The sequence below is a fragment of the Ascaphus truei genome, chromosome 18 (genome assembly GCF_040206685.1).
Source record: "Ascaphus truei isolate aAscTru1 chromosome 18, aAscTru1.hap1, whole genome shotgun sequence".
Lineage (NCBI taxonomy): Eukaryota > Metazoa > Chordata > Amphibia > Anura > Ascaphidae > Ascaphus > Ascaphus truei.
The window spans coordinates 28437017-28710647 of NC_134500.1; the positions used below are offsets into that span (position 1 = coordinate 28437017).

The window sequence follows — 273631 nt, forward strand, 5'->3', positions numbered from 1 at the left end:
ATATCTCACTATACCCTACTCTGCCCCTCCTTACATCTCACCCTAATCTCTCACTATACACCCCTCTGCCCCTCCTTACATCTCACCCTAATATCTCACTATACCCTCCTCTGCTCCTCCTTACATCTCACCCTAATATCTCACTATACCCTCCTCTGCCCCACCTTACATCTCCCCCTAATATCTCACTATACCCTCCTCTGCCCCTCCTTACATCTCACCCTAATATCTCACTATACCCTCTGCCCCACCTTACATCTCACACTAATATCTCACTATACCCTCCTCTGCTCCTCCTTACATCTCACCCTAATATCTCACTATACCCTCCTCTGCTCCTCCTTACATCTCACCCTAATATCTCACTATACCCTCCTCTGCCCCACCTTACATCTCCCCCTAATATCTCACTATACCCTCCTCTGCCCCTCCTTACATCTCACCCTAATATCTCACTATACCCTACTCTGCCCCTCCTTACATCTCACCCTAATCTCTCACTATACAGCCCTCTGCCCCACCTTACATCTCCCCCTAATATCTCACTATACCCTCCTCTGCTCCTCCTTACATCTCACCCTAATATCTCACTATACCCTCCTCTGCCCCACCTTACATCTCCCCCTAATATCTCACTATACCCTCCTCTGCCCCTCCTTACATCTCACCCTAATATCTCACTATACCCTCTGCCCCACCTTACATCTCACACTAATATCTCACTATACCCTCCTCTGCTCCTCCTTACATCTCACCCTAATATCTCACTATACCCTCCTCTGCTCCTCCTTACATCTCACCCTAATATCTCACTATACCCTTCTCTGCCCCACCTTACATCTCCCCCTAATATCTCACTATACACTCCTCTGCCCCTCCTTACATCTCACCCTAATATCTCACTATACCCTCCTCTGCCCCTCCTTACATCTCACCCTAATATCTCACTATACCCTCCTCTGTCTCTCCTTACATCTCACCCTAATATCTCACTATACCCTCCTCTGCCCCTCCTTACATCTCACCCTAATATCTCACTATACCCTCCTCTGCCCCTCCTTCCATCTCACCCTAATATCTCACTATACCCTCCTCTGCCCCACCTTACATCTCACCCTAATATCTCACTATACCCTCCTCTGCCCCACCTTCAATCTCCCCCTAATATCTCACTACACCCTCCTCTGCCCCTCCTTACATCTCACCCTAATATCTCACTATACCCTCCTCTGCCCCTCCTTACATCTCACACTGATATCTCACTACACCATCCTCTGCCCCTCCTTACATCTCACCCTAATATCTCACTATACCCTCCTCTGCCCCTCCTTACATCTCACCCTAATATCTCACTATACCCTCCTCTGCCCTCCTTACATCTCACCCTAATATCTCACTATACCCTCCTCTGCCCCTCCTTACATCTCACCCTAATATCTCACTATACCTCCTCTGCCCCATCTTCCATCTCACCCTAATATCTCACTATACCTCCTCTGCCCCTCTTTAGATCTCACCCTAATATCTCACTATACCCTCCTCTGCGCCCCACCTTACATCTCACACTAATATCTCACTATACCCTCCTCTGCCCCTCCTTACATGTCAGCCCTAATTTCTCGTTATGCACCATCCCGACTCTTGTGTTCTGCTTAAGGATGTCTTCTCTCTACCCCCTTTGTATCTAAAGCCCTCTCCCACCTTAAACCTTTCTCACTGACTGCCCCACACCTCTGGAATGCCCTTCCCCTCAGTACCCGACTAGCACCCTCTCTATCCACCTTTAAAACACACTTGCTTAATGAAGCATACGAATAGCTCCGTGGCTAATACTATACACAATTCATAAAGCTTGGACCCCTGCAGACACAAACTTACCAGAACGCCCTCCTACTGGTTCTGTACGTTCTCCCTACCTACCCCTTAGATTGTAAGCTCTTCGGGGCAGTGACTCATTTTCCAAATGTTACTTTTATGTATAAGGGGCTTATTCCCATTATGTGTTATATTATAATGTTACCTAAAATATAGGTGGTCTTAATAGCTTGGGAGTCGAGGTCCGTGTGCAGGTGTGATGGAGTAGCGTGGGCCATTTACGTGGCTGGCTTACGTGTGAACATGTATGTTACTCAGCACATAGACGCTGGCCTCTAAGGAGTAATGAATTCCCTATTATAAGGAAGGGGATCTTTATGGGTTAAAAGAAACCTGCCATACTTTCCGAGGCATGGAAACAGCCACGTACAATGACACGTCTCTGTGGCTCTCACAGCCTGCCACGGCCTCCTGCAATGAGTGGTTGGCAAGCCCTGTGTGTGGCATGTAAGGGGTTGTGTTGCCTTTGTAAAGCAAAACAGTAGCACACGTCAGCTACTGCGGGTTATTGTCACAGCTGTAATATGCTGCGTTCTATGTTAGGCGTGTGCGGGTGTGACATACTAGTGTCCCTGTCATACAGAGTAGATATTAAACTCCACCCAGTGGTGATACAGGAGTACTTCTTCCCCTGGTACTTTCACACTGGCACACTCACACTTGCTCCTTCCCCTGACACACACTGACACTCACAGACACTCCTTCCCCCTGACACACTACCCTCCTTCCCCTCCCCCTGACACACTCACACTGATACTCTGTCATACTCACACTCCTCCCCCTGACACTCACTCCTTCCCCTCCCCCTAACACACTCACACTGACACTCCTTCCCATGACACATTTCTCACTGACACTCTCTCACACTTACACTGACACACAGACACTCTTTCCCCTCCCCCTCTCCCACACTGACACAGACACTCCTTCCCCTCCCCTTTCAGACATGCACACTGACACTCCTACCCCTCCCCCGCACACTCTCACACAGACTGACACACCTTCCCTTCCCCTTGACACACAAACTGACACTCTCACGCAGACACACACACTGACTCTCCTCCCCCCGACACTCACACAGACACTCCTTCCCCTCCCCCTGACACACTGACACTCGCACTCCTTCCCCTGACACTCTCTCACACTTACACTGACACACAGACACTCCTCTCCCTGACACACACACACACACTCACTCCTTCCCCTCCCCCTGACACACTGACACTCGCACTCCTTCCCCTGACACTCTCTCACACTTACACTGACACACAGACACTCCTCTCCCTGACACACACACACACTCACTCCTTCCCCTCCCCCTGACACACTGACACTCGCACTCCTTCGCCTGACACTCTCTCACACTTACACTGACACACAGACACTCCTCTCCCTGACACACACACACACTCATTCCTTCCCCTCCCCCTGACACACTGACACTCGCACTCCTTCCCCTGACACTCTCTCACACTTACACTGACACACAGACACTCCTCTCCCTGACACACACACACACTCACTCCTTCCCCTCCCCCTGACACACTGACACTCGCACTCCTTCCCCTGACACTCTCTCACACTTACACTGACACACAGACACTCCTCTCCCTGACACACACACACACTCACTCCTTCCCCTGACACACTGACACTCGCACTCCTTCCCCTGACACTCTCTCACACACTGACACACACACACACACTCCTTCCCCTCCCCCTGACACACACACTCACTCCTTCCCCTCCCCCTGACACACACACACACACACACACTCACTCCTTGCCTCTGTGTGTGCTCTTTCCCATCTCCACCCGCACGTTTGTAACTTAAAGGTGAATTCTGGGAATCCTGGGGAGGGTCCCAGGAGCTATGGTGGGTCCTCGGAGGTGGTGGGTACCCGGAGCTGGGGTGTCCCCTGCTTGGGGGGTGGGGGGAGCCTGGAGATGGGGGGTCCTCGGAGGTGGTGGGTACCCGGAGCTGGGGTGTCCCCTGCTTGGGGGGTGGGGGGAGCCTGGAGATGGGGGGTCCTCGGAGGTGGTGGGTACCCGGAGCTGGGGTGTCCCCTGCTTGGGGGGTGGGGGGAGCCTGGAGATGGGGGGTCCTCGGAGGTGGTGGGTACCCGGAGCTGGGGTGTCCCCTGCTTGGGGGGTGGGGGGAGCCTGGATATGGGGGGTCCTCGGAGATAGAGGGTACCCGGAGCTGGGGTGTCCCCTGCTTGGGGGGTGGGGGAGCCTGAAGATGGGGGGTCCTCGGAGGTGGAGGGTACCCAGGGCTGGGGTGACCCCTGCTTGGGGGGTGGGGGGAGCCTGGAGATGGGGGGGTCCTCGGAGGTGGATTGTACCCGGGGCTGGGGTGACCCCTGCTTGGGGGGTGGGGGGGGCCTGAAGATGGGGGGTCCTCGGAGGTGGAGGGTACCCGGGGCTGGGGTGACCCCTGCTTGGGGGGTGGGGGGAGCCTGGAGATGGGGGGGTCCTCGGAGGTGGAGGGTTCCCGGGGCTGGGGTGACCCCTGCTTGGGGGTTGGGGGGAGCCTGAAGATGGGGGGGTCCTCGGAGGTGGAGGGTACCCGGGGCTGGGGTGTCCCCTGCTTGGGGGGTGGGGGGAGCCTGGAGATGGGGGGGTCCTCGGAGGTGGAGGGTTCCCGGGGCTGGGGTGACCCCTGCTTGGGGGTTGGGGGGAGCCTGAAGATGGGGGGTCCTCGGAGGTGGAGGGTACCCGGGGCTGGGGTGACCCCTGCTTGGGGGGTGAGGGGAGCCTGAAGATGGGGGGTCCTCGGAGGTGGAGGGTACCCGGAGCTGGGGTGTCCCCTGCTTGGGGGGTGGGGGGAGCCTGAAGATGGGGGGTCCTCGGAGGTGGAGGGTACCCGGGGCTGGGGTGACCCCTGCTTGGGGGGTGGGGGGAGCCTGGAGATGGGGGGGTCCTCGGAGGTGGAGGGTACCCGGGGCTGGGGTGACCCCTGTTTGGGGTTGGGCCGTTTTAAGACCTTCGTAGGCCCTAAGCACTTTTACTTCTAGAGGCCTGTGTGTCCGATATTTTTACTCATTTTTATGCTAATTTCACCGTTTGCTTGTTTCTTTCGATACTAGCGATATTTGGCATCGATACTTTTGTTTTGATATTTAACGGTATCGATACTTCGAAGGCATTTTAAATTAAAATTTGCTGTTTTCTCTTATTTTGTGATTTATTTTTTGGTTTAGGTATTTTTTCAAGTGAAATATTGTAGGCCCTAAAAGGTCCGTAGGCCCTAAAAGGTCCGTAGGCCCTAAAAGGTCCGTAGGCCCTAAAAGGTCCGTAGGCCCGAGGCCCTGTGCCTGGTCGGCCTAATGTATAAAGAGCCCTGTGTGGGGGGTAAAAAGAACTCTATAAAGGCAACTAATCCTTTAACAGAATTTCAGTAAACAGGCAATGTGACCTGCTAAAGGCAGGTCTGTGATCACACCGCGGGGTATGAGTAAGGAGTATGTCATCCTCAGCCAGCTCTGTGCCAGAGATCTGTGTAACCAGGATCGTCTGGGCATGTGGCACAGTGCCACGTGGTCAGACACCCTCTGCCAGTCCTTGAATCTCTCCGTTCAGTGGCTGAGAGACAGCTGAGTATTTGTCTACAGCCGAGCGTGGAATCCGCCACATCACAGGCGGCTGCGTATCCCATCTCTGCCCAGCGATGCCCCGAGCGCCAGGCGGCTGCGTATCCCATCTCTGCCCAGCGATGCCCCGAGCGCCAGGCGGCTGCGTATCCCATCTCTGCCAGGCGGCTGCGTATCCCATCTCTGCCCAGCGATGCCCCGAGCGCCAGGCGGCTGCGTATCCCATCTCTGCCCGGCGCCAGGCGGCTGCATATCCCATCTCTGCCCGGCGCCAGGCGGCTGCGTATCCCATCTCTGCCCAGCGATGCCCCGAGCGCCAGGCGGCTGCGTATCCCATCTCTGCCCGGCGCCAGGCGGCTGCGTATCCCATCTCTGCCAGGCGGCTGCGTATCCCATCTCTGCCAGGCGGCTGCGTATCCCATCTCTGCCAGGCGGCTGCGTATCCCATCTCTGCCCAGCGATGCCCCGAGCGCCAGGCGGCTGCGTATCCCATCTCTGCCAGGCGGCTGCGTATCCCATCTCTGCCCAGCGATGCCCCGAGCGCCAGGCGGCTGCATGTCCTATCTCTGCCCAGCGATGCCCCGAGCGCCAGGCGGCTGCATGTCCTATCTCTGCCCAGCGATGCCCCGAGCGCCAGGCGGCTGCGTATCCCAGCGATGCCCCGAGCGCCAGGCGGCTGCATGTCCTATCTCTGCCCGGCGATGCCCCGAGCGCCAGGCGGCTGCATGTCCCATCTCTGCCCAGCGATGCCCCGAGCGTCAGGCTGTGGCGTTTTTCACATTCACAGAAGTGTGTGTCTAAAATAGTATTTCTGCATAAATATGAAATATAGTCATATGGGATAATTATTACTATCATACCGAGTTTTATATTCCCCTAAAGCACAGGTGCCTCAATCAGCCCCTGCTTCAGCACAAGTGGCTCAATTAGTTGAAAACTGAATCTCTTGAGCCACCTGTGCTGAAGCAGGGATATCCTGAAAACCTGACCGGGGGGGGGGGCCTTGAGGTCTGGCATTGAGCGGCCCTCTTCTACGGTGATGTCATATGCTGACATAATCAGTAAAGATATCTCTGGTGTGTGCACTATACACTATGTATAGTCTGAGCTGCATTTCAGTTTCTATTCCTGATGTCTTCCCCTTTCACAGTGCGAATCCAGGAAGCCGTGAGCTTTGTTTAGTCATTTTTGACCTAATTACTAATGACTTATTTTTCGATGGTTCCCCTTTATTTCCAAATAGAGCAGCACAAACCGTGCACAGCTGCGTGACCCGGGAGACAAATCCTTTCTAGTGTCCCCTCCCTGGGTCTTCGGAGCAGGATAGTACCTACAGCCAATGGAAAGAGAGAAGAAGCGCGACAGAGAGCCGGATAAATAGATAGTATATTCTAGCACTAAAATAAAAATAGACAATTACATATAAATGTAAAATCGCCAATGTCAGCGTTACATCCTCATTCTTTCCACAAATTTATACAAGCCACCCGTTTCAGCCCCTAAACTGAGCTTCTTTTGCGTTGATTTCTCCCCCCCCTATAGAAATACTCTGGGATCTAGCAGAGTTCCCTGATGAAGCGATCAATTTGCATAACGCGTTGTCAGTGAGGATGAGGGGCTCATACACGAACGGTAAGAGGAGCCATAGTGGCGTCTCATGGACGTAGCCAGAGACACATACAAAGTCTTGTGAGAATCCTGACTGACCTCCACGCGTTTCGCAATTTGATCATTAGGGAGTTCTCTGTTTGACCCCAAGTATTTCTTTGTCAGGAGAAATCAACGCGAATGAAGCCTCAGTGTAGGAACTGGAACGGGGGGCTTCTATAATATTGTGAATTGACTAAAGGGCGAATGGGTGAGGTGTAACGCTGACAGCGGCGAGATCAGTAAGACGTCCAGGCAGAGGGTTAAGCTTAATTGCTGTGGTTTATTATCCACAAGACAACTAAACAATAGGCACACTGTCCCTTTAAGAAAACCAAATCATAAAATAAATGCCTACTCCTTCATAGGAGACTGATTAAACATTACTCTGGCCCTTTCTAACGGGCACCAGCTAAGCTGGTTATCAGCCCAAAAACTTTTGTTGCAATACACCAGTCCAATAAGAGATATAACAGTCCTTATGTAAACAAAACAGTTTTTAGGCACAGCAGTATATTATTTAGTTCTTATCTGGTATTGCAGGGGATTCCCTTCCTAAAACGCCGGTTCCGGGGAGTAGGCTGTGTCCAGCCGTAGAAATCTTTATCCTGGCTGGAAGTCCCAGCTGAACCCCGCAGTCCTGCTTCCTGCAGTCCTAGGGTCCAGAACAACTAGGCTCCCTCCTGGTTGGGAGAAGCCTCTCTACCCTAATGGGGAAAAACTAACTTCCTGTCTCTTGCAACGTCCTGCCTTTTAACTCTGCTCAATCAGGCGTTAATTATATCCACCTCCCAGCTCAGGTAAGAAACCCGACACCAGTGCAGTTTCCTGCCCTGTAAAGGGAGTTTAACTCCTTGAGTCCCTTACACTGACCGATTTGTACCGTGTGATAAATGAACGTGTTTCCCTTTTCTCTGGGAACACTGGATTCCAGCGTCTCCGCTCCGCCTGTTTCTCCGTCTGACTAACGGCGGCCTCATATTTACTTTACAGAAGACAGAGCAGAGCTAACATGTTACTGGGGGCATTAAGGGCTGATCACCCAAAGACATTAGATATAGATTGTAAAAACCCGCCAAAGTTTTCGGTTACCGCGAAAATGGCTCCGAGTTGCAAACATCGGATGCGTGTTTTTAATACAGCTTTGAATGGTGTGAAATGTAACAGGCGCCTTACACTAGGCACCGCTACACGGCACATACAACACGTCGCTGCCACGTCACGGGGTCTGTCACTCCAGGGCCCCTCCGGCATGTGCTTCCGAGATGGCTGTGTAAGGTGAGGTCGTGACCCAGCAGGCCGGGGTACGGGACGGCTTCTCTGCTCCCGCCGGTCACGTGGCTGCGTGGCGGCCCCTCCGGCTGCCCTGCCGCGTCCTGATGCCACAGAGTCGGGGACGCAGCGAGGACTGTAACTGGTAACGCTGATGTGTTTCCCCGCAGGTCTTTGTGGTGGACGTGCTGTGGAACGGCCGCAGACACACGCTGGAGCGGCGATATAGTGAGTTTCACACGCTACATAAACGGGTAAGGGATTAGTCCTCACTTCTTGTGTATGTGTGCGATTGTACATGTGTGTGATTGTGTACGCATGTACGATTGTCTGTACGTGTGAGATTGGGTACGTGTGTGACTGATTTTGCACGTGTGTACGATTGTCTGTGTGTGATTGTGTACGTGTGCTGCTTACTATACACATAAAGTGCGTATACACCAGAGATACACAAAAATATTGACTTTCTCATCTTATCTCCGTCGCCCCCCCCCAGGGCCGGTGAGAGGGCATTAGGCGCCCGAACGTTCAGCACCACTTTCTTACCCTCCCACTCTCATACTCGCACTCATACTAACACTTTTGCACACTCACATACTCACCCTCCCACACTCGCCCACACGTAACTTTCGGAAATGAATATAGATATAATGATCTTGGGAATATGATACTAATTGTACATTCTCATCATACTGGGCGGGGGGTGGTTATGTGCCTGGGAGGGGGGGGGGGTGGTTATGTGCCTGGGAAGGGGGGGGGGGGTGGTTATGTGCCTGGGAAGGGGGGGGGGGGTGGTTATGTGCCTGGGAAGGGGGGGGTTAGTTATGTGTCTGGGGGGGGGTAGTTATGTGCTTGGGAGGGACAAGGCACCTCTGCAGATCTGTCCACATTAGGGTCGCCAGCAGGGCCCCCCCTGACTCACTAGGCCCGGGATAGTATTCCCAGATGCCCCCCCCCTTCCCCTTGGTGGCCCAGTTAGGGAGTTTTCCGCTGGGCTTATAGGGCATATTAGTGGAGCTGCACATTAATAGGGCGGGGGGAGGGGGTGGAGGACTAATGGGCAGGGGGGGTCGACTGAAGGGCAGGGGGGAAACTGAGGCGCAGGGGACAGATGGACAGAGGGGCGGGGGACGGACAGAGGGGCGGGGGACGGACAGAGGGGCGGGGGACGGACAGAGGGGCGGGGGACGGACAGAGGGGCGGGGGACGGACAGAGGGGCGGGGGACGGACAGAGGGGCGGGGGACGGACAGAGGGGCGGGGGACGGACAGAGGGGCGGGGGACGGACAGAGGGGCGGGGGACGGACAGAGGGGCGGTGCAGGTGCGGGGACAGAAGGCGGGGGAGGGACTGAGGGTCACGAGAGGAGGGGCAGGGGGGACAGAGGTGGAGGGCCAGAGGGTCACTGCTCTTAATGAGGTTATAGAAAGACGCGGCGCTGTGCGCAGTTTAGTTCTATTCGCCCAGATATTGGGAAACGGCCTTGTTTTGGCTGTTTAACCCTTTGCGTGCCGCAACCGATCACGTCATCCCTCCCCCACTGACAGGATGGAATAGGTGTGCAGAAAGCGATCTCCCCTACAAGAGCGGGGCCCGTCACGGGGCCCCCGGCATACCACACCCCATGACATCGTATCTACAGGGCACACAGAGGGTTAACATGATATAAAAACAAAATAACTGTTCAATAAAAAAACCGCCTCCTTAAAGCGGCAATATCAAGCGAAATACCTGAAACAGGAGTTCCCCCAACCCCTGAGGATTCCCGGCCCCCTGAGGATTCCCGGCCCCCTGAGGATTCCCGGCCCCAGGGGACCCCGACCTCTGGGGACCCCTGACCTCTGGGGACCCCCGTTCCCGAGATATTCGTAGTTTGTCAGCCCGGTTTGACACAAAACAACAATGAGGGCGGCGGGGTCACGCAGAGAGAGTTTTTTCCCAATGACCTGACACGCGCCGATTTCGCGTTCACTGGGCAAATATTCATCTCTGGGGGACAAACCTGCTTGGTGATTGCGTCGGGGAGGGGGGTCCAAATCTCCCGCCATTTTCCCGCCATTAAAAAGCGACACTTGATGTGTCTTCCGTAGCTGAAGAAGAGCTGCAAAGTGCCCGACTTCCCGCCCAAGCGCCTCGCAGACTGGAAATGCAAAGTGCAGGAGCGGCGTCGGCAGGGCCTGGAGGCTTATATACAGGTACGGCGGGCGTGTCAAATACCTCTATATATCTATATCCCGTGTGGGGAGGGGGACAAGGAGAACCTATCAAGGCACCGCAGCCCTTACGGGGGCGAGCGCCCGATCCCGGGGCCTCTTCCTCAGACCTGAGTGCGCCGACCCGTCCGATTTTTACCGCGCCCAAGAAATGGCGGCCACACCGATTCTCGGGGAAGTTAAACTAAGGTCACGGCTTTATTTCTTTAACAACATTGGAAACAAACCGCCCGCCCGCTAGTCCCGGTACGCAGATGACCCCGCGCATCCTGCAAGTAATATGGCGGGAAACCATTACGCCGCGTCCGGCTGGTCCCACGCCCGCTCGGGAAAGCTCCACTCTCACTCACCCCCCCTGTTGGCTGCCTGGGGCCTAACAGCATAAGTTGGCGCCCAACTTCCTAAGACTTGGACGGGGGTACGGCCGCAGACGTCGGAGCCTCCGGACTGGCCCAAGCTCTTCTGGAGACTTAATGACACGTCGGGGTAGGACGCACCAACCGCAGACCCTGTAATAGGGCCGCATGCTTTCCCTTTCCGTGTGGGATGCGGAGGCTTTCGGGCAAGTAAGGGCCTCCCGTGGAAGGCGCCACCACGCGTGCAATGTATTCGTCGCAAAGGCCACGTTCGCATTAAAACGTGTGTTTTGAGGATTCCTGTGTATACCGTTCCGTGCACGTAATGCAGAGGTAGTGATACACTGTCTATAACACGCCGATCATCTATCACATCAGCCGCTGGTCTTCAAGCTGCTGTAATTAGCCGGCGGGTCCGAGCTTCGACCAATGGGAGACGGGCAGGGCAGCTCTCCTCGGCGTTCATGCATGAGCAGCCGTGGGTGCAGCGTGGGTTAATGGGTGCAGCGCGGGTTAATGGGTGCAGCGCGGGTTAATGGGTGCAGCGCGGGTTAATGGGTGCAGCGCGGGTTAATGGGTGCAGCGCGGGTTAATGGGTGCAGCGCGGGTTAATGGGTGCAGCGCGGGTTAATGGGTGCAGCGCGGGTTAAGGGTGCAGCGCGGGTTAATGGGTGCAGCGCGGGTTAATGGGTGCAGCGCGGGTTAATGGGCGCAGCGCGGGTTAATGGGCGCAGAACATGCTGAATGGGTACCGTTGCAGGGAGCGCAATCCGTGGCACGCGGGACATTCAAAGAGTTCCTGATAGACGTACAAATACGAGGGCAGCGCCAGTGACGGAGAACACGGGATACACCGCCAGATTGCGCAGCTGTGCTTCATGTGGTACGAGAGGAAGCCACAGACCAGCCACGTTTATATGAAAGCAGAAATGCACGTGGCGTGCTGACACAAGTCTTTTTTTAGTCTGTTGTGTAATCCGTCTGTAATTATCTTCATTCGCACCATGTGTTTGAAATGACACCGATGTGCTCCGGCAATATCGTTCTATGGCGAGGAAGCGCGTCTCCACTCGGGGGACGGAGAAACGGCCACTGGCGCTAACCGTTACCGCGTGTCGTTAGGCAGAGGTTGTCTGGCCAGTGTGATAACAAAGCAGGGGACGACAGAACACAAAAGGAAGTTTGTGAACAGAGCTGTGTCCCTAACTGACCTGGCTGAGGGAACGTTTACACCGGGACGTGCATAAAATGCTCGAAAGAACGGGCGTTTGCTCAGAGCATATACCATATTAGTTATCATCCTGGATGGGCCTCTGCTGACGCAAATGTAACATGTTAAAGATGGAGCTCCTCATACTTCCTCCCAAGCCTTCTACATTACTGTTGGCAGCACTATCATACACCCAGTATCACTAGCACCCTGCCTAGGGGTCATACTCCTCCCATATTCACAAAGTAGCTAAAATCTGTTGTTTCTACCTCCGTAACATTGCAAAGATCAATATACACTCCTTACATCTCACCCTAATATCTCACTATACCCTCCTTACACCTCACCCTATCTCACTACACCCTCCTCTGCCCCTCCTTACATCTCACCCTAATATCTCACTATACCCTCCTCTGCCCCTCCTTACACCTCACCCTAATATCTCACTATACCCTCCTCTGCCCCTCCTTACATCTCCCCCTAATATCTCACTATACCCTCCTCTGCCCCTCCTTACAGCTCAAGAAACAAAGAAGTCCAGAGCAACATCCAATGTGACAAAAATACACAGTGAAATACCTATATATCTCTTGAAAAAGGGTCATTTAGTTAGCCAAAGCGTATAAGCCTGCGAGCCACATCAAGGCATGACCACATTCGCAGGTACTAACTGCTTACAACTCTTATTTACCTCTATAATTAGAGGAAGAATGGTCCTAGCATTGGACCTGTCACAACCAGCTGCATGAAAAGAAAACCTGCTTACCTGGAAAGTGGGGCGGGGCGAGTTTAAACCCTGGGTGGGAGGAGCCACTGACCTCCAAAACAGCTGAGACCCGCTGGACAAAGTTAATAAACACACAGATACCCAGCAAGCTCTCAGCGCCTCTAGCACACCTGGTCTTCACACAGAGTACTATCCTGCAGGGGATGTGGATCATATTAGGATATGGGGCTAACCAAAATAGGCTACCCCTTATACCTAGACCCAGGTTATAGATGTACATCAGAGGCTGATACGCCTCCAGGCACCATTACCTAACATTCATGCGCCTGTCAGTAAGGTGGCTCACTGAGTCTCATGCATCTCCACACCATAAGCCGGATCAAGCTTGTTTACTGTATGTACCAGTTGTCTGATCAGTTGAGATTTTGGATTTACCACAATAGGGTCAGCCCTTAATCCAGATCAGTAGTATTCCTTATCATAGGACATTGTGTCTATATGTGGGGGGTTTGGTCACTATCTTGCCAGTATTGACTCTGCACTTAACTGCGCGCGTGCACACTGTACCTGCTTACGCAGATCACTGTGTTTCAGCATATATGGGTCACTACGTGTTATGAGGGTATACTAAATTAGGTTACCCCACTTCCAGCCTCTCTACATCTCACCCATATATCTCACTATACCCTCCTCTGCCCCTCCTTACATCTCGCCCTAATATCTCACTATACCCTCCTCTGCCGCTCCTTACATCTCACCCTAATATGTCACTATACCCTCCTCTGCCCCTCCTTACAGCTCCCCCTAATATCTCACTATACCCTCCTCTGCCCCTCCTTACATCTCACCCTAATATCTCACTATACCTCCTCTGCCGCTCCTTACATCTCACCCTAATATCTCACTATACCCTCCTCTGCCCTCCTTACATCTCACCCTAATATCTCACTATACCCTCCTCTGCCCTCGTAACATCTCACCCTAATATCTCACTATATCCTCCTCTGCCCCTCCTTACATCTCACCCTAATATCTCACTATACCCTCCTCTGCTCCTCCTTACATCTCACTAAACCCTCCTCTGCCCATCCTTACATCTCACCCTAATATCTCACTATACCCTCCTCTGCTCCTCCTTACATCTCACTAAACCCTCCTCTGCCCCTCCTTACATCTCACCCTAATATCTCACTATACCCTCCTCTGCCCTCCTTACATCTCACCCTAATATCTCACTATACCCTCCTCTGCCCATCCTTACATCTCACCCTAATATCTCACTATACCCTCCTCTGCTCCTCCTTACATCTCACTAAATCCTCCTCTGCCCCTCCTTACATCTCACCCTAATATCTCACTATACCCTCCTCTGCCCCTCCTTAAATCTCACCCTAATATTTCACTATTCCCTCCTCTGCCCCTCCTTACGTCTCACCCTAATATGAACTATACCCCTCCTCTGCCCCTCCTTACATCTCACCCTAATATCTCACTATACCCTCCTCTGCTCCTCCTTACATCTCACCCTAATATCTCACTATACCCTCCTCTGCCCCTCCTTACATCTCACCCTAATATCTCACTATACCCTCCTCTGCCTCTCCTTACATCTCACCCCAATATCTCACTATACCCTCCTCTGCCCTCCTTACATCTCACCCTAATATCTCACTATACCCTCCTCTGCTCCTCCTTACATCTCACCCTAATATCTCACTATACCCTCCTCTGCCGCTCCTTACATCTCACCCTAATATCTCACTATACCCTCCTCTGCCTCTCCTTACATCTCACCCCAATATCTCACTATACCCTCCTCTGCCGCTCCTTACATCTCACCCTAATATCTCACTATACCCTCCTCTCCCCCTCCTTACATCTCACCCTAATATCTCACTATACCCTCCTCTGCCTCTCCTTACATCTCACCCTAATATCTCACTATACCCTCCTCTGCTCCTCCTTACATCTCACTAAAACCTCCTCTGCTCCTCCTTACATCTCACCCCAATATCTCACTATACCCTCCTCTGCCCCTCCTTACATCTCACTAAAACCTCCTCTGCCCCTCCTTACATCTCACCCTAATATCTCACTATACCCTCCTCTGCCCCTCCTTACATCTCACCCTAATATCTCACTATACCCTCCTCTGCCCCTCCTTACATCTCACCCTAATATCTCACTATACCCTCCTCTGCCCTGCCTTCCTAAAGCCATCTCCCTCCATACACCTCTCTCACTGCCCCACACCTCTGGAATTCCCTTCCCCTCAATATCCGACTGGCACCCCCTCTCTCTCCACCTTTAGGACCTTTCTTAAAACACAGCTCTGTAACGAAGCATATGAGCAGCTCTGCTGGCTGATACTATACACCTCAAACACTGACCGTTGCCCCTTGCAGACGCACTTCCCATAACCCCCCCCCCTGCCCTTTCTGTCTCTGTAAATTCTCCCCAATTACCACTTAGAGTGTAAGCTCTTCAGGGCAGGGACTCCTTTTCCTCGTGTTACTTTTATGTCTGACACGCTTCTTCCCATGATGTTATATGATTATGTCCCGTGTGTCACTGCTGGGAAGCGCTGTGTACCAGAGATGCACTGTATAAATGAAGATATACACATGTTAGCCGCCGTGTTCAGGGAGAACCTGATTTTCGGGAAGCGTTTGCTTTAGGCTGAATGTTGTCAGTACAGGTCTCGGACGCCGATCTGCCGCAGGGTACAGCTAACCGCCAGCCGTTTCATCGCAACGGTAATTCCCTAACCTTAACCCCTTACTGCTAATCGGGCCCCTTACCCTACAAACCCTTAACCCCCAACCCTAAAACCCCTTCATTGGATCCCTTAACCTAACCCATTAACCCCCTTACCCTAAAATTAACCCCAAATACTAACTCTAATCCCTTTAATCCCTTAACATTGCGGTGAAACGGCAGGCGGCGAGCTGTCCCCTGCAGCTGGTCGGTCCCGTTCCGGTCAGCACCGCTGTAGTTATACACCATGGTATAGTTGCTAAGGGACTGGATGAACGCGTCTGTTTTGTGTCACACAGGGGGTGTTGTGGTATAACCAAGATGTCCCCAAAGAACTGCTGGATTTCCTGAAGCTGAAACATTTCCAGCAAAGTCACGAGACCTGCAGCTCGGAGTGAGTCTGGTTCACAAAGCCGAGCTTATCGCCGGGCGCAGCGCGGGGACAGTGTGCTTATCGCTGGGCGCAGCGCGGGGACAGTGTGCTTATCGCCGGGCGCAGCGCGGGGACAGTGTGCTTATCGCCGGGTGCAGCGCGGGGACAGTGTGCTTATCGCTGGGCGCAGTGCGGGGACAGTGTGCTTATCGCCGGGCGCAGTGCGGGGACAGTGAGCTTATCGCCGGGTGCAGCGCGGGGACAGTGTGCTTATCGCCGGGCGCAGTGCGGGGACAGTGAGCTTATCGCCGGGCGCAGCGCGGGGACAGTGTGCTTATCGCCGGGCGCAGCGCGGGGACAGTGTGCTTATCGCCGGGCGCAGTGCGGGGACAGTGAGCTTATCGCCGGGTGCAGCGCGGGGACAGTGTGCTTATCGCCGGGCGCAGTGCGGGGACAGTGAGCTTATCGCCGGGCGCAGCGCGGGGACAGTGTGCTTATCGCCGGGCGCAGCGCGGGGACAGTGTGCTTATCGCCGGGCGCAGAGCGGGGACAGTGTGCTTATCGCCGGGCGCAGCGCGGGGACAGTGTGCTTATCGCCGGGCGCAGCGCGGGGACAGTGTGCTTATCGCCGGGCGCAGCGCGGGGACAGTGTGCTTATCGCCGGGCGCAGAGCGGGGACAGTGTGCTTATCGCCGGGCGCAGCGCGGGGACAGTGTGCTTATCGCTGGGCGCAGTGCGGGGACAGTGTGCTTATCGCTGGGCGCAGCGCGGGGACAGTGTGCTTATCGCCGGGCGCAGCGCGGGGACAGTGTGCTTATCGCTGGGCGCAGCGCGGGGACAGTGTGCTTATCGCCGGGCGCAGCGCGGGGACAGTGTGCTTATCGCCGGGCGCAGCGCGGGGACAGTGTGCTTATCGCCGGGCGCAGAGCGGGGACAGTGTGCTTATCGCCGGGCGCAGCGCGGGGACAGTGTGCTTATCGCTGGGCGCAGCGCGGGGACAGTGTGCTTATCGCCGGGCGCAGCGCGGGGACAGTGTGCTTATCGCCGGGCGCAGCGCGGGGACAGTGTGCTTATCGCCGGGCGCAGCGCGGGGACAGTGTGCTTATCGCCGGGCGCAGTGCGGGGACAGTGTGCTTATCGCCGGGCGCAGCGCGGGGACAGTGTGCTTATCGCCGGGCGCAGTGCGGGGACAGTGAGCTTATCGCCGGGCGCAGCGCGGGGACAGTGTGCTTATCACAGCGCGGGGACAGTGTGCTTATCGCCGGGCGCAGCGCGGGGACAGTGTGCTTATCGCCGGGCGCAGCGCGGGGACAGTGTGCTTATCGCCGGGCGCAGGGCGGGGACAGTGTGCTTATCACAGCGCGGGGACAGTGTGCTTATCGCCGGGCGCAGCGCGGGGACAGTGAGCTTATCGCCGGGCGCAGAGCGGGGACAGCGTGCTTATCGCCGGGCGCAGAGCGGGGACAGTGAGCTTATCGCCGGGCGCAGAGCGGGGACAGTGTGCTTATCGCCGGGCGCAGAGCGGGGACAGTGTGCTTATCGCCGGGCGCAGAGCGGGGACAGTGTGCTTATCGCCGGGCGCAGTGCGGGGACAGTGTGCTTATCGCCGGGCGCAGTGCGGGGACAGTGTGCTTATCGCCGGGCGCAGTGCGGGGACAGTGTGCTTATCGCCGGGCGCAGCGCGGGGACAGTGTGCTTATCGCCGGGCGCAGCGCGGGGACAGTGTGCTTATCGCCGGGCACAGTGCGGGGACAGTGAGCTTATCGCCGGGCGCAGCGCGGGGACAGTGTGCTTATCGCCGGGCGCAGTGCGGGGACAGTGTGCTTATCGCCGGGCGCAGTGCGGGGACAGTGTGCTTATCGCCGGGCGCAGCGCGGGGACAGTGTGCTTATCGCTGGGCGCAGTGCGGGGACAGTGTGCTTATCGCTGGGCGCAGTGCGGGGACAGTGTGCTTATCGCTGGGCGCAGCGCGGGGACAGTGTGCTTATCGCCGGGCGCAGTGCGGGGACAGTGTGCTTATCGCCGGGCGCAGTGCGGGGACAGTGTGCTTATCGCTGGGCGCAGTGCGGGGACAGTGTGCTTATCGCTGGGCGCAGCGCGGGGACAGTGTGCTTATCGCTGGGCGCAGCGCGGGGACAGTGTGCTTATCGCCGGGCGCAGCGCGGGGACAGTGTGCTTATCGCTGGGCGCAGTGCGGGGACAGTGTGCTTATCGCTGGGCGCAGCGCGGGGACAGTGTGCTTATCGCCGGGCGCAGCGCGGGGACAGTGTGCTTATCGCTGGGCGCAGCGCGGGGACAGTGTGCTTATCGCCGGGCGCAGCGCGGGGACAGTGTGCTTATCGCCGGGCGCAGCGCGGGGACAGTGTGCTTATCGCCGGGCGCAGTGCGGGGACAGTGTGCTTATCGCTGGGCGCAGAGCGGGGACAGTGTGCTTATCGCCGGGCGCAGCGCGGGGACAGTGAGCTTATCGCCGGCGCAGTGCGGGGACAGTGTGCTTATCGCCGGGCGCAGCGCGGGGACAGTGTGCTTATCGCCGGCGCAGTGCGGGGACAGTGTGCTTATCGCTGGGCGCAGAGCGGGGACAGTGTGCTTATCGCCGGGCGCAGCGCGGGGACAGTGTGCTTATCGCCGGCGCAGCGCGGGGACAGTGTGCTTATCGCCGGGCGCAGCGCGGGGACAGTGTGCTTATCGCCGGGCGCAGAGCGGGGACAGTGTGCTTATCACAGCGCGGGGACAGTGTGCTTATCGCCGGGCGCAGCGCGGGGACAGTGTGCTTATCGCCGGGCGCAGCGCGGGGACAGTGTGCTTATCGCCGGGCGCAGGGCGGGGACAGTGTGCTTATCACAGCGCGGGGACAGTGTGCTTATCGCCGGGCGCAGCGCGGGGACAGTGAGCTTATCGCCGGGCGCAGAGCGGGGACAGCGTGCTTATCGCCGGGCGCAGAGCGGGGACAGTGAGCTTATCGCCGGGCGCAGAGCGGGGACAGTGTGCTTATCGCTGGGCGCAGCGCGGGGACAGTGTGCTTATCGCCGGGCGCAGCGCGGGGACAGTGTGCTTATCGCCGGGCGCAGCGCGGGGACAGTGAGCTTATCGCTGGGCGCAGTGCGGGGACAGTGTGCTTATCACAGCGCGGGGACAGTGTGCTTATCGCCGGGGTCAGCGCGGGGACAGTGTGCTTATCGCTGGGTGCAGCGCGGGGACAGTGTGCTTATCGCCGGGCGCAGCGCGGGGACAGTGTGCTTATCGCCGGGCACAGTGCGGGGACAGTGAGCTTATCGCCGGGCGCAGCGCGGGGACAGTGTGCTTATCGCCGGGCGCAGCGCGGGGACAGTGTGCTTATCGCCGGGCGCAGAGCGGGGACAGTGTGCTTATCGCCGGGCGCAGTGCGGGGACAGTGTGCTTATCGCCGGGCGCAGTGCGGGGACAGTGTGCTTATCGCCGGGCGCAGCGCGGGGACAGTGTGCTTATCGCCGGGCACAGTGCGGGGACAGTGAGCTTATCGCCGGGCGCAGCGCGGGGACAGTGTGCTTATCGCCGGGCGCAGCGCGGGGACAGTGTGCTTATCGCCGGGCACAGTGCGGGGACAGTGAGCTTATCGCCGGGCGCAGCGCGGGGACAGTGTGCTTATCGCCGGGCGCAGCGCGGGGACAGTGTGCTTATCGCCGGGCACAGTGCGGGGACAGTGAGCTTATCGCCGGGCGCAGCGCGGGGACAGTGTGCTTATCGCTGGGCGCAGTGCGGGGACAGTGTGCTTATCGCTGGGCGCAGTGCGGGGACAGTGTGCTTATCGCTGGGCGCAGCGCGGGGACAGTGTGCTTATCGCCGGGCGCAGTGCGGGGACAGTGTGCTTATCGCCGGGCGCAGTGCGGGGACAGTGTGCTTATCGCTGGGCGCAGCGCGGGGACAGTGTGCTTATCGCCGGGCGCAGCGCGGGGACAGTGTGCTTATCGCCGGGCGCAGCGCGGGGACAGTGTGCTTATCGCCGGGCGCAGTGCGGGGACAGTGTGCTTATCGCTGGGCGCAGAGCGGGGACAGTGTGCTTATCGCCGGGCGCAGCGCGGGGACAGTGTGCTTATCGCCGGCGCAGTGCGGGGACAGTGTGCTTATCGCCGGGCGCAGCGCGGGGACAGTGTGCTTATCGCCGGGCGCAGAGCGGGGACAGTGTGCTTATCGCCGGGCGCAGAGCGGGGACAGTGTGCTTATCGCCGGGCGCAGTGCGGGGACAGTGTGCTTATCGCTGGGCGCAGCGCGGGGACAGTGTGCTTATCGCCGGGCGCAGTGCGGGGACAGTGTGCTTATCGCCGGGCGCAGCGCGGGGACAGTGTGCTTATCGCCGGGCGCAGCGCGGGGACAGCGTGCTTATCGCCGGGCGCAGTGCGGGGACAGTGTGCTTATCGCCGGGCGCAGTGCGGGGACAGTGTGCTTATCGCCGGGCGCAGTGCGGGGACAGTGTGCTTATCGCTGGGCGCAGCGCGGGGACAGTGTGCTTATCGCCGGGCGCAGCGCGGGGACAGTGTGCTTATCGCCGGGCGCAGCGCGGGGACAGTGAGCTTATCGCTGGGCGCAGTGCGGGGACAGTGTGCTTATCGCCGGGCGCAGCGCGGGGACAGTGTGCTTATCGCTGGGCGCAGTGCGGGGACAGTGTGCTTATCGCCGGGCGCAGCGCGGGGACAGTGTGCTTATCGCCGGGCGCAGCGCGGGGACAGTGTGCTTATCGCCGGGCGCAGCGCGGGGACAGTGTGCTTATCGCCGGGCGCAGCGCGGGGACAGTGTGCTTATCGCCGGGCGCAGCGCGGGGACAGTGAGCTTATCGCCGGGCGCAGTGCGGGGACAGTGAGCTTATCGCCGGGCGCAGTGCGGGGACAGTGTGCTTATCGCTGGGCGCAGAGCGGGGACAGTGTGCTTATCGCCGGGCGCAGCGCGGGGACAGTGTGCTTATCGCCGGGCGCAGCGCGGGGACAGTGTGCTTATCGCCGGGCGCAGCGCGGGGACAGTGTGCTTATCGCTGGGTGCAGTGCGGGGACAGTGAGCTTATCGCCGGGTGCAGTGCGGGGACAGTGAGCTTATCGCCGGGTGCAGCGCGGGGACAGTGTGCTTATCGCCGGGTGCAGTGCGGGGACAGTGAGCTTATCGCCGGGTGCAGTGCGGGGACAGTGAGCTTATCGCCGGGTGCAGCGCGGGGACAGTGTGCTTATCGCTGGGCGCAGCGCGGGGACAGTGAGCTTATCGCTGGGCGCAGCGCGGGGACAGTGAGCTTATCGCTGGGCGCAGCGCGGGGACAGTGTGCTTATCGCCGGGCGCAGCGCGGGGACAGTGAGCTTATCGCTGGGCGCAGCGCGGGGACAGTGTGCTTATCGCTGGGCGCAGCGCGGGGACTGTGTGCTTATCGCCGGGCGCAGCGCGGGGACAGTGTGCTTATCGCCGGGTGCAGCGCGGGGACAGTGTGCTTATCGCCGGGCGCAGTGCGGGGACAGTGTGCTTATCGCCGGGCGCAGCGCGGGGACAGTGTGCTTATCGCCGGGCGCAGCGCGGGGACAGTGTGCTTATCGCTGGGCGCAGCGCGGGGGACAGTGTGCTTATCGCTGGGCGCAGCGCGGGGACAGTGTGCTTATCGCCGGGCGCAGCGCGGGGACAGTGTGCTTATCGCTGGGCGCAGCGCGGGGACAGTGAGCTTATCGCCGGGCGCAGCGCGGGGACAGTGTGCTTATCGCCGGGCGCAGCGCGGGGACAGTGAGCTTATCGCCGGGCGCAGCGCAGGGACAGTGTGCTTATCGCCGGGCGCAGCGCGGGGACAGTGTGCTTATCGCCGGGCGCAGCGCGGGGACAGTGTGCTTATCGCCGGGCGCAGCGCGGGGACAGTGTGCTTATCGCCGGGCGCAGCGCGGGGACAGTGTGCTTATCGCCGGGCGCAGCGCGGGGACAGTGAGCTTATCGCCGGGCGCAGCGCGGGGACAGTGTGCTTATCGCCGGGCGCAGCGCGGGGACAGTGTGCTTATCGCTGGGCGCAGAGCGGGGACAGTGTGCTTATCGCCGGGCGCAGCGCGGGGACAGTGTGCTTATCGCCGGGCGCAGCGCGGGGACAGTGTGCTTATCGCCGGGCGCAGCGCGGGGACAGTGTGCTTATCGCTGGGCGCAGAGCGGGGACAGTGTGCTTATCGCTGGGCGCAGCGCGGGGACAGTGTGCTTATCGCCGGGCGCAGCGCGGGGACAGTGTGCTTATCGCCGGGCGCAGCGCGGGGACAGTGTGCTTATCGCCGGGCGCAGCGCGGGGACAGTGTGCTTATCGCCGGGCGCAGCGCGGGGACAGTGTGCTTATCGCCGGGCGCAGGGCGGGGACAGTGTGCTTATCGCCGGGCGCAGCGCGGGGACAGTGTGCTTATCGCCGGGCGCAGCGCGGGGACAGTGAGCTTATCGCTGGGCGCAGTGCGGGGACAGTGTGCTTATCGCTGGGCGCAGAGCGGGGACAGTGTGCTTATCGCTGGGCGCAGTGCGGGGACAGTGTGCTTATCGCCGGGCGCAGCGCGGGGACAGTGTGCTTATCGCTGGGCGCAGCGCGGGGACAGTGTGCTTATCGCCGGGCGCAGCGCGGGGACAGTGTGCTTATCGCCGGGCGCAGTGCGGGGACAGTGAGCTTATCGCCGGGCGCAGTGCGGGGACAGTGTGCTTATCGCCGGGCGCAGAGCGGGGACAGTGTGCTTATCGCCGGGCGCAGCGCGGGGACAGTGTGCTTATCGCTGGGCGCAGTGCGGGGACAGTGTGCTTATCGCCGGGCGCAGCGCGGGGGGGACAGTGTGCTTATCGCCGGGCGCAGCGCGGGGGGGACAGTGTGCTTATCGCCGGGCGCAGCGCGGGGACAGTGTGCTTATCGCCGGGCGCAGCGCGGGGACAGTGTGCTTATCGCCGGGGTCAGCGCGGGGACAGTGTGCTTATCGCCGGGCACAGCGCGGGGACAGTGTGCTTATCGCTGGGCGCAGCGCGGGGACAGTGTGCTTATCGCTGGGCGCAGTGCGGGGACAGTGTGCTTATCGCCGGGCACAGCGCGGGGACAGTGTGCTTATCGCCGGGCGCAGCGCGGGGACAGTGTGCTTATCGCTGGGCGCAGTGCGGGGACAGTGTGCTTATCGCCGGGCGCAGCGCGGGGACAGTGTGCTTATCGCCGGGCGCAGCGCGGGGACAGTGTGCTTATCGCCGGGGTCAGCGCGGGGACAGTGTGCTTATCGCCGGGCACAGCGCGGGGACAGTGTGCTTATCGCTGGGCGCAGCGCGGGGACAGTGTGCTTATCGCTGGGCGCAGTGCGGGGACAGTGTGCTTATCGCCGGGCGCAGCGCGGGGACAGTGTGCTTATCGCCGGGCGCAGCGCGGGGACAGTGTGCTTATCGCCGGGCGCAGCGCGGGGACAGTGTGCTTATCGCCGGGCGCAGCGCGGGGACAGTGTGCTTATCGCCGGGCGCAGCGCGGGGACAGTGAGCTTATCGCCGGGCGCAGCGCGGGGACAGTGAGCTTATCGCCGGGCGCAGCGCGGGGACAGTGTGCTTATCGCCGGGCGCAGCGCGGGGACAGTGAGCTTATCGCCGGGCGCAGTGCGGGGACAGTGTGCTTATCGCTGGGCGCAGTGCGGGGACAGTGTGCTTATCGCTGGGCGCAGCGCGGGGACAGTGTGCTTATCGCCGGGCGCAGCGCGGGGACAGTGTGCTTATCGCTGGGCGCAGCGCGGTGACAGTGTGCTTATCGCCGGGCGCAGCGCGGGGACAGTGTGCTTATCGCCGGGCGCAGCGCGGGGACAGTGTGCTTATCGCTGGGTGCAGCGCGGGGACAGTGAGCTTATCGCTGGGCGCAGTGCGGGGACAGTGTGCTTATCGCCGGGCGCAGTGCGGGGACAGTGTGCTTATCACAGCGCGGGGACAGTGTGCTTATCGCCGGGCGCAGTGCGGGGACAGTGTGCTTATCGCCGGGCGCAGCGCGGGGACAGTGTGCTTATCGCTGGGCGCAGCGCGGGGACAGTGTGCTTATCGCCGGGCGCAGCGCGGGGACAGTGTGCTTATCGCTGGGCGCAGCGCGGGGACAGTGTGCTTATCGCCGGGCGCAGCGCGGGGACAGTGTGCTTATCGCTGGGCGCAGTGCGGGGACAGTGTGCTTATCGCTGGGCGCAGTGCGGGGACAGTGTGCTTATCGCTGGGCGCAGCGCGGGGACAGTGAGCTTATCGCTGGGCGCAGCGCGGGGACAGTGTGCTTATCGCCGGGCGCAGAGCGGGGACAGTGTGCTTATCGCCGGGCGCAGCGCGGGGACAGTGTGCTTATCGCTGGGCGCAGTGCGGGGACAGTGTGCTTATCGCTGGGCGCAGTGCGGGGACAGTGTGCTTATCGCTGGGCGCAGCGCGGGGACAGTGAGCTTATCGCTGGGCGCAGCGCGGGGACAGTGTGCTTATCGCCGGGCGCAGAGCGGGGACAGTGTGCTTATCGCCGGGCGCAGCGCGGGGACAGTGTGCTTATCGCTGGGCGCAGCGCGGGGACAGTGAGCTTATCGCTGGGCGCAGAGCGGGGACAGTGTGCTTATCGCCGGGCGCAGCGCGGGGACAGTGTGCTTATCGCCGGGCGCAGTGCGGGGACAGTGTGCTTATCGCTGGGCGCAGCGCGGGGACAGTGTGCTTATCGCCGGGCGCAGTGCGGGGACAGTGTGCTTATCGCCGGGCGCAGTGCGGGGACAGTGTGCTTATCGCCGGGCGCAGCGCGGGGACAGTGTGCTTATCGCCGGGCGCAGTGCGGGGACAGTGTGCTTATCGCCGGGCGCAGCGCGGGGACAGTGTGCTTATCACCGGGCGCAGCGCGGGGACAGTGTGCTTATCGCTGGGCGCAGCGCGGGGACAGTGTGCTTATCGCCGGGCGCAGCGCGGGGACAGTGAGCTTATCGCCGGGCACAGCGCGGGGACAGTGTGCTTATCGCCGGGCGCAGTGCGGGGACAGTGTGCTTATCGCCGGGCGCAGTGCGGGGACAGTGTGCTTATCGCCGGGCGCAGAGCGGGGACAGTGTGCTTATCGCCGGGCGCAGCGCGGGGACAGTGTGCTTATCGCTGGGCGCAGCGCGGGGACAGTGTGCTTATCGCCGGGGTCAGCGCGGGGACAGCGTGCTTATCGCCGGGCGCAGCGCGGGGACAGTGAGCTTATCGCCGGGCGCAGCGCGGGGACAGTGTGCTTATCGCCGGGCGCAGCGCGGGGACAGTGAGCTTATCGCCGGGCGCAGTGCGGGGACAGTGTGCTTATCGCTGGGCGCAGAGCGGGGACAGTGTGCTTATCGCCGGGCGCAGCGCGGGGACAGTGTGCTTATCGCCGGGGTCAGCGCGGGGACAGTGAGCTTATCGCTGGGCGCAGCGCGGGGACAGTGTGCTTATCGCCGGGCGCAGCGCGGGGACAGTGAGCTTATCGCCGGGCGCAGCGCGGGGACAGTGTGCTTATCGCCGGGCGCAGAGCGGGGACAGTGTGCTTATCGCTGGGCGCAGCGCGGGGACAGTGTGCTTATCGCCGGGCGCAGCGCGGGGACAGTGTGCTTATCGCCGGGCGCAGCGCGGGGACAGTGTGCTTATCGCCGGGCGCAGCGCGGGGACAGTGAGCTTATCGCTGGGCGCAGCGCGGGGACAGTGTGCTTATCGCCGGGGTCAGCGCGGGGACAGTGTGCTTATCGCTGGGCGCAGCGCGGGGACAGTGTGCTTATCGCTGGGCGCAGCGCGGGGACAGTGTGCTTATCGCCGGGGTCAGCGCGGGGACAGTGTGCTTATCGCCGGGGTCAGCGCGGGGACAGTGTGCTTATCGCTGGGCGCAGTGCGGGGACAGTGTGCTTATCGCCGGGTGCAGCGCGGGGACAGTGTGCTTATCGCCGGGCGCAGCGCGGGGACAGTGTGCTTATCGCCGGGCGCAGCGCGGGGACAGTGAGCTTATCGCTGGGCGCAGAGCGGGGACAGTGTGCTTATCGCTGGGCGCAGAGCGGGGACAGTGTGCTTATCGCCGGGCGCAGCGTGGGGACAGTGAGCTTATCGCCGGGCGCAGCGCGGGGACAGTGTGCTTATCGCCGGGCGCAGAGCGGGGACAGTGTGCTTATCGCTGGGCGCAGAGCGGGGACAGTGTGCTTATCGCCGGGCGCAGCGTGGGGACAGTGAGCTTATCGCCGGGCGCAGCGCGGGGACAGTGAGCTTATCGCTGGGCGCAGAGCGGGGACAGTGTGCTTATCGCCGGGCGCAGCGTGGGGACAGTGAGCTTATCGCCGGGCGCAGCGCGGGGACAGTGTGCTTATCGCCGGGCGCAGTGCGGGGACAGTGTGCTTATCGCCGGGCGCAGTGCGGGGACAGTGTGCTTATCGCCGGGCGCAGCGCGGGGACAGTGTGCTTATCGCTGGGCGCAGCGCGGGGACAGTGTGCTTATCGCCGGGTGCAGCGCGGGGACAGTGAGCTTATCGCCGGGCGCAGCGCGGGGACAGTGTGCTTATCGCTGGGCGCAGCGCGGGGACAGTGTGCTTATCGCTGGGCGCAGCGCGGGGACAGTGAGCTTATCGCCGGGCGCAGCGCGGGGACAGTGTGCTTATCGCTGGGCGCAGCGCGGGGACAGTGTGCTTATCGCTGGGCGCAGTGCGGGGACAGTGTGCTTATCGCTGGGCGCAGCGCGGGGACAGTGTGCTTATCGCCGGGCGCAGAGCGGGGACAGTGTGCTTATCGCTGGGCGCAGCGCGGGGACAGTGTGCTTATCGCCGGGCGCAGCGCGGGGACAGTGTGCTTATCGCTGGGCGCAGCGCGGGGACAGTGTGCTTATCGCCGGGGTCAGCGCGGGGACAGTGTGCTTATCGCCGGGCGCAGCGCGGGGACAGTGTGCTTATCGCCGGGCGCAGTGCGGGGACAGTGTGCTTATCGCCGGGCGCAGCGCGGGGACAGTGTGCTTATCGCCGGGCGCAGTGCGGGGACAGTGTGCTTATCGCTGGGCGCAGCGCGGGGACAGTGTGCTTATCGCCGGGCGCAGCGCGGGGACAGTGAGCTTATCGCTGGGCGCAGAGCGGGGACAGTGTGCTTATCGCCGGGCGCAGTGCGGGGACAGTGTGCTTATCGCCGGGCGCAGCGCGGGGACAGTGTGCTTATCGCTGGGCGCAGCGCGGGGACAGTGTGCTTATCGCCGGGCGCAGCGCGGGGACAGTGAGCTTATCGCCGGGCGCAGCGCGGGGACAGTGTGCTTATCGCTGGGCGCAGCGCGGGGACAGTGTGCTTATCGCTGGGCGCAGCGCGGGGACAGTGAGCTTATCGCCGGGCGCAGCGCGGGGACAGTGTGCTTATCGCTGGGCGCAGCGCGGGGACAGTGTGCTTATCGCTGGGCGCAGCGCGGGGACAGTGTGCTTATCGCTGGGCGCAGCGCGGGGACAGTGTGCTTATCGCCGGGCGCAGAGCGGGGACAGTGTGCTTATCGCCGGGCGCAGCGCGGGGACAGTGTGCTTATCGCCGGGTGCAGCGCGGGGACAGTGAGCTTATCGCTGGGCGCAGCGCGGGGACAGTGAGCTTATCGCTGGGCGCAGAGCGGGGACAGTGTGCTTATCGCTGGGCGCAGCGCGGGGACAGTGTGCTTATCGCTGGGCGCAGCGCGGGGACAGTGTGCTTATCGCCGGGCGCAGCGCGGGGACAGTGTGCTTATCGCCGGGCGCAGTGCGGGGACAGTGTGCTTATCGCCGGGCGCAGCGCGGGGACAGTGTGCTTATCGCTGGGCGCAGCGCGGGGACAGTGTGCTTATCGCCGGGCGCAGTGCGGGGACAGTGTGCTTATCGCCGGGCGCAGTGCGGGGACAGTGTGCTTATCGCCGGGCGCAGTGCGGGGACAGTGTGCTTATCGCCGGGCGCAGCGCGGGGACAGTGTGCTTATCGCCGGGCGCAGAGCGGGGACAGTGTGCTTATCGCCGGGCGCAGCGCGGGGACAGTGTGCTTATCGCCGGGTGCAGCGCGGGGACAGTGAGCTTATCGCCGGGCGCAGTGCGGGGACAGTGTGCTTATCGCTGGGCGCAGCGCGGGGACAGTGTGCTTATCGCCGGACGCAGCGCGGGGACAGTGTGCTTATCGCCGGGCGCAGTGCGGGGACAGTGTGCTTATCGCCGGGCGCAGCGCGGGGACAGTGAGCTTATCGCCGGGCGCAGCGCGGGGACAGTGTGCTTATCGCCGGGCGCAGTGCGGGGACAGTGTGCTTATCGCCGGGCGCAGCGCGGGGACAGTGTGCTTATCGCCGGGCGCAGCGCGGGGACAGTGTGCTTATCGCTGGGCGCAGTGCGGGGACAGTGTGCTTATCGCCGGGCGCAGCGCGGGGACAGTGTGCTTATCGCCGGGCGCAGCGCGGGGACAGTGAGCTTATCGCCGGGCGCAGCGCGGGGACAGTGAGCTTATCGCCGGGCGCAGTGCGGGGACAGTGTGCTTATCGCTGGGCGCAGTGCGGGGACAGTGTGCTTATCGCCGGGCGCAGCGCGGGGACAGTGTGCTTATCGCTGGGCGCAGTGCGGGGACAGTGTGCTTATCGCCGGGCGCAGCGCGGGGACAGTGTGCTTATCGCCGGGCGCAGCGCGGGGACAGTGAGCTTATCGCTGGGCGCAGCGCGGGGACAGTGAGCTTATCGCCGGGCGCAGCGCGGGGACAGTGTGCTTATCGCCGGGCGCAGCGCGGGGACAGTGAGCTTATCGCCGGGCGCAGTGCGGGGACAGTGTGCTTATCGCTGGGCGCAGCGCGGGGACAGTGAGCTTATCGCTGGGCGCAGCGCGGGGACAGTGTGCTTATCGCTGGGCGCAGCGCGGGGACAGTGTGCTTATCGCCGGGCGCAGCGCGGGGACAGTGTGCTTATCGCTGGGCGCAGCGCGGGGACAGTGTGCTTATCGCCGGGCGCAGAGCGGGGACAGTGTGCTTATCGCTGGGCGCAGTGCGGGGACAGTGAGCTTATCGCCGGGCGCAGCGCGGGGACAGTGTGCTTATCGCCGGGCGCAGTGTGGGGACAGTGTGCTTATCGCCGGGCGCAGCGCGGGGACAGTGTGCTTATCGCCGGGCGCAGTGCGGGGACAGTGTGCTTATCGCCGGGCGCAGCGCGGGGACAGTGTGCTTATCGCCGGGCGCAGTGTGGGGACAGTGTGCTTATCGCCGGGCGCAGCGCGGGGACAGTGTGCTTATCGCCGGGCGCAGTGCGGGGACAGTGTGCTTATCGCCGGGCGCAGCGCGGGGACAGTGAGCTTATCGCTGGGCGCAGCGCGGGGACAGTGTGCTTATCGCCGGGCGCAGCGCGGGGACAGTGAGCTTATCGCCAGGCGCAGCGCGGGGACAGTGTGCTTATCGCTGGGCGCAGCGCGGGGACAGTGTGCTTATCGCCGGGCGCAGTGCGGGGACAGTGAGCTTATCGCCGGGCGCAGCGCGGGGACAGTGAGCTTATCGCTGGGCGCAGCGCGGGGACAGTGTGCTTATCGCCGGGGTCAGCGCGGGGACAGTGTGCTTATCGCTGGGCGCAGCGCGGGGACAGTGAGCTTATCGCCGGGCGCAGCGCGGGGACAGTGTGCTTATCGCCGGGCGCAGCGCGGGGACAGTGTGCTTATCGCTGGGCGCAGTGCGGGGACAGTGTGCTTATCGCCGGGCGCAGCGCGGGGACAGTGTGCTTATCGCCGGGCGCAGCGCGGGGACAGTGTGCTTATCGCTGGGCGCAGCGCGGGGACAGTGTGCTTATCGCCGGGCGCAGCGCGGGGACAGTGTGCTTATCGCCGGGCGCAGCGCGGGGACAGTGTGCTTATCGCCGGGCGCAGCGCGGGGACAGTGTGCTTATCGCCGGGCGCAGCGCGGGGACAGTGTGCTTATCGCCGGGCGCAGCGCGGGGACAGTGTGCTTATCGCTGGGCGCAGCGCGGGGACAGTGTGCTTATCGCTGGGCGCAGCGCGGGGACAGTGTGCTTATCGCCGGGCGCAGTGCGGGGACAGTGTGCTTATCGCCGGGCGCAGCGCGGGGACAGTGAGCTTATCGCTGGGCGCAGCGCGGGGACAGTGTGCTTATCGCCGGGCGCAGCGCGGGGACAGTGTGCTTATCGCCGGGCGCAGCGCGGGGACAGTGTGCTTATCGCTGGGCGCAGCGCGGGGACAGTGTGCTTATCGCCGGGCGCAGCGCGGGGACAGTGTGCTTATCGCTGGGCGCAGCGCGGGGACAGTGTGCTTATCGCCGGGCGCAGCGCGGGGACAGTGTGCTTATCGCCGGGCGCAGCGCGGGGACAGTGTGCTTATCGCTGGGCGCAGCGCGGGGACAGTGTGCTTATCGCCGGGCGCAGCGCGGGGACAGTGTGCTTATCGCCGGGCGCAGCGCGGGGACAGTGTGCTTATCGCCGGGCGCAGCGCGGGGACAGTGTGCTTATCGCCGGGCGCAGTGCGGGGACAGTGTGCTTATCGCTGGGCGCAGCGCGGGGACAGTGTGCTTATCGCCGGGCGCAGTGCGGGGACAGTGTGCTTATCGCTGGGCGCAGCGCGGGGACAGTGAGCTTATCGCCGGGCGCAGTGCGGGGACAGTGTGCTTATCGCTGGGCGCAGTGCGGGGACAGTGTGCTTATCGCCGGGCGCAGCGCGGGGACAGTGTGCTTATCGCTGGGCGCAGTGCGGGGACAGTGTGCTTATCGCCGGGCGCAGCGCGGGGACAGTGTGCTTATCGCCGGGCGCAGCGCGGGGACAGTGAGCTTATCGCTGGGCGCAGCGCGGGGACAGTGAGCTTATCGCCGGGCGCAGCGCGGGGACAGTGTGCTTATCGCCGGGCGCAGCGCGGGGACAGTGAGCTTATCGCCGGGCGCAGTGCGGGGACAGTGTGCTTATCGCTGGGCGCAGCGCGGGGACAGTGTGCTTATCGCTGGGCGCAGCGCGGGGACAGTGTGCTTATCGCTGGGCGCAGCGCGGGGACAGTGAGCTTATCGCTGGGCGCAGCGCGGGGACAGTGTGCTTATCGCTGGGCGCAGCGCGGGGACAGTGTGCTTATCGCTGGGCGCAGCGCGGGGACAGTGTGCTTATCGCCGGGCGCAGTGCGGGGACAGTGTGCTTATCGCCGGGCGCAGCGCGGGGACAGTGAGCTTATCGCCGGGCGCAGCGCGGGGACAGTGAGCTTATCGCCGGGCGCAGTGCGGGGACAGTGTGATTATCGCCGGGCGCAGTGCGGGGACAGTGTGCTTATCGCCGGGCGCAGCGCGGGGACAGTGTGCTTATCGCCGGGCGCAGCGCGGGGACAGTGTGCTTATCGCCGGGCGCAGCGCGGGGACAGTGTGCTTATCGCCGGGCGCAGTGCGGGGACAGTGTGCTTATCGCTGGGCGCAGCGCGGGGACTGTGTGCTTATCGCCGGGCGCAGCGCGGGGACAGTGAGCTTATCGCCGGGCACAGTGCGGGGACAGTGTGCTTATCACCGGGCGCAGCGCGGGGACAGTGAGCTTATCGCCGGGCACAGTGCGGGGACAGTGAGCTTATCGCCGGGCGCAGCGCGGGGACAGTGTGCTTATCGCCGGGCGCAGTGCGGGGACAGTGTGCTTATCACCGGGCGCAGCGCGGGGACAGTGAGCTTATCGCCGGGCACAGTGCGGGGACAGTGAGCTTATCGCCGGGCGCAGCGCGGGGACAGTGAGCTTATCGCCGGGCGCAGCGCGGGGACAGTGTGCTTATCACCGGGCGCAGCGCGGGGACAGTGAGCTTATCGCCGGGCGCAGCGCGGGGACAGTGTGCTTATCGCCGGGCGCAGTGCGGGGACAGTGAGCTTATCGCCGGGCACAGTGCGGGGACAGTGAGCTTATCGCCGGGCGCAGAGCGGGGACAGTGTGCTTATCGCTGGGCGCAGTGCGGGGACAGTGAGCTTATCGCCGGGCACAGTGCGGGGACAGTGAGCTTATCGCCGGGCACAGTGCGGGGACAGTGAGCTTATCGCCGGGCACAGTGCGGGGACAGTGAGCTTATCGCCGGGCGCAGAGCGGGGACAGTGTGCTTATCGCTGGGCGCAGTGCGGGGACAGTGTGCTTATCACCGGGCGCAGCGCGGGGACAGTGAGCTTATCGCCGGGCACAGTGCGGGGACAGTGTGCTTATCGCTGGGCGCAGCGCGGGGACAGTGTGCTTATCGCCGGGCGCAGTGCGGGGACAGTGTGCTTATCGCTGGGCGCAGCGCGGGGACAGTGTGCTTATCGCCGGGCGCAGCGCGGGGACAGCGTGCTTATCGCTGGGCGCAGCGCGGGGACAGTGTGCTTATCGCCGGGCCCAGTGCGGGGACAGTGTGCTTATCGCTGGGCGCAGCGCGGGGACAGTGTGCTTATCGCCGGGCGCAGTGCGGGGACAGTGTGCTTATCGCCGGGCGCAGCGCGGGGACAGTGTGCTTATCGCTGGGCGCAGCGCGGGGACAGTGTGCTTATCGCCGGGCGCAGCGCGGGGACAGTGTGCTTATCGCCGGGCGCAGCGCGGGGACAGTGTGCTTATCGCTGGGCGCAGCGCGGGGACAGTGTGCTTATCGCCGGGCGCAGCGCGGGGACAGTGAGCTTATCGCCGGGCGCAGGGCGGGGACAGTGTGCTTATCGCCGGGCGCAGGGCGGGGACAGTGTGCTTATCGCTGGGCGCAGTGCGGGGACAGTGTGCTTATCGCCGGGCGCAGTGCGGGGACAGTGTGCTTATCGCCGGGCGCAGTGCGGGGACAGTGAGCTTATCGCCGGGCGCAGTGCGGGGACAGTGAGCTTATCGCCGGGCGCAGGGCGGGGACAGTGTGCTTATCGCTGGGCGCAGCGCGGGGACAGTGTGCTTATCGCTGGGCGCAGCGCGGGGACAGTGAGCTTATCGCCGGGCGCAGCGCGGGGACAGTGTGCTTATCGCCGGGCGCAGCGCGGGGACAGTGTGCTTATCGCTGGGCGCAGCGCGGGGACAGTGAGCTTATCGCTGGGCGCAGCGCGGGGACAGTGTGCTTATCGCTGGGCGCAGCGCGGGGACAGTGTGCTTATCGCCGGGCGCAGCGCGGGGACAGTGTGCTTATCGCCGGGCGCAGAGCGGGGACAGTGTGCTTATCGCCGGGCGCAGCGCGGGGACAGTGTGCTTATCGCCGGGCGCAGCGTGGGGACAGTGTGATTATCGCCGGACGCAGCGCGGGGACAGTGAGCTTATCGCCGGGCGCAGCGCGGGGACAGTGTGCTTATCGCCGGGCGCAGCGCGGGGACAGTGAGCTTATCGCCGGGCGCAGCGCGGGGACAGTGTGCTTATCGGCGGGCGCAGTGCGGGGACAGTGTGCTTATCGCCGGGCGCAGCGCGGGGACAGTGTGCTTATCGCCGGGCGCAGCGCGGGGACAGTGTGCTTATCGCCGGGCGCAGCGCGGGGACAGTGAGCTTATCGCCGGGCGCAGCGCGGGGACAGTGTGCTTATCGCTGGGCGCAGTGCGGGGACAGTGTGCTTATCGCCGGGCGCAGCGCGGGGACAGTGTGCTTATCGCCGGGCGCAGCGCGGGGACAGTGTGCTTATCGCCGGGCGCAGCGCGGGGACAGTGTGCTTATCGCCGGGCGCAGCGCGGGGACAGTGTGCTTATCGCCGGGCGCAGAGCGGGGACAGTGAGCTTATCGCCGGGCGCAGCGCGGGGACAGTGTGCTTATCGCCGGGCGCAGCGCGGGGACAGTGTGCTTATCGCCGGGCGCAGAGCGGGGACAGTGTGCTTATCGCCGGCGCAGCGCGGGGACAGTGTGCTTATCGCTGGGCGCAGGGCGGGGACAGTGTGCTTATCACAGCGCGGGGACAGTGTGCTTATCGCTGGGCGCAGGGCGGGGACAGTGTGCTTATCGCCGGCGCAGCGCGGGGACAGTGTGCTTAATTTATCTTTTCAAAAATCTGCCGCGCGGTCGCTCTGCATCGCTGGCGCGGTCGCTCTGCATCGCTGGCGCAGTCGCGCCCGGTATGGGCAGCCTCATAGGGAAGAACTCTTTTGTCGCGAGCACTATAATCTCAGCCTACGGCAGAGGCGGCATCTCCAGTCCTCGAGCCAACAGCAGGTCAGGTTTCCTGTGCTGAAGCAGGGATATCCTTAAATCTGACCCCTTGGCCGCCCTTGGACTGCAGTTGCCCACCCGTTATAAAGGTGTTATAAAAAAATCGGCACAGAAATAGGGGGTGGGGGGGGAACCCCACAAGACATTGATTTTGTAATGAAAAAGTTGGATCTGTAAGCAGGCACACTGGGGGATAGGCTACCGTAATTAATAGGGTTACCTGGTGAAAGACCGGAGTGATAACCTGACTGGAAGTGTATTCGGGGTGTAAAGGTGTTTATTGAAGACCTGCACATTGTGTTAATTGTGTTACATGTCAAATATTTCTATAAGTACCGGTCCTTCCCTCTCTACCCAGGTCCCTGGCAGACAGCGCTGCGGAGGAAAGCAGGTAGCGATATTAGCACACGCTTTTATTATTCTGTCACTAACACCTGTAAACATGTCACTAGTGACGACTCCTCTCTTTATATCCCAACTCTGCTTTGATCTGTTATCAGTTCATATTTTATTAACTGTGTGTTTACTGCTTCCCACTATATTGAATAGGGGAGATGGACAGGCCGCCCTCTCCTGAAAGACACGCGCAGCTCTCTCTCCTGAAACACACGCGCAGCTCTCTCTCTCCTGAAACACACGCGCAGCTCTCTCTCTCCTGAAACACACGCGCAGCTCTCTCTCTCTCTCCTGAAACACACGCGCAGCTCTCTCTCTCCTGAAACACACGCGCTGCTCTCTCTCTCTCCTGAAACACACGCGCAGCTCTCGCTCTCTCTCCTGAAACACACGCACAGCTCTCTCACGCTCTCCTGAAACACACGCGCAGCTCTCTCTCTCTCCTGAAACACACGCGCAGCTCTCTCTCCTGAAACACACGCGCAGCTCTCTCTCTCCTGAAACACATGCGCAGCTCTCTCCCTCCTGAAACACACGCACAGCTCTCTCTCTCCTGAAACACACGCGCAGCTCTCGCTCTCTCTCCTGAAACACACGCGCAGCTCTCTCTCTCTCCTGAAACACACGCGCAGCTCTCTCCTGAAACACACGCGCAGCTCTCTCTCCCTCTCCTGAAACACACGCGCAGCTCTCTCTCTCTCCTGAAACACACGCGCAGCTCTCTCTCTCCTGAAACACACGCGCAGCTCTCTCTCTCTCCTGAAACACACGCGCAGCTCTCTCTCTCCTGAAACACATGCGCAGCTCTCTCTCTCCTGAAACACACGCGCAGCTCTCTCTCTCTCCTGAAACACACGCGCAGCTCTCTCTCTCTCCTGAAACACACGCGCAGCTCTCTCTCTCTCTCTCTCCTGAAACACACGCGCAGCTCTCTCTCTCTCTCTCCTGAAACACACGCGCAGCTCTCTCTCTCTCTCCTGAAACACACCCGCAGCTCTCTCTCTCTCCTGAAACACACGCGCAGCTCTCTCTCTCCTGAAACACATGCGCAGCTCTCTCCCTCCTGAAACACACGCGCAGCTCTCTCTCTCTCTCCTGAAACACACGCGCAGCTCTCTCTCCTGAAACACACGCGCAGCTCTCTCTCTCTCCTGAAACACACGCGCAGCTCTCTCTCTCCTGAAACACATGCGCAGCTCTCTCTCCTGAAACACACGCGCAGCTCTCTCTCTCTCCTGAAACACACGCGCAGCTCTCTCTCTCCTGAAACACACGCGCAGCTCTCTCTCTCTCCTGAAACACACGCGCAGCTCTCTCTCTCCTGAAACACACGCGCAGCTCTCTCTCCCTCTCCTGAAACACACGCGCAGCTCTCTCTCTCTCTCCTGAAACACACGCGCAGCTCTCTCTCTCCTGAAACACACGCGCTGCTCTCTCTCTCTCCTGAAACACACGCGCAGCTCTCTCTCTCTCTCTCCTGAAACACACGCGCAGCTCTCTCTCTCTCTCTCCTGAAACACACGCGCAGCTCTCTCTCTCTCTCTCCTGAAACACACGTGCAGCTCTCTCTCTCTCTCCTGAAACACACGCGCAGCTCTCTCTCTCTCCTGAAACACACACGCTGCTCTCTCTCTCTCCTGAAACACACGCGCAGCTCTCTCTCTCTCTCCTGAAACACACGCGCAGCTCTCTCTCTCCTGAAACACACGCGCTGCTCTCTCTCTCTCCTGAAACACACGCGCTGCTCTCTCTCTCTCCTGAAACACACGCGCAGCTCTCGCTCTCTCTCCTGAAACACACGCGCAGCTCTCGCTCTCTCTCCTGAAACACCCGCGCAGCTCTCGCTCTCTCTCCTGAAACACACGTGGAACTATCTCTCCTGAAACACACGCGCAGCTCTCTCTCTCTCCTAAAACACGCGCTGCTCTCTCTCCTAAAACACGCGCTGCTCTCTCTCCTGAAACACACGCGCAGCTCTCTCTCTCTCCTGAAACACACGCGCAGCTCTCTCTCCCGAAACACACGCGCAGCTCTCTCTCCTGAAACACACGCGCAGCTCTCTCTCTCTCCTGAAACACACGCGCAGCTCTCTCCTGAAACACACGCGCAGCTCTCGCTCTCTCTCCTGAATCTCACGTGCAGCTGTCTCCTGAAACACACGTGCAGCTCTCTCGTTCTCTCCTGAAACACACGCGCAGCTCTCTCGCTCTCCCCTGAAACACACGCGCAGCTCTCTCCTGAAACACACGCGCAGCTCTCTCTCCTGAATCTCACGTGCAGCTGTCTCCTGAAACACACGTGCAGCTCTCTCGTTCTCTCCTGAAACACACGCGCAGCTCTCTCGCTCTCCCCTGAAACACACGCGCAGCTCTCTCCTGAAACACACGCGCAGCTCTCTCTCTCTATCCTGAAACACACGCGCAGCTCTCTCTCTCTCTCTCCTGAAACACATGCGCAGCTCTCTCTCTCCTGAAACACACGCGCTGCTCTCTCTCTCCTGAAACACACGCGCAGCTCTCTCCTGAAACACACGTGCAGCTCTCTCCTGAAACACACGTGCAGCTCTCTCCTGAAACACACGTGCAGCTCTCTCTCTCTCTCCTGAAACACACGCGCAGCTCTCTCTCTCTCTCCTGAAACACACGCGCAGCTCTCTCTCCTGAAACACACACGCAGCTCTCTCTCTCTCTCCTGAAACACACGCGCAGCTCTCTCTCTCTCTCCTGAAACACACGCGCAGCTCTCGCTCTCTCTCCTGAAACACACACGCTGCTCTCTCTCTCTCCTGAAACACACGCGCAGCTCTCTCTCTCTCCTGCAACACACGCGCAGCTCTCTCTCTCCTGAAACACATGCGCAGCTCTCTCCCTCCTGAAACACACGCGCAGCTCTCTCTCTCTCCTGAAACACACGCGCAGCTCTCTCTCTCCTGAAACACACGCGCAGCTCTCTCTCTCCTGAAACACACGCGCAGCTCTCTCTCCTGAAACACACGCGCAGCTCTCTCTCTCCTGAAACACACGCGCAGCTCTCTCTCTCCTGAAACACACGCGCAGCTCTCTCTCTCTCTCCTGAAACACACGCGCTGCTCTCTCTCTCTCTCCTGAAACACACGCGCAGCTCTCTCTCTCTCCTGAAACACACGCGCAGCTCTCTCTCTCCTGAAACACATGTGCAGCTCTCTCTCTCCTGAAACACACGCGCAGCTCTCTCTCTCTCCTGAAACACACGCGCAGCTCTCTCTCTCTCCTGAAACACACGCGCAGCTCTCTCTCTCTCCTGAAACACACGCGCAGCTCTCTCTCTCTCCTGAAACACACGCGCAGCTCTCTCTCTCTCCTGAAACACACGCGCAGCTCTCTCTCTCTCCTGAAACACACGCGCAGCTCTCTCTCTCTCTCCTGAAACACACGCGCAGCTCTCTCTCTCCTGAAACACACGCGCTGCTCTCTCTCTCTCCTGAAACACACGCGCAGCTCTCTCTCTCTCTCTCCTGAAACACACGCGCAGCTCTCTCTCTCTCCTGAAACACACGCGCAGCTCTCTCTCTCTCCTGAAACACACGCGCAGCTCTCTCTCTCTCTCCTGAAACACACGCGCAGCTCTCTCTCTCTCTCTCCTGAAACACACGCGCTGCTCTCTCTCTCTCCTGAAACACACGCGCAGCTCTCTCTCCTGAAACACACGCGCAGCTCTCTCTCTCCTGAAACACATGCGCAGCTCTCTCTCTCCTGAAACACACGCGCTGCTCTCTCTCTCCTGAAACACACGCGCAGCTCTCTCTCCTGAAACACACGCGCAGCTCTCTCCTGAAACACACGCGCAGCTCTCTCCTGAAACACACGCGCAGCTCTCTCCTGAAACACACGCGCAGCTCTCTCTCTCTCCTGAAACACACGCGCAGCTCTCTCTCTCTCTCTCTCCTGAAACACACGCGCAGCTCTCTCTCTCTCCTGAAACACACGCGCAGCTCTCGCTCTCTCTCCTGAAACACACACGCTGCTCTCTCTCTCTCTCTCCTGAAACACACCCGCAGCTCTCTCTCTCTCCTGAAACACACGCGCAGCTCTCTCTCTCCTGAAACACATGCGCAGCTCTCTCCCTCCTGAAACACACGCGCAGCTCTCTCTCTCCTGAAACACACGCGCAGCTCTCTCTCTCCTGAAACACACGCGCAGCTCTCTCTCTCTCTCTCTCCTGAAACACACGCGCAGCTCTCTCTCTCTCTCCTGAAACACACGCGCAGCTCTCTCTCTCTCTCCTGAAACACACGCGCTGCTCTCTCTCTCTCTCCTGAAACACACGCGCAGCTCTCTCTCTCTCCTGAAACACACGCGCAGCTCTCTCTCTCCTGAAACACATGCGCAGCTCTCTCTCTCCTGAAACACACGCGCAGCTCTCTCTCTCTCCTGAAACACACGCGCAGCTCTCTCTCTCTCCTGAAACACACGCGCAGCTCTCTCTCTCTCTCCTGAAACACACGCGCAGCTCTCTCCTGAAACACACGCGCAGCTCTCTCTCCCTCTCCTGAAACACACGCGCAGCTCTCTCTCTCTCCTGAAACACACGCGCAGCTCTCTCTCTCCTGAAACACACGCGCAGCTCTCTCTCTCTCCTGAAACACACGCGCAGCTCTCTCTCTCCTGAAACACATGCGCAGCTCTCTCTCTCCTGAAACACACGCGCAGCTCTCTCTCTCTCCTGAAACACACGCGCAGCTCTCTCTCTCTCCTGAAACACACGCGCAGCTCTCTCTCTCTCTCTCTCCTGAAACACACGCGCAGCTCTCTCTCTCTCTCTCCTGAAACACACGCGCAGCTCTCTCTCTCTCTCCTGAAACACACCCGCAGCTCTCTCTCTCTCCTGAAACACACGCGCAGCTCTCTCTCTCCTGAAACACATGCGCAGCTCTCTCCCTCCTGAAACACACGCGCAGCTCTCTCTCTCTCTCCTGAAACACACGCGCAGCTCTCTCTCCTGAAACACACGCGCAGCTCTCTCTCTCTCCTGAAACACACGCGCAGCTCTCTCTCTCCTGAAACACATGCGCAGCTCTCTCTCCTGAAACACACGCGCAGCTCTCTCTCTCTCCTGAAACACACGCGCAGCTCTCTCTCTCCTGAAACACACGCGCAGCTCTCTCTCTCTCCTGAAACACACGCGCAGCTCTCTCTCTCCTGAAACACACGCGCAGCTCTCTCTCCCTCTCCTGAAACACACGCGCAGCTCTCTCTCTCTCTCCTGAAACACACGCGCAGCTCTCTCTCTCCTGAAACACACGCGCTGCTCTCTCTCTCTCCTGAAACACACGCGCAGCTCTCTCTCTCTCTCTCCTGAAACACACGCGCAGCTCTCTCTCTCTCTCTCCTGAAACACACGCGCAGCTCTCTCTCTCTCTCTCCTGAAACACACGTGCAGCTCTCTCTCTCTCTCCTGAAACACACGCGCAGCTCTCTCTCTCTCCTGAAACACACACGCTGCTCTCTCTCTCTCCTGAAACACACGCGCAGCTCTCTCTCTCTCTCCTGAAACACACGCGCAGCTCTCTCTCTCCTGAAACACACGCGCTGCTCTCTCTCTCTCCTGAAACACACGCGCTGCTCTCTCTCTCTCCTGAAACACACGCGCAGCTCTCTCTCTCTCTCCTGAAACACACGCGCAGCTCTCTCTCTCTCCTGAAACACACTCGCAGCTTTCTCTCTCTCCTGAAACACACGCGCTACTCTCTCTCTCTCTCCTGAAACACACGCGCAGCTCTCTCTCTCTCCTGAAACACACTCGCAGCTTTCTCTCTCTCCTGAAACACACGCGCTACTCTCTCTCTCTCCTGAAACACACGCGCTGCGCTCTCTCTCTCTCCTGAAACACACGCGCAGCTCTCTGTGAATTATGGGGTAAAATGTGCTGGTTTTCCCCCTGCGAGACAGCCTGTGCAAAAAATAAGCAGCGAGCGGTAACAATCCAAGTCCTTGCAAATCCCACTGCACACACACACACACACACACCCTTTTATACACTGCCCTGTCTCTGCCCTGGAGAAGGCACACAGTGTCACATAATCTGGCACAATGTTGCACAAATGTCACCCAATACTGCAAAATGAAGGCATCTGTTAACACTGGAGCTGTTCTGTCCGGCAACAGCGCCCCCCAGTGGCTAAAAGGATCATTACAATATGGCCCACAGGTGATATCCATAGTTAAGGGCTCCTATGCAAACATCTAACACCACAGCCACGCAGGGGTTAATGGGCTGTTGCGGGGTATCATTCTCACGGACCCCTCCTTCCCACAGAAGCCAGTTAACGCACCGAGCAGTGCTGGGGTTTTACACGGATCTCTACGTCTTCCCCCCGGATACAGGTGAGACACCTCGGTACGAGGCCATCGTTCTTCCCAAAGGGTTAAACACATTGCTTCATTCCGGGGGCCGGCCAGCGAGGTGCGGCGTCGCGCTGCAGCGCAGGATGGAAACCGTTGCCCCTTTTTCTGTTGCTTATGTAAAAAAGTTGCAATATGCTGGATGTGAAAATAGTTATACTCTGCACCCCCTAGCGCAGCGGTGGCCAACTCCAGTCCTCAAGGGCCACCAACAGTCAATGACTGAGCCACCTGCGCTGAAGCAGGGATATCCCTTAGGCCGTGTCCATAGATGGACAGGCCGTGCTGAGGCGTGCGGACGCTCCGCGCTGAGCCCCTGCATCCTCAATGAGGATGCCTTGAGAGGGGGTTCACGCGAGCGTCCGCAGGCGTGCGGAGGAGTTGGAGGTTTCAGCCGAGCGCCAAGCTGTTTTTCAGCGCGCTGTCGGCTGAAACCCTCCAATGAGAGTGGGGCTGCGTCAACGTCACGGCGCCGTGACGTCGACGTCAGTGCGTCGCGGGCGATTGGCCCAGCGACGTCACTGCCCCGCCTCCCTACAGTCTCCCCTCACCTCCGATCGCGTACGCTGGCTCGCCTGTATGGACATGAAATCGCCCAGCTTCTGCAGGCGAGCCTCAGCGTCCGCTCGCCTCAGCACGGCTCCCCCCTCTATGGCCCGGGCCTTAGGCTTTGGTCCCGCTGCGGCCGGTGGCGCGCGCGGCCGCGGACCACCAGCTGCTTGCCTCTGTTCTTGATGTGCCCCCGCTGGCTCCTTCCGCGTGGATGACTGCGTGCTGTGACGCGTCAGCCAGCCGGAGCTACAAGGAGCTTATGGTTTCGGCGAGTGCCGCGTCACGTGGCATGCAAGGGAACCAATCATGGATTGGATCCCAGCAGCCAATCCGTTTCTCCCCCCCCCCCCTGCTCCGATTCCCCCTCATTTCATTCACCCTCCCGTTCCGATTTCCCCCCTCTTGCTCCGATCTCCCCCGTTCCATTCACCCTCCCCCCGTGTGTATTTGCGCGTGTGTATTTGCGCGTGTGTGTGTGTGTGTGTGTGTGTGTGGAGGGGAGCAGGGAAGGAGCTGCGGGAGGGAAGCTCTGTGTGTGGGGGGGACCCTCCGCTCAAACCACGCCCCCTCCCTACAGACCGCAGGTAGCAGTCTATTGCCTTTCAGCGCGCTGCCTGTCTGCAGTGCGGGAGCGGGGCCTTAGCCTAATACCTGGCCGGACCGTGGCCCTTGAGGACTGGAGTTCGCACTCCTGCCATCTCATTGCTTTGAACCCTACAAGGCATAAAACCTTTAAATCTACAGTAGATGCTAATTCCCAGGCAGGAGTTGTGTATTTGCGCTGCTGGGCGCTAAACCTTGGTCACTCGGGTCTGTGATAAATTCTCTCCGTTGTTGTTGCACCCACGCCAGATGCCCTGGAGAACGCCGTCATACAAGGGGTACTGCAAGGATTCTACCAACAGCACAAGAACCGACCCAAAGTCAAGAAGACGCTCCCTGCAAGGACTCCACCTTTAGTACACAAAGCACAGTGAAGAACTATTAACGGGTGCTTACAATGCAGCGGGTGACTCACACCCACAGTCGGTGTCGCACGACCCAGGGGATGTTTCCAACTTTCTTTTTGGGACACTGAAAACACGCACCGCTTGCCCGAGGCGCACGGAGAAGAGAGGACATGGGTGCTTGGTCGTCAACATCTCCAGCTCTGCGACTGTATGGAGAACGCTGCTTTCACGTGCCCAGGAAGTGCTGTCCTGGGGGAATGGAGGCACTGGGTTATAGAAACAGCAGCGACCTACAGGCAGAAGGTTAGAGGCCCTGATGCACGGGATAACCCTACTCATGCATGGCTACACCTACACGTGTGCACGTGGAGACGGCAGCACTCACACCAGCTGCACGCTACTCTTTCCTGGCATTAATCGCTAAAATAGATTATATATATTTGTATAGTAGCTTTGAATCGAAGGGTTTGTCAGGGATGAACCGTGACACGTCTACTGGGTTCCTGGGAGCTTTCATTGTGAAATTAATGTACGACGTTTGTTATCCCAGGATACAATACAAACCCAGGGGGCTGCCGGAGGCCGAGACATCATGAGACACCATAGCAGCTCGTTTGCCCCCAAAAACTAGCAAAATAAAATAAACTCTCGGTATATCCTCAAAAGGTAAAATGTATATTTCTGGGAGGGTCTTGGAGCAGTGATGGGGGAAGAAGGAAAACCCCACAGCTCCGGACGCTGCTTGTATTGCAAAGTGGGACTGCTCTGGTGTTATTAGCTGTAATCACGCTGAGTTAGTGAGTGTATAGTGACGCTAAAGTTTAGCAGAAGATTGTGCAGATTGAACTACATGAAATAAAGGCTTTTATTGAACTGCTCAGTAACCCAAGTCCTGTAATATTTATTGGGGGCGGGGGGGGGGGGGCAGAGAGGAGTAGGTCAGAATTTGAGCCCTCTCAATGAGCCGAGACACACACGTATTTATCCTCTATTATAGGTCTGCACACTCGGTATGGGCACCATGAGCTGCCAGATTATAGGTTTGCACACTCGGTATGGGCACCATGAGCTGCCAGATTATAGGTTTGCACACTCGGTATGGGCACCATGAGCTGCCAGATTATAGGTTTGCACACTCGGTATGGGCACCATGAGCTGCCAGATTATAGGTCCGCACACTCGGTGTGTGTGTGTGACAGTGGAGTAGGTGTGTCAGTGATGTCAGTGTAGCTCTTGGCCAATGAGTCGTGGGGGAGGCGGACCATGGATGGGCGGAGCGAGGGACACGTACGTACGTCACAGTGGAGCGTACCTCTTGGCCAATGAGCCTTTAACAACAATCAAACACTTTTCAGTTTTATTATATATAGATATGATTAAATCACACGGTAGGCATTTTATAAAAATTGTTTTATTTTATTCACCGGTACATATTGTATAGGTAAATGACCAATTTGAACACATTAAATATGTAGTGGGAGGAATGTATAAATCAATTTGTTCCTTTGTTTGGTCGCTTTGACTAACTGGAGAGTTGATCAGTTCAGGAGGAGACCTGACGCCCCTCTCCTCGTAGTGAAAGGTTGGATTACCCTTTCCTGCACAAGGTGCACAACACCCCTCCAGGGCGGCCATTTGCGCCATGTCCCAGTGATGGAAAGGGGGGTACAGGGCGCTTCTCTCGACTGCCAAGCTCAGGGTTTCCTTTTATTCTTTGGCAATAGCGTAAGGCTTCTCCACTTCGATCGTGCCGCAGCCTGCAACCACCACATCCTTGAGGGGCTTGTCTCTCCCGTCTGTCTTGGTGGACTCTATCTTTCTCACCACTTCCTGGATAACATGGGAGGAGCATAGATAGTTGGGAGAGGGGTCTGGACTGAATATCTGCTTAATCTCTTCCTTGCCAGAGGGTGCATGACATCAAAATAATGCGGTTATCTGTAACCCCCACAACTACCTCACTAAGGACGCAGAGCGCGTGAGGCTGGCATTACAGCGCAAGGTGATACACAATGACATTATATATCGCTGCTTTGCCAACAGACATTCACTGCACATAAGAAAAATCTGTGTGTCTCCATAACCTCCACCACTTGAGGTAGCAATGCATTACTGCTTGGTCTCACCCTTCCAGAATATACCAGCTCTGCCTTTTGGCGCTTCTCCAGTTAATAACTTACTATAGCCCTGCATTAACTTTAGGGGGCTTCATTTTAAAATGGGGAAGCAGAATGTCCCTTCTCACGGCTTTGTAAGAACCTATACAAGTACCGGCCCTAGTCACAGGTTATAACAGAACGTTAACAGTTATTGTACCTAAATATATTGATCTACAAAACCAATAATAGTTTACAAATAAGCACGTGCCACGCAAGCCTTACCGCTCCCTCCAGGATTTTGCCGAACACCACATGCTTGCCGTCCAGCCACGGAGTCTTAACGGTGGTGATGAAGAACTGGGATCCGTTTGTATCTTTGCCAGCGTTGGCCATGCTCACCCACAGGGGGCCATAGTGCTTCAGCTTAAAGTTCTCATCTGGGAATTTATCTCCATATATGCTTTTACCTGACGAAAAACAAGAGAGACGGTCACAGCGGCTGCGACACAGATCCCACCTTACTCCTCCCTTGGGCTGCGATACAGATCCCACCTTACTCCTCCCTTGGGCTGCGATACAGATCCCACCTTACTCTTCCCTTGGGCTGCGATACAGATCCCACCTTACTCCTCCCTTGGGCTGCGATACAGATCCCACCTTACTCCTCCCTTGGGCTGCGACACAGATCCCACCTTACTCCTCCCTTGGGCTGCGATACAGATCCCACCTTACTCCTCCCTTGGGCTGCGATACAGATCCCACCTTACTCCTCCCTTGGGCTGCGACACAGATCCCACCTTACTCCTCCCTTGGGCTGCGACACAGATCCCACCTTACTCTTCCCTTGGGCTGCGATACAGATCCCACCTTACTCCTCCCTTGGGCTGCGATACAGATCCCACCTTACCCTTCCCTTGGGCTGCGACACAGATCCCACCTTACTCCTCCCTTGGGCTGCGATACAGATCCCACCTTACCCTTCCCTTGGGCTGCGATACAGATCCCACCTTACTCCTCCCTTGGGCTGCGACACAGATCCCACCTTACTCCTCCCTTGGGCTGCGACACAGATCCCACCTTACTCCTCCCTTGGGCTGCGATACAGATCCCACCTTACCCTTCCCTTGGGCTGCGATACAGATCCCACCTTACTCCTCTCTTGGGCTGCGACACAGATCCCACCTTACTCCTCCCTTGGGCTGCGACACAGATCCCACCTTACTCCTCCCTTGGGCTGCGATACAGATCCCACCTTACCCTTCCCTTGGGCTGCGATACAGATCCCACCTTACTCCTCCCTTGGGCTGCGATACAGATCCCACCTTACCCTTCCCTTGGGCTGCGATACAGATCCCACCTTACTCCTCCCTTGGGCTGCGATACAGATCCCACCTTACTCCTCCCTTGGGCTGCGATACAGATCCCACCTTACCCTTCCCTTGGGCTGCGATACAGATCCCACCTTACTCCTCCCTTGGGCTGCGATACAGATCCCACCTTACCCTTCCCTTGGGCTGCGATACAGATCCCACCTTACTCCTCCCTTGGGCTGCGATACAGATCCCGCCTTACTCTTCCCTTGGGCTGCGATACAGATCCCACCTTACTCCTCCCTTGGGCTGCGACACAGATCCCACCTTACTCCTCCCTTGGGCTGCGACACAGATCCCACCTTACTCCTCCCTTGGGCTGCGATACAGATCCCACCTTACCCTTCCCTTGGGCTGCGATACAGATCCCACCTTACTCTTCCCTTGGGCTGCGATACAGATCCCACCTTACCCTTCCCTTGTGGGGGGGTTATGTAGTTATATAGTCACCTCATTGCACATTATACCGGAATCATTCCTACACTCACACGCTTTACGCGCCTGCACTTCCTAGCACTGAAGAGAAAGCCTCACCTCCGGTACCATCTCCTCTGGTGAAGTCACCTCCTTGGATCATAAAATCCTTGATCACACGGTGAAACTTGCTGTCCTTGTATCCGAACCCTTTCTGAAAGAGGAGAGAAACGTAAGAGGAGACTTGGAGTGGGCCAGCGCTGCCAGGGAGGCCGTCACTGCTCCGTATAACAAGCCGGGCCTTTCAGGACACAGTCTAATCATTTAATGACAAGCCAAAGATTAACCAGAGTTTCCAAAGCCTGACCCCTCCCTGGGGTTAGAAATTAAGTGTGGTTCTCACCTCTCCTGTTGCCAAGCTAACAAAGTTATCCACTGTCTTCGGAACGGTTTTTCCAAAAAGGCCGAACACGATGCGCCCTACCTCCTCATCACCAATCTTCATATCAAAGTACACCTGTGGGTGAGAGTTCATAGCAAAAGGATAAATATGGATTGGATATATTGAAATCTTTTTTTAACCCTACAGAAAACCACTGTAAAGAAATGAGAAATTAATTGTATTAAGTTACAGTAAAATCCACCGACTTATTTCTGGCAACGTGTTTATTTTTTTGCAGCATATAAGGTCCCCCCGGGGCTTATAACCAAGCTCTCTTTAGCTCTGCGGACCCCCTGTGTTGACCTTCTGGTTCCCAATAAACGTATGGTTTTGGTTGTCGGTGTTTTCCTCTCTATTGTTGGCAGGATTGCTAAAGGAGCAGCCCCCTCCCCCGTAAGAGGATGGGATTCAGAGAGTATCCCCAGAGCTGAAAAACACTATTTCCAGCCAGGGGGTCTCCCCCCCCCCCCCCCCCCATATTGTTCCAAAGATACTCAACGGTGACATTTCAGAGAAATAGATATTTGTGAAACGCGTTGGGGTATCAACATAGCATATCGGGCTGGTCCGGGGATCCAGTGCACCAAGTCCGTGCTGTATTCCATCTAGAGACCTACACGGTCAGGACTGCCATGTGGGGCCCTTTATAATTACAGGCATACCCCGCATTAATGTATACAATGGGACCGGAGCATGTATGTAAAGCGAAAATGTACTTAAAGTGAAGCACTGCCTTTTTTTCCACTTATTGATGCATGTACTGTACTGCAATCGTAATATACGTGCATAACTGATGTAAATAACACATGTGTAACAGGCTCTATAGTCTCCCCGCTTACGCACAGCTTCAGTACAGGTAGGGAGCCGGTATTGCTGTTCAGGACGTGCTGACAGGCGCATGCGTTTGCCTATTGGAGACATGTACTTACTCGCAAGTGTACTTAAAGTGAGTGTCCTTAAAGCGGGGTATGCCTGTATATGAATTGTAGGTCTGCTACACGTTGGGGTAAGTATCAAATTGTATAATTTAAAGTGTCTTCTTGAGATCTGGGAATATCTATCTTACAAAACACGTATCCAGATAAATTATTGTATATGCTCAGTTGGGAAAAAGAACTAGGTATGAGTATACCACTAGAAGAACGAGAAGCCATATCCACAAAAAACTCTGAAGTGAAACTTTTCTGTTGTCACTGAAAATGTAATTATACTCAAGTCTTTCATTCAAATCAAAAACATCAAAAATACAAGTTCAATAACAAAACAAAGAAGTTTAATTTAGAACGAGCGTGCTTGTCACACACACCTTTTTTGGTTATTGGAAGGGTCGCCAATGGGTTGATAGTTCAGCCTGACATAACTAATCCTGATTACTTTTTATGGTGTGTGTGTGTTACTTCTAGGAACAGCTTACAGAGATTGCAGCACAGTGCCTGTCAGCTATAGTAGGGGTTTGCTGGGGCCTTCTTTCTGGTTTGCTTTAGACGCTAGACATCCACACAAACTACAACTCCTAGCAGGCAGCCATTAAACTACGACGTCACATGCGCAGTCACTCACTTCCGTTATCATTCACCTTCGCATTCAGAGTTTTTTCCCTATGATTTTTGTAGGTGCAGGTGCCAGCAAAGAAGTTTCACTTCAAAATGAAAAAGTGAATGTTATAGAACTTCACATTTCTGTTAAAGCAGTAGTTCAAGCAATATCCTATGTGTGTTGTTTTTTTTAAATAAATCAGTTCTGTACTATGAGAAAATACTTGATGCATTAAAAAAAAAAAAAAAAACTTTTTAAAAGACATTTTTAATGTATTAGAATGTAACAAGCATTTTTTTATTTCTATACCAACCATTTACAAAGTCACATTAAAGAATAACATCACCGATTCAGGTTTCTAAAGGGCACAAAACTAGAAAAGTGAAATACAGATGACCTTTTATATATTACCTTCTATATTTTTTCAATTACTTGGCTGCATTTGTTTTTGACCAGAAATCAAGGGCGTTAATGGCAATGTGCTTAGAATCAGGAACACTTCAGGTTGGCAACAAAACAATAAATCCATTTAAAAACCTGATAAAAAAAAAAAAGTGTTCCAAAAACATGGGTGAAAGACTATCTCCAAATAGCCCTTAAGCAGAGATAAGGTAACACACTAACCGCCTGTTCCCACTGCACTGGGCTCAGTAAGTGCAGGATGTGTTCCTCCTGCAAGTGGACAAAATGCAGACGTGTCACTTTGCTTTAACCAGTCGTTGCCCGAGGAGCTCCTAGCACGGGCTGGTCTTAAAGTAAATGCAGCCATTAGTGTCCCATATGTGTTGTAACATTCGCAGCACAATCGCCACCTTACAAGGTTTAGCTTGCGCAGGTCCTGGAACTGCCCCACCTAAACCACATTGTCTCAGCCATTGTTCTCGGGACGTGTCCAGCACCCCGATAACACCGGCCTGTGTGCAGCCTTGATCTGCCATACAGAGCTGTAGAGCCCCAGACAAGAGTACATTTGTTGAAAGATGCGATATACATTTTAGTGGTTCTTCATACCGGAGATCCCAAACCCCATAAAAGGTAGAATCACGCCACGAGGTTTGGGAAGCCCTATACACTATACTTTCAATCTACGAAACCCCCCCAATGTCAGCCCTAAACGTATCACACGCTACACATACATGACCCTGTGCCACTAACATAAGTGATCATGGCAGAGACACTCATGACTGCCAAGCCACGATGAATATAAACAGAGTATAGTTAGGGATCACGGTTTATATTTTCCCAGTGTTTGTGTTAATGGAAACAAATAGCTGCACTTGAATGGGGTGTTCATAAGGGTTCTCCCATGCTCCCCCATAAGGATGGGGGCAATTAGAGGGAGACATATGAGGGTGTCTCTAGGCTGGGGATAGCGAGGAGCAGTGAGGAAAAGCGGCGTCCAAGGCTACGCTTATAGTGCCGGCCACGCGACTGTTGCTGGAAAATCAAAGAGATGACTTGCAGCGATCGCGACCAATCCGTAGCGTCGCGCTTACTATAAGCGCACGCGACTGCTGCAATGTATGTTTTGCAGCGGCGTCGCTGTTACTATAAGCGCAGCCTAAGAAAGGATACGATAACTATATACAAATATATTCGGGGACAGTACAAGGAGCTTTCAAAAGAACTATTCATCCCACGGGCAGCACAAAGGACTCGGGCCCTCCCTTAAGGTTGGAGGAAAGGAGATTTCACCAGCAACAAAGGAAAGGGTTCTTTACAGTAAGGGCAGTTACAGTGTGGGATTCATTAACCATGGAGAGTATGATGGCAGATACAATAGATTTGTTCAAAAAAAGGACATCTTGTTAGAAAGGAAAGGTATACAGGGATATACCTAAAAATTAAACCTGGGAAGGATGTTGATTCAGGGAGTAATCTGATTGCCAATTCTTGGAGTCAGGAAGGAATTTATTTCCCCCCTCATGAGATATCATTAGATGATATGTCACTGGGGTTTCTGTTTGCCTTCCCCTGGATCAATATACTGTTAATACGGATATAGGATAAAGTATAATCTGTCATCTAAAGTTAGCATAGGATGAACTTGATGGACATGTCTTTTTTGAACCTTACCTACTGTGTAACTATGTATACATGTATCCCCCCAGAGCTCACTCCTCCTCACCTTTTTAACTTGGGAGGTCTTTTCACTTTGCTGCAAGAACAGGATCTACTATGGTTCTTTCCCCTCATAAAGAGGTAAAGGGAAGGGCTCACAGTGTGGGACCTGCATACATTTGGTTATACGTTGAAGTTGGTATGTGGGCTTACGACTCTTTGGCCAAAGGGTTTAACTAAATAACCAATTATTATTGAAGTATTTAAACTTTATACCATATATGTTTTGTCAATTGGATGTAGCATTGGGCACCCCTGTCTTTTGTTGTATACATTTGCCACGCCCAGTAGCACTCTTTTTTGACAAAGATATATTCATGATGTGGTGGGTGTAGGAGTTTGATCTAGCTGGGAATGTGTGTGTGTGTGTGTGTGTGTAACTATGTAGCCTGCAGCTAAGGCTGGACTTATAGTGCTGGCGACGCCGATGACATCACCCGTCACCATTGCGAAAGTTGCATTTAAAGTTTAGGCGACGTCGCTGGCTACAAGGCCAGTGACGTCAGACAAGGGGAAGGCAGAGGGACGGAGAAGCTCCTGATTGGCCGCAAGCGGAGACCGTCGCCGAAAAAAAACCAAATATCAGCAACTACCAGATTTTTGGTGTCGTTGTCGCGTACACTATAAGCGCCGCCAAAGCATTTTGACGCGACGGTCGCGTCGCTGTCGCAATAAGCGCAGCCTTCCTCCCTCTCTCCCCCGGCTGCCACAAGAGGTGCACTGTAATAGGTTATGACACTTCTTTTCCGGTGTTTGCCGGTTTTAACCGTACGTGCAAAATGACCATTCGGTTCAGTCCGGAATCCCTCAGTATAGAGCATCAGGAACACAGGCAGAGATAAAGGATTATAATTGGGACGGGACCGACCCGACCCCCGAGACATTACTGAGGGATCCCAGTGAGCCCCCCAGACCTGGAGTATCATTGAGGGGTCCCCATGGGTAGCACAGCCCAGTTATTACTGAGGGGACCCTTATGACCAGCACAGCCCCCCCCCCCCCCCTCGGGGGAAAGGATTAAGTTACATGCCATGAGAGGCTGAGTGCACACAGATATACTCTACCCATTCTGAGTGACCGGGGCAAAGGAGCCAGGCATAGGCCCTTAATGCGCCGCCGCGGCCCACAGTCAGTCCCCTCACAATGCACCACGGCCACCGGGAGCCCCCACAATGCACCGCACCCCCCGGGGCATCCACAATGCACCGCGGCCCCATGGGCACCGGGAGCCCCCGCAATGCCCCCCTGTCTCCCACACACACACGTGCCCTCAACCCCCGTTACCTTGACGGTGACCTTCGGACCCTTCTTCTTCTCGTCGGCCTCGGAGGCCCCCGGGAAGAGCAGGAAGATGACGGAGCCCGCGATGAGGGCGGCGGCGAAAAGCAGCTTCATGTTCCTCTCCAGCAGCCGCAGCATGAAGGGGACTGCACGAGCAGGGGGGAGAGAAAGGGCGGGAACCGGCGCGAGGTCAGCAGTTGACGTCACGACGCGACGCAGGCGAGACCACCGAGACCCGGGGTGGGGGAGTGCGGGACACGGGTTAACGCCTCATTCACACACACCATCTTATGCTGCATGAGAACTTGCACTCATAGGATGTATCTATATGCGCAAGTGTATATGAGTGTATTAATTATTGGTCAATAGAATGTCCGTCTCACCCCCCCTTGCAGGAATGGACTCGACCACCTAGACAGCTGTCTGTGACAGAAGGGGGCGGGGTTACAGCTGCCAGAGGTGGGGGGGTCCTGATAACGGTACATCCTAATCATTTGTAATTAGAGCCGTTCGTGCACAGTTGTACTGAGCCCTGGTGTTTATATCCGATGTAATCATACGGTGTTACAAGAAAGACCGTCAGTCCTGGTTATTGCGCCAGCTCAGTGTCCGGACTGTGTCGGTGACCGGGCTGTACCATGATACCACCCCCCACCCCCTCGGGGCGCAAATTCTCAGTGCCACGTTAGGAACTACGCGAAGGCTCGCCTGGCAGCCAATCAGAGACGGACATGCCAGACCCACCGACCAATGGGAATCACGGCTGCGGCGAGCAGATGTGCAAGCCGCTGATTGGTTGAGAGTCAAAAGGGCGCCAATTGTGCCATGTCTGAGAGGAGAAATGATGCGCTGTGAGCCTGGCGCCTACAGTGTAATATGTGTTAAAGATAAAGTAAAATCACTGTCACGTCACCCTGTATATTTTAAGAGATTATGGCATCATTAAAAATTACTTTCATAGCCTCTTCAATATGTGGCTTTAAAGCCTCTGTCCGGTATACCAAATACATTCCACAAGATTATTATTATTGGGCTTAATGGAATATTGGTAAATCCCTCTTTTCTTTTCAAGGGGTACCCCGCAAAGCCTACGGTTGGCCCTGCCCTGAAGAGTTTACAATCTAAGGCTTCGTCCAGGGTTGCAGCAGCGATGCGGAGGCGCGCTGAGGCTGAGGGAAAGCGGGTACTTTCCCTGGCCTTGGTTCACGCGCCGTCCGGGGGCGGGCCAGTGATGTCACGGAGCTGGTTCGCCCTCATTGGCGAACCGCTCACGTGACCAGCCCTGCGCTCCCGTGAGCGCTTGAAACTAAAAATTTGCTAAGACCTACGCTTCCGCACGCTTGCGGAAGCGTGCGCGAGCCCCTGCTAAAGCCGCTCATTGCGGCTGCAGGGGCTCACTGGTAAGCGAGAGCGCGCCTCAGCACGGGTCAGCGCCTAAGCGCTGACCATGCCCGAGGCCTAAGTGTTAAGTAGGGAGAATTTACAGAGACAGTGGGAGGGTGGGTAAGGCCTCGGTCCCAGTGCTCGAGGCTGCGCGTACGCCCCGAACAAGGAACGGCCCTCAGTGTGCGCGCACATGACCAAGCGCGAGTGGTGCGACCAGATTTTGGAAAGTCAAGATATTTGGCGGCCGTGTGATGGTCACGATGGTGGTGCAGCCAATGAGTGTGAACCAGCCACGTGATGTCATGGCCACGCCTTCCCAGGGGCCGTAGTCTTGATCTTGTCTTTGCTCCCCCTGCTTTTCTCTGACTTGCCAAGACGTGCGTCCCATCGCGACCCCTAAACCACAGATCACGGCTGAAACTGGTGCACGTGCTGCCAGACGCTCCGACGTGCGCACGCAGTGACTGGGGCCGTAGCTTTAGTGCGTCTGCAAGGAGCCACGGTCGCTGTATGAGGTGTATAGTATCAACCGCAGAGCGACTCATGCTTTGTTACAGAGCTGTGTTTTAATATGGGTCTTAAAGGTGGAGAGGGTGCTAGTCGGATATTGAGGTGAAGGGCATTCCAGAGGTGTGGGGCAGTCAGAGAGAAAGGATTAAGCCAGGAGAGGGCTTTAGATACAAAAGGGGCAGAGAGAAGACTTCCTTGAGCAGAACGCAAGAGTCGGGCAGGTGTAAAGCGAGAAATTTGGGTGAGATGTAAGGAGGGGCAGAGGAGGGTGTAGTGAGATAGGGTGAGGTGTAAGGAGGGTATAGTGAGATATTAGGGTGAGATGTAAGGAGTGTATAGTGATCTTTGCAATGTTACAGAGGTAAAAACAACATATTTTAGCTACTTTGTGAATATGGGAGGAGTATGACCCCTAGGCAGCGTGCTAGTGATACTGGGTGTATGATAGTGCTGCCAACAGTAATGTCGAAGGGCCAGGCTTGGAAGGAAGTATGAGGAGCTCCATCTTTAACAGGTTAAGTTTCAGTCAGCAGAAGGCCATCCAGAGACTTTGGTCTGTACAGCAGGTGTAAGGTCAAGGGTTTAAAGGTGAATTTGTGAATCGTCAGCACAAAGATGATATTTGAACCCAAGAGATGTGATAAGGTCATCTACAAAGTGTGTGAAAAGAGAAGACAGAGCCCCAGAGTACCCCCACAGAGAGATAGATTGAGAAGGTGTTATCAAAAGAGGCAGTGAAAGTACAATGGGAGAGGTAAGAGGAGATCCAGGATAGACCTTTGTTACGGATACCAAGAGTATGGAGAATGTGAAGGAGAAGAGGGTGGTCCACAGTATCAAATGCTTCAGAGGTTGAGGAATATGAGCAGAGTGTAATGACCTTTGTGCTTGGCAGCATGGAGGTCATTAATTATTTTAGTGAAGGCCGTTTCAATACAAGACATTCAGGGAGTTTAGAGACTAAAGGCAGAAGGGAGACAGGACGACAGTTAGAAAGACAGGAAGGGTCAAGCTTGCTGTTTTTGAGTAATGGTATAACTGTTGTATGTTTGAAGGAGGAGGGAAAGGTACCAGACTTGAGGGAGTTGAAGGAAAATGTCAGATAAACAGCAATAATAACCACACACATTGGGAAGGCTTCATCCAGCAGTGGGGAGACAAAGGCTGAAGATATACACCACGTTAAGGAAAAAAGGGACCTTTGTATTATCATATCTTCTATATTTCTTGCTCAATCACCATGAAAATGTGCACAATTGTAGGTCTGTTGTGTAGATTAACACTGTATAAGGAGCACAATGTAGACCATCAACTGATGTCACAGAATTATGTCAACAAGTACCAGGTACACTGTGGGAGGTACATGTTCATTAAACGAGAAATAGGAGCTTTTGCTTCGTAGCTCGTAAATGTGTTAAACTGTTTTAATCTAATCTGAAACACTAAGATTACTATAAAGACTGAGTACAAAGTGTATGTTCAATATGTCCTCCTTCTGCTGAAACGCACAAAGACGAGAACGCCGCTGTCTGGTTGCATAATTAATATCGCGCTGATCCAGCTGCTCCCACTCCTGAACGATCGGATTTTACGGTTCTTTTCCGCCCTCCTAGCGACCGTCTTTTATCAGGACCCATATCTTCCTCGCTAAACGCCATTTTGTAACTATGCACGTGATGAGGTCATCACACCGCCACCAATCCCAAAGAACATTTATTAGCTTATCAAATCATTCTTAAATGTAATAATCTTGTGACAGACCTACAATGGCTCACATTTTCACAAGTGATATCCCGAAAAATAACGAGGGGTGTGTGGGTGTTTAAAGTTGCTGAACTGGGCAAGACTATATTATTGGCCACAAATAAGTCTGCAATATTCTATATATAATCATTTAAATAAAAAACAAGTATGGTGGAATATATTGCAAACATTTTAAAAGGAGATCCAGACTGTCATTATCCCGATATACCCTGAATGTAGTGGCTATTACAGTATTGGCAATTTTATATAACACAGTTTATAAGTAAAACAACCCCAATAATGAACAAAATAACATTGTTCACTGATTATCACACTATTCAATGAGCTAGAAAACAATCAATGTGTCACACATTGTTTATATGGGGTCAGTGGAGCACCCTGCATTCACCCAGTGTCTTTTTGGTCAATGTTTGTCTTGCAGTTGATGAGCGATTCACAATAACATCATCATAATAATAATAATATCCAGGGAAGTTTGTAGTGTTTCTTGGTCACACGGCACAGGGAAAGGCCTCTTCTGTGTATGGGATCAGGTAAAAGTCATTAAAAAAATCCCTATTAGGTTAAATTAGGCACCAACGTTGCCCTGTTGTTGATCGATCAGTGTTGCCATTTTAATGTCCGAAAACACTATTTGTGTATTTGTAGCACTTACAGTATACCAGCATATTCCTGTACAGGCGGTCCTCGGGTTAATCCAACGGAACCCGTTCTGGAAGTAGCGTTGGATAGTGAAACCGGTGTAAAGCGAGTCCCATGTTAATCAGTGGCGGTGAGTCGGATAACGTATTCCGGTGTAGAAAAACAGCCCGTAGGGTTGCATTGTAAAACGTTGGATATGCCATTCGTTGTAAAGTGAAACGCATAACGAGGACTACCTGTACTAATCCTGGATCACTGTGTCGCCTCTTTGAGCAGTATTGGGGTTAGCTAAGGGATAGCTGTGGCAAAAATAGGATTAATCAGCGCATTAATAAAGGCAGTATGCTCGGCTGATTAATCCTAATTCGCCTTGGGACTGTAGGGGTTATATTTATGTGCACCACACATGTAGTATTTTCCCTTCTATGCATTGTTGTCCCCTTTTTGCAGGCTAGTCTCTACCTGCAGTGCTGAATAACAGGAGCCGTTCCATTAAGACTGCTAACTCAGGAACGGAGTGAGCCAGCACCCTGATTTTTAGTGTGCAGCCTCAGTATAACCCCCCAAGCACACACATATTAAAAATATAACTGTAAGACAAGTGGAACAAATATTTTTTATTAAAGTGTATTACTGTGTGCAATTTTAAAAGTCAGGAGAGGAAACTTTTTCCTGTCCGCCTTTGTAAGTGAATGCATTATGTTATGCATACATGAGCTGGGGGTATTTTCCTCTCCAGCTTCAAAAGCCCCCTGTTGAGGGGATGCCTATGGGTCTAGGGACGTGTGGGAGATGAAAGGCCCCAGAGTCTTAAAGTGGGACTTAACCGGGATGTTTCTGAGTAGCAGATCCCGTTACTCATCCTGGATATTTCACACCTTGGGACCAAACTCCAGACTGTGTGTCCCCAGAAACGACGGGCCCCTTTTTACTCAGCAGTGCTACCAAGCTGCTCACTGAGCATGCTCAGAGCTACCCAGGCTGGCCTTAGGATTTTCCCACGTTACATGGCAGGCTCTGATAGGAGGAAGATAATTCCTTGCCAATAGGATGAGGCTAATGAAAAACTCCAAGGACCACTGTCCTTAAAAAGGCCTGTCACCCTCATCCCTGTGGTTGTTACCTGATTTCTTCAAGTGGATAAGATCGAAGTACAGCGGCTGCGATTCCAGAACCCAAGGGGTTAAAAACACCGCAACAAGGACACTAGCCCTGCTTCCGGATTTCGTTAGCCCTGGGGATTCCAGAACGAACCCCAAAGAACCAGAACAAACTTTTTACATTTCAATGAAATAACGGGCTGGCAACCTGCGCCACTTGCAAAAAGACTGCCATTTAAAAGACTTTATTTCGGTGTTTTTCGTTCACTGGACCATTGGACCAACGGTACCATTTATCCCGTTCCCACATTTAAGTAAGTGTTTTATTAAGTGTATTCTGAAGTGTATTCTGAAGCAGGACTATGCTATATTCTGAGCGCCTGGAGGGTTAATCAGATGATTCACCCGTTTGTATAATGTATTATATAATTTGTTTGCTCAATCGAGAATCCCCAAAATATAAATATTTCTGATAAGTTCCATCCATCCTGACAATGGCAGAGACTTCGATACTCAGTCCACAATCTGGCCATAGCATTGTGAGAAGTCCAGGACATGGTGCAGTTGCTCTATGTAGTGTTAATCCTCAAAAAATATATGTTCCCGACCATGGGCGTCCCACCAACGGGTCTACTCAAGTCATTGTTACGCCACCATGGGGATACCACAGCAAGTGTAAGCTATATGTCTTTATTTTGTCATATAAAATACAGCTCTCCAGCTTATAGCATCCCATTACTTCGCTGGGATATCTTCATCTTATTGAGGGGGCATGACCAATGAATAAACAAAAGTCATTGGTTTCCATAATACAGATCACCGATGTGTCAAATGTCACAATCTCACCTCCAAGAACAGGACCAGAGCTAACAGAAAACCTTTGCTAAAGACTCGACTAAAATCACTGTAGTGCCACCCTTGGGGTATCAAGTCCATTTTTAGAGCAGTTCTGTGGCAAACTGATCATTGTCTCTTCCTCCCATACAATAGGAAGCACAGAGACGGCGGCACGGACATTTCTATTGGTTGGGTGAGGTTGATGCAGTTATTGATCACCCTAAATTGAGGTTTTCATTCAGTCCCCTGCACTCCAAACGCACAAAGTACTTTATTATTTTCACACGCCTTTTTCTGGAGTGGCGCGTTTGTGACGCAGGGCATTCACGTTAGCTGCAGGCTCCATCTTGTCTAGCACGAGATTTTTGTTTGGGTTTTGGTACAAAATGCTGCACCCCTGGTGGTTTATCTCTAAGATTCTTGCCCCTGTGGTAATACAGAAGTGGTTTCTGATGCAACACACAGGCAAGGCCAGGACCAGAGGCCAAGATGTCCCAGTTGTTTGTCATTTCTACGTACAACATGTGAGCATGTAATGAACGTAGTAGCCACGGGTGTGAGGTTTTCCACCACTAATGACCTTGCTGGACAGAGGATATATTTATTGTGAATGTAGTTCACAAGCTTTATTCATGTGCTGAAAATCTCTAACAACATCCATTCCAAGAAGCGTTGCCCCACCCATGGATTCAGGCTCCCTTCCAAATAGCATGGGATGACTACGCATTTTTTGGGGGGGGGGGGGGGGGGCGGGGTTGATAACAGCTAAGACTGGGGTTCCTGTTTGTTAGTCCTGATCAGGTAACAACATTTACCCCCCCATCCTAAATCAGGAAAATAGATTATACCTGGATGTGGTGTGTGATCAAAGGATCTGCCCAAATATTTGTGACTTCAAAAATAATAATGTAGGAATTGACGAGGGGCCACATCTGATCCTATAGTTACGTGTAAATACCCAGCTCAAAAAGGGGAGAAAACATTGCACCGGAGGGAGGGCCGGTATAGAGCACATTGTCAGTAACTAATCTGCATACTACTATCCCATCATCAATAGCGCAGCCCCAAGCACCGGTAGTGCTACTTTCACCTAATGGGGTCCCCATGAGCATACAAACAGTCTGATCCCACACAGAGGCGGCAGCCTTTCTGTGTAGCATCCCGTGAGCAGTAACCACGGGTGTACTTCTAGTTATAAGAAACACTACAAAAGTACCACACTAATGTGGGCTGCTTATCACACGTCACCAACACTGACCACGTATACTAATGTGGGCTGCTTATCACACGTCACCAACACTGACCACGTATACTAATGTGGGCTGCTTATCACACGTCACCAACACTGAACACGTATACTAATGTGGGCTGCTTATCAAACATGACACCAACACTGACCACGTATACTAATGTGGGCTGCTTATCACACGTCACCAACACTGACCACGTACACTAATGTGGGCTGCTTATCAAACATGACACCAACACTGACCACATATACTAATGTGGGCTGCTTATCACACGTCACCAACACTGAACACGTATACTAATGTGGGCTGCTTATCAAACATGACACCAACACTGACCACGTATACTAATGTGGGCTGCTTATCACACGTCACCAACACTGACCACGTATACTAATGTGGGCTGCTTATCAAACATGACACCAACACTGACCACGTATACTATTGTGGGCTGCTTATCACACGTCACCAACGCTGACCACGTATACTAATGTGGGCTGCTTATCAAACATGACACCAACGCTGACCACGTATACTATTGTGGGCTGCTTATCACACGTCACCAACACTGACCACGTATACTATTGTGGGCTGCTTATCACACGTCACCAACACTGACCACGTATACTGTGGGCTTCTTATCAAACATGACACCAACACTGACCACGTATACTATTGTGGGCTGCTTATCACACGTCACCAACACTGACCACTTATACTAATGTGGGCTGCTTATCAAACATGACACCAACACTGACCACGTATACTATTGTGGGCTGCTTATCACACGTCACCAACACTGACCACGTATACTATTGTGGGCTGCTTATCACACGTCACCAACACTGACCACGTATACTATTGTGGGCTGCTTATCACACGTCACCAACACTGACCACGTATACTGTGGGCTGCTTATCAAACATGACACCAACACTGACCACGTATACTATTGTGGGCTGCTTATCACACGTCACCAACACTGACCACGTATAAATGATGTGGCACATTTATTGTTTTCTATCTCACCAAATAGTGTGATCATTAGTGAATGTTATTTTTGTTAATTAATGGGGTTGTTTTGCTTATAAACTGTGTTATATAAAATTGCCAATACTGTAATAGCCACTATATTCCGGGTATATCGGGATAATGGCAGGTTGGATCTACTTTTAAAATGTTTGCAATATACTCCACCATATTTGTTTTTGACCCAAATTATTATTTACATCCAGTACAATGCAGACCTGTTTGAGGCAAACGATAGTGTGTACACAACACGATTGGTGTTTAAAGCTGCAGTTCAGGCTCCCGTTTTTTTTTTTTACTTCAATAGTTTCATGTGGGCAATCTCTACTTACCTAAAGAGCTGCATAGCTGCCGGTCAATCCGTTCTCCGTCTATTGATCGGCAAAGTTTGGCGACATCTTTAAATATGGGGAATGTAAATGGTTGCTATAGCAACAAGCATGCTTGTTAAAATAGAATACAAGAAAATTGGTCTTTCAAAGTTGTTTTTTTTAAAACAGAAAATACTAAAAGTATTTTTTCTGCCTACAGAACTGATTTATTAAAAAAAAACCCCCACACATGCAGGATATTGCATGAACTGCAGCTTTAACAGAAGCAATGTGAGGTTTGCAGCTTCCCAGCATCACATTGGGGTGTCAGTCCTGTGTTTATGTCCTGAGACGGGTTGGAAAGGTCGCTGTTCTAATAAACCCCATATCAAAGTTCGTGAAAGTGCCCCTTTTCAGCTGGTCACTCTCCCCCTCGCACCCTTTGTGCGCTGCTCATTATACATGAACCGTCACGTGGCATTCCCAGAGAAATGATAGGCTCGGAATTCCCAAAATATAGACCCCAGAATTTCTGCCAAAGCATTCGTCCACCCATCACCAAGCTGTGTTCATTCCACGGCACCCGTCTCCCCTCATCACCAGGCTGTGTTTATTCCACGGCGCCCATCTCCCCTCATCACCAGGCTGTTTATTCCACGGCACCTGTCTCCACTCGTCACCAGGCTGTGTTAATTCCACGGCACCTGTCTCCCCCTCAATACCAGGTTGTTTATTCCACAACACTTGTCTCTCCTCATCACCAGGCTGTGTTTATTCCACGGCGCCCATCTCCCCTCGTCACCGGGCTGTTTATTCCACGGCGCCCATCTCCGGACTTCAATGTTTACAATTGAAAACGGCCTATATACACCGTATAAACAAATTCTTCAAAGTGCAGGTCTCCTCTAGGACAGAGATACACAGTGCAGGTCTCCTCTAGGACAGAGATACACACAATGCAGGTCTCCTCTAGGACAGAGATACAAAGTGCAGGTCTCCTCTAGGACAGAGGTACAAAGTGCAGGTCTCCTCTGGGACAGAGATACACACAGTGCAGGTCTCCTCTAGGACAGAGATACACACAGTGCAGGTCTCCTCTAGGACAGAGATACACACAGTGCAGGTCTCCTCTAGGACAGAGATACACAGTGCAGGTCTCCTCTAGGACAGAGATACACAGTGCAGGTCTCCTCTAGGACAGAGATACAAAGTGCAGGTCTCTTCTAGGACAGAGATACACACAGTGCAGGTCTCCTCTAGGACAGAGATACACACAGTGCAGGTCTCCTCTGGGACAGAGATACACACAGTGCAGGTCTCTTCTAGGACAGAGATACACACAGTGCAGGTCTCCGCTAGGACAGAGATACACACAGTGCAGGTCTCCTCTAGGACAGAGGTACAAAGTGCAGGTCTCCTCTGGGACAGATACACACAGTGCAGGTCTCCTCTAGGACAGAGGTACACAGTGCAGGTCTCCTCTAGGACAGAGGTACAAAGCGCAGGTCTCTAGGACAGAGATACACAGTGCAGGTCTCCTCTGGGACTGAGGTACAAAGTGCAGGTCTCCTCTAGGACAGAGGTACAAAGTGCAGGTCTCCTCTAGGACAGAGGTACACAGTGCAGGTCTCCTCTAGGACAGAGGTACAAAGTGCAGGTCTCCTCTAGGACAGAGGTACACAGTGCAGGTCTCCTCTAGGACAGAGGTACACAGTGCAGGTCTCCTCTGGGACAGAGGTACAAAGTGCAGGTCTCCTCTAGGACAGAGGTACAAAGTGCAGGTCTCCTCTAGGACAGAGGTACACAGTGCAGGTCTCCTCTAGGACAGAGGTACACAGTGCAGGTCTCCTCTGGGACAGAGGTACACAGTGCAGGTCTCCTCTAGGACAGAGATACACAGTGCAGGTCCCCTCTAGGACAGAGGTACAAAGCAGACTCTGCTCACAAGTTCATTATGCAATTCTTCATTTATTGTGGTAGCCAAGAGAGGAGGAACGTTTCAGACCCCACATGGACCTTTAATCAATAAATGAAGCATTACATTGTGAAATTGTAAGTACTGCGGTCCTTTGTATCTCTGTCCTAGAGACCTGCATTTTAAAGCATTTGTCTGTGTTGGCTGCAGTTTGGAACTGTACCTACTCACTGAGACATCCCTGGCACGTGTAACATCCTGCACATGCCTAAGGACTCAGCGGAGCTACACATGTGGGCCTGTCTTCAGCAGACATAACTAGATTCCATGTGTGACAGCGATGTTTTTAGATAGTCTTTCTGGGGTCTCAAGGACACTGGCTTTGTTTGGGCAGCTGCTCGGTGACTGTCCCCATTTGTGTGTGTGTGTGGTGGGATGTGTGTCACCACCAGCTGCCCAAGCCAGCTCAGCTTTAATATTCACAGCCCGTGCAGCTCAGTACAGAACCAGCCGGCACGAACAGCACCAGGCCCTTGGACCATTAACAGAGGTAAGCGATGGTCAGAAAAGGATATACAGCTATATTAGGAGGGGTCAGAGGGGGAAGGCACGTCTTGCCCCTATATCAATCATTGGGTTAAAAAAAAATCACTCATGCCAGTATTAATAGGAAACCACTAGGTTTAATTTAACTTGGACCAGCCAACGGGTTCCTTATCATTGGAGAACCAGCTTTGGGCGTCTGGAAGCATAGCCACTTTGTATCAGCATAGGGTGTCATATGTCAGAAACACAGGGGCAGTCACAGATGAGGGGTGGGGAGGGAGACACAGCATTGATCCAGATGACACTTAAGCCCTGGGATCAGTCATCTGTAGGGTTAACCCTCTCCCTGTCAGAGGGGTGGGGAAGGAGTGAAAAGCAGGATTGCAGACCTGTTTAAGACATGTGAATGTGCTCACAAGTGATATTCTGTATTGGCTATATGCTATACGGGGAAGGTTTTTTGTCGCCTTTGTCACCCACCATAACTTAATGTGTATGGCAAACCTACCCATCCTTGAAAATTGCAAAGCCAGTACAACCAACCTCACACTGCTCATCTGTATGTAATTTCCCAGAATCCCTTGCTGCAGTAGAAGCACTGTATGCTAGGTGATAATAGAGACAGAGACAGCGAGAGAAGGGGAGAGAGAGAATAGAGTGAAGCAGAACATATTAAAATGTGTCCCAACACCTCAAGACATTCTCCAAATCAAGAGGTGATCCACGAGAGTCAAAACTGTAGCAAAATCCACGGACTGGATAAAAATGACACATAGACCCCTGTATGTCAAACCAATGCAATTATCCAATGAGTTCCCAGCTCTCCCCACGACGTGGATAATTACACCCAGATTGTTCAAAGTCCAAACCCACCCGTTCTCACGTGTAGCAGCATCATATACCTCCACCATCAACATTAGCCAGCCAAACATTTATTCAAGTTCTTAAAAGGAAAAAAAAAAAATAATAATAATAATAATCCCCTTCGCTACAGTGCAACACAGTACTCTAAATTAAATATACCTTAAAAAATATTACAAAAGAGATGGGGGGGGGGGAATTTGCCTTCCCTTTACATTCCAGATAAGTGGAAAGATTCCTGAGGGGTGAACCGTCCGTGTGAAGTGCGAGAGGCGAACAAATGAAAAGGGGGTTACCGGAGGTTTCTGGTTTATCACCAAGCCCAGTCACATATTTTTACGAGGTGTATCCTTGTTGCGGTTGTGTAGGTCTTGGAGGTGTGGGTGTGAGGCCTGGTTAGCGACAAGGCACTGGAGGGGTAGGATAAACGTCCATTTAAATAGACCACTTACAGGCAACCCACCCCCAAGCAGTGCTTCAGCCGTGCCGGCAGGAGGGCCCGAAACGGACCCCAAGCAGTGCTTCAGCCGTGCCGGCAGGAGGGCCCGAAACAGACGCCAAGCAGTGCTTCAGCCGTGCCGGCAGGAGGGCCCGAAACAGACGCCAAGCAGTGATTCAGCCGTGCCGGCAGGAGGGCCCGAGACGGACCCCAAGCAGTGCTTCAGCCGTGCCGGCAGGAGGGCCCGAAACGGACCCCAAGCAGTGCTTCAGCCGTGCGGCAGGAGGAACTGAAACGGACCCCAAGCAGTGCTTCAGCCGTGCCGGCAGGAGGGCCCGAAACGGACCCCAAGCAGTGCTTCAGCCGTGCAGGCAGGAGGGCCCGAGACGGACCCCAAGCAGTGCTTCAGCCGTGCCGGCAGGAGGGCCCGAAACGGACCCCAAGCAGTGCTTCAGCCGTGCGGCAGGAGGAACTGAAACGGACGCCAAGCAGTGATTCAGCCGTGCTGGCAGGAGGGCCCGAAACGGACCCCAAGCAGTGCTTCAGCCGTGCCGGCAGGAGGGCCTGAAACGGACCCCAAGCAGTGCTTCAGCCGTGCCGGCAGGAGGGCCCGAAACGGACCCCAAGCAGTGCTTCAGCCGTGCCGGCAGGAGGGCCCGAAACGGACCCCAAGCAGTGCTTCAGCCGTGTCGGCAGGAGGGCCCGAAACGGACCCCAAGCAGTGCTTCAGCCGCGCGGCAGGAGGAACTGAAACGGACCCCAAGCAGTGATTCAGCCGCGCGGCAGGAGGAACTGAAAAGGACCCCAAGCAGTGCTTCAGCCGCGCGGCAGGAGGAACTGAAACGGACGCCAAGCAGTGATTCAGCCGTGCCGGCAGGAGGGCCCGAAACGGACCCCAAGCAGTGCTTCAGCCGTGCCGGCAGGAGGGCCCGAAACGGACCCCAAGCAGTGACTCAGCCGCGCGGCAGGAGGAACTGAAACGGACGCCAAGCAGTGCTTCAGCCGTGCCGGCAGGAGGGCCCGAAACGGACCCCAAGCAGTGCTTCAGCCGTGCCGGCAGGAGGGCCCGAAACGGACCCCAAGCAGTGATTCAGCCGCGCGGCAGGAGGAACTGAAACGGACGCCAAGCAGTGCTTCAGCCGTGCCGGCAGGAGGGCCCGAAACGGACCCCAAGCAGTGCTTCAGCCGTGCCGGCAGGAGGGCCCGAAACGGACCCCAAGCAGTGCTTCAGCCGTGCGGCAGGAGGAACTGAAACGGACGCCAAGCAGTGATTCAGCCGTGCTGGCAGGAGGGCCCGAAACGGACCCCAAGCAGTGCTTCAGCCGTGCCGGCAGGAGGGCCTGAAACGGACCCCAAGCAGTGCTTCAGCCGTGCCGGCAGGAGGGCCCGAAACGGACCCCAAGCAGTGCTTCAGCCGTGCCGGCAGGAGGGCCCGAAACAGACCCCAAGCAGTGCTTCAGCCGTGCCGGCAGGAGGGCCCGAAACGGACCCCAAGCAGTGCTTCAGCCGCGCGGCAGGAGGAACTGAAACGGACCCCAAGCAGTGATTCAGCCGCGCGGCAGGAGGAACTGAAACGGACCCCAAGCAGTGCTTCAGCCGCGCGGCAGGAGGAACTGAAACGGACGCCAAGCAGTGATTCAGCCGTGCCGGCAGGAGGGCCCGAAACGGACCCCAAGCAGTGCTTCAGCCGTGCCGGCAGGAGGGCCCGAAACGGACCCCAAGCAGTGATTCAGCCGCGCGGCAGGAGGAACTGAAACGGACGCCAAGCAGTGCTTCAGCCGTGCCGGCAGGAGGGCCCGAAACGGACCCCAAGCAGTGCTTCAGCCGTGCGGCAGGAGGAACTGAAACGGACCCCAAGCAGTGCTTCAGCCGTGCCGGCAGGAGGGCCCGAAACGGACCCCAAGCAGTGATTCAGCCGCGCGGCAGGAGGAACTGAAACGGACGCCAAGCAGTGCTTCAGCCGTGCCGGCAGGAGGGCCCGAAACGGACACCAAGCAGTGCTTCAGCCGTGCCGGCAGGAGGGCCTGAAACTGACCTTTTGACTGCAAAGAGGTTGAATGTTCCCAGGCTAAAATAATCTTGGTGACAGTAATGCTGTACGATTAGTATTTCCGCTTATTCTTCACGCTTGGGGGGGGGGGGGGGGGGTGAGAACACAACAGGATTTAAAAAAAGCGTTAAATTATACGTAAAAGCAAGGGAAATTAATTCACAGTTTTCCTGCAGCGAGCTCAGTGTATCTTATAAAACGGGGGGGAAGGAAGGGTACAGGGAAGGGGGACGGGGGAAGGAAGAGTACAGGAAAGGGGAGGGGGGGGAAGGAAGGGTACAGGAAAGGGGAGGGGGGGGGAAGGAGGGGTACAGGGAAGGGAGAGGGGGGGAAGGGTACAGGGAAGGGGAGGGGGGGAAGGGGGTGCAAAACGCATTTAACAGCCGTACTGCACATGGGGACAAAAACAGGAACGCAAGGTATTGTTCTGTAAGAAAGGTATCGTCTACAATACCGTGCTAACATAGAGAGGAGCAATTCCAAATAAAATTGCAAAAAAAAAATCCACAGGTATGGGAGGGTTTCAAGCATAAAAAAGGTATTCCGGTTGTAGTCCCCTAGTTTCTGAATGGTCTCCCAGAAAGAAGCACCATAATATATTTATCCGTACTCTGGCGCTATACATAAAGCTAAACTGTGAGACCGCGCCTCACCATGACCGCGAGCAGTATACGGGCGCCAGAGCGCGCACGGACGCTTCTTCTAAAGGTATATTTCTATGAAAGGCAGTAGTATGGCACCCCGGGAGGCGCGTTACCCATGCACGAAGCAGCGCGGTTACCGTGGAATGACACGACTTCTCTACACTTTATTTCCAAGCAGAGAAATGGGAAAGTAGAGGGAAAAAAAACAAAAAACAAGTCTTCAAATAAAAAAGTAGTCATGTGTCTGTTGCCTCCATGATAAGGCGGGGGAGAGCCGGGAGCTGAGGGGGGAACCCCCAGCCATGCCTATAAAGAGGGGGGAGCAATCTTGCTGCATTCAAGCGACGACGGAGTGCAGTAACCAACGCAGGTAATAATACAAAGGGTCGGGGACGGTTCCTGCCAGTCCCGGTTCTGAGCCGTAGGCGCTGCCCTCACTCCTGGGACCCCCCCCCGCTCCCCCGGCTCAGAGCGCCGAGCCTTATTGCACCTCATCTTGGGAACCGTTTGCGGGTCCGCTTTGGATTGCCCGCTCCGAGTAAACGCCAATATTATTTGGGGCGTTTTGTTTTCCCACAAGGTACAACCCGCAAACTCTCCCCCAACGTCCTGGAGTCACTGACAGTGCGGCGCTGCGGACGCCAAGGTCACACCATGTCCCCCGGAGGATTCTGGGAGCTCACTTGTGATGTCGCTGAGAATGGTTCTTCCTTTTCCTCTTAAAAAAACAGCAGCACCTGTGAGAGAGAGGAGTGGGGTGGGGGTGGGGGAGGAGAGGGAGAGAGGGGGAGAGAGAGAAGGAAGGGAGGGATGTGTGGGGGGGAGGTTGGGGGGAGGAGAGACGGGGTGAAGAGGGAAAGGGATGGGGAGGGATTAGAGGGACAGAGGGGGGAGAGAGGGATTGGAGGGGGGAATGGGGAGAGAGGGTGGGGGTGAGGGGGGAGAGTGTGTGGGGGAGGAGGGAGTGTGGGGGGGAGGAGGGGAGTATGGGGGGGAGGGGGGAGAGAGTGTGGTGTAGGGGGGAGAGAGTGGGGGGGACGGGAAGAGATGGGGAGGGAGGGGGAGAGAGGGGAATCTCACGTCATTACAACAATAAGACTTCCGGAGACACACTTCCACATGTTTGGTACCACTGTTAACCCTTTCACAGTTGGGATGCAGACCCTTATTGGCACTGAAGAAGTTCAGACTGCCGGTGCAGCTATAGAAGAAAGTCTGGAGGAGACCTGGGTGATTACATGTTACACAAATACGCAAAAATAGGCAAAAAGTTCCTTTATAAGTGGCAATGATTTCCACACGTTAGCAAAGTTTTGATTAACGCCCCCCTCCCGCCCCCCGCCCTCAGCCACCGCAGGGTTAAAGGAAACATAAGCCGCTAACAAGCTTCATTTTCTCTCTCAGACTGGTAAATAAGAGGCGCCGCGTGTGCCGGGAACACCGGTTCTGTGAGAGAAGGCGCTGTATAAACAGGTGGAATATTTGCAACCTGTGGGCATTTCTATAGTAGTCGGGAGGGGGGTACAGCGGCAGCGGGGAGGGGGGTACAGCGGCAGCGGGGAGGGGGGTATAGCGGCAGCGGGGAGGGGGGTACAGCGGCAGCGGGGAGGGGGTACAGCGGCAGCGGGGAGGGGGGTACAGCGGGGAGGGGGGGTATAGCGGCAGCAGGGTATAGCGGCAACGGGGAGGGGGGTATAGCGGCAGCGGGGGAGGGGGGTATAGCGGCAGCGGGGAGGGGGGTATAGCGGCAACGGGAGGGGGGTATAGCGGCAACGGGGAGGGGGGTATAGCGGCAACGGGGGAGGGGGGTATAGCGGCAACGGGGAGGGGGGTATAGCGGCAGCGGGGAGCGGGTATAGCGGCAGCGGGGAGGGGGGTACAGCGGCAGCGGGGAGGGGGTACAGCGGCAACGGGGAGGGGGGTTATAGCGGCAACGGGGGAGGGGGGTATAGCGGCAGCGGGAGTGGTATAGCGGCAGCGGGGAGGGGGGTACAGCGGAAGCGGAGGGGGAGGGGGGGGGGGGGGGGGGGTACAGCGGCAGCGGGAGGGGGGTACAGCGGCAGCGGGAGGGGGGTACAGCGGCAGCGGGGAGGGGGGTACAGCGGCAGCGGGGAGGGGGTACAGCGGCAGCGGGGAGGGGGGTACAGCGGCAGCGGGGAGGGGGGTACAGCGGCAGCGGGAGGGGGGTACAGCGGCAGCGGGGAGGGGGGTACAGCGGCAGCGGGGAGGGGGGTACAGCGGCAGCGGGGAGGGGGGTACAGCGGCAGCGGGGAGGGGGGTACAGCGGGAGGGGGGTACAGCGGCAGCGGGGAGGGGGGTACAGCGGCAGCGGGGGAGGGGGGTATAGCGGCAGCGGGGAGGGGGGTATAGCGGCAGCGGGGAGGGGGGGTATAGCGGCAGCGGGGAGGGGGGTATAGCGGCAGCCGGGAGGGGGGTATAGCGGCAGCGGGAGGGGGGGTATAGCGGCAGCGGGGAGGGGGGTATAGCGGCAGCGGGGAGGGGGTTATAGCGGCAACGGGGAGGGGGTATAGCGGCAACGGGGAGGGGGGTATAGCGGCAACGGGGAGGGGGGTATAGCGGCAGCGGGGAGGGGGGGTATAGCGGCAGGCGGGGAAAGGGGGTATAGCGGCAGCGGGGAGGGGGGTATAGCGGCAACGGGGAGGGGGGTATAGAGGCAACGGGGAGGGGGGTATAGCGGCAACGGGGAGGGGGGTATAGCGGCAACGGGAGGGGGGTATAGCGGCAGCGGGGAGGCGGGTATAGCTGGCAGCGGGGAGGTGGGTATAGCGGCAGCGGGGAGGGGGGTATAGCGGCAGCGGGGAGGGGGGTATAGCGGCAGCGGGGAGGGGGGTATAGCGGCAACGGGGAGGGGGGTATAGCGGCAACGGGGAGGGGGGTATAGCGGGCAACGGGGAGGGGGGTATAGCGGCAACGGGGAGGGGGGTATAGCGGCAACGGGGAGGGGGGTATAGCGGCAACGGGGAGGGGGGTATAGCGGGGAGGGGGGTATAAGCGGCAACGGGGAGGGGGGTATAGCGGGGAGGGGGGTATAGCGGGGAGGGGGGTATAGCGGCAACGGGGAGGGGGGTATAGCGGCAGCGGGGAGGGGGGTATAGCGGCAGCGGGGAGGGGCTAATAGCGGCAGCGGGGAGGGGGGTATAGCGGCAGCGGGGAGGGGGGTATAGCGGCAGCGGGGAGGGGGGTATAGCGGCAGCGGGGAGGGGGGTATAGCGGCAGCGGGGAGGGGAGTATAGCGGCAGCGGGGATGGGGTATAGCGGCAGCGGGGAGGGGGGTATAGCGGCAGCGGGGAGGGGGGTATAGCGACAATGGGGAGGCGGGTATAGCGGCAATGGGAAGGGGGGTATAGCAGTAAGCACAGAGCCTTTGGGTGGGCTGGATATTACTGCAGCGATGGAAGTCTCCCCCATTCTACACTTCCTATTAAGGTTTTATTTATCCTGGCAGATAGATGGTGGCTCCCCCACACCTCTCTCCCCCCTGGCTCCCCACACCTCTCTCCCCCCTGGCTCCCCCTCACCTCCCTGGCTCCCCCTCACCTCTCTCACCCCTGGCTCCCCCTCACATCTCTCTCACCCCGGCTCCCCCTCATCTCTCTCCCTCATGGCTCCCCTTCACCTCTCTCCCCCCTGGCTCCCCTTCACCTCTCTCCCCCCTAGCTCCCCTTCCCCTCTCTCCCCCCTGGCTCCCCCTCCCCTCTCTCCCCCCTGGCTCCCCCTCACATCTCTCCCCCCTGGCTCCCCCTCACATCTCTCCCCCCTGGCTCCCTCACACCTGGCTCCCTCACACCTGTCTCCCCCCTGGCTCCCTCACACCTGTCTCCCCCCTGGCTCCCTCACACCTGTCTCCCCCATACCTCTCTCCCCCGTCTCCCCCTCCCTCACACCTGTCTCTTCCTCCCTCACACCTGTCTCCCCACCTCCCTCACACCTGTCTCCCCCTCCCTCACACCTTTCTCCCCCCTGTCTCTCAATCACCTCTCTCACCCCTGGCTCCCCCTCACCTCTCTCCCCCATGGCTCCCCCTCACCTCTCTCCCAGCTGGCTCCCCCTCACCTCTCTCCCCCTTGGCTCCCCCTCACCTCTCTCCCCCGTCTCCCCCACCCTCACACCTGTCTCCCCCTCCCTCACACCTGTCTCTCCCTCCCTCACACCTGTCTCCCCCTCCCTCACACCTGTCTCCCCCTCCCTCACACCTGTCTCCCCCCTGTCTCTCCCTCACCTCTCTCACCCCTGGCTCCCCCTCACCTCTCTCCCCCCTGGCTCCTCCTCACCTCTCTCCTCCCTGGCTCCTCCTCACCTCTCTCCTCCCTGGCTCCTCCTCACCTCTCTCCTCCCTGGCTCCTCCTCACCTCTCTCCTCCCTGGCTCCTCCTCACCTATCTCCCCCCTGGCTCCCCCTCACCTCTCTCCCCCCTGGCTCCCCCTCCCTCACACCTGTCTCCCCCTCCCTCACACCTGGCTCCCCCTCACCTCTCTCCCCCCTGGCTCTTCCTCACCTCTCCCCCCTGGCTCCTCCTCACCTATCTCCCCCCTGGCTCCCCTTCACCTCTCTCCCCCTGACTCCCCCTGACCTCTCTTCCCCCTGGCTCCCCCTCACCACTCTCCCCCCTGGCTCCCCCTCACTCTCTCCCCCCTGGCTCCTGCTCCTCTCTCCCCCCTGGCTCCTCCTCACCTATCTCCCCCCTGGCTCCCCTCCCTCACATCTGTCTCCCCCTCACCTGTCTCCCCTTCACCTCTCCCCCCCTGGCTCCCCCTCACCTCTCTTCCCCCCTGGCTCCCCCTCATCTCTCTTCCCCTCTGGCTCCCACTCACCTCTCTCCCCCCTGTCTCCCCTTCCTCTCTCTTACCCCTGGAAGACAGATGTTGAGGCTGAGATGCAGCATGTGGGAGGGATATGATGGGGAGAAAGACGGTTGGGGGGCATGCAGACTATATACAGAGTGAGGAGGGGTGCACACACTTTGGAAAGACGGGATACAAAGAGTGGGCATAGTGCTGGAGTAGCATCTTCTCCCGTCCATCACTCATCTACTTCCCCGTACAACTTCTGCTGCCAGACGAGGCTGTGCCAGACCTAGCCCTTCCTCTGCCAGACGAGCAATGCCAAGCCTAACCCTTCCTCTGCCAGACGAGGCAATGCCAAGCCTAACCCTTCCTCTGCCAGACGAGGCTGTGCCAGGCCTAACCCTTCCTCTGCCAGACGAGGCAATGCCAAGCCTAAGCCTTCCTCTGCCAGACGAGGCTGTGCCAGTCCTAACCCATCCGCTGCCAGACGAGGCTGTGCCAGTCCTAACCCATCCACTGCCAGACGAGGCTGTGCCAGGCCTAACCCTTACGCTGCCAGACGAGGCTGTGCCAGGCCTAACCCTTCCTCTGCCAGACGAGGCTGTGCCAGGCCTAACCCATCCGCTGCCAGACGAGGCTGTGCCAGGCCTAACCCATCCGCTGCTAGACGAGGCTGTGCCAGGCCTAATCCTTCCACCGCCAGACAAGGCTGTGCCAGGCCTAACCCATCGCTGCTAGACGAGGCTGTGCCAGGCCCAACCCTTCCACTGCCAGACGAGGCTGTGCCAGGCCTAACTTTTCTGCTACCAGACTAGCTGTGCCAGGCATATCCCTTCCGCTGCCAGACGAGGCTGTGCCAGGCATAACCCATCCGCTGCCAGACGAGGCTGTGCCACGCTTTTCCCTTCCGCTGCCAGACAAGGCTGTGCCAGGCCTAACCCTTCCGCTGCCAGACAAGGCTGTGCCAGGCCTAACCCTTCTGCCAGGCGAGGCTGTGCCAGGCCTAACCCTTCCACTGCCAGACTAGCTGTGCCAGGCCTAACCTTTCCGCTGCCAGACGAGGCTGTGCAAGGCCTAACCCTTCTGCCAGGCGAGGCTCTGCCAGGCCTAACCCTTCCACTGCCAGTCTAGCTATGCCAGGCCTAACCCTTGGACTGCCACACGAGACTGTGCCAGGCCTAACTCTTTCGCTGCCACACGAGACTGTGCCAGGCCTAACTTTTCTGCTACCAGACTAGCAGTGCCAGGCATATACCTTCCGCTGCCAGACGAGGCTGTGCCACGCTTATACCTTCCACTGCCAGACGAGGCTGTGCCAGGCCTAACCCTTCCGCTGCCAGACGAGGCTTTGCCATGCCTAACCCTTCCGCTGCCAGACGAGGCTGTGCCAGGCCTAACCCTTCCACTGCCAGACGAGGCTGTGCCAGGCCTAACCCTTCCACTGCCAGACGAGGCTGTGCCAGGCCTAACCCTTCCACTGCCAGACGAGGCTGTGCCAGGCCTAACCCTTCCACTGCCAGACTAGCTGTGCCAGGCCTAACCTTTCCGCTGCCAGACGAGGCTGTGCCAGGCCTAACCCTTCCGCTGCCAGACGAGGCTGTGCCAGGCCTAACCCTTCCGCTGCCAGACGAGGCTGTGCCAGGCCTAACACTTCCGCTGCCAGACAAGCTGTGCCAGGCCTAACCTTTCCGCTGCCAGACGAGGCTGTGCCAGGCCTAACCTTTCCGCTGCCAGACTAGCTGTGCCAGGCCTAACCCATCTGCTGCCAGACGAGGCTGTGCCAGGCCTAACCTTTCCGCTGCCAGACTAGCTGTGCCAGGCCTAACCCTTCCGCTGCCAGACGAGGCTGTGCCAGGCCTAACCCTTCCGCTGCCATACGAGGCTGTGCCAGGCCTAACCCTTCCACTGCCAGACGAGGCTGTGCCAGGCCTAACCCTTCCACTGCCAGACGAGGCTGTGCCAGGCCTAACCCTTCCGCTGCCAGATGAAGGAATGCCATGTCTAACCCTTCCGCTGCCAGACGAGGCTGTGCCAGGCCTAACCCTTGCGCTGCCATACGAGGCTGTGCCAGGCCTAACCCTTCCACTGCCAGATGAGGCTGTGCCAGGCCTAACCCTTCCACTGCCAGACGAGGCTGTGCCAGGCCTAACCCTTCCGCTGCCAGATGAGGCAGTGCCAGGCCTAACCCTTCCACTGCCAGACGAGGCTGTGCCAGGCCTAACCCTTCCGCTGCCAGGCGAGGCTGTGCCAGGCCTAACCCTTCCACTGCCAGACGAGGCTGTGCCAGGCCTAAGCCTTACGCCTGCAGACGAGGCTGTGCCAGCCCTAACCTTTCCGCTGCCAGACGAGGCTGTGCCAGGCCTAACCCATCCGCTGCCATACGAGGCTGTGCCAGGCCTAACCCATCCGCTGCCAGACGAGGATGTGCCAGGCCTAACCCTTTTGCTGCCAGACGAGGCTGTGCCAGGCCTAACCCTTCCACTGCCAGACGAGGCTGTGCCAGGCCTAACCCTTCCGCTGCCAGACGAGGCTGTGCCAGGCCTAACCCTTACGCTGCCAGACGAGGCTGTGCCAGGCCTAACCCTTCCACTGCCAGACGAGGCTGTGCCAGGCCTAACCCTTCCACTGCCAGACGAGGCTGTGCCAGGCCTTACCCTTGCACTGCCAGACAAGGCTGTGCCAGGCCTAACCCTTCCACTGCCAGACGAGGCTGTGCCAGGCCTAACCCTTCCACTGCCAGACGAGGCTGTGCCAGGCCTAACCCTTCCACTGCCAGACGAGGCTGTGCCAGGCCTAACCCTTCCACTGCCAGACGCGGCTGTGCCAGGCCTAACCTTTCCGCTGCCAGACGAGGCTGTGCCAGGCCTAACCTTTCCGCTGCCAGACGAGGCTGTGCCAGGCCTAACCCATCCGCTGCCAGACGAGGCTGTGCCAGGCCTAACCCATCCGCTGCCAGACGAGGCTGTGTCAGGCCTATCCCTTACACTGCCAGACGAGGCTGTGCCAGGCCCAACCCTTACGCTGCCAGACGAGGATGTGCCAGGCCTAACCCTTTTGCTGCCAGACGAGGCTGTGCCAGGCCTAACCCTTCCACTGCCAGACGAGGCTGTGCCAGGCCTAACCCTTCCACTGCCAGACGAGGCTGTGCCAGGGATAACCCTTACGCTGCCAGACGAGGCTGTGCCAGGCCTAACCCTTCCACTGCCAGACGAGGCTGTGCCAGGCCTAACCCTTCCACGCCAGACGAGGCTGTGCCAGGCCTAACCCTTCCACTGCCAGACGAGGCTGTGCCAGGCCTAACCCTTCCACTGCCAGACGAGGCTGTGCCAGGCCTAACCCTTCCACTGCCAGACGAGGCTGTGCCAGGCCTAACCCTTCCACTGCCAGACGAGGCTGTGCCAGGCCTAACCCTTCCACTGCCAGACGAGGCTGTGCCAGGCCTAACCCTTCCACTGCCAGACGAGGCTGTGCCAGGCCTAACCCTTCCACTGCCAGACGAGGCTGTGCCAGGCCTAACTCTTCTACTGCCAGGCGAGGCTGTGCCAGGCCTAACCCTTACGCTGCCAGACGAGGCTGTGCCAGGCCTAACCCTGAACTCAATATTTCGCCTGGTAGCGTAACTGCACAGGTTGTGAAATTCAGGGGCATAGGGGATTCATCTTTTCCGGGCAGATCTCTGAGCATTTGGGGACTAAATGGGTTAGGAGGGATGGGCCCAATTTCAAACTGGATCGTGAATGAGTTTTCACCTGCGAAACCGGCTTTTGGTGTGTGTACGTGAGTGAACGTACGTGTACGCACGTCAGTGTACATACGTGTGTGTACATATGTGTAAGCATGTGTGGTGTACACACGTTCACGTGTGTGTAGATGTGTATTTACGTATATGCACGTACGGTGTACAGAAACGTGTGTAGGTACATGTACATGTGTGTATATACGTGTGCGCATAAGTACCTGTGTGTATACGCGTGTACATGCAGACACTAAGCATAGGTTTTATGGAATACTATCCAAATAGCATATATCTTGGTATTGTTGGGGTATGATATGATGGGAAGCGGGCGTGTGAGACTTCCAGCTGATCTGCTTTAGATCAGAGACGGGCGCCAGTTAAAAATACAAAATAAATGTAAAAACATGAAAGTGCGCCAGTGATCTGACCGACAACACTGCCATTCAGTACTACATCCCCAACGCACCTCTCCCAGCACTGACAGGGAGGAGTTAGGGGCCCCTCTCTGCCGCTGCTCTGTGTGATAAAGCCCCCCTCCTGCACCTGTGGGGAGCATTCAGCAGGTAATATTTTGGGCCGCTCCCTAAATAGGAGGGGTCCTCTCCCTTTTGTGCGCGCTCCGCAGAGAGAACGACTCACCACAAGTTGAGCATTTTCACGCAGCTACAGAGAGGGTGTTAAAAGACAGAGAAAGAGAGAGAAATATTAATACACCCAGGAGACACGAGGGAGACGCGGGGAGAGGCAGCCATGCAGGTCAGGAGGAGAGCGGAAAATGCACCAAGGTGAAGAGGTCACGCCAGATAGAGACAGGCTGAACCCAAGATAACCATCTTACACCCCAGGGAGGAAACCCCCCCTCCCCAGGCACGGAACCCCCTCCCCAGGCACGGAAGCCCCCTACCCAGGCATGGAACCCTCCCCCCTCCCCACAGTTACAAATGTATCAGCCATTTTACAAGGACATTCAGTGTTGTCTAATGTCCAATTGGCACTGAATTAACCCTGTCTCTGCCACAGAAGCCTGCAAGGCGTGACACTGCAATACCATACATTGTTTTGCAATTCGTTGCTGGACTTGAAGGGTTAAAACCAGAATAGATTTCCAAACTTGCATATTTCACTTGGAAGAAATTGGCTTTGCAATTGTGTCTGCAGGGGGCGCTGTGAGGGGGGGGGGAAGCATGTGAAATAACGGGGGGTAACGCCTGGCGGGACAAGGGGGAGGGGGCGGGAGGAGCTTGAAATGTTCGATCAGTCTCACACAGTCACGCACTGGGCGGCCCACCTCAGCCAGACGCAAGCATGGGCCGTTCCAGTGACGGAGGATGGGGTGAGCGGTCACTGCGCCCCCTGGTGGCAGGAGCCGCCCCCCGTACCCCAGTGACCGCGTGCACAATTAGCTGTAAAGGTTGAATGGGTGTAGACGCTGGAGGGACAGAATGGGTTACAGAATTGGGGCGAAGGGAAGAGGTCGAGTGACACGTGCGAAGGGGTCTTTGGGGGGGTACGTAGGGGAGTAACAGGGCAGGGGCACATACTTAGCTTCCTCCACAACTTCCACCTCGGCCTGCACTGTGATTGGTGCGTTGGAGCGACCTCCCGTTTGGTCATCGGCGTTCAGCTGCCCATTCGTTGAACTCATCACCTGCGGCATAAAGAGGAACTATGTCAGTAATGAGTCCCGGGCTGATCTGGAGGAGAGGGTCTCACGCATCTTCCGTGTCACTAACATGTCCCGTAATACAATTCAGGTGTGTCACTAACATGTCCCGTGATACAGCTTCTGCGTGTCACTAATATCCCATGATACAGTTTCCGTGTGTCACTAACATCCCGTGATACAGTTTCCGTGTGTCACTAACATGTCCCGTGATACAGTTTCCGCGTGTCACTAACATCCCGTGATAGTTTCCGTGTGTCACTAACATGTCCCGTGATACAGTTTCCGCGTGTCACTAACATGTCCCGTGATACAGTTTCCGTGTGTCACTAACATGTCCCGTGATACAGTTTCCGCGTGTCACTAACATGTCCCGTGATACAGTTTCCGCGTGTCACTAACATGTCCCGTGATACAGTTTCCGTGTGTCACTAATATCCCGTGATACAGTTTCCGTGTGTCACTAACATGTCCCATGATACAGTTTCCGCGTGTCACTAACATCCCGTGATACAGTTTCCGCGTGTCACTAACATCCCGTGATACAGTTTCCGTGTGTCACTAACATGTCCCATGATACAGTTTCCGCGTGTCACTAATATCCCGTGATACAGTTTCCGCGTGTCACTAACATCCCGTGATACAGTTTCCGTGTGTCACTAACATCCCGTGATACAGTTTCCGTGTGTCACTAACATGTCCCATGATACAGTTTCCGTGTGTCACTAACATGTCCCGTGATAAAGTTTCCGCGTGTCACTAACATGTCCCATGATACAGTTTCCGTGTGTCACTAACATGTCCCGTGATACAGTTTCCGTGTGTCACTAACATGTCCCGTGATACAGTTTCCGTGTGTCACTAACATGTCCCGTGATACAGTTTCCGTGTGTCACTAACATGTCCCGTGATACAGTTTCCGTGTGTCACTAACATGTCCCTTGATACAGTTTCCGTGTCTCACTAACATACCGTGATACAGTTTCCGCGTGTCACTAACATCCCGTGATACAGTTTCCGTGTGTCACTAACGTCCCGTGATAGTTTCCGCGTGTCACTAACGTCCTGTGATAGTTTCCGCGTGTCACTAACATGTCCCGTGATACAGTTTCCGTGTGTCACTAACGTCCTGTGATACAGTTTCCGTGTGTCACTAACGTCCCGTGATACAGTTTCCGTGTGTCACCAACATGTCCCGTGATACAGTTTCCGCGTGTCACTAACATCCCGTGATACAGTTTCCGTGTGTCACTAACATGTCCCGTGATACAGTTTCCATGTGTCACTAACATGTCTCGTGATAGTTTCCGCGTGTCACTAACATCCCGTGATACAGTTTCCGTGTGTCACTAACGTCCCGTGATAGTTTCCGTGTGTCACTAACGTCCCGTGATAGTTTCCGCGTGTCACTAACATGTCCCGTGATACAGTTTCCGTGTGTCACTAATATCCCGTGATACAGTTTCCGCGTGTCACTAACATGTCCCGTGATACAGTTTCCGCGTGTCACTAATATCCCGTGATACAGTTTCCGCGTGTCACTAACATCCCGTGATACAGTTTCCACGTGTCACTAACATCCCGTGATACAGTTTCCGTGTGTCACTAACATGTCCCATGATAGTTTCCGCGTGTCACTAATATCCCGTGATACAGTTTCCGCGTGTCACTAACATCCCGTGATACAGTTTCCGTGTGTCACTAACATCCCGTGATACAGTTTCCGTGTGTCACTAACATGTCCCATGATACAGTTTCCGTGTGTCACTAGCATGTCCCATGATACAGTTTCCGTGTGTCACTAACATGTCCCGTGATACAGTTTCCGTGTGTCACTAACATGTCCCGTGATACAGTTTCCGTGTCACTAACATGTCCCGTGATACAGTTTCCGTGTGTCACTAACATCCCGTGATACAGTTTCCGTGTGTCACTAACGTCCCGTGATAGTTTCCGCGTGTCACTAACGTCCCGTGATAGTTTCCGCGTGTCACTAACATGTCCCGTGATACAGTTTCCGTGTGTCACTAACGTCCCGTGATACAGTTTCCGTGTGTCACTAACGTCCCGTGATACAGTTTCTGTGTGTCACCAACATGTCCCGTGATACAGTTTCCGCGTGTCACTAACATCCCGTGATACAGTTTCCGTGTGTCACTAACATGTCCCGTGATACAGTTTCCATGTGTCACTAACATGTCCCGTGATAGTTTCCGCGTGTCACTAACATCCCGTGATACAGTTTCCGTGTCACTAACATGTCCCGTGATACAGTTTCCGCGTGTCACTAACATGTCCCGTGATACAGTTTCCGTGTCACTAACATGTCCCGTGATACAGTTTCCGTGTCACCAACATGTCCCGTGATACAGTTTCCGCGTGTCACTAACGTCCTGTGATACAGTTTCCGTGTGTCACCAACATGTCCCGTGATACAGTTTCCGCGTGTCACTAACATGTCCCGTGATACAGTTTCCGTGTGTCACTAACACCCCGTGATACAGTTTCCGTGTGTCACTAACGTTCCGTGATAGTTTCCGCGTGTCACTAACATGTCCCGTGATAAAGTTTCCGTGTGTCACTAATATCCCGTGATACAGTTTCCGTGTGTCACTAGCATGTCCCGTGATACAGTTTCCGTGTGTCACTAACATGTCCCGCGATACAGTTTCCGCGTGTCACTAACATGTCCCGTGATACAGTTTCCGTGTCTCACTAACATCCCGTGATACAGTTTCCGCGTGTCACTAATATCCCGTGATACAGTTTCCGCGTGTCACTAACATCCCGTGATACAGTTGCCGTGTGTCACTAACGTCCCGTGAAACAGTTTCCGCGTGTCACTAACGTCCCGTGATACAGTTTCCGCGTGTCACTAACATGTCCCGTGATACAGTTTCCACGTGTCACTAACATGTCCCGTGATAAAGTTTCCGTGTGTCACTAACATGTCTCGTGATAGTTTCCGCGTGTCACTAACATCCCGTGATACAGTTTCCGTGTCACTAACATGTCCCGTGATACAGTTTCCGCGTGTCACTAACATGTCCCGTGATACAGTTTCCGTGTCACTAACATGTCCCGTGATACAGTTTCCGTGTGTCACCAACATGTCCCGTGATACAGTTTCCGCGTGTCACTAACATGTCCCGTGATACAGTTTCCGTGTGTCACTAACACCCCGTGATACAGTTTCCGTGTGTCACTAACGTTCCGTGATAGTTTCCGTGTGTCACTAACATGTCCCGTGATAAAGTTTCCGTGTGTCACTAATATCCCGTGATACAGTTTCCGTGTGTCACTAGCATGTCCCGTGATACAGTTTCCGTGTGTCACTAACATGTCCCGCGATACAGTTTCCGCGTGTCACTAACATGTCCCGTGATACAGTTTCCGTGTCTCACTAACATCCCGTGATACAGTTTCCGCGTGTCACTAATATCCCGTGATACAGTTGCCGTGTGTCACTAACGTCCCGTGAAACAGTTTCCGCGTGTCACTAACGTCCCGTGATACAGTTTCCGCGTGTCACTAACATGTCCCGTGATACAGTTTCCACGTGTCACTAACATGTCCCGTGATAAAGTTTCCGTGTGTCACTAACATGTCTCGTGATAGTTTCCGCGTGTCACTAACAACCCGTGATACAGTTTCTGCGTGTCACTAATATCCCGTGATACAGTTTCCGTGTGTCACTAACGTCCCGTGATACAGTTTCCGTGTGTCACTAACATGTCTCGTGATAGTTTCCGCGTGTCACTAACATCCCGTGATACAGTTTCCGTGTGTCACTAACATGTCCCGTGATACAGTTTCCGTGTGTCACTAACATGTCTCGTGATAGTTTCCGCGTGTCACTAACAACCCGTGATACAGTTTCCGCGTGTCACTAACATGTCTCGTGATAGTTTCCGTGTGTCACTAACATCCCGTGATACAGTTTCCGTGTGTCACTAACATGTCCCGTGATACAGTTTCCGTGTGTCACTAACATGTCTCGTGATAGTTTCCGCGTGTCACTAACAACCCGTGATACAGTTTCCGCGTGTCACTAACATGTCTCGTGATAGTTTCCGCGTGTCACTAACATGTCCCGTGATAGTTTCCGTGTGTCACTAACGTCCCGTGATAGTTTCCGTGTGTCACTAACGTCCCGTGATACAGTTTCCGCGTGTCACTAACATGTCCCGTGATACAGTTTCCGTGTGTCACTAACATGTCCCGTGATACAGTTTCCGCGTGTCACCAACATGTCCCGTGATGCAGCTTCCGTGTGTCACCAACATGTCCCGTGATACAGTTTCCGCGTGTCACTAACATGTCCCGTGATACAGTTTCCACGTGTCACCAACATGTCCCGTGATACAGTTTCCGTGTGTCACCAACATGTCCCGTGATACAGTTTCCGTGTGTCACCAACATGTCCCGTGATACAGTTTCCACGTGTCACTAACGTCCCGTGATACAGTTTCCGTGTGTCACCAACATGTCCAGTGATACAGTTTCCACGTGTCACTAACATGTCCCGTGATACAGTTTCCGTGTGTCACTAACACCCCGTGATAGTTTCCGTGTGTCACTAACGTCCCATGATACAGTTTCCGTGTGTCACTAACATGTCCCGTGATACAGTTTCCGTGTGTCACTAACATGTCCCGTGATACAGTTTCCGCGTGTCACTAACATGTCCCGTGATAGTTTCCGCGTGTCACTAACATCCCGTGATAGTTTCCGCGTGTCACTAACGTCCCATGATAGTTTCCGCGTGTCACTAACATGTCCCGTGATACAGTTTCCGCGTGTCACTAACGTCCCGTGATACAGTTTCCGCGTGTCACTAACATCCCGTGAAACAGTTTCCGCGTGTCACTAACATGTCCCGTGATACAGTTTCCGCGTGTCACCAACATGTCCCGTGATACAGTTTCCGCGTGTCACCAACATGTCCCGTGATACAGTTTCCGCGTGTCACCAACATGTCCCGTGATACAGTTTCCGCGTGTCACCAACATGTCCCGTGATACAGTTTCCGCGTGTCACTAATATCCCGTGATACAGTTTCCGCGTGTTACCAACATGTCCCGTGATACAGTTTCCGCGTGTCACCAACATGTCCCGTGATACAGTTTCCGTGTGTCACTAACATGTCCCGTGATACAGTTTCCGCGTGTCACCAACATGTCCCGTGATACAGTTTCCGTGTCACTAACACCCCGTGATACAGTTTCCGTGTGTCACTAACGTCCCGTGATAGTTTCCGCGTGTCACTAACATGTCCCGTGATACAGTTTCCGTGTGTCACTAACATCCCGTGATACAGTTTCCGCGTGTCACTAACATGTCCCGTGATACAGTTTCCGTGTGTCACCAACATGTCCCGTGATAGTTTCCGCGTGTCACTAACATCCCGTGATACAGTTTCCGTGTGTCACTAACGTCCCATGATACAGTTTCCGTGTGTCACTAACATGTCCCATGATACAGTTTACATGTGTCACTAACATCCCGTGATACAGTTTCCGCGTGTCACTAACATGTCCCGTGATACAGCTTCCATGTGTCACTAACATCCCGTGATACAGTTTCCGTGTGTCACTAACATGTCCCGTGATACAGTTTCCGCGTGTCACTAACATGTCCCGTGATACAGTTTCCGTGTGTCACTAACGTCCCGTGATAGTTTCCGTGTGTCACTAACGTCCCGTGATACAGTTTCCGCGTGTCACTAACATGTCCCGTGATACAGTTTCTGTGTGTCACTAACATGTCCCGTGATACAGTTTCCGTGTGTCACCAACATGTCCCGTGATACAGTTTCCGCGTGTCACTAATATCCCGTGATACAGTTTCCGTGTGTCAATAACATGTCCCGTGATACAGTTTCCGTGTGTCACTAACATGTCTCGTGATAGTTTCCGCGTGTCACTAACATCCCGTGATACAGTTTGCGTGTGTCACTAACATGTCTCGTGATAGTTTCCGCGTGTCATTAACATGTCCCGTGATACAGTTTCCGTGTGTCACTAACGTCCCGTGATAGTTTCCGCGTATCACTAACGTCCCGTGATACAGTTTCCGCGTGTCACTAACATGTCCCGTGATACAGTTTCCGCGTGTCACCAACATGTCCCGTGATACAGTTTCCGCGTGTCACCAACATGTCCCGTGATACAGTTTCCGTGTGTCACCAACATGTCCCGTGATACAGTTTCCGTGTGTCACCAACATGTCCCGTGATACAGTTTCCGTGTGTCACCAACATGTCCCGTGATACAGTTTCCGTGTGTCACTTTCCGTGTGTCACTAACACCCCGTGATACAGTTTCCGTGTGTCACTAATATCCCGTGATACAGTTTCCGCGTGTCACTAACGTGTCCCGTGATACAGTTTCCGTGTGTCACTAACAAGTCCCGTGATAAAGTTTCCGCGTGTCACTAACATCCCGTGATACAGTTTCCGTGTGTCACTAACGTCCCGTGATACAGTTTCCGTGTGTCACTAACATGTCCCGTGATAGTTTCCGTGTCACTAACATGTCCCATGATAGTTTACATGTGTCACTAACATCCCGTGATAGTTTTCGCGTGTCACTAACATGTCCCGTGATACAGCTTCCATGTGTCACTAACATCCGTGATACAGTTTCCGTGTGTCACTAACATGTCCCGTGATACAGTTTCCGTGTGTCACTAACATGTCCCGTGATACAGTTTCCGTGTGTCACTAACATGTCCCGTGATAGTTTCCACGTGTCACTAACATGTCCCGTGATACAGTTTCCGTGTGTCACTAACGTCCCGTGATAGTTTCCGTGTGTCACTAACGTCCCGTGATACAGTTTCCGCGTGTCACTAACATGTCCCGTGATAGTTTCCGTGTCACTAACATGTCCCGTGATACAGTTTACGTGTGTCACTAACATCCCGTGATACAGTTGCCGCGTGTCACTAACATGTCCCGTGATACAGTTTCCGCGTGTCACTAACATCCCGTGATACAGTTTCCATGTGTCACTAACATGTCCCGTGATACAGTTTCCGTGTGTCACTAACATGTCCCGTGATACAGCTTCCATGTGTCACTAACATCCCGTGATACAGTTTCTGTGTGTCACTAACATGTCCCGTGATACAGTTTCCGTGTGTCACTAACATGTCCCGTGATACAGTTTCCGTGTCACTAACATGTCCCGTGATAGTTTCCGCGTGTCACTAACATGTCCCGTGATACAGTTTCCGTGTGTCACTAACATCCCGTGATAGTTTCCGTGTGTCACTAACGTCCCGTGATACAGTTTCCGCGTGTCACCAACATGTCCCGTGATACAGTTTCCGTGTGTCACTAACATGTCCCGTGATACAGTTTCCGTGTGTCACCAACATGTCCCGTGATACAGTTTCCGCGTGTCACTAATATCCCGTGATACAGTTTCCGTGTGTCACTAACATGTCCCGTGATACAGTTTCCGTGTGTCACCAACATGTCCCGTGATACAGTTTCCGTGTGTCACCAACATGTCCCGTGATACAGTTTCCGTGTGTCACTTTCCGTGTGTCACTAACACCCCGTGATACAGTTTCCGTGTGTCACTAATATCCCGTGATACAGTTTCCGCGTGTCACTAACGTGTCCCGTGATACAGTTTCCGTGTGTCACTAACAAGTCCCGTGATAAAGTTTCCGCGTGTCACTAACATCCCGTGATACAGTTTCCGTGTGTCACTAACGTCCCGTGATACAGTTTCCGTGTGTCACTAACATGTCCCGTGATAGTTTCCGTGTCACTAACATGTCCCATGATAGTTTACATGTGTCACTAACATCCCGTGATAGTTTTCGCGTGTCACTAACATGTCCCGTGATACAGCTTCCATGTGTCACTAACATCCGTGATACAGTTTCCGTGTGTCACTAACATGTCCCGTGATACAGTTTCCGTGTGTCACTAACATGTCCCGTGATACAGTTTCCGTGTGTCACTAACATGTCCCGTGATACAGTTTCCACGTGTCACTAACATGTCCCGTGATACAGTTTCCGTGTGTCACTAACATGTCCCGTGATACAGTTTCCACGTGTCACTAACATGTCCCGTGATACAGTTTCCGTGTGTCACTAACGTCCCGTGATAGTTTCCGTGTGTCACTAACATGTCCCGTGATACAGTTTCCGTGTGTCACTAACATGTCCCGTGATACAGTTTCCGCGTGTCACTAATATCCCGTGATACAGTTTCCGTGTGTCACTAACGTCCCGTGATAGTTTCCGTGTGTCACTAACATGTCCCGTGATACAGTTTCCGTGTGTCACTAACATGTCCCGTGATACAGTTTCCGCGTGTCACTAACATCCCGTGATACAGTTTCCATGTGTCACTAACATGTCCCGTGATACAGTTTCCGTGTGTCACTAACATGTCCCGTGATACAGCTTCCATGTGTCACTAACATCCCGTGATACAGTTTCTGTGTGTCACTAACATGTCCCGTGATACAGTTTCCGTGTGTCACTAACATGTCCCGTGATACAGTTTCCGTGTCACTAACATGTCCCGTGATAGTTTCCGCGTGTCACTAACATGTCCCGTGATACAGTTTCCGTGTGTCACTAACATCCCGTGATAGTTTCCGTGTGTCACTAACGTCCCGTGATACAGTTTCCGCGTGTCACCAACATGTCCCGTGATACAGTTTCCGTGTGTCACTAACATGTCCCGTGATACAGTTTCCGTGTGTCACCAACATGTCCCGTGATACAGTTTCCGCGTGTCACTAATATCCCGTGATACAGTTTCCGTGTGTCACTAACATGTCCCGTGATACAGTTTCCGTGTGTCACCAACATGTCCCGTGATACAGTTTCCGTGTGTCACCAACATGTCCCGTGATACAGTTTCCGTGTGTCACTTTCCGTGTGTCACTAACACCCCGTGATACAGTTTCCGTGTGTCACTAATATCCCGTGATACAGTTTCCGCGTGTCACTAACGTGTCCCGTGATACAGTTTCCGTGTGTCACTAACAAGTCCCGTGATAAAGTTTCCGCGTGTCACTAACATCCCGTGATACAGTTTCCGTGTGTCACTAACGTCCCGTGATACAGTTTCCGTGTGTCACTAACATGTCCCGTGATAGTTTCCGTGTCACTAACATGTCCCATGATAGTTTACATGTGTCACTAACATCCCGTGATAGTTTTCGCGTGTCACTAACATGTCCCGTGATACAGCTTCCATGTGTCACTAACATCCGTGATACAGTTTCCGTGTGTCACTAACATGTCCCGTGATACAGTTTCCGTGTGTCACTAACATGTCCCGTGATACAGTTTCCGTGTGTCACTAACATGTCCCGTGATACAGTTTCCACGTGTCACTAACATGTCCCGTGATACAGTTTCCGTGTGTCACTAACATGTCCCGTGATACAGTTTCCACGTGTCACTAACATGTCCCGTGATACAGTTTCCGTGTGTCACTAACGTCCCGTGATAGTTTCCGTGTGTCACTAACATGTCCCGTGATACAGTTTCCGTGTGTCACTAACATGTCCCGTGATACAGTTTCCGCGTGTCACTAATATCCCGTGATACAGTTTCCGTGTGTCACTAACGTCCCGTGACACAGTTTCCGTGTGTCACTAACATGTCCCGTGATAGTTTCCGTGTCACTAACATGTCCCATGATACAGTTGCCGCGTGTCACTAACATGTCCCGTGATACAGTTTCCGCGTGTCACTAACATCCCGTGATACAGTTTCCGTGTGTCACTAACATGTCCCGTGATACAGTTTCCGCGTGTCACTAACATGTCCCGTGATACAGCTTCCATGTGTCACTAACATCCCGTGATACAGTTTCTGTGTGTCACTAACATGTCCCGTGATACAGTTTCCGTGTCACTAACATGTCCCGTGATACAGTTTCCGTGTGTCACTAACATCCCGTGATAGTTTCCGTGTGTCACTAACGTCCCGTGATACAGTTTCCGCGTGTCACTAACATGTCCCGTGATACAGTTTCCGTGTGTCACTAACGTCCCGTGATACAGTTTCCGTGTGTCACCAACATGTCCCGTGATACAGTTTCCGCGTGTCACTAATATCCCGTGATACAGTTTCTGTGTGTCACTAACATGTCTCGTGATAGTTTCCGCATGTCACTAACATGTCCCGTGATACAGTTTCCGTGTGTCACTAACATGTCCCGTGATAAAGTTTCCGTGTGTCACTAACGTCCCGTGATAGTTTCTGCGTGTCACTAACATCCCGTGATACTGTTTCCGTGTGTCACTAACGTCCCGTGATACAGTTTCCGTGTGTCACTAACATGTCCCGTGATAGTTTCCGTGTCACTAACATGTCCCATGATACAGTTTACGTGTGTCACTAACATCCCGTGATACAGTTTCCGCGTGTCACTAACATGTCCCGTGATACAGTTTCCATGTGTCACTAACATGTCCCGTGATACAGTTTCCGTGTGTCACTAACATGTCCCGTGATACAGTTTCCGCGTGTCACTAACATCCCGTGATACAGTTTCCGTGTGTCACTAACATCCCGTGATACAGTTTCCGTGTGTCACTAACATGTCCCGTGATACAGTTTCCGTGTGTCACTAACATGTCCCGTGATACAGTTTCCGTGAGTCACTAACATGTCCCGTGATACAGTTTCCACGTGTCACTAACATGTCCCGTGATACAGCTTCCATGTGTCATGTCTTGCTACTGTAAGGACTGTAAGGACAGGTTGTAATAGACGGTCAGCGTCACTCTGAACCCCAAAAGGATTTGTGGGTCACTACCTCCTTTAAGGCCTCTGAACCAGCCTGATATCGGGTAACTAACCCATTCTGTGTCAGAGGCCTGTAGGATAAACGGCTATCTAATACCTGCATTAACAACCACATCCCCCCGCTGAGTATCTAATACCTGCAGTAACAACCACATCCCCCCGCTGAGTATCTAATACCTGCATTAACAACCACAGCCCCCCGCTGAGTATCTAATACCTGCAGTAACAACCACATCCCCCCGCTGAGTATCTAATACCTGCAGTAATACTACCACAGCCCCCCGCTGAGTATCTAATACCTGCAGTAACACTACCACAGCCCCCCCCGCTGAGTATCTAATACCTGCAGTAACACTACCACAGCCCCCCCGCTGAGTATCTAATACCTGCAGTAACACTACCACAGCCCCCCCGCTGAGTATCTAATACCTGCAGTAACACTACCACAGCCTCCCCCGCTGAGTATCTAATACCTGCAGTAACACTACCACAGCCCCCCCCGCTGAGTATCTAATACCTGCACAGATCCCCCATGCCGGTCTGATGCCAGGTGAGGTGCCAGGTAAGAGGGGTGAGCCTGTCGGCCGGCCTGTGTCTCCCATGCTCCTCGGCGGTCCGAAGCGCCAGTCTGCGCAGAGGCGTTTGGAAGCATGCGAGGTGCGGGGGAATTAGGGGAAAGGGGGGTCACAGCCAGGCCAAAGCAATGGAAACAGATCACGGTGTTAGTGGAGATGGGTATAAGCAGAGCTGTGGCCGCGTGCTGTAAGCCGAGCGAAGCGTTCAAACCCTCCCCGCAGCAGAGCGCTCTGCACAGGACGGAGCCGGCACAGAGAGGGTTTGGTAAGCAGTGCAGGCAAGATATAAAAATACAAAGCGAGACGCGCTCTCCTCACAGAACCGCAAAGCATCGGGCCGGGCGTGAGAACGTCTGGTCCCGGGATACAGACCCACACTCTCTCCTCACAGAACCGCAAAGCATCGGGCCGGGCGTGAGAACGTCTGGTCCCGGGATACAGACCCACACACTCAGCTCACAGAACCGCAAAGCATCGGGCCGGGCGTGAGAACGTCTGGTCCCAGGATAAAAACCCACACGCTCTCTCCTCACAGAACCGCAAAGTATCAGGCCAGGCGTGAGAACGTCTGGTCCCGGGATACAGACCCACACGCTCTCTCCTCACAGAACCGCAAAGCATCGGGCCGGGCGTGAGAACGTCTGGTCCCGGGATACAGACCCACACTCTCTCCTCACAGAACCGCAAAGCATCGGGCCGGGCGTGAGAACGTCTGGTCCCGGGATACAGACCCACACTCTCTCCTCACAGAACCGCAAAGCATCGGGCCGGGCGTGAGAACGTCTGGTCCCGGGATACAGACCCACACTCTCTCCTCACAGAACCGCAAAGCATCGGGCCGGGCGTGAGAACGTCTGATCCCGGGATACAGACCCACACGCTCTCTCCTCACAGAACTGCAAAGCATCGGGCCGAGCGTGAGAACGTTTGGTCCCGGGATACAGACCCACACACTCACCTCACAGAACCGCAAAGTAACAGCCGGGCGTGAGAACGTCTGGTCCCGGGATACAGACCCACACGCTCTCTCCTCACAGAACCGCAAAGTATCAGCCGGGTGTGAGAACGTCTGGTCCCGGGATACAGACCCACACGCTCTCTCCTCACAGAACTGCAAAGCATCGGGCCGAGCGTGAGAACGTCTGGTCCCGGGATACAGACCCACACACTCTCTCCTCACAGAACCGCAAAGCATCGGGCCTGGCGTGAGAACGTCGTCCCGGGATACAGACCCACACACTCTCTCCTCACAGAACCGCAAAGCATCAGGCCGAGCGTGAGAACGTCTGGTCCCGGGATACAGACCCACACACTCTCTCCTCACAGAACCGCAAAGTATCAGCCGGGCGTGAGAACGTCTGGTCCCGGGATACAGACCCACACACACTCTCCTCACAGAACCGCAAAGTATCAGCCGGGTGTGAGAACGTCTGGTCCCGGGATACAGACCCACACATTCTCACCTCACAGAACCGCAAAGCATCGGGCCGGGCGTGAGAACGTCTGGTCCCGGGATACAGACCCACACGCTCTCTCCTCACAGAACCGCAAAGCATCGGGCCGAGCGTGAGAACGTCTGGTCCCGGGATACAGACCCACACAATCTCTCCTCACAGAACCGCAAAGCATCGGGCCGAGCGTGAGAACGTCTGGTCCCGGGATACAGACCCACACATTCTCACCTCACAGAACCGCAAAGCATCGGGCCGGGCATGAGAACGTCTGGTCCCGGGATACAGACCCACACGCTCTCTCCTCACAGAACCGCAAAGCATCGGGCCGAGCGTGAGAACGTCTGGTCCCGGGATACAGACCCACACAATCTCTCCTCACAGAACCGCAAAGCATTGGGCCGAGCGTGAGAACGTCTGGTCCCGGGATACAGACCCACACACTCACCTCACAGAACCGCAAAGCATCAGGCCGAGCGTGAGAACGTCTGGTCCCGGGATACAGACCCACACGCTCTCTCCTCACAGAACAGCAAAGTATCAGGCCGAGCGTGAGAACGTCTGGTCCCAGGATACAGACCCACACTCTCTCCTCACAGAACCGCAAAGCATCGGGCCGAGCTTGAGAACGTCTGGTCCCGGGATACAGACCCACACTCTCTCCTCACAGAACCGCAAAGCATCGGGCCGAGCGTGAGAACGTCTGGTCCCAGGATACAGACCCACACACTCTCTCCTCACAGAACCGCAAAGCATCGGGCCTGGCGTGAGAACGTCTGGTCCCGGGATACAGACCCACACACTCTCTCCTCACAGAACCGCAAAGCATCAGCCGAACGTGAGAACGTCTGGTCCCGGGATAGAGACCCACACTCTCTCCTCACAGAACCGCAAAGCATCGGGCCGAGCTTGAGAACGTCTGGTCCCGGGATACAGACCCACACGCTCTCTCCTCACAGAACCGCAAAGCATCGAGCCTGGCGTGAGAACGTCTTGTCCCGGGATACAGACCCACACAATCTCTCCTCACAGAACCGCAAAGCATCGGGCCGAGCTTGAGAATGTCTGGTCCCGGGATACAGACCCACACGCTCACCTCACAGAACCGCAAAGCATCGGGCCGAGCTTGAGAACGTCTGGTCCCGGGATACAGACCCACACGCTCTCTCCTCACAGAACCGCAAAGTATCAGGCCGAGCGTGAGAACGTCTGGTCCCGGGATACAGACCCACACACTCTCTCCTCACAGAACCGCAAAGCATCGGGCCGGGCGTGAGAACGTCTGGTCCCGGGATACAGACCCACACGCTCTCTCCTCACAGAACCGCAAAGCATCGGGCCGGGCGTGAGAACGTCTGGTCCCGGGATACAGACCCACACGCTCACCTCACAGAACCGCAAAGCATCGGGCCGAGCTTGAGAACGTCTGGTCCCGGGATACAGACCCACACGCTCTCTCCTCACAGAACCGCAAAGTATCAGGCCGAGCGTGAGAACGTCTGGTCCCGGGATACAGACCCACACACTCTCTCCTCACAGAACCGCAAAGTATCAGGCCGAGCGTGAGAACGTTTGGTCCCGGGATACAGACCCACACGCTCTCTCCTCACAGAACCGCAAAGCATCAGGCCGGGCGTGAGAACGTCTGGTCCCGGGATACAGACCCACACGCTCACCTCACAGAACCGCAAAGCATCGGGCCGGGCGTGAGAACGTCTGGTCCCGGGATACAGACCCACACGCTCACCTCACAGAACCGCAAAGCATCGGGCCGAGCTTGAGAACGTCTGGTCCCGGGATACAGACCCACACACACTCTCCTCACAGAACCGCAAAGCATCAGGCCGAGCGTGAGAACGTTTGGTCCCGGGATACAGACCCACACACTCTCTCCTCACAGAACCGCAAAGTATCAGCCGGGTGTGAGAACGTTTGGTCCCGGGATACAGACCCACACGCTCTCTCCTCACAGAACCGCAAAGTATCAGCCGGGTGTGAGAACGTCTGGTCCCGGGATACAGACCCACACACTCTCTCCTCACAGAACCGCAAAGTATCAGGCCGAGCGTGAGAACGTTTGGCCCCGGGATACAGACCCACACACACTCTCCTCACAGAACCGCAAAGCATCAGGCCGAGCGTGAGAACGTTTGGTCCCGGGATACAGACCCACACGCTCTCTCCTCACAGAACCGCAAAGTATCAGCCGGGTGTGAGAACGTCTGGTCCCGGGATACAGACCCACACACTCTCACCTCACAGAACCGCAAAGCATCGGGCCTGGCGTGAGAACGTCTGGTCCTGGGATACAGACCCACACATTCTCACCTCACAGAACCGCAAAGCATCGGGCCTGGCGTGAGAACGTCTGGTCCTACGATACAGACCCACACTCTCTCCTCACAGAACCGCAAAGCATCAGGCCGAGCGTGAGAACGTCTGGTCCCGGGATACAGACCCACACATTCTCACCTCTCACAGAACCGCAAAGTATCAGCCGGGTGTGAGAACGTCTGGTTCCGGGATACAGACCCACACGCTCTCTCCTCACAGAACCGCAAAGCATCAGGCCGAGCGTAAGAACGTCTGGTCCCGGGATACAGACCCACACGCTCTCTCCTCACAGAACCGCAAAGCATCAGGCCGAGCGTGAGAACATCTGGTCCCGGGATACAGACCCACACACTCTCTCCTCACAGAACCGCAAAGCATCAGGCCGAGCGAGAGAACGTCTTGTCCCGAGATACAGACCCACACACTCTCTCCTCACAGAACCGCAAAGCATCAGGCCGAGCGTGAGAACGTCTGGTCCCGGGATACAGACCCACACAATCTCTCCTCACAGAACCGCAAAGCATCAGGCCGAGCGTGAGAACGTCTGGTCCCGGGATACAGACCCACACGCTCTCTCCTCACAGAACCGCAAAGTATCAGCCGGGCGTGAGAACGTCTGGTCCCGGGATACAGACCCACACACTCTCTCCTCACAGAACCGCAAAGCATCAGGCCGAGCGTGAGAACGTTTGGTCCCGGGATACAGACCCACACACACTCTCCTCACAGAACCGCAAAGCATCAGGCCGAGCGTGAGAACGTTTGGTCCCGGGATACAGACCCACACACTCTCTCCTCACAGAACCGCAAAGCATCGGGCCGGGCGTGAGAACGTCTGGTCCCAGGATACAGACCCACACACTCTCTCCTCACAGAACTGCAAAGCATCGGGCCGGGCGTGAGAACGTCTGGTCCCGGGATACAGAACCACACACTCTCTCCTCACAGAACCGCAAAGCATCGGGCCGGGCGTGAGAACGTCTGCCCGGGATACAGACCCACACAATCTCTCCTCACAGAACCGCAAAGCATCGGGCCGGGCGTGAGAATGTCTGGTCCCGGGATATCATTCTTACTACTCTGAAACCGAAGCAGGAGCCCCATATTCTGAGGCACGGTGAAATCCCAGTAACTATGGTTTGAGGTCTTTAAATCGATAGGGAAATTCGGAAAACCTCTGGTCACGAAGACGTGTTACGCGTATGTTACAGTTACACAGATGAGGTTAAAAAACAAAAAAAACACATGCGTCCATCAAGTTCAACCTATGCTAAATTTAGACAGATACTTTATCCTATATCCGTACTTGCAGTATATTGATCCAGAGGAAGGCAAACACAAACCCCAGTGTCATATCATCCAATGATATCTCATAAGGGGAAAAATAAATTCCTTCCTGACTCCAAGACTTGGCAATCAGATTACTCCCTGGATCAACATCCGTCCCATGTTTACTTATTTGGTATATCCCTGTATACCTTTCCTTTCTAAAAAGATGTCCAACCTTTTTTTGAACATATCTATTGTATCTGCCATAACAGTCTCCATGGGTAATGAATCCCACTGTAACTGCCCTTACTGTAAAGAAAACTTTATTTTGTTGCTGGTGAAATCTCCTTTCCTCCAACCTTAAGGGATGGCCCGAGTCCTTTGTGCTGCCCGTGGGATGAATAGTTCTTTTGAAAGCTCCCTGTACTGTCCCCGAATAGATTTGTATATAGTTATCACACCCCCTCTTAAGACGCCTATTTTCTAATGTAAACAAATATAATTTAGCTAGCCTCTCCTCGTAAATCAGATTATCCATCCCCTTTATTAATTTGGTGGCTCTTCCTAGCACTCTCTCTAGTTCCATAATGTCTTTTCTATGGGGTGGTGCCCAAAATTGTACTCCATATTCAAGGTGTGGCCTTACTAATGCTCTGTAAAGGGGCATAATTATGTTTACTTCCCTTCCATCCATTGCCCGTTTAATGCAAGATAAGATCTTGTTTGCCTTTGCAGCTACTGCATGACTTTGGGCACTATTGCTAAGCCTGCTGCCTCTACAAGCACTCCTAAATCCTTCTCCATCAAGGATTCTCCTAATTTATCCCCATTTAAGGTGTACGGTGTACGTTGCCCGTTTATTCTTGTTCCCCAAATGCATAACCTTACATTTATCTGTATTAAACCTCATCTGCCATTTACCTGCCCAAGTTTCCAGTCTCTCAAAGTCCTTCTGGAGAGAAATTACACCCTGCTCTGATTCTACTACCTTACACAATTTCAGGTCATCAACAAAGATGGAGACTTTGCTCTCTATCCCAACCTCAAGGTGCCTAATAAACAAGTTAAATATGTGTTTCAGACGACGTATTATACAAGTTTGCACGTCAGTTATTAAAAAGAATGAAAGTCTTTACATAGTGCAAATGTCTGCTGTGCCTAAAATACAGTAACAAGCATTACCACCCCCGACCTGAAGAGCTTACAGTCTAATTGTACGGCACAGTAAGAAAAAGGGACTTGCCGTCCCACGCAGAAGGTCGGGAAAGTGTCCTCTGCTTCCAGAGAAAGCAGCAGTCCATACAAATAAATCCCACCCTAGGTGTGAAGCAGGGGGTCTCCCGCACTGTGCTCATTTCAGGTCTGGGGACCCCCTGCTCCCAGAGATATTGACCTCCGGAGGTGTGCGGACAGTATCTAATCTAACGTATCTAATGAAAGTCCACGACCCCCACGTCACACGGGCCAATAGGAAGCCGCGAAGGATGAAGTCGCGGATTCCTATAGGCTCCCTTGCCGTGGGAGGGTTAAGCCTCCATATTGTTCACTCAGTTGGGGAGGTTACCGCCAGCCCCTACGGAGATATATCGGGGAGCAGGGGGTCCCCGGAGCTGAAATTAACGAGACTCAAGCTCCAGAGACCCCTGCTTCCCTCCTACAAAACCCCTAGACGGAACTGCTCCTTAAATCGCTCTGCACTCATTTGTAATATTCCCCATTTTTCCGGGGTCCATGTAGGTGGGAATCAGCTGCTGATTATCCGTGTGACTAACAGGGCACTAAGAACAGTGATATGGGCTGTGGCTAGTGATAGTGGCTCAGTGAGTAAAGACACTGACTGGCACTGAGTTTGAAGCAGGGGAGGCTGGTTTAATTCCCGGTGTCGGCTCCTTGTGACCTTGGGCAAGTCACTTTATCTCCCTGTGCCTCAGACACCAAAAACATAGATTGTAAGCTCCACGGGGCAGGGACCTGCGCCTGCAACATGTCTCTGTAAAGCGCTGCGTAAAACTAGCAGCACTATACAAGAACATGCCATTATTATTATTATTATATGTTAAAAAGGTTCAATGGAGCGGATTAACCCCTTTAAATGCAACATTTCCACCATAAATACAAGCTGTCATGTTTTTACAATCTTTAACTAACGTCTTTGTGTTTTCTTCCTTAACCACCATAGGTTCTGTCTGAATTCCCTTCTATCAATTTAACTCCAACAGAACTATTATCACATTAACCCCACCGTGGTATGTCTGTCTGAGGTGATTAGCCACAACCCCTCCTTGAATTTGTATTGTCGTGTGATTTTGATAAGAGTATTTAAGTCAGTCTGTATTGGCTGTGCTATGTGGCTGTGCTATGTGGCTGTGCTATCTTCAGTGTCACATAGGAAGTGTTTGGAGGTGAAGAATACAAGAAGATCTGGACTTAGAACTTCACCATCAGCCCTGTAACTGGGAGAACCGGCTCTCTAAATGCTCTGACAATTATTACACATCTATACACTCGCTTTCTAAGCCACTGTGTAACCTTCAGTGCTACACTGCCCCCCCACGCCTGATTTATACACCTGCCCTCTCCCCTCCTCCAATACGTGGAACCTCTCCCCCTGCATCTCATTACACCCCTCCAGCCGTGATTTATACACATCTCTCCCCTCCTCCAATACGTGGAACCTCTCCCCCTGCATCTCATTACACCCCTCCAGCCCTGATTTATACACATCTCTCCCCTCCTCCAATACGTGGAACCTCTCCCCCTGCATCTCATTACACCCCTCCAGCCCTGATTTATACACATCTCTCCCCTCCTCCAATACCTGGGACCTCTCTCCCTGTATTTCATTATGCCCTTCCAGGCCTGATTTATACACCTACTCGCTCACCTCCTACTCCCCATCTCCTCCGTTACCTGGGACCCCGTCCCCTCCGTTACCTGGGACCCCGTCCCCTCCGTTACCTGGGACCCCGTCCCCTCCGTTACCTTGGACCCCGTCCCCTCCCATTACCTGGGACCTCTCCCCTCCCATTACCTGGGACCCCTCCCCTCCCATTACCTGGGACCTCTCCCCTCCCATTACCTGGGACCTCTCCCCTCCCATTACCTGGGACCTCTCCCCTCCCATTACCTGGGACCTCTCCCCTCCCATTACCTGGGACCTCTCCCCTCCCATTACCTGGGACCTCTCCCCTCCCACTACCTGGGACCTCTCCCCTCCCATTACCTGGGACCTCTCCCCTCCCATTACCTGGGACCTCTCCCCTCCCATTACCTGGGACCTCTCCCCTCCCATACCTGGGACCTCTCCCCTCCCATTACCTGGGACCTCTCCCCTCCCATTACCTGGGACCTCTCCCCTCCCATACCTGGGACCTCTCCCCTCCCATTACCTGGGACCTCTCCCCTCCCATTACCTGGGACCTCTCCCCTCCCATAACCTGGGACCTCTCCCCTCCCATTACCTGGGACCTCTCCCCTCCCATTACCTGGGACCTCTCACCTCCCATTACCTGGGACCTCTCCCCTCCCATTACCTGGGACCTCTCCCCTCCCATTACCTGGGACCTCTCCCCTCCCATTACCTGGGACTTCTCCCCTCCCATTACCTGGGACCTCTCCCCTCCCATTACCTTGGACCTCTCCCCTTCCATACCTGGGACCCCTCCCCTCCCATACCTGGGACCCCTCCCCTCCCATACCTGGGACCCCTCCCCTCCCATACCTGGGACCCCTCCCCTCCCATACCTGGGACCTCTCCCCTCCCATACCTGGGACCTCTCCCCTCCCATACCTGGGACCTCTCCCCTCCCATTACCTGGGACCTCTCCCCTCCCATTACCTGGGACCTCTCCCCTCCCATTACCTGGGACCTCTCCCCTCCCATTACCTGGGACCTCTCCCCTCCCATTACCTGGGACCTCTCCCCTCCCATTACCTGGGACCTCTCCCCTCCCATACCTGGGACCTCTCCCCTCCCCTCCCATACCTGGGACCTCTCCCCTCCCCTCCCATACCTGGGACCTCTCCCCTCCCCTCCCATACCTGGGACCTCTCCCCTCCCATTACCTGGGACCTCTCCCCTCCCATTACCTGGGACCTCTCCCCTCCCATTACCTGGGACCTCTCCCCTCCCATTACCTGGGACCTCTCCCCTCCCATTACCTGGGACCTCTCCCCTCCCATTACCTGGGACCTCTCCCCTCCCATTACCTGGGACCTCTCCCCTCCCATTACCTGGGACCTCTCCCCTCCCATTACCTGGGACCTCTCCCCTCCCATTACCTGGGACCTCTCCCCTCCCATACCTGGGACCCCTCCCCTCCCATACCTGGGACCTCTCCCCTCCCATTACCTGGGACCTCTCCCCTCCCATTACCTGGGACCTCTCCCCTCCCATTACCTGGGACCTCTCCCCTCCCATTACCTGGGACCTCTCCCCTCCCATTACCTGGGACCTCTCCCCTCCCATTACCTGGGACCTCTCCCCTCCCATTACCTGGGACCTCTCCCCTCCCATACCTGGGACATCTCCCCTCCCATACCTGGGACATCTCCCCTCCTACCTCTCTCCCTGCATCTCATTATACCCTCCCAGGCCTGATTTATACACCTGCTCTCTCACCTCCTACTTCCCATTTCCTCCAATACCTGGGACCTCTCTCCCTACGCCCTCCCTATTGCTTTTCCTGTTTGCCATTTCCTCACTCCTTTGTAAACGTTTCTGTCCTCCCCGCCACCAATGCCTTTGCCCATACACTGCACCACTATGTGCACACCTCTTTCCCAACAACTTCTACACCCCTCAATAAAAATCCCCCCCCCCACCAACAAATCCTCTTCTCAACTCTCTCACTCCTCCTCGCTGCTGGGAATATCTCTCCTAATCCTGGACCCAGACATATACACACCCGCTCCCACCCACCCACACCTCCCGGCCACCTCTTCCCCTGCTAATAGTGTTAACCCTTCTAATTTACTACAGACCAACCTTCAAACTCGCCTCTCAAAAGAAGCATCCCAATAGCCTGCACTCGTGGCTAGTGTCCCACACTCCTACCAACCACTGTGGCGACGCTCTGCCCTCTGCTGCACATATTTCCTCACCTACTGTCTCAGTCTCCCAGCATAGCACTTAGATTGTAAGCTCTCTAGGGCAGGGATTTCCTTCCCTATTGCCTGACTTTGCTGCATATATAAAGCTATACGTACAGCAGCCTTCAGTTTCACTCCCACGGGCCAGTAGGAAGCTGCCACATCATCAGCGTATGACATTGCTGCTTCCTATTGGATGATTACGAGGCACATTAGAGCAGGTACATTTCTCGGGAAGTGGGCGGGCCCCCGGGGTGAAAACACTGTAAATTCTAACAACAAAACCCAGAAGGTCACATTCCCCGGCGCCAGCGGAGGAGTTAGGAGAGTGGCAAGAGGAGGTTCTCCCCCCGGCGGGTACTGTGCTGCATTAGCAAATTCGTTTCCAGCCTACACGTACGTATAAAACCACTCAGTGAATCCGGACTCGAGGTCACGAAATCGCACAAAATAAAAACAAATATTGGCTTAAAAAAGTATCTTTCTTTGGGGGGCAAAGGGGGAGGGGGTCGTCCCCCAAATGCACGTGAAGCCATATTAACCAAGCCGGCCTCTCCCAGAAGACACCATTCAAGCCAAAGTCTCCCAGCGCTGGGTGACATTGCTTAGTTATACTTAACGTAGCGCCTTTATCCCGTACCCGCTGTGCAGTCAGGCGAACACCCATGTGTCAGATCCCAGGCAGTATGGTGTCCTGAGCTCGTGGGGGGAATACGCTTAATAATACCCCCAACCTGCCCCTCAACGTGTGTAGGCAGCTTGGGGGGGGGGGGTATAGCTGTCACTCACTGCGGGGGCTTCCAAAGTCACGCCCCACAATGCCTTGCTGCTCTTAATGACAGCTATACCCCCACGCTATGGTGCAGTTCCCTCCCTGGCTCAGGACCGCACTATACTGCCTGGGATCACTGATTACAGATTGTTTTGGGTGAGCTCCTTGGAGACACCTCATGGACCCCCTGCTGGGAATCACTGAGCTAACCCTACATACATGTGAGCCTTACAGTGAGGAGGGAAATGTACTGGCACAGCGTGCGCGTTAATCCTGCCCACGCCGAGCCTGCACAGCGCCCGCGTACACTGTGCCCCTAGGAGGGACTGACCCCTTAACCCTGTCACTGCCATTAGTACACTTTGCCCCTAGGAGGGACAGACCCCTTAACCCTGTCACTGCCATTAGTACACTTTGCCCCTAGGAGGGACTGACCCCTTAACCCCGTCACTGCCATTAGTACGCTTTGCCCCTAGGAGGGACTGACCCCTTAACCGTGTCACTGCCATTAGTACACTTTGCCCCTAGGAGGGACAGACTCCTTAACCCTGTCACTGCCATTTGTACACTTTGCTCCTAGGAGGGACTGACCCCTTAACCCTGTCACTGCCATTAGTACTCTTTGCCCCTAGGAGGGACTGACCCCTTAACCCTGTCACTGCCATTAGTACTCTTTGCCCCTAGGAGGGACAGACCCCTTAACCCTGTCACTGCCATTTGTACACTTTGCTCCTAGGAGGGACTGACCCCTTAACCCTGTCACTGCCATTAGTACTCTTTGCCCCTAGGAGGGACTGACCCCTTAACCCTGTCACTGCCATTAGTACACTTTGCCCCTAGGAGGGACTGACCCCTTAACCCTGTCACTGCCATTAGTACTCTTTGCCCCTAGGAGGGACAGACCCCTTAACCCTGTCACTGCCATTTGTACACTTTGCTCCTAGGAGGGACTGACCCCTTAACCCTGTCACTGCCATTAGTACTCTTTGCCCCTAGGAGAGACTGACCCCTTAACCCTGTCACTGCCATTAGTACTCTTTGCCCCTAGGAGGGACTGACCCCTTAACCCTGTCACTGCCATTAGTGCACTTTGCCCCTAGGAGAGACTGACCCCTTAACCCTGTCACTGCCATTAGTACTCTTTGCCCCTAGGAGGGACTGACCCCTTAACCCTGTCACTGCCATTAGTACACTTTGCCCCCTATAAGTAGCTTATCTGCTATTAACGGTTGTGTTTGGAGACATCAAGATGGTAAATTCTAGGCCTCTAGACACGAACAAAGTTAGACTGTCAGGATTGTGAGGAAACAGCTTTTAATTGCGAGGCTTGTGGAGGTCCTGTGATGTTGATGGCGCAGCGAGGCTCAATTTTTAGTCAAAAGTCGGAGGCTCGCGACAGGATGCCGCAGGGGGGGGGCGGCCCATCTAGCTCCAATCAGATCCCTGCGTCTCAGTGCTGGGGGGCCGGACCCCTGACGGGGAGAGCGAGGCCGCCGGACTGCACTGCAGCCGTGGGGGTAAACAATACACACATTGGAAGAGGGGGAGGGACGGAAAGGGGAAAAAACAAAACAAAACAAAACAAAAAAACAGATTAAAAAAAGTTCTAAAGAGAAGAGCGCTGCCTGGGATTATCATGAACCTCGCCGAGAGCTGAACGCCGGGATCTGTGGGGAGGAAAGCATAGAGCGGTTACTCTGCATGGGACGCCATTAACCACGTCCCCAGCGGGTCAGACCCTTCAGTACCATCCTCACCACACTACACCTGCTACGGTTTTATTTGGGGTTTGCTGGTTTGTATGGGGTGGGAGGTCACTTTGGGCCCTGCACCTGTCTGTGCAGTGCGTCCCACGTTTTAAAGGTGCTATGCCACGTAAAAAAAGCAACCACAACTGTTTGTAAACAATTTGGAATTGGCTTCATTAAACCAACATAACTGTGCTCCGGTAATTCATTACACATTGCATGGGAATGGGGAGTGTCTGGCACACTGGTGTGTACCAGGAAGCCACCCCGTTTGGGAATCGGGGATCTGTATGCAGAACTGCAGATCACATGGCTGCGTCAGGTAACACGGTGACGTGTGCGTGTGAGTTTGGGAATCGGGGATCTGTATGAGGAGCAGCAGATAACATGGCTGTGTCAGGTAACACTGTGACGTGTGCGTGTGAGTTTGGGAATCGGGTATCTGTATGCAGAACTGCAGATAACATGGCTGCGTCAGGTAACACGGTGACGTGTGAGTTTGGGAATCGGGGATCTGTATGAGAAGCTGCAGATAACATGGCTGTGTCAGGTAACACGGTGACGTGTGCGTTTGGGAATCAGGGATCTGTATGAGAAGCTGCAGATAACATGGCTGTGTCAGGTAACACGGTGACGTGTGCGTGTGAGTTTGGGAATCGGGGATCTGTATGAAGAGCTGCAGATAACATGGCTGTGTCAGGTAACACGGTGACGTGTGCGTGTGAGTTTGGGAATCGGGGATCTGTATGAGAAGCTGCAGATAACATGGCTGTGTCAGGTAACACGGTGACGTGTGCGTGTGAGTTTGGGAATCGGGGATCTGTATGAGAAGCTGAAGATAACATGGCTGTGTCAGGTAACACGGTGACGTGTGAGTTTGGGAATCGGGTATCTGTATGAAAAGCTGCAGATAACATGGCTGTCTCAGGTAACACGGTGACGTGTGCGTGTGAGTTTGGGAATCGGGGATCTGTATGAGGAGCAGCAGATAACATGGCTGTGTCAGGTAACACTGTGACGTGTGCGTGTGAGTTTGGGAATCGGGTATCTGTATGAGGAGCTGCAGATAACATGGCTGTGTCGGGTAACACGGTGACGTGTGCGTGTGAGTTTGGGAATCGGGGATCTGTATGAGGAGCAGCAGATAACATGGCTGTCTCAGGTAACACGGTGACGTGTGCGTGTGAGTTTGGGAATCGGGGATCTGTATGAGAAGCTGCAGATAACATGGCTGTGTCGGGTAACACGGTGACGTGTGCGTGTGAGTTTGGGAATCGGGGATCTGTATGAGGAGCAGCAGATAACATGGCTGTGTCAGGTAACACGGTGACGTGTGCGTGTGAGTTTGGGAATCGGGGATCTGTATGAGGAGCAGCAGATAACATGGCTGTCTCAGGTAACACGGTGACGTGTGAGTTTGGGAATCGGGGATCTGTATGAAGAGCTGCAGATAACATGGCTGTGTCAGGTAACACGGTGACGTGTGCGTGTGAGTTTGGGAATCGGGGATCTGTATGAGAAGCTGCAGATAACATGGCTGTGTCAGGTAACACGGTGACGTGTGAGTTTGGGAATCGGGTATCTGTATGAAGAGCTGCAGATAACATGGCTGTGTCAGGTAACACGGTGACGTGTGCGTGTGAGTTTGGGAATCGGGTATCTGTGTGAGGAGCAGCAGATAACATGGCTGTGTCAGGTAACACGGTGACATGTGAGTGTGAGTTTGGGAATCGGGTATCTGTATGAAGAGCTGCAGATAACATGGCTGTGTCAGGTAACACGGTGACGTGTGCGTGTGAGTTTGGGAATCGGGTATCTGTGTGAGGAGCAGCAGATAACATGGCTGTGTCAGGTAACACGGTGACGTGTGCGGGTGAGTTTGGGAATCGGGGATCTGTATGAGGAGCAGCAGATAACATGGCTGTCTTAGGTAACACGGTGACGTGTGAGTTTGGGAATCGGGGATCTGTATGAAGAGCTGCAGATAACATGGCTGTGTCAGGTAACACGGTGACGTGTGCGTGTGAGTTTGGGAATCGGGGATCTGTATGAAGAGCTGCAGATAACATGGCTGTGTCAGGTAACACGGTGACGTCTGCGTGTGAGTTTGGGAATCGGGTTACTGTATGAGGAGCAGCAGATAACATGGCTGTGTCAGGTAACACTGACGTGTGCGTGTGAGTTTGGGAATCGGGGATCTGTATGAAGAGATGCAGATAACATGGCTGTGTCAGGTAACACGGTGACATGTGAGTGTGAGTTTGGGAATCGGGGATCTGTATGAGAAGCTGCAGATAACATGGCTGTGTCAGGTAACACGGTGACATGTGAGTGTGAGTTTGGGAATCGGGGATCTGTATGAGAAGCTGCAGATAACATGGCTGTGTCAGGTAACACGGTGACGTGTGCGGGGGGGTTTGGGAATCGGGGATCTGTATGCAGAACTGCAGATAACATGGCAGTGTCAGGTAACACGGTGACGTGTGCGTGTGAGTTTGGAAATCGGGTATCTGTGTGAGGAGCAGCAGATAACATGGCTGTGTCAGGTAACACGGTGACGTGTGCGTGTGAGTTTGGGAATCGGGGATCTGTATGAGAAGCTGCAGATAACATGGCTGTGTCAGGTAACACGGTGACGTGTGCGTGTGAGTTTGGGAATCGGGGATCTGTATGAGGAGCAGCAGATAACATGGCTGTGTCAGGTAACACGGTGACGTGTGCGTGTGAGTTTGGGAATCGGGGATCTGTATAAGAAGCTGCAGATCACATGGCTGTGTCAGGTAACACGGTGACGTGTGCGTGTGAGTTTGGGAATCGGGGATCTGTATGAGGAGCAGCAGATAACATGGCTGTGTCAGGTAACACTGTGACGTGTACGTGTGAGTTTGGGAATCGGGTATCTGTGTGAGGAGCAGCAGATAACATGGCTGTGTCAGGTAACACTGTGACGTGTGCGTGTGAGTTTGGGAATCGGGTATCTGTATGAGGAGCAGCAGATAACATGGCTGTGTCAGGTAACACTGTGACGTGTACGTGTGAGTTTGGGAATCGGGTATCTGTATGAAGAGCTGCAGATAACATGGCTGCGTCAGGTAACACGGTGACGTGTGCGTGTGAGTTTGGGAATCGGGGATCTGTATGAGGAGCAGCAGATAACATGGCTGTGTCAGGTAACACGGTGACGTGTGCGTGTGAGTTTGGGAATCGGGGATCTGTATGAGGAGCAGCAGATAACATGGCTGTGTCAGGTAACACGGTGACGTGTGCGTGTGAGTTTGGGAATCGGGGATCTGTATAAGAAGCTGCAGATCACATGGCTGTGTCAGGTAACACGGTGACGTGTGCGTGTGAGTTTGGGAATCGGGGATCTGTATAAGAAGCTGCAGATCACATGGCTGTGTCAGGTAACACAGTGACGTGTGCGGGGGAGTTTGGGAATCGGGTATCTGTATGAAGAGCTGAAGATAACATGGCTGTGTCAGGTAACACGGTGACGTGTGCGTGTGAGTTTGGGAATCGGGTATCTGTATGAAGAGCTGCAGATAACATGGCTGTGTCAGGTAACACGGTGACGTGTGCGTGTGAGTTTGGGAATCGGGTATCTGTATGAAGAGCTGCAGATAACATGGCTGTGTCGGGTAACACGGTGACGTGTGCGTGTGAGTTTGGGAATCGGGTATCTGTATGAAGAGCTGCAGATAACATGGCTGTGTCAGGTAACACGGTGACGTGTGCGTGTGTGTTTGGGAATCGGGGATCTGTATGAGAAGCTGCAGATAACATGGCTGTGTCAGGTAACACGGTGACGTGTGCGTGTGAGTTTGGGAATCGGGGATCTGTATGAGGAGCAGCAGATAACATGGCTGTGTCAGGTAACACGGTGACGTGTGCGTGTGAGTTTGGGAATCGGGGATCTGTATAAGAAGCTGCAGATCACATGGCTGTGTGAGGTAACACGGTGACGTGTGCGGGGGAGTTTGGGAATCAGGGATCTGTGTGAGGAGCAGCAGATCACATGGCTGTGTCAGGTAACACGGTGACGTGTGCGTGTGAGTTTGGGAATCGGGGATCTGTATGAGGAGCAGCAGATAACATGGCTGTGTCAGGTAACACGGTGACGTGTGCGTGTGAGTTTGGGAATCGGATATCTGTATGAGGAGCAGCAGATAACATGGCTGTGTCAGGTAACACGGTGACGTGTGCGTGTGAGTTTGGGAATCGGGGATCTGTATGAGGAGCAGCAGATAACATGGCTGTGTAAGGTAACACGGTGACGTGTACGTGTGAGTTTGGGAATCCGGTATCTGTATGAAGAGCTGCAGATAACATGGCTGTGTCAGGTAACACGGTGACGTGTGCGTGTGAGTTTGGGAATCGGGGATCTGTATGAGGAGCAGCAGATAACATGGCTGTGTAAGGTAACACGGTGACGTGTGCGTGTGAGTTTGGGAATCGGGGATCTGTATGAAGAGCTGCAGATAACATGGCTGTGTCGGGTAACACGGTGACGTGTGCGGGGGGGGGTTTAGGAATCGGGTATCTGTATGAGGAGCAGCGGATAACATGGCTGTGTCAGGTAACACGGTGACGTGTGCGGGGGGGTTGGGAATCGGGGATCTGTATGAGAAGCTGCAGATAACATGGCTCTGTCGGGTAACACGGTGACGTGTGCGTGTGAGTTTGGGAATCGGGGATCTGTATGAAGAGCTGCAGATAACATGGCTGTGTCGGGTAACACGGTGACGTGTGCGGGGGAGTTTGGTAACACCACTTCAGATAAACAGGGTAACTAGCGGCACTAACTTGGGTGTCTCCCACGCGCCCCTAATCACAGCACGGTTTCTTAGCTGGGGTTCTCTTGCCCACGACGCGCGTGGAGAAGCGGATGGCACAGATGCTCCTAAGAGGAACCTCAACGAGAAAGGAACAATGTTCTTTAGGGACGCGGCACAGCTGCACCACCCTCAAAACGCCAACGCCGGCCACCCCATATCATGCCTTATAACAACACCGCTCCCTTGCTCCTATTTAACGCTCTGTGCCAAAGTCCCATCAGACCCCAGAAGCTGACCCCTGCGCAGCCTCCATAGGACTGGGTGCTGCCGCTGACTTGCTGATGTGCTCAGCGCTGTGCGCTCCGCAGAGTACAGCACTGCTCACATTCTCCCTCGCTCACCCATTGCCAATGTAAGCTGGAGTCTGACAGTCAGTTGTGTCCGACTCCCAAGCGAGATCTATCTGTCTCCGCGTTACTCCGTAAAGTACCGGCGCAGGCGGATACAAAGACCCGGGCTGCATGTGTTCTCATAGCCCATTAACACTTCAATGTCTGGATCAGACTTCAAGGAGAAGCAAGGCTCGGGAGCCTCTGTTCTCATTGAATTGGCCGTGTTCTGGGAGGTCGTACCTGCTGTAGCGAGTTCCCCGGACTGATGCTTTGCGGAGCTCAGGAAAGTTTAGGATTAGTCCCTCGCCCCCAGAGCTCTTCCCAGCCTTTCATTCAAAGCGTTACAGAAGCAGCCTTTGCTATGGGAGGAACATCCGGCAGCTGCAGCGTGCCTGCACATTGGGGAGACTCGCAGGGTGAGGGGGACTCGGGGTATAGGATAGGGGGACTGACCTGGTTCCGTAAGGGCTGTGTCTGTGACGGCCGCTCCCGGTGAGCGTGGCTGTCCCTGGTTATTCCCGAGGTCCCAGAATCTATGTGGACGGATCCCACCGGGGTAGGCTGCAACAAGGAAGGTGACATTGAAATGTGCGCTCACTGCAGTTCTGTTACCAACGTTAATGAGGGGCTTTGTACACAGAGAGAAGACGAAATATCGATACTATAATGTAGGTACGTTATCCCATGTGACGGATGTCGCGGTTTCCCCTCTGTGTGCCGCCATGTCCTGTGTCTGCTGTCACCTCCTGTGATATCACCAGAGAGGGGGGACGACACACGGCCTGACCAGAGAGAGGGGGGGGGGGGGGGAGAGACACGGCCTAACCAGAGGAAGGGGGGGCACACAACAACACCAGAGAGGGGGGGCGGACACGGCATCACCAGAGAGGGGGGGGGGGGGCGGACACGACATCCCCAGAGAGTGGGGGGCGGACACGGCATCACCAGAGAGGGGAGTGGGGGGCGGACACGGCATCACCAGAGAGGGGGGGGGGGCGCGGACACGGCATCACCAGAGAGGGGGGGGCGGACATGGCATCATCAGAGAGGGGGGGGCGGACACGGCATCATCAGAGAGGGGGGGCGGACACGGCATCACCAGAGAGGGGGGGGCGGACATGGCATCATCAGAGAGGGGGGGGGGACAGGGCATCACCAGAGAGGGTGGGGGGGACAGGGCATCACCAGAGAGGGTGGGGGGGACAGGGCATCACCAGAGAGGGTGGGGGGGACAGGGCATCACCAGAGGGGGGGGGGGACACGGCATCACCAGAGATGGGGGGCGGACACGGCATCACCAGAGATGGGGGGCGGACACGGCATCACCAGAGAGGGGGGGGCGAACACGGCATCACCAGAGAGGGGGGGCGCACGGCATCACCAGAGAGGGGGGGGGGGAAACGGCATCACCAGAGAGGGGGGGGGGACACGGCATCACCAGAGAGGGGGGGCAGACACGGCATCACCAGAGAGAGGGGGGGGGGACACGGCATCACCAGAGAGAGGGGAGGGGGACACGGCATCACCAGAGGGGGGGCAGACACGGCATCACCAGAGATGGGGGGCGGACACGGCATCACCAGAGAGGGGGGGCGAACACGTCATCACCAGAGAGGGGGGGCGCACGGCATCACCAGAGAGGGGGGGGGGACACGGCATCACCAGAGAGGGGGGGGGACACGGCATCACCAGAGAGAGGGGGGGGGGGACACGGCATCACCAGAGAGGGGGGGCAGACACGGCATCATCAGAGAGGGGGGGCGGACACGGCATCACCAGAGAGGGGGGGCGGACACAGCATCACCAGAGAGGGGGGGCGGACACGGCCTCACCAGAGAGGGGGGCGGACACGGCATCACGAGGAGGGGGGGGGGGGGCGGACACCGCATCACGAGGGGAGGGGGGGGGGGGGGCGAGGACATGGCATCACCAGAGGGGACAAGACATCACTTTCTACTTCATTAAAAGGTTTGTCCAACATGCTTTTTATTTAAAAAAACAAAAACCTGTAAACGGGCGGGTACTCACAATTGGCCTGCCAACCCAGTCATACACATAGTCAAAGGAGTATCCCCTCCGCTCGAAGAGCTCGGAGAAAAGCGTCCGCAGATAATCGTAATCTGGTTTCTCAAAGAAATCCAAGCGCCTCACGTATCTCAGGTAGGTGGCCATCTCCTCTGGGGGGGGGAGGGAGAGGAGAGTCACATGTGGGGGGAGGGGGAGGAGAGAGAGAAGAGGGGGGAGGGGAGAGTCATGTGGGGTGGGGGAGAGTTTCCAGTTCCCCTCACCAGTCACGTGTTCTCTCCGAGCCGCGGTCACATCATCGCGATGTGGCACGGTTGCCGTGGCCCCTCCGGCATCGAACGCGGTTAAATGTTTATCGTCTTTACCAGTGAAGCAATGAAGAGCTTCTCGCGAGGTCGGGGAGCCGAGAGTCACCCCCACCACCGCCCGTCAGTGACACGAGTGTCTCCTTACCTGGGAAGTTCTCACAGAGAACCTCAACGGGTGTATTCCGCTTAGTGTCTCCGATCTTCTGATACCGCTCCTTCAGCGTGTCCGCCTGCCAAAGGGAGAGAGAGACGAGTGTGGGACACGTGTGTGTGGGACACGTGTGTGGGAGACATGGGTGTGGGAGACCTCCTGGCAACACATGCTCTATTAGTCACCGTGCTTTCAGAAGCAGAAATGATCCGATTGAAGTCCTTCCTTAAAGTGCGATGGTGCTGATCGGGCTACACCTCATGGAAATACCAAATGGGAGCCCATGGGAGTATCCTTGTGGGAACCCCCGCTCGCAGTCGCCCCGCCCCCCCTATATATCGTGTTTTGAAAGCGAGCTTCGTGTGGTATACCAGACTTATTTGTATTTATTTACTTTCTAGATGGTTTAAGGTTCTCTCTTCATCTTCTCAGAGAAGGTTCTCCAAGGTGAGACCAGACATCCTACTGTACACTATGGGGGGGAGAGATCTTTATAACAAAGACATTCCTGCGGAATTGCCCCTGAATAAATAAACCCCCGGTACTAGAGGACACAATATTAGGACAGAGGAGACGCTGGAACCAGAGAAATTCGGGAGAGAAATTACATATCTTCCACACGACTCCAAACCTGCAAATAATACAGAGCTACAAATGTAAATGGCACAGCCGCGTCACTCCTTCCCCCCCTCTTTCCCTGGGAGTCTCTTTGCATTGCCCTGTAACCATTAATGGAAAGGGATTAAGGTGGAGGGGTAACTTTTCCCTAAATACCTACCGATACAGACCGGTATCACATACATTTATTGGGGGGAAACCGTTGTTGGCCAATGTTACGGCAACCCACGGTGTTCTCCCGCAGGTGAAATAGTGCGGCTGATTCACAACCATGGCCACTTCTCCCGCGGCGAGCCACTGGTTGCAGTAACATTGGCTACATCTGTCGCTTCACCCCGTTGTCACGTCATACCGCGTAGTGTCCAGATATTATCCAATATAATGGGTTGCCCATTGCAAGCCTGGTGACTGGCAGACCATTTAAATAATGTCGGGAGCCGAGACACGGACTCACAATATAGAGGAGAGATCTTCACTCGCCCACGTCAGACGCTGACCCCAGAAACACCCGGATAGGATCTGTTGTCGCACCCCCTTTCTAATAACATACCCCATCAACCTGTTTACGTATTTCCATTGGTCCCCAAACCTGCCTCATTCAGCCAGTTGTCACATTGCACGTGGGTTATGCCACATACAAGGATTCTGGGTAATGAGCACCCAGTGTAGCCTCTTATCCTCTACTACATGGATTCCTATAGCTTCGTCTGATGGCTCAGAAGTACAGAATCAGTGGCCCCGTTTAGAGACAGTAGACTATTCAGTTGGAGTTCGGTCACCAATTCTGCTTTGGTTGTGTTTACCAATCAGACACAATTACATTATGGTGGTAAGTATATGTGACAAAGCCCCTTCATGGTACAAAGTACAGCAAAGACCAGTGTGCCATCGTGTCTACCCCAGCTATACATTGAAAATATCTGTGTGAGTTGTCCTTCGTATCACGGGATAAAGCGACATCCACAAAGCAGTGACAAAAGCTCCGTACCTTCAGCCCTTGCCACGGGAGGCTGCCACGTAGGAAATACATAAACATGTGCCCCAGGGCCTCCAGATCATCTCTCCGGCTTTGTTCTGAAAGAGACGGAGGACTCGTTACTCCTGTATCCTGCACCCTTTCTTATTGTTATGGATCTGTGCATGAGCGTGATGGGAACAGAGCGAGCCCAGCTAATCTGCTAAATATCTTCTCCCAGTGGAGTGAGATCTTCCACGTACGACGGTCAGCAAGGACATGCAGTGTTTATCTGGTGATAGTGTAACCCATACTGCAGGGGTGGTCAACTCCAGGACTCTATGGCCACCAACAGACCAGTTATTGGGATATCCTTGCTTCAGCACAGGTGGCTCAATCTTTGACTGCACCACTTGGGCTGAAGCAGGGATATCCCCAATACCTGGCCTGTTGGTGGCCATAGAGGCCTGGAGAAGGCCACCCCTGCTGTGCAGTAACCACGGACACGTCCTCTTTGTGTGATCACGTGATGCACCCAGTTACCGGATGCTGGGAAGTGGGAGGGGCCTTACCTCCGGTTCGATGGGGCCGGCCACTCGACCATCACCAGAAAAAAACCGAGCGAGAGCCCAAGCCGTACCCGGCATAACTGGAAGGGGCGTGAAAAGTTACGTCAACTAAAAGCGGGTGGCGTGTTCTATGGGGTTAATGTATGTGATGGACGCCATCTTTTTAATAACACGAAGCACCCAACCTTTTCGGCACCAGGGACCGATTTCGTGGAAGACAATTTTTCCACGGACCGGGGGGGTGGTTTCGGGATGATTGAAGCGGGGGGGAGAATTTAGGGGGAAAATGTTTTTTTTTAATTCAATACAATTGCCTTTTATTTTTAGAAAGATTCATCTGACTTTAATATGGAGATCTTACCGACGAGCTTTCACCAGCAGTGTAACCGCGCCATACCGAGCTCCAATCATACCCTTCACCGACACCTCGCGATCACTGGCAGTGTAATCGCGCCATACCGAGCTCCAATCATACCGCTCACCGACGCCTCGCGGTCACCGGCAGTGTAATCGAGCCATACCGAGCTCCAATCATACCACTCACCGACACCTCGCGATCACCGGCAGTGTAACCGCGCCATACCGAGCTCCAATCATACCCTTCACCGACACCTCGCGATCACCGGCAGTGTAATCGCGCCATACCGAGCTCCAATCATACCCCTCACCGACACCTCGCGATCACCGGCAGTGTAATCGCGCCATACCGAGCTCCAAATCATACCCCTCACCGACGCCTCACGGTCACCGGCAGTGTAACCGCGCCATACCGAGCTCCAAATCATACCCCTCACCGAGACCTCGCGATCACCGGCAGTTCTAACTGCGCTCTAATCATACCCCTCACCGAGACCTCGCGATCACCGGCAGTGTAACCGCGCCATACCGAGCTCCAATCATACCCCTCAACGACACCTCGCGATCACCGGCAGTGTAACCGCGCCATACCGAGCTCCAAATCATACCCCTCACCGAGACCTCGCGATCACCGGCAGTTCTAACCGCGCCATACCGAGCTCTAATCATACCCCTCACCGAAACCTCGCGATCACCGGCAGTGTAACCGCGCCATACCGAGCTCTAATCATACCCCTCACCGAGACCTCGCGATCACCGGCAGTGTAACCGCGCCATACCGAGCTCTAATCATACCCCTCACCGAGACCTCGCGATCACCGGCAGTGTAACCGCGCCATACCGAGCTCCAAATCATACCCCTCACCGACACCTCGCGATCACCGGCAGTTCTAACTGCGCTCTAATCATACCCCTCGCCGAGACCTCGCGATCACCGGCATCAGATCTCCAAACAGCCGCATCCCACAGAACAGCACAAGCTGCACACGCTGCACAAGCTGCACAAGCGGCACAAGCTGCACACGCTGCACAAGCATCCGGTGACCGGGGGAATGTTACAAGTTTTATAAAATATCCATCTTGAAAATGATTTTTGTTGAATATAATCAGGGATACGTGAAGGTGAAAGGAAAGGCGCAAACGGGATACGTGAAGGTGAAAGGAAAGGCGCAAACGGGATACGTGAAGGTGAAAGGAAAGGCGCAAACGGGATACGTGAAGGTGAAAGGAAAGGCGCAAACGGGGATACGTGAAGGTGAAAGGAAAGGCGCAAACGGGATACGTGAAGGTGAAAGGAAAGGCGCAAACGGGATACGTGAAGGTGAAAGGAAAGACGCAAACGGGGTACGTGAAGGTGAAAGGCGCAAACGCATGAACAGAATCAGAATTTATTTTTTTTAAAGTTGAAAACAACTTGCTGTCCTGTTAACCGTTCGAGTGCCGCGAGACGTACGCTACCAATGTACCGTCATGGGGTCTGACACTCCATGCTAGCAAGGCGAGATCCGGGACGAGATCTGCACGGATCCGGGCGCAGACGCGGGGAGGGGGGGAGAGGCGCAGTCGCGGGGGAGGGGGGAGAGGCGCAGACGCAGGGAGGGGGGGAGATGCGCAGACGAAAGGGGGGTCGAGGCGCAGACGCAGGGAGGGGGGGAGAGGCGCAGTCGCGGGGAGGGGGGAGAGGGCGCAGTCGCGGGGAGGGGGGAGAGGCGCAGTCGCGGGGAGGGGGAGAGGCGCAGACGCGGGGAGGGGGGAGAGGCGCAGACGCGGGGAGGGGGGAGAGGCGCAGTCGCGGGGAGGGGGAGAGGCGCAGACGCGGGGAGGGGGGAGAGGCGCAGACGCGGGGGAGGGGGGAGAGGCGCAGACGCGGGGAGGGGGGAGAGGCGCAGACGCGGGGAGGGGGGAGAGGCGCAGACGCGCCGGGAGGGGGGAGAGGCGCAGACGCGGGGAGGGGGGAGAGAGCGCAGACGCGGGGGAGGGGGGAGAGGCGCAGACCGACGCGGGGAGGGGGGGAGAGAAATGAGGATGATATAATTTACACTGAGATTGCGATAGAAACCTTCTCCCTGACACAGCACGGATCGCAAGAGTCTGATAAGAGGCTTTAACCATTACAGATCAGCCCCCTGACAGCCAATCAAAACTCTCTCTCCTTGTCACCCTGCACAGATAGCGTTATTATGCCCGGGGCTCGCACCCCCACATAACCTGTGCGCAGAGCAGCGGCTCACACAATACGGCTGCGGCCTTAAGCCCGAGTGTCTCACCAGCACGGTCACTTGACCACGGCGACCCTTAACCCGGAAACAGAGGAGTCCTCTTCTTTCCCCCTATACTTTAGATTGTGTCCGGCACTTCATGGGAACTTCGCCGTAACCCCTGGAGTGCCAGACCCTAAGATGTAATGACTATGACTCGGGGCACACAAAGGGTTAAAACACACGGTTTTCACTGTAACTCTGCACCCAATACCTATATCTCCTGTTCTGTACAGCACGAGGACAGTGTGCTCTGTGCTCTAAACCTCAGACTGACCGCGACACATTGCAACAAAAACAATCCTCCCTTTTATCCTTAAATACCCCAGCCCCGCCAACCCCATGTCCCCCCCCCGACATAGCCCCAGCCCCGTTCCCTCCCCCGACATACCCCCAGTCCCGTTTCCCCCCCCCCGACATACCCCCAGCCCGTCCCCCCCGACATACCCCCAGCCCGTCCCCCCCGACATACCCCCAGCCCCTCCCCCCCGACATACCCCCAGCCCATCCCCCCCCCGACATAACCCCAGCTCGTCCCCCCCCTGACATAACCCCAGCTCGTCCTCCCCCCAGCATACCCCCAGCCCTTCCGCCCCCGACATACCCCCAGCCCTTCCGCCCCCGACATACTCCCAGCCCTTCCGCCCCCGACATACCCCCAGCCCGTCTGCCCCCGACATACCCCCAGCCCGTCTGCCCCCGACATACCCCCAGCCCGTCCGCCCCCGACATACCCCCAGCCCGTCCGCCCCCGACATACCCCTAGTCCGTCCGGGCCCCCCCCCCCCCCCCGACATACACAGAGCCCGCCCCCGACATACCCCCAGCCCCGTCTCCCCCCCCGACCTGACCACGGGCCTCTCTCGCGTGGAACGGCAGTGATGGAAACATCGCAATTGAAGACAGATAAGAGACCCGTGGCCCAGGCCAGACTGCCCATTCTCTTACCCGCTGGGAAACCTCGGACCCGCTACCATCCTGGCAGTTTTCATATTTAGGACAGACTTGTGTTTATCCCAAGCTTTTTTTGAACGCCATTCCTGTGGTAGCCTCTACCACCTCTGCTGGCAGGCAGTTCCATGTATCCACCACCCTCCCCTGTGTAGAACTTCCTCAAATCTCCCCTGAGCCTCCCACCCACCCGCTTCGGAGAATGACGTCTTGATCTAGCTCTTCTCGAACCCCACGATATCCCCCCACCCCCCGGCTGGGTGGAAGAGCCGCACACACCTTTCCCCAGATGCGTGTTAATAGACATGTATCTGGCTGTTCCGGTCAGGCTCTTGTGTTCCCGGTAAGGTATGTGCTTTTTGGTTTCGGGGTCTATGTACTCCTTGGCCAGTCCAAAGTCTATGATGTGGATGACGTGCTCCTTCTTGTTCCCCTGGCGCCCGATCAGGAAGTTTTCTGGCTTCACGTCGCGGTAAATGAGGTTCTTGGAGTGTACAAATTCCATCCGCGAAATCTGCAACCATGTAAACAAAGCAGGTTAGTGATATGTGCTTAGGATAGAGTGATGGTGAGAGGCCGGGTAGTGATATGTGCTTGGGATAGAGTGATGGTGAGAGGCCGGGTAGTGATATGTGCTTAGGATAGAGTGATGGTGAGAGAGGGCAGGTTAGTGATATGTGCTTAGGATAGAGCGATGGTGAGAGAGGGCAGGTTAGTGATATGTGCTTAGGATAGAGCGATGGTGAGAGAGGCCGGGTAGTGATATGTGCTTGGGATAGAGTGATGGTGAGAGGGGGCAGGTTAGTGATATGTGCTTAGGATAGAGCGATGGTGATAGAGGGTAGGTTAGTGATATGTGCTTAGGATAGAGCGATGGTGAGAGGCAGGTTAGTGATATGTGCTTGGGATAGAGTGATGGTGAGAGAGGCCGGGTAGTGATATGTGCTTAGGATAGAGTGATGGTGATAGAGGGTAGGTTAGTGATATGTGCTTAGGATAGAGCGATGGTGAGAGGCAGGTTAGTGATATGTGCTTAGGATAGAGTGATGGTGATAGAGGGTAGGTTAGTGATATGTGCTTAGGATAGAGCGATGGTGAGAGGCAGGTTAGTGATATGTGCTTGGGATAGAGTGATGGTGAGAGAGGCCGGGTAGTGATATGTGCTTGGGATAGAGTGATGGTGAGAGGGGGCAGGTTAGTGATATGTGCTTAGGATAGAGCGATGGTGAGAGGCAGGTTAGTGATATGTGCTTAGGATAGAGTGATGGTGAGAGGGCAGGTTAGTGATATGTGCTTAGGATAGAGCGATGTGAGAGGCAGGTTAGTGATATGTGCTTAGGATAGAGTGATGGTGAGAGAGGGCAGGTTAGTGATATGTGCTTAGGATAGAGTGATGGCGAGAGGGGGCAGGTTAGTGATATGTGCTTAGGATAGAGTGATGGTGAGAGAGGGTAGGTTAGTGATATGTGCTTAGGATAGAGTGATGGTGAGAGGCAGGTTAGTGATATGTGCTTAGGATAGAGTGATGGCGAGAGAGGGCAGGTTAGTGATATGTGCTTAGGATAGAGTGATGGTGAGAGAGGGTAGGTTAGTGATATGTGCTTAGGATAGAGTGATGGTGAGAGGCAGGTTAGTGATATGTGCTTAGGATAGAGTGATGCTGAGAGGGCAGGTTAGTGATATGTGCTTAGGATAGAGTGATGGTGAAAGGCAGGTTAGTGATATCTGCTTAGGATAGAGTGATGGTGAGAGGCAGGTTAGTGATATGTGCTTAGGATAGAGTGATGGTGAGAGGCAGGTTAGTGATATGTGCTTGGGATAGAGTGATAGTGAGATGGCAGGTTAGTGATATGTGCTTAGGATAGAGTGATGGTGAGAGGCAGGTTAGTGATATGTGCTTAGGATAGAGTGATGGTGAGAGGGGGCAGGTTAGTGATATGTGCTTAGGATAGAGTGATGGTGAGAGAGGGTAGGTTAGTGATATGTGCTTAGGATAGAGTGATGGTGAGAGGCAGGTTAGTGATATGTGCTTAGGATAGAGTGATGGTGAGAGGGGGCAGGTTAGTGATATGTGCTTGGGATAGAGCGATAGTGAGAGGGCAGGTTAGTGATATGTGCTTAGGATAGAGTGATGGTGAGAGGCAGGTTAGTGATATGTGCTTAGGATAGAGTGATGGTGAGAGGCAGGTTAGTGATATGTGCTTAGGATAGAGTGATGGTGAGAGGCAGGTTAGTGATATGTGCTTAGGATAGAGTGATGGTGAGAGGCAGGTTAGTGATATGTGCTTAGGATAGAGTGATGGTGAGAGGCAGGTTAGTGATATGTGCTTAGGATAGAGTGATGGTGAGAGGCAGGTTAGTGATATGTGCTTAGGATAGAGTGATGGTGAGAGGCAGGTTAGTGATATGTGCTTAGGATAGAGTGATAGTAAGAGGGCAGGTTAGTGATATGTGCTTAGGATAGAGTGATGGTGAGAGGCAGGTTAGTGATATGTGCTTAGGATAGAGTGATGGTGAGAGGCAGGTTAGTGATATGTGCTTAGGATAGAGTGATGGTGAGAGGCAGGTTAGTGATATGTGCTTAGGATAGAGTGATGGTGAGAGGCAGGTTATGATATGTGCTTGGGATAGAGTGATGAGAGGCAGGTTAGTGATATGTGCTTAGGATAGAGTGATGGTGATAGGGCAGGTTAGTGATATGTGCTTAGGATAGAGTGATGGTGAGAGAGGGCAGGTTAGTGATATGTGCTTGGGATAGAGTGATGTGAGAGGCAGGTTAGTTATATGTGCTTAGGATAGAGTGATGTGAGAGGCAGGTTAGTTATATGTGCTTAGGATAGAGTGATAGTGAGAGGCAGGTTATATGTGCTTAGGATAGAGTGATGATGAGAGGCAGGTTAGTGATATGTGCATAGGATAGAGCGATGGTGAGAGAGGGCAGGTTAGTGATATGTACTTAGGATAGAGCGATGGTGAGAGGCAGGTTAGTGATATGTGCTTAGGATAGAGTGATGGTGAGAGGGGGCAGGTTAGTGATATGTGCTTAGGATAGAGTGATGGTGAGAGGCAGGTTAGTGATATGTGCTTAGGATAGAGTGATGGTGAGAGGCAGGTTAGTGATATGTGCTTAGGATAGAGTGATGGTGAGAGGCCGGGTAGTGATATGTGCTTAGGATAGAGTGATGGTGAGAGGCAGGTTAGTGATATGTGCTTAGGATAGAGTGATGGTGAGAGGCCGGGTAGTGATATGTGCTTAGGATAGAGTGATGGTGAGAGGCAGGTTAGTGATATGTGCTTAGGATAGAGTGATAGTGAGAGGCAGGTTAGTGATATGTGCTTAGGATAGAGTGATGGTGAGAGAGGGTAGGTTAGTGATATGTGCTTAGGATAGAGTGATGGTGAGAGGCAGATTAGTGATATGTGCTTAGGATAGAGTGATGGTGAGAGGCACATTAATGATATGTGCTTAGGATAGAGTGATGGTGAGAGGCAGGTTAGTGATATGTGCTTAGGATAGAGTGATGGTGAGAGGCAGGTTAGTGATATGTGCTTAGGATAGAGTGATGGTGAGAGGCAGGTTAGTGATATGTGCTTAGGATAGAGTGATGGTGAGAGGCAGGTTAGTGATATGTGCTTAGGATAGAGCGATGGGTGAGAGGCAGGTTAGTGATATGTGCTTAGGATAGAGTGATGGTGAGAGGCAGGTTAGTGATATGTGCTTAGGATAGAGTGATGGTGAGAGGGTAGGTTAGTGATATGTGCTTAGGATAGAGTGATGGTGAGAGGCAGGTTAGTGATATGTGCTTAGGATAGAGTGATGGTGAGAGGCAGGTTAGTGATATGTGCTTAGGATAGAGTGATGGTGAGAGGCAGGTTAGTGATATGTGCTTAGGATAGAGTGATGGTGAGAGGCAGGTTAGTGATATGCGCTTAGGATAGAGTGATGGTGAGAGGCAGGTTAGTGATATGCGCTTAGGATAGAGTTATAGTGAGAGGGTAGGTTAGTGATATGTGCTTAGGATAGAGTGATGGTGAGAGGGCAGGTTAGTGATATATGCTTAGGATAGAGTGATGGTGAGAGGCAGGTTAGTGATATGTGCTTAGGATAGAGTGATGGTGAGAGGCAGGTTAGTGATATGTGCTTAGGATAGAGTGATGGTGAGGGAGGTTAGTGATATGTGCTTAGGATAGAGTGATGGTGAGAGAGGGCAGGTTAGTGATATGTGCTTAGGATAGAGTGATAGTGAGAGGGCAGGTTAGTGATATGTGCTTAGGATAGAGTGATGGTGAGAGGCAGGTTAGTGATATGTGCTTAGGATAGAGTGATGGTGAGAGGCAGGTTAGTGATATGTGCTTAGGATAGAGTGATGGTGAGGGAGGTTAGTGATATGTGCTTAGGATAGAGTGATGGTGAGAGAGGGCAGGTTAGTGATATGTGCTTAGGATAGAGTGATGGTGAGAGAGGGCAGGTTAGTGATATGTGCTTAGGATAGAGTGATGTGAGAAGCAGGTTAGTGATATGTGCTTAGGATAGAGCGATGGTGAGAGGCAGGTTAGTGATATGCGCTTAGGATAGAGCGATGGTGAGAGGCAGGTTAGTGATATGTGCTTAGGATAGAGCGATGGTGAGAGAGGGCAGGTTAGTGATATATGCTTAGGATAGAGTGATGGTGAGAGAGGGCAGGTTAGTGATATGTGCTTAGGATAGAGCGATGGTGAGAGGCAGGTTAGTGATATATACTTAGGATAGAGTGATCGTGAGAGAGGGCAGGTTAGTGATATGTGCTTAGGATAGAGTGATGTTGAGAGGCAGGTTAGTGATATGTGCTTAGGATAGAGTGATGTTGAAAGGCAGGTTAGTGATATGTGCTTAGGATAGAGTGATGGTGATAGAGGGTAGGTTAGTGATATGTGCTTAGGATAGAGTGATGGTGAGAGGCAGGTTAGTGATATGTGCTTAGGATAGAGTGATGGTGAGAGGCAGGTTAGTGATATGTGCTTAGGATAGAGTGATGGTGAGGGAGGTTAGTGATATGTGCTTAGGATAGAGTGATGGTGAGAGAGGGCAGGTTAGTGATATGTGCTTAGGATAGAGTGATGGTGAGAGAGGGCAGGTTAGTGATATGTGCTTAGGATAGAGTGATGTGAGAAGCAGGTTAGTGATATGTGCTTAGGATAGAGCGATGGTGAGAGGCAGGTTAGTGATATGCGCTTAGGATAGAGCGATGGTGAGAGAGGGCAGGTTAGTGATATGTGCTTAGGATATAGGGATGTTGAGAGGCAGGTTAGTGATATGTGCTTAGGATAGAGTGATGTTGAGAGGCAGGTTAGTGATATGTGCTTAGGATAGAGTGATGTTGAGAGGCAGGTTAGTGATATGTGCTTAGGATAGAGTGATGGTGATAGAGGGTAGGTTAGTGATATGTGCTTAGGATAGAGTGATGGTGAGAGGCAGGTTAGTGATATGTGCTTAGGATAGAGTGATGGTGATAGAGGGTAGGTTAGTGATATGTGCTTAGGATAGAGTGATGGTGAGAGGCAGGTTAGTTATATGTGCTTGGGATAGAGTGATGGTGAGAGGCAGGTTAGTGATATGTGCTTAGGATAGAGCGATGGTGAGAGGCAGGTTAGTGATATGTGCTTAGGATAGAGTGATGGTGAGAGGCAGGTTAGTGATATGTGCTTAGGATAGAGTGATGGTGAGAGGCAGGTTAGTGATATGTGCTTAGGATAGAGTGATGGTGAGAGAGGGCAGGTTAGTGATATGTACTTAGGATAGAGTGATGTGAGAGGCAGGTTAGTGATATGTGCTTAGGATAGAGTGATAGTGAGAGGCAGGTTAGTGATATGTGCTTAGGATAGAGTGATTGTGAGAGGGCAGGTTAGTGATATGTGCTTAGGATAGAGTGATGGTGAGAGGCAGGTTAGTGATATGTGCTTAGGATAGAGTGATGGTGATAGAGGGTAGGTTAGTGATATGTGCTTAGGATAGAGTGATGAGAGGCAGGTTAGTGATATGTGCTTAGGATAGAGTGATGGTGAGAGGGCAGGTTAGTGATATGTGCTTAGAATAGAGTGATGGTGAGAGGCAGGTTAGTGATATGTGCTTAGAATAGAGTGATGGTGAGAGGCAGGTTAGTGATATGTGCTTAGGATAGAGTGATGGTGAGAGGCAGGTTAGTGATATGTGCTTAGGATAGAGTGATGGTGAGAGGCCGGGTAGTGATATGTGCTTAGGATAGAGTGATGGTGAGAGGCAGGTTAGTGATATGTGCTTAGGATAGAGTGATGGTGAGAAGCAGGTTAGTGATATGTGCTTAGGATAGAGTGATGGTGAGAGGCAGGTTAGTGATATGCGCTTAGGATAGAGTGATAGTGAGAGGGTAGGTTAGTGATATGTGCTTAGGATAGAGTGATGGTGAGAGGCAGGTTAGTGATATGTGCTTAGGATAGAGCGATGGTGAGAGGCAGGTTAGTGATATGTGCTTAGGATAGAGTGATGGTGAGAGGCAGGTTAGTGATATGTGCTTAGGATAGAGTGATGGTGAGAGGGTAGGTTAGTGATATGTGCTTAGGATAGAGTGATGGTGAGAGGCAGGTTAGTGATATGTGCTTAGGATAGAGTGATGGTGAGAGGCAGGTTAGTGATATGTGCTTAGGATAGAGTGATGGTGAGAGGCAGGTTAGTGATATGTGCTTAGGATAGAGTGATGGTGAGAGGCAGGTTAGTGATATGCGCTTAGGATAGAGTGATGGTGAGAGGCAGGTTAGTGATATGCGCTTAGGATAGAGTTATAGTGAGAGGGTAGGTTAGTGATATGTGCTTAGGATAGAGTGATGGTGAGAGGGCAGGTTAGTGATATATGCTTAGGATAGAGTGATGGTGAGAGGCAGGTTAGTGATATGTGCTTAGGATAGAGTGATGGTGAGAGGCAGGTTAGTGATATGTGCTTAGGATAGAGTGATGGTGAGGGAGGTTAGTGATATGTGCTTAGGATAGAGTGATGGTGAGAGAGGGCAGGTTAGTGATATGTGCTTAGGATAGAGTGAGGGTGAGAGGGTAGGTTAGTGATATGTGCTTAGGATAGAGTGATGGTGAGAGGCAGGTTAGTGATGTGTGCTTAGGATAGAGTGATGGTGAGAGGCAGGTTAGTGATATGTGCTTAGGATAGAGCGATGGTGAGAGGCAGGTTAGTGATATGTGCTTAGGATAGAGTGATGGTGAGAGGCAGGTTAGTGATATGTGCTTAGGATAGAGTGATGGTGAGAGGCAGGTTAGTGATATGTGCTTAGGATAGAGTGATGGTGAGGGAGGTTAGTGATATGTGCTTAGGATAGAGTGATGGTGAGAGAGGGCAGGTTAGTGATATGTGCTTAGGATAGAGTGATGGTGAGAGAGGGCAGGTTAGTGATATGTGCTTAGGATAGAGTGATGGTGAGAGAGGGCAGGTTAGTGATATGTGCTTAGGATAGAGTGATGTGAGAAGCAGGTTAGTGATATGTGCTTAGGATAGAGCGATGGTGAGAGGCAGGTTAGTGATATGCGCTTAGGATAGAGTGATGGTGAGAGAGGGCAGGTTAGTGATATGTGCTTAGGATAGAGTGATGTTGAGAGGCAGGTTAGTGATATGTGCTTAGGATAGAGCGATGGTGAGAGAGGGCAGGTTAGTGATATGTGCTTAGGATAGAGCGATGGTGAGAGGCAGGTTAGTGATATATGCTTAGGATAGAGTGATGGTGAGAGAGGGCAGGTTAGTGATATGTGCTTAGGATAGAGTGATGTTGAGAGGCAGGTTAGTGATATGTGCTTAGGATAGTGATGTTGAGAGGCAGGTTAGTGATATGTGCTTAGGATAGAGTGATGGTGAGAGGCAGGTTAGTGATATGTGCTTAGGATAGAGTGATGGTGAGAGGCAGGTTAGTGATATGTGCTTAGGATAGAGTGATGGTGAGAGGCAGGTTAGTGATATGTGCTTAGGATAGAGTGATGTGAGAGGCAGGTTAGTGATATGTGCTTAGGATAGAGTGATGGTGAGAGGCAGGTTAATGATATGTGCTTAGGATAGAGTGATGGTGAGAGGGCAGGTTCGTGATATGTGCCTAGGATAGAGTGATGGTGAGAGGGCAGGTTAGTGATATGTGCTTAGGATAGAGCGATGGTGAGAGGCAGGTTAGTTATATGTGCTTAGGATAGAGTGATGGTGAGAGGCAGGTTAGTTATATGTGCTTGGGATAGAGTGATGGTGAAAGGCAGGTTAGTGATATGTGCTTAGGATAGAGTGATGGTGAGAGGCAGGTTAGTGATATGTGCTTAGGATAGTGATGGTGAGAGGCAGGTTAGTGATATGTGCTTAGGATAGAGTGATGGTGAGGGAGGGGAGGTTAGTGATATATGCTTAGGATAGAGTGATGGTGAGAGAGGGCAGGTTAGTGATATGTGCTTAGGATAGAGCGATGGTGAGAGGCAGGTTAGTGATATATGCTTAGGATAGAGTGATGGTGAGAGAGGGCAGGTTAGTGATATGTGCTTAGGATAGAGTGATGTTGAGAGGCAGGTTAGTGATATGTGCTTAGGATAGTGATGTTGAGAGGCAGGTTAGTGATATGTGCTTAGGATAGAGTGATGGTGATAGAGGGTAGGTTAGTGATATGTGCTTAGGATAGAGTGATGGTGAGAGGCATGTTAGTGATATGTGCTTAGGATAGAGTGATGGTGATAGAGGGTAGGTTAGTGATATGTGCTTAGGATAGAGTGATGGTGAGAGGCAGGTTAGTGATATGTGCTTAGGATAGAGTGATGTGAGAGGCAGGTTAGTGATATGTGCTTAGGATAGAGTGATGGTGAGAGGCAGGTTAATGATATGTGCTTAGGATAGAGTGATGGTGAGAGGGCAGGTTCGTGATATGTGCTTAGGATAGAGTGATGGTGAGAGGGCAGGTTAGTGATATGTGCTTAGGATAGAGCGATGGTGAGAGGCAGGTTAGTTATATGTGCTTAGGATAGAGTGATGGTGAGAGGCAGGTTAGTTATATGTGCTTGGGATAGAGTGATGGTGAAAGGCAGGTTAGTGATATGTGCTTAGGATAGAGTGATGGTGAGAGGCAGGTTAGTGATATGTGCTTAGGATAGAGTGATGGTGAGAGGCAGGTTAGTGATATGTGCTTAGGATAGAGTGATGGTGAGGGAGGTTAGTGATATGTGCTTAGGATAGAGTGATGGCGAGAGAGGGCAGGTTAGTGATATGTGCTTAGGATAGAGTGATAGTGAGAGGGCAGGTTAGTGATATGTGCTTAGGATAGAGTGATGGTGAGAGGCAGGTTAGTGATACGTGCTTAGGATAGAGCGATGGTGAGAGGCAGGTTAGTGATATGTGCTTAGGATAGAGTGATGGTGAGAGGCAGGTTAGTGATATGTGCTTAGGATAGAGTGATGGTGAGAGGGTAGGTTAGTGATATGCGCTTAGGATAGAGTGATGGTGAGAGGCAGGTTAGTGATATGCGCTTAGGATAGAGTGATAGTGAGAGGGTAGGTTAGTGATATGTGCTTAGGATAGAATGATGGTGAGAGGGCAGGTTAGTGATATGTGCTTAGGATAGAGTGATGGTGAGAGGCAGGTTAGTTATATGTGCTTGGGATAGAGTGATGGTGAGAGGCAGGTTAGTGATATGTGCTTAGGATAGAGCGATGGTGAGAGGCAGGTTAGTGATATGTGCTTAGGATAGAGTGATGGTGAGAGGCAGGTTAGTGATATGTGCTTAGGATAGAGTGATGGTGAGAGGCAGGTTAGTGATATGTGCTTAGGATAGAGTGATGGTGAGAGAGGGCAGGTTAGTGATATGTGCTTAGGATAGAGTGATGTGAGAGGCAGGTTAGTGATATGTGCTTAGGATAGAGTGATTGTGAGAGGGCAGGTTAGTGATATGTGCTTAGGATAGAGTGATGGTGAGAGGCAGGTTAGTGATATGTGCTGAGGATAGAGTGATGGTGAGAGGCAGGTTAGTGATATGTGCTTAGGATAGAGTGATGGTGAGAGGGCAGGTTAGTGATATGTGCTTAGGATAGAGTGATGGTGAGAGGCAGATTAGTGATATGCGCTTAGGATAGAGTGATGGTGAGAGGCAGGTTAGTGATATGCGCTTAGGATAGAGTGATGGTGAGAGGGTAGGTTAGTGATATGTGCTTAGGATAGAGCGATGGTGAGAGGCAGGTTAGTGATATGTGCTTAGGATAGAGTGATGGTGAGAGGCAGGTTAGTGATATGTGCTTAGGATAGAGTGATGGTGAGAGGGGGCAGGTTAGTGATATGTGCTTAGGATAGAGTGATGGTGAGAGAGGGCAGGTTAGTGATATGTGCTTAGGATAGAGTGATGTGAGAGGCAGGTTAGTGATATGTGCTTAGGATAGAGTGATGGTGAGAGGCAGGTTAGTGATATGTGATTAGGATAGAGTGATGGTGAGAGGGTAGGTTAGTGATATGTGCTTAGGATAGAGTGATGGTGAGAGGCAGGTTAGTGATATGTGCTTAGGATAGAGTGATGGTGAGAGGCAGGTTAGTGATATGTGCTTAGGATAGAGTGATGGTGAGAGGCAGGTTAGTGATATGTGCTTAGGATAGAGTGATGGTGAGAGGGCAGGTTAGTGATATGTGCTTAGGATAGAGTGATGGTGAGAGGCAGGTTAGTGATATGCGCTTAGGATAGAGTGATGGTGAGAGGCAGGTTAGTGATATGCGCTTAGGATAGAGTGATAGTGAGAGGGTAGGTTAGTGATATGTGTTTAGGATAGAGTGATGGTGAGAGGGCAGGCTAGTGATATGTGCTTAGGATAGAGTGATGGTGAGAGGCAGGTTAGTGATATGTGCTTGGGATAGAGTGATGGTGAGAGGCAGGTTAGTGATATGTGCTTAGGATAGAGTGATGGTGAGAGAGGGCAGGTTAGTGATATGTGCTTAGGATAGAGTGATGGTGAGAGAGGGCAGGTTAGTGATATGTGCTTGGGATAGAGTGATGGTGAGAGAGGGTAGGTTAGTGATATGTGCTTAGGATAGAGTGATGGTGAGAGGCAGGTTAGTGATATGTGCTTAGGATAGAGTGATGGTGAGAGGCAGGTTAGTTATATGTGCTTAGGAAAGAGCGATGGTGAGAGGGCAGGTTAGTGATATGTGCTTAGGATAGAGTGATGGTGAGAGGCAGGTTAGTGATATGTGCTTAGGATAGAGCGATGGCGAGAGGCCAGGTAGTGATATGCGCTTAGGATAGAGTGATGGTGAGAGAGGGTAGGTTAGTGATATGTGCTTAGGATAGAGTGATGGTGAGAGGCAGGTTAGTGATATGTGCTTAGGATAGAGTGATGGTGAAAGAGGGTAGGTTAGTGATATGTGCTTAGGATAGAGTGATGGTGAGAGGCAGGTTAGTGATATGTGCTTAGGATAGAGTGATGTGAGAGGCAGGTTAGTGATATGTGCTTAGGATAGAGTGATGGTGAGAGGCAGGTTAGTGATATGTGCTTAGGATAGAGTGATGGTGAGAGGCAGGTTAGTGATATGTGCTTAGGATAGAGTGATGGTGAGAGGGCAGGTTAGTGATATGTGCTTATGATAAGAGCGATGGTGAGAGGCAGGTTAGTGATAAGTGCTTAGGATAGAGTGATGGTGAGAGACAGGTTAGTGATATGTGCTTAGGATAGAGCGATGGTGAGAGGCAGGTTAGTGATATGTGCTTAGGATAGAGCGATGGTGAGAGGCAGGTTAGTGATATGTGCTTAGGATAGAGCGATGGTGAGAGGCAGGTTAGTGATATGTGCTTAGGATAGAGTGATGGTGAGAGGGGGCAGGTTAGTGATATGTGCTTAGGATAAAGTGATGGTGAGGGCAGGTTAGTGATATGTGTTTAGGATTGAGCGATGGTGATAGGCAGGTTATTGATATGTGCTTAGGATAGAGTGATGGCGAGAGGCAGGTTAGTGATATGTGCTTAGGATAGAGTGATGGTGAGAGGCAGGTTAGTGATATGTGCTTAGGATTGAGTGATGATGAGAGGCAGGTTAGTGATATGTGCTTAGGATAGAGCGATGGTGAGAGGCAGGTTAGTGATATGTGCTTAGGATAGAGTGATGATGAGAGGCAGGTTAGTGATATGTGCTTAGGATAGAGTGATGGTGAGAGGCAGGTTAGTGATATGTGCTTAGGATAGAGCGATGGTGAGAGGCAGGTTAGTGATATGTGCTTAGGATAGAGTGATGGTGAGAGGCAGCTTAGTGATATGTGCTTAGGATTGAGTGATGATGAGAGGCAGGTTAGTGATATGTGCTTAGGATAGAGTGATGGTGAGAGGCAGGTTAGTGATATGTGCTTAGGATAGAGCGATGGTGAGAGGCAGGTTAGTGATATGTGCTTAGGATTGAGTGATGGTGAGAGGCAGGTTAGTGATATGTGCTTAGGATTGAGTGATGAGAGGCCGGGTAATGATATGTGCTTAGGATAGAGCGATGGTGAGAGGCCGGGTAGTGATATGTGCTTAGGATAGAGTGATGGTGAGAGGCCGGGTAGTGATATGTGCTTAGGATAGAGCGATGGTGAGAGGCAGGTTAGTGATATGTGCTAGTGATGGTGAGGGAGGAGCTGTCTTACACTAAGGGAAGAGAGAATAACACAGGAATGCTGATGGAGGAAGACGATCTTTTCGTTAATTTTCACATTTGAATCTAGTCCTATTCTAAAAACCATCTGTCACTCAAATTGTTGTTGAATGCTCTGGTCCTATAACCTCACATGCACTGCAAACAAACAGTAACACAGCTCAAATCAACAAGATAGCAGGACTCTGCAAGAATTAAGCTGTACGACAATAACATCTTAAAGGTGGTTACACAACAACTAATATAAACTGTCATTTAAAGGTTTTCTTGGGTGATAATAACTGAGTGCTTCACAGATCAAGGAAAAGACAAAATATCTCAAATATAATGCAAGTAAGGTATCCCGTGTGACAGACCCCGCGGTTTCCCCTCAGTGTGCCGCCGTGTCCTGCGTCTCTCTGCTGTCACCTCCTGTGATGTCATCTCTGTCTCTGCCGGTGACAGGGACCATTTGGTGACAGCAGGACGGGGGTGTTTAAATTAAAAGGGTGTGAATTGAATATAAAATGGTAATTAAAGTCTGGATTTCTCCAGCAGTGACGGGTCCCAGTGTTAGAAGTATCTCTGCCGCAGGATCATTTAGTAACATTGTATCTTCCGTCTGCTACAGAGAGCGGACAGTCCTGTGACATCAGACTGATCTCTGTACCAGCTGGAACGCCCTGTACCAGAAGTGACATCACCAGAGAGAGAGGGGGACACACGACATCACCAGAGAGAGAGGGGGACACACGACATCACCAGAGAGAGAGGGGGACACACGACATCACCAGAGTGGCGCGCACGCACGACATCGCCAGAGAGGGGGGCACACGACATCGCCAGAGAGGGGGGCACACGATATCGCCAGAGAGGGGGGCACACGACATCGCCAGAGAAGGGGGCACACGACATCGCCAGAGAAGGGGGCACACGACATCGCCAGAGAGGGGGGCACACGACATCGCCAGAGAAGGGGGCACACGACATCGCCAGAGAGGGGGGCACACGACATCGCCAGAGAGGGGGGCACACATGACATCGCCAGAGAGGGGGGCACACATGACATCACCAGAGACGGGGGCACACATGAGACATCGCCAGAGAGGGGGGCACACATGACATCACCAGAGAGGGGGGCACACGACATCACCAGAGAGGGGGGCACACGCACGACATCGCCAGTGAGGGGGGCACACGCACGACATCGCCAGAGAGGGGGGCACACGCACGACATCGCCAGAGAGGGGGGCACACGCACGACATCACCAGAGAGGGGGGCACACGACATCACCAGAGAGGGGGGCACACATGAGACATCGCCAGAGAGAGGGGCGCACACGTACGACATCGCCAAAGAGGGGGGCACACGACATCGCCAGAGAGGGGGGCACACGCACGACATCACCAGAGAGGGGGGCACACACACGACATCACCAGAGAGGGGGGCACACAACATCACCAGAGAGGGGGGCACACATACAACATCGCCAGAGAGGGGGGCACACACACGACATCGCCAGAGAGGGGGGCACACGACATCACCAGAGAGGGGGGCACACGACATCACCAGAGAGGGGGGGCACACACACGACATCACCAGAGAGAGGGGCACACACACGACATCACCAGAGAGAGGGGCACACACACGACATCGCCAGAGAGGGGGGCACATGCACGACATCGCCAGAGAGGGGGGCACACGAGACATCGCCAGAGAGAGGGGCACACATGAGACATCGCCAGAGAGAGGGCACACGACATCGCCAGAGAGAGGGGCACACACACGACATCGCCAGAGAGGGGACACACACACGACATCGCCAGAGAGGGGGGCACACGACATCGCCAGAGAGGGGGGCACACGACATCGCCAGAGAGGGGGGCACACGACATCGCCAGAGAGGGGGGCACACGACATCGCCAGAGAGGGGGGCACACGACATCGCCAGAGAGGGGGCACACGACATGTTTCCAACTACAATTCCATTAAAAAAAAATCTGAAAAGAACAGACTTTTCTTTAGGAACAAGGAGAATATAATTGAATGAATTGTTTATATGGCTTTATATGGGACAGCCTTGTTGTACCACCCCCACACAGGGGTTTTACGCCTGGAATTAGGACGTACAGTATCACTATATATGTGAGTACATTCTCCAGAAACCTTGTAATATGGCCCCGTGATTTCCCAGTGACCGGCTGGGCAGCGGCCGACTAAGGAACGGTCTCCTGCTCACCAGCTGAATGGCTATCATCAACACAGTCTTCAAGGTGAACGTCCGGTCGCAGAGGTCAAACAAGTCCTCCAAGCTTGGGCCCAGCAGCTCCAGTACCATGGCGTTGTACTTTCCACATGGCCCGAAGTAAAAGACCTGAGGAAGCCCGTCAGCTGCAACAGGAGAGAGGAGAAGCGGATGTGAGGAATAACCAGAAGGGTTCAGATACTAACCTCACCCCGACACCAATAATTATGACCACCCACCCCAGCCTCTGAAAGCGTCTCTGCTCAATAAAACCAACCAAGACTTGCCGGGAAACACCAAAATATGGCATCTGGTAAATCAATATCTGGCTTGCACTGCATCCCCCAATGTTATAACGCTGGGATAGAATTACACCCCGACAGGGTGACCCACCCAGTTCAGGGTCACTGACCCCACGGGAAACATCCTCACCATGAACTGAAAATGTCCGCTGTGTATTAACCTGTGAGCGCCACAGGGGTCAGCAACATGGCAATGACAACGTGCTAACCCGAACGGGACTGCGCTAACAGAGAGCGATGTATGAGAGAGAAGAACTCGCGTCATTGGTCAAGCTCTGGTCTTTGTACAGAAGGAGCTTCATTAGCCGGAGCCCATCACTGACCAGAGGTGACCAGAGGGGGGCAGCAGAGCAGCTGCCTAGAAATGCACATGCAGCGGTGGCTGAGGGACAGGCCCGTGAGTGTGCGCAGCGTGTACTACTTGTGTACACACACCGCACTCTTGGTGCTATGGGCGGTAAAGTGACTCGCCCAAGGTCACAAGCAACTTCTGCACGATGCTGTCTGGGATCTCCCACCTGCAGGGGTGGACCGGTAGGGGGGGGGGGAGCAGGGGGGGTTTGAGACACTGAATTAAAGGCAGTATCTGCCGGATGACTGATCCCCTGCGCTTCCCGCAGTGCCGGGGGGCATCGTGGGGTTGTGTCACCCCCCCCGCCCGCAGAATTGTATCCCACCCCACACACCGCAGAATTGTATCCCCCCCACACACACACAGCAGGATTGTATCCCCCCTCCACACACACAGCAGGATTGTATCCCCCCCCCACACACACACACACACACACACACACCACGGGATTGTATCTTGTATTCCCACCCCCACACACACACCGCGAGATTGTATCTTGGATCCCCACCCCCACCGCGAGATTGTATCCCCCCCACATGCCGCAGGGTTGTATCTCCCCCCCCAACCACGCACCGGAGGATTGTATCCCCCCCCCCCACACACACCACGGGATTGTATCTTGTATCCCCCCCCACACACACACCGTGGGATTATATCCCCCCCCCCCCCACACACATACACACACACACACCGCGGGGTCTGGTACCTGCATTGCCGAGTTGTTTGTAAAACCGGTATTCCAGGTGCAGCTGCGGAGCGCGAGATTTGATTGGTTCCTGCAGAGAAATAAGGAGCGGGAAAAGCATAGTTACACGGCGGAAATATTTAAGGATCCAGCAGCAATCCAGCGTCCCCAGGATTGTGTCATTATATATGTGCGCACGCGCACACAGACACAGGCGCGCGCACACAGACACAGGCGCGCGCACACAGACACAGGCACGCGCACACAGACACAGCCGCGCGCACACAGACACAGCCGCGCGCGCACACAGACTCAGCCGCACACATGTCCTGGCCTCTCAGCGCAGAGTATCAGAGAGTACCCGGGCCTCTCCGCGCAGAGTATCAGCGGGGCAGAGGGGAGGGAGAGGAGGGTAAAGGGGAAGGGGGGCAGGAGAGAGGGAGGAGGGAGGGGAGGAGGGAGGTGTGAGAGGTGTGAAAGAGGGGGGAGGGAGGTGGAGGAGGGAGTAATGAGGACAGAGTAGAGAGGAGTGAGGAGAGGGAGTTGGGGTATTGTCCAAGGCTGGGTACACAATGCCACAAATGCAGCACTTCCTGGTTGCGCGTTACCCAGTGAGTGGGGCCAGCCGGCCTGACACACGGGCGGGGTTTCCTCTGCCAGGAACGCGTGATGCAGCTTAAAGGATGTGCTGCATCTCTGTATCTCTGTAGGGTATTCCTCTACCCGCCCACTGGCTATGAAACGGACACCTAACATCGGAGTGATTCGGTACTAAGCGCATTTTCCGTCACAACCCAATATTTACAAGGGCAGACACCCGCTATGTCTGAACATTTTGGGGCATGTTTACTAAATGGTGTTATTGCTTAAGACACCTTACAACCATGTTCCTGTGAACGGGCGGCTGGTGGAAAAGCGCTGCTTGGTGAAGAAGTATCTTTATCGGAGATAGGATAACCCCGAGTGATTTATTGCTGTGCAGATTGTACAATAACATCGGTACAAAGGCCCCGGCTGTGCTGGAGACCACAGGGCAATTCTTCAGTGTTCCCCTTCACTGCATGGTTACGGGGTCACATTTAGGCGACAGACGCCTTCTATATGCATATCCGACAGCTATATGCATTATTAAAGATAAGTAAACACGGGGAGCGTCTGTGTGGGGGTGCATGAGGAGAGAGGGAGAGAGAGGGAGGGGGAAAGAGAGGGAGAGAGAGGGAGGGGGAAAGAGAGGGAGAGAAAGGGAGAGGGAAAGAGAGGGAGAGAGGGAGGGGGAAAGAGAGGGAGAGAGAGGGAGGGGGAAAGAGAGGGAGAGAGAGGGAGGGGGAAAGAGAGGGAGAGAGAGGGAGAAAGAGAGGGGGAAAGAGAGGGGGAGAGAGAGGGGGAGAGAGAGGGGGAAAGAGAGGGGGAGAGAGAGGGGGAGAGAGAGGGGGAGAGAGAGGGGGAGAGAGAGGGGGAGAGGGAGAGGGAGAGGGAGAGGGAGGGAGAGAGAGGGAGAGGGAGGGAGAGAATTTTTTTTTAAGACAAACTCACAAATGTTCCTCCCTTTGTCCAAACGAAACATGGCGGCCTCTGACTTCTGAAGACCAGAGCCGGTTCTCACATGGATGTTTCACCATCCAAGTGGATCAATGTTTTGGCCGAACGGTCCTGCTGGACCCACGTCAATAAACACCAAGAAAGCGGCCATGCGAGACCAGCCTAGTTCTCTTCACTACAAACCTTGGTCATCTTCAGCGTGGCCAAGCCCCATGGCAGGACTTCTATTGCATTCCATACCCTCTGAACTCTGACCTCGTGAACCAGGAAGTCAGACGTGCATTATAAACATGCTGGGGACCAGGATAGGAGCAGGTAGAAGGAGATATGCCAGTCTAGCTGGGGGTAACCCAGCTGTGAACTCCAGGAGAGGGGGGGCGCACAGGGGGAAAGGGCAATCATAACATATATACACACACTCACCAGTTTAATTGCCACATACTCATTGGTGTAAAGATTCTTGCCTAGAGAAAGCAAAAGAAAAATAATTTTAGGTAATATCTGCCAACACCGGGACACAAAGTCTTACCCACACATCTCACGAGCAATCCTTTAGCCTAATTAGAGGGATAGTTACCCTAACATGACCTATGCTGAAAGTGAGCTCCATGTCACGTCCTTTAATTACTTTATTAATAAAATGTTTTACCAGGAAGTAGTACAAAGAGTTACCTCTCGTTTACAAGTATGTCCTGAGCACAGAGTTATGATGACAGATACATGGTTAGAAATACATAGTTACATTAAGTGAGCAAGGTATACATTATATACAAGACATTGCATGCACAGTTATTAAAGATAATACATGTTATAGGCGTATGTGACAGTTACAGACCAGATTAGACTGGTGGTGGCTGAGAGAGTCTCCGTTAGACTGTTCCAGTTGTGGAGTGCACGGTAAGAGAAGGAGGTTAGAGCAGGTTGACCAACTTTATTTGTATTTTTTTAGGTCTGCTAATATCACTAAGTGAGAGCGGATTACGCCAGATTTAGGCAGCAATCTTCGCTCTTGTTACTTAACTGGGAAGTAGGGGGTCCCCAACGTTGTTCCTTTCAGCTGTGGAGAGGCCTGGGGCCTGAGATACGTGCCGGCCCCGGTGTCGCAGCCGCCACCAGCGGCACATGCCCCGGTAAGTTTCTAAGTAACACGAGGGGCTCCGGAGCTGAAATCCAAGTGGTTCCGGAGACCCCACACTTTGGGGGGGACTGACACTTTAATGTGTCATCGGCTCCTAAACTATAGCAGGGCAATGGTATTTATTTTTATTAGCCCCCTCACCTTGGGGTAACCAAGTTGCTTCCCGGAAAAGGTAGCACGTTCCCGTCACCGCCAGGGGAAACAAAATGGCCATCTCATTCTCCCGTGTCACGTGGTGCAACATTGTCCGCTGTGGCTTCTGATTGTGGTGCATGATTTAAAGCCCCATTGCTACCGATACTGGTAACTTGCTGGGGCATCAGGGGGGTTCCCCCTGAGCTGAAATTGACGCTGTTCAGCTCCCCCCACCCAATGCTCCTAATCCCACCACTGCCCCCATCTTCCATGTTCAGGGATAGGAAGGAGGAACGGCATCTTATTTATATTCAAACTCCATTTATTTCACAAACACGCCGTGTGCAATAACGCGCAACATGAAATACCTTCCCCGCGATAGATTTTCAGCATGCGACGGAATAAAAGAACGTTTTCGCGTGAATTCAAACCGTTAATGAGGTCTCCTACAGGCTGAGCAGATATGACATGAAATATCCTCATTTTGTTATATATACGGTTATGGTGGGAGAAGATTTGGTATTGCCCCAGGCAGCAACATTTGGGGTTTCTGGTTAAAGATGGCATTTATGGAAAAGCGCATTAAACAGCGAGACGTCACAGGACGTGAAATCGAACGGAAAACGTATTTTTATGCAGCAGAAATGGTGGCAAAATCATTGTAAAATCAGACACAAACGTGATGGCGAGTAAAAAAAGTGGCAGAAAGCCACGCCCATAACATGGATCCACATGCCCACGTCTCTGACAGGGCCACTTTCCTGCCCTTCCCCATTATCTCTTAGCACTGCTTCCACTGCAGCCAGCGATGCTGGGTAATTGTGAGAGTGCTGATCTGAGTGACTGAAATTGCAGTTGTGCATTACGTGTGGAGTTGGAACAAGGAGGAGTTGGAACAAGGAGGAGTTGGAACAAGGAGGAGTTGGAACAAGGTATAGTATAGTGAAGTGTAGTTGCGACAATGAGCAGGATTGAGAATGCCACTCAATGCACATCTTGCCACATGTATGTGCACTTGGAGCAGCTGTTCCAGGGAGCGTACCGCTGTGAGAGGTGTGAGCGGGTGGTCTCGTTAGAGTCAGACATTGCTGATCTGAAGAGGCAACTTGCAATATTGATGGATATTGACAATCTTGAAAGGCCCAACAGCCACTTGTGGACACTACCAAACCCCTAGGGGTACCTCCGGGGGCTACCATCAGGAACGGAGCCCAGCTGTCTTGAAGGGCGAATCCCTATGGAGATGACGTCAGCATGAGAGGGATATCCTAGCAAAGTCCTGGTATACAGCTGCTGCTGAGAGTGCCCGCTGAGAGGATATACTACACCAATTCCACACCAGTAACATCGAGTGGTAACCAGTGTGAATACACACTCAATGCTTATTTAATCATACTTGATGTACGCAGTTTATATATAATTTTATTCAATACACACTTGTATTACCTACTGAACCCTTAAGCCTGTCACTGCCATTAGTACACTTTGCCCCTAGGAGGGCCTGACTCCTTAACCCTGTCACTGCTATTATTACACCTTAAACTGCATATTACGGTCCCTAAAACAGCTGATGGCAGCATCTCCATATAAAAATAAATGTAATATCGACTTCCCGCCCTCTCCTATTATTACGATATAACCGGTATTTTGCCCACCCCTTTACCAGTGCTCGGACCCCCGTACAGAAGGGAGATGTGTTACCTAGCCGTAGCTCCCCGAAATTCCCGCAGCCGATCTTCTTTCCGACCCTGAAGTTGGGCCCCACCATGAGGACACCGGATGAGGTGGTGGAGCTGGACGCCCGGGAGCTGTGGCTGGTCCGCACCGGTATCGCCTTCGCCGCCCGCGGCCTTTCATCCTTCTCCCGGTTGCTATGGTCCATGTTCTTATAACATAAGAGCGTGGCCGGGGCACCTAGCAGGCGCTAGGGCTTCGCCACCCACGCGGCCTCAAATAGAGGGAGGCAAGAAATAGCCCACGGAGAATCCCAGGGGCCACTAAAGTTTCGCAGAGGGGGCCACAGAAGCGGGTCACATAACCGTGCACGACTCCCACGGGACCATCTCAAGGCCGCTCAGAGCCTCCATAATGCCAAGAAACCATCGTGTCCCAACGGCAAGACGTGCGGGGTCCTGGGGGGGAGAGAGAGAACAGTGTGAGTTACAGGCTCCACCGACTGGGGGAACCACCTTCAGGGACTCAACCAATAAGGACAGAGTAGCACTTTAAAGCAACACAGAGTCTGGATAAGCAAGTTACCTGAATACATGGGAGCTTACAAACAGTCTTATCCCATAAGTGGCTATTTTAAAATAATGGAAATTACATATCAGGTAAAAATAAAAACTTCGAAAGATCCGACTCCCCCCCTCCCCCTTATTTGTATCTTGTGATAAAGTCATGTTTCCCTTTTCTCCGGGAACACTGAATATCCACTACTTCTGTGTATTCACGCATTTAAACGGTTAAACACGTCCCTGTCCTGTGTTTACTTTAGTCCCAGAAAAGACTGACCCACCTGAGGTGCTCAAGTCCAGTCCGCAAGCCCCCGCTCTCCCACAGGACAGGTTTTCAGAATATCCCAGCTTCAGCAAAGGTGGCTCAATCAGAGGCTCAGTAAAAGACTGAGCCTCTGATTGAGCCACCTGTGCAGAAGCAGGGACTGATTGAGCCACCTGTGCTGAAGCAGGGAAATCCTGACCTGTTGGGGGGCTTTAGCACCCCTACCATAGGGAATTGCACATGCAACTCGGCGCCTGACTCCTATCTCCATTAAGCAGCCATTTCCCCGGTGGTGGCAGCTCTCGGTACGTCAGTCAGGAGCAGATGTATGACCTGGATTCGCAGGCCGTGTCTTTACACAGCAACAAAGCACTCGCTCACTTCAAAGCTACAACAGCCCACACTCCACACGCTGACTCACTGGCAAACTGTGTGGTCTTTAACTGCTACACACACGTCTATAATGTATTATCTGTAACTGTGCATGCAATGTCTTGTATATAATGTACTAGCTGAGAGACCCGGCGTTGCCCGGGATGTAAATGCGTAATAGGTAGTATTATTTATAAATCGTGGAACAATAGGTGACTGTTTGTTGTAAAGGTTGGATAATAGTATTGAAAAGAAAGATGGAAGAAAATGTAATACGATGTTGTATAAAAATGGTTTATTGTAACCACACCACAGTACAATGTATATTTTGGTGCCATAAGTGATGTAAAAATCTGAGTCGTGTGTCCTGCTAGGGTGTGAGGCGGCAGTACACCCTCACATAACACTGCAACCTTTGTATAGAGCATATAGTCAGTCGCCTTATCAGTAATAATTACACAGCGTTCTGACCCACACACTAACCGATCCAAACACAAACTCCCCTCTTTTCACCACGAACGAGCATGGTTGCATGGCCTGCTGGAAACCATCTTTGGCCAGTTTTGCTCCGCCCTACAGTAACTCTGCGCCATCTGTAACACACGCGCATGCTGCGTTCCTCCACTCGTTCCTCTGAACGCCTCTGGAGGAAATCTCATACTCTCGCAGACTTCCTTCACTACAAATTTATGCTATCCTGTTTCAACTCTGCCCTCTCGCAAGCTAAAGAAGCCTACTTTTCTGCACTAATCAACATGCATAAGTCTAACCCACGCCGACTGTTCTCTGTCTTTGATACTCTACTCAAACCACCCTCAGCTGCCTCTCCTTCCTCCATCTCCGCTCAGGACTTTGCTGACTATTTTAAGGAAAAGGTGGAATCCATGTCAGAACATCCCCTCTGTTTCTTCTTCCCATCCTACACCTCTTCCTAACTCTCCTCCTGCCTTCCTTGACTCTTTTTCCACTGTCTCACAGGAGGATGTGTCGCTGTTGATCGCCTCTTCTCCATCTACCACTTGCCCTCTTGACCCCATTCCCTCCCATCTCCTAAAACCTCTTGCTCCTACTATAATCCCTACACTCACACACATTTTTAACTCCTCCCTCTGCTCTGGAACCTTTCCATCCTCCTTCAAACATGCAACAGTCATACCATTACTCAAAAACAGCAAGCTTGACCCTACCTGTCTTTCTAACTATAAACCTGTCTCCCTCCTGCCTTTTGCCTCTAAACTCCTTGAACGTCTTGTATTCTCTCGCTTGCTCCATTTTCTCAACACCTATTCTCTCCTAGACCCTCTACAATCTGGCTTCCGCACTGCTCACTCCACGGAAACAGCCCTCACTAAAATAACTGACGACCTCCATGCTGCCAAAGACAGAGGTCATTACACTCTGCTCATACTACTCGACCTCTCTGCAGCATTTGACACCGTGGACCACCCTCTTCTCCTTCACATTCTCCATACTCTTGGCATTCGGAACAAAGCTCTATCCTGGATCTCATCCTACCTCTCCCATCGTACTTTCAGTGTCTCTTCTGCTAACACATCCTCCTCCTCTATTGATCTCTCTGTGGGGGTACCCCAGGGCTCTGTCCTGGGACCTCTTCTCTTTTCTCTGTATACACTCTCTCTAGGTGACCTAATAACATCTTTTGGGTTTAATTATCACCTCTATGCTGACGACACACAAATATATTTCTCAACACCCGACCTTACACCTGCTATACAAACCAAAGTTTCTGAATATCTCTCTGCTATATCTTCCTGGATGGCCCTCTGCCGCCTTAAACTCAACATGGCTAAAACAGAGCTCCTCATACTTCCTCCCAAACCTGGCCCCACTACCTCCTTCCACATTACTGTTGGAAGTACCATCATTCACCCAGTAGCCCAAGCACGCTGCCTAGGGGTCACACTCGACTCCTCTCTCACATTCGCCCCTCACATTCAAAACATTTCTAAAACCTGTCGCTTTTTCCTCCGCAATATAACAAAGATACGCCCTTTCCTCTGTTGCTCGACTGCTAAAACTCTGACTCAGGCCCTCATTCTCTCCCGTCTTGATTAATGTAACCTCCTGCTGTCCGGCCTTCCTGCCTCTCACCTGTCTCCCCTACAATCTATCCTAAACGCTGCTGCCAGAATCACTGTACTCTTTCCGAGATCTGTCTTAGCATCTCCCCTCATGAAATCCCTCTCCTGGCTTCCGATCAAATCCCGCATCTCACACTCCATTCTTCTCCTCACTTTTAAAGCTTTACACTCTTCTGCCCCTCCTTACATCTCAGCCCTAATTTCTCGTTATGCACCATCCAGACTCTTGCGTTCTTCTCAAGGATGTCTTCTTTCTACCCCCTTTGTATCTAAAGCCCTCTCCTGCCTTAAACCTTTTTCACTGACTGCCCCACACCTCTGGAATGCCCTTCCCCTCAGTACCCGACTAGCACCCTCTCTATCCACCTTTAAGACCCACTTGCTTAAAGAAGCATATGAATAGCACTGTGGATATTCTGAACACATGATACATAATGCTTGGCCCCCTGCAGACGCACTTACCAGAACTCCCTCCTACTGTCTCTGTACGTTCTCCCTATCTACCAATTAGACTGTAAGCTCCTCGGAGCAGGGACTCCTCTTCCTTAATGTCTAAAGCACTTATTCCCATGATCTGTTATTTATATTATCTGTTATTTATTTGATTACCACATGTATTACTGCTGTGAAGCGCTATGTACATTAATGGCGCTATATAAATAAAGACATACAATACAATACATCTTACACGCAGAAACCGCCCCCAAACATGGTCACCCAGAGAGGTTTGGTACATATACAATAATGTTCAGATTATGTGCAATCTTCTAAAGCAGGTGTCCAACTCCAGTCCTCAAGGGCCACAGGTGGCTTGATCAGAATGTGCTGAAGCAGGGATATTCCAAATACCTGACCTGTTGGTGGCCCTTGGGGACTGGAGTACGCCCCCCCCCCCCCAGGCTAGATTATAAACTTGATGCTGCAGTGTGTCCCTCGGGCCCAGTATAGTAATATAATCTCACTGCTACGGGCTTCACACCGCACTGCGCTTAAACAAAATAACCACAACATTTCAGTTTAAAAAGCAGCGTTTCTGTCGCACACATTTTCAAACTGCCACGGTGACATTTGCAGTGACTTGGGAGGTGGCCACGCACATCTGCAATATTAGCTACTGAATGTGTTTCCCTAAACTCCTCGCTGTAATCATTGGGGATGTTGAAGGTGGTCTGACAATCTTTGGTCTATTGCTAGCTCCCCCTAAAATATATGTTGTTTCCTAAAGGAGCCCGTGTGTGTTGTACACACGGTCACAGAGCCGGGACTCAGAAACGGCTCAAACTCTTCCCGTCGTTCTGAGCGGACACAGACCCTCCTCCTGGTTACATACACAACTGTTCAGGGGACCGGGCAATGGAATGAGGCCTTAGGTTGCAACCAAATCACAACCTCTCCCAGCCGGGCACCTCCACCGCATGCCCTCAGCGTCTCTCCCAGTCAGGCACCTCCACCGCATGCCCTCAGCGTCTCTCCCAGCCGGGCACCTCCACCGCATGCCCTCAGCGTCTCTCCCAGTCAGGCACCTCCACCGCATGCCCTCAGCGTCTCTCCCAGCCGGGCACCTCCACCGCAAGTCCTCAGCGTCTCTCCCAGCCGGGCACCACCACCGCATGTCCTCAGCGCCTCTCCCACCCGGGCACCTCCACCGCATGCCCTCAGCGTCTCTCCCAGCCGGACACCTCCACCGCATGTACTCAGCGTCTCTCCCAGCCGGGCACCCCCACCGCATGTCCTCAGCGTCTCTCCCAGCCGGACACCTCCACCGCATGTCCTCAGCGTCTCTCCCAGGCGGGCACCTCCACCGCATGTCCTCAGCGTCTCTCCCACCCGGGCACCTCCATCGCATGTCCTCAGCGTCTCTCCCAGCCGGGCACCTCCACCGCATGTCCTCAGCGTCTCTCCCACCCGGGCACCACCACCGCATGTCCTCAGCGCCTCTCCCACCCGGGCACCTCCACCGCATGTCCTCAGCGCCTCTTCCACCCGGGCACCACCACCGCATGTCCTCAGCGCCTCTCCCACCCGGGCACCTCCACCGCATGTCCTCAGCGTCTCTCCCAGCCGGGCTCATCCACCGCATGTCCTCAGCGTCTCTCCCAGCCGGACACCTCCACCGCATGTCCTCAGCGTCTCTCCCAGGCGGGCACCTCCACCGCATGTCCTCATGGTCTCTCCCAGTCGGGCACCACCATCGCATGCCCTCAGCGTCTCTCCCAGCCGGGCACCTCCACCGCATCCCCTCAGCGTCTCTCCCAGCCGGGCACCTCCACCGCATGTTTTCAGCGTCTCTCCCAGCCGGGCACTTCCACCGCATGTCCTCAGCGCCTCTGCCAGCTTGGCACCTCCGCCGCACCCCTAACAGCCACAGGGCACCTCCGACGTGCAGAGCAATCAATGTGGCCGCTAGTAGGCAGGACACATCTTAAAATTTACCACTGCTGGTGGCCGTGCCCTTCGCGTCAGAGGTGCCCTGCTGCTGGGAGAGGCGCTGAGGACATGCTGAGGTGGAGATGCCTTGCGCTGCGAGAGGCGCGGAGTAAATGCTGCGGGTGGAGGTGCCCTGCGGCTGGGAGAGGCGCGGAGGACATGCTGCGGCTGGGAGAGGCGCGGAGGACATGCTGCGGCTGGGAGAGGCGCTGAAGACATTCTGCGAGGGAGGTGCCATGCGGTTGGGAGAGGTGCTGAGGACATGCTGCTGGTGAGGTGCCCTGCGCTGGGAGAGGCGCCGAGGACATGCTGCGGGGGAGGTGTCCTGCGGCTGGGAGAGGTGCTGAGGACATGCTGCGGGGGAGGTGCCCTGCGGCTGGGAGAGGTGCTGAGGACATGCTGCGGGGGAGGTGCCCTGCGCTGGGAGAGGTGCTGAGGACATGCTGCTGGTGAGGTGCCCTGCGGCTGGGAGAGGCGCCGAGGACATGCTGCGGGGGAGGTGTCCTGCGGCTGGGAGAGGTGCTGAGGACATGCTGCGGGGGAGGTGCCCTGCGGCTGGGAGAGGTGCTGAGGGCATGCTGCGGGGGAGGTGCCCTGCGCTGGGAGAGGTGCTGAGGACATGCTGCGGGGGAGATGCCCTGCTGCTGGGAGAGGTGCTGAGGACATGCTGCGGGGGAGATGCCCTGCTGCTGGGAGAGGTGCTGAGGACATGCTGCGGGGGAGATGCCCTGCTGCTGGGAGAGGTGCTGAGGACATGCTGCAGGGGAGATGCCCTGCGCTGGGAGAGGCGTGGTGAGGACATGCTGCGGGGGAGGTGCCATGCGGTTGGGAGAGGTGCTGAGGACATGCTGCGGGGGAGGTGCCCTGCGGCTGGGAGAGGTGCTGAGGACATGCTGCGGGGGAGGTGCCCTGCGCTGGGAGAGGTGCTGAGGACATGCTGCGGGGGAGATGCCCTGCTGCTGGGAGAGGTGCTGAGGACATGCTGCGGGGGAGGTGCCATGCGCTGGGAGAGGCGTGGTGAGGACATGCTGCGGGGGAGGTGCCATGCGGTTGGGAGAGGTGCTGAGGACATGCTGCGGGGGAGGTGCCCTGCGGCTGGGAGAGGTGCTGAGGACATGCTGCAGGGGAGATGCCCTGAGCTGGGAGAGGCGTGGTGAGGACATGCTGCGGGGGAGGTGCCATGCGGTTGGGAGAGGTGCTGAGGACATGCTGCGGGGGAGGTGCCCTGCGGCTGGGAGAGGTGCTGAGGACATGCTGCGGGGGAGGTGCCCTGCGGCTGGGAGATGCGCTGAGGACATGCTGCGGGGGAGGTGCCCTGCGGCTGGGAGATGCGCGGAGGACATGCTGCGGAGGAGGTGCTCTCCCCCATCCCCTAGGGATACTTCTCCCCCCCCCCCACAACTCACCCCGCTGCCAGGCAGTCTCTTCCCCGTCCACATCTCTCCCCCTTGCTCCACTCACCTCTCCTCATTGGTTGCTTTGGAGGTCACGTGAGCGGACTCGGCGCGCAATCTAAAATGTCACTGTCGGGTGACAGTCAGCACGCCTGCGGAAGCGTGCGCGAACCCCTGCTAAAGCCGCTCTCATTGCGGCTGCAGGGGCTCACTGTCTAGCGTCAGTGCGGGTCAGCGCCTAAGCGCTGACCATGCCCGTGGCCTAAGGCAGTGGCCACGCTGGCGCTGACGGCGCTCATGCTTAGAGAGCGGTGACATCACCACCTCTCCAAGCATGAGAGACGGGTGTCCGCACTACTTCGCAAGCGCGCGCGGGGGCGTTGCAGGCAAGCTGAGCGCGGTTCAAAGTCAGATTTTTTTGTTTATGTAAGCGCCAAGCGTGGTGAGCGTCTGTGCACCACGTGAGCGGGGACGTCTAAGTTTAAAACTATGATAGTGCCGATCTGTGCGCTATCACATGGACATTCCCACTGACAACACCAGGAGTTTCCATGCGATAACCACCAGTTATTGGGAAAGTTTGTAATTTTTCACACTGTCAGCATGAGAAGCAGAGGACGGGAGGCGCAGGGAGCAGGAGAAGCAGAGGTCGGGAGGCGCAGGGAGCAGGAGAAGCAGAGGTCGGGAGGCGCAGGGAGCAGGAGAAGCAGAGGACGGGAGGCACAGGGAGCAGGAGAAGCAGAGGACGGGAGGCGCAGGGAGCAGGAGAAGCAGAGGTCGGGAGGCGCAGGGAGCAGGAGAAGCAGAGGACGGGAGGCACAGGGAGCAGGAGAAGCAGAGGACGGGAGGCACAGGGAGCAGGAGAAGCAGAGGACGGGAGGCACAGGGAGCAGGAGAAGCAGAGGACGGGAGGCACAGGGAGCAGGAGAAGCAGAGGACGGGAGGCACAGGGAGCAGGAGAAGCAGAGGACGGGAGGTGCAGGAGAAGCAGAGGACGGGAGGTGCAGGAGAAGCAGAGGACGGGAGGTGCAGGAGAAGCAGAGGACGGGAGGTGCAGGAGAAGCAGAGGACGGGAGGCACAGGGTGCAGGAGAAGCAGAGGACAGGAGACAGAGAGACAGAGAGAGCAGGAGAAGCAGAGGACGGGAGGCACAGGGAGCAGGAGAAGCAGAGGACGGGAGACAGAGAGAGCAGGCGAAGCAGAGGACGGGAGGCACAGGGAGCAGGAGAAGCAGACGACGGGAGGCACAGGGAGCAGGAGAAGAAGAGGACGGGAGGCACAGGGAGCAGGAGAAGAAGAGGACGGGAGGCGCAGGGAGCAGGAGAAGCAGAGGACGGGAGGCACAGGGAGCAGGAGAAGCAGAGGACGGGAGGCACAGGGAGCAGGAGAAGCAGAGGACGGGAGGCGCAGGAGAAGCAGAGGACGGGAGGCACAGGGAGCAGGAGAAGCAGAGGACGGGAGGCGCAGGGAGCAGGAGAAGCAGAGGACGGGAGGCACAGGGAGCAGGAGAAGCAGAGGACGGGAGGCACAGGGAGCAGGAGAAGCAGAGGACGGGAGGCGCAGGGAGCAGGAGAAGAAGAGGACGGGAGGCACAGGGAGCAGGAGAAGAAGAGGACGGGAGGCGCAGGGAGCAGGAGAAGCAGAGGATGGGAGGCACAGGGAGCAGGAGAAGCAGAGGACGGGAGGCACAGGGAGCAGGCGAAGCAGAGGACGGGAGGCGCAGGGAGCAGGAGAAGCAGAGGACGGGAGGCACAGGGAGCAGGAGAAGCAGAGGACAGGAGGCACAGGGAGCAGGAGAAGCAGAGGACGGGAGGCACAGGGAGCAGGAGAAGCAGATACAGAGAGCAGGCGAAGCAGAGGACGGGAGGCACAGGGAGCAGGAGAAGCAAAGGACGGGAGGCACAGGGAGCAGGAGAAGCAGATACAGAGAGCAGGAGAAGCAGAGGACGGGAGGCACAGGGAGCAGGAGAAGCAGAGGACAGGAGGCACAGGGAGCAGGAGAAGCAGAGAACGGGAGGCACAGGGTGCAGGAGAAGCAGAGGACAGGAGGCACAGGGAGCAGGAGAAGCAGAGGACGGGAAGCACAGGGAGCAGGAGAAGCAGAGGACAGGAGGCACAGGGAGCAGGAGAAGCAGAGGACGGGAGACAGAGAGAGCAGGAGAAGCAGAGGACGGGAGGCACAGGGAGCAGGAGAAGCAGAGGACGGGAGGCACAGGGAGCAGGAGAAGCAGAGGACGGGAGGCACAGGGAGCAGGAGAAGCAGAGGACGGGAGGCGCAGGAGAAGCAGAGGATGGGAGGCACAGGGAGCAGGAGAAGCAGAGGACGGGAGGCACAGGGAGCAGGAGAAGCAGAGGACGGGAGGCGCAGGGAGCAGGAGAAGCAGAGGACGGGAGGCACAGGGAGCAGGAGAAGCAGAGGACGGGAGGCACAGGGAGCAGGAGAAGCAGAGGACGGGAGGCACAGGGAGCAGGAGAAGCAGATACAGAGAGCAGGAGAAGCAGAGGACGGGAGGCACAGGGAGCAGGATAAAGCAGAGGACAGGAGGCACAGGGAGCAGGAGAAGCAGAGGACGGGAGGCACAGGGTGCAGGAGAAGCAGAGGACAGGAGGCACAGGGAGCAGGAGAAGCAGAGGACGGGAGGCACAGGGAGCAGGAGAAGCAGAGGACAGGAGGCACAGGGAGCAGGAGAAGCAGAGGACGGGAGACAGAGAGAGCAGGAGAAGCAGAGGACGGGAGGCACAGGGAGCAGGAGAAGCAGATACAGAGAGCAGGAGAAGCAGAGGACGGGAGGTACAGGGAGCACGAGAAGCAGATACAGAGCAGGAGAAGCAGAGGACGGGAGGCACAGGGAGCAGGAGAAGCAGAGGACGGGAGGCACAGGGAGCAGGCGAAGCAGAGAACGGGAGGCACAGGGTGCAGGAGAAGCAGAGGACAGGAGGCACAGGGAGCAGGAGAAGCAGAGGACAGGAGGCACAGGGAGCAGGAGAAGCAGAGGACGGGTGGCACAGGGAGCAGGAGAAGCAGATACAGAGAGCAGGAGAAGCAGAGGACGGGAGGTACAGGGAGCAGGAGAAGCAGATACAGAGAGCAGGAGAAGCAGATACAGAGAGCAGGAGAAGCAGGCACAGACGCAGACAGAGCAGGAGCTGAGGACGGCGGATGTAGAGAGCTGCACGGTGAAAGAAAATGAAGGCCATTGAGTCACAGATAAGGAATAGGACACTTCTGGGGTTCTCAACCACAGCGAGATTTACAGACCAACAAGCATGCCTGGCGCTGGGACAGTCACTAACCGTGTCCATTCTCGGCCCTCCTTACAGGAAGACGATTTGAGTGGATTATGGCCAGACCATAGGACAAGATCACAGCACTGGCCACACAATCTGTCAAACTCTAGGACAGGAGTGGCCAACTGTAGTCCTCAAGGGCCACCAACCGGTCAGGTATGAGATATCCCTGCTTCAGCACAGGTAGCCATTTGCAGTCTTCGACTGAGCATTGATTGAGCCACCTGTGCTGAAGCAGGGATATCCTTCAAACCTGATCTGTTGGTGACCCTTGAGGACTAGAGTTGGCCACCTCTGGGATAGGACAATAAGAAGTCCTAGGGTCCTAAACTAGAAACTGTTCTTATGCTTATTCTTACCCTGTAGCGTCCTGTGATCAGAATTTCATCTTGAACAGAAAAATATCCAAGCACCAGTAGCTGCTACGCCCCCCCCCCCACAGGCCAAGAGCCGGTGACACGCAGCTGATGACCTCACAGTTCAGTTATGATGTATACAACGCATGTAGCAGTGTTGATGCCGAGGTCACCGCAGGTTCCCCCGCCAGACCGGACTTGTTCCCTACCTAGGGACAGAAAGTTTGAGCTGCAGTTTAACAATCCGCTTTCTGCCTCCTTTGTTATTAAAGAACAGTCATCTCAGGCTGGACTTCCTTACACAGGATTACAACCCGGCAGCCAAGGAGTTAACGGGTTGTATGCACAAACACAACACAAATGACTCTAGTTGGGGGGTTCTAGATTGGCCAGGAACCGCAGAATCTCGGCCATATTCAGTCCTCCCTTGGCTCCCACTCATTACCACTGTACACATCCATTGCCGTCCACCGACAATCCCCCCAAAATTTATCAGAACTGAATCAATTTCCCCCGTGGAGAATGGGCAAAAAAAATGTCCCCATCCCACTGGTCTAGGATGTGTGGCCGCATCACTTGGCCGCGATGTCCGCCCCCGACCGTCCGCCCAACCAAACAAGCCAGGTCTGCCGCGCCGGACAACTGCATGTTTAAATATCCCGCGTGGGACCACTACATGGCCTAGACAATCTTTAAAAATCCCGCGGGACTAGGCAGAGTATCGGACCCGCGGACATTGAAACATGCAGTTGTCGGAGTGACAGACCTGGCTTGGCGGGTTGGGATGTGTGCAGGAGCAGACATTGCGGCGAAATGTCCAACGGTGTTTTGCTCGCAGCCAAACGTCACATTCCACATTCTACTGTGCAAAGCGAGTAGAGTCCGGTCCAAAAAGACTCAGCAGTAATTGCTGCAAGAGGGGCTTCTACCAAGTACTGACTCAAGGGGCTGGATACTTACACAACCATTACATGTCACTGTGTACATGCAACCTGCTCCTCCTCATATAACAGCCATCAGTTTAACCCCGACAGATTTGTAGCTTTGAAGACTTAAGGCCGCGCTTATAGAGCTGGCGACAGGACAGATGGCGTCGCCGTCGCCACCAGCAAAAGTTGTAATTTGATTTTAAACAACTGTCGCCAGCGAAGTCACCAAAGGGGGCGGGCCGCCGTCTCTGATTGGTTTAAAGACAGTCAGTCACATGTGGTGACGGTCTCTAAAAAATCAAATAGACCCGGCTTCCAAATTTTCAGGCGCTCCGTCGCGCTTACTATAAGCGCTGGCGACGGAGTCAATTGATTTGTTTTGGAGCGCCGTCGCGTCGCTGGCACTATAAGCGCAGCCTAAAGCGTTAGTTTGAAAACCTATGCATACATTATATGTCATTCAACAACATGTGGCATTGTTGGTAGGGGGAGAATACTTCTGCAAAGCCCTGTATACAACAGCACAGGCGGTCCTCGGTTACCCAGCGGAACCCGTTCCGGGAGTAGCGTTGGATGGTGAATCCGCTATAAAGCGAGTCCCATGTTAATCGGTGATGGTGAGCGTCGGATGAGGCATTCCGGCGTCGGAAACCGTCCCCATAGGATTGCATTGTGACGCGTCGGATATGCCGTCCGTCGTACAGTGAAGCGACTGATAACGAGGACCGCCTGTACTTACATTGTAATTAGCAGTAGTTACATTGTAATTAGCAGTAGTTACATTGTAATTTTGCCGTCTATTTGGCTTCCTCTAAACAAACCTAACTGTGCCAATAGCAAATTAATGTTTGCTTTCATTTTGTTTGAAAGTAATTACACGTTTAATTTAGTACGTGCCTCTGAATGGGGGGGGGGAACAATTTTTCAATCAAGTATTTTCTTTACCCTTAGCCCACCCAGAGGGGGGAGCGGGGGCCTTGCCTGTGCAAACTCTTGTTGAACACACAGATGAGGAGGAGAGGGGGGGTGGCTTTGCATTTATCAGAAAGAGGAGCACCAAAACCAATCTGTACGGGGGGGCACTTAGTAAGACCCCAAACTGCCCTTTAACGATACAGCTGTTACTCACAACACAAGCTTCCCACAATGCTTTGCAACCACAGCAGCAAGCATTGTGGGGCGTGACTTTGGAAGCTGCAGCAGTGAGTGACAGTTATAACCACCCCCCCCCCCCCCCATGCTTCCTACACACACTGAGGGGCAGTTTGGGGGATTATTAAGCTCAGGACACTATACTGCCTGGGATCAGTCATAGCGTTGGCGACAGCCTGAGGTGTCGGCGATGAGATGAATATTTTCTAGCCGAAGCCGCACTATGTAATAAAGATTGGGAACGGACGAGTCTCAGTACCAAGCAGGCTGTAAAGGTTTGCAAACTGCTCACAGTTGGAAAGCTCGGTGTACACACCGACATCGCTTCTGAACACCCAGGGCTGTTCTCTGTCTTGTCGCCTCATGGCAGTGGAGAGAGGACCCCCCCAGTCACAAGAATGCAGAATGCCACAGTTCTGATCCAGGAAGTTTGAGTGCTTTGTAATTCCACCTATGATCTTGTGGGTCAAGAACCTTAAATTAGCCCTCTGAGACACAAGAAATTCCCCTGGGCCGTTCCCGCACTACCCAACCTCTGGAGACCCACCAGTACAGCATCATCGAGGTTGACACCATGGACTGTCGTGTTTCCATCCAGGAACACTTGCCCGCTGGAGAAAAAAACAGTCACTGGTGACAACCCCAGGAGCCCCAATTGGATAATGTTGCGGTATTGTGTTGGTCACCCAGAGGCCATATTTGTACGTTTCTGTGGCGACAGAAATTGGTACAATAAAAAAAAAACACCCTGCAAATATTATGGGGGGGAACAGTGGGGTTCCTGGTGTTTGAAGAACTACAGATCGGATGATAATTTTCTCTCTCCTCTGCCCCAATGGCGAAATCCTCCAGGACTTCAGTTTTCTGGAGACACTGGTGATTACCCGTCATACTGCTATAGTGACGAGAACAGGAGTTTCTGCGTCAGCGGGGTTTGAAGAATAACCCCTGCTGTGTCTTAAAAACAAACTGAAACCTTTCCCCGGCTTGGAGCAGAAGACCGTCAGAGGCTTTTTTAACTAATTGCCACAACATATTTAAGCGGTCTCATCTGGGCAGTTAATCCCTTTATTTACTCAAATCCGACATCTTTAAGTATTTGTACTTTAGATGGGAGGGGTTAGACTTCCTTCTGAAAGATGTTCCTGCTCAGCGAGTACAGGCAGTCCCCCCCTTCCCAAAGTCTTTCTTGGGTCTGAGAAACTCTCCCCCATTCAGAGGTCCGTTAGAAACCCCACTGGCCGGCTGTGAGGGATTGTACCTTTAGGAACAAGACAGACAAGAAAATGCTTTATCCCTGGCCATTTGCAGTCTGGGCCAAGATTTTAAGGCAGACAGTAATACATAGCAGAGGGGCGGTGTCCCAGTATACACTGCTCTCACTTTCTTGTCTCACCCGTCCTTTCACCCCCTCTCTCCCTTCTGTAGCTAAAAATAACCCTGACAGCTCCGCCCTGCAGGCCGCTCTGATGGATTTTACAGATCAAAGTGCTTCGTTACCTGGGGGTTTCCCAGTGGGACCGGCTTCCTGGTACCTGTGACGTCTCTGTCACCTTTTCACACACTCACCTACGCTGATGACATATCGCAAAACTTTACGGCCATTCCCCTTCTCCCCCCTCCCCCACCCCCCCAACCTGGATCCTGGCCTAGAACACAAAGCGGTTCCGGTGAGGGCAGGGCGGCAAGAGGGGGGGGGAGGGGGGACAGTGGCAAGAGGGGGGGGGGGGGACACAGTGGCCAAGAGGGGGGGGGGGGACACAGAGGCCAAGAGGGGGGGGACACAGCGGCCAAGAAGGGGGGGACACAGCGGCCAAGAGGGGGCGGGGACACAGCGGCCAAGAGGGGGCGGGGACACAGCGGCCAAGAGGGGGCGGGGACACAGCGGCCAAGAGGGGGCGGGGGCACAGCGGCCAAGAGGGGGCGGGGGCACAGCGGCCAAGAAGGGGGGGAACACAGCGGCCAAGAGGGGGGGGGACACAGCGGCCGAGGGGGGGGGACACAGCGGCCAAGAGGGGGGCACACACAGCGGCCAAGGGGGGGGGACACAGCGGCCAAGAGGGGGGGGGGGACACAGCGGCCAAGAGGGGGGGGGACACAGCGGCCAAGAGGGGGGGGAGGACACAGGGGCCAAGAGGGGGGGGGGACACAGCGGCCAAGAGGGGGCAGGGACACAGCGGCCAAGAGGGGGCAGGGACACAGCGGCCAAGAGGGGGCAGGGACACAGCGGCCAAGAGGGGGCAGGGACACAGCGGCCAAGAGGGGGCAGGGACACAGCGGCTAAGAGGGGGCAGGGACACAGCGGCCAAGAGGGGGCAGGGACACAGCGGCCAAGAGGGGGCAGGGACACAGCGGCCAAGAGGGGGCAGGGACACAGCGGCCAAGAGGGGGCAGGGACACAGCGGCCAAGAGGGGGCAGGGACACAACGGCCAAGAGGGGGCAGGGACACAACGGCCAAGAGGGGGCAGGGACACAACGGCCAAGAGGGGGCGGGGACACAGCGGCCAAGAGGGGGGGGACACAGCGGCCAAGAAGGGGCAGGGACACAGCGGCCAAGAAGGGGCAGGGACACAGCGGCCAAGAGAGGGGGGGGACACAGCGGCCAAGAGGGGGGGGGGACACAGCGGCCAAGAGGGGGGGGGGACACAGCGGCCAAGAGGGGGGGGACACAGCGGCCAAGAGGGGGGGGACACAGCGGCCAAGAGGGGGCGGGGACACAGCGGCCAAGAGGGGGCGGGGACACAGCGGCCAAGAGGGGGCGGGGACACAGCGGCCAAGAGGGGGCGGGGACACAGCGGCCAAGAGGGGGCGGGGACACAGCGGCCAAGAGGGGGCGGGGACACAGCGGCCAAGAGGGGGGGGGACACAGCGGCCAAGAGGGGGCGGGGACACAACGGCCAAGAGGGGGGGGGGACACAGCGGCCAAGAGGGGGGGGGGGGACACAGCGGCCAAGAGGGGGGGGACACAGCGGCCAAGAGGGGGGGGACACAGCGGCCAAGAGGGGGGGGGAACACAGCGGCCAAGAGGGGGCGGGAACACAACGGCCAAGAGGGGGGGGGCACAGCGGCCAAGAGGGGGGGGGGACACAGCTGCCAAGAGGGGGGGGGGACACAGCGGCCAAGAGGGGGGGGGGCACAGCGGCCAAGAGGGGGGGGACACACAGCGGCCAAGAGGGGGGGGGACACAGCGGCCAAGAGGGGGGGGGGAACACAGCGGCCAAGAGGGGGCGGGGACACAGCGGCCAAGAGGGGGGGGGCACAGCGGCCAAGAGGGGGGGGGACACAGCGGCCAAGAGGGGGGGGGGACACAGCGGCAAAGAGGGGGGGGGGACACAGCGGCAAAGAGGGGGGGGGGACACAGCGGCCAAGAGGGGGGGGGGACACAGCGGCCAAGAGGGGGGGGACACAGCGGCCAAGAGGGGGGGGGGACACAGCGGCCAAGACGGGGGGGGGGACACAGCGGCCAAGAGGGGGGGGACACAGCGGCCAAGAGGGGGGGGGACACAGCGGCCAAGAGGGGGCAGGGACACAGCGGCCAAGAGGGGGCAGGGACACAGCGGCCAAGAGGGGGCAGGGACACAGCGGCCAAGAGGGGGCAGGGACACAGCGGCCAAGAGGGGGCGGGACACAGCGGCCAAGAGGGGGCGGGACACAGCGGCCAAGAGGGGGGGGGGACAGCGGCCAAGAGGGGGGGGGGGACAGCGGCCAAGAGGGGGGGGGGGACAGCGGCCAAGAGGGGGGGGGGGACAGCGGCCAAGAGGGGGGGGGGACAGCGGCCAAGAGGGGGGAGGGGGGGGACAGCGGCCAAGAGGGGGGAGGGGGGGACAGCAGCCAAGAGGGGGGAGGGGGGGACAGCAGCCAAGAGGGGGGGGACAGCGGCCAAGATGGGGGGGACAGCGGCCAAATGGGGGAGGGGACAGCGGCCAAATGGGGGGGGGACAGCAGCCAAATGGGGGGGGACAGAGGCCAAGAGTGGGGGCGGGGGGGACAGAGGCCAAGAGAGGGAGGGGGGCGGCGGCACGAGGGGGGGCGGCACCCAGAGGGGGGGGCGGCAGCAGGAACCCAGAGGGGGGTGGCAGCAGGAACCCAGAGGGGGGGGGGGGCGGCAGAATCCAGATACGGGGGGCAAGATGGGGGGGGCAACGGAACAGAGAGAGGGGGGGCAGCGCTCTCTGCAGGGCCATATTACAGAAAGGGTTCATTGGAAAAGTACTGGATTTTGGGTGGTCCCAGCCATGAGCCAATGAAAAGGGATTTAGAGATTTACCAAGCAGAGCTACTCCATGAGATCTTCCAACCTGGCTTAGAAAAGATGCCCCCCCCCCCCCCCCAGTGTCTTACAACATGGATTGACGAGTAGCACCGCTTAGTAAATGTGTCCCATTCACTAGAATGGGGCTGTAATAGGTTGCTTATGAAGTAGCACTTAGTAGACATGGCCCAGTGGGTTGTGTTAGCTGGAGACCTCGGGTTTAACATCAACTAATTGTGCTTTTTTTTTGTTTGTGATAACGGTGATACCCAAAGCCGCCAATTTCTGTCCTCTGCTAAACCACCAGTACGCGGCATCACCAGCGCAAGGTGTTATATCACCACGCGGCATCACCAGGACCACCCGCGCCACACGTTACAGCACAGGGCTTGCCCATCTCATGGGGATTTAGAGATGCCATGCAAAAAATAAAGCTCAACAAATCTTGGCCGATAATTCATTCCATCAGAATGATGAGGGAGACACCCCCCTCCCCCTCCCCCGCCACTCATTGAGAGACACACAGGTATCCACAAGTTTAAATCCCTCCTCGCCCCTGGCTACACACTAATTGCCTGTGTGAATAATACATCAGATGCACTGATCTCCATATGGCTTACAGACGGGAGGTGTGTGCTAGCCTGGCTGCTTTATGGGAGGTGTGGGGAAGTTCCAGGCCCAGCTTGTTCAGCAAAGTCTTACATCTCTATTTAAGCTTCTTTTCTTCCTGAATAAACTCACGGAAAGGCTTCTCTTACGGCCTCCCAAACACAGGGACAGCCCTCGCGATGATGGGGAGATGATTCAGCGTTACCTGCTCGGAGGAGGAGGATTGTGCCTAATTATAGAACAGCTTTTGCATTATGGATAGAAAGCCGCATTTATCATCTGCTGTTTCCCAGAAATTTCCCAGCCCATTTCCACTGGAGAGGAGAAGAGATTCCATTCAAATGAAAGCAATGCGATGTTTAGCAGCCATCACATGCTCTTCAGAAACTATACATGATCCCGATATGTATAACTGGCAACGTATGTAACCTGTAACATGCAGCACAGCCCACATCAGTCATGTCTGGCAGCCAGGGGCTTACCACAGTCCTATAAAAAGGTGGGCATCATTTGGAAATGTTTACACGCCTCCCGGGGCCCCGCCTGCACGGACAGAGCCGCCTCCCGGGGCCCCGCCTGCACGGACAGAGCCGCCTCCCGGGGGCCCCACCTGCACGGACAGAGCCGCCTCCCGGGGCCCCGCCTGCAGGATAGAGCCGCCTCCCGGGGCCCCGCCTGCACGGACAGAGCCGCCTCCCGGGGCCCCGCCTGCACGGACAGAGCCGCCTCCCGGGGCCCCGCCTGCAGGATAGAGCCGCCTCCCGGGGCCCCACCTGCACGGACAGAGCCGCCTCCCGGGGCCCCGCCTGCAGGATAGAGCCGCCTCCCGGGGCCCCGCCTGCAGGATAGAGCCGCCTCCCGGGGCCCCGCCTGCACGGACAGAGCCGCCTCCCGGGGCCCCGCCTGCAGGATAGAGCCGCCTCCCGGGGCCCCGCCTGCAGGATAGAGCCGCCTCCCGGGGCCCCGCCTGCAGGATAGAGCCGCCTCCCGGGGCCCCGCCTGCAGGATAGAGCCGCCTCCCGGGGCCCCGCCTGCAGGATAGAGCCGCCTCCCGGGGCCCCGCCTGCAGGATAGAGCCGCCTCCCGGGGCCCCGCCTGCACGGACAGAGCCGCCTCCCGGGGCCCCGCCTGCAGGATAGAGCCGCCTCCCGGGGCCCCGCCTGCAGGATAGAGCCGCCTCCCGGGGCCCCGCCTGCAGGACAGAGCCGCCTCCCGGGGCCCCGCCTGCAGGACAGAGCCGCCTCCCGGGGCCCCGCCTGCAGGATAGAGCCGCCTCCCGGGGCCCCGCCTGCAGGACAGAGCCGCCTCCCGGGGGCCCCGCCTGCACGGACAGAGCCACCTCCCGGGGACCCCCCTGCAGGATAGAGCCGCCTCCCGGGGCCCCCGCCTGCAGGATAGAGCCGCCTCCCGGGGCCCCGCCTGCAGGATAGAGCCGCCTCCCGGGGCCCCGCCTGCAGGATAGAGCCGCCTCCCGGGGCCCCGCCTGCAGGATAGAGCCGCCTCCCGGGGCCCCGCCTGCACGGACAGAGCCGCCTCCCGGGGCCCCGCCTGCAGGATAGAGCCGCCTCCCGGGGCCCCGCCTGCAGGACAGAGCCGCCTCCCGGGGGCCCCGCCTGCAGGACAGAGCCGCCTCCCGGGGCCCCGCCTGCAGGATAGAGCCGCCTCCCGGGGCCCCGCCTGCAGGACAGAGCCGCCTCCCGGGGCCCCGCCTGCACGGACAGAGCCACCTCCCGGGGACCCCCCTGCAGGACAGAGCCGCCTCCCGGGGCCCCCGCCTGCACGGACAGAGCCGCCTCCCGGGGCCCCGCCTGCAGGACACAGCCGCCTCCCGGGGCCCCGCCTGCACGGACAGAGCCGCCTCCCGGGGCCCCGCCTGCACGGACAGAGCCGCCTCCCCGGGGCCCCGCCTGCAGGACAGAGCCGCCTCCCGGGGCCCCGCCTGCAGGATAGAGCCGCCTCCCGGGGCCCCGCCTGCAGGACAGAGCCGCCTCCCGGGGCCCCGCCTGCACGGACAGAGCCGCCTCCCGGGGCCCCGCCTGCAGGACACAGCCGCCTCCCGGGGCCCCGCCTGCAGGACACAGCCGCCTCCCGGGGCCCCGCCTGCACGGACAGAGCCGCCTCCCGGGGCCCCGCCTGCACGGACAGAGCCGCCTCCCGGGGCCCCGCCTGCACGGACAGAGTCGCCTCCCGGGGCCCCGCCTGCACAGACAGAGCCGCCTCCCGGGGCCCCGCCTGCACGGACAGAGCCGCCTCCCGGGGCCCCCGCCTGCAGGACAGAGCCGCCTCCCGGGGCCCCGCCTGCACGGACAGAGCCGCCTCCCGGGGCCCCGCCTGCACGGACAGAGCCGCCTCCCGGGGCCCCGCCTGCACGGACAGAGCCGCCTCCCGGGGCCCCGCCTGCAGGATAGAGCCGCCTCCCGGGGGCCCCGCCTGCACGGACAGAGCCGCCTCCCGGGGCCCCGCCTGCAGGATAGAGCCGCCTCCCGGGGCCCCGCCTGCAGGATAGAGCCGCCTCCCGGGGCCCCGCCTGCACGGACAGAGCCGCCTCCCGGGGCCCCGCCTGCACGGACAGAGCCGCCTCCCGGGGCCCCGCCTGCACGGACAGAGCCGCCTCCCGGGGCCCCGCCTGCAGGATAGAGCCGCCTCCCGGGGCCCCGCCTGCACGGACAGAGCCGCCTCCCGGGGCCCCGCCTGCAGGATAGAGCCGCCTCCCGGGGCCCCGCCTGCAGGATAGAGCCGCCTCCCGGGGCCCCGCCTGCACGGACAGAGCCGCCTCCCGGGGCCCCACCTGCACGGACAGAGCCGCCTCCCGGGGGCCCCGCCTGCACGGACAGAGCCGCCTCCCGGGGCCCCGCCTGCAGGATAGAGCCGCCTCCCGGGGCCCCGCCTGCACGGACAGAGCCGCCTCCCGGGGCCCCCGCCTGCACGGACAGAGCCGCCTCCCGGGGCCCCGCCTGCACGGACAGAGCCGCCTCCCGGGGCCCCGCCTGCACGGACAGAGCCGCCTCCCGGGGCCCCGCCTGCACGGACAGAGCCGCCTCCCGGGGCCCCGCCTGCACGGACAGAGCCGCCTCCCAGGGGCCCCGCCTGCACGGACAGAGCCGCCTCCCGGGGCCCCGCCTGCAGGATAGAGCCGCCTCCCGGGACCCCGCCTGCACGGACAGAGCCGCCTCCCGGGGCCCCGCCTGCACGGACAGAGCTGCCTCCCGGGGCCCCGCCTGCACGGACAGAGCCGCCTCCCGGGGCCCCGCCTGCACGGACAGAGCCGCCTCCCGGGGCCCCGCCTGCAGGACAGAGCCGCCTCCCGGGGCCCCCGCCTGCACGGACAGAGCCGCCTCCCGGGGCCCCGCCTGCAGGATAGAGCCGCCTCCCGGGGCCCCGCCTGCACGGACAGAGCCGCCTCCCGGGGCCCCCGCCTGCAGGATAGAGCCGCCTCCCGGGGCCCCGCCTGCAGGACAGAGCCGCCTCCCGGGGCCCCGCCTGCAGGACAGAGCCGCCTCCCGGGGCCCCGCCTGCACGGACAGAGCCGCCTCCCGGGGCCCCGCCTGCACGGACAGAGCCGCCTCCCGGGGCCCCCGCCTGCACGGACAGAGCCGCCTCCCGGGGCCCCGCCTGCACGGACAGAGCCGCCTCCCGGGGCCCCGCCTGCACGGACAGAGCCGCCTCCCGGGGCCCCGCCTGCACGGACAGAGCCGCCTCCCGGGGCCCCGCCTGCACGGACAGAGCCGCCTCCCGGGGCCCCGCCTGCACGGACAGAGCCGCCTCCCGGGGCCCCGCCTGCAGGACAGAGCCGCCTCCTGGGGCCCCGCCTGCAGGATAGAGCCGCCTCCCGGGGCCCCGCCTGCAGGATAGAGCCGCCTCCCGGGGCCCCGCCTGCACGGACAGAGCCGCCTCCCGGGGCCCCGCCTGCAGGATAGAGCCGCCTCCCGGGGCCCCGCCTGCAGGACAGAGCCGCCTCCCGGGGCCCCGCCTGCACGGACAGAGCCGCCTCCCGGGGCCCCCGCCTGCAGGATAGAGCCGCCTCCCGGGGCCCCGCCTGCAGGATAGAGCCGCCTCCCGGGGCCCCGCCTGCAGGATAGAGCCGCCTCCCGGGGCCCCGCCTGCACGGACAGAGCCGCCTCCCGGGGCCCCGCCTGCAGGATAGAGCCGCCTCCCGGGGCCCCGCCTGCACGGACACAGCCGCCTCCCGGGGCCCCGCCTGCACGGACAGAGCCGCCTCCCGGGGCCCCGCCTGCAGGATAGAGCCGCCTCCCGGGGCCCCGCCTGCACGGACAGAGCCGCCTCCCGGGGCCCCGCCTGCACGGACAGAGCCGCCTCCCGGGGCCCCGCCTGCAGGATAGAGCCGCCTCCTGGGGCCCCGCCTGCACGGACAGAGCCGCCTCCCGGGGCCCCGCCTGCACAGACAGAGCCGCCTCCCGGGGCCCCGCCTGCAGGATAGAGCCGCCTCCCGGGGCCCCGCCTGCACGGACAGAGCCGCCTCCCGGGGCCCCGCCTGCACGGACAGAGCCGCCTCCCGGGGCCCCGCCTGCAGGACAGAGCCGCCTCCCGGGGCCCCGCCTGCACGGACAGAGCCGCCTCCCGGGGCCCCGCCTGCACGGACAGAGCCGCCTCCCGGGGCCCCGCCTGCACGGACAGAGCCGCCTCCCGGGGCCCCGCCTGCAGGACAGAGCCGCCTCCCGGGGCCCCGCCTGCAGGATAGAGCCGCCTCCCGGGGCCCCGCCTGCACGGACAGAGCCGCCTCCCGGGGCCCCGCCTGCAGGATAGAGCCGCCTCCCGGGGCCCCGCCTGCAGGACAGAGCCGCCTCCCGGGGCCCCGCCTGCACGGACAGAGCCGCCTCCCGGGGCCCCGCCTGCAGGATAGAGCCGCCTCCCGGGGCCCCGCCTGCAGGATAGAGCCGCCTCCCGGGGCCCCGCCTGCAGGATAGAGCCGCCTCCCGGGGCCCCGCCTGCACGGACAGAGCCGCCTCCCGGGGCCCCGCCTGCAGGATAGAGCCGCCTCCCGGGGCCCCGCCTGCACGGACACAGCCGCCTCCCGGGGCCCCGCCTGCACGGACAGAGCCGCCTCCCGGGGCCCCGCCTGCAGGATAGAGCCGCCTCCCGGGGCCCCGCCTGCACGGACAGAGCCGCCTCCCGGGGCCCCGCCTGCACGGACAGAGCCGCCTCCCGGGGCCCCGCCTGCAGGATAGAGCCGCCTCCTGGGGCCCCGCCTGCACGGACAGAGCCGCCTCCCGGGGCCCCGCCTGCACAGACAGAGCCGCCTCCCGGGGCCCCGCCTGCAGGATAGAGCCGCCTCCCGGGGCCCCCGCCTGCACGGACAGAGCCGCCTCCCGGGGCCCCGCCTGCACGGACAGAGCCGCCTCCCGGGGCCCCGCCTGCAGGACAGAGCCGCCTCCCGGGGGCCCCGCCTGCACGGACAGAGCCGCCTCCCGGGGCCCCGCCTGCACGGACAGAGCCGCCTCCCGGGGCCCCGCCTGCACGGACAGAGCCGCCTCCCGGGGCCCCGCCTGCACGGACAGAGCCGCCTCCCGGGGCCCCGCCTGCAGGATAGAGCCGCCTCCCGGGGCCCCGCCTGCACGGACAGAGCCGCCTCCCGGGGCCCCGCCTGCAGGACTGCGATGAACCCTGTAGTATAAAAGTATAACTTTTCATGGATAACATGGATCTCTGGTCGGAATTTATTGGGAATGTAAAATTCCTTAACCCCAGTTAATGTCCATGTCTGTGACAGTCGGCGCATCACAGATAAACACTGGATGCCTCCCACCTTACTTCCTCTCACTCCCGCCTGTAAGGCGGTGTCCATGCTGCCGCAGACCGCGTGACGCCATCACATTGCCTTAAGGCATTGATCGCGCCCATAGACCGCACAGGCGTGCGTGCGACAGCAGGAGGGGGCGAGCGTTGCGCAAGGAATCAGATGAAACGGATTACTCAGCGCGACGGACAGGTCACGTGGGCGATTTGCCCAATGAGCGCGAACCAGCTCCGTGACGTCACTGACACGCCCCGACGGCGCGTCTAGCATGTCCGACAAACGCACCCGCTTCACGGATGCGCACGTCTTCGCGAAGGCTCTATGGACTCAGCGGCCAAGCCCAAGACTTCTCTCGCGCTGCCTCCTCTCTCGGGAATTCCCTACCACTCACCCTCAGACTCGCCCCCAGCTTTCAGATGTTTAAACACTCCCTAAAAACTCCCTAAAAACTCACCTGTTCGAGGAAGCCCACTCACCTTACCTCTAACATCCAACTCCCGCCCACCTCCCACCCATTGGGACTAGCTGTGTGACTGGAGCCTCTCCACCCCATGCCCACCAAACATTAATGGCTTCAGCTGTCAGACTGGTCCATATTCTAACACGACCCACTTCTCCTAGAATAAGCAGCCACTTCACCCTCTTGTTTCAACATTGTCCCTTATTCCCTCTAAAGTGCAAGCTCTCAGGATCAGGCCCTCATTACCTGTTTGTGCAGGTTTGCCCTCACCTGTATTTAACTGTTCATGTAATACACAACTCTGAACCCCATTGTACCGCACTGCAGATTGTATACACACAGTGACACGAACGATGGTTGGGGAGGGGAAGCGAGGGGGCTGGGAAGTTATAGGACCACTGATACATTCCATAGCAGGTCGGAGCTCACCGAAATCTGTTAGAACCTTTGCAATGAAATCAGGAGAATGAAGACGGGATGGAGGCGTTTGGCAGAAACAAGACAACATTTCAAGGTAACCTTCCGCAGTGCCTCAGGAAGAAAGTGTTTGCCTCGTGTATCCTGCCCGTGCTCACGTATGGGTGAGAGACCTGGGCCACAAATACAAAGATAATGCAGAAGCTTCAGACAATGCAAAGACGTATGGAGAGATGCATGCTGGGCATTACCCAAAGAAGTATGGAGAGATGCATGCTGGGCATTACGCAAAGACATCTGTCTGTGACATCACATGGGGGAAAATAAATAAAAATGGCGATGGGCCAGACATCAAGACGTGACCATCGTTGGACAAAGAAGGTGAATCTCCTCCTCCCTCTGTTGTATCTTGTGAAACGCGTAGGGTGAGGATCTGTAGGAACCAGCGAGAAACGCAGCGAGTGGAAGACTCCGTGAGACCCGGATCAGACTGGAAGGACCGGAAGGCGACGTCAGACACCAAAATATCGGACGGACACGAGTGAGAAGGGAGATGCTCCCCTGCGCTACATAAAAATCCATTTAATTGCTGTAAAGAACAGGAGCACTGAGCACTTAATTACCTTGACGGAAATGTAAAGGCCATACATGACACGTGCTGCGTGTGTTCTGGTTTTTGTTCTCATGTTTCCTGTGACAACAGAGACAGGAGATTTACCTTATGAACAAATGCCTGCATTGTCGGCACTCCACGCGACTGTAATACTTACTATTTCTGCAATAAGAACAGAAATGATCAAAACCGCATTACACTGTATTTTTCCCTTCATTCTCCTTTTTTGCTTTTCTTCAACATTTTCTGCGGTATCTAATTTTTTTCTCTCCATGGATTCCAAGAGAGATTAAAAGACCAAGACGATGAAGAGTAAGATGGAGGATGGGATGAGGAAATGTGTGGGAGAAGAGAGGCTGGAAACGCAGGACCTGGGGGAACATTGGGAAGGCTTCATGAGGGGGGGGGGAAGGGGGTGAGGGAGGAGGGGTGGCTGGAGAGATAGCAGGAACATTAGGAGTGGCCAAATCAACAGTTTGGTACATTCTGAGAAAAAAAAGAACGCACGGGTGAGCTCTGCAACACAAAAAGGCCTGGACGTCCACGGAAGACAGCAGTGGTGGATGATCGTAGGATCCTTTCCATGGTAAAGAAAAACCCCTTCATAACATCCAGCCAAGTGAAGAACACTCTCCAGAAGGTAGGCATATCATTATCCAAGTCTACCATAAAGAGAAGACTTTACGAGAGCAAATACAGAGGGTTCACCACAAGATGCAAACCATTCATAAGCCTCAAGAATAGAAAGGCCAGATTAGACTTTGCCAAACAATATCTAAAAAAGCCAGCCCATTTCTGGAACAGCATTTTTTGGACAGATGAAACGAAGATCAACCTGTACCAGAATGATGGGAAGAAAAAAGTATGATGAAGGCTTGCAACCACATACCACATCTGTAAAACAGGGTGGAGGCAGTGTGATGGCATGGGCATGCATGGCTTACAATGGCACTGGGTCACTAGTGTTTATTGATGATGTGACAGAAGACAGAAGCAGCCGGATGAATTCTGAAGTGTATAGGGATATATTGTCTGCTCAGATTCAGCGAAGTTGATTGGACGGCGCTTCACTTTACAGATGGACAATGCAAAAGCAACCCAGGAGTTTTTTAAGGCAAAGAAGTGGAATATTCTGCAATGGCCGAGTCAATCACCTGATCTCAACCCGATCGAGCATTTATTTCACTTGCTGAATACAAAACGTAAGGCAGAAAGACCCACGAACAAACAACAACTGAAGACAGCTGCAGTAAAGGCCTGGCAAAGCATCACAAAGGAGGAAACCCAGCGTTTGGTGATGTCCATGCCTGCAAAGGATTCTCGACAAAGTATTAAAAATGAACATTTTATTTATGATTGTGTTAATTTGTCCAATTACATTTGAGCCCCTGAAATAAGGGGACTGTGTATGAAAATGGTTGCAATTCCTAAACGTTTCATACGATATTTTTGTTCAACCCCTTGAATTAAAGCTGAAAGTCTGAACTTCTATTGCATCTCGGTTGTTTCATTTCAAATCCATTGTGGTGGCGTACAGAGCCAAAATTATGAAAATTGTGTCAGTGTCCAAATATTTCCAGACCTAACTGTATACATACATATATAGGGGAGGCTTCATCCAGCAGTGGGGAGACACGGGCTGGAGATTATATACATACATAGGGGAGACACGGGCTGGAGATTATATACATACATAGGGGAGGCTTGATCCAGCAGTGGGGAGACACGGGTTGGAGATTATATATACACACACATAGGGGAGGCTTCATCCAGCAGAGGGAGAGACAGCTGGAGAATATATACATATATACATACATACATACATACACATAAACATATATACATAGGGAAGGCTTCATCCAGCAGTGGGGAGACACGGGCTGGAGATTATATACATACATAGGGGAGACACGGCCTGGAGATTATATACATACATAGGGGGGAGACAGGCTGGAGAATATATACATACATAGGGGAGACACGGGCTGGAGATTATATACATACATAGGGGAGACACGGGCTGGCGAATATATACATACATAGGGGAGACACAGGCTGGAGATTATATACATACATAGGGGAAACACAGGCTGGAGATTATATACATACATAGGGGAAACACAGGCTGGAGATTATATACATACATGGGGAGACACGAGCAGGAGAATATATACATACATAGGGGAGACACGGGCTGGAGATTATATACATACATAGGGGAGACACGGGCTGGAGATTATATATACACACAGATGCTGCGAGACTTGCGGTCTCCGGAGATCCATCTTAAAAAGAGTCCAAGTGGCGTACGCGCGTTACAGTGTCACAGATACACACACTGCCGCACAGCGTTGACTACGAGGGGGGGGGGGGGGAGTTTTAGGAGCCAAAATGAATCAGCCGTTTGCCTGTCGCTATGCAGCGCTCGGGCACCTCTTAAGATATCGGAGAACAAGGAGCAGATTTTTGGCTTTGTTTGGATACAATTCACAAATGACACCAAAAATGACATGATCCCATCACACAACCCACCACTTAATCTTGGAGCAGCCAAACTTCTTCCCGCGTGCGAGGTCCTTGTTAGGGACGTGGGTACAATGTCCCACAAACACGCAGCACTAGAGGCTCTCTATCGAACACTTCAGGACCTCAGAGGCATTGAAATGATTTTGGGTGGAGTTGTGTTTTTTAGCAGCGGATTTGCACCAAACGCTCCTTATTGTACCAAAGGGAACTATGGCTGATGAGCTAAAACATGTTTAAAATAATTCCTCTCTCTGGCAAAAAGTCACCAAATTGAAGCTTTGGACAAACAGGCCAGGTAATTTACCAGGCGATGATTCTGCTGGCAGATCCGCTCAACGGCGACTTGATCTGGGCGAAGGGAAACTTCCAGGGGATCGCCTCCCCGGGCTCATCAGTTTCCCAGAAAACGTATGCAACGCCTTAGATGAGAAAGATTAAAAGTCACAGTCTTTCCAAACATACAAATGGCTGAATGGCTGACAACAGCGCCAGTGAAACGAACACACAAATAGAACACAAACTGGCCGGAGAAGCGACAACATACAAACCCAATCCACACAATCATGGATAGAAACGAGGCAGGTCAGTATCCCACGGAGTTTCTTAACTCAATCGAACCCCTCTGGGATGACGCCGTATAACTTGTCTCTCCTATCCTGCTTCAGCAAAATGTTGATGCCTCAATACCATGTCATTGAACTCGACTAACAGCGAGAAATCTTTTGCCTAATGGCATTGAAGCCGCTATTTTAACAGACTGTGCTAAGGGACAAGAGAGATTCATACCAAGAATCCCACTCATCCCTGCCCGCATTCCTTTCCAATTCTGCCCACTTCCGATCCCAGTGAAGCTCACTTTGCAACGTCGTCGATGGACATATCATATCTCAAGGTCGCTCACTTAGCGCAACGGGGCTGAACGGAGACAATCCCGCGTTTGCACATTTGTCAACTTTTGTGTTGGATGCTCCAGCGTGGGAACTGGAGAGCATGCATCTTTTTGCGCCTGATGGAAAAACCAAAAATACAGTTTACCCAACAGCATTAGAATAAAAATACATTAAACAATGATCATTAAGAAACTCAAACATTTAAAGTATCCATTTATACATCTCAGTATTTTTTGGCTTCTTAGAAGTCCCGAGCAACGCCGGGTACTTTCAGCTAGTATATATCTATCTATATCTATCTCTGCAGAATGCAAGAAGTGCAAGAGAGAGACCTGCTAGGGTGCAGTAAGTTACTTCCTGTATGTAGCAGCTACGTTCTATTCCAGGGGGGCTGAGAAGACCCCGGAATTCACGGAGCAGCATCGAGAGACTCAGGGTTATTTCTCTACACAAACTGTGGGATATTCTACAGCAGGGGGGTGGCCAAATGCAGGCCTAGAGAGCCACCAACAGGCCAGGTTTTAGGGATATCCCTGCTATAGCACAGGTGGCTCAGTCAATGTGCTGAAGCAGGGATAACCTGAACCCCTGATCTGTTGGTGGCCCTTGAGGACTGACGTTGGCCGCCCCTGTTCTGGAGACTGAACCGTGGGTTTTTCTCCTCACTTACACAAGCCATCAGGATCACCTTGCTGAGCGCTTCACAGACAGACAGAGACATATAGAGATACAGAATGTATGTATGTACGCGCACACACGTATATACAGGTGGCGGAAGCACATTGGAGGTATACTAGCAGAGTTAAAGTGGGATTTTATGTACAATATAGCTGTATTTGCAGTTAGTCGGAAAAGACCTGCAAGTCATTTGGGAAACGGTCCCAGTGTACGCGAGGAGGGGGGTAACAGCGCAGGAATAGCAGGGGGATCGGGACAGGAAGGGCTGGTGTTGGCAGAGATCCTGGGCTGAAACGGGAGAGTGTTCTGCAGTCCAGGACTGATGCGTGCTGGCAGGTGTGTGCGTTTCAGGCCTTCGCGGCACGGCCTGTGTAACGGTGATCAGGCCACATATAGATCAACGTGTGGGAAACGGATACAGGAACCGTGAATACCCAGAGCCACGGCCCTTTCATCTGAACCAGAAGGGGAGACGTTCCTGACGGATCGTGACAGTGATCATGTGTACAGAGCAGTATGCAATCACAAAGCATGGCGGCGGGTCTGCGGACACCTCCGGGAGGGGGGGGGGACATGTCGGATCTAATTACAGGCAGGTTAATCAGAGGATCACAACGATACATATATGTGCACACGCTCAATGGAAAATGCAATAGGGAAAAGATGGGGGCAAAACTCCTCAGAGCAGATCAGACAGCTAATACCTACAGCATCAGGGAAGGGGTTGCACCGCAGGGTTGCACCGCAGGGTTGCACCGCAGGGTTACACCGCAGGGTTACAGGCAAACAAACAATAACAAGGTTGATTGCTTAGTAGTTAATCAGAGACACAGGAAAAGGGGTCTTCCCAAGAGCAGACTATCTGGTACAGCGGAGAGCGGGGCGCATGAGCCTGTGCTCAATGCGTTCACCCCGCGCAGAGGAGAGAACTCAGCCGGCAGTAATGGGACGGAGAACAGAGGGGGGGGGAGTCTGAAGACCCCAGAGGCCCACACAGGCCCACACCGCACCGCGTGTCACATCGGCACTGATCTGCGTGTTACATGCATAGGTGTCTCCACTTCTATGGCCCTAGCTCGGTTAATGCATTTCCCGGAGCTCCTCTACTTGCACAGGACACGGATCCCACATTGAGGGTGGCTAAGAGCTAGAAGGCAGCCCCTTCCCATGCTCCTAAAATGGTGCATGGTCCATCAGCCGGGCCAACACAAGTCATCACAATATCCCTGCTTCAGCACAGGTGCTGCAATCAAAGACTGAGCGACTGATTGAGCCCCTGCTTCAGCACAGGTGATCTCCCCAATACCTGGTCGGTTGGTGGTCCTTGATCCACCTGTGCTGAAGCAGGGATATACTGAAGACCTGAGCAGTTGGCGGCCCCTGAGTACCGGTGCTGGCCACCCCATGTCTATATCATAAAACCAACCAGGAAAGACTAAATCACCTCAACTGTTTGGAGGGGAGAAGGCACGTGACCCCCCAAACATCGAGGGATTCAGGAACGTGCCGGAGGAGAGAAGGCACGTGACCCCCAAACATCGAGGGATTCAGCAAGGTGCCGGAGGGGAGAAGGCACGTGACCCCCGAACATCGAGGGATTCAGCAAGGTGCCGGAGGGGAGAAGGCACGTGACCCCCAAACATCGAGGGATTCAGCAAGGTGCCGGAGGGGAGAAGGCACGTGACCCCCAAACATCGAGGGATTCAGCAAGGTGCCGGAGGGGGGAGGTTTCAGAGAGAGACGCGGGGGAGTGGGAGGCGCAGAGATGTGAGGAGGTACAGCGGCATGGAAAGGGTGGTGGATTTGTGGATTCATTCACAGACGTGGCTGATACTGGAGGGAACACAACAAATGCTGGGGTATCCCAAATGTGAAAGAAACCCGAAAGCCCAACAGGGTCTGAGGTCTGACAGGGGCCGGGGGGGACAGCAGGAGGGGAGGTTTATGTGCGGCCAGTGTCGCCGTGTGTGGGTGCGGACACTGTATCCCAGCGCTGGGCGGTCAGTGCCTACGTATGGGCAGCTATAGCATTGCTCTCTGCCTGGTACATCAAGCTTGGAAAGGCTGAAGGTGAAAGGGCATTATATCGAGATATACCCAGCTCTCTGATGTAAGGCTCATGTATTATTCAGCCGCTGGGAGGCCGAGCGCTTCAAAGGAAGGAGACTGAGAAACCGCAAAACAGACAGGCAGAAAGTCCAAGCACTGCCTCCTCTCTCTCCCACGTCTCAAACAGCCCCACTGCCCCCCAAAACATCCCTCCTATCCCACCCACATCTCAACCAGCCCCACTGTCCCCCAAAACATCCCTCCTCTCCCACCCACATCTCAACCAGCCCCACTGTCCCCCAAAACATCCCTCCTCTCCCACCCACATCTCAAACAGCTCCACTGTCCCCCAAAACATCCCTCCTCTCCCACCCACATCTCAACCAGCCCCACTGCCCCCCAAAACATCCCTCCTCTCCCACCCACATCTCAACCAGCCCCACTGTCCCCCAAAACATTCATCTCTCCCACGTCTCCAACAGCCCCCCAAAACACCTCTCCTCTACCTCCAACATCTTTAACCATGTTATTGCCCCCCAAAACATCCCTCCTCTCCTTCCCGCGCCTCCAACATACTCACTGCACCCCAAAACATCCCTCCTCTCCCACATCTCAAACAGCCCCACTGCACCCCAAAACATCCCTCTCCCACGTCTCAAACAGCCCCACTGCCGCCCCCCCCCCCCACCAAAAAAAACATCCTTTCAGGGAAACAGAAATCAGTGGTTTGCTCTGTAAAGGTGGTGCCACGCAGGGTACTAATGGCCGTGGCATGCTGAGTCTATGGGTCCCACGTTGGTGACTGACACCATCTTCTACAAATCAAACACACAGTAGAAATATTGTTTGAACATTTCCATTCCAACCCTTTGAGTGCCAGAGCCGCCACAGTACCAGAGTACAGCGCCCCCTCGGGTACTCGCGGTCACCGCGCCGTCCCTGCGTGACAGAGGGGGAGGATTCCAGGTAATTATCCACGAGAAGAGGAACAAGACCACGAAACCGCTGATAGAAACGGTGCCCGCTCGGCCCCCAGCGCTGCCAGTGCGGCCGCGCTGCTCACAGAACGCAATCAATACAATCCTTTTAAACTTTGCAACCCCCGTGCATTAATATTACATGTCAGGGAGCGCAGGGCAGAGTGACACCTGCACGGCCAGAGAAGAAGCAATGTACTGCAGAACGTGCCCAACACAGCACAGCACAGCACAGCACAGCACCGCCCCCCCCCCCCCACCGTTGTGTGACCCAGAGAGTCTCCCAACCTGAGCTCAGTGCCCCCCCCCCCACTTTCCCTGACAGCTTAGAGATATTATATATATACACATGTAGAGGTATCAGTACCGTGTTAGCCGAGCTTCAATAATCAAAAAATAAATAGATGATACCGTTCTGTGGCTAACGAAATGCTTTTATTTGTGCGAGCTTTCGAGATACACTGATCTCTTCTTCCGGCGATGTTACAATGAATGAAGCAAGCAAAGGTATACTTAAAAACAGTGTCTCTTGGAATGTTATCTGTGCTGGTCCTTCCCCGGGTGTGGATGTGTTTTATGGCTAGAGGTGTCAAAAGGTAATGAAAGCAAGTGAAGAAAGAGTGTGTATGTGTATCAGTGTGAATAAAAATGAATGGGGGAGCCCACAGTATATACAGTGCTTTACACAAGGTGTGTGAGAAAGTTAGCCGTGACTGACGAAACGCGTCAGGGGAGCGTCGTGACGTCAGACCGCACAGACATTGGAGTCTACACGAAGCGCTGGAGCGTATTGATCCAGGCGCGAGTGCTATAGGCACCACTATTACAGGACCTCTTTCTTGGGACTATTATACAGCACACCTGCCTTGTGAATTTGCTGGGACTGTGCTCCACTGCCAACGGAGCCCTGGGCCGGCCCCAAAAGTCCTGCAGTCTAACCGGATGGTGCTACCAGTCCTGGAATCTGCTGTGACGTTGCCTCCCTTACCAACGGAGCCTGGGACTGCCCCAAGAGTCTAGAGAAAAACCGGATGGTGGTGATTATTATATATCACATATGCTTGATTTTATTGCATTTTTGTAAGTGCGTTTTTACCCCCTCTCTCCCCCCCTCCCCCTCATTAAATACTTTTATACGCTATGGGCGTGCGCTCTCTCCTCTTTTTTCCTTTTTAGATATCTTGTGACGGTGGTTGGTCCATATTGAGAGCTGCCGGAGACCCTGCATACCAGCACCTATACCATTCATTGGACTATTTGAGGACTGGTTTATCCTTTTTTGCCTTTTTATATATACTATTGTTCATGTTTTTGTGGGCCTGATACTATTATAGGTCCGCAATACCATATATGTGTATATATTGCTTATATTATTAAGATATTCATCCATATTTACATCATATTGTTATAGCATATATATATATATATATTTATTGTATATGTTCTTTAGAGGCGCAGCTTTTTTCTTTGTGTTTATATATATATATATATATATATATATATATATATATATATATATCTTATACTATATTAGTGAAAGCACTGTATGTTTGCCTGCCTGGATGTCCGTGTCCCTAGCGGCAATCTCATTGGTCCCTTGGGCCGCCCGCCCCCGCACACCTCTCATTGGCCTCACACACTCACACCACCCCCTTGGCCCGCCCCTGAGGCGGAGTGACGGGCCAAAGGTCCACAAAAAAAAAAAAAAAAAAAAAAAAAAACCACACACACACACACACACACACACACACACACACACACACACACACACACACACACACACACACACACACACACACACACACACACACACACACACACACACACACACACACACACACACACACACACACACACACACATTCCCACCCCCCCCAAGCTCACACACACCTCACCCCCCCCCAGCTTACCCCCCCCCCAAGCTCACACACCCCCCCCCAAGCTCACACCCCCCCCCCCAAGCTCACACCCCGGCGCCGCTACAGTCAGCGGGGGAGCGGAGCGAGCGCCCGGGACACACGCGGGGGAGCGGGCCACAACACGCTGCCTCCCGCCTCACATCCACGTGGGAGCGGCCGGATGGGTGAGGCAGCATACCCACGGGCCTCGCCGCACGCTCCTCGGCACCGGCTCACCTCTCCCACCCCCCTCACAGCAAAGACCAGCCTACCCGGCGCCGCCTGCAACGCTCCTCGGCACCGCCGCCTCACCTCGAGCCGGAGGGCAGCGGGGGGGCTCCCGCCCTGCAGGAGGCCTCACCTCGAGCCGGAGGGCAGCGGGGGGGGCTCCCGCCCTGCAGGAGGCTTCACCTCGAGCCGATGGGCAGCGGGGGGGCTCCCGCCCTGCAGGAGGCCTCACCTGGAGCCGGAGGGCAGCGGGGGGGGCTCCCGCCTGCAGGAGGCTTCACCTCGAGCCGGTGGGCAGCGGGGGGCTCCCGCCCTGCAGGAGGCCTCACCTCGAGCCGGAGGCAGCGGGGGGGGGCTCCCCGCCCTGCAGGAGGCCTCACCTCGAGCCGGGGGGGCAGCGGGGGGGCTCCCGCCCTGCAGGAGGCCTCACCTCGAGCCGGAGGCAGCGGGGGGGCTCCCGCCCTGCAGGAGGCCTCACCTCGAGCCGGAGGGCAGTGGGGGGGGCTCCCGCCCTGCAGGACGCCTCACCCCTCGAGGAACATGCTGCCGACTGCAAGGTAAGCAGCTCTCCCCCCACACCCCCCATTCCTTCATTGCCAGCCTCAACCCTCCATACACACACACACACTATATATATATATATATATATATATATATATATATATATATATATATATATATATATATATATATATATATATACCACATACACATACACAGAGACACACACACACAGTAGACCACACACCACACACACATGTAGGCGCGCACACACACACACACACACACATGTAGGCACACACACACGTCCACAGACACACACATGTAGACACACACACACATGTAGACAGACACACACGCACACACACACACACACACCTATACAGACACACGTAGACACACAGACACACGTAGACACAAAGAAAACACGTAGACACACAGACACACGTAGACACACAGACACACCTATACACACAGACACACACCTATACACACACACACACACACACACACACACACACACACACACACACACACACCTATACACACACACACACACCTATACACACAGACACACACCTATACACACAGACACACACGTTTACACACACACACGTACACACACGTATACACACACACACACACACACACACACGTAGACACACACACACCGTACAAACACACACGTAGACACACGTGTACACACACACACACAGACGTAGACACAAACACACACACGTATACGCACACACACGTAGACACACACACACACGTAGACACACATACACACGTATACGCACACACACGTATACACACACACGTACACACACACGTATACACACGCACGTAGACACACACACACATGTACACGTAGACACACACACACATGTACACGTAGACACGTACACACACACACATGTACACGTACACACACACATGGAGACATACACACACACATGGAGACATACACACACGCACATGTACACACACACACACGTACACACACACACACATGTATACATACACATAATGTATACACACACACATGTATACACACACATGTATACACACACACACACACACACACATACACACGTGTATACACACACAAACATGTATACACACAAATGTACACACACACATGTATACACACACACACACATACTATTTATACACACAAACATGTATACACACGTGTATACACACGTGTTACACATGTGTATACACACACATGGAGACATACACACGCACATGTACACATACTGTATACACACACACATGTATACACACACACACACACATGTATACACACACGTATACACACACACACAAACATGTATACACACACACAAAAAACTGTATACACAACACACAAATGTATACACACACAAATGTACACACACACAAATGTACACACACACACATGTACACACCACACACACACACACACATACTATGTATACACACAAACATGTATAGGACACACACAAACATGTATACACACATGTGTATACACATGTGTATACACACGTGTATACACACACGTACACATTTATACACACACACACAATATATACATACACACAATGTCTACACACACATGTGTATACACGTCTATACACACATGTGTATACACACACATGTGTATACACACACGTATACACACACACACGTACACACACACACGTACACACGTAGACACACAGACACACGTAGACACAAAGAAACACGTAGACACACAGACACACGTAGACACACAGACACACCTATACACACAGACACACACCTATACACACACACACACACACACACACACACACACACACCTATACACACACACACACACCTATACACACAGACACACACCTATACACACAGACACACACGTTTACACACACACACGTACACACACGTATACACACACACACACACACACACACACACACGTAGACACACACACACGTACAAACACACACGTAGACACACGTGTACACACACACACACAGACGTAGACACACACACACACGTATACGCACACACACGTAGACACACACACACACGTAGACACACATACACACGTATACGCACACACACGTATACACACACACGTAGACACACACGTACACACACACACGTATACACACGCACGTAGACACACACACACATGTACACGTAGACACACACACACATGTACACGTAGACACGTACACACACACACATGTACACGTACACACACACATGGAGACATACACACACACATGGAGACATACACACACGCACATGTACACACACACACACGTACACACACACACACATGTATACATACACACACATGTATACACACACATGTATACACACACACACACACACACACATACACACGTGTATACACACACAAACATGTATACACACAAATGTACACACACACATGTATACACACACACACACATACTATTTATACACACAAACATGTATACACACGTGTATACACACGTGTATACACACACATGGAGACATACACACGCACATGTACACATACTGTATACACACACACATGTATACACACACACACACACATGTATACACACACGTATACACACACACACAAACATGTATACACACACACAAACATGTATACACACACACAAATGTATACACACACAAATGTACACACACACAAATGTACACACACACACACACATACTATGTATACACACAAACATGTATAGACACACACAAACATTGTATACACACATGTGTATACACATGTGTATACACACGTGTATACACACACGTACACATTTATACACACACACACAATATATACATACACACAATGTCTACACACACATGTGTATACACGTCTATACACACATGTGTATACACACACATGTGTATACACACCACGTATACACACACACACGTACACACACACACGTACACATGTATACACACACACACACACATACAATGTATACACACAAACATGTATACACAGACACGTGTATACACACACACGTGTGTATACACACACACGTATACACACACACACTATCCCCAGCAAAACCACATCAGCACACCGCTATCCCCATGCCCCCCCCAGCACACTGGCATTCTCGGCTCCCCGCCATTCCCAGCCCCCATCAACACCATCAGCACCCACACATCGGCACCTTTGCACCTCCCCCATCGGCACACCCACATCCGCACCCCCACATCCGCACCCCCACATCAGCACCAAACCCTCCAAATCAGCACACCGATTACAATCACCATCAGTACAGCCACAGCAGCACTACCACCGCACATGGGCCGCGTTGACCACTCCTCACCCAAATGCACACCCACACCACAAACATCCCGGCAACGCCGGGCTCTCAGCTAGTATATATATATATATATATATACACACATATACACACACACACACAACTAAGGAACAGTATCCTTCACCCGCAGGGGTGACCCATCATGGCAGCGCACCAGAGACAATATTGCGGGAAGAGCCATCTAGAGCTATACGTATTGTTTACACGACATCCATCTTACCACAAACCACAGAAAACGTTTAAAGGATCATACATTTATTATGATGGTGAGGAGTGTGGGGTGTTATTTATCTCCCCACTTCTCTCCCACCCCCCTCCTCTCTCTCACACTCACCACCCCTCTCCTTCCTCCTACCCCTCCCTCACTCTCTACCCCCCCTCCCTCCCACACCCTCTACCTCCCCCCACCCTCCCTCACTCTCTACCCCCCCCCACCCACCCTCCACTCACACCCCCACACCCACCACCCCTCACCTCAACACCACCCCCCCACCCTCCCTCCCTCACTCACTACCCCCCACCCTCCCCCTCCCTCACTCTCTAACCCCCACCCCTCCCTCCCTCCTCACTCTCTACCCCCCCTCCCACCCTCCCTCACCACAACCCCCCCACCCTCCCTCCCACACTCTCTACCCCCCCCACCCTCCCCACTCTCTACACCCCCACCCTCCACCACCACCCACTACCCCTCCCCTCCCCTCACACTCTACCCCCCTCCCTCCCTCACCTCTCAACCCCCCCCTCCCACCCCTCCCACACACTCTACCCCCCACCCTCCCACCCTCTCTACCCCCCCTCCCTCCCTCCCTCTCAACCCCCCCTCCCTCCCACCCACTCAACCCCCCCCTCCCTCCCTCACTCTCTACCCCCCCTCCATCCCTCACTCTCTACCCCCCCACTCCCTCCCTCACTCACAACCCCCCACACCCTCCCTCACTCTCTACCCCCCACTCCCTCCCTCACTCTCTACCCCCCACTCCCTCCCTCACACTCTACCCCCACACCCCCACTCTCTACCCCCCTCCCCCACCTCTACCCCCCCTCCCTCCTCTCACCCCCCTCCCCCCTCTACACCCTCCCCCACTCTCTACCCACCCCTCCCCCACTCTCTATCCACCCCTCCCCCACTCTCTACCCCCCCACTCTCACTCTCTACCCCCCCCACTCTCACTCTCTACCCCCCCCCCACTCTCTACCCCCCCCCACTCTCTACCCCCCCCACTCTCTACCCCCCCCCACTCTCACTCTCTACCCCCCCCCCACTCTCACTCTCTACCCCCCACCACTCTCACTCTCTACCCCCCCCACTCTCACTCTCTACCCCCCCACTCTCACTCTCTACCCCCCCCCACTCTCACTCTCTACCCCCCCCCCCACTCTCACTCTCTACCCCCCCACTCTCACTCTCTACCCCCCCCCCACTCTCACTCTCTACCCCCCCCCCCCCCCACCTCACTCTCTACCCCCCCCCCCCCCCACTCTCACTCTCTACCCCCCCCCCACTCTCACTCTCTACCCCCCCCCACTCACTCTCTACCCCCCCACCACTCACTCTCTACCCCCCACCACTCACTCTCTACCCCCCCACCACTCACTCTCTACCCCCCCACCACTCACTCTCTACCCCCCCACCACTCACTCTCTACCCCCCCACCACTCACTCTCTACCCCCCCCACCACTCACTCTCTACCCCCCCACCACTCACTCTCTACCCCCCCACCACTCACTCTCTACCCCCCCACCACTCACTCTCTACCCCCCCCACCACTCACTCTCTACCCCCCCCACCACTCACTCTCTACCCCCCCACCACTCACTCTCTACCCCCCCACCACTCACTCTCTACCCCCCCACCACTCACTCTCTACCCCCCCACCACTCACTCTCTCTACCCCCCCACCACTCACTCTCTACCCCCCCCACCACTCACTCTCTACCCCCCCCACCACTCACTCTCCACCCCCCCTCTCACTCTCCACCCCCTCCTCTCACTCTCCACCCCCCCTCTCACTCTCCACCCCCCCTCTCTACCACGCCCCTCTCTCTATCCCCCCCACCTCTAGCCTCTAATCTCTCTATCCCCCATGCAAGTCCCTGGCAGTTAACGCTGGCTCGGCTGCATTAAGCCGCACTGGCTGTTGGTGAATAAGCCCCGCAGTGAGCAGAAGGGGAATCTGCAGTAGCAGCTGGGGGAGTTCCCATTAATGCTGCTTCTATACCCACAGCAGCTGGGGAACGCAAGCGTGGAGCAGCTGTTCCAAGAGCGAGCGACACGGCCACGCCAAGAGATTATCCCCGTCCCTGTCCTATGGCCGTACCGTGCACTGAGGCCTGGCACACCGGTGACTCATATAATGCCCCCGGTACGTCACAACACTATGCACGTTATCTAGGGGCAGATCGTACCCTCCTGTTAACGGCACCGCAAAGGAGGGTGAAATATGACGGCTCAGAAGCGAACACAATGACCAGGAAGTGCTGGAGGGGGAGCATTTTCTTTTCAAAATGGGGGGACCTCCACACCGTGCTTTACCTCTGGGTACCCCCTGCTTCCGAAATACATTGCCAAGATAGAGACCCTGCTGCTTTAAATGCAATCCCCATTCGTGTCCGATTTTGTAAAGGTGTCAATCATCCAGATGTGACCCATAAACCCGGTCACTGCCATTAGTACACTTTGCCCCTAGGAGGGACTGCCATTAGTACACTTTGCCCCTAGGAGGGACTGCCATTAGTACACTTTGCCCCTAGAGGGGACTGCCATTAGTACACTTTGCCCCTAGGAGGGACTGCCATTAGTACACGTTGCCCCTAGGAGGGACTGCCATTAGTACACGTTGCCCCTAGGAGGGACTGCCATTAGTACACTTTGCCCCTAGGAGGGACTGCCATTAGTACACTTTGCCCCTAGGAGGGACTGCCATTAGTACACTTTGCCCCTAGGAGGGACTGCCATTAGTACACTTTGCCCCTAGGAGGGACTGCCATTAGTACACTTTGCCCCTAGGAGGGACTGCCATTAGTACACTTTGCCCCTAGGAGGGACTGCCATTAGTACACGTTGCCCCTAGGAGGGACTGCCATTAGTACACGTTGCCCCTAGGAGGGACTGCCATTAGTACACGTTGCCCCTAGGAGGGACTGCCATTAGTACACGTTGCCCCTAGGAGGGACTGCCATTAGTACACGTTGCCCCTAGGAGGGACTGCCATTAGTACACTTTGCCCCTAGGAGGGACTGCCATTAGTACACGTTGCCCCTAGGAGGGACTGCCATTAGTACACGTTGCCCCTAGGAGGGACTGCCATTAGTACACGTTGCCCCTAGGAGGGACTGCCATTAGTACACTTTGCCCCTAGGAGGGACTGCCATTAGTACACTTTGCCCCTAGGAGGGACTGCCATTAGTACACTTTGCCCTAGGAGGGACTGCCATTAGTACACTTTGCCCCTAGGAGGGACTGCCATTAGCACACTTTGCCCCTAGGAGGGACTGCCATTAGTACACGTTGCCCCTAGGAGGGACTGCCATTAGTACACGTTGCCCCTAGGAGGGACTGCCATTAGTACACGTTGCCCCTAGGAGGGACTGCCATTAGTACACTTTGCCCCTAGGAGGGACTGCCATTAGTACACTTTGCCCCTAGGAGGGACTGCCATTAGTACACTTTGCCCTAGGAGGGACTGCCATTAGTACACTTTGCCCCTAGGAGGGACTGCCATTAGTACACTTTGCCCCTAGGAGGGACTGCCATTAGTACACTTTGCCCCTAGGAGGGACTGCCATTAGTACACTTTGCCCCTAGGAGGGACTGCCATTAGTACACTTTGCCCCTAGGAGGGACTGCCATTAGTACACTTTGCCCCTAGGAGGGACTGCCATTAGTACACTTTGCCCCTAGGAGGGACTGCCATTAGTACACTTTGCCCCTAGGAGGGACTGCCATTAGTACACTTTGCCCCTAGGAGGGACTGCCATTAGTACACTTTGCCCTAGGAGGGACTGCCATTAGTACACTTTGCCCCTAGGAGGGACTGCCATTAGTACACTTTGCCCCTAGGAGGGACTGCCATTAGTACACTTTGCCCCTAGGAGGGACTGCCATTAGTACACTTTGCCCCTAGGAGGGACTGCCATTAGTACACTTTGCCCCTAGGAGGGACTGCCATTAGTACACTTTGCCCCTAGGAGGGACTGCCATTAGTACACTTTGCCCCTAGGAGGGACTGCCATTAGTACACTTTGCCCCTAGGAGGGACTGCCATTAGTACACTTTGATCTGGGACTAACCTTTTTAAAAATGCAATCCCACAGTCAGCCAGTTAACTTCCTTTAGGAGCCTCTGAACAGGGAAGTGTTTGTAATTCAACTGTTTTCTTTCCCGTTATCATCCCCCCCCTCCTTATCAGAGAGATAATAAAGATAAAGGGAGGAGAGAGGGGGGGGCTTTGCCTGTGCAAACACTCGCTGATCACGCAGCATCATCAGCTAAAAGGGAGCAGCCCGAGGAAATCAGCCCCCTCCAAAGTATCACTTGTCAACAAAAAAAAGGTATCAAGGAGGTATCAATCACCCAGTTTAAATAAGACACCGGGGGGAATTAGTCCACGGTGGTCCTCTGAGGGATTACCCCTTTATTAATTACCATTGGCATGCTTCCTCTTCCAATCGCTCCCTCCGACTTATTCCCAGCATTATCTTCTCTGGTGCCTGTCTCCTCTCTCAGCCTGACCCAACCCGGTGATTACACACTCACAGGAGATGAGACAGAACGGCTTCCCGGCAACCACCACACTAATTCAGCCATCTCGCCATTATAACCCTTACCTACTATTATCTGTTATTTACCTGCAGGGACTGCCCACCTCTCACAATCACAGATAAGGACAGCGGTGCCGGTCATCGGAGCCTGGGGATATAGTGTGAGGTCAAGCCAGCCGCCCTGCCCGTCTCCCACATCCTACACCTGTGCTAAATTATTTTCACTTTACCTTCTGCTCTGTACGCTTATACGGCCGAGTCCCAGTCTCTCCCAGGAGCAAAGTGTACTAATGGCAGTGACAGGGTTAAGGGCCCAGTGCCTCCTAGGGGCAAAGTGTATTAACAGCAGTGAAAGTGTTAAGGGGTCACATCTGGGTGACTGACACCTTGTTACCCAAATCTGTCCCCTATAAGTATTATTAAATCCTTATTTAAGTTATTATAGAAACACGGGGAGCTGAGACTTGGGAGGGGGCTGATTTCCTCGCGCTGCCCACTTGTGACTGATATCTGTGTGTTCAACAAGAGTTTGCGCAGGCAAAGCACACTCTTCCCCCCCCCCCCCCACATCCCTTATCTTTAGTGTGTCTCTGATAAGAACTGGTTGGAATAATGGGAAAGACAATACGCCCCCAGAGGCTCTGACAAAATGCAACTTGTAATTAATTTCCAAGAGAAAGAAAAGCAGACAAATCTTTGCTTTTAGCAAGGCAAGGTTATTTTAAAGGAAGCCCATTAGATTGTTAACCGGTCTGCCTAGGCTGAAGGGGTTAATGGCTGGGCTGTACATCACAGTGTGAGGGCCGGCAGTAGGGAACGTCTGTCTCCGGAAGGCTGCGCAGAGTCTTCTGACACAATCGAAATTCATTTGCAACCTCATCAATCACCTTGGCTCCTCTTTCTCACTGGAAACCCTTGGTCTGGCAGCCAGAGGAACACACTGCTATCTCTCTGATCAAGGGAATCCCACATCCGGAGAGACCACCTCAAGCACCCCCCCCCCCCCATTTCTCTTAAGAGATCAGCAATAGGATCCATATAGGGGTAATGAAACTGTTGGGAGTGGGGTTGGTATAGGAACAAGAAAGCCTTTTACGGATATATTTTGACTGAAAGCGCAGTTATCTGTGGCAGTTTAGGCATACAATTGTTTTCTCGTTGCCCAGCGGTCTGGCACCTCTTGCCTTCAGAAAAACACCCCTAGTTATACCCAGTTGTAACGGGGTAATCCCAGCCAAAATCACCTTCCCAGATAACCCCTCATGACCTCCCCAATAATAATGGTGGTCTCAGCCAAAATCAACTTCAAAATCACTACCGTGCATATCTTTCAAAAACCCTTCCAAATCTACGGATATAACAAATGTAGGCCTAGTTGTAACCCCAGGAGTACCTCACGTAGAGGCAACATCACGGCTTTTTAACTTGTTGTCCTAGGGGAGAGCACGTTCTGCGCGTCTTTGTCACGTTGAACGTGACCTGCCAGGCCGGAGAACAGAAGTCGTGTCGCCGCAGTCACGTGATGGAGGAAGAGCTGGAGGGGCAGCATGCTCCGACCTCTCGGGCACACAAAGGGTTAAGGTTTGCCCGCCATTCCATGGGACGTTGATGCTCGCTTCTTTCCACCACAATGCACTGCGTGTCTCACCCTCACTTGCACCTAACCAAGCCAGTGACATCATTCAACTGGAACGGAAAGCACCACCTTATTCCATTTGCCATATTGTTCTGGCCGCTGGGGTATTTAGGGGAACTCTCACCCATGAAGAAAGATCCAAGAGAGTTTAGGAGGAATGTAGACTAGCAGACATGTGAATATGACCACCATACACTGGGAGATGGGTTATCTTTCCCTTATCTCCTTGGAACACTGAAGAAAACCATGTGTATCATCATCATGTATGTATATCACGCCAACATGCTCAACAGATTACCCTCAATTTACACATGGTAACAGAGCTGGTCAGGTCCCTGTAACAAGGAGCTTGCAAGCAAAGGGCTAGATCCACAAAGTTCTCATAACATCCCGTTATAATCCGGGCTCATAACGGGATGTCACCTAAAGCAGGAAAGGACATGATGTTCCCTGATGTTATCCATATCCTCAAAGCTAATTCTATGCAAAAACAATGGCCGTTCTACATCTCATTAACTTGACGGTGACTATGTCTTCGTGTTACTCCCATCCAGACCCTGAAATAGGTGTTTAACTCAGGAGGAGGAAGGGAAGTTAAATGATACCACATTGTGCCGTTTCCCCCATAGAGACACTGCAAAAGCCCTATTACATAGTCTGATGGGAGCAACGCCAAGTTAGCGATGATTTAACCAACGTAGTGTTACGTCCCCGTGCCCCCTTAACACTTTATTGGACATATGAAGTAATGATAATGCCTCATTTACTTGTCATTGTCGCCAACGGTAATTACAGTTAACGCTATGCTCCATACCACAAAAACCGTGTGTAGCGCGTTATGTTCTAGGAAGTGACCATGTTGGTCTTAATGTTAACATAATAAAATACTTTATGGAGCTTTGTGGATTTGGGCCTACAGGTTAAAAAGGACTTTCCTACTGGTCATGGGCGCGTCACACATAGGGCCCGCCGCCGCGTCACACAGGGCCCTCCGCCGCGTCACACACAGGGCCCGCCGCCGCGTCACACACAGGGCCCGCCGTGACACCATTACACAATCTGTCACTAATATGTACCGTGGGAAGTGGCTACCTTCAGCTACATTTATCTGTACAGTTTTCAAGATGCAGAGAGACTCCATACTATTTTACTGAGCAGCATGTTCACAGCACAGGGGAGACATTCTCCCTGAACATAAAATTCTCATTAATAAGTCCTATGCAGTCGGCCTCATGTTGCCAAGCTACGGGAGAAATTGTCTCCATGAATCACACACAGAATATCCTTTCTGCCCCTCCTGTAAATATGGAGCTGGATGCTCATGTAACAGAAAACCCCCTTCGTAGTCACATGGGGGTCTCTTGCAGCGAAGGGGCGGATACCCTAGGCGCAGTCACGGATTTCAGCAGCTCCTGTAAAACTGCGGCATTAATGTGCAGCTCCGGACCCTTGGCTCATTAAGGAAAGAGAGAGATGCCCTCTGGTCGTCTTATTCCCAGAAAGGCCGAGATGTTACTTTGTCATCCTGGAAACCCAATGCCAAGAAATGAAGAGCAAGAAGCACAGGGCATTTCAACATATCGACGGGGTCCGCGCAAAAGCGGGGCATCTCAGCTAGGCGAGGCACGTTGGACATAGTGAGGAGCTTCCCAGTCTGCCCCCGTAAGGTAATAATGCTGCCAGCAGGACGACATAACGCCCACTTTCATGAGCTCCAGTTATGGACGCTTCTTCTGGAATAACCTTGAATGATGTGTGCCAAATATGAGGTTCATGTTGAGGTGCTAGAAGGTCTAATTCAGGGGTGCCCAACTCCAGTCCTCAAGGGCCCCCACCAGGTCAGGGTTTTATGGAGATCTCTGACTCAGCACGTGGTGCAGGCGTTGACTGAGCCACTAATTGAGCCGAAGCAGGGATATCCTTAAAACCTAACCTGGTGGTGAACCTTGAGGCATGGAGTTGGCCACTCTTGATCGAATTAATGCTCTTGAATCCGAGTACGTGTGTAATATGAAGAACCTAGTTCTCATTGGGTGGCGGCATACCTTCACTCACCAGGGCTCCGTCCCTTCCTCTCCCCCTTACTCAACTTCTCTTTGCGTCTCACAGTTCCTCCTCCCCTACTCGCTCTCACCCTCAAACTCCCCACTTTCTTAGCTCTCTCCATTGGAGGAAGAGGAGTGAGGAGACCCAACGGCTGGTGTCCCATCTCGGACGCCTCCCAGTGCAGCAATCGGGTGCTGGGCCTCGGGCTCACAATCTCCGGCGAAGGGAGTCAGCGGTGAGAAGCACCCAGAGAGAGAGACAGGCAGACGTCCCATCGGTCTGATCGCCCAAGTTAATAAGGTACATTATTTCCACCCTTATTTTGAGACCAGCAGAAGTTTACAAAATCAGAATATATAGATGTGGGCCTCAGAACTTGACCAGTGAACCTCAGAAACCGGTTTCAGGTGTCCCATAGAAGCTTCCCAAACGTACGCATTATCTCTCACACTTTCGGGGGCTTACCGCCCACCCGCAAAAGGAAGCTTTGTTATTGTAACGTGGGTTCCCTTCATTAAACCTTGTGCCGAGCAGAATGTTTCCCTTGGGTCGTTACCTGCATATAAGCCACAGAGTGTACAAATCTAAGGGCTGTTATATACAGCATGCGGCCGTGCGTTCCTATGCGAACGCGTGTGCACGTGCTGCATGCTTTCCCTGTATATAGTGCCGGGAGCTGCAGGTAATGTATGTGTGTGCATGTGTGAGTATATATGTGTGCATGGGTTGTGTGAGTGAAAGTATGTCCTAAATAAGATTTTTTTTAAAGAAAAATAAAAAAGTTTAATATATATATTTTTTTTTTTGCAATCCTTCACACGCACACGCAAAGATGATTTTCCTCATCTTCGGCGCGGTCTGTCGGCGCCCCTCTCCCTGCCGTGCGCGGCCCTTGTATAGAAAGGCTGACTAATGTCAGCCAACTAAAATTCCGCGCGCAGCGCACGGCGTAGCACGCGCCCGGCACTATAGAACGTCCCTAATAACACGGACTCGCACGCTCACATAAGTATAATATATTGTATACACTTCCCTCTGCTAGGAATATGAAACCCTTACTGCGCTGAAGCAGTGACATATTGAAGCCGGCATATACACTAGTCACAGGGGACTTCATTTTACATCTTAAACAGTTCCTCCAGCTCTCTTATTTTGCCCATTGGTGGGAACAGAGGGGTCTCCGGAGCAGAGTGGCGTTTATTTCAGCTTCTCCTGCACGCCGAGATACTTACATCTAAAGGTCGCGCAGGTATCTCACATCTAAAGGTCGCGCAGGTATCTCACATCTAAAGGTCGCGCAGGTATCTCACATCTAAAGGTCGCGCAGGTATCTCACATCTAAAGGTCGCGCAGGTATCTCACATCTAAAGGTCGCGCAGGTATCTCACATAGGATTAAAGGTCGCGCGGCACACCCGGAAACAGATATTTTCCAAGTCCGGCCTCAGCGGCCGGGCTGCCGCCGGCCTCAGCGGCCGGGCTGCCGCCGGCCTCAGCGGCCGGCCTGCCGCCGGCCTCAGCGGCCGGCCTGCCGCCGGCCTCAGCGGCCTCACCAGCCGCCGGCCTCAGCGGCCTCACCAGCCGCCGGCCTCACCAGCCGCCGGCCTCACCAGCCGCCGGCCTCACCAGCCGCCGGCCTCACCAGCCGCCGGCCTCACCAGCCCAAAAAGGATCAATATTAACCAGCTGTTAATAGAAGCAATGGGGACAATCGTGCCTCGAGAATTGGGTCATATGCAAAATATTAGTAGTATAATTCTTATTATAAAATTAATAATATTTATATTTACCCCAAAACGGTAAAGATACCCCCAAAACAACAAAATAGGTGTTAGACACTAATCAGAAGTCCCGCTGATCAATGAGCATACACCAGAAGCGCCTCTCACAAAAACACACACGATTATAGCAACATACAGGACATGGAGGGGTCGTACGTCTTCCAGGGGACACGGATACAGGCTCCTGTGACTGCCTGGGGGACACAGATACAGGCTCCTGTGACTGCCTGGGGGACACAGATACAGGCTCCTGTGACTGCCTGGGGGACACAGATACAGGCTCCTGTGACTGCCTGGGGGACACGGATACAGGCTCCTGTGACTGCCTGGGGGACACAGATACAGGCTCCTGTGACTGCCTGGGGGGGGGACACAGATACAGGCTCCTGTGACTGCCTGGGTGGGGGTGTGGACGACGACAGATACAGGCTCCTGTGACTGCCTGGGGGTGGGGACGACGACAGATACAGGCTCCTGTGACTGCCTGGGGGTGGGGGGGGGGGGGACAGATACAGGCTCCTGTGACTGCCTGGGGGTGGGGACGACGACAGATACAGGCTCCTGTGACTGCCTGGGGGTGGGGGGGGGGGGGGACAGATACAGGCTCCTGTGACTGCCTGGGGGTGGGGACGACGACAGATACAGGCTCCTGTGACTGCCTGGGGGTGGGGACGACGACAGATACAGGCTCCTGTGACTGCCTGGGGGGTGGGGGGGGACGACAGATACAGGCTCCTGTGACTGCCTGGGGGTGGGGGGGACGACAGATACAGGCTCCTGTGACTGCCTGGGGGAGGGGACGACACGGATACAGGCTCCTGTGACTGCCTAGGGGGGACACGGATACAGGCTCCTGTGACTGCCTGGGGGGGACACGGATACAGGCTCCTGTGACTGCCTGGGGGGGACACGGATACAGGCTCCTGTGACTGCCTAGGGGGGACACGGATACAGGCTCCTGTGACTGCCTGGGGGGGACACGGATACAAGCTCCTGTTACTGCCTGGGGGGGACACGGATACAGGCTCCTGTGACTGACTGGGGGGGACACGGATACAGGCTCCTGTGACTGCCTAGGGGGGACACGGATACAGGCTCCTGTGACTGCCTGGGGACGACGACAGATACAGGCTCCTGTGACTGCCTGGGGGTGGGGACGACGACAGATACAGGCTCCTGTGACTGCCTGGGTGGGGGTGTGGACGACGACAGATACAGGCTCCTGTGACTGCCTGGGGGAGGGGGGGACGACGACAGATACAGGCTCCTGTGACTGCCTGGGGGAGGGGGGGGACGACGACAGATACAGGCTCCTGTGACTGCCTGGAGGTGGGGACGACGACAGATACAGGCTCCTGTGACTGCATGGGGGTGGGGACGACGACAGATACAGGCTCCTGTGACTGCCTGGGGGTGGGGACGATGACAGATACAGGCTCCTGTGACTGCCTGGGGGGTGGGGACGACGACAGATACAGGCTCCTGTGACTGCCTGGGGGTGGGGGGGGGGGGACAGATACAGGCTCCTGTGACTGCCTGGGGGTGGGGGGGACGACGACAGATACAGGCTCCTGTGACTGCCTGGGGGTGGGGGACGACGACAGATACAGGCTCCTGTGACTGCCTGGGGGTGGGGACGACGACAGATACAGGCTCCTGTGACTGCCTGGGGGGGGGGGGGGGGGACACAGATACAGGCTCCTGTGACTGCCTGGGGGTGGGGACGACGACAGATACAGGCTCCTGTGACTGCCTGGGGACGACACGGATACAGGCTCCTGTGACTGCCTGGGGACGACACGGATACAGGCTCCTGTGACTGCCTGGGGGGGACACGGATACAGGCTCCTGTGACTGCCTGGGGGGGACACGGATACAAGCTCCTGTGACTGCCTGGGGGGGACAAGGATACAGGCTCCTGTGACTGCCTGGGGGGGAAACGGATACAGGCTCCTGTGACTGCCTGGGGAGGGACACGGATACAGGCTCCTGTGACTGCCTGGGGGGGACACGGATATAGGCTCCTGTGACTGCCTGGGACACACACGGATATAGGCTCCTGTGACTGCCTGGGGGACACACGGATATAGGCTCCTGTGACTGCCTGGGGGACACATGGATACAGGCTCCTGTGACTGCCTGGGGGGGACACGGATACAGGCTCCTGTGACTGCCTGGGGGGGACACGGATACAGGCTCCTGTGACTGCCTGGGGGGGACACGGATACAGGCTCCTGTGACTGCCTGGGGGGGACACGGATACAGACTCCTGTGACTGCCTGGGGGGACACAGATACAGGCTCTGTGACTGCCTGGGGGGGACACAGATACAGGCTCCTGTGACTGCCTGGGGGGGGACACAGATACAGGCTCCTTTGACTGCCTGGGGGTGACAAAGATACAGGCTCCTGTGACTGCCTGGGGGGACCCGGATACAGGCTCCTGTGACTGCCTGGGGGGGACAAAGATACAGGCTCCTGTGACTGCCTGGGGGGACCCGGATACAGGCTCCTGTGACTGCCTGTGGGGGACACAGATACAGGCTCCCGTGACTGCCTGGGGGGGACACAGAGAGAGAGACCCCTGTGACTGCCGCGGGGGGGGGGGGGGGTACAGGGACAGATACAGACTCCCGTGACTTCCTGGGGAAATCTCATTCTCTTGCACGGCCAATGTCGAAACCTTGATAAGATAAAGCAGAGAGCTAGACACACCCTGTGTAGTGTTTGTATACAGAGCTCGGGGTAATGAGGACGTCTGTCCCACGTTTACTGTTTGAAGACTTGTTTTTATGGACAATGCCCGTCCCAGAGACACAAATTCTAAACGTCACACAGCATGAGAGCCAAACCCTAGTGACATTACCCTGAGATTGTGAACACAGAGGCGCGTTCTTGTTAAAGGGGTCAGTCCCTCCTAGGAGCCAAGTGTACTAATGGCAGTGACAGGGTTAAGGAGTCAGTCCCTCCTAGGAGCAAAGTGTACTAATGGCAGTGACAGGGTTAAGGAGTCAGTCCCTCCTAGGGGCAAAGTGTACTAATGGCAGTGACAGGGTTAAGGGGTCTGGGTCTGATGTCTTCCCCCTATAAGTATGATTAAATCCTTATTAAAGTTATTATAGAAACACAGGGAGCTGAGACTTGGGAGGGGGCTGATTTCCTCGCGCTGCTCCCATGTGTCTGATGTCTGTGTTCAACAAGAGTTTGCACAGGCAAAGCCCCCCTCTCTCCCCCTCCCCTTATCTGTATTGTCTCTCTGATAAGGACCCAAGTAGTCAGGTTTTAAGGATATCCCAGATTCAGCTTCGACTGCTCCACCTGTGCTGAAGCAGGCTCTTCGACTGGGCCTCCTGTGCTGAAGCAGGGATCCCCCTTAAAACCTGACCTGGAGTTGAGAACCCCTGCTTTAAGGCAGGTGTGCAGACAGGATAATCCCCTCGAAGGCCAACAAAATGATTCAACATGATTAAACCCCCCCCCCAAACAGCGGGAGAAGGGGCTGACCTTTAACCCTTTTCGATGACTGTGGCATTAAAGCATAGCAAGACAGGACGGGGTTAACCCCCGGGCCAAGGTTAGGGACGGATTTAGGAAATCCGGCTTGAGGTTAGTTGCCGCTCCTTGTAATTACAGTCGGCTCTCGTGGACGCGTCCTGCGGTTATCACCTCGGGGCGGGGATCGAGAGGCTGATAGCGAGGGGGGGGGGGCAGCTCACCCGAAATTAGAAACGTCAACTCGTTAGGCTGAAAGCAAATATTTGGCTTCTTGTTTCTCTGGAACTTAGAACAGTGGGAGTGCTGGTCAAACAACCGACTTCCCCTTATCCCCCCTTTGTCCTTATCAGAGAGACAATACAGATAAGGGGAGGGGGAGAGAGGGGGCTTTGCCTGTGCAAACTCATGTCGACTACAGAGACATCCGACACAAGGGAGCAGCGCAAGGAAATCAGCCCCCTCCCCAAGTCTCACCTCCCCGTGTTTCTATAATAACTTTAATAAGAATTTAATCATACTTATTGGGGGCAGATTTGAGTAAAAGGTGTCAGTCACCCCTTAACCCTGTCACTGCCAATAGTACACTTTGCTCCTAGGAGGGACTGACCCTTTAACCCTGTCACTGCCATTAGTACACTTTGCTCCTAGGAGGGACTGACCCTTTAACCCTGTCACTGCCATTAGTACACTTAAGGTCACCACGGTGACTCTCCCGCACTGTAGCAGGTTTCCTCGCTAAAGATATCCTGAGAATTGCCACAACTCCTGTACAGTCTGTGCATAAAACATCAACACAATGTTGCACCAACAAAGATGGGTAAGATTTCGCCATCATGAAGAGGGAAACCAACACATTTACACAATAACTGTGTCAGTGCCACTTCCATGCCCTTGTCATATCTCTGCCGTCATCATAGAACCCGCCATCCTCTCAACTATGGAACTGCTGGTTCCAAGTCTGGTTACAGCGGGGAGCGCCGAGCGTCACAGCGGGGAACACAGCGCCGGGCGCCACAGCGGGGAACACAGCGCCGGGCGCCACAGCGGGGAACACAGCGCGCGGCGCCACAGCGGGGAACACAGCGCCGGGCGCCACAGCGGGGAACACAGCGCCGGGCGCCACAGCGGGGAACACAGCGCCGGGCGCCACAGCGGGGAACACAGCGCCGGGCGCCACAGCGGGGAACACAGCGCCGGGCGTCACAGCGGGGAACACAGCGCCGAGCGTCACAGCGGGGAACACAGCGGCCGGGGCGCCACAGCGGGGAACACAGCGCCGGGCGCCACAGCGGGGAACACAGCGCCGGGCGCCACAGCGGGGAACACAGCGCCGGGCGTCACAGCGGGGAACACAGCGCCGGGCGTCACAGCGGGGAACAACAGCGCCGGGCGCCACAGCGGGGAACACAGCGCCGGGCGTCACAGCGGGGGAACACAGCGCCGGGCGTCACAGCGGGGAACACAGCGCCGGGGCGTCACAGCGGGGAACACAGCGCCGGGCGTCACAGCGGGGAACACAGCGCCGGGCGCCACAGCGGGGGAACACAGCGCCGGGCGTCACAGCGGGGAACACAGCGCCGGGCGCCACAGCGGGGAACACAGCGCCGGGCGCCACAGCGGGGAACACAGCGCCGGGCGCCACAGCGGGGAACACAGGCGCCGGGCGTCACAGCGGGGAACACAGCGCCGAGCGTCACAGCGGGGAACACAGCGCCGGGCGCCACAGCGGGGAACACAGCGCCGGGCGCCACAGCGGGGAACACAGCGCCGGGCGCCACACGCGGGGAACACAGCGCCCGGGCGTCACAGCGGGGGGAACACAGCGCCGGGCGTCACAGCGGGGAACACAGCGCCGGGCGTCACAGCGGGGAACACAGCGCCGGGCGTCACAGCGGGGAACACAGCGCCGGGCGTCACAGCGGGGAACACAGCGCCGGGCGCCACAGCGGGGAACACAGCGCCGAGCGTCACAGCGGGGAACACAGCGCCGGGCGTCACAGCGGGGAAACACAGCGCCGGGGCGTCACAGCGGGGGAACACAGCGCCGGGCGTCACAGCGGGGAACACAGCGCCGGGCGCCACAGCGGGGAACACAGCGCCGAGCGTCACAGCCGGGGAACACAGCGCCGAGCGTCACAGCGGGAACACAGCGCCGGGCGCCACAGCGGGGAACACAGCGCCGGGCGCCACAGCGGGGAACACAGCGCCGGGCGTCACAGCGGGGAACACAGCGCCGGGCGTCACAGCGGGGAACACAGCGCCGGGCGTCACAGCGGGGAACACAGCGCCGGGCGTCACAGCGGGGAACACAGCGCCCTGGCGTCACAGCGGGGAACACAGCGCCGGGCGTCACAGCGGGGAAAACAGCGCCGGGCGTCACAGCGGGGAACACAGCGCCGGGGCGTCACAGCGGGGAAACACAGCGCCGGGCGTCACAGTGGGGAACACAGCAGGGAACACAGCGCCGAGCATCACAGCGGGGAACACAGCGCCGAGCGTCACAGCGGGGGAACACAGCGCCGAGCGCCACAGCGGGGAACACAGCGCCGGGCGTCACAGCGGGGAACACAGCGCCGAGCGCCACAGCGGGGACACACCGCCGAGAGTCACAGCGGGGAACACAGCGCCGAGCGTCACAGCGGGGAACACAGCGCCGAGCGTCACAACGGGGAACACAGCGCCGAGCGCCACAGCGGGGAACACAGCGCCGAGCGTCACAGCGGGGGAACACAGCGCCGAGCGTCACAGCGGGGAACACAGCGCCCGAGCGTCACAGCGGGGAACACAGCGCCGGGGCGTCACAGCGGGGAACACAGCGCCGAGCGCCACAGCGGGGAACACAGCGCCGAGCGTCACAGCGGGGAACACAGCGCCGAGCGTCACAGCGGGGAACACAGCGCCGGGCGTCACAGCGGGGAACACAGCGCCGGGCGTCACAGCGGGGGAACACAGCGCCGAGCGTCACAGCGGGGAACACAGCGCCGAGCGTCACAGCGGGGAACACAGCGCCGAGCGCCACAGCGGGGAAACACAGCGCCGAGCGCCACAGCGGGGAACACAGCGCCGGGGCGTCACAGCGGGGGAACACAGCGCCGAGCGTCACAGCGGGGAACACAGCGCCGGGCGTCACAGCGGGGAACACAGCGCCGAGCGTCACAGCGGGGAACACAGCGCCGAGCGTCACAGCGGGGGAACACAGCGCCGGGCGCCACAGCGGGGGAACACAGCGCCGAGCGTCACAGCGGGGAACACAGCGCCGAGCGCCACAGCGGGGAACACAGCGCCGGGCGTCACAGCGGGGAACACAGCGCCGGGCGTCACAGCGGGGAACACAGCGCCGAGCGTCACAGCGGGGAACACAGCGCCGGGCGTCACAGCGGGGAACACAGCGCCGGGCGTCACAGCGGGGAACACAGCGCCGAGCGCCACAGCGGGGAACACAGCGCCGGGCGTCACAGCGGGGAACACAGCGCCGAGCGTCACAGCGGGGAACACAGCGCCGAGCGTCACAGCGGGGAACACAGCGCCGGGCGTCACAGCGGGGAACACAGCGCCGAGCGTCACAGCGGGGAACACAGCGCCGAGCGTCACAGCGGGGAACACAGCGCCGAGCTTCACAGCGGGGAACACAGCGCCGAGCGTCACAGCGGGGAACACAGCAGGGAACACAGCGCCGAGCATCACAGCGGGGAACACAGCGCCGAGCGCCACAGCGGGGAACACAGCGCCGGGCGCCACAGCGGGGAACACAGCGCCGAGCGTCACAGCGGGGAACACAGCGCCGGGCGTCACAGCGGGGAACACAGCGCCGAGCGTCACAGCGGGGAACACAGCGCCGAGCGTCACAGCGGGGAACACAGCGCCGAGCGTCACAGCGGGGAACACAGCGCCGAGCGTCACAGCGGGGAACACAGCGCCGAGCGTCACAGCGGGGAACACAGCGCCGAGCGTCACAGCGGGGAACACAGCGCCGAGCGTCACAGCGGGGAACACAGCGCCGAGCGTCACAGCGGGGAACACAGCGCCGAGCGTCACAGCGGGGAACACAGCGCCGAGCGTCACAGCGGGGAACACAGCGCCGAGCGTCACAGCGGGGAACACAGCGCTGGACAGTTTCTTTGCTGCGAGGTTTTGTGGCAGACATTCTCACCGCAGTGAAATACCGACCCCGTCAAAGGAAATCCTCTACTGTAGGGGGGGGGCAACTTGTCTACAAGGGCCACCAACAGGACAGGTAGTAGGGATATCATGAAAACTTGACCTGTTGGTAACCAATAAGGCCTGGAGTTGGCCCATTGCTCTACAGATAAATTACATTTGTGCTTCCCAGTATTAAAATGAATAGAAAGCAGCCCCCCCCCCCCCCTCATTATACGGTTCTCCCAGGACACAGATAAAAACAAACAAAAAAACACTCTTAGGGTGTCACTGTGAAAGTGCCAATTTGGCCATTAAAATCAAGGGGAGTTTGTGCCCTGATGGGCACTACCAGAGTGTAATGAATAACAACACGCTTATTGTGTACATTAACATGTAAAGACGTGTCCCCGGGCCCCCCCCCCATTGTGCGACCCCCCCCCCCCATTATGCGAACCCCCCCCCCCCCCAACGTGCGACCTCCCGGTTTTTAGCAAAGGAAGGGGGGGGTGACGGGCAGGAGGAAGGTGGGGGGGGTGACGGGCAGGAGGAAGGGGGGGGTGACGGGCAGGAGGAAGGGGGGGGTGACGGGCAGGAGGAAGGGGGGGGTGACGGGCAGGAGGAGGGGGGGGGTGACGGGCAGGAGGAAGGGGGGGGGGTGACGGGCAGGAGGAAGGGGGGGGGTGACGGGCAGGAGGAAGGGGGGGTGACGGGCAGGAGGAAGGGGGGGGGGGTGACGGGCAGGAGGAAGGGGGGGGTGACGGGCAGGAGGAGGGGGGAGGTGACGGGCAGGAGGAAGGGGGGGGTGACGGGCAGGAGGAAGGTGGGGGGGGTGACGGGCAGGAGGAAGGGGGGGGTGACGGGCAGGAGGAAGGGGGGGGGGTGACGGGCAGGAGGAAGGGGGGGGGTGACGGGCAGGAGGAAGGGGGGGTGACGGGCAGGAGGAAGGGGGGGGTGACGGGCAGGAGGAAGGGGGGGGTGACGGGCAGGAGGAAGGGGGGGGGGTGACAGGCAGGAGGAAGGGGGGGTGACAGGCAGGAGGAAGGGGGGGTGACAGGCAGGAGGAAGGGGGGATGACAGGCAGGAGGAAGGGGGGATGACAGGCAGGAGGAAGGGGGGATGACAGGCAGGAGGAAGGGAGGGTGACGGGCAGGAGGAAGGGGGGGTGACGGGCAGGAGGAAGGGGGGGTGACGGGCAGGAGGAAGGGGGGGTGACGGGCAGGAGGAAGGGGGGGTGACGGGCAGGAGGAAGGGGGGGTGACGGGCAGGAGGAAGGGGGGGGTGACGGGCAGGAGGAAGGGGGGGTGACGGGCAGGAGGAAGGGGGGGGTGACGGGCAGGAGGAAGGTGGGGGGGTGACGGGCAGGAGGAAGGTGGGGGGGTGACGGGCAGGAGGAAGGTGGGGGGGTGACGGGCAGGAGGAAGGTGGGGGGGTGACGGGCAGGAGGAAGGGGGGGGTGACGGGCAGGAGGAAGGTGGGGGGGTGACGGGCAGGAGGAAGGGGGGGGGTGACGGGCAGGAGGAAGGGGGGGGGGGGGTGACGGGCAGGAGGAAGGGTGACGGGCAGGAGGAAGGTGGGGGTGACGGGCAGGAGGAAGGGGGGGTGACGGGCAGGAGGAAGGGGGGGGTGACGGGCAGGAGGAAGGGGGGGGTGACGGGCAGGAGGAAGGGGGGGGGTGACGGGCAGGAGGAAGGGGGGGGTGACGGGCGGTACGGGCAGGAGGAAGGGTGGGTGACGGGCAGGAGGAAGGGGGGGGGGGTGACGGGCAGGAGGAAGGTGGGAGGGTGACGGGCAGGAGGAAGGGGGGGTGACGGGCAGGAGGAAGGTGGGGGGGTGACGGGCAGGAGGAAGGTGGGGGGGTGACGGGCAGGAGGAAGGTGGGGGGGTGACGGGCAGGAGGAAGGTGGGGGGGTGACGGGCAGGAGGAAGGGGGGGTGACGGGCAGGAGGAAGGTGGGGGGGTGACGGGCAGGAGGAAGGGGGGGGGGTGACGGGCAGGAGGAAGGGGGGGGGGGGTGACGGGCAGGAGGAAGGGTGACGGGCAGGAGGAAGGTGGGGGTGACGGGCAGGAGGAAGGGGGGGTGACGGGCAGGAGGAAGGGGGGGGGTGACGGGCAGGAGGAAGGGGGGGGTGACGGGCAGGAGGAAGGGGGGGGTGACGGGCAGGAGGAAGGGGGGGGTGACGGGCAGGAGGAAGGGTGGGTGACGGGCAGGAGGAAGGGGGGGGGGGGTGACGGGCAGGAGGAAGGTGGGAGGGTGACGGGCAGGAGGAAGGGGGGGTGACGGGCAGGAGGAAGGGGGGGGTGACGGGCAGGAGGAAGGGGGGGGTGACGGGCAGGAGGAAGGGGGGGTGACGGGCAAGAGGAAGGGGGGGTGACGGGCAGGAGGAAGGGGGGGTGACGGGCAGGAGGAAGGGGGGGGGTGACGGGCAGGAGGAAGGGGGGGGGGTGACGGGCAGGAGGAAGGGGGGGGTGACGGGCAGGAGGAAGGGGGGGGGGGGGTGACGGGCAGGAGGAAGGGGGGGGGGGTGATGGGCAGGAGGAAGGGGGGGTGACGGGCAGGAAGAAGGTGGAGAGGGGGGTGACGGGCAGGAGGAAGGGGGGGGTGACGGGCAGGAGGAAGGTGGGGGGGGTGACGGGCAGGAGGAAGGGGGGGTGACGGGCAGGAGGAAGGGGGGGTGACGGGCAGGAGGAAGGGGGGGTGACGGGCAGGAGGAAGGGGGGGGTGACGGGCAGGAGGAAGGGGGGGGTGACGGGCAGGAGGAAGGGGGGGGTGACGGGCAGGAGGAAGGGGGGGGTGACGGGCAGGAGGAAGGGGGGGGGGTGACGGGCAGGAGGAAGGGGGGGGTGACGGGCAGAAGGAAGCTGGGGGGTGACGGGCAGGAGGAAGCTGGGGGGTGACGGGCAGGAGGAAGCTGGGGGGTGACGGGCAGGAGGAAGCTGGGGGATGACGGGCAGGAGGAAGCTGGGGGGTGACGGGCAGGAGGAAGCTGGGGGGTGACGGGCAGGAGGAAGCTGGGGGGTGACGGGCAGGAAGAAGCTGGGGGTGACGGGCAGGAGGAAGGGGGGGTGACGGGCAGGAGGAAGGGGGGGTGACGGGCAGGAGGAAGGGGGGGTGACGGGCAGGAGGAAGGGGGGGTGACGGGCAGGAGGAAGGGGGGGGTGACGGGCAGGAGGAAGGGAGGCGACGGGGGTGTATGTTTAGAGCAGCCACTCCCCACCTTGATTGCACTGTACCACCCCCCCCGAAAATATTAATTAATAAATCTTATTGCCGTCTAACACTGTGACTAACACGGTGTGACCGATCCCAGGCAGTATCGTATCCTGACACGCTTAATAATCCCCCAAACTGCCCGACTGTGTGTGCAGGCACTATGGGGGGGGAGAGGGGGGTGGCAGTATGGGGGGGGGTGGCAGTATGGGGGGGGGGGTGGCAGTATGGGGGGTATAACTGTCACTGCGGGAGCTTCCAAAGCCCCGCCCCCCAATGCCTTGCTGCTGTAGATGCAAAGCAATGTGGGAAGATTGCGCTGCGAGTGACAGCTATACCTCCACGGTGTCGGCGCTGCGCCTGCGCCTGCCAGTCGCCAGTACAGATTGGAGACCCCTCACGGAGCCCCGCCTCGGAATCACTGCTTTAGGGTATGTACGACTACTCATTCATTAAGCTGCGATGAGGGATCCCATTAAAGTCAACGTGACCCGACCGGCACTATTGCCGTTTCATGAATAATCCCCCACATGAACCGAGTTCATCCTAATTCATTCTGCTGCTGGTTGGCTGTGCCCTGAAACCACTACTCCGCATGTACCCCTCCCGCTACAGAGAACGATCCTTGGATCCGTGGGGAAAATGTGCCCTCGAGGGGGGCGAATCTGAAAGGTTCCATCACCCCCCCCCCCCCCCCGTGACACACCAATATACTCTCCCCTTCACCACCTCTAGGACTGGACACTAGGCGAGATCCATCCAGTAGTAATCTGCACCGTGGCATCCCCTCCTCCCGTCCCTCACATTACACTGGCCCTCTCTATTGTTACAGGCCACACAATGCAAGTCTCCGGGGCTGGGCTGCCACTATATACACGGCTGAGTGACACACAGAGCAAGCGTGGAATTAGCAGGCAATGGGTGGCCTCTCACCTCGATGCGGTCTGCTCCCCTTCCAGCGAAAGGTCTTCTGTGTCGCTCTTGTAATCCTGGGGTGTCACGCTCGCCGCCTGTATCACGCTCCCAAGGTGTGGTCACTTTCTGGGGTCCAGGATGGTCTCACTGACTGGTGTCACCTGATGTTGCAGTCCTACTGACCAGTGTTTCCTGTGACCTGAGGTTACTGTGCCACTGACCGGTGTCTCCTGAGGTTACTGTGCCACTGACCGGTGTCTCCTGAGGTTACAGTCCCACTGACCGATGTCTCCTGTGGTTACAGTCCCACTGACCGGTGTCTCCTGAGGTTACAGTCCTACTGACCGGTGTCCCCTGAGGTTACAGTCCTACTGACCGGTGTCTCCTGAGGTTACAGTCCTACTGACCGGTGTCTCCTGAGCTTACAGTCCTACTGACCGGTGTCTCCCAAGGTTACAGTCCCACTGACCAGTGTCTCCCTGAGACCTTGCGCTGCTTCGTTCCTCGGGGAGATCCTGTAACCAGTGGGTCCCAGCAGCCTGACCTCCCCCCCTCTCCTCCCCGGGTGTCTCTCTCCGACCTCACTGACCGGTCTCTCTCTCCGGCCTCACTGGCCGGTCTCTCTCCTCCCGGGATCTCCGGCCTCACTGTCCGGTCTCTCTCTCCCCCAGGTCTCCCTCTCCTCCCTGGGTGTCTGTCTCCGGCCTCACTGACCGGTCTCTCTCCTCTTTCTCTCTCCGGGTCTCCTCTCTCCCCCAGTCTCCGGCCTCACTGACCGGTCTCTCTCTCCTTCACGGGTGTGTGTGTCTCTCTCTCTCTCCCCCGGGTCTCCGGCCTCACTGACCGGTCTCTCTCTTCCCCGGTCTCCACACACACGGCCGGACCGGAAGCGCTAATGGCGGCGCCGCCCTCCGCTCGCGCACAACAAGGAAAGGGGCGTGGCCCGTGAGAACCCGGCGCGTTGACAGGGGCAGGGCGTGGCCACGTGACGTCACCGGGGCTGCGGCGGAGCGAAGCTGCCGGCAGCCATTTTGAGTCTGGGCAAATCAACCCCAATTTATGGGAGGCGGGGGAGCTTTATGTACTCCGTGTGTGGTGATCACCGACGAAATGGGCAATAACGGGCGCAGTTACCCTTATAACAAGCAGTCCCCCGCCCTCTGAGGGTAGCGCCGCCTAACATTCACCCTACTCCCCCCTCAGGAGTCTCCGCGTTTGCCCATAACCAAGAAGGCGTCCAGGCCTCAACGCGTCACGCGGTTCAAGAAGGCGCTTCTGGGTCACAGGCGCCGCTCTTCTCACACTCCATAGCAACCGCGTTTGTTGCCATGCGGAAGCGTTCTGCGGAAGCGTTCTGCGGGAGCATCCCTGCTGGGCCTCTGGCTCCCCCTGGCGGCGGGTGCTGAGACCTGCAGGCGGCATGTTTATTCAGCCCCTCCCAATATTTCTTGGGCACATGGGTATGCCTTAGTTCTACCAGTGTGGGACCCAGGAGCTTACGCTCCAGTGACGCGCGTTTGGTGTGTTATACAGAGAGATGATCTTGCTAATAAAACACTTGTATTTCTGCATTGGAATACACTGACATATTTTAGATTGTAAGCTCCTTGGCACAGCCAACAACCTCCCTTATTGGCTCAGTATGTCTTAAAGCAGTGTGGGTGGGAAGCAGGGGGTCCCCGGAGCTGACCCGCATTTGTTTCATGGGGGGCCCCCTGCTCCGAGATATGTGGGAAGATGATGATGGTATCTCAATTGTTTATTAAAGGCCCTGTGGGCCAATCGGAAGCCGAAAGGGATGACGTGGCGGCTTCCAATTGGTCCGCTGGACCTTTAACCATTTATGTGCCGGAAGGGCAGCGGCACCAGATTGCCAGTGTGGTGACTCGGAAACGGAAGTCTGCAGATCCATGGGAACGCAGGACACCATGCAACTTGGCAGGGGAAGCACTCCGTGGGCATGACGCAGCGCCAAACTATATCTTCGGTCACCAAAAGGGTGTTCCGCCTGCCTTGCATACTCCTTTCTATAAAGCTGTGCATGAGCTGCTAAGTATAAGGCCTGGTACATTGGGGGGGGGGGGGGGTGATTGAAACTGCGACCTTAAACCTCCCTTTTCTTTCCTCTCTTCCCCGCAAGTCAATATGTGCTGGAGCAGGAAATGATCAGAAAGGCCCCAAAGACATGTAATATTATCTGTTCAATCAATAGTGTTCTGCAGATAGGCCATCTGTCCAGGCGTGTTTCACGTAGGCTGCAAAAATATCATATCCATACGTAGTCTCACAGATGGCCCAACCACAGAAAGTGTTTTTATAAATATATACATATATAAAATATAAATGCAAAGACATTTCAGAAGCTTCAGACAACGCAGAGGTGTGGAGAGATGCATGCTGGGCATTACACAAAGAAGTATGGAGAGATGCATGCTGGGCAGTACCCAAAGCAACAGGAAAAAAATAAATGTCTTTGAAATCGCACTAAAGTTTGTGACAATCACAGTGGGGAAGGAATTAAAATGGCAGTTGGCCGGACATATCGCAAGAAGTGACCATCGTCGGACAAAGATGGAACTCGACTGGATTCCAAGAGATTAAAAGACAACGCCTAAAAGTTAGATGGGAGGATGGGATGAGGGAAGGTGTGGGAGACGAGAGGCTATAACTGCAGTATCAGAGGGATCATTGGGGGGGGGGCTTCATCCAGCAGTAGGGAGACAAGGGTTGAAGATGAGGATGATGAGATGTATTGCATTTATCAGGGATAGTCACTTAATGCTGTGAGGTATCTATTGATGCAGCAATCTGTTCTGTGCGTCAAACACACATTTACAATGGTGTTCCTTTTTAGCGTGCCAAATATATATATATATATTTATTTTTTCTTGATATTTGATATGGAAAGTTGAGGATTTGCAAATGAAGTACAGCCAAGATGAAAACAGCCATATATCCAGTTCAATAGTCTAGTTGTATACCACAATAAAATGTTATAAATTTGCAACTGTGACACATACCCAAGGCCATCAGGGTGAATACCGGCACGAACCACTAGGCTCAGAGAAACCGCACGGCCAAACCCAGAAGCGGGGCCCGACCGCAAGTGTCAGACCTTCCAGTTACGGCTCACGTTAAGAAATGTCAACACGTTTGTAAATATCCCCGAACTTAATTATTTATAACACGCCAACATATTCCGCAGCGCTGTACAACGGAGATGGAAGAGAATAACCATGAAATAAAAGATCATAACATTAACACACCTGGCTACAGTAAGTAGAGGGCCCTGTCCCAAGGAACTAACTATAAGGGAAATGGAAAGTATAGATGTAGGGGGTGGTGTATTTTTTAGAGCTCCTAGATATTGGTGGAGAAGTACATGCGAACGTGTGGAGTTAAGTGACGTAACGGATGTTGGAGATGTTACTGACGGACAAAACTAAGGCCGTTGTAGCATCCAGAACATGGCCAAATTAAATGGGACTTTTGGCCACAGCCTTTTTGCCGGGATCAAGTTGACGCGCCACCGCCAAGCTGCTGGGACATCTCACAGCCGGAAATGGCGACAAAATGAGCAACGCTTTAAAAATGGCGACGGAATGTAATCATTTACAAGGCAGGGTGAAGTGCACACGTTCATATTGTAAATCTTATTGCTGGCTCCATGCCACGGAGATAAGAATATTGGCGGGGATGGGAACTGGCTGACCAGCCAGACATAACCACGATGCCAGCCAACATCCTTGCTAGAAAATGCTCTGCTGAGCAGCAATTTAACTCAGTGTCTTTCCCCCTGAGCATGCAAAGCTACTTTTTTCAATGTTGTGTAAAAAACATTATTTTTCAGCTCGATTCTGCTGTTGCCATGGTAATCTTCACACTGCACCAGACGACCTCCATTTTAATCTCCCGGACACTTCATTTTTCAATCACTTCTATCTCAATGGAGCACTGGATTGTAGAAATACAACTAGCATTAGAAAGGGCAAGGGGATCACCGTAAGTTTTTTGTTTTTTTTAATCAGCGTGGGCGGCTGCTTGAATGGAATTGAAGTGTCACTGTGAGCTCCCGATCGTATGTTAAAGAAAACACACATTTTTGCTTCCCACCGAGGTGTATGGATATTACGATGTACACAGCAGAATTAGACTGCTTTTCATAGCCAATCACAGATGAAAGTCGTAAAATTATCTCTAACAGGATCAGTGGCTCGCAGAATACGGAGAAGATAGTGATCCAAAACCTGAATCCTCAGGGACATCTATTTTAATCTAGGACTTGCAGGCAGTGTATAATTCCAGGGACGTACAAGATGGTTACTGCTTGATGACATGCCTTGCTGAGGCTTACATACAGTCCCCAACATTATTCTCAGTAACCAACTTTAATACATAGTCAATTGATCACTATAAGCCAGGGGTGGCAACTCATACCCAAGAGCCACCAATATGGCAGGGATAAACGTACATCATTTAAGTGTTACTAATATAACACTGTATATTGCTTTTCTCCCATGCGCTGCATGATTTAACACTTGTTTACATTTTAACCTGTATAAAACTATCAACTGGCTTTTGTTTGAATGCATAGATGCTGGTTTGGAGAAGAAAAGGCAGGTATTGTACAGGGATTGTGGCCACAGACATTATGCCTGGTTCCATCATTACAAACAAGTGGAACCAGTTCTGTCCTCAGTGTGAAATCCTTGGCAGGGGGAGGTTTCACACACACTGTTCAGTGGAAACAGCACCTTGAATAGAGTTATTTATATTTATAAGCTTGTTCTTCTGAATAAACCAGAGTGCTGACAGCCTGAGGAAAAGCAAATAGGAGTTTCTATTTTACACAGAAACTGTTCCTGTGCTAACAGCGTTCGTTGCACACCGACCACCACCTCTCTGGATAAAGAGGCATTACAAGACACTTCATCACCTCAGCACTTTCCTATACAGGAAATTGACAGGCCCTGGTGACATTTTCCTTTTAAATTAGGTCGCCAGTTTCAAAAATAAGCAATTTCCAGATCCAACACCTGTTTTTCCCAAATCCCAGTAAATGTGCAGATGTTTCAGCCCCTTCCCGGTGAAACCACATAGCAATCTGTTCCAGCTTTATATTGGCCAGCGTGACAAGGCTGTAAAGACTAGGCCGTAACACCAATATATTACACAGTACCTATCCTGGGAACCACAGGGTTCAACCACACATTGTAAAACCCAAACCAGGAAGGATTGCTGCTTTAAGAAACATCTGCATGAAATCTTTAGCAGCCCAATTCTCCCAGGTGCATTCAGAAAACATTTGCTGCGCGTACGTGAGACAGTTCCTTGTGCAGGATACACACATTATTTAAGATGCCAAATAAAGCATATTAGCACAGGTTAAAGCAGTCTGAGTGCTACCCCCCTTATGTAAAAAGTCACCCAAGGCTGAATCACATCACACAAAGCGATGTGGTCCCCACTGAGAACTTAAGGGCACGGAGTACCAGGCCGAGCCTCGCTCTGGCAAGCAGATCAGTAATTACACCAGCATTGGGTGACCCTGCACCATACTAAGTGACAGGCTGGGGGTGCCTGGAGTCTGTCAATCATTTAGTCCCCAAGCAAGCACATTAACACTAAATCAGGTTAATACAGAAGTTTATTTTTATTTTTAACTAGCTGAGAGACAGATGTAAAAATGTGAGGCGTGTGTCCTGCTAGGGTGTGAGGCGGCGGGTGGCGCGTGGGTTGTGAGTGCTGTCTGTGAGTTGGGGTCCTGCTAGGGTGTGAGGCGGCAGGTGGCGCGTGGGTTGTGAGTGCTGTCTGTGAGTGGGGGTCCTGCTAGGGTGTGAGGCGGCAGGTGGCACGTGGGTTGTGAGTGCTGTCTGTGAGTGGGGGTCCTGCTAGGGTGTGAGGCGGCAGGTGTCGCGTGGGTTGTGAGTGCTCTCTGTGAGTGGGGGTCCTGCTAGGGTGTGAGGCGGTGGGTCAGTGATGGCGGTGGGTCAGTGATGTCGGTGCGTAGGGGCGGGGGGCAGCAGGTGTGTGTGGCGGCAGGTATGGGTCGAGTGTGGCGGGAGTCTGTTGAGTGCATGCAGCGGCTGTGAGGCGGTGGGTGAAAGGCAGAGGCGGGCGGAGTAAGGGCGGGTGAAAGGCAGAGGCGGGGGTTGGGAGGCAGGAAGGCGGGCAGGAAGGCGAAGATTGGTGGGAAGGGTGTGGGAGAGGGGAAGGGTGTGGGAGAGGGGAAGGGTGTGGGAGGGAAAGGGGGAGGGAAAGGGGGAGGGAAAGGGGAGGAGGGGGAGGGGAGGGAATGGGGGGGAGGAGGGGGAAGGGGAGAAGGGAGGAAGGGGGAGGGGAGAAGGGAGGAGGGGGGAGGGGAGAAGGGAGGAGGGGAGGAGGGGGGAGGGGAGGAGGGGGAGGGGAGAAAGGGGAGCGGGGGGGAGGGGAGAAAGGGGAGCGGCGGGGGGGAGAAAGGGGAGCGGCGGGGGGGGAGAAAGGGGAGCGGCATTGGGGGGGGAGAAAGGGGAGCGGCATTGGGGGGGGAGAAAGGGGAGCGGCATTGGGGGGGGAGAAAGGGGAGCGGCATTGGGGGGGGAGAAAGGGGAGCGGCATTGGGGGGGGAGAAAGGGGAGCGGCATTGGGGGGGGGGAGAAAGGGGAGCGGCAGGGGGGAGAGAAAGGGGAGCGGCAGGGGGGAGAGAAAGGGGAGCGGCAGGGGGGAGAGAAAGGGGAGCGGCGGGGGGGAGAAAGGGGAGCGGCGGGGGGGAGAAAGGGGAGCGGCGGGGGGGAGAAAGGGGAGCGGCGGGGGGGAGAAAGGGGAGCGGCGGGGGGGAGAAAGGGGAGCGGCGGGGGGGAGAAAGGGGAGCGGCGGGGGGGAGAAAGGGGAGCGGCGGGGGGGGAGAAAGGGGAGCGGCGGGGGGGGAGAAAGGGGAGCGGCGGGGGGGGAGAAAGGGGAGCGGCGGGGGGGGAGAAAGGGGAGCGGCGGGTGGGGGAGAAAGGGGAGCGGCGGGTGGGGGAGAAAGGGGAGCGGCGGGGGGGGAGAAAGGGGAGCGACGGGGGGGGAGAAAGGGGAGCGGCGGGGGGGGAGAAAGGGGAGCGGCGGGGGGGAGAAAGGGGAGCGGCGGGGGGGAGAAAGGGGAGCGGCGGGGGGGAGAAAGGGGAGCGTGGGGGGGGAGAAAGGGGAGCGTGGGGGGGGAGAAAGGGGAGCGTGGGGGGGGAGAAAGGGGAGCGTGGGGGGGGAGAAAGGGGAGCGTGGGGGGGAGAAAGGGGAGCGGGGGGGGAGAAAGGGGAGCGGGGGGGGAGAAAGGGGAGCGGGGGGGGAGAAAGGGGAGCAGGGGGGAGAAAGGGGATCGGGGGGAGAAAGGGGAGCGGGAGGGAGAAAGGGGAGCGGGGGGGGAGAAAGGGGAGCGAGGGGGGAGAAAGGGGAGCAGGGGGGGGGAGAAAGGGGAGCGGGGGGGGAGAAAGGGGAGCGGGGGGGAGAGCCGGCGTTGGCCGTGAGTTACATTTAGCGCTAGGAAAAGGAGGGGAGGGGGACGGGGGAAAAGGAGGGGAGGGGGACGGGGGAAAAGGAGGGGGGGACAGTGGACAGGAGGGGGGGGGGACAGTGGACAGGAGGGGGGGGGGACAGTGGAAAGGACAGTGGACAGGAGGGGATGGGAGGGGGGGAGAGTGGACAGGAGGGGGGGACAGGTGAAAGGACAGTGGACAGGAGGGGATGGGAGGGGGGGGGAGTGGACAGGAGGGGGAGGAGAGTGGACAGGGGGGGGGAGAGTGGGCAGGAGGGGGGGTGACATTGGACAGGAGGGGGGGTGACAGTGGACAGGAGGGGGGGAGAGTGGACAGGAGGGTGGGTGACAGTGGACAGGAGGGGGGGTGACAGTGGACAGGAGGGGGGGCAGTGGACAGGAGGGGGGGGCAGTGGACAGGAGGGGGGTTGGTTTGCTTTAAATTGACGTGTCCCTCCTCTCCACTCCCCCTGTATCTTTCTCCGCTCCTGACCCCCCCACCGCCCCCCCCATGTGTAGCTCCGGTCCCCACTCTAGTGTCTGAGACAGAGTGTAACACACACACGCACACAGACACACACACACAGTGTCCCACACACACTGTCACGCTGTGACACAGACACACACACACTCACCTCTCCTTCTGGCCGCCGCCATGTTAGTTAGTCCGCGAGGGAGAAAGGGGTCTTTCCGTCCACTGCCAACTTAGGTGCCGCGTGGCAGCGGTAGGCTGCCCTGGCCAATGTCTGTCCCCGCGCCAGGGAGGTGAGCGGGAGGTGAGTGGAGGGAGCGGGAGGTGAGGAGGCAGCGGCAGGCTGCCCTGCCCACTGCCTGTCCCCGCGCCGGGGAGGTGAGTGGAGCGGGAGGTGAGTAGAGGTAGCGGGAGGTGAGTGGAGGCAGCGGCAGGCTGCCCTGCCCACTGCCTGTCCCCGCGCTGGGGAGGGAGTTGAGCGGAAGGGAGGTGAGTGTGATGGGGGGGGAGAGGACAGAGAGGTGTGTGTGTGTCCCTGTGTCTCTCCGTGTCCTTTGGCCCGTCACTCCGCCTCAGGCCAATGAGAGGTGTGCGGGGGCGGGCGGGCCAAGGGACCAATGAGATTGCCGCTAGGGACGCAGACATACAGTGCTTTCAGAAATATATAGTAGAATAGTAGATGGGCATAAATGTTGCCACCAGAACAAAGCTTTTTAAGCAAACCCTTATAAGCTGAAGCAGCCCTTAAAGGAAAAAAAAAAAAAATTATATATATATATATATATATATATACAGTGTTCGACAATTAATGATAACCACACGCCCGTGGCGTGTGGATTTAGGCCGCTGTTGCGGCTCTATGAATTCCCCTGCTCGCGCCAATTTATTTATTTTTTTTATAAATAAATAAGTAATCTCCCTCCCTAATTGGAGAAAGAGGGCCGGCTGGCAGCTCTGGGTCAGCCCCTCCCCCCCCCTGCACCCGATGCCAGCTTGCTGCCCGGGGCGGGATGTAGACTGGGAGGGGGGGGGTCCCCGGATGTAGGCTGGGAGGGGGGTCCCCAGATGTTGGCTGGGGGGGGGGGTCCCGTGGCTGCTGCTGCCCAGAGCTGGGAGACAAGGTAGGCGCTTCCCCTCCGTCCCACGCTCCTTTGGCGGGCAGGGTAATAGGAGCGGGGATGAAGGGAAGCAGCCTGGCGGGAGGTAGAGGGGGGTGCGCGTGCGCACGCGCTGGAGGGGGGGGGTTGGCAATGTTCCCGGCCACGTTTCCCATCGGGGAGGTTGGTGGCCATGCGCCTGTCCCCCCGCTGGTCCCCGATCCTCCCGCTAGCCCATCCTCTCGCTGGCCCCCCCGATCCTCGCGCTGACCCCCCCGATCCTCCCGCTGGCCCCGCGATCCTCGCGCTGACCCCGCGATCCTCCCACTGGTACCTCGATCCTCTCGCTGGTCCCGCTGGCCCACCGATCCTCCCGCTGGCCCCCCAATCCTTCGCGCTGACCCCCCCATCCTCCCGCAACTCCTGCCCGATCCCCTGGCATGTGGAGCAGCATGTGGAGGAAAAAGCAGGCCCTGGAGGAACAGGTAGGCCCCCTCCCTTCCAATAAATACCAACTGGGTGTCTGCGAGTGCCTGCGCGTCTGCGAGTGCCTGCGCGTCTGCGAGTGCCTGCGCGTCTGCGAGTGCCTGCGCGTCTGCGAGTGCCTGCGCGTCTGCGAGTGCCTGCGCGTCTGCGAGTGCCTGCGCGTCTGCGAGTGCCTGCGCGTCTGCGAGTGCCTGCGCGTCTGCGAGTGCCTGCGCGTCTGTCTCTGGATCTCTTATTTACCCTATATACCGAAATAACCTATACTGCTTTATTCCAGCTCTGACTCAAGCTTCACACAGAAGACATCGAACCCCCCCCTAACCCAGAAGACAGGTAGGGAACACATTCCCTCCAATGTATAACATTGCGGGAATGAGGGTATCTGGACATTGAGGGACTGCAGATCAGGTAAGATCCCAGGTGGGATTGCTGCTTTAGATATTGTGAAGCGGGGACGGACGCACGCACACTAAAGTAATACAATAAATTCATTTATGTCAAAAACAAATGTTTTTCTGACTAGGAATTTATTAAATGTATTTTATTTATATATTTTATTTTAAAGCGGGGTTGGGGCAGGACTAGGTGGCGAGTAGATTTTTTGTTTGGGCAAGTAGACGCACACAGACACGCAAACAGACACTTTACCTAATGAAATCTAGAGTTAATGAAATTAAAAAAAAACATTACTTTATTTACAAATATACACAAACAATTCAGACTGTTTAACATGGAACCCGACAGGCACCCGGCTCACTCCTCATCTGATGCAGCAGCGTCATCTTCTGAGGGATCGGGCGGCAGTGGACGGGTCCTGCAACGTGACAATGTGTCCGATTAGGGCAAAGCAGTTATAAAGTGGTGCCATAGCCCTCTAATGTGCAGACTAGTCATCCATTAAAGGCGATTCATGGAGCAGGAACTAGTCAGTGCGGTTTAGAGAAATACAAAATGTTTAACATGGCATTGTGTTACCGCAACAAAGTGAGACTGTCTCTATGTCTCCCTCACATGCAAACAAACATCATAATTGATTTAGACATCGTGCTAGACAGAACTGACTTAACGTAGCAGTTTCCCATCTTTAACCTTCTTACGAGGCTTGGAAGGGTTTCCCTAGAACACACACCCCCCTAGCTCTGGTGACCCCAGGATACCGACTGGTAAGAGTGAGCCTGCTCCATGGGGAACAAAATGGCGGTTTACATGTTACAATAGGACACACTGAGGCAAGGGTGAAACAGGGGATCTTTGCCAGCAAGGTTAGAAGCAGGGGGTCCCTGGAGCTGGAAAGTGTGTTACAGCACCGAGAACCCCCTGCTTCTCAATAGGGAAGGGGCTACAGAACTTGATTTTTTTTCTCCTCCTGTTTTCAGAACTGCACCTTGGATAGCAGAGCTCTCAAGTTCAGAGGAGGGAACATCTGCATTACAGGGAGGTATCCCTTATCTGCATCCTCCGTGTGGCACAACTAAATGTAAGCAAAAAATATTGCAGTGTTTCACACTTCCACGGCTGTGGAAATGTGATCCCTATAAATAGCATTGCTCGGGGAACCTAAACTTGGCTTTTCAGATATGCTTCGCACAGTACAGGCTGCTATATTCTGAGATCTGTGTATGTAAACATGTAGCTCAGAGGCCCCAGTGCACAAGGCTTCTATTAGCAAGACTTACTTCCTCCGAGCTTTCCCCAAACCGCTGCCACCGGCCTCCTCGCCATCAGACGGCACACGGTTCTCCTTCTCAAGAGGACTTGTGGACGGCGATCCAAAGAACTCTCCTATACCCTTCTGCCATGTTGGGGCAGGTCGAACACATACAGGATTCCCTCCAGCATACTTGCCGTCAGCTGAATAAAATAGGATAAGCATGAAGAGTACCATTAGACGACCAGACCATGTTAGTATACAATGCACATACGAGAATGGGTGAGGGAGGAGGCGTGCAGAACGAGGTCAGGGATCAGGTGAGGGAGGCGCGCGGCACAAGGATTGGGTGAGGGAGGCACAGTTGTGCAAGGTCAGGTATTGGGTGAGAGGTGCAAGTTCAGAGGACAGCTTACATTTCTTCCCTGAAGGAGATGTTGCTGGGTTTGACGTACTGGGGCTGCTCCCAAACGCTTTCCTTGGGGCCCTGGCTGCAACAGCTTTAGTGGGAAAGAAAACGTATTAAAGTTTAATAGATGCAAATACTGCTCATAAATTCCAAGACAATCAAATAAAGGAAATAATCATATGTTGGGTTTTTCTGACCATGTGACATCTAGTTCCCACTTTGCACCTATACAGGAATATCTCACAGGCCCACAGGTCAGATACTGAAGACTGATTTTACAACATCTGTTTCAGGCAAATGTTACTTAAGCCCAAGCGCAAATGTTCTAATGGCAGTGACATGGTTAAGGCTACTGCCTGTGTTAGCTGCTGCGTGCACGTCGGGAACAAGATCCACCCTCTATGGTGCCAGGCTCAGTAGCTGCCTGCATGCTCTTGGATACATCGCGATACACTACCAAATTATGTAAAAGCAAGATGTGTCTTTACTAGTGGTGACTGAGCGCAGGCCATGCAGCGGTTCAGCCATTGAGGGCGAACCAGCCGCATGATGTCGTGGTCGCACCCACGCCACGATCTCCTGCAGCTCAACCACAGACCGCGGCTTTCACACGTGCAGCAGCTGACAGTGGGGCCGTAGCCTATTGGGTTAGTCCCTCCTAGAGGCAAAGTGTACTCATTTCAGTGACATGGTTAAGGGCTCAGTCCCTACCGTGCACCTAATAACTGGAACAATCTACCGGAGACTCTCAGCCACCAACCTACGTTCCTGCAAAACCAAAGATGACTCGATGTATTACTTCCTGGTAAAACATTTTATAAATACATAGGAGCAAAGTGTACTAATGGCAGTGACAGGGTTAATAGGCTGACCCATTACAAACCGTCGGGCTAGCTCAGACAGGGCGCTACAGCAGCTTGCTAGCGTTCGCACCCGCCGCGCGCTCCTGCAGCCCAGCGCTCTCTGCTCAAACAGCAGGAGTCAGGTCGGGGCACGTAACGAACGCGTCACGGAGCTGGTTCGCCTTTATTAGCTGAACCAGCTAGCGTGACGCAACCGTAGCACCAAATTCCAATTTGTGTTGTGCCGGGAAAATGTCGCAGCGACAACGCTGCACTTCGTCGCCGGTGGAGTTTTCAGTTTGAAAACTCACACCGCACAACCCAAATTTGCGCCGGACGTGCTCACGTCGCATGCGCGATGGATGACAGAGCAACAGTGCTACCAGAAATCTGGTAGTCACGGATATTTGATTTTTCGGCGACGTCCCCCCTTGCGGCCAGTTACGAACTCCTCCGTGCCTCTGCCCGTCCCTTTTAAAGACGTTGCTAGCCTTGTAACCAGCGACGTCGCCAGAACTCCAAAGACAATCATCGCAATGGCGACGGGTGAAGTCATCGCGTCCCCCCGGCTGTATGAATAAGCTGTGCTTATAGTGCCGTGGCCAGCGACGTCACGCTGCAGTCACTAGAAAAATCAAATTGACTTTACTTCCATCGATCGCGACGTCACTTCTACTATAAGCGCACACGCCGTCGGCAATACATTTGTTTTGTCACCATAACTATAAGCGCAGCCTCGCATCTAAGGCTTTTTTTAAATCAGTTATTTTGTTTCAGGCACAAGACTTTACACCTTTAAAGGGATAAAACACGTTGTGTACATGGACATCATTAAACCCTCCACACCATACAGCCGAGCAGGCCGCTACGACATAGAAAGGGTTAATACCTTCCTACACTCAAGGCATCTACGCGGCACCAGGCCGGAGCTGCCCGATATCACGTGGATTTATCGGAATGAATAGTTTCTCCTCACTCATCTATAAAATTCCTATAAACCCGCGCGGGAGGAACATAACCGGCAGTGTATACCGCTTTATATCCGACACACCGGCAAAAACGCTTGGGCGCACTCCCTGTCCCCATTTCCCGCCAAAACATCAGCAAGAAGCATATTGTAACGGCCGGGACCGCAAAAACATCCCTCAGATATATGAAAGTTATAGGAAATAAAGCAGGAGGCTGCGTCTTTACACAGATACAGGACCCCCGCGACTCACCCTTCCTGTAGCTGCCGGATCCCGCGCTGTCCGCCTTGGTCCGCACCATCCTCTCAGGCTACCTCTCTTCTCCCACCGCCGTCCGGATCACACTGACATCCCGCGGGCCTCCCGCGCGCGCTTTAAACCTTCCCGCCTTCCGAGACCGCGCGCACGCCCCCGGCCTTCCTATTGGACGACTCTAGCTGTCTCCGCCCACTCCACCCAGGCACCGACCAATAGCAACGAAGGAGGCTGGCAAATGTGAGGCGGTTGGATCATCTTCCCGCCCAAGAGCCTCTTTTCGTGTCCGTCAATCGGATGAAGGCTCGCGCGACGGGCGGGCGGTGTTTAGCTGGATTGTTGAGTTTCCCGCCTAGCTGTGGGTATGAGTGAGGGCCCTGTCACTCACAGTACAGAGGGCGGGGCCTGCGCCCTGCTGCGAACAAAGAAGGGCAGAGATACAATGGCGGGCTGTAATAAATGTACACAGTGCTGGAGTCCAGGCTCCAGCTCACAGTAATACAATATGTGAATAAAGAAGTGACGTGTAACACCTTCTCCTCCATTTAAAACACGTTTACCTCATCAAATCAGCCCCTCCTAGGAATAATGGCAGTGATGTGTTTAATGGCTTCAAAATGCGCACTCATCACTATTAAACAACCCACCCCCAAATACATACAACCCTTCCTGACCCCTGAAATACATACAAAAATAAACCACCACCCCAAATATATACAAAAAATATATACATACAACACCCCCCACACTCCCCAAATACATTCACCCCAAAATACGTACACCCCCCAAATCAACAACAACCCCCTAAATACATTCACAACAACATACAATCCCCCCCCCCCCTAAATACATACATAAAAAAAACTACAGACTTAACTACCTTCGTGTTAGTCTCACACCTCTGATGCCCTGGCTCTCCCCAGCTGGATGGGCCTCAGAGAGAGGCCCTGCGCGGGACAGCGAGGGAGACGCGCAGCTGGGGAGAGCCGGGATCTGGCTGCAACGGGAGGACCGGCACCCGGGCAAAGAAGTTGGGCCCGGCCAGAGGTCACGCCAAACTTACAATGCCGTCCGGGCACAGCCACACTTGTCCCGGCTCCCCCCCCCCCCCCCCTGTCAGTGGCCCTGCAGACAAGTATACATGTTTAAACTATTCCTGGTCATCAAGTATGGCAGGCATATTGTGGAATGTACTAAAAGAGCAAAAATATATAGAGTAGGCAGCACTCACAAAAAAGCAAAGCAACGAGATTGCAGGGTGCCAACGGAACTAGGAGGACCCAGAACCCCCTAAACACTAATCCCACACACAAGTCCCAGCACTCACTGACTTTAAGGAAATATAGTACTACGGATTATGCCACTAGAAAAAAGATTTAATGTACACATACGATAATCCATGGAGAAATGCAACACAAATGCAAAAACACGTACAATGCAATGATGATAGGGGTAAATACACTAGGGAAAAGGGGAATAGACCAACACACGTCTAAACTTAACATAGGTTGAACTTGATGGACGTATGTCTTTTTTGAACCTCATTTACTATGTAACTATGTAACTTCACCAGTTGATATCTCAGTAATGGGTGGTCCCCGCGCTGAAAATAGTGCAGTTCAGATCTGGAGGACCATCCGGCTCCCATCCTGTAAAATGTAGGTTAGGGTACGGCCCCAGTGTCAGCTGCTGTACGCGCGCCTGGAGGCGCGTGCATGGGTGAAAGCCGAGATATGCGGTCTGTGCTTGAGCTGCAGGGAGAAAGACAAGATTGCGACGGGGGGGAGGAGAAGCGTGGCGGGGGCGCGGCCATGACGTCACACGGCTGGTTCGCCCTCATTGGCTGAACCGCCACGGTGACGTGGACAGCGCTCTGTCGCCACTAGCAAAGACAAAATGCTTGTCTTTGCAGAAATGTGAGCACGCATCACGCATTGTGCCGAGGGACGCAGGCAGCTACTGGGTCCGGCCCCATAGACAAAGGCCTACACTGTTAGGTTCGTACTAATTATAATGGGCCGGGGACCACCTTGGTCAGCCTGCCATGGTGACTGGAAACAGTGTTGCTCCACCCGGGGAGACTTAAAAACGCCCTGGGCTGCTGGAATCTGATGACGTACGAGCGCTCGGGAAATGAAGAAAGAGATACAGAGAGATTGAGTCTGATTCTACATCTCAACTTTATTGCTATTTATACAGGAAAATAAAGTGTTAATTAGAGGCGTAACAATATTAGTATATTACTAAATAACAGCCTTGTTGGGAATTTCCACTCATAAACATTATCTATAGCCTTGGCTATGTTCTACTATAACTGAAAACAATTAGCAGAAGCTGGAAAATACTGCCTACATATGTGAAGGTCGCTTTTCTGCTTACATATACCATTTAACATAGGGAAAAGTTCAAGCAGACAAAATGGAGGTCCTGGCTTTTAATTTAGCCCTTTCATATACCTAGGACGAAACGCGTCAGAGTTACTTTTTGTCACGTGTATGACCATTTTTGCACATTCAAATCTTTATTTTTCTACTAATTGCGCTTGGTTATTTGTATTTACTCACCGGTTGGCAGTGAACCGCCATTGCAGCATGTTTTCTTTACTTTGGATTTCGGGCAGGAGCACGCTGAGTCTGCGTACTGTGTACAGCTTATCTACATAGCGTTCAACCGGCATCAACATCGTGTCAAGACCTTGAGTACAAGCCTGTGTTTATACCTTCTTTTTGTGTGGGACGCCAGGATTCAGTGAGGGTAGTGGCGGAGATGTTGTGAGGTTGCTGTGGGACGTTCTTAACAGTGCGTTCACCTGCGCCTCTGCCTCCCCTTACCACAATCTGGTCCCCCGTCCTGATGGCGAGTCCGTTTTCACACGGGGAGTTTTCAGCGCTTAACTATTCAATTTAGCTTGATCAGTGGCAGGATTATATATTTTTTCAAACTTTGTTATTAGGTTTTCAAATTTAGCACATTACAATTGTGTGACACAATATTCAATAACACACCAATATATACATGAGGCATCTTAAGTCTTTCTAAAAAGGTGACATTAAATTATAACGGCAAACTCAATCTATTGTCTGTTTTTCTTTGATAATTGAACAGGGCCGCCTGTTTTGCGTGCTCGTGTTTTGTCTGTCTTTCAAACCTTCATTTTTCACCTTTCGTGGAGAGAAAAAAAGATAAGAGAAGATAAAAGAAAGAGAAGAAATAAGAATGGGAGAGAACACAGGGGGGAAAACGTGGGGGGGAAGAGGGAACACTAGCGAGGAGAGTTTTTTGGGGGAGACTTGTTAATGAAGCTATCTAAAAGTGATTTTTTTGGATGAGAGGAAACCTGCTTCTTTATCCTGTCTCCTAATCTTACTTTCCTCTTTTATTCTTTATCCTGTCTCCTAATCTTACTTTCCTCTTTTACCCTGGTCTAGACTGTTTCTAGTCCTGGGGCTACAGTTCCCATATCTTGTAGAAGCGATCCAGTTTTTTTATTTAATTGATCTGACGGTCTTTCCATTTAGTCTGATTTCATTCATCCTTTTAGTTACCGTGCGGCTAGAAGGAGTATTTACCCTCTTCCACGCAGCCACTATAGAGCATCGCGCAGCTGTTAGGAGAAAGGAGACCAGTGTTCTCTTGGATGTCTGAAGCTCTTCCATTGGTTTAGCAAGCAGATAGGTCAAAGGGTCTAGTTATCCTCAAATCTGCTAATTCATGAATCATTGATTGGGTCATGATCCAAAATCTTTGCACCTGCGGGTATGTCCACCAAATATGGGCCATGTCCCCTTTCATCCCACATCCTCTCCAGCATAGGTCTGATGTTTCTGGGAAGATCTGGTTCAGTATACTCGGGGTTAGGTACCATTGAAACAACATTTTATATATATTCTCCTTTGTGGTCGTACAAATTGATGTTTGGCTGTCGACCTTCCAGTCGTCATGGTTGCCACGGTAACATGACGGTATATGACGCCGCTGGTCACGTGATGTCACACGACCGCGCAGTGTCGTATGACGCCGCACGAGGTAAGGGAGGGGGGCGCACAGACAGAGGAGAGCAGGCAGGGGGGGGCGCAGCAAATAAAGTTTGCGCACCCCTGTTCTGGAGCATCGTTTTTTGGAGGTTTATTCCTTCTTTTTTCTATAGCCCCATAGAGGGCCGTACCTTCTGTGCACCGCGCACGCTGTCGCAGCCGTGGACACGGGGGACTCAGCCTTAGGGGGATTGCTCCTTTAATTGGGCTATTGATGCAGGAAACGTGACATTCTTCTTGTCATTCTATGTGTCACGGTCTGAACCCCTTGTACATCCAGACACTCCAACATTAAGAACATGAAAATAGGCCCACTTTAGTTCTTCTGACTGTACCCCTCCCTGCCCGGCTCCCCAGGGATGTTACATCGTTGTCGGGTGTGTGTCTACATCAGTATCGATGACATTGTGTCAGGGTTGCTGGCTGTGGTCGGCTTGGGCGATGATAATGATGGGCGCCAGGAGCTTTTATAATACAGCTTCAATCTTTATTCATGTTCCCAGGCTTGGGAGCACTTCCCTCACGTATACAATAAGGCTGCCATAGTCGTACATGGTTTAATCCATACAGCTATCACTCTTGACAGAGTCCTTCTCTGGGTGCCCTCTTAGCACCCACTGGGAGGTTCATACACTTGTTACTGTAAGGATTTATTTCATTGGACCAGGCCCCCCTTTTTAGCAAATTCCAGGCGGTCCCGCTTTTTTCAGGCCACTGCTGAGATCGTGGCCTGTTCTGTGCAGGACTCTATTATCCTGCAGCCCTGTTTTGGAACTGCCACTTCCTCAGGGGCTATGAATTCTGTATATGGGGATCCGCTTGTGGGGCTGATGCCCTGACATCTCTTCTGGCTATTGTGTAAGGATTCTAACTGATAGGGCACTGTCCCTAGCTAAAACAGAATAAACAAGGGGGCCTAATCTATCCTATCACATGAGGAACCTTTCCCCTAACTTTACTCCCTGAGGCTCCTCTTCTCCTCTCCTCCTGGAACCTAATCTTTCAGAACCTTTTCTCTTTCTTTTATACCTACTGTCATACAGTACCCCTGTGTCAACACATGCTGGGGCATACTCCTTGAAACACACCAGTAACTTCACAGGAGTGTCATGTCCCGTTTTTTTGGCCTCTGTCTCGAGTTTTTGGGGTGCTGTCCTTGTTTTTTATCCCGCTGACTGCACATGCACGATCGTCACTTGCCAGCTGCACCTGCGCAATCGGCACTTGCCGACCGCACATACGCATGTACGACCGGCAAGCTCCGATCGCGCATGCGCATAAGTGATCGGCAAACGCCAATTGCGCAGGTGCAGCTGGCAAGCTCTCTTTGCTCATGCGCAGTCAGCGAGTGCCGAATGCGCATGCGTGGCATTTGTGCCGTTTTTTGCCGGGGAAAATGTGGTCACTATAAGTCACTGAACCGGAAATTGACCACTTCAAAATCCCACGAGAGAAAGGTTTCTCTCTTCCTTCTCGACCAGAAACTTTTACTTTTCAAAATGCCCCAGAACTGCCCCCCCCCCCCCGAGAGGGGAAGCGCTGTACCCCCGATTACCGCCGGCAGCGTGGACATGGCGGCACATGACTGCCAGATTCCTGTATACACAGGGGGGCAGCTCTTCAAGGTGGATCCGCTCGCTATGGATGCTCCTCTTTCCTTCCGGAATAAATCTCCCATATTATAGACAATCATTTAATCCATCACTGCGAAAGGGTTAAAGTTTAACTCTGTGTGAGCTGCAGTGTCTATGTGAATATAGCAGGTTTCCTTATCGCAGGGTCCTAGACACAGTTGAGTTTGTTGTTTTCCTGCTCTATGCTGTTTTATAATGTTATATTGATTCTGTTATATGTTTTCTTAATGCCTCCACATGACTGCTCACCTTAGTGACACATAGGACTCTGGGAGAAGGTCACTTTATCTGTTTATTGTTCTGTTAAATGTGTTATTAAACCTCACTACATCTCACTGCTCTGCAGACTATTTAACTGTAAGGAATATTTTTGGTTATAAATGCTGAGGATTTCATATTAGTTTTTATTATCCTGACACATCAGATAATTCAATATATGGGGACCTTTAACATCTGTTAGCTTGTGCATTGTCTCCCAAAATCTCTACAACCTCAGCTTACAATCATATTCTGTCTCCAGTCTCCCTAGCGATGGGATCCAGTCTCCCTAGTGATGGGATCCAGTATGTACTCAGATTATTACTATGAGGCTCCGGCTTGCTGGTATTTTAGTAGAAATCTCTCTCACAATATTTTCATCCCTGCGGCTAAAGTTTAATTTCTTCTCTTCTTATTTACAATATTAATAACACCTTGAAATAACTAGAGAGAGGAAAAAAAAGGGCTTTATAGTTTACCCGATGTATGCACACAATAATATATATACCTGATATGTGCATATAATATGCAATTTATGTTTCTGTGTGGCTATTTTGCACTACTCTGTTATTTCTGTATATATGAAAATGTATCTCACTGTATTGTTACAAAGCCTGTTAATAAATAAGTTTAAAAAAAAAAAAACATGTACACTTTGCTCCTATGAGGGACTGACCCCTTAACCCTGTCATTGCCATTAGAACACTTTGCCACTAGGAGGGACTGAGTGACTGACACCTTAAATATTTAACTGCTATTAATACACTTTGGCCCAAGAAGGGACTGACACTTTAATTCAATCACTTGTTCGCTTAGCACCCAACTAAGTAGAGAAATAAAACATTTTATTATGTATACATTTTAATATTTAGTTTAAATGTCCATGCAAGAGGAATGACAATTAATCCCTTCGCTGCTATAGGAGCAAGCAGCATGTTATAATATTTAATATGCACGTTATTATATGCTATGTTATGTTTGCATGTTATTATATAATAAGAATATGATATATATTTATATCTTTATAATTCTATATTATAATATTGTAAATGATGTAATCATCGGATACTAGATTGCTTGGCAATTCGTTGCGGACCCCAAAGAGTTAACACAAATATATTCTAAATATAGGTATTATTAGAAAATGCTGCCACATATAGGTGTAAAACAGACACAAGATGTGGCTTTTAATGAAATATAGGCCACATGTTTCAGTCACTTGGGCAGTAAAAGGGGGGGGACCCGAGATTCCGAGCTTTGTTTCCGGGGGGTCGGGCGGAAACTGGACATGTGGCACAGTAGTTGCATGCCACTGACAGGAAAAATACTTCCGGGTTCCGGTGGCGTTCGGATGGCGGCAGATCTACTCAGCTGGTGTGAGGGGGAGCTGGAGAGAAGCTTTGGGCTGAGGGTCAGCAAAGAGATAGTGCAGTGAGTGCTGGGACTGGTAACTCTGTGCCCCCCCCTGTCAGCAAGTCTCTGTGCCCCCCCCTGTCAGCAAGTCTCTGTGCCCCCCCCCGTCAGCAAGTCTCTGTGCCCCCCCCCCTGTCAGCAAGTCTCTGTGCCCCTCCCCTGTCAGCAAGTCTCTGTTCCCCCACCCCCCCTGTCTGCAAGTCTCTGTGCCCCCACCCCCCCTGTCAGCAAGTCTCTGTGCCCCCACCCCCCCTGTCAGAAAATCTCTGTGCCCCCACCCCCCCTGTCAGCAAGTCTCTGTGCCCCCCCCCTGTCAGCAAGTCTCTGTGCCCCCACCCCCCCTGTCAGGAAATCTCTGTGCCCCCACCCCCCCTGAAAGGGAAATCTCTGTGCCCCCCCCCTGTAAGGAAATCTCTGTGCCCCCCCCCTGTCAGGAAATCTCTGTACCCCCCCCCCTGTCAGGAAGTCTCTGTGCCCCCACCCCTGTCAGGAAGTCTCTGTGCCCCCCCCCTGTCAGGAAGTCTCTGTGCCCCCCCCCCTGTCAGGAAGTCTCTGTGCCCCCCCCCCCCCTGTCAGGAAGTCTCTGTGCCCCCCCCCCTGTCAGGAAGTCTCTGTGCCCCCCCCCTTGTCAGGAAGTCTCTGTGCCCCCCCCACCTGTCAGGAAGTCTCTGTGCCCCCCCCACCTGTCAGGAAGTCTCTGTGCCCCCCCCTGTCAGGAAGTCTCTGTGCCCCCCCCCCCTGTCAGGAAGTCTCTGTGCCCCCACCCCCCCCTGAAAGGGAAATCTCTGTGCCCCCCCCTGTAAGGAAATCTCTGTGCCCCCCCCTGTCAGGAAATCTCTGTACCCCCCCCCCTGTCAGGAAGTCTCTGTGCCCCCACCCCTGTCAGGAAGTCTCTGTGCCCCCCCCCCCTGTCAGGAAGTCTCTGTGCCCCCCCCTGTCAGGAAGTCTCTGTGCCCCCCCCCTGTCAGGAAGTCTCTGTGCCCCCCCCCCCTGTCAGGAAGTCTCTGTGCCCCCCCCACCTGTCAGGAAGTCTCTGTGCCCCCCCCACCTGTCAGGAAGTCTCTGTGCCCCCCCCCCCTGTCAGGAAGTCTCTGTGCCCCCCCCCCTGTCAGGAAGTCTCTGTGCCCCCCCCCCCTGTCAGGAAGTCTCTGTGCCCCCCCCCCTGTCAGGAAGTCTCTGTACCCCCCCCTGTCAGGAAGTCTCTGTACCCCCCCCCTGTCAGGAAGTCTCTGTGCCCCCCCCCTGTCAGGAAGTCTCTGTGCCCCCCCCTGTCAGGAAGTCTCTGTGCCCCCCCCTGTCAGGAAGTCTCTGTGTCCCCCCCCCTGTCAGGAAGTCTCTGTGCCCCCCCCCCTGTCAGGAAGTCTCTGTGCGCCCCCCCTGTCAGGAAATCTCTGTGCCCCCCCCCTGTCAGGAAATCTCTGTGCCCCCCCCTGTCAGGAAATCTCTGTGCCCCCCCCCTGTCAGGAAGTCTCTGTGCCCCCCCCCCCTCTGTCAGGAAGTCTCTGTGACCCCCCCCCCTGTCAGGAAGTCTCTGTGCCCCCCCCCTGTCAGGAAGTCTCTGTGCCCCCCCCTGTCAGGAAATCTCTGTGACCCCCCCTCTGTCAGGAAGTCTCTGTGCCCCCCCCCCTCTGTCAGGAAGTCTCTGTGACCCCCCCCCTGTCAGGAAGTCTCTGTGCCCCCCCCCCTGTCAGGAAGTCTCTGTGCCCCCCCCCCTGTCAGGAAGTCTCTGTGCCCCCCCCCTGTCAGGAAGTCTCTGTGCCCCCCCCCCTGTCAGGAAGTCTCTGTGCCCCCCCCCTGTCAGGAAGTCTCTGTGCCCCCCCCTGTCAGGAAGTCTCTGTGCCCCCCCCCTGTCAGGAAGTCTCTGTGCCCCCCCTGTCAGGAAGTCTCTGTGCCCCCCCCCCCTGTCAGGAAGTCTCTGTGCCCCCCCCCCTGTCAGGAAGTCTCTGTGCCCCCCCCTGTCAGGAAGTCTCTGTGCCCCCCCCTGTCAGGAAGTCTCTGTGCCCCCCCCCCTGTCAGGAAGTCTCTGTGCCCCCCCCCCTGTCAGGAAGTCTCTGTGCCCCCCCCCTGTCAGGAAGGCTCTGTGCCCCCCCTGTCAAAGTCTCTGTGCCCCCCCCTGTCAGGAAGTCTCTGTGCCCCCCCCCCTGTCAGGAAGTCTCTATGCCCCCTCCCCCCCTGTCAGGAAGTGTCTGTGCCCCCTCCCCCTGTCAGGAAGTGTCTGTGCCCCCTCCCCCTGTCAGGAAGTCTCTGTGCCCCCCCCCCTGTCAGGAAGTCTCTGTGCCCCCCCCCCCCCCCTGTCAGGAAGTCTCTGTGCCCCCCCCCTGTCAGGAAGTCTCTGTGCCCCCCCCCCCTGTCAGGAAGTCTCTGTGCCCCCCCCCTGCCAGGAAGTCTCTATGCCCCCCCCCCTGTCAGGAAGTCTCTGTGCCCCCCCCCTGTCAGGAAGTCTGTGTGCCCCCTCCCCCTGTCAGGAAGTCTCTGTGCCCCCCCTGGTCAGGAAATCTCTGTGCCCCCCCCCCTGCCAGGAAGTCTCTGTGCCCCCCCCCTGTCAGGAAGTCTCTGTGCCCTCCCCCTGTCAGGAAGTCTCTGTGCGCCCTCCCCCTGTCAGGAAGTCTCTGTGCCCCCCCCCTGTCAGGAAGTCTGTGTGCCCCCTCACCCTGTCAGGAAGTCTCTGTGCCCCCCCCTGGTCAGGAAATCTCTGTGCCCCCCCCCCTGCCAGGAAGTCTCTGTGCCCCCTCCCTGTCAGGGAGTCAAGTCTCTGTGCCCCCCCCCTCCTCGTCAGGAAGTCTCTGTGCCCCACCCCCCCCTCCTCCTTGTCAGGAAGTCTCTGTGCCCCACCCCCCCTCCTCCTCGTCAGGAAGTCTCTGTGCCCCCCCCCTCCTCCTTGTCAGGAAGTCTCTGTGCCCCCCCTCCTCCTTGTCAGGAAGTCTCTGTGCCCCCCCCCTCCTCCTTGTTAGGAAGTCTCTGTGCCCCCCCCCCTCCTCCTTGTCAGGAAGTCTCTGTGCCCCCCCTCCTCCTCGTCAGGAAGTCTCTGTGCCCCCCCCCCTGTCAGGAAGTCTCTGTGCCCCCCCCCTGTCAGGAAGTCTCTGTGCCCCCCCCCTGTCAGGAAGTGTCTGTGCCCCCCCCCTGTCAGGAAGTCTCTGTGCCCCCCCCGTCAAAGTCTCTGTGCCCCCCCCCTGTCAGGAAGTCTCTGTGCCCCCCCCTGTCAGGAAGTCTGTGTGCCCCCTCCCCCTGTCAGAAAGTCTCTGTGCCCCCCCCCCCTGTCAGGAAATCTCTGTGCCCCCCCCCCTGCCAGGAAGTCTCTGTGCCCCCCCTCCTCCTTGTCAGGAAGTCTCTGTGCCCCCCTCCTCCTTGTCAGGAAGTCTCTGTGCCCCCCCCCTGTCAAAGTCTCTGTGCCCCCCCCCCCCTGTCAGGAAGTCTCTGTGCCCCCCCTGTCAGGAAGTCTGTGTGCCCCCTCCCCCTGTCAGAAAGTCTCTGTGCCCCCCCCCTGTCAGGAAATCTCTGTGCCCCCCCCCCCCTGTCAGGAAGTCTCTGTGCCCCACCCCCCCTCCTCGTCAGGAAGTCTCTGTGCCCCCCCCCTCCTCCTTGTCAGGAAGTCTCTGTGCCCCCCCTCCTCCTTGTTAGGAAGTCTCTGTGCCCCCCCTCCTCGTCAGGAAGTCTCTGTGCCCCCCCCTCCTCCTCGTCAGGAAGTCTCTGTGCCCCCCCCCCTCCTTGTCAGGAAGTCTCTGTGCCCCCCCCCTCCTCCTCGTCAGGAAGTCTCTGTGCCCCCCCTCCTCCTTGTCAGGAAGTCTCTGTGCCCCCCCTCCTCCTCGTCAGGAAGTCTCTGTGCCCCCCCCCTCCTCCTTGTCAGGAAGTCTCTGTGCCCCCCCCCTCCTCCTCGTCAGGAAGTCTCTGTGCCCCCCCCCTCCTCCTTGTCAGGAAGTCTCTGTGCCCCCCCTCCTCGTCAGGAAGTCTCTGTGCCCCCCCTCCTTGTCAGGAAGTCTCTGTGCCCCCCCCCTCCTCCTCGTCAGGAAGTCTCTGTGCCCCCCCTCCTCCTTGTCAGGAAGTCTCTGTGCCCCCCCCCCTCCTCCTTGTCAGGAAGTCTCTGTGCCCCCCCTCCTCCTTGTCAGGAAGTCTCTGTGCCCCCCCTCCTCCTTGTCAGGAAGTCTCTGTGCCCCCCCCCCCCTGTCTGGGAGTCTCTGTGCCCCCCACCCACTCACTGTCGGTGAGTCTCTGTGCCCCCCCACCCACTCACTGTCGGTGAGTCTCTGTGCCCCCCCACCCACTCACTGTCGGTGAGTCTCTGTGCCCCCCCCCTCACTATCGGTGAGTCTCTGTGCCCCCCCCCTCACTATCGGTGAGTCTCTGTGCCCCCCCCCCCTGTCTGGGAGTCTCTGTGCCCCCCCCCCTGTCTGGGAGTCTCTGTGCCCCCCTCCCCCTGTCTGGGAGTCTGTGCCCCCCACCCACTCACTGTCGGTGAGTCTCTGTGCCCCCCACCCACTCACTGTCGGTGAGTCTCTGTGCCCCCCCACCCACTCACTGTCGGTGAGTCTCTGTGCCCCCCCCCTCACTATCGGTGAGTCTCTGCGCCCCCCCCTCACTATCGGTGAGTCTCTGTGCCCCCCCCTCACTATCGGTGAGTCTCTGTGCCCCCCCCCACTCACTGTCGGTGAGTCTCTGTGACCCTTCCCCCCCAGCCCCCTCTCTGTCGGGGAGTCTCTGTGACCCTTCCCTCCCAGCCCCCTCTCTGTCGGGGAGTCTCTGTGACCCTTCCCCCCCAGCCCCCTCTCTGTCGGGGAGTCTCTGTGACCCTTCCCCCCCAACCCCCTCTCTGTCGGGGAGTCTCTGTGACCCTTCCCCCCCAGCCCCCTCTCTGTCAGGAAGTCTCTGTGCCCCCCCCCTGTCAGGAAGTCTCTGTGCCCCCCCCCCTGTCAGGAAGTCTCTGTGCCCCCCCCCCCTGTCAGGAAGTCTCTGTGCCCCCCCCCCTGTCAGGAAGTCTCTGTGCCCCCCCCTGTCAGGAAGTCTCTCTGCCCCCCCCTGTCAGGAAGTCTCTGTGCCCCCCCCATGTCAGGAAGTCTCTGTCCCCCCCCCTGTCAGGAAGTCTCTGTGCCCCCCCCCTGTCAGGAAGTCTCTGTGCCCCCCCCGTCAAAGTCTCTGTGCCCCCCCCCCTGTCAGGAAGTCTCTGTGCCCCCTCCCCCTGTCAGGAAGTCTCTGTGCCCCCTCCCCCTGTCAGGAAGTGTCTGTGCCCCCTCCCCCTGTCAGGAAATCTCTGTGCCCCCCTCCCCCTGTCAGGAAGTCTCTGTGCCCCCCTCCCCCTGTCAGGAAGTCTCTGTGCCCCCCCCCCTGTCAGGAAGTCTCTGTGCCCCCCCCCCTGTCAAAGTCTCTGTGCCCCCCCCCCTGTCAGGAAGTCTCTGTGCCCCCCCCCCTGTCAGGAAGTCTGTGTGCCCCCCCCCCCCTGGTCAGGAAATCTCTGTGCCCCCCCCCCCTGTCAGGAAGTCTCTGTGCCCCCCCTCCTCCTTGTCAGGAAGTCTCTGTGCCCCCCCCCTGTCAGGAAGTCTCTGTGCCCCCCCATCTCCTTGTCAGGAAGTCTCTGTGCCCCCCCCCCCTGTCTGGGAGTCTCTGTGCCCCCACCCACTCACTGTCGGTGAGTCTCTGTGCTCCCCCACCCACTCACTGTCAGTGAGTCTCTGTGCCCCCCCACCCACTCACTGTCGGTGAGTCTCTGTGCCCCCCCACCCACTCACTGTCGGTGAGTCTCTGTGCCCCCCCCCTCACTATCGGTGAGTCTCTGTGCCCCCCCCTCACTATCGGTGAGTCTCTGTGCCCCCCTCACTATCGGTGAGTCTCTGTGCTCCCCCCCCCACTCACTGTCGGTGAGTCTCTGTGACCCTTCCCCCCCAGCCCCCTCTCTGTCGGGGAGTCTCTGGGACCCTTCCCCCCCAGCCCCCTCTCTGTCGGGGAGTCTCTGGGACCCTTCCCCCCCAGCCCCCTCTCTGTCGGGGAGTCTCTGTGACCCTTCCCCCCCAGCCCCCTCTCTGTCGGGGAGTCTCTGTGACCCTTCCCCCCCAGCCCCCTCTCTGTCAGGGAGAGACTCTGTGCCCCTCTGCGCCCCTTGTTGGGGAGATTCACCCCTCTGTATGAGTACCTCCCAGTAAGTGGTCCCTTACTCCATAGTAACGTTCCTGAGCCCGTCCCCCGTTGTTTGACGCTCTCCCGCAGGTACATCCTGTCCATAGACACAGAGGAGGAGATTGACGAGTACATTCACGACCTCATCCAGGGCTCGGAGGGGAGGAAGCGACAGTTCATCGAGGAGCTTAAAGTCCGGTGGCAGAAGTCCAGGCGGCCGGTCGGTGCCCACTCAGAGCAGCCGTTCCACAAGCAAGATGGTGAGCCCCCATGCGGGTCCAGTCCCGTCACCTGGTGTGTGTGTCCCCACGCGGGACACTAATCCCGTCACCTGGTGCGTGTCCCCCCGCGGGACACTAATCCCGTCACCTGGTGCGTGTGTCCCCGCGGGACACTCATCCTGTCACCTGGTGCGTGTCCCCCCGCGGGACACTAATCCCGTCACCTGGTGCGTGTCCCCCCGCGGGACACTAATCCCGTCACCTGGTGCGTGTCCCCCCGCGGGACACACATCCCGTCACCTGGTGCGTGTCCCCCCGCGGGACACACATCCCGTCACCTGGTGCGTGTCCCCCCGCGGGACACCAATCCCGTCACCTGGTGCGTCCCCCCACGGGACACCAATCCTGTCACCTGGTGCGTGTCCCCCCCGCGGGACACCAATCCCGTCACCTGGTGCGTGTCCCCCCCCCCGCGGGACACCAATCCCGTCACCTGGTGCGTGTCCCCCCGCGGGACACCAATCCCGTCACCTGGTGCATGTCCCCCCCGCGGGACACTAATCCCGTCACCTGGTGCGTGTCCCCCCGCGGGACACACATCCCGTCACCTGGTGCTTGTCCCCCCGCGGGACACCAATCCCGTCACCTGGTGCGTGTCCCCCCGCGGGACACTAATCCCGTCACCTGGTGCGTGTCCCCCCGTTGGACACCAATCCCATCACCTGGTGCGTGTCCCCCCGTTGGACACCAATCCCGTCACCTGGTGCGTGTCCCCCCGCTGGACACCAATCCCGTCACCTGGTGCGTGTCCCCCCGCGGGACACCAATCCCGTCACCTGGTGCGTGTCCCCCCGCGGGACACCAATCCCGTCACCTGGTGCGTGTCCCCCCGCGGGACACCAATCCCGTCACCTGGTGGTGTCCCCCCGCGGGACACCAATCCCGTCACCTGGTGCGTGTCCCCCCGCGGGACACCAATCCCGTCACCTGGTGCGTGTCCCCCCCGCGGGACACCAATCCCGTCACCTGGTGCGTGTCCCCCCGCGGGACACCAATCCCGTCACCTGGTGCGTGTCCCCCCGCGGGACACTAATCCCGTCACCTGGTGCGTGTCCCCCCGCGGGACACCAATCCCGTCACCTGGTGCGTCCCCCCCCGCGGGACACCAATCCCGTCACCTGGTGCGTGTCCCCCCGCGGGACACCAATCCCGTCACCTGGTGCGTGTCCCCCAGCGGGACACCAATCCCGTCACCTGGTGCGTGTCCCCCAGCGGGACACCAATCCCGTCACCTGGTGCGTGTCCCCCCGCGGGACACCAATCCCGTCACCTGGTGCGTGTCCCCCAGCGGGACACCAATCCCGTCACCTGGTGCGTGTCCCCCAGCGGGACACCAATCCCGTCACCTGGTGCGTGTCCCCCAGCGGGACACCAATCCCGTCACCTGGTGCGTGTCCCCCCGCGGGACACCAATCCCGTCACCTGGTGCGTGTCCCCCCCGCGGGACACCAATCCCGTCACCTGGTGCGTGTCCCCCAGCGGGACACCAATCCCGTCACCTGGTGCGTGTCCCCCCACGGGACACCAATCCCGTCACCTGGTGCGTGTCCCCCCGCGGAACACCAATCCTGTCACCTGGTGCGTGTCCCCCCGCGGGACACCAATCCCGTCACCTGGTGCGTGTCCCCCCGCGGGACACCAATCCCGTCACCTGGTGCGTGTCCCCCAGCGGGACACCAATCCCGTCACCTGGTGCGTGTCCCCCAGCGGGACACCAATCCCGTCACCTGGTGCGTGTCCCCCAGCGGGACACCAATCCCGTCACCTGGTGCGTGTCCCCCCGCGGGACACCAATCCCGTCACCTGGTGCGTGTCCCCCCGCGGGACACCAATCCCGTCACCTGGTGCGTGTCCCCCCGCGGGACACATCCCGTCACCTGGTGCGTCCCCCCCCCCACGGGACACCAATCCCGTCACCTGGTGCGTGTCCCCCCGCGGGACACCAATCCTGTCACCTGGTGCGTGTCCCCCCGCGGGACACCAATCCCGTCACCTGGTGCGTGTCCCCCCGCGGGACACCAATCCCGTCACCTGGTGCGTGTCCCCCCACGGGACACCAATCCCGTCACCTGGTGCGTGTCCCCCCCACGGGACACACATCCCGTCACCTGGTTCGTGTCCCCCCAGCGGGACACTAATCCCGTCACATGGTGCGTTCCCCCCCCGAGCGGGACACCAATCCCGTCACCTGGTGCGTGTCCCCCCACGGGACACCAATCCCGTCACCTGGTGCGTGTCCCCCCACGGGACACCAATCCCGTCACCTGGTGCGTGTCCCCCCGCGGGACACTAATCCCGTCACCTGGTGCGTGTCCCCCCGCGGGACACCAATCCCGTCACCTGATGCGTGTCCCCCCACGGGACACCAATCCCGTCACCTGGTGCGTGTCCCCCCACGGGACACCAATCCCGTCACCTGGTGTGTGTCCCCCCCGCGGGACACCAATCCCGTCACCTGGTGCGTGTCCCCCAGCGGGACACTAATCCTGTCACCTGGTGCGTGTCCCCCCGCGGGACACCAATCCCGTCACCTGGTGCGTGTCCCCCGCGGGACACCAATCCCGTCACCTGGTGCGTGTCCCCCCGCGGGACACCAATCCCGTCACCTGGTGCATCCCCCCGCGGGACACTAATCCCGTCACCTGGTGCGTGTTCCCCCGCGGGACACCAATCCCGTCACCTGGTGCGTGTTCCCCCCGCGGGACACTAATCCCGTCACCTGGTGCGTGTCCCCCCGCGGGACACCAATCCCGTCACCTGGTGCGTGTCCCCCGCGGACACCAATCCCGTCACCTGGTGCGTTCCCCCCTCCCACGGGACACCAATCCCGTCACCTGGTGCGTGTCCCCCCGCGGGACACCAATCCCGTCACCTGGTGCGTGTCCCCCCCGCGGGACACCAATCCCGTCACCTGGTGCGTGTCCCCCCGCGGGACACCAATCCCGTCACCTGGTGCGTGTCCCCCCGCGGGACACCAATCCCGTCACCTGGTGCGTGTCCCCCCGCGGGACACCAATCCCGTCACCTGGTGCGTGTCCCCCCGCGGACACCAATCCCGTCACCTGGTGCGTGTCCCCCCCCGGGACACCAATCCCGTCACCTGGTGCGTGTCCCCCCGCGGGACACCAATCCCGTCACCTGGTGCGTGTCCCCCCCCACGGGACACCAATCCCGTCACCTGGTGCGTGTCCCCCCCGCGGGACACTAATCCCGTCACCTGGTGCGTGTCCCCCCGCGGGACACTAATCCCGTCACTTGGTGCGTGTCCCCCCGCGGGACACTAATCCCGTCACCTGGTGCGTCCCCCCCCCAGCGGGACACCAATCCCGTCACCTGGTGCGTGTCCCCCCGCGGGACACCAATCCCGTCACCTGGTGCGTGTCCCCCCGTGGGACACCAATCCCGTCACCTGGTGCGTGTCCCCCCCGCGGGACACCAATCCCGTCACCTGGTGCGTGTCCCCCCGCGGGACACCAATCCCGTCACCTGATGCGTGTCCCCCCGCGGGACACCAATCCCGTCACCTGGTGCGTGTCCCCCCGCGGGACACACATCCCGTCACCTGATGCGTGTCCCCCCGCGGGACACCAATCCCGTCACCTGATGCGTGTCCCCCCGCGGGACACCAATCCCGTCACCTGGTGCGTGTCCCCCCGCGGGACACACATCCCGTCACCTGGTGCGTGTCCCCCCGCGGGACACACATCCCGTCACCTGATGCGTGTCCCCCCGCGGGACACTAATCCCGTCACCTGGTGCGTGTCCCCCCGCGGGACACCAATCCCGTCACCTGGTGCGTGTCCCCCCGCGGGACACCAATCCCGTCACCTGGTGCGTGCCCCCCCGCGAGACACTAATCCCGTCACCTGGTGCGTTCCCCCCTCCCACGGGACACCAATCCCGTCACCTGGTGCGTGTCCCCCCGCGGGACACTAATCCCGTCACCTGGTGCGTGTCCCCCCGCGGGACACCAATCCCGTCACCTGGTGCGTGTCCCCCCGCGGGACACACATCCCGTCACCTGATGCGTGTCCCCCTGCGGGACACCAATCCCGTCACCTGGTGCGTGTCCCCCCGCGGGACACACATCCCGTCACCTGATGCGTGTCCCCCTGCGGGACACCCATCCCGTCACCTGGTGCGTGTCCCCCCCGCGGGACACCAATCCCGTCACCTGGTGCGTGCCCCCCCGCGAGACACTAATCCCGTCACCTGGTGCGTGTCCCCCCGCGGGACACCAATCCCGTCACCTGGTGCGTGTCCCCCAGCGGGACACCAATCCCGTCACCTGGTGCGTGTCCCCCCTGCGGGACAATAATCCCGTCACCTGGTGCGTGTCCCCCCGCGGGACACCAATCCCGTCACCTGGTGCGTGTCCCCCCACGGGACACCAATCCCGTCACCTGGTGCGTGTCCCCCCCGCGGGACACCAATCCCGTCACCTGGTGCGTGTCCCCCAGCGGGACACTAATCCTGTCACCTGGTGCGTGTCCCCCCGCGGGACACCAATCCCGTCACCTGGTGCGTGTCCCCCCGCGGGACACCAATCCCGTCACCTGGTGCGTGTCCCCCCGCGGGACACCAATCCCGTCACCTGGTGCGTCCCCCCGCGGGACACTAATCCCGTCACCTGGTGCGTGTCCCCCCGCGGGACACCAATCCCGTCACCTGGTGCGTGTCCCCCCGCGGGACACCAATCCCGTCACCTGGTGCGTGTCCCCCCGCGGGACACCAATCCCGTCACCTGGTGCGTGTCCCCCCGCGGGACACCAATCCCGTCACCTGGTGCGTGTCCCCCTGCGGGACACCAATCCCGTCACCTGGTGCGTTCCCCCCTCCCACGGGACACCAATCCCGTCACCTGGTGCGTGTCCCCCCGCGGGACACCAATCCCGTCACCTGGTGCGTGTCCCCCCGCGGGACACCAATCCCGTCACCTGGTGCGTGTCCCCCCGCGGGACACCAATCCCGTCACCTGGTGCGTGTCCCCCCGCGGGACACCAATCCCGTCACCTGGTGCGTGTCCCCCCGCGGGACACCAATCCCGTCACCTGGTGCGTGTCCCCCCCGCGGGACACCAATCCCGTCACCTGGTGCGTGTCCCCCCGCGGGACACCAATCCCGTCACCTGATGCGTGTCCCCCCGCGGGACACCAATCCCGTCACCTGGTGCGTGTCCCCCCGCGGGACACACATCCCGTCACCTGATGCGTGTCCCCCCGCGGGACACCAATCCCGTCACCTGATGCGTGTCCCCCCGCGGGACACCAATCCCGTCACCTGGTGCGTGTCCCCCCGCGGGACACACATCCCGTCACCTGGTGCGTGTCCCCCCGCGGGACACACATCCCGTCACCTGATGCGTGTCCCCCCGCGGGACACTAATCCCGTCACCTGGTGCGTGTCCCCCCGCGGGACACCAATCCCGTCACCTGGTGCGTGTCCCCCCGCGGGACACCAATCCCGTCACCTGGTGCGTGCCCCCCCGCGAGACACTAATCCCGTCACCTGGTGCGTTCCCCACTCCCACGGGACACCAATCCCGTCACCTGGTGCGTGTCCCCCCGCGGGACACTAATCCCGTCACCTGGTGCGTGTCCCCCCGCGGGACACCAATCCCGTCACCTGGTGCGTGTCCCCCCGCGGGACACACATCCCGTCACCTGGTGCGTGTCCCCCCGCGGGACACACATCCCGTCACCTGATGCGTGTCCCCCTGCGGGACACCCATCCCGTCACCTGGTGCGTGTCCCCCCGCGGGACACCAATCCCGTCACCTGGTGCGTGCCCCCCCGCGAGACACTAATCCCGTCACCTGGTGCGTGTCTCCCCGCGGGACACCAATCCCGTCACCTGGTGCGTGTCCCCCCGCGGGACACCAATCCCGTCACCTGGTGCGTGTCCCCCCTGCGGGACAATAATCCCGTCACCTGGTGCGTGTCCCCCCGCGGGACACCAATCCCGTCACCTGGTGCGTGTCCCCCCGCGGGACACCAATCCCGTCACCTGGTGTGTCACTCATGTTTCCGTGCACAGAGGAGGCTGCTGTCAGATAACGCTCACATCTCTGCATTAAGGGTCAGAGGAGGCCTGCGCGCAGAGGCTGCTGTCGGGAGAGCAGGGCCGCAGAGGGAGGCGAAAGGGGCGGAACAAGCTGGAGCCTCCCATCTACGCTGCGGCAGAGACGGCGGGGGAAGAGGTGAAGACGCCCCTGGACTTGGCTAAGGTAAGTACACGGGCAGGTAAATACAAACCCACACTGCGCCACTGGGGTGAGGGGCAGGGGGAAAAGGACGGTCTGGGTCTCAAATCACGTGTGGCTATCCAGCAAAACACAGGGTGTGGGGTTCAAGGTCAAAGGGGTGATTTTACTCCCGGTAACCCTCCTCCTGCAGTGCCCTAGCTATATCCGTAATTAGATAAGCAGTGTTACCTCTCAGTCGCCATCCTCATGCAGTGTCCTTGCTGTATCTGTGATGAGCAGTTTTACCTCCCGGTAACCCTCCCCCTGCAGTGCCCTAGCTGTATCCGTGATTAGCAGCGTTGCCTCTTCCCCTGCCCCGGTCCAGGCGCAGGAGGTCAGCGGTCCTGCGGCGGGGTCGTCGTCGTCCTCCAAGAAGAAGCAGAAGTTTGTGAGTCTGTACACCGCGGAGGGGCAGGACAAGCTGGCCGTGCTGATCCCGGGGCGGTACCCGTGCGAGTGCCTGGCGCAGAAACACCAGCTCATCAGTAACTGCCTGACCTGCGGCCGAATCGTGTGCGAGCAGGAGGGCTCCGGGCCCTGCCTCTTCTGCGGGAACCTGGTGAGGAACGCCGCCGCGTTCTCCGCTGTGTAATCTGCTTCAAATCGCATGTTTCCCCTTCATACTAATCTAACCGTGCGCACAGCGGAGATTCGCCTGCTTGTGGTTCTCTGCAAATTACATTTCTTCGAGGCTTCTGAATGTTTGACAGTCAAGTGTTTCCTTTTCCCTTATCTCTCCCCCCCCCCTGTCCTTATCAGCGAGGAGATAAGGGGAGGGGGAGAGTGGGGGCTTAGCCTGCGCAAACTCTTGTTGAACACACACAGACGTCGGACACAAGGGAGCAGCGCGAGGAAACCAGCCCCCTCCCAAGTCTCAGCTCCCCGTGTTCCTATAATAACTTTAATAAGGATTTCATCCTACTTATAGGGGGCAGATTTGGGTAACAAGGCATCGGTCACCCAGATGTGTCCCTTAACCCTGTCACTGCTGTTAGTACACTTTGCCACTAGGGGGGACTGGCCCATTAACCCTGTCACTGCCGTTAGTACACTTTTGCCCCTAGGAGGGACTGTCCTCCCATGTGCTTGTTCCCTAGCAGAATGGTGTGATATAGCGGGGGTGGGGGTAGATGGATCCCCTGTGTGACTCGCAGAGCATCGCAACTCCGTGTCGCTGTCTCTGTTCTCCCCGCAGGTTTGTACAAAGGAAGAGCAGGACATTCTGCAGCGAGACTCCAACAAGAGCCAGAAACTACTCAAGAAACTCCTGGGAGGTGAGCGCATCTCTCTCTACTGGCCATGCCCATCGACTGCCCCCTGCCCCCCCCCCAACTGCCCCCCCCCCACTGCCCCTGCCCCCCCCCCCACTGCCCCTGCCCCCCCCCCGGACTGCCCTGCCCTCCGACTGTCCCCTAGGGACTCCTCTTCCTAAATATTACTTTATGTCGGAAGCACTTATTCCCATGATCTGTTCCTCATTCCTCTCTCCTCCCCCCCCTCGTTCCTCCTCCCCCCCTCGTTCCTCCTCCCCCCCCCTCGTTCCTCCTCCCCCCCCTCGTTCCTCCTCCCCCCCCTCGTTCCTCCTCCCCCCCTCGTTCCTCCTCCCCCCCCTCGTTCCTCCTCCCCCCCCTCGTTCCTCCTCCCCCCCCTCGTTCCTCCTCCCCCCCCTCGTTCCTCCTCCCCCCTCGTTCTCCTCCCCCCCTCGTTCCTCCTCCCCCCCCCTCGTTCCTCCTCCCCCCCCCTCGTTCCTCCTCCCCCCCTCGTTCCTCCTCCCCCCCTCGTTCCTCCTCCCCCCCCTCGTTCCTCCTCCCCCCCCTCGTTCCTCCTCCCCCCCTCGTTCCTCCTCCCCCCCCTCGTTCCCCTCGTTCCTCCTCCCCCCCCCTCGTTCCTCCTCCCCCCCCCTCGTTCCTCCTCCCCCTCTCGTTCCTCCTCCCCCCCTCGTTCCTCCTCCCCCCCCTCGTTCCTCCTCCCCCCCCTCGTTCCTCCTCCCCCCCCCTCGTTCCTCCTCCCCCCCCTCGTTCCTCCTCCCCCCCCTCGTTCCTCCTCCCCCCCCCTCGTTCCTCCTCCCCCCCCCTCGTTCCTCCTCCCCCCCTCGTTCCTCCTCCCCCCCCTCGTTCCTCCCCCCCTCGTCCCCCCCCTCGTTCCCCCCCCCCCCCCTCATTCCTCCTCCCCCCCTCATTCCTCCTCCCCCCCCTGTTCCTCCTCCCCTCCCCCTCGTTCCTCCCCCTCCCCCATATTCTCCCCCTTCCTCTCGTTTTGCTCCATATTCTCCGCCCCCTTCTCGTTCCTCCGCCCCCGTACACTCTCCCTCTTATTCCTCCCCCATCGCACCTGTTACTCCCCTATTTATCTCCGCTTCGTACAGCGGTAGCGAGCACAAACCTGTCACACAGACAGGATCACTGTCTCTAACACCACACATGCTTGTGGTTCGCAGGCTCCGAGACCTCGGTAAAGATGGATCCCACCATGAAGGACGTTCTCCCCCGGCAGGAGGTGCGGCTGAAAGAAGGTCTGGAGAAGGCGCGGCAGCATCGGGACAGGCTACTGGAATATGATAAGACCAGGTACCAGGCAGGCTCTGCAGTGCGGTGTGCGCTGCGGTGCTCTGTGCTGCGGTGCTCTGTGCTGCGGTGCTCTGTGCTGCGATGCTCTGCGCTGCGGTGCAGTGACTGGCGTCTTTCTGTGGGTGGGTTACAGAGAACGACCGCCGCTCCCTACTGAGACGCAATGAGACCGCTGTACTGAGACCGCCGCTCCCTACTGAGACGCAATGAGACCGCTGTACTGAGACCGCCGCTCCCTACTGAGACGCAATGAGACCGCTGTACTGAGACCGCCGCTCCCTACTGAGACGCAATGAGACCGCTGTACTGAGACCGCCGCTCCCTACTGAGACGCAATGAGACCGCTGTACTGAGACCGCCGCTCCCTACTGAGACGCAATGAGACCGCTGTACTGAGACCGCCGCTCCCTACTGAGACGCAATGAGACCGCTGTACTGAGACCGCCGCTCCCTACTGAGACGCAATGAGACCGCTGTACTGAGACCGCCGCTCCCTACTGAGACGCAATGAGACCGCTGTACTGAGACCGCCGCTCCCTACTGAGACGCAATGAGACCGCTGTACTGTGAGACCGCCGCTCCCTACTGAGACGCAATGAGACCGCTGTACTGAGACCGCCGCTCCCTACTGAGACGCAATGAGACCGCTGTACTGAGACCGCCGCTCCCTACTGAGACGCAATGAGACCGCTGTACTGAGACCGCCGCTCCCTACTGAGACGCAATGAGACCGCTGTACTGAGACCGCCGCTCCCTACTGAGACGCAATGAGACCGCTGTACTGAGACCGCCGCTCCCTACTGAGACGCAATGAGACCGCTGTACTGTGAGACCGCCGCTCCCTACTGAGACGCAATGAGACCGCTGTACTGAGACCGCCGCTCCCTACTGAGACGCAATGAGACCGCTGTACTGAGACCGCCGCTCCCTACTGAGACGCAATGAGACCGCTGTACTGAGACCGCCGCTCCCTACTGAGACGCAATGAGACCGCTGTACTGAGACCGCCGCTCCCTACTGAGACGCAATGAGACCGCTGTACTGAGACCGCCGCTCCCTACTGAGACGCAATGAGACCGCTGTACTGAGACCGCCGCTCCCTACTGAGACGCAATGAGACCGCTGTACTGAGACCGCCGCTCCCTACTGAGTCGTACTGAGACCGCCGCTCCCTACTGAGACGCAATGAGACCGCTGTACTGAGACCGCCGCTCCCTACTGAGATGCAATGAGACCGCTGTACTGAGACCGCCGCTCCCTACTGAGACGCAATGAGACCGCTGTACTGAGACCGCCGCTCCCTACTGAGACGCAATGAGACCGCTGTACTGTGAGACCGCCGCTCCCTACTGAGACGCAATGAGACCGCTGTACTGAGACCGCCGCTCCCTACTGAGACGCAATGAGACCGCTGTACTGTTACCGCCGCTCCCTACTGAGACGCAATGAGACCGCTGTACTGAGACCGCCGCTTCCTTCGGAGACGCAATGAGACTGCTGTACTGAGACATAATGAGACTGCTGTACTGTGACGCAATGAGACTGCTGTACTGAAACATAATGAGACCGCTGTACTGAGACGCAATGAGACTGCTGTACTGAGACATAATGAGACCGCTGTACTGGGACGCAATGAGACTGCTGTACTGAGACATAATGAGACCGCTGTACTGAGACATAATGAGACCGCTGTACTGAGACGCAATGAGACTGCTGTACTGAGACATACTGAGACCGCTATACTGAGAATCGGAGGCTCAGGGGTAATGTCCGCTACGCCCCCTAACCCTTCTCCCCCCCCCCGCCAGCGTGCGCCGTACCCACGTGATCGACGACGAGTCGGATTACTTCGCCACGGACTCTAACCAGTGGCTGTCGCCGGTGGAGCGCGAGTCCGTGCGCAGGAAGGAGGAGGAGCTGCAGGAACTGCGTCACGCGTCCCGTCTTAGCCGCAAGGTCACCATCGACTTCGCGGGGCGCCGGGTCCTGGAGGAGGGGGGAGACCTGGCCGACTACCACAAGCGGTGAGGAGAGAGGGGTCGGCAGCACGGGCGCCCTCCAGGGCGTCTCACAGATCAGGCCAGATATACTAAGCCAGGGGTGCGCAAAGTTTCCTCCCTGCGCCCCCCTGCCTGCTCGCCCCCTCTCCCCCCCCCCACCCCGATCGTCTCGCCGCGGGGTCATGTGACGTCACGTTGCCCCGCAGCGTCATTTGCCGCCGGGTTACCATGGCGACACGTCACCAAAGACCAGGTAAGCGAAGTTACAGAGGCTTTGAGCGGTCCCCTGGCATTTCATTTAAATTTTGGGGGGTGGAGAGGGAAGCGCGGGACCTTCTGTAACCGCCCGCGCACCCCGGTAACTAAGCAGTGCTACACGTCAGTAGGCTGGATAGGCTGGGCCAATATGTGTGTGTATGTATGCACAGTGACAGGATTAGGACCAAAGGGTGTATGTCCTATTTATATATTTTGGGTGGTTACTGCTTGTTTGCCGCTAGTACACTTTCCCTACCTGACCCCTTTACTGATTCTCACCTCCTCGCTTCTGCTTGTCTCTTCTCTCTTAATTCTCTCTTTCTTCTCTCTCTTTTTCGTCTTTCTTCTTTCTCTTCTCTTTTTTCTTTCTCCTCTCTTCGCTCTTTCTTCTCTTCTCTTCTTCTCTCTTCTGCTCTCCTTCTTTCTTCTCCTCTCTCTTCTCTTCTTCTCCTCTCTCTTCTCTTCTTCTCCTCTCTCTTCTCTTCTTCTTCTCTCCAGGTTGGATGAAACCATCCAAGCACTTCACTCTGGGACAGTGGTTAAACCTTCCCGGGGCCCCATGGGAACATCGGAGGATTCCTATCTGGTGAATCCCAGCCTGCTGCAGCCTCCCCCACTGGTCAGTGAACGCGAATCGCGATTAAATAAAGGTCACACCCCTCCCAAACACGTATCCTGTGTTTTGGGGCGCAGATAATGGCGGCGGGAGGGACGCAGGTAATGGCGACGGGGGGACGCAGGTAATGGCGACGGGGGGGACGCAGGTATTTGCGGCGCCGGATAATGGCTGCGCTGGTGGTCGCTGGTAATGGCGACGCTGGGTGGCACAGATAATGGCAGCGCAGGTATGGTTCGGCTCCTGATCACACATACTCTCTGCCGCAGTGGGTGGATCAGGTCAGCGCAGGCGCACGCAGGAGGGGCGCCGGCCCGGAGCGGGCGGACCAGAACCTGACCCGAAGCCGGCTGCGGATCCAGGACCGGGAGCTGCAGGAGATGAGCGACGAGGGGATGTGCCTGAGTATGCACCAGCCGTGGGCCTCGCTGCTGGTCACGGGCGTCAAACGGTGAGGTCACGGCGCACGTCCTGCGGCGCGTGTGCCGCCGGATAAATGCAGGGCCACGGTTACTCAGCGGTGTTTATGTAATAGCGCTGCTTAGTAAATATGGCCCATGTGCGTGTTGGTGGCAGTGAGAGGAGGGGATCAGGAAAGGCTGCAGGACTTTAATCTGTGCAGCTTAGAGGGACACGGGGTGAGATATTAACCCTGCGGGTGTGTGCAGCTTAGAGGGACACGGGGTGAGATATTAACCCTGCGGGTGTGTGCAGCTTAGAGGGACACGGGGTGAGATATTAACCCTGCAGGTGTGCGCAGGTTTAGCACCCGGTGACGTCGGGCTGCCTTGAGCTCCGTCCTGCCGCTGATTACAATGACGCTTGCTTTCCCCCACGTGATGGGTACAGTGACTGCTTGCGCCCCTCCCCCCTCCCCTCTGTGATGGGTACAGTGACCGCTTGCCCCCCTCCCCCCTGTGATGAGAATGAGGACACCCCCCCCATGTGATTGTTGCAGTTAACGCTTGCCCCCCCCCCCTCCTCCTCGATGGTTACAATCTTTCATGCCCTCCCCTCCCACGCTTCTGTCTCACGCGCAGGGTGGAAGGCCGGACGTGGTACAGCGCTCACAGGGGCCGCTTGTGGATTGCCGCTGCGGCCAAGCGACCGTCCCCGCAGGAGGTCTCCGAGCTGGAAGCCTCATACCGCGTGCTGCTTCAGAAAGGTCAGCTTGGGGGGGCCCTATAAGTCACTGCCAGCAGGAATGGGGGGGCCCTATAAGTCACTGCCAGCAGGAATGGGGGTGCCCTATAACTCACTGCCAGCAGGAATGGGGGGGCCATATAAGTCACTGCCAGCAGGACTGGGGGTGCCCTATAAGTCACTGCCAGTAGGAATGGGGGGGCCATATAAGTCACTGCCAGCAGGAATGGGGGGGCCATATAAGTCACTGCCAGCAGGACTGGGGGTGCCCTATAAGTCACTGCCAGTAGGAATGGGGGGGCCATATAAGTCACTGCCAGCAGGAATGGGGGGGCCATATAAGTCACTGCCAGCAGGAATGGGGGGGCCATATAAGTCACTGCCAGCAGGAATGGGGGGGCCATATAAGTCACTGCAAGCAAGAATGGGGGGGCCCTATAAGTCGCTGCCAGCAGGAATGGGGGGGCCCTATAAGTTACTGCCAGCAGGAATGGGGGGCCCCTATGTCACTGCCAGCAGGAATGGGGGGGCCCTATAAGTCATTGCCAGCAGGAATGGGGGGCCCCTATAAGTCATTGCCAGCAGGAATGGGGGGGCCCTATAAGTCATTGCCAGCAGGAATGGGGGGGTCCTATAAGTCATTGCCAGCAGGACTGGGGGGGTCCTATAAGTCACTGCCAGTAGGAATGGGGGGGCCATATAAGTCACTGCCAGCAGGAATGGGGGGGCCATATAAGTCACTGCCAGCAGTACTGGGGGTGCCCTATAAGTCACTGCCAGTAGGAATGGGGGGGGCATATAAGTCACTGCCAGCAGGAATGGGGGGGCCATATAAGTCACTGCCAGCAGGAATGGGGGGGCCATATAAGTCACTGCCAGCAGGAATGGGGGGGCCATATAAGTCACTGCCAGCAAGAATGGGGGGGCCCTATAAGTCGCTGCCAGCAGGAATGGGGGGGCCCTATAAGTTACTGCCAGCAGGAATGGGGGGCCCCTATGTCACTGCCAGCAGGAATGGGGGGGCCCTATAAGTCATTGCCAGCAGGAATGGGGGGCCCCTATAAGTCATTGCCAGCAGGAATGGGGGGGTCCTATAAGTCATTGCCAGCAGGAATGGGGGGGTCCTATAAGTCACTGCCAGCAGGAATGGGGGGGCCCTATAAGTCGCTGCCAGCAGGAATGGGGGGGCCCTATAAGTAACTGCCAGCAGGAATGGGGGGGCCCTGTAAGTCATTGCCAGCAGGAATGGGGGGGCCCTATAAGTCATTGCCAGCAGGAATGGGGGGGCCCTGTAAGTCATTGCCAGCAGGAATGGGGGGGCCCTATAAGTCATTGCCAGCAGGAATGGGGGGGCCCTATAAGTCATTGCCAGCAGGAATGGGGGGGCCCTATAAGTCATTGCCAGCAGGAATGGGGGACACGTCTGCAGAGGCAGCCCGCAGAATCGAGGGGTCCCATAGAAGATTCCCCAGACGCACGGTGTATACAGAGAGAGCCCAAAATCCAGCTGGTGAAATTGTGTTGCTCCTGTTTTGGGGTCCAGCTCTGAACCTCGTTGTGTTTATGTTAATGTATATTTTGATAGGGGTCCTAAGTTTATATGTTTAAGAATATATGCTCCATTTTTGTCAGCTCAGGTACAATGTGTATAGCTGTAGGGAAAAGTATAGGAACTCTGTTTTAACACAGAGAGCAAAAGTCACTTCTAATACAGTTGCTCCTTGCTGAGATCAAGCCCCATATATCCTGTTTGACCAGAATCCTGATATATTCAAACTGTCTTGTCAGCAATGTACGATAGCCACGGCAACTGGGGGTTAGCTGACAGAAAATAGCTTTGTTAAGGATAACTATAGCAACGACAGCTCGGCTGGGGGGTAGCTGAAAGGGATATGGCATTGTTAAGCATAACTATAGCAATAACAGCTGGGCTGGGGGGTAACTGAAAGGAATATGGCATTGTTAAGGACAACTGGCTTCTGTTACGTGTACATGGCAACTTGGCAACCTGAATGAATTGTAACTATGTGACAACAACCCGAAAGGGCTATAAGAACTGATGCATGTGCCCATTAAAGCAGACCAGTGAGTGAGAACGATACCTTGTGTCCGAATTATTCACTTGTCTCCAGGCGCCTGTCCAGCTATCCTGTCCAGCACATTGAACCTGAAAGGGACCTCCCGGGAGGCAGTCTTGAGTCCACAGGGTAGACCTGCTACCGTACGGCAGAAAGCAGACCATATTTTCAGTTTATTAGTTGGGGTCCGCTGTAAACCTATGAATGGGGCTCACCTTAAAGCTGCCAAAACCGCCCTTGAAATTTTGTTTTGGGGCAATACCTGCCGAGGTATTTGTATCCCCAATGATGTCGCGGCTTTGCTGTCGCCCGCGGGACTGAGCGCTGACCTCACGGCCATTGTATTCGGGCTCACCATTCCCTAACTGGCTCCCTGGAAGTTGGAGAACCTCCCTCTCCTCCCCCCGGTAAAGTTTCCAGGTCGGGGTTTCTCTTTGAACATCTCCCATCCCCCGTAGACGTGGCGTTTCCCAGGGATTACCCCACCGGATGTCTCCTCGGCTGCGTGGACGTACTGGACTGTTTGTCCCAGGAGCAGTTTAAGGATCAGGTGAGAGGGGAAGCAGGGGGAGATCATAGGTCAAACGCACACAATCCAACGCATTTCGCCGGGCGCCTTGAGGCACTGAAGGCGGCCTATGGAATAGAACTGCTTAGTAAATATGGGACTCCGGCGTTCGGACTCAGTCTGCTGTCCGGTCACGGAGCACAAATCCGGATTTGCATTGGATTCAATTTATTGCAGAAGATGAAGATATGGAGACCTGCTTTGTGCTCATTTACATATCACTACCCAGAATCCTTGTCTGCATGTGAACCCCTGTACGGTGGGAAAGGGGAGGGGGTGAGGAGAAGCCGGTTTGAGGGCCAGATACGCTTGTGGATAATTCTATGTTGGTTTATCCTGTTTTGGCTGGAACATGTCAACCTTTTGCAGCAATCGGATTTCTAAATATAATTCATCTAATGAAGGAAAGATGGCCGTATTGTCTGGGAGAGGAACCCCGCCTTTATAGCGGCCTCCCTCCACCCCCTGTTATTTATCGGGGTGAGAATCGGGGGGTTCACCGCGCGGAACCACACTATTATAAGATGCAGGTTCCAGAGATACCAGTGAAAGCAACGCTGGTATTTCCTGGTCTTTAAATCCCGCACGTGACGCGGGCTGCCTCGTAAGAGTTTGCACAGGAGAAGCCCCCTCTCCTTATCTTTATTGTCTCTCTGATAAGGACAGGGAACGGGACAAGAGGAAAGGAAACGCTTGGGTGACAAACATTCCTTTACAGAGGCGCTGAAGAAATGCAATGTGTAATTCATTCAAATTAAAGCAGCCACATCTTTGCTATTGGCACAGTTACATTTATTTAGGGAAATCCATTAGACTGTTAAAGTGAAAGGTTGTTTATTGGGCAGCTATGGGGGATCGTACCCAGGGCCGGCGTGATGGCGGCGCCACTGCCCCGCGGTCACAGACACCCGCGCGTCTAACTCTTACCTCCTCCGGCGGCATATCCTCCTGCAGCGTCCCGTCGTCATGGCTCCGCGGTGTCCCATTACAATGGGACGTGACGCTAAACCCAGTGGGGCACTGAGTTGTCGTGGCAATGCCACGCCATTTAACATTGCGGTGCCACGATGACAGGACGATGGAGAAGGGAAGAGGCCCCGTGATACCCCCAGCCTCCCCTGCACCGTTAGTATAACTTCTACGTAATCTCACTGTTTGCTGCGGCCAGTGCCACTCGTGCTGGAGAATTAATAAAAGGCAATGAAACCTATGCTAATGAGCTTAATTAAAGCTGGTTTATTTGCGTGCGATTAGCTTAGCGAACAAGGCGTTACCCAAGGGAGGAGCGCACGCAGGGGGCAAGTGGTGTGTGCATGCAGGGGGCGGGCACGCAGGGAGAGAGCTGTGCGCACGCAGGTGGTGGGCATGCAGAGAGAGAGAGAGCTGTGTGTGCACGCAGGGGGTGGGCATGCAGGGAGAGAGCTGTGTGTGCACGCAGAGAGAGAGAGAGCTGTGTGTGCACGCAGGGAGAGAGCTGTGTGTGCACGCAGGGGGTGGGCATGCAGGGAGAGAGCTGTGTGTGCATGCAGGGAGAGAGCTGTGTGTGCACGCAGGGAGAGAGCTGTGTGTGCACGCAGGGAGAGAGCTGTGTGTGCACGCAGGGAGAGAGCTGTGTGTGCATGCAGGGAGAGAGCTGTGTGTGCACGCAGGTGGTGTGCACGCAGAGAGAGCTGTGTGTGCACGCAGGGGGTGGGCATGCAGGGAGAGAGCTGTGTGTGCACGCAGGGGGTGTGCACGCAGGGAGATAGATGTGTGCACACTGAGGGGATGGGCATGCAGAGAGAGGTGTGTACACGCAGGGGGTGGACATTCAGCGAGGGAGCTGTGTGTGCACGCAGGGGGGGAGAGTGGGGAGTGAGCGGTCGTGTGCACGCAGGGGGGGAGAGTGGGGAGTGAGCGGTCGTGTACACGGGGGAAGCAGGCGGGGAGCGAGCGGCGTATACCCGCGGGGCCGTGATGACTGGTATATTTTCCGCCCCGCAGCACCCATCTCTCAGCCAGGAATCCACGTCGCCCTTCGTCTTCGTTTGCGCGAATCCCCAAGAACTGCTGGTGAAATTCCCCATGAAAGGACAGCACAAGATCTGTAAGTGCAGATATTCATACTCGTGTTACTTCCGTTACTCTGCAGTATCACAATGTCACACTTTTAGGAGCCTGTCCGTTCAAGGGCGAGCTTCCCTAACAAAACCACCCCCAAAAATGTGAACATGACACCAGATTAAAATGTGTTTTTTGTAGTGTCTGGCAGAGAAATGGCGGTAAGAGACCCCTCGTTGGCGTGCATTTCCCACGCGGATCGTTCCCTTTCCCGGGGGCAGCCATCTTGGGTTTCGATAAGATTAAGAGAATCCATCTTTTTACGTGGCAGATTAATACGCGTCGGTATGTGTTGGCGGTCTCGCCCATTAAAAATGGCACCAGTTCGAGTGTGTGAACTCGTACCGGCGCTTAACCGGTCTGCCCCTAAATAACCCCTTCAAATCGTCTCTTCAACCGTGGTGAGAGTCACCAAATATTTCCCAAGACCACGAATGTTATCATGCAGTTCTATCTGAAGCCTTCTGCTGGAATCCATCTTTTATTTTGCCGTGACCTTCCACGTATTGAAGAGATTACCGATGCCGGGCTGCGTAGAGAAATAGGGAAACGGCTTCCTCTCTCCCGTCTTCCTCACAAATGGGCGCCCTGATGTAGGTCCTGTATGGACCGGAACGTCGGTGTACTGGTCCGATATACCTTTGACATGCGCCCAGCTTGCAGTTGTTCATCGTATTCCTCGCAGATTTTTGCTGGTGGCACCTACAAGTTGGATCTCACTTGGGTTTCATCCTTTTACTGCTCAGTCACATCTGTGACGGCTTCTGGGAGGTGACATTTTTGTGTCTGACTTTCTGTACACAATCTTGCAGCTTGTTGAATATATTAAGAGAAAGGTTGAATGATACTACCCAGAGGATACCTATTTGCACTCACTATGAATAGATTTAATGGCTGGAAAAATGTAATCCAAGGGTACAAATATCCCTATAATGCCACTCACAAGATGTGGGTACAGTTAAAAAAAGCATTTTAATCAACATATATACAAACAATGTGTAAAGGGGAGGTGATCAACATGGAAGAGCTACCTTATCCTCACAGTATCAGTTGCTCACTGTGTGTATCCAATTAGGGAGTTTGTAGGATGGGTATATGTATTAGAGTAATAGGTCTCAGAAAACCCAATTACCTGTATAATAATGTTACATAGCGATATATAGTGAAGAATAAATAGCCACTTATGCCACAGGACCGGTAAGAAATGTATGACAAACAAACCCAATAGCAACTTCTATTTGTGCAATATGGGAGTGTATAGTAGTTACTAATGGCCATGTGGACCTCCTCGAAATTACAGATAATTCACCTACAACGTTTGCTGTGATTGCACTCACTGCTGAAAACGTTTAACACTAGCGGTTAATATTTGAACAGTATCCGGCTGTGCAAATGCCTACGTCTGCAACAGGTGTTAATTGTCGCTTAGATGTTTGAAAATGATACAGCTGTAACAATGTTGCAGAATGAACACACCCCACTGACCACAGTTAAAGCTGACGGTTTTTTTTATAAATATATTTTTCCCATTCAATATGTGCATCAGTACAATCTGCACACTGACAAGTGATTCGCTAAACTGCAGATCAATCTGTTCGCTTGTAATCGATTCTTTGCTCTGGGCTATTTAATTCAGTTCTTGCACAGCATTGTGGGCAATGTAGTCCTGGAATATGATTGACTGGGCAGTTACTAGATACAATTGGTGCACTGCTAGAGAGGGCGGGTCTCAAGAGCCAGAGCTTGGTAAGGGGGGCCTCAACTTGTACTTATCTGACTTGTATCCCTAACCGTCGCTATGTAACGTTATTATACAGGTAATTGGGTTTTGTGAGACCTATCACTCTAATACATGTGCCATCCTACAAACTCCCTAATTGGATACACACAGTGAGCAACTGAAACTGTGTGAGGATAAGGTAGCTCTTCCATGTTGATCACCTCCCCTTACACATTGTTTGTATATATGTTGATTAAAATGCTTTTTTAACTGTACCCACATCTTCAGTGGCATTATAGTGATATTTGTACCCTTGGATTACATTATTCCAGCCATTAAATCTGTTCATAGTGAGTGCAAATAGGTATCCTCTGGGTTGTATCTTTCAACCTTTCTGTAAATATATGCTATTGTTCCCGTATGCCACTTTTATGTACTATTATATTTACTTCATAATAGGTGAGCGGTAGGTACTATCTCCTGCGTCGTATAGCTCGTTGAATAACTCTGTTTAAGAGTGCGGTTCGTAGCATACGAAATTGCAGAATCGCCACCAAATCGCATCTTAAAAAGCTGTTTGCGACAGAAATAAACGTGAACTCCATGATACAGGGTCAGTGGGTTACAAAACACGCTGGGTCGGCAGTCGCACCACGTGGATGTTTAGTAACTGTACGAAAGGCAAATCCTGGCTCCAATCTCTAGCACAGATTCAGTAACCGTTCCTCCCGAGCAGATGGTGAGATCTGAACCTGCTTCCATTCTTCGTATAGGCGAGAACCGTGCCCGGCACAGCTCTGGGGTAAGGGCAGGTAGGGCATTTATACCAGCTACACACAGCTTGTTCTGTTTAGGGGCAGAGGTGTTTTTAGCTATGTTGTAATAATGTGTTAAATATTAAACTAAAGATATTTTGCTTCTATTGGGACATTTGGATACTCTTTTCAATTATATTTCTGTATACAGCTCAAATCGATAATAAGACATTGAAAGTTAAAAAAAAAATAGCTGTTTGCGAGAATACGGCGAGCCGCATTTCCGTGCAGTATGAACCGTTTTCGCCCAGAAATGCCATCTCGGAGGGTGGGATGTGCAGAGCACGGCTAGTGAGAAATAGTATCGGGCGAGGGCACCCATCTCAAGGAGATGGGATAATTCATTTTTACGGGGCCGGTGGTCAGATCTCCGGCACTTCCGTTCATGTGACCGCGGGACAGGAAACGGAAGTGGAGGGGGCTCTCGACCACCTGATAAGCCCCCAGAAAACAAGCATGTGCCCATGACATTCTAGGTACATCATAAGGGTCAGTAGCAGGCTTCCGAACGTTCTAGGTATGTCATTCGAGCACTGTAAAGGAGAACGTCCTCTACCTGACCGTCAGGTGTCTTGCGGGCATATCTTGGCGGTGCCGAGTTGTAGCCGCGCCTGGCACATGTGTAGCACAGCTGCGCAAGGCTGAATTACCGGTTTTTTTATTTGCCCGTCTCTTCACAGGGAAGCTGGATTCGAAAATTCACCATGGTGCCAAGAAAGGGTTGATGACCAGGAAGGAGAGACCTTGAAGTGTCCCAAAAAGTGCCCATCAAGACGCTTCAGGTGCTGGGCCTGATCCGCGTGGAACTTGGCAGATATGGCCCGTGGATCGCTGCGTTGTAAGGAGGTGTTAATCGTGTACACAATACATGGGTTTTATTGCTCAGAACGTGTGTGTTTTATTCAGTAAAAGGCGACACATTGGTGTTGAAATTCCTAATTATTACTAAATTGTGGAGTATCCCTAGAAATGTTCCTTTTATAAAACACCGTATTAATATATTTGGGATATTTATGCAGATTTGTTAACCCTGAAAGCGACATGTGTGAGGGAAGAGGGGGGGGGGAGAGGGAAAGTCTGTCTAATTAGGAAATCCCCGTCCGGCTCTTGTAACTGTTTCACTAACGAGAAGTAAAGAGGGACAATGAACATTGACACTGTGCCGGCAGGTGTGAGGTTCCCTAACCCAGGGGGGCTCCACTCCTGTCCTCGCCCCCCCCCCCCAACAGGTCAGGTTTTAAGGATATCCCAGCTTTAGCACAGGTGGCTCAAACAGAGCCTCTGAGCCACCAGTGCTGAAGCAGGGATATCCTGAAAACCTGACCTGTTGGGTGGGGGGGGGGGGGTCTTGAGGACTGGAATTGAGCCCCCATGCCCTAAACAATCCCCCCCCAAACAATCCCCCCCCCCCCTCCCCATACTGAATACCGAGGAGACAGACATGTAAAAAGCTATATTAGAATACCTATATATTAGACTATATTACCTATATATTAGAATACCTATACTTTAAAGATCTCACATATTATTGCTGGTAGATCTCTGAGATCGATGTGGGACAGACGCTTCATCCCATTACACACGTCACTTTGCTCCTACGTAGGGCTGACCCATTAACCCTTTAAGTGCATTCATGTGATGTCATCTTCTGGCCAGATGGTGTTCAGCTCTCCCACCGGGTTGGTGGTCCGGCACGGAGCTCGTGGTCTGTAATCGGGGAGCCACGCATGCTATTCCACACGAGGTGTAGTAAGACTGGTATGGAAACGTGAATATGATACGGAGTGTAGAGGGAAACGCCTTGCACGTGAAGAGGGGCTGGGAGAAGAGGGGTACCAGGCAGGCTTACGCGGGCCGGGATATTGTGGCGGTCTCCAGATTTAGTGAGAAGTTTTCTCTGTGGGAAGACATTTTTAAATCTCCCGCCTCAGAGAAACCTGGACATTTAGTTTTGGCCAATCAGAGCGTTTTGAGGTTCCTGATTTTGGTCCAAAAATTTTTGGTGGGAGGGCCCAACTGGCTAAAATTAAAAATGCCCCCCCCAGGGGAGGCTAGCTGAGGATGTAAAACCCGCCCAATCAGAGCGCAGGGGCCTAGTCAGCCAATTGGTGATGTGTTCACCGGCGCGACAATCAAAGAGCGCTCTACTGTGCAGGCATGCCGATCCTCCCCAAGGAGACTCCACCCCTTGCGCCACAGAAGGCGGCCGTGGGACTAGGTGTGGCTCCTGGGAGGAAGTGAGCGGTCACCCTGTTGGATGCTGCAGGGATCCTGCACACGGACCAGGTCATAAAAAGTCAAGATATCACTTGGCACCGAACACGGAGATCCCACATATTCAAATAAAACATTATATCTCTATCACATTCAGGCGCTCATGGCGGATGCAAGAAGACTGAATATGACAGTCCCTGCGATTAGGTCATGTTGCTCCTACGTGGGACTGTCTCTTTAACCCATTAAACACGTCCCTGTCAGGTCACTTTGCTTATACGTGGGACTGACCCTTTAGCCCATTAAACGCATCCCTGTCGAGGCACAAGGGCAATGCGATTGGTGGAGGCAGCATACTGAAGGATCTCCGCCCTTCTCCGGGCGCACAGCGCGATCAATAACCCCGGAAATTACAATTGATTCCCCGATACACAAACCCTCCGAGGTGAGAAGCCTCAGGCACTCCAAAAACGCCCCAAAACCTAAAAAGCCGCAACCGATGGAGGAAATAAACTATTTCTTCAAACTGCAGGAATGATTTAGAGACCTGAGGGAAGATGGCGGTGGCTGTCACAGTGAGGAAGTCCGCACTGATGAGACTGCACCCGCTCTGCTGAGGTCAGACGAAATAAAGAGCCTTTTAGATAACATTAAGGTACTATTCCAAGCTGAGTTACAGGCAACAATAAGGGATATAGACAGAGGTAACATCTGGGGGGGATTAATGCAAAGTGTCACGTACGGCCCACCTGAGAGCATGTGACCTGCATACAGGACAAGGGTTAATACTCCACTCGCAAGCGCTCCCACTTTTCACCTCTGCAGAGGTCCCTCAAATGGACAATATCTCCTCTACAGGACAAGGGTTAATACACAGCTCGCAATCTGCCCCACTCTTCACCTTCACAAAGGTCCCTCAAATGAGTTAACCTCTCCCCTAAATCCATCCCCATATACCACATATCACGAACAACAGACAAGTGGGCACGTGACTTAGATATGCAATCAGGATTAATTCTCACGGCTACTCTAGCCAACTCACCTTTCTCCTCCACAAAGTTACCTCCAATGAGCTAATATTAACCCCTTACTCAATTGCAATCATATCTATTCACTGCCACCACATGAGATATTTATGCAAACACAAGAGATGTCAAATTAATATTTGCCAGGGTCCCAGGTTCCAGTTTATTATAGAAAAAACGATGAACTTTAACACACAATCCATTGTAGCAAAATGAGCATGCAACAACAGTTCATTCAGAGCCCAAAGCATTACTTATTAAATATTTTAATATATATATATAAATACAGTGCTTAGATTACAGAAAAAAGGATTACAAGAACATACAATTACAGTAAATGCAGAACAGTTTCTCAAAATAAAAAGGATAAAACAGAAAACACTATACATTACCAAGTGCCATAGATTTTCCCCAGAGAGGTCACTGGTTCAGGAACATGACATATCACGTGTTTGGTCCAAACACCTCTGTTGAAATCTAAATATCTAATACCTTGCTATTACTTAAAGACATTATTTCTCCATAGAAACAACATAAGCTCACCCCGTCATAAATCAGTTGTTTAATTGACAGTTTTATGACAGAGTAAAAAAAAAAACTTGCAAATTACGTTTGGATCTGCCGTGGGATATACCCACCCTCATAACTTCCCTTCTGTAATACTCAATCACACACGGGAGTCACCTCAATACATTCAGGAGCTCAAGGCGGACGCTACGAGACTGAATATGACCATCTTACACCTAAACCTGAGCGACAAATTAATATCTGTCCCTTATTATCTCTTAACCATGTGGTGTCTGGTGTCCGTACTTCCCCTCTGTGACACAATTACAGATTTGTAACACTTATTATGCAGAGGAGATGACATCACATGATATTCTCATTTTTAATAAAGTCACTCATGTTGAATACTTCGTTAGCCATGTCCCCTGAACCATGCAGGACCCTCCAGAGAATGCATTTGAAGCTAGCTCTAAAAGGTCCATGTTTAGAAAGTTGTCATAGGGGCCATATTTGTCCTGCCCTGTTGTCTATCTCAGAGACTCCCGTGCGCTACGGCGTGCGTGGCGCAAACAAGATACATCCCTCTATGGGGAAGCCCCTGTCATTGCCTGCGGGCGCCTGCAGAAGACGCGATGCGCGACCACCATTGCCAAAGGATAATAAATTTGTCTTTTGGAGCAGCGGACGAGCGCTGGCTACGTCACAACGGCGGTTCAGCCAATAAGGACGAACCAGCCACTTGACATGATGGCCGCGTGACGTCATGGCCGCGCCCCGCCAAAAATGTTGTCTTTGCTCCACTTGCTCTTCTCTGGAGGCGTGTCCAATCGCGACCATACGACCGCAGATTAAACTGGTGCACGCGCCGCCAGGCCCTCCAACGCGTGCCTGTACGCAGTGACTGGGGCCGCAGCCTAAGGAGTTACCAGGCCATAAACCGCTGCTTTGTATTTTTAGCACCCAACTTCAATCAAGCCCCTTTGAAGCTCCCACAGATTCATGACCAGTCAGAAACCCTAAATTTTGTATTTTTAAACCTAACTGGTTGCACCATTAACCCCTGGAGGACCAGATGGATTAAAATACATAATATCTCATGCTATTATCATGACACAGAGGACAAAACTGACAAGATGGTGGACGCACAGGAAACACTGACACAGGCAGTCAGAGAATCCAGAGACCTGATTACTGAGCTGCAAGAAGCTAAGGGCTGTTCTATACTGCGCGCGCTTTCTGCACCGTGCGCACGTGCGGCAATTATAGATGGCTGAGGTTAGTCAGCCTTTCTATAATAGGACCGCGTGCGCACATGGCAGTGAGCATGCAGCCGGCCGACAGGGGGGAAGAGTAGGAAAATAAAGATTTTGCACCGCTACCACCGCTGAAATGTGCGCGCGCGCGTGTGTGTGTGTTGTTAATAAATATTTATTTTTACAAATGTGTTTTTTTTTAAATAATAAATACATTACACATATACACACACAAACAGTACCTTCCCTGCCTGTCGGTCCCGGCAGCACGGACTGTACACCCACAGAAAGTGTGCGTCACGTGCTCGCACACTATAGAACAGCCCTTATGAGGATCTAGAAATAATGTCAGGATAAGAGGCATACCTGAGCAGGTTGATGAGATAGAACTTAACCGCTACAGAATCTTCAAACATCTCATCGCTAATCCTGATCATGAAATGTACCATCTTGATAGGGCACATAGAGCTTTGCGGAACCGTCCGAGAGAGGGTGACAGGCCATGTGACATTATAGAGCGCTTCCGACACTTCAAGGTAATAGAAGACCCGTTAAAAGCCGCAAGGAACATATGGAGTATAGATTTTGAGAGCAATGAGCTTGAAATATACCCCGATCTTTCAGCGATCACTCTGGCACGCAGGAGAGAATTAAAGCCCATAACAGCCTAATTCTGGGCCAAAGATATTAAATATAGATGGCGGTTCCCATCCCGCCTAACCGTGTGGCATAGCGGCCAATCAAAAGCTGCGAAGAAAAATCCAGGTGGTGGAAGCCGTTCTATATGACCTGGGCCTGGCCAAAAAACGCCCCACGGGGACCCCCAGAAAGCAGTCGCCCAGTGACCACTTCTCCAAAGAGGACTTGGAAACAAGTCAAAAACTCCAGAGCAGACGAACGTCCGAAGTAAGAGGCTATGATGACACCAGGAGAGATGGAAGGGATGGAAGGACGGTTATACCTTAAAAATCCCACTTGGCCGTAGTCCAGCGACAGAAGGATACCAACCTCCAAACTCTGGCCACAAAGTCCTGAGAGGTGGCGATCACGAGTCCTTAGGTGTGGAAGGATAGCTATGGGCCTGAACTGTACAAAGAGAGACTTGATCCATAGCAAAGCTTAAACAGCTGTACACCTTCAGAGAATGTCTTCTCCAGCAAGGCAAATGACTATTACTGCACAAAGTCAATATACCTTATGATTTCTTGACTTCCAGGCCTGATCGGTGTGCTGTCCATTGGAAGTCAAGAAATCACAACTGCAAATTAAACTCAAGCAGTACACAACTATGGAAGGCTTCAAAGATTCAGAACTGACTTCATCCGCGAATATCAATAAGATGGAGAAAGATATTATGCTTAAAAAAAAGGAAAAATTTGAGAGGGATCGCCAGGACTATGAAAAAAATGTAATATATTCCTGGCAGAGGCCACAGCATGCAAGGAGGTTTAACTATTCTACTCTGGCTAAAGGTGGAAATAAAACCTCTCACAATTTCCAAGCAAATAAATCTATCGAAGAAATCTAAATCTTATACAGTCAGCTAGCGGAGAATCAGATTATTCCGATACGGATCTATTCGCCCACTCCGTGTCCTTTCGAAATCCCAGTGGTTCTGAGGAAGAACACCCCAATATTGACCGTACTTATGGTCCAAGAATGTATTGGGGACAAACCCCTAGAGAGGGAGAGAGGCCTGCCACTGACTCCCAACCACAGTCAAAAAAACAAAGAGGACTAGGATGGGGGGGGGGGGGGGGGGGTGGGGGGGTGGAAACAGCCGCTAAAAAGGAAGAAGCATTTCTAAACAATGGTTCAGGAGTCATCAATATTTCTGAGATTACACGGTCTGATCCTGAACTTTCTCTCCTTTATTAAAGGTTTAAAATTTGCCCCCACAATGAATTTCAAACTTTTTGATACTGTGATTGATCTTCATAAATTTGTTAGAAATATTACACTCAAGTTTTTTAGTTCTAAAGATAAATCTGAAGATAATGCGGTGGCCACAGAGATTAACCCTTCAGACCATTCTGAAGATAACATTGAGTGTACTGACGAAATGTATATTTTTTCTGATTTATGTCAATTACAGGATCTGAATGAGTTACTCAATGAACAATCAGATGAGTTTGATCTGTATGAGGTTTGTGGTAGAAAGGGGGAGGGGGAGGGGGAAGAGGAAGAGGGATGGGGGGAAGAGGGGACAGGGGGGTAGAGGGGAAGGGGGAAGAGGGGAGACAGAAAGAGGGGAGGGGGGGGGTTGAGGGAAGAGGGGGAGTGAGGGAAGAGGGGAGGAGGGGGAGTGAGGGAAGAGGGGAGGGGGCACGGTTGGGAATAGGGAGGTGGGGAAAGAGGGGTTGGTGGAGGAAGAGGGGAGGGTGAAGAGGAGGGGGTGAAGAGGGTGTGTGGGAGGAGGAGGGGAGAGGGGGGTGAGTGGGGGGAGGGGGGAGAGAGACATGCATTAAGAGGGAAACGTTAACAAACCAAAAGATAGTACCAGCACTCTCTGTCTCACAGCTACAGATATAAGCGAATACCAGTGTAGGGAATATTAATAATTTAATGACACTAATAATAAACTGAAAATATAGCAACAATAGCCAATACGCCAATACAAGAATAAATATCACCATAGAGAAAATAAAAGGGGGTAGAGGGGGAAAGAAGCAGAAGGGGAAAAAAAACATGAAAGAAAAGGAAAAAAAAATCACAAAAATGGAAAAAGGAAAGCAAACTAGGGGGGCGACGTTTCGAGGGGTGACCTCTTCATCTGGCCCATTCCCCCTGGTCCCAAAGGTACTTCCCTAAGGCCGAGTCCACGGTCCCTGCTGGCGTGCTGAGGCGCGCTGAGGCGCAGGGAAAGCGGGTGCTTTCCCTGGCCTTGCGGTTGCTTACCGCAAGCGCTCTCAGCAGCCGTCAGGGGGCGGTCCGGGGGCGGTCCGGGGGCGGGCGCGTCACTGGCCGGGGGCGGGCCAGTGACGTCACGGAGCTGGTTCGCCCTCATTGGGCGAACCGCTCACGTGACCGGCCTGTCTCGCCGGCAAGCGGGGGAATTTTAAATTCCCCCAAGACCTGCGCTTCCGCAAGCGCGCGTAAGCGCAGGTGAGCCCCTACTAAAGCCGCTCTAATTGCGGCTGTAGGGGCTCAGTGCTGAGCGGGAGCGCGCCTCAGCGCGCTTCCGCCAGCAAGCAAGTAACATGGCCGAGGCCTAAGCCTTCCCTCCCCACTGTCAAATAATCCCACACTTAGCTAAAGATATAAATCTAAAGTCTAAAGAGGGCAAATCACATTAGCAGATATCAAATATCAAACAATGAATGTAAATACAAGAGTATTGTGAAAGACACAGAACATATGCAGATATGCTGAGTCATTGTGTCACAGTGCTGTCTATCACCCCCTCTTTATACCAAAGAGGGAAACGTTGTTCTTCCCTTGGTCACGTGACCCTGTGACGTAGTTGGAAGCGCGTTTCTAAACTCGGGTGCGCGTGTGTGGGCGTGCCGTTATTTGTGACGGGTAAATAATGGGCGTGTTCACGTTGACGACTGTGTCCTGCATTATGACGCTGTGGTGGGCGTGTCCTTCTTGGTGCCGGGTTTATGGGTGTGTCCTTGGTGACGGAATTGTGGGCGTGTCCTACTTGTTGACGGGATGGTGGGCGTGTTCTCCTCGGTGACGGATTTGTGGGCGTATCCCGGCCGCGCCGGAAGCGCTGTCCTCCTCTCGGTCCGAATCCCTGTGAGGCCTGCGCGGGAGGGGAAGCCTGGAGCTGGAGTAGCGGCCTGTGTGTGTGAGGATGGGGGACACACCAGGGGCCTGCGCGAGGAGAGCGAAGCCGCGGAGTTATACGGGATAGGACACGATGGAGGATACGTGAGGGGTAAGAGACAGAGAGACTGAGGGGGGGGAGTGCGGCTCGGGCCTGAGGGGGGGAGGGAGGCAGAGAGCGGCACGGGGGGAGGCAGAGAGCAGCTCGGGCCCGAGGGGGGGGGGGCAGAGAGTAGTCCGGGGGGGGCAGAGAGCAGTCTCATATATATATATATATATATATATATATACGTACACACATACACACACTATTGATTTTAGGAAAAAGCCATTGGAACACAGTGAGTAATGGAATAAGCCTAGGTTAGGCTTTGGGTGATCTGTATCTATATATTTGTGATTATACACCAGCCACATGTGCAGTGCTGTCCGGGAATGTTGTACGTGCTCTTCTGTGTGTGTATATAATATTTACTATATGATGGGGTGAGTCTGTAATGGGTTGTCTGTCACTTAATATATAACTAATCTGCTTGTTATGGGGTGCGGAGCTTTATAGTGGTTAATCAGCCTGACATCAAAGCATCAGTTGGGGAGAAGGACGAGGCATCAGGTTGTGGTACAGAGCTCCATTCCAGAAATTAAATGACCCCCCCCCCAAGTAATTAGAGGAGGAATGGAGCCGTTTATTCACAATTTGTTGCTAGAATACGGGCGCACTTCTCCCTCCTGGGTGTTCCCTGTTACTTTTTTATCAGATGACAAGGTTCTCGGCTCATATATGCTGTGAGACCCTCACCCTCCCCGCTCGGCCGGACCCCTCCCCGCTCGGCCGGACCCCTCCCCGCTCGGCCGGACCCCTCCCCGCTCGGCCGGACCCCTCCCCGCTCGGCCGGACCCCTTCTCCGCTCGGCCGGACCCCTTCTCCGCTCGGCCGGACCCCTTCTCCGCTCGGCCGGACCCCTCCTCCGCTCGGCCGGACCCCTCCTCCGCTCGGCCGGACCCCTCCTCCGCTCGGCCGGACCCCTTCTCCGCTCGGCCGGACCCCTTCTCCCCTCGCCCGGACCCTTCTCCCCTCGCCCGGACCCTTCTCCCCTCGCCCGGACCCTTCTCCCCTCGCCCGGACCCTTCTCCCCTCGCCCGGACCCTTCTCCCCTCGCCCGGACCCTTCTCCCCTCGCCCGGACCCTTCTCCCCTCGCCCGGACCCTTCTCCCCTCGCCCGGACCCTTCTCCCCTCGCCCGGACCCTTCTCCCCTCGCCCGGACCCTTCTCCCCTCGCCCGGACCCTTCTCCCCTCGCCCGGACCCTTCTCCCCTCGCCCGGACCCTTCTCCCCTCGCCCGGACCCTTCTCCCCTCGCCCGGACCCTTCTCCCCTCGCCCGGACCCTTCTCCCCTCGCCCGGACCCTTCTCCCCTCGCCCGTTCTTTCCACCCCCTCTTGTCCGGACACCCATCTCGCATGGATGCCCCCCCTCGTCTGTTTTCTCCCCCCCCCCCTCTCGTCCGTTTTCTTCCCCCCCCTCTCGTCCGTTTTCTTCCCCCCCCTCCTCGTCCGTTTTCTTCCCCCCCCTCCTCGTCCGTTTTCTTCCCCCCCTCCTCGTCCGTTTTCTTCCCCCCCCCTCTCGTCCGTTTCTTCCCCCCCCTTTCGTCCGTTTTCCTCTCGCCCCCTCTCGCCCCTTTTCCTCTCGCCCCCTCTCGCCCCTTTTCCTCTCGCCCCCTCTCGCCCCCTCTCGCCCCCTCTCGCCCCCTCTCGCCCCCTCTCGCCCCCTCTCGCCCCTTTTCCTCTCGCCCCTTTTCCTCTCGCCCCTTTTCCTCTCGCCCCTTTTCCTCTCGCCCCTTTTCCTCTCGCCCCTTTTCCTCTCGCCCCTTTTCCTCTCGCCCCTTTTCCTCTCGCCCCTTTTCCTCTCGCCCCTTTTCCTCTCGCCCCTTTTCCCCTCGCCCCTTTTCCCCTCGCCCGTTTTCTTCCCCCCCTCGTCCGTTTTCTTCCCCCCCTCGTCCGTTTTCTTCCCCCCCTCGTCCGTTTTCTTCCCCCCCTCGTCCGTTTTCTTCCCCCCCTCGTCCGTTTTCTTCCCCCCCTCGTCCGTTTTCTTCCCCCCCTCGTCCGTTTTCTTCCCCCCCTCGTCCGTTTTCTTCCCCCCCTCGTCCGTTTTCTTCCCCCCCTCGTCCGTTTTCTTCCCCCCCTCGTCCGTTTTCTTCCCCCCCTCGTCCGTTTTCTTCCCCCCCTCGTCCGTTTTCTTCCCCCCCTCGTCCGTTTTCTTCCCCCCCTCGTCCGTTTTCTTCCCCCCCTCGTCCGTTTTCTTCCCCCCCTCGTCCGTTTTCTTCCCCCCCTCGTCCGTTTTCTTCCCCCCCTCGTCCGTTTTCTTCCCCCCCTCGTCCGTTTTCTTCCCCCCCTCGTCCGTTTTCTTCCCCCCCTCGTCCGTTTTCTTCCCCCCCTCGTCCGTTTTCTTCCCCCCCTCGTCCGTTTTCTTCCCCCCCTCGTCCGTTTTCTTCCCCCCCTCGTCCGTTTTCTTCCCCCCCTCTCCTTCTCGCCCCCTCTCGTCCGGTTTCTTCCCCCCCCCCTCTCGTCCGTTTTCTTCCCCCCCCCCCTCTCGTCCGTTTTCTTCTCGCCCGTTTTCTTCTCGCCCGTTTTCTTCTCGCCCGTTTTCTTCTCGCCCGTTTTCTTCTCGCCCACTCTCGCCCGTTTTCCTCTCGCCCCCTCTCGCCCCCTCTCGCCCGTTTTCCTCTCGCCCCCTCTCGCCTGTTTTCCTCTCGCCCCCTCTCGCCCGTTTTCCTCTCGCCCCCTCTCGCCCGTTTTCCTCTCGCCCCCTCTCGCCCGTTTTCCTCTCGCCCCCTCTCGCCCGTTTTCCTCTCGCCCCCTCTCGCCCGTTTTCCTCTCGCCCCCTCTCGCCCGTTTTCCTCTCGCCCCCTCTCGCCCGTTTTCCTCTCGCCCCCTCTCGCCCGTTTTCCTCTCGCCCCCTCTCGCCCGTTTTCCTCTCGCCCCCTCTCGCCCGTTTTCCTCTCGCCCCCTCTCGCCCGTTTTCCTCTCGCCCCCTCTCGCCCCCTCTCGCCCGTTTTCCTCTCGCCCCCTCTCGCCCGTTTTCCTCTCGCCCCCTCTCGCCCCTTTTCCTCTCGCCCCCTCTCGCCCCTTTTCCTCTCGCCCCTTTTCCTCTCGCCCCTTTTCCTCTCGCCCCTTTTCCTCTCGCCCCTTTTCCTTTCGCCCCTTTTCCTTTCGCCCCTTTTCCTCTCGCCCCTTTTCCTCTCGCCCCTTTTCCTCTCGCCCCTTTTCCTCTCGCCCCTTTTCCTCTCGCCCCTTTTCCTCTCGCCCCTTTTCCTCTCGCCCCTTTTCCTCTCGCCCCTTTTCCTCTCGCCCCTTTTCCTCTCGCCTCCTCTCGCCCCTTTTCCTCTCGCCTCCTCTCGCCCCTTTTCCTCTCGCCCCCTCTCGCCCCTTTTCCTCTCGCCCCCTCTCGCCCCTTTTCCTCTCGCCCCCTCTCGCCCCTTTTCCTCTCGCCCCTTTTCCTCTCGCCCCTTTTCCTCTCGCCCCCTCTCGCCCCCTCTCGCCCCCTCTCGCCCCCTCTCGCCCCCTCTCGCCCCCTCTCGCCCCCTCTCGCCCCCTCTCGCCCCCTCTCGCCCCCTCTCGCCCCCTCTCTCCCCCTCTCGCCCCTTTCCTCTCGCCCCTTTCCTCTCGCCCCTTTCCTCTCGCCCCTTTCCTCTCGCCCCTTTCCTCTCGCCCCTTTCCTCTCGCCCCTTTCCTCTCGCCCCTTTCCTCTCGCCCCTTTCCTCTCGCCCCTTTCCTCTCGCCCCTTTCCTCTCGCCCCTTTCCTCTCGCCCCTTTCCTCTCGCCCCTTTCCTCTCGCCCCTTTCCTCCGTTTTCCTCTCGCCCCCTCTCGCCCGTTTTCCTCTCGCCCCCTCTCGCCCGTTTTCCTCTCGCCCCCTCTCGCCCGTTTTCCTCTCGCCCCCTCTCGCCCGTTTTCCTCTCGCCCCCTCTCGCCCGTTTTCCTCTCGCCCCCTCTCGCCCGTTTTCCTCTCGCCCCCTCTCTCGCCCCCTCTCGCCCGTTTTCCTCTCGCCCCCTCTCGCCCGTTTTCCTCTCGCCCCCTCTCGCCCGTTTTCCTCTCGCCCCCTCTCGCCCGTTTTCCTCTCGCCCCCTCTCGCCCGTTTTCCTCTCGCCCCCTCTCGCCCGTTTTCCTCTCGCCCCCTCTCGCCCGTTTTCCTCTCGCCCCCTCTCGCCCGTTTTCCTCTCGCCCCCTCTCGCCCGTTTTCCTCTCGCCCCCTCTCGCCCGTTTTCCTCTCGCCCCCTCTCGCCCGTTTTCCTCTCGCCTCCTCTCGCCCGTTTTCCTCTCGCCCCCTCTCGCCCGTTTTCCTCTCCCCCCTCTCGCCCGTTTTCCTCTCGCCCCCTCTCGCCCGTTTTCCTCTCCCCCCCTCGTCCGTTTTCTCCCCCCCTCGCCCGTTTTTCTCCCCCCCCCGCGCCCGTTTTTCTCCCCCCCCCCGCGCCCGTTTTTCTCCCCCCCCCCCCCCCGCGCCCGTTTTTCTCCCCCCCCCCCCCGCGCCCGTTTTTCTCTCCCCCCCGCGCCCGTTTTTCTCTCCCCCCCCCCCCGCGCCCGTTTTTCTCTCCCCCCCCCCCCCGCGCCCGTTTTTCTCCCCCCCCCCCGCGCCCGTTTTTCTCCCCCCCCCCCGCGCCCGTTTTTCTCTCCCCCCCGCGCCCGTTTTTCTCTCCCCCCCCGCGCCCGTTTTTCTCTCCCCCCCCCCGCGCCCGTTTTTCTCCCCCCCCCCCCGCGCCCGTTTTTCTCCCCCCCTCTCGCCCGTTTTCCTCTCGCCCCCTCTCGCCCGTTTTCCTCTCGCCCCCTCTCGCCCGTTTTCCTCTCGCCCGTTTTCTCCCCCCCTCGTCCGTTTTCTCCCCCCTCTCGCCCGTTTTTCTCCCCCCCTCGCCCGTTTTTCTCCCCCCCCCCCGCGCCCGTTTTTCTCCCCCCCCCCCGCGCCCGTTTTTCTCCCCCCCCCCCGCGCCCGTTTTTCTCCCCCCCCCCGCGCCCGTTTTTCTCCCCCCCCCCCCCCGCGCCCGTTTTTCTCCCCCCCCCCCCCCCGCGCCCGTTTTTCTCTCCCCCCCCCCCCCGCGCCCGTTTTTCTCTCCCCCCCCCCCGCGCCCGTTTTTCTCTCCCCCCCCCCGCGCCCGTTTTTCTCCCCCCCCCCCCCCCCCGCGCCCGTTTTTCTCCCCCCCCCCGCGCCCGTTTTTCTCCTCCCCCCCCCCGCGCCCGTTTTTCTCTCCCCCCCCCCCCCCCCCCGCGCCCGTTTTTCTCTCCCCCCCCCGCGCCCGTTTTTCTCCCCCCCCCCCGCGCCCGTTTTTCTCTCCCCCCCCCCCCCCCCGCGCCCGTTTTTCTCCCCCCCCCGCGCCCGTTTTCCTCTCGCCCCCTCTCGCCCGTTTTCCTCTCGCCCCCTCTCGCCCGTTTTCCTCTCGCCCCCTCTCGCCCGTTTTCCTCTCGCCCCCTCTCGCCCGTTTTCCTCTCGCCCCCTCGTCCGTTTTCTCCCCCCCTCGTCCGTTTTCTCCCCCCTCTCGCCCGTTTTTCTCCCCCCCCTCGCCCGTTTTTCTCCCCCCCTCGCCCGTTTTTCTCCCCCCCCCCCTCGCCCGTTTTTCTCCCCCCCCGCCCGTTTTTCTCCCCCCCCCCCCGCGCCCGTTTTTCTCCCCCCCCCCCCCCCGCGCCCGTTTTTCTCCCCCCCCGCGCCCGTTTTTCTCCCCCCCCGCGCCCGTTTTTCTCCCCCCCCCGCGCCCGTTTCTCCCCCCCTCCCTCGCCCGTTTTTCTCCCCCCCTCCCTCGCCCGTTTTTCTCCCCCCCCCCCTCCCTCGCCCGTTTTTCTCCCCCCCCTCCCTCGCCCGTTCTCTCCCCCCCCCCGCCTCGCCCGTTCTCTTTCCCGCCCCCCCGATTTTTTTTCGCTGGTTTTTTTGCCTCGCTCTTCTCGCCATCCCATCTCCCATCTTGCCCCCCTTTTTTCTTCCCCCTCCTTCCCTCTCACCCGCCTTTTCTCTTCCCCCTGGATACAAACGTAGCCCCCCTCTTTGTTGGGTGACTGCAACCTATTTATATGAGATGTAATGTGTTTGGGTGATTCAAGGACAGCAGGTGTGTGTCTGTCTGTCTTTGCGTGTGCGGGGAAGCGATACACCGCTGGCTAATTCAGGGACCAAAATGGGCCTTTGTTCTGTCTCCAGGGCTCCCATTGTGCTGGCTGCTAGTCCCGCTTTCTGTGTGTGTGTGCGGCTGCTAGTCCCGCTTTCTGTGTGTGTGTGCGGCTGCTAGTCCCGCATTCTGTGTGTGTGTGCGGCTGCTAGCCCCGCTTTCTGTGTGTGTGTGTGTGCGGCTGCTAGCCCCGCTTTCTGTGTGTGTGTGCGGCTGCTAGCCCCGCTTTCTGTGTGTGTGTGCGGCTGCTAGCCCCGCTTTCTGTGTGTGTGTGTGTGTGCGGCTGCTAGCCCCGCTTTCTGTGTGTGTGTGCGGCTGCTAGTCCCGCATTCTGTGTGTGTGTGCGGCTGCTAGTCCCGCATTCTGTGTGTGTGTGCGGCTGCTAGCCCCGCTTTCTGTGTGTGTGTGCGGCTGCTAGTCCCGCATTCTGTGTGTGTGTGCGGCTGCTAGTCCCGCATTCTGTGTGTGTGTGCGGCTGCTAGCCCCGCTTTCTGTGTGTGTGTGCGGCTGCTAGTCCCGCATTCTGTGTGTGTGAGCGGCTGCTAGTCCCGCATTCTGTGTGTGTGTGCGGTTGCTAGCCCCGCTTTCTGTGTGTGTGTGCGGCTGCTAGTCCCGCATTCTGTGTGTGTGTGCGGCTGCTAGTCCCGCATTCTGTGTGTGTGTGCAGCTGCTAGCCCCGCTTTCTGTGTGTGTGTGCTGGCTGCTAGCCCCGCTTTCTGTGTGTGTGTGTGCGGCTGCTAGTCCCGCATTCTGTGTGTGTGTGTGCGGCTGCTAGTCCCGCTTTCTGTGTGTGTGTGCGGCTGCTAGTCCCGCATTCTGTGTGTGTGTGTGTGCGGCTGCTAGTCCCGCTTTCTGTGTGTGTGTGCGGCTGCTAGCCCCGCTTTCTGTGTGTGTGTGTGTGCGGCTGCTAGCCCCGCTTTCTGTGTGTGTGTGCTGGCTGCTAGCGCCGCTTTCTGTGTGTGTGTGCGGCTGCTAGTCCCGCATTCTGTGTGTGTGTGTGCGGCTGCTAGTCCCGCATTCTGTGTGTGTGTGTGCGGCTGCTAGCCCCGCTTTCTGTGTGTGTGTGCGGCTGCTAGCCCCGCTTTCTGTGTGTGTGTGCGGCTGCTAGCCCCGCTTTCTGTGTGTGTGTGCGGCTGCTAGCCCCGCTTTCTGTGTGTGTGTGTGCGGCTGGTAGCCCCGCTTTCTGTGTGTGTGTGTGTGTGTGTGTGCGGCTGCTAGCCCTGCTTTCTGTGTGTGCGGCTGGTAGCCCCGCTTTCTGTGTGTGTGAGCGGCTGCTAGCCCCGCTTTCTGTGTGTGTGTGCGGTTGCTAGCCCCGCTTTCTGTGTGTGTGTGTGCGGCTGGTAGCCCCGCTTTCTGTGTGTGTGTGTGTGTGTGTGTGTGTGTGCGGCTGCTAGCCCTGCTTTCTGTGTGTGCGGCTGGTAGCCCCGCTTTCTGTGTGTGTGCGCGGCTGCTAGCCCCGCTTTCTGTGTGTGTGAGCGGCTGCTAGCCCCGCTTTCTGTGTGTGTGTGCGGCTGCTAGCCCCGCTTTCTGTGTGTGTGTGTGTGCGGCTGCTAGCCCCGCTTTCTGTGTGTGTGTGTGAGCGGCTGCTAGCCCCGCTTTCTGTGTGTGTGAGCGGCTGCTAGCCCCGCTTTCTGTGTGTGTGTGAGCGGCTGCTAGCCCCGCTTTCTGTGTGTGTGTGCGGCTGCTAGCCCCGCTTTCTGTGTGTGTGTGCGGCTGCTAGCCCCGCTTTCTGTGTGTGTGTGCGGCTGCTAGCCCCGCTTTCTGTGTGTGTGTGCGGCTGCTAGCCCCGCTTTCTGTGTGTGTGCGGCTGCTAGTCCCGCATTCTGTGTGTGTGTGTGCGGCTGCTAGCCCCGCTTTCTGTGTGTGTGTGCGGCTGCTAGCCCCGCTTTCTGTGTGTGTGCGGCTGCTAGTCCCGCATTCTGTGTGTGTGTGTGCGGCTGCTAGCCCCGCTTTCTGTGTGTGTGTGCGGCTGCTAGCCCCGCTTTCTGTGTGTGTGTGCGGCTGCTAGCCCCGCTTTCTGTGTGTGTGCGGCTGCTAGTCCCGCATTCTGTGTGTGTGTGTGCGGCTGCTAGCCCCGCTTTCTGTGTGTGTGTGCGGCTGCTAGCCCCGCTTTCTGTGTGTGTGTGCGGCTGCTAGCCCCGCTTTCTGTGTGTGTGCGGCTGCTAGTCCCGCATTCTGTGTGTGTGTGTGCGGCTGCTAGCCCCGCTTTCTGTGTGTGTGTGCGGCTGCTAGCCCCGCTTTCTGTGTGTGTGAGCGGCTGCTAGCCCCGCTTTCTGTGTGTGTGTGCGGCTGCTAGCCCCGCTTTCTGTGTGTGTGTGCGGCTGCTAGCCCCGCTTTCTGTGTGTGTGTGCGGCTGCTAGCCCCGCTTTCTGTGTGTGTGTGCGGCTGCTAGCCCCGCTTTCTGTGTGTGTGTGCGGTTGCTAGCCCCACTTTCTGTGTGTGTGTGCGGCTGCTAGCCCCGCTTTCTGTGTGTGTGTGCGGCTGCTAGCCCCGCTTTCTGTGTGTGTGTGCGGCTGCTAGCCCCGCTTTCTGTGTGTGTGAGCGGCTGCTAGCCCCGCTTTCTGTGTGTGTGTGCGGCTGCTAGCCCTGCTTTCTGTGTGTGTGCGCGGCTGCTAGCCCCGCTTTCTGTGTGTGTGAGCGGCTGCTAGCCCCGCTTTCTGTGTGTGTGTGCGGCTGCTAGCCCCGCTTTCTGTGTGTGTGTGCGGCTGCTAGCCCCGCTTTCTGTGTGTGTGTGCGGCTGCTAGCCCCGCTTTCTGTGTGTGTGTGTGCGGCTGCTAGCCCCGCTTTCTGTGTGTGTGTGTGCGGTTGCTAGCCCCGCTTTCTGTGTGTGTGTGCGGCTGCTAGCCCCGCTTTCTGTGTGTGTGAGCGGCTGCTAGCCCCGCTTTCTGTGTGTGTGAGCGGCTGCTAGCCCCACTTTCTGTGTGTGTGTGCGGCTGCTAGCCCCGCTTTCTGTGTGTGTGTGCGGTTGCTAGCCCCGCTTTCTGTGTGTGTGAGCGGCTGCTAGCCCCACTTTCTGTGTGTGTGTGCGGCTGCTAGTCCCGCTTTCTGTGTGTGTGTGCGGTTGCTAGCCCCGCTTTCTGTGTGTGTGAGCGGCTGCTAGCCCCGCTTTCTGTGTGTGTGTGCGGCTGCTAGTCCCGCTTTCTGTGTGTGTGTGCGGTTGCTAGCCCCGCTTTCTGTGTGTGTGAGCGGCTGCTAGCCCCGCTTTCTGTGTGTGTGTGCGGCTGCTAGCCCCGCTTTCTGTGTGTGTGCGCGGCTGCTAGCCCCGCTTTCTGTGTGTGTGAGCGGCTGCTAGCCCCGCTTTCTGTGTGTGTGAGCGGCTGCTAGCCCCGCTTTCTGTGTGTGTGTGCGGCTGCTAGCCCCGCTTTCTGTGTGTGTGTGCGGCTGCTAGCCCCGCTTTCTGTGTGTGTGTGCGGCTGCTAGCCCCGCTTTCTGTGTGTGTGTGCGGCTGCTAGCCCCGCTTTCTGTGTGTGTGTGCGGCTGCTAGCCCCGCTTTCTGTGTGTGTGTGCGGCTGCTAGCCCCGCTTTCTGTGTGTGTGTGCGGCTGCTAGCCCCGCTTTCTGTGTGTGTGTGCGGCTGCTAGCCCCGCTTTCTGTGTGTGTGTGCGGTTGCTAGCCCCACTTTCTGTGTGTGTGTGCGGCTGCTAGCCCCGCTTTCTGTGTGTGTGTGCGGTTGCTAGCCCCGCTTTCTGTGTGTGTGTGTGTGTGTGTGTGTGTGTGCGGCTGCTAGCCCCGCTTTCTGTGTGTGTGTGCGGCTGCTAGCCCCGCTTTCTGTGTGTGTGTGCGGCTGCTAGCCCCGCTTTCTGTGTGTGTGAGCGGCTGCTAGCCCCGCTTTCTGTGTGTGTGTGTGCGGCTGCTAGCCCCGCTTTCTGTGTGTGTGCGCGGCTGCTAGCCCCGCTTTCTGTGTGTGTGTGTGTGTGTGTGCGGCTGCTAGCCCCGCTTTCTGTGTGTGTGTGCGGCTGCTAGCCCCGCTTTCTGTGTGTGTGAGCGGCTGCTAGCCCCGCTTTCTGTGTGTGTGTGTGCGGCTGCTAGCCCCGCTTTCTGTGTGTGTGTGTGCGGTTGCTAGCCCTGCTTTCTGTGTGTGTGTGCGGTTGCTAGCCCTGCTTTCTGTGTGTGTGTGCGGCTGCTAGCCCCGCTTTCTGTGTGTGTGAGCGGCTGCTAGCCCCGCTTTCTGTGTGTGTGTGCGGCTGCTAGCCCCGCTTTCTGTGTGTGTGTGCGGCTGCTAGCCCCGCTTTCTGTGTGTGTGTGCGGCTGCTAGCCCCGCTTTCTGTGTGTGTGTGTGCGGCTGCTAGCCCCGCTTTCTGTGTGTGTGTGTGCGGTTGCTAGCCCCGCTTTCTGTGTGTGTGTGCGGCTGCTAGCCCCGCTTTCTGTGTGTGTGAGCGGCTGCTAGCCCCGCTTTCTGTGTGTGTGAGCGGCTGCTAGCCCCGCTTTCTGTGTGTGTGTGCGGCTGCTAGCCCCGCTTTCTGTGTGTGTGTGCGGCTGCTAGCCCCGCTTTCTGTGTGTGTGAGCGGCTGCTAGCCCCGCTTTCTGTGTGTGTGTGCGGCTGCTAGCCCCGCTTTCTGTGTGTGTGTGCGGTTGCTAGCCCTGCTTTCTGTGTGTGTGCGCGGCTGCTAGCCCCGCTTTCTGTGTGTGTGTGCGGCTGCTAGCCCCGCTTTCTGTGTGTGTGAGCGGCTGCTAGCCCCGCTTTCTGTGTGTGTGAGCGGCTGCTAGCCCCGCTTTCTGTGTGTGTGTGCGGCTGCTAGCCCCGCTTTCTGTGTGTGTGTGCGGTTGCTAGCCCTGCTTTCTGTGTGTGTGTGCGGCTGCTAGCCCCGCTTTCTGTGTGTGTGTGCGGCTGCTAGCCCCGCTTTCTGTGTGTGTGCGCGGCTGCTAGCCCCGCTTTCTGTGTGTGTGAGCGGCTGCTAGCCCCGCTTTCTGTGTGTGTGTGTGTGTGTGTGTGTGTGTGTGCGGCTGCTAGCCCCGCTTTCTGTGTGTGTGTGCGGTTGCTAGCCCCACTTTCTGTGTGTGTGTGCGGCTGCTAGCCCCGCTTTCTGTGTGTGTGTGCGGCTGCTAGCCCCGCTTTCTGTGTGTGTGTGTGCGGCTGCTAGCCCCGCTTTCTGTGTGTGTGTGCGGTTGCTAGCCCTGCTTTCTGTGTGTGCGAGCGGCTGCTAGCCCCGCTTTCTGTGTGTGTGTGCGGTTGCTAGCCCCGCTTTCTGTGTGTGTGTGCGGTTGCTAGCCCCGCTTTCTGTGTGTGTGTGCGGCTGCTAGCCCCGCTTTCTGTGTGTGCGAGCGGCTGCTAGCCCCGCTTTCTGTGTGTGTGTTTTCGGCTGCTAGCCCCGCTTTCTGTGTGTGTGTGCGGCTGCTAGCCCCGCTTTCTGTGTGTGTGTGCGGCTGCTAGCCCCGCTTTCTGTGTGTGTGTGCGGCTGCTAGCCCCGCTTTCTGTGTGTGTGTGCGGCTGCTAGCCCCGCTTTCTGTGTGTGTGTGCGGCTGCTAGCCCCGCTTTCTGTGTGTGTGTGCGGCTGCTAGCCCCGCTTTCTGTGTGTGTGTGCGGCTGCTAGCCCCGCTTTCTGTGTGTGTGTGCGGCTGGTAGCCCCGCTTTCTGTGTGTGTGTTTTCGGCTGCTAGCCCCGCTTTCTGTGTGTGTGTGCGGCTGCTAGCCCCGCTTTCTGTGTGTGTGAGCGGCTGGTAGCCCCGCTTTCTGTGTGTGTGTGCGGCTGCTAGCCCCGCTTTCTGTGTGTGTGTTTTCGGCTGCTAGCCCCGCTTTCTGTGTGTGTGTGCGGCTGCTAGCCCCGCTTTCTGTGTGTGTGTGCGGCTGCTAGCCCCGCTTTCTGTGTGTGTGTGTGTGTGTGTGTGTGTGTGTGTGCGGCTGCTAGCCCCGCTTTCTGTGTGTGTGCGGCTGCTAGCCCCGCTTTCTGTGTGTGTGTGCGGCTGCTAGCCCCGCTTTCTGTGTGTGTGTGCGGCTGCTAGCCCCGCTTTCTGTGTGTGTGTGCGGCTGCTAGCCCCGCTTTCTGTGTGTGTGTGCGGCTGCTAGCCCCGCTTTCTGTGTGTGTGTGCGGCTGCTAGCCCCGCTTTCTGTGTGTGTGTGCGGCTGCTAGCCCCGCTTTCTGTGTGTGTGTGCGGCTGCTAGCCCCGCTTTCTGTGTGTGTGTGCGGCTGCTAGCCCCGCTTTCTGTGTATGTGTGCGGCTGCTAGCCCCGCTTTCTGTGTGTGTGTGCGGTTGCTAGTCCCGCATTCTGTGTGTGTGTGCGGCTGCTAGTCCCGCTTTCTGTGTGTGTGTGCGGTTGCTAGTCCCGCATTCTGTGTGTGTGTGCGGTTGCTAGTCCCGCTTTCTGTGTATGTGTGCGGCTGCTAGCCCCGCATTCTGTGTGTGTGTGTGCGGCTGCTAGCCCCGCTTTCTGTGTGTGTGTGTGCGGCTGCTAGCCCCGCTTTCTGTGTGTGTGTGCGGCTGCTAGCCCCGCTTTCTGTGTGTGTGTGCGGCTGCTAGTCCCGCTTTCTGTGTGTGTGTGCGGTTGCTAGCCCCGCTTTCTGTGTGTGTGTGCGGCTGCTAGTCCCGCATTCTGTGTGTGTGTGTGCGGCTGCTAGCCCCGCTTTCTGTGTGTGTGTGCGGCTGCTAGCCCCGCTTTCTGTGTGTGTGTGCGGCTGCTAGTCCCGCTTTCTGTGTGTGTGTGCGGCTGGTAGCCCTGCTTTCTGTGTGTGTGTGTGCGGCTGCTAGCCCCGCTTTCTGTGTGTGTGTGTGTGTGTGTGCGGCTGCTAGTCCCGCTTTCTGTGTGTGTGTGCGGCTGCTAGCCCTGCTTTCTGTGTGTGTGTGTGCGGCTGCTAGCCCCGCTTTCTGTGTGTGTGTGCGGCTGCTAGTCCCGCTTTCTGTGTGTGTGTGCGGCTGCTAGTCCCGCTTTCTGTGTGTGTGTGCGGCTGCTAGTCCCGCTTTCTGTGTGTGTGTGCGGCTGCTAGTCCCGCTTTCTGTGTGTGTGTGCGGCTGCTAGTCCCGCTTTCTGTGTGTGTGTGCGGCTGCTAGCCCCGCTTTCTGTGTGTGTGTGTGTGTGTGTGTGTGTGTGTGCGGCTGCTAGTCCCGCTTTCTGTGTGTGTGTGCGGCTGCTAGCCCTGCTTTCTGTGTGTGTGTGTGCGGCTGCTAGCCCCGCTTTCTGTGTGTGTGTGCGGCTGCTAGCCCCGCTTTCTGTGTGTGTGTGTGTGTGTGCTGGCTGCTAGCCCCGCTTTCTGTGTGTGTGTGCGGCTGCTAGTCCCGCTTTCTGTGTGTGCGAGCGGCTGCTAGCCCCGCTTTCTGTGTGTGTGTGCGGCTGCTAGCCCCGCTTTCTGTGTGTGTGTGCGGCTGCTAGCCCTGCTTTCTGTGTGTGTGTGCGGCTGCTAGCCCTGCTTTCTGTGTGTGTGTGTGCGGCTGCTAGCCCCGCTTTCTGTGTGTGTGTGCGGCTGCTAGCCCTGCTTTCTGTGTGTGTGTGCGGCTGCTAGCCCTGCTTTCTGTGTGTGTGTGTGCGGCTGCTAGCCCCGCTTTCTGTGTGTGTGTGCGGCTGCTAGCCCCGCTTTCTGTGTGTGTGTGCGGCTGCTAGCCCCGCTTTCTGTGTGTGCGGCTGCTAGCCCCGCTTTCTGTGTGTGCGGCTGCTAGCCCCGCTTTCTGTGTGTGCGGCTGCTAGCCCCGCTTTCTGTGTGTGTGTGCGGCTGATAGCCCCGCTTTCTGTGTGTGCGGCTGCTAGCCCCGCTTTCTGTGTGTGTGTGTGCGGCTGCTAGCCCCGCTTTCTGTGTGTGTGTGCGGCTGCTAGCCCCGCTTTCTGTGTGTGCGGCTGCTAGCCCCGCTTTCTGTGTGTGTGTGTGCGGCTGCTAGCCCCGCTTTCTGTGTGTGTGTGTGTGCGGCTGCTAGCCCCGCTTTCTGTGTGTGTGTGCGGCTGCTAGCCCCGCTTTCTGTGTGTGTGTGCGGCTGCTAGCCCCGCTTTCTGTGTGTGTGTGCTGGCTGCTAGCCCCGCTTTCTGTGTGTGTGTGTACGGCTGCTAGTCCCGCTTTCTGTGTGTGTGTGTGCGGCTGCTAGCCCCGCTTTCTGTGTGTGTGTGTGCGGCTGCTAGCCCCGCTTTCTGTGTGTGTGTGTACGGCTGCTAGTCCCGCTTTCTGTGTGTGTGTGTGTGCGGCTGCTAGCCCCGCTTTCTGTGTGTGTGTGCGGCTGCTAGTCCCGCTTTCTGTGTGTGTGTGCGGCTGCTAGCCCCGCTTTCTGTGTGTGTGTGCGGCTGCTAGCCCCGCTTTCTGTGTGTGTGTGCGGCTGCTAGCCCCGCTTTCTGTGTGTGTGTGCGGCTGCTAGCCCCGCTTTCTGTGTGTGTGTGTGTGCGGCTGCTAGCCCCGCTTTCTGTGTGTGTGTGCGGCTGCTAGTCCCGCTTTCTGTGTGTGTGTGCGGCTGCTAGCCCCGCTTTCTGTGTGTGTGTGTGCGGCTGCTAGCCCCGCTTTCTGTGTGTGTGTGCGGCTGCTAGTCCCGCTTTCTGTGTGTGTGTGCGGCTGCTAGTCCCGCTTTCTGTGTGTGTGTGCGGCTGCTAGCCCCGCTTTCTGTGTGTGTGTGTGCGGCTGCTAGCCCCGCTTTCTGTGTGTGTGTGTGTGCGGCTGCTAGCCCCGCTTTCTGTGTGTGTGTGTGTGTGTGCGGCTGCTAGTCCCGCTTTCTGTGTGTGTGTGCGGCTGTTAGCCCCGCTTTCTGTGTGTGTGTGCGGCTGCTAGCCCCGCTTTCTGTGTGTGTGTGCGGCTGCTAGCCCCGCTTTCTGTGTGTGTGCGCGGCTGCTAGTCCCGCTTTCTGTGTGTGTGTGTGCGGCTGCTAGCCCCGCTTTCTGTGTGTGTGCGCGGCTGCTAGTCCCGCTTTCTGTGTGTGTGAGCGGCTGCTAGCCCCGCTTTCTGTGTGTGTGAGCGGCTGCTAGCCCCGCTTTCTGTGTGTATGTGCGGCTGCTAGCCCCGCTTTCTGTGTGTGTGTGTGTGTGTGTGTGCGGCTGCTAGTCCCGCTTTCTGTGTGTGTGCGCGGCTGCTAGCCCCGCTTTCTGTGTGTGTGAGCGGCTGCTAGTCCCGCTTTCTGTGTGTGTGTGCGGCTGCTAGCCCCGCTTTCTGTGTGTGTGTGTGTGCGGCTGCTAGCCCCGCTTTCTGTGTGTGTGTGCGGCTGCTAGCCCCGCTTTCTGTGTGTGTGTGCGGCTGCTAGCCCCGCTTTCTGTGTGTGTGTGTACGGCTGCTAGCCCCGCTTTCTGTGTGTGTGAGCGGCTGCTAGCCCCGCTTTCTGTGTGTGTGAGCGGCTGCTAGCCCCGCTTTCTGTGTGTGTGTGCGGTTGCTAGCCCCGCTTTCTGTGTGTGTGTGCGGTTGCTAGCCCCGCTTTCTGTGTGTGTGTGCGGCTGCTAGCCCCGCTTTCTGTGTGTGTGTGCGGCTGCTAGCCCCGCTTTCTGTGTGTGTGTGCGGCTGCTAGCCCCGCTTTCTGTGTGTGTGTGCGGCTGCTAGCCCCGCTTTCTGTGTGTGTGTGCGGCTGCTAGCCCCGCTTTCTGTGTGTGTGTGTGTGTGTACGGCTGCTAGCCCCGCTTTCTGTGTGTGTGTGCGGCTGCTAGCCCCGCTTTCTGTGTGTGTGTGCGGCTGCTAGCCCCGCTTTCTGTGTGTGTGTGTGCGGCTGCTAGCCCCGCTTTCTGTGTGTGTGTGTGTGTGTACGGCTGCTAGCCCCGCTTTCTGTGTGTGTGTGTGCGGCTGCTAGCCCCGCTTTCTGTGTGTGTGTGCGGCTGCTAGCCCCGCTTTCTGTGTGTGTGTGTGCGGCTGCTAGCCCCGCTTTCTGTGTGTGTGTGTGCGGCTGCTAGCCCCGCTTTCTGTGTGTGTGTGCGGCTGCTAGCCCCGCTTTCTGTGTGTGTGTGTGTGTGTGCGGCTGCTAGCCCCGCTTTCTGTGTGTGTGAGCGGCTGCTAGCCCCGCTTTCTGTGTGTGTGAGCGGCTGCTAGCCCCGCTTTCTGTGTGTGTGAGCGGCTGCTAGCCCCGCTTTCTGTGTGTGTGTGTGTGTGTACGGCTGCTAGCCCCGCTTTCTGTGTGTGTGTGTGCGGCTGCTAGCCCCGCTTTCTGTGTGTGTGTGCGGCTGCTAGCCCCGCTTTCTGTGTGTGTGTGCGGCTGCTAGCCCCGCTTTCTGTGTGTGTGTGCGGTTGCTAGCCCCGCTTTCTGTGTGTGTGAGCGGCTGCTAGCCCCGCTTTCTGTGTGTGTGTGCGGTTGCTAGCCCCGCTTTCTGTGTGTGTGAGCGGCTGCTAGCCCCGCTTTCTGTGTGTGTGTGCGGCTGCTAGCCCCGCTTTCTGTGTGTGTGTGCGGCTGCTAGCCCCGCTTTCTGTGTGTGTGTGCGGTTGCTAGCCCCGCTTTCTGTGTGTGTGAGCGGCTGCTAGCCCCGCTTTCTGTGTGTGTGAGCGGCTGCTAGCCCCGCTTTCTGTGTGTGTGTGCGGCTGCTAGCCCCGCTTTCTGTGTGTGTGTGCGGCTGCTAGCCCCGCTTTCTGTGTGTGTGCGCGGCTGCTAGCCCCGCTTTCTGTGTGTGTGAGCGGCTGCTAGCCCCGCTTTCTGTGTGTGTGTGCGGCTGCTAGCCCCGCTTTCTGTGTGTGTGAGCGGCTGCTAGCCCCGCTTTCTGTGTGTGTGTGCGGCTGCTAGCCCCGCTTTCTGTGTGTGTGTGTGTGTGTGTGTGTGCGGCTGCTAGCCCCGCTTTCTGTGTGTGTGTGCGGCTGCTAGCCCCGCTTTCTGTGTGTGTGTGCGGCTGCTAGCCCCGCTTTCTGTGTGTGTGTGCGGCTGCTAGCCCCGCTTTCTGTGTGTGTGTGTGTGTGTGTGTGTGTGCGGCTGCTAGCCCCGCTTTCTGTGTGTGTGTGCGGCTGCTAGCCCCGCTTTCTGTGTGTGTGTGTGTGTGTGTGTGTGTGTGTGTGTGCGGCTGCTAGCCCCGCTTTCTGTGTGTGTGTGCGGCTGCTAGCCCCGCTTTCTGTGTGTGTGTGCGGCTGCTAGCCCCGCTTTCTGTGTGTGTGTGTGCGGCTGCTAGCCCCGCTTTCTGTGTGTGTGAGCGGCTGCTAGCCCCGCTTTCTGTGTGTGTGTGCGGCTGCTAGCCCCGCTTTCTGTGTGTGTGTGTGTGTGTGTGTGTGTGTGTGTGTGCGGCTGCTAGCCCCGCTTTCTGTGTGTGTGTGCGGCTGCTAGCCCCGCTTTCTGTGTGTGTGTGTGTGTGTGTGTGTGTGCGGCTGCTAGCCCCGCTTTCTGTGTGTGTGTGCGGCTGCTAGCCCCGCTTTCTGTGTGTGTGTGTGTGTGTGTGTGTGTGTGCGGCTGCTAGCCCCGCTTTCTGTGTGTGTGTGCGGCTGCTAGCCCCGCTTTCTGTGTGTGTGTGCGGCTGCTAGCCCCGCTTTCTGTGTGTGTGTGCGGCTGCTAGCCCCGCTTTCTGTGTGTGTGTGCGGCTGCTAGCCCCGCTTTCTGTGTGTGTGTGCGGCTGGTAGCCCCGCTTTCTGTGTGTGTGAGCGGCTGCTAGCCCCGCTTTCTGTGTGTGTGTGCGGCTGCTAGCCCCGCTTTCTGTGTGTGTGTGTGCGGCTGCTAGCCCCGCTTTCTGTGTGTGTGTGTGCGGCTGCTAGCCCCGCTTTCTGTGTGTGTGTGTGCGGCTGCTAGCCCCGCTTTCTGTGTGTGTGTGTGCGGCTGCTAGCCCCGCTTTCTGTGTGTGTGTGTGCGGTTGCTAGCCCCGCTTTCTGTGTGTGTGTGCGGCTGCTAGCCCCGCTTTCTGTGTGTGTGTATGCGGCTGCTAGCCCCGCTTTCTGTGTGTGTGTGCGGCTGCTAGCCCCGCTTTCTGTGTGTGTGTGTGCGGTTGCTAGCCCCGCTTTCTGTGTGTGTGTGTGGCTGCTAGCCCCGCTTTCTGTGTGTGTGTGCGGCTGCTAGCCCCGCTTTCTGTGTGTGTGTGCGGCTGCTAGCCCCGCTTTCTGTGTGTGTGTGCGGCTGCTAGCCCCGCTTTCTGTGTGTGTGTGCGGCTGCTAGCCCCGCTTTCTGTGTGTGTGTGCGGCTGCTAGCCCCGCTTTCTGTGTGTGTGTGCGGCTGCTAGCCCCGCTTTCTGTGTGTGTGTGCGGCTGCTAGCCCCGCTTTCTGTGTGTGTGTGCGGCTGCTAGCCCCGCTTTCTGTGTGTGTGTGCGGTTGCTAGCCCTGCTTTCTGTGTGTGTGCGCGGCTGCTAGCCCCGCTTTCTGTGTGTGTGTGCGGCTGCTAGCCCCGCTTTCTGTGTGTGTGCGGCTGCTAGCCCCGCTTTCTGTGTGTGTGTGCGGCTGCTAGCCCCGCTTTCTGTGTGTGTGTGCGGCTGCTAGCCCCGCTTTCTGTGTGTGTGTGCGGCTGCTAGCCCCGCTTTCTGTGTGTGTGTGTGAGCGGCTGCTAGCCCCGCTTTCTGTGTGTGTGTGCGGTTGCTAGCCCCGCTTTCTGTGTGTGTGTGTGTGCGGCTGCTAGCCCCGCTTTCTGTGTGTGTGTGCGGCTGCTAGCCCCGCTTTCTGTGTGTGTGTGCGGCTGCTAGCCCCGCTTTCTGTGTGTGTGCGCGGCTGCTAGCCCCGCTTTCTGTGTGTGTGCGGCTGCTAGCCCCGCTTTCTGTGTGTGTGTGTGTGCGGCTGCTAGCCCCGCTTTCTGTGTGTGTGTGCGGCTGCTAGCCCCGCTTTCTGTGTGTGTGTGTGTGCGGCTGGTAGCCCCGCTTTCTGTGTGTGTGTGTGTGCGGCTGCTAGCCCCGCTTTCTGTGTGTGTGTGCGGCTGCTAGCCCCGCTTTCTGTGTGTGTGTGCGGCTGCTAGCCCCGCTTTCTGTGTGTGTGTGCGGCTGCTAGCCCCGCTTTCTGTGTGTGTGCGGCTGCTAGCCCCGCTTTCTGTGTGTGTGTGCGGGTGTGACGGTATAGTGACGGTATAGTGACGGTATAAGGCAGCGCGGAGCGGCTTCTGTTACCTGCACACAGTGTGCTCTGTACAGCAAGAACCGCCGGGCACGGTGGGGTACAGCGCCGGGCACGGTGGGGTTCAGCGCCGGGCACGGTGCTTCTTGCCCCTTTTTGTTTTACACGGATCTGTCACAGGGCCGCGCTGTTATTTTGTGTCGTGACGAGATCTTGAGCCCGCGATGTCCTGATTTTATTTTATTTGTCTCGTTGCTTTATTTGTGGTTCTTTTTGATCAGGCAAAATGGGATTATTTCTGTTAAAGCAAATTCTCTACAACTGACCCAAATCCGCGGGAGCCCCCCGTTTCCTGAGCCTGGGGCCGGCGTCCCGGCGTGGCGGGAGAAACGGCGAGATTGTTTTATTATTGTGATAGAGTAAGTGAGTTAGCGAGACGTGCAGTTTGACATATAGCCGCTCGCAACCGCCCCCCCCCCCCTTTGTAAAGAATTCAACTGTCTTATTTGTCTCCTTAAACTAATCTAACAGGACTAAAAGCAAAGATTAATTTTGCTGCTCTGGAAATGAATGACAAGTTGCATTACTTAGCGGCCTCTGAATGCGGAAGTGTTTTGTTTCCCCTTAAGGACACGGTGGGTTATCAGAGAGGCAATAAAGATGAGGAGGGGGATATATTGGGGCCGACGTTCTCCCCTATGGAAGGTCCAGATGGCTGCTGCCAGCGCAGCACGGTGACCAATCACGTACCTCCCTGCAAGGCAAAGGCCAACCAATCACGTAACTCCCTGCAAGGCAAAGAACAACCAATCAGTCAGAGGCCCTGAGACAGACAGACTTTTATTAATATAGATTACACTAAGAATTGCCACTAGTAATAAGTACACAATTATACATCATTCTTAATTTAACGTTTTAATTTAAATTGCATCAGTCGGGTATTCCAGAGCAATATGTAAAACGTCATTTCACACAACGAATTATGCATCAAATATATGAAATGACAGAACGACCTTGAAACGTATTTAAAATGTAAATGTGGTCTTGGTACTTGGGAGCATAGGGGCAGCGCGAGGAAATCAGCCCCCTCCCAAGTCTCAGCGCCCCGTGTTCCTATAATAACTTTAATAAGGATTTAATCATACTTATAGGGGCAGATTTGGGTATAAGTCACCAGTCACCCAGATGTGACCCCTTAACCCTGTCACTGCCCTTCGAACACTTTGCTCATAGGAGGTACTGACCCCTTAACCCTGTCACTGCCATTAGTACACTTTGCCCCTAGGAGGGACTGACCCCTTAACCCTGTCACTGCCATTAGTACACTTTGCCGCTAGGAGGGACTGACCCCTTAACCCTGTCACTGCCATTAGTACACTTTGCCGCTAGGAGGGACTGACCCCTTAACCCTGTCACTGCTGTACACTTTGGTCCCTGTGATAACGACCTGCTCATGAGACTGTGCTGGTGGGTTAGAGGACACACAGTGCAGTCCCGGCGTTGCCGTGGATACAGCTCCCGGGCGGCCATGTTCTGAGCAGAAGTAACTGCTGTGTGTGCAAACCTCTTGTAACTCGTCGTCCTGCCAGCCCGCTGCTTCCTGTGCTGCAGGGCAGGGGTTAATGTGACAGGACGGAGAGGTTGGATCGGATCTGGCCAGTTGTTTAACCTGGGACCGCGCATTCTCGTGGTCTTTGTTCCTTCAAAGTGTGTGAGCGACGTCTCCGTGTAATTAACATGCTTAAAAAGATGGAAATACCCAGCATGCATCTCTCCAATACTACTTCGGGTTACCCAGAATGCTTCTCTTCCTACTTCTTTAGGTAATACCCAGCATGCATCTAGCCATACTTTGTTGTCTGAGGCTTCTGAATTATTTGGGGGCTAAGGCCGCATGCATGGTTAGTGCGACCGCACAGCGCGATCAAAATGTCTTAAGGCAACGATCGCGGCCATAGACCGCACGTGCGCCAGCGCGATACGGCGCACAAAGAATCGAATCGATTCTGCGGCACGACGGGCGCATCACGCGAGCAGTTCAGCCAATGAGGGTGAACCAGCCCTGTGACGTCACCGCCACGCCTCCCCGTCGCGAGCGATCTGAGTCCACACATCACTCAGGCGCGCGAAGCCATGTGCGCCCACTGTAATCCAGGCCTAAGTATGTATGTGTGTGCGTGTGTGCGTGTGTGCGTGTCACGGTGAGCAGAATTAAGAATAGTTGTTACTCTGCAGTAGACTCTGCCCTTTCTTCTTTCACGCGCACACTACTTTGCGAGGCATTGCAGGCGCTCTGGCACCCATGGGGTTATAAGCTACTGCAAGACAATGAAACTCAAAGGGATATTTGCATGTGTCCTGTGACGGAGTGTATAAACAAATGCTTTGCGGTGTTTATACAATCTTGACCTAATCCCTTTTGTGATGATACTTTGTTTTTGTGAACGACTCCACGGGCAGGGATATTGTTGACCCAGAGTCTCCTGTTTGGCGATGACAATGTCATTTAGTTTAGAGCGACGAGGCGGCCTTGGCAGCCGGGATATATAGTCCATGCTTCCTCTGGATTTATTTCCTCTCGGGTGCGATCACATCTATAAGGTTTCCGGGCCCACAGAAGGGACTTCTTTTTCTGCAGTGTCGGTTGAATCCAAATGAGCGGTGTGTGTGATCACACCTGGCAGTGTGCTCGGTGCCACCCTGGCACGCTCAGAATGACTGTCCCTTTCTCTTTGTGCCTCGGCCTCCAACGTTGGATTGTAAGCTGATGGGGGCGGACCACTCTTAGTTCTGGGGTATTACGGTTTCCTTTGTGGTTCACGGCACAATATAAGCGTATTCCCGCCTGGGACCAATCTAATGTATAAGACCTGCAGCATAACCCGTGCGGTTTCCAGCGGCCTCCGTCTCTGCCCACGCCAAGCTAATCGTGCGCACGTGCCCGCGTTGGAAGTGATTTTACCCGCTAGTAATTTCCTGCGTGCGTTTACCAGATGAGCCGGGCGTGCGCTTGACGTGCGGCTCATGGCAGGGCCGCGGTGTCTTGAATGATTACATGTTCCCGGCTGGCATCGCCCCGCAGGTTACGGCGCCTTTCTCAAAAGATCAACGTTTGTGTAATCCGGGCGCTGCAGCCCGAGCGTTTCCATCTGCTCCCCGCTGCGGAGGCCGCTTCTAATAACCCCCCCTCGCCCGCCCCCCCTGAGCCGGCTCGTTAGGGAGGATTGCAGCTCAGAGATGAAAGGCAGCCGTGCTCCGGCAG

At 56.0% G+C, this 273631-nt stretch overlaps 5 protein-coding genes and 1 long non-coding RNA gene across 23 annotated transcripts in view; 3 read left to right on the forward strand and 3 right to left on the reverse strand.

The window, feature by feature from the left end:
• Positions 1-43185, forward strand: part of SNX22 (sorting nexin 22) — a 46968-nt gene extending 3783 nt beyond the window's left edge. Inside the window, exons 2-7 of one of the 6 annotated variants that reach the window (XM_075575968.1) lie at positions 8558-8641; positions 10477-10581; positions 15949-16043; positions 34382-34414; positions 40714-40860; positions 42204-43185. In XM_075575968.1, the coding sequence (XP_075432083.1) occupies positions 8558-8641; positions 10477-10581; positions 15949-16043; positions 34382-34414; positions 40714-40860; positions 42204-42339 (600 nt within the window). In that variant the 3' untranslated portion in view covers positions 42340-43185. The remainder of the gene's footprint in view (positions 1-8557; positions 8642-10476; positions 10582-15948; positions 16044-34381; positions 34415-40713; positions 40861-42203) is intronic. The other 5 variants (XM_075575969.1, XM_075575970.1, XM_075575971.1 and 2 more) reach the window with 5 other exon arrangements.
• A 511-nt stretch (positions 43186-43696) lies between these two features.
• PPIB (peptidylprolyl isomerase B) lies at positions 43697-51746 on the reverse strand. 2 transcript variants are annotated; one of them, XM_075575975.1, is made up of 5 exons: positions 51568-51746; positions 46588-46701; positions 46305-46398; positions 44683-44867; positions 43697-44131 (listed from the first exon to the last, which is right to left on the reverse strand). In XM_075575975.1, the coding sequence occupies exons 1-5, from the start codon at positions 51700-51702 to the stop codon at positions 44009-44011; spliced, it is 651 nt and encodes a 216-aa protein (XP_075432090.1). In that variant the 5' UTR covers positions 51703-51746; the 3' UTR covers positions 43697-44008. The 2 variants fall into 2 exon arrangements, with proteins under 2 accessions (XP_075432090.1, XP_075432089.1); XM_075575974.1 differs by lacking the exon at positions 51568-51746 and adding an exon at positions 51348-51515.
• A 12017-nt stretch (positions 51747-63763) lies between these two features.
• On the reverse strand, positions 63764-196081 carry CSNK1G1 (casein kinase 1 gamma 1). Of its 10 annotated transcripts, none has more exons than XM_075575977.1 (14): positions 195163-196081; positions 135160-135590; positions 132609-132649; positions 130668-130737; positions 129302-129453; positions 114725-114959; positions 110344-110429; positions 108732-108816; positions 108282-108430; positions 106707-106814; positions 88364-88474; positions 76928-77034; positions 76026-76049; positions 63764-67582 (listed from the first exon to the last, which is right to left on the reverse strand). In XM_075575977.1, the coding sequence occupies exons 2-14, from the start codon at positions 135338-135340 to the stop codon at positions 67525-67527; spliced, it is 1407 nt and encodes a 468-aa protein (XP_075432092.1). In that variant the 5' UTR covers positions 135341-135590; positions 195163-196081; the 3' UTR covers positions 63764-67524. The 10 variants fall into 10 exon arrangements, with proteins under 10 accessions (XP_075432092.1, XP_075432094.1, XP_075432093.1 ...); XM_075575979.1 differs by lacking the exon at positions 195163-196081 and adding an exon at positions 177810-177921; XM_075575978.1 differs by lacking the exon at positions 195163-196081 and adding an exon at positions 145903-146032.
• On the forward strand, positions 175271-205338 carry LOC142469090 (uncharacterized). Its single transcript, XR_012788956.1, has 3 exons — positions 175271-175527; positions 181719-181907; positions 204966-205338. It is a non-coding gene; the product is annotated as an uncharacterized LOC142469090 (long non-coding RNA).
• Positions 205339-205356: 18 nt separating this feature from the next.
• Positions 205357-208961, reverse strand: PCLAF (PCNA clamp associated factor). Its single transcript, XM_075575988.1, has 4 exons — positions 208808-208961; positions 206753-206836; positions 206365-206539; positions 205357-205502 (listed from the first exon to the last, which is right to left on the reverse strand). Exons 1-4 carry the CDS (start codon positions 208854-208856, stop codon positions 205442-205444), a joined length of 369 nt encoding a protein of 122 aa, XP_075432103.1. The 5' UTR covers positions 208857-208961; the 3' UTR covers positions 205357-205441.
• Positions 208962-216049: 7088 nt separating this feature from the next.
• On the forward strand, positions 216050-243529 carry TRIP4 (thyroid hormone receptor interactor 4). Of its 3 annotated transcripts, XM_075575989.1 has the most exons (13): positions 216050-216167; positions 222342-222511; positions 228610-228758; positions 229102-229335; positions 229972-230050; positions 231214-231343; positions 233152-233367; positions 234100-234220; positions 234487-234668; positions 235258-235382; positions 237897-237988; positions 239990-240092; positions 243322-243529. In XM_075575989.1, the coding sequence occupies exons 1-13, from the start codon at positions 216088-216090 to the stop codon at positions 243387-243389; spliced, it is 1749 nt and encodes a 582-aa protein (XP_075432104.1). In that variant the 5' UTR covers positions 216050-216087; the 3' UTR covers positions 243390-243529. The 3 variants fall into 3 exon arrangements, with proteins under 3 accessions (XP_075432104.1, XP_075432105.1, XP_075432107.1); XM_075575990.1 differs by lacking the exon at positions 237897-237988; XM_075575992.1 differs by lacking the exons at positions 237897-237988; positions 239990-240092.
• Positions 243530-273631: the final 30102 nt, after the last annotated feature.

What these genes read in the sequence shown, in the direction of transcription:
- PPIB (XM_075575974.1), bottom strand. Translation starts at nt 51,500, where the DNA reads ATGGGGCCGCGGTGCATTGTGGATGCCCCGGGGGGTGCGGTGCATTGT. An exon ending in TTAGCTTGGCAACAGGAGAG is followed by an intron (nt 46,399 to 46,587) that starts GTGAGAACCACA and finishes CTCCTCTTTCAG; the next exon opens with AAAGGGTTCGGATACAAGGA. An exon ending in CAGAGGAGATGGTACCGGAG is followed by an intron (nt 44,868 to 46,304) that starts GTGAGGCTTTCT and finishes GTTTTTCGTCAG; the next exon opens with GTAAAAGCATATATGGAGAT.
- CSNK1G1 (XM_075575977.1), bottom strand. Translation starts at nt 135,340, where the DNA reads ATGGACCATAGCAACCGGGAGAAGGATGAAAGGCCGCGGGCGGCGAAG. An exon ending in CAAACAACTCGGCAATGCAG is followed by an intron (nt 129,454 to 130,667) that starts GTACCAGACCCC and finishes CTCCTGTTGCAG; the next exon opens with CTGACGGGCTTCCTCAGGTC. An exon ending in ACTGGGTTGGCAGGCCAATT is followed by an intron (nt 106,815 to 108,281) that starts GTGAGTACCCGC and finishes TCCTTGTTGCAG; the next exon opens with CCTACCCCGGTGGGATCCGT.
- PCLAF (XM_075575988.1), bottom strand. Translation starts at nt 208,856, where the DNA reads ATGGTGCGGACCAAGGCGGACAGCGCGGGATCCGGCAGCTACAGGAAG. An exon ending in ATCTCCTTCAGGGAAGAAAT is followed by an intron (nt 206,540 to 206,752) that starts GTAAGCTGTCCT and finishes TATTTTATTCAG; the next exon opens with CTGACGGCAAGTATGCTGGA. An exon ending in TTGGGGAAAGCTCGGAGGAA is followed by an intron (nt 205,503 to 206,364) that starts GTAAGTCTTGCT and finishes GTCACGTTGCAG; the next exon opens with GACCCGTCCACTGCCGCCCG.
- TRIP4 (XM_075575989.1), top strand. Translation starts at nt 216,088, where the DNA reads ATGGCGGCAGATCTACTCAGCTGGTGTGAGGGGGAGCTGGAGAGAAGC. An exon ending in CTGGAATATGATAAGACCAG is followed by an intron (nt 231,344 to 233,151) that starts GTACCAGGCAGG and finishes CCCCCCCGCCAG; the next exon opens with CGTGCGCCGTACCCACGTGA. An exon ending in CTGGCCGACTACCACAAGCG is followed by an intron (nt 233,368 to 234,099) that starts GTGAGGAGAGAG and finishes TCTTCTCTCCAG; the next exon opens with GTTGGATGAAACCATCCAAG.